Genomic DNA, 252,363 nt, shown 5'->3' with positions numbered 1-252,363 from the left:
TCCCATGAAACTGAAGTCATGACCTGAGCCAAAACCAAGAGTCAGACACTCATCCAACTGAGGCACCTAGGTGCCCCTGATGTATTTTAGAATCCCAGAGTCTAAAGGCTTGCAACTTCCAGGAAGAATAAGGACTGTCAATGACACACAATTTTGGCCAATTTGGGCTCTTAGCACAGTAGCTGCTGCTACTAGTAGTAGCCAGTAGTAATAGTAGTTGCTACTCCTCCACGAGCCACATTCATGGAGAAGCTCGCAGCAGCTTGTAGGAACCTGGTGGGCAAAAAGATCCTGTTCAAATGCCAGGAATCTGTGATCTGATTGCCACTTCTACCAGAAGTGGGCAGCTGCCGTTGTACCTCCCCTCACGGTTGCAAGCCTCTACAGCTGGGGGTGAAGTGACTGCCAGGGGATTTTTAAAGGGCCGGAATGCTCCCTGTCCCCCTCATTCTTCACTTTTTCCCCTTTGTGAGCCAGACATTAAAAACTAGGATATTCAGGGGCGCCTGGGTGGCGCAGTCGGTTAAGCGTACGACTTCAGCCAGGTCACGATCTCGCGGTCCGTGAGTTCGAGCCCCGCGTCAGGCTCTGGGCTGATGGCTCGGAACCTGGAGCCTGTTTCCGATTCTGTGTCTCCCTCTCTCTCTCTCTGCCCCTCCCTGTTCATGCTCTGTCTCTCTCTGTCCAAAAAAATAAATAAACGTTGAAAAAAAAAAACTAGGATATTCAAAAAAATGATTGTTTACATAGAGAAAATTAGAAAGTGACCATGCATACCCAGGGAAAGGCTCACGAGAGACCTGAGAAGCCCTGAAGTTTACACCTCAGGCCGATCCTCAGCAGACACAGCCTGCAACAATCTAAGGAACAGACACAATAACCAAGAAAACCAACAAACCCTGGGAAAGAGGGGGAGAATCTGATTCCCAGAGTTATTATCAGATTCAAGTGTCCAGTGTTCAAAAAACCACAAGGCATATAAAACCAGGAAAATACAGGGCGAAGGAAAAAATAAATCAACATAAATTGTCCCTGAAAGACCCAGTGGCAGGTGCAGTAGACAAAGACTTTAAGACAACTGTGTTTTAAAGACATTCAAAAGAACTACAGGATGTAGAGAAAGTCAAGAAAATGTGTGAACAAAATGGAAATAAAAAGAGACCTAAAGAAAAAAAAATTTGGGCACAGAATTGCACAGAAAAACACAGTAACGGAAATGAAAATTTCATGAGAGGGTTCAAAGGCAGATTTGAGCAGGCGGAAGAAAGAATCAGCAAACTTGAAGATGATGGAAATTTTCCAGTCTGAAGAACAGAAAGAAAGAAAAACTGAAGAAAAGTGAGCAGAATCTAAGGGACCTGTGTGACACCATTAAAAAGACCAATATACACATTGTGGGAGTCCCAGGAGAGAGAAAGAAGTGGAGAATATATGAAGAAATAATGGCTGAAAACTTGTCAAACTTGATAAAAGGCATGTAGATAAACATTCAAGAAGCTCAATAAACTCCAAGTAAGAAAAACTCAGACCCACTGAAACACATTATAATCAAGTTCTCAGAAGCCAAAGAGAATCCTGAAAGCCTCAGAAAAGCAAATTATCACATACAGGGGGTGAGGAGGGTTCCTCAATAAGATAATCAAAAGACTTCTCATTAGAACTTTGGAGGCCAGAAAACAGCCAATATATTCAAAGTGCTTCAACAACAGCAACAATGGTCAACCGAGAACCTTATATCCAGCAACACTGTCTTTCAAAAGTGAAGAAGTTACAATGTTCCTAGGTAACAAAAGCTAACAGTTCACGATCACTAGACATGTCCTGCAAGGTGAAACATGAAGAGACTAGACAATAGCTTGAAGCCATACTGAGAAACAAAGATTTCAATAAAAGTCAGTAAATATATGGACAACTATAAAAGCCAGTATAACTATAACAGTGTTTTCTAATAGTACTTTTTGCTTTCTACATGATTCAAGAGACTAATACATTTGGGGTGCCTGGCTGGCTCAGCCAGTAAAGCATGTGACTCTTTTTTTTTTTTTTTTTTTTTTTTTTAACGTTTATTTATTTTTGGGACAGAGAGAGACAGAGCATGAATGAGGGAGGGGCAGAGAGAGGGAGACACAGAATTGGAAACAGGCTCCAGGCTCTGAGCCATCAGCCCAGAGCCCGACGCGGGGCTTGAACTCACGGACCGCGAGATCGTGACCTGGCTGAAGTCGGACGCTTAACCGACTGTGCCACCCAGGCGCCCCTAAAGCATGTGACTCTTGATCTTGGCGTTGTGAGTTCAGGCCCTACACTGGGCATAGAGCTTAATAAAAAAGAGAGAGAGAAAGACTAATACATTTAAAGAAAAACTATTTGTGTAAACGTAGTATTACTGTAATTTTGATTTATGACTCCAAATTTTGTCTTCTATGTAACTTAAAAGATTAATGCATTTAAAAAAAAAAACACAGGGGCTCCTGGGTGGCTCAGTCGGTTAAGCGTCCGACTTCAGCTCAGGTCACGATCTCGCAGTCCGCGAATTCGAGCCCCGCGTCGGGCACTGGGCTGATGGCTCAGAGCCTGGAGCCTGCTTCCGATTCTGTCTCTCTCTCTCTCTCTCTGCCCCTCCCCCGTTCATGCTGTGTCTCTGTCTCAAAAATAAATAAATGTTAAAAAAAAATTTTTTTTTAAATAAAAAAAACCACAGTAGTTTATGTTTTTGGGTACACAATAAAGAGGCAGCTTTGTGACATTAATAACCAAAAGGGATGGGGGTGGGGCTGTAAAGACACAGAGGGATTTTTTTGGTTTTTTTTGTTATTGAAGTTAAGCTGGTATAAATTCAAATTAGTGTTATAACTCTAGGATGTTAAATGTAATCCCCAAGCTAACCATGAAGAAAACAGCTGTAGAATATACACAAAAGGAAATGAGAAAGGAATTTAAACATCTCATTACAATAAAAAAATAAACTAAACACAAAAGAAGACAGGAATGCAGGAAATTAAGGACAAAAAAGCTGTAAGGCATGTAGAAAACAGCACAATAAATTTCCTCCTTTTCAAAATTACTTTAAATGTAAATGGATTTAACTCCATTCAAAAGGCAGAGATCAGCAGAATAAATAAAACATGATCCAACATGGATGGACCTAGAGGGTATTATACTAAGTGAAATAAACCAGAGAAAGACAAATATCATGATTCCACTCATATATAGAATTTAAGAAACAAATGAACAAAGAAACAAACAAATCAGACTCAAATACAGACAACAAATTAATGGTTGCCAGAGCAGAGTGTGGGGAGAGGATGGGTGAAATAGATAAAGGGGACTAAAAATACACTTATCTTGAGCACAAAGTTATAGAATTGTTGAATCATCATATTGTACATCTGAAACTAATAACACTGTATGTTAATTATACATCAATTAAACGCACACACGATTCAACTAGATGCTGTCTACAAGAGACTCACCTGAGTTCCAAAGACACAAACAGGTTGAAATTAAAAGGATAAAAAAAAAAAAAAAAAAAAAAAAAAAGATATTCCAGGGAAATTGGGAGACTTTAATACCCCAACCACAATAATGGACAGGACAACCAGACAGAAGATAACTAAGGAAATATAGGATTCAACACAGTGAGCAAATCTAGCAGATGTATAAGCAACACTCTACACAACAGAATACACATTCTTCTCAAATGCCGATAGGGCATTTTCAAGGAGAGACCATAAGCCACAAATTAGTTTCAACAGATTTTAAAAGATATAATACAAAGTATCTTCCTTGATTACAACACGATGAATTTAAAAATCAGTAACAAAAAATTGGAAAAGTCACAAAATTGAGAAAATTAAACATCATATTTTTAAACCACCAATCAATCAGAGAGGTCAAAGGGAAATTAGAAAATACTTAAGAGATGAATGAAAATGAAAGCACAACATGCCAAAACTTATGGAACACAGCAAAAGTGGTACTAAGGGGGAAATTTAGGGCTATAAATGCTCACATTAAAAAACAAGGTGGGGTTCCTGGGTGCCTAGTTAGTTGAGCATCCAACTCTTCCCAGTTCAGATCATGATCTCACAGTTGTGGGGTCAAGCCCTGCATTGGGCTCTGCACTGGCCATGGAGTCTGCTTGAGATTCTCCCTCTCCTCCGTCTCTACCCTTGCTTGTGTGTGCGCACGCACTCTCTCTAAAACACAAACAAAACAACAAGAAAAAGGGCGTCTGGCTGGTTCAGTTGGTGGAGCATGCAACTCTTCATCTTGGGGTTGTAGGTTTGAGTCCCAAACTGGGTGAGAGATTACTTGGAAAAAAATAAAGTCTTGGGGTCCCTGGGTGGTTCAGCTGGTTAAGCGTCTTTGTCTCAGGTCATGTTGTCACAGTTCATGGGCTTGAGCCCTGCATTGGGGTCTGTGCTGACAGCTCAGAGCCTGGAGCCTGCTTTGGATTCTGGGTCTCCCTCTCTCTCTGTCTGCTCCCCCCATGCCCTGCTCATGCTTTCTGAAAAATAAACATTTAAAAAATAAAAAATAAAGTCTCAGGGCACCTGGGTGGCTTCATCTGTTAAGCTCAGGTCATGATCTTGGGGTGAGTGTGAGCCCTGAATCAGGCTCTGCACTGACAGTGTGGGGCCTGCTTGGGATTCTCTCTCCCCTCTGTCCCTGTCTTGCTCACTCTCTCTCAAAATAAATAAACTTTCTAAAAATGTCTTAAAAAAAAAAACCAAGAAAAATATTAAATCTACAACCTAATTTTACAACTAAAGAAACTATAAAAGGTACTAAACCCAAAGTGAATGGGTTGGAATGGAATGATAAAGATTGAGAGATCAATGAAATAGAGAATATAAAAACAATAGAGAAAAGTCAACGAAACCAAAAGTTGTTCTTTGAGAAGATCAAAAAACTGAAAAACCTTTAGCTAGCTAGACTAAAAAAGAGGGAGAAGACTCAAATTATTAAAATCAGAAATGAAAGTGAAATTCTACAGAAATAAAAAGGACTAGGGTGCCTGGGTGACTCAGTCCTTAAGCATCTGACTTTGGCTAAGGTCAGATTATGGTTCCTGAGTTTGAGTCTCACATCAGGTGAGCACAAGCCCTGCTTCGGGTAAACCCCGCTTCTGTCTCTTCTCTCCTTCCCTCTCTCTGCCCCTCACTCACTTGCACCCTCTCTCAAAAAAATAAAAAGGACTTTAAGAGAATCATATGGTTACAGGCATTGAGTAATATATAGAATTGTCCAATCAATATGTTTACACCACTATATTGGGGGACCTGGTTGGCTCAGTTGATGGAGTATGCAACTTTTGATCTTGGGGATGTGGGTTCAAGACCCACAATGCGTGTAGAGATTACTCAAAAAAATTTTTTTAATAAAATTTTTAAAATAACTTAAAACCACTATAGACATTGCTGAGAGAGAGAGAGAACTATGAACAATTGTATGCCAACAAATTAGATAACCTAGATGAAAGAGACAAATTCCTAGAAACACAAAACCTACCAAGACTCAATCACAAAGAAAATCTGAATAGACCTATAAATAGTAATGCATTGAATCAGTAATGAAAAAAAAAAAAACTCTCCCAACAAGGAAGAGCCTGGTGGCTTCACTGGTGAACAAAATACCAGCAAACAGAATTCAAGAGCACATTAAAAGGATTATACATCCTGATCAACTGGGGTTTATTCCTGGAATGCAAGGAAAGATCAACATATAAAAATTGATCAACACAATATGCTACATTAACAGAATGATGGAAGAAAAAACTCACGATCATCTCAAACGATTCAGAGAAAGCATATGGCAAAATACACCTTTTCATGATTAAAAATAAAAAAACCAAACACTTAAAAACTAGGAAGATAACTATAATATAATAAAAGCCATATATGAAAAACCCACAGTGGGTACTTGGGTGGCTCAGTGGGTTAAGTGTCTGACTTCATCTCAGGTCATGATCTCATGGTTCATGGATTCAAGCTCTGCATCAGGCTCTGTACTGACAGCTCAGAGTCTGGAGCCTGCTTCGGATTCTGTGTGTCCCGCTCCTGTTCTGTCCTGTCTGCCCCTCCCCTGTTCGCTGTCTCTCAAAATAATAAACATTTAAAATTTTAAAAAATAAACATTAAAAAATAAAAAGAAAAAGCCACAGTGAACCTCATACTCAATATTGGAAAACTGAAAGCATTTACTCAAAGATCAGGAACTAGGCAAGTATGCCTGCTTTAACCACTTCTAATTTAACAGTACTGAAAGTTCTAGCCAAAGCAATTAGGCAAGAAAAACAGAGAAGTCACTCGGATTGGAAAGGAATAAGTAAAATTAGCTTTTTTCAGATGATATGATCTTATATGTAAAAAACTCTGAAGATTCCACAAAAACACTGTCTGAATAATGAATTCAAAGTAGCCAGATACAAAGTCAACACACAAAAATTAGTTGCATTTCTATACACTAACAATGAACAATCCAGAAAAGAAATTAAAAACCAATTCCATTTAAAATGGCATCAAGGTGGGGCACCGGGGTGGCTCAACTGGTTAAGTGTCTGATTCTTGGTTTCAGCTCAGGTAATGGTCTCACAGTGCATGGGTTTGAGCCCTACATTGGGCTCTGTGCTGTCAGTGCAGAACATTCTTGGGATTCTTACTCTCCCTCTTTTTTAAAATGGATAAATAAACTTAAAATAAGAGTAAATTTTTAAAAAATTAGGGGCGCCTCGGTGGCTCGGTTGGGCGACCGACTTTGGCTCAGGTCATGATATCGTGGTCTGTGAGCTCGAGCCCCGCAGTGGGCTCTGTGCTGACAGCTCAGAGCCTGGAGCCTCTTTCAGATTCTGTGTCTCCCTCTCTCTCTGACCTTCCCCCATTCATGCTCTGTCTCTGTCTCTAAAATGAATAAACGTTAAAAAAAAAAAAATTAAAAAAAATTAAACAGCATTGGTCTTACTGTCAACAACTAGTCTGCTTCAGATCTCCCAAACCCCTTTTTCTCTACCCCTCCCTTACTTGCACTCCAAAGTAAACATTAAAAAAAAAAAAAAAAAAACTATCCTAAAATTCATATGGAATCTCAAGGGATACTGAATAGCCAAAACAATCTCAAAAAAAAAAAAAAAAAAAAAAAAACTGGAGGACTCATACTTCCTGATTTCAACACTTACTACAAAGCTATAGTAATCAAGAGTGTGGTACTAGCATAGAGAGACACATAGACCAATGGAATACAGAGAGCCCAGAAACAAACCCTCACATGTATAGTCAAATGATTTTTGACAAGGTTCCAAGAACGTTCAATGGGGAAAGGACAATCTACTCAGCAAATGGTGCTGGAAAACTAGATATCCACATGCTAAAGAATGATGCTGGACCCTTCAATAACACCATATTGCAAAAGCTTCTTAACATTAGGTTCGGCAGTGATCTCTTGGTATGACACCGGAGGTATAGGTAAAAAAAGGGAAAAACAAACAAACTGAACTTCATGAAAATTTTTAAATGTTATGCATCAAAAGACAATGGACACCTAGCTAGCTTAGCGGGAACAGCATGTGACTCTTGATCTCAAGGTCGTGAGTTCAAACCCCACGTTGGTTGTAGAGATTACTAAAAAAATAGTAATAAAAAAAAAAGACACTATCAACAGAGTAAAAAGGGAACCCAAGAATGGGAGAAAATATTTCCAAATCATATGATTTTATATATATATATATATAAACAAACTCAAGAGAAAAAACATCTTCAAAAGTGGGCCAAGGATTTGAACATTTATCCAAAGAAAATCTCCAAATGGCCAAGTGCATCAAAAGTTGTATTGCTAATCCTTAGAGAAATGCAAATCAAAACTACAAGGTACCACCTCACACCCATCAGGATGGCTACTATCACAAAACCAGAAAGCACATTTTGGCGAGGACATGGAGAACCTGGAATACTGGTGCACTGTGGTGGGAAAATCTGGTGCAGCCACTGTGGAAAACAGTATGAAGTCTCCCCAAAACATTAAAAAACAGCTATTCCACTTCCAGTTACAGACCCAAAAGAATTGAAAGCAGGATCTCAAAGAGATACCTGCACACACACGTTCATAGCAGCATTAATCACAATAGCTAAAACATGGGAGCAACCCAAAGTGTCCACTGATGTGGCATATACATACAGAACAGTATTCAGCCTTAAAAAGGAAATTTAATACGCTACAACATGGATGAAACTTTAGGTCATCATACTAAGTGAAATAAGCCAATCACAAAAAGACAAATTCTGTAGGATCCCACTTACATGAGACACTTAAATCACAAAGGCAGAAAAGTATAATGGTAGTTGTCACGAACCAAGGAGAGAATGGGGAGTTATTATTAAATTGGCCTAGTTTCATGTTTAAAAATCAAAAGAGTTACAGGGATGAAATGTAGTGACAGTTGCATAAGAATGTGAACGTATTTAATACCACTTAACTATACACTTCAAAATGGTTAAGATAACTATTATATGTGTATTTTTTACAATTAAAAAAAAGAAAAATAAATGAAGTTCAGATGGATCAAACACCTGTCAAACACAAAAAGGAAAAGTATTACAAGATTAACATAACCACATACAAATTTTGCTTGACAAAATGCCAGTAACAAGGTAAAATTAAGACAAAAGATTTGTGATTTCTAATTGCAAAGTGAATTTTCTAAATGCTAGAGCTATTAAATAAGAAACACAGGCAAAAGACAACATAAATGGCATAACAGATCACAAAATATTCAACCTTAATAAATGAAATTTAAACTACAAGGAAACCTCACTTTTCTTCCATTAGTTTGGCAAAGGTCAAAAAGTTTACTGGCATGAGTGTGAGCAACTAGGCATCCTCCTATCTTGGGGAGCAAGGTTGAGTAAACTTCTGCAAGATGGTAAGAGCAAAATGTCCTCTTTTACCTCACTCCTAATTATTTACCTTCTAGATTCAAAAATGTCCAAAGATACAGGGGTTACTTAAATGAATTCTCATATATACATAGATAGGATATATATGTGATATGATGTGTGTATATGTGCATATATACACATCAGTGCACCGGCCAGAGGCCAGTTTGTCGTGGGATTTCCCGAGGAGCTTAAACAAAACTGGATTGTAACACTGACCACTGACACCAGCAGCCTTCTTGTTTCCTCACTGTCCACATTGGTTAAATATACATATGGAGTTTATCTATATCCATAGATGTAATACTACGGTACTATCATAAAGAATGTAAATGGTCAGATAAATGTTTCAAAGATACATGGTTCAGTGAAAATGGAAGATACAGTGAAGGTTTATAGTATACTCTTTTGCTTAGAAATAGGAAGTGATATAAACATACGTAATAACATATGCACAGAATATTTTGGAAGAATATACAAGAAACTGGTAACTAGTTGATCCTGGGGAGAGGAGTTGGGAGGTCAGGACAACAAGATGACTTACTTCACAAACTCTTTGTGCTGTCTCAAAAGAGGATTTTATCCCTTTTTAAATAATCCAAAAGCAAAATTCAGATTCAGGGTTCACTTTAGTTTTTAAATATTGTAAGTCTTTCCTAGGATTGAATAATCAAATGTTTTGAGTCAAATGCTATTAATTCAGAACCAGGTCTGATATTTCTAAACTTGTGATTATATAAAGTATATACATTTGAAAATATTTTTCAATCATATAGTAATTCTAATGAACACATTAACATAAGAATCCCAAAGAACAGGGAATAGAAATTTAAAAAATCATTATCAAATCTCAGAGATATCTGTTGGAAGAAAAAAATGGAACAGTTGGTTAGAACATTAAAATGGCTTCAGCTTAAAATAAGCAAGTGATCCATTTGTTCATTTTCACAGGTAGTTTTATTTGGTTTTTAGAAAAAATATATACAGTAAGTGGAACTTCAGTCTCTTAAATAGTTTTAAATTAAAAGTATGCAAAGTGAGAGGATGAGTAGATTCCCAAAGAACAATACTGTTTAATAAAGTAGCAAATGGGAATTTCTGCAGCAAGTCAAAAACATTTATAGGAACGACAGGAACTGAACAAGGGCAGCCTGTGGCTGTCAGCTTAGCCAGCTTGGACAACACAGTGAGGGGTTTGATCTTGCTTTTTCAGTCTGACTTTAAGAATGATTTACATATTTGCCTATGCTAACCACTATAGCTTTGAGTAAAAACATCTGAAGGTGGGGGTGGGGCCCTCCAGGGCCTATGCTCATAAGCTAGCAAGATGGTAACAGCAAAGGTCAAACCAGAGCTTGCCTTTCAGTTTGGTATCAGTTGGATTTAGACATATTATGATTCCTTGTCAGTCACAGCTCAACTGGTAGCAGATGTAACCAAACTCAAGGCTTGGAGTATTTTTTAATGCCATTGATTTTGGAGTAGACCCTGCTTTCTCCTGGACATTCTTCTTAACGAGTTCACAGTATACAACAGTGTTTATGAAGCCATTTCAGGTTGGCAGCCATCTGACTCCTACAGTTTTGAGAAGCGAGGAGGCAGTAGGAGTTGCCTTAGTTTTGTTTCAACTCTGCCCTTTTCCCCAGTATACTATACACTCTCTATATACTACATATATAGGGACTCCAGGCCTACTTCTCTAGGAACACACATCTATCCCTCCACTGGTTCTGGGGCTTTTCAAGGAATCACAACACAAATCAGTGCGCCAGCCAGAGGCCAGGTTGTCACGGGATTTCCTGAGGAGCTTAAATGGAACCGGGTTATAGAACTGACACCAGCAGCCACCTTCGTTCCCTGCTGTTGGCTGCTTAGTAAGCAAAACAGCAAGGCAAACGTCATGAGCCACGTGGCCATGGGGTTTACAGACACCGGTCGGAGTGGGAGAGAGAGGTGAAAGGAAACGAGCAAATTAGAAGTAGAGCTGGAGGTTGAATTAGGAATGAGAGGAGAGAGATCGGTATTTTGTTCTCTGTTCATCTATTTCTTGCTTTGTTTTCTTGATGCAACTAAAGATCTCTTTAAAAAGCGCCTTGTATTCCGGAGGTGTTGTGGTGGTGGGGGAACTGACGGGCTCTGGGGTGACAGAGGCTGGTTCCCAGCCGCTGGTGCCCAGCTCAGGCTGGGCGTTGGTCCCCGCCAGGTCTTTGGCGAGAGCTCTGGGGGTCTGCACAGCCTTGTGGGACAGGGAGTCCTCTCCCTGCTGGCACTTCTTCAGCAACTCCTCATACTTCACCTTCAGGGCGCTGTACTGAGTGTCCACTTCATGCAGAAGGGAGATGCCCCTCTGCTTCACAGCCCTGGCCCTCCGGATGCAGGTCTCCTCGTGACCCCTCACAATGTCCCCCCCGGCCAAGCTGCTCAGCACCGTCTCACTGCTGCTGCGCTTAAGAGGCCTTCTGTGTGCTTCTGGCAAAGGCAGGAACAGCTCCTCCAGCAGGCTCTGGCTGTGTTCTTTGAAAGGGGTGAACAGAGAGTCCGGCACCAGCTTCTCAACGCCATTCACGAATGGATGCTCCGACTGCAGCATCTGCCGCATCTCAGCCACCTCGGCCTCCAACTCCAGCGCCCGAGCGCGGTAGGCATCCGTAGCTCCCAGCTGCTGTTCCAGTTCACTGTTCTCCTTCAGCACAAGCCCATATTCCTCCTCCATCGTCACCCGCTTCTGCCGCTCCAGGCTCAGCTGGGCCTGCAGCATCGTCACTGTTTTCTTCAAGTGCTCATTTTCTTCCTCATCGGGGCTTTGCTGACTTTGTAAGGAAGTGATCTTCTCGGCAAACACATGATCATACACAAAGTGTCTAGGAGAAAAATGTTGAAAGAATGTATTATGTAGGTTGACTGGGAATGAAAAGAGATTGATTTTTTTTTTTCCAACTAAGTATTTTTGAGGAACTCTGACGGTTATCTTATTTATTTATTTATTTATTTATTTATTTATTTATTTATTTATTTATTTGCCTATTCTGTACTAGGGCAGTGGCTAACACGAAATTATGTAAGGCTGGCAAATAAACACATGTAAGAAAACATAATTTTTGTGACTATTTTTTTTTTAACCATTAAAAGTACTTCAGAACACCTATTCTCAAAGCCCAGCAGTATGATAGATATCTTTCAAGGAAATTAGAATGGCCCCGTGGTTCTTGATTTTGGCTGTGCATCAGAATCATCTGGACAGCTTTTTACCTGCACCTAGAGATTTTAATTTAGGCCTAAGAGCCTCATTGTCATTGCAGTTTGAAAAACTCCAAAGTGATTTGATGAAGGGTCAAGGTTGAAAACTACCAAAATGCAGAAGCTGGTCTCTCTCCTGCGTAGGGTCCTGGGCAACTTGTAACTGGGTTTATCTTTGTGATGATTGTATCTGCCCCTCCCTGAGAGTGAAAGTGTGAGGGCAGGAGCAATGGTGTCTATTTTGCTCACCACTCATGTCTGGCATAGCACCTGCCATACAATAGGTGCTCAAGAAATAGTCCTTAAAGATTCAGTCTCTTAACTCTAAATTATAAAGGCATTTCTGTAGGCAAAAAACTTGTTTTGACATTTCAATTTTTTGCACCCTAATGTGAGGTACAGCCCCCAAATCTGTAGTCTATCACAAGTACTGCACCTTAATTTAAATGAAGACTTAACACATGAAAAGCACTGAAGTGAGCACTCCCAAGACTTCCAAAAATAAGCTTTTGCAGAATTACCAAGACTCAAGAACTCTATCCATCATATGTTTAAGTTAAGTGGTTTTGTGCAAACCACTGGTGGTCTAATAACCAAGTGGCATTTCTTAAAAGGGTACTTTTAATCTACTGGGATCCAGTATGTGTCCCTGACATGAGATGTCCCCCTGCTCATAAATGCCAAAGAAAGGCAGGCTCCTACTGGCGGAGGTCGTAGAGTTCCTTCAGACACGAGAATCTGGGTGCCGATTTCTCCTGGTCACACTTCCCCTGGCTCTTTCTTCCTTGGCCAGATGACTTCAACTCCTCCACTTGGCTCTGGAGGTGGTCAATGTTGGTTTGTAGGCATTCGATGGTTTCAGTCAGACTGTGAGGAACAGATAGAAGCCATTTGCTGCTGTCATATTAAGGGCATAAGCAGTGAGGAGAGATTAGTCGCCAGCCACTCAAACTGGGTTTTCTTAATTGGAAAGGACTTCTACTTAATCTCTATTCTCCATAAAGAATTAAGTTAAACCATACCCCGTGTTGACCCAAACCCTCTATGTGCAAGTTCTATTCTAGTTTATACTAAATGACTTACCCTAGGGCTTCCTCAATGGATTCTAGAAAATTTACCTCAGAATCTTTTGCTGTGAGGCCTTGCTGTCCGCAACTAGCTTTTGATTGGTTTCTTCCAATTCCCGTGCTGTTATATCTAATTGCTCATAAACTTTTGCATGTTGCTCATTCATCTGCCGTAGGAGCTCCACCTGCTTGGTCAGATACTGTAAGAGAAGATGACTGTGACCAGGTGACACACTAGGCAGATAAAACACCTGCGGCGTCCCAACACCGATTCTCCGATTCGCTAACACCAACTGGGTAGCCTACAATTCAATTCTGACGCTACCTTCCTGTAGTGACCCCACAGGTTAGGAAGGGCTCAGTCCCATGAAACTGCCTCACTTCAGACACCAGTTGCAAGGCTCAGAGACCACCTATACTTCTTTCTGACAAACTAGCTATAAATATGAGGGTTTCCATGACCTCCCCTCAGGTTCAGTAATTCACTACAACTCACAGAACTCAGGAAATTGCTGTATTTACACTGACTGCTTTAAAGGAGAACAACTCAGGAAGAGCACATGGGAGAGATGCATAGGGCAAAGTATAGGGGTGCAGAGTGGTGCTTCTACGTCCTCTTCAGACACATCGCCCTCCCAGCACATCGATGTGCTCTGGTTTCAGGGTTTTCCTAAAGCTTCACTGCATAGGCATGACTGATTAAATCACTGGCATTGGTGACTGAACTCAATCTTCAGCCACAGTCCCCTCCCCAGAGGTTGGGGTTGGACTGATGGTTCTAACCCTCTAATAACATGGGTGTGTTCCTTCTGGCAACCAGTTCCCATCCTATCACTCAGGAAATTCCAAGGGTTTTAGAAGCTCTGTGCCAGGAACTGGAGACAAAATCAAATCTATGATTTTTATTATGCCACAATACTACAGGTTCATTTTATGAAAAAAACTTTAAATCCCAATTAAAGTACCTAAGAGGAAATAAACATAGGCCATCCTTTATATGTTTACTTCCCCTAATGCTTACCAACATCCTATTTATCATATAAGGCTGATCTACGCTTACAAAGCACAATACATACATAAAATTAAGATTCGACATGAAAATCTATAGGGAGCCTGATAATCCCACAAGAGAAAAAAAGTATGGAACACATGATCAATGTTTAAGCAAAAAGACCATGTATTTTTTCTCTTTAAATTTTTTTTTTTTCCACGTTTTTATTTATTTTTGGGACAGAGAGAGACAGAGCATGAACGGGGGAGGGGCCGAGAGAGAGGGAGACACAGAATCAGAAACAGCCTCCAGGCTCTGAGCTGTCGGCCCAGAGCCTGACGTGGGGCTCGAACTCACGGACCGCGAGATCGTGACCTGGCTGAAGTCGGACGCTTAACCGACTGCGCCACCCAGGCGCCCCCCCCCTTTTTTTTTTTTTTTTAATTTTTTTTTTTTTTCAACGTTTATTTATTTTTGGGACAGAGAGAGACAGAGCATGAACGGGGGAGGGGCAGAGAGAGAGGGAGACACAGCATCGGAAACAGCTCCAGGCTCTGAGCCATCAGCCCAGAGCCCGATGCGGGGCTCGAACTCACGGACCGCGAGATCGTGACCTGGCTGAAGTTGGACGCCCAACCGACTGCGCCACCCAGGCTCCCCTATTTTTTCTCTTTAGAGAACGTTAGATGATTTGTTGCTTGGAAAAAAATCAAATTTTCTTCTCTAAATGAGCTATCCTGGACCAAAAAATAGGGAAAATAACACTGATTTAAGCAGAAAGAGATATTTAGCTTACTAGGATTCAAAGACTCTTGTTATTTTTAATGCTGTGAGAAAAGTTATCACCACAATCCTCCTCACTCATAAAAAAATTACCAGATTATTTATTCTGGTACAGCTAAGACTGCTTTCTAAATGGACCTTAAAAACACTTTTCTTGGGCTTTTTATACAACTATACAGTTGATGCTTGAACACCACAGGGGTTTCGGGCATCGACCCCCAGACAGTTGAAAATCCGTGTATAACTTCTGACTTCTCCCAAACTTTAATAGCCTGTTGACAGAAGCCTTACTGACAACAGTTGATTAACACACATATCTTGTCTGTTGTATATACTATCTACTATATTCTTACAATGAAGTTAGAGAAAATGTAAAGAAAATCATAAGAGAAAATAGTTTTACAGTATTGTTCTGTATTTATTAAAAAAAAAAAAAAAATTCTTGTGTAAATGGACCAATGCAGTTCAAACCTGTGTTGTCAAGGGTCAACTGTATAAATGTATTTGCAGAACTGATAGATTTCCTTTAAAGAACGTGCTCAATGATTTTCAGTGGGCTCTTTAAACGACCATGTGGCAAAGTTGAAAAACAAAGCATAAATGACCTTTTTATTTTTTAATTTAGTTGTTTATTTTTGAGAGAGTGTGCGCGAGAGCACACAGAGGAGGGGCAGAGAGAGAGAGAGGGAGACACAGAATCTGAAGCAGGCTCCAGGCTCTGAGCTGTCAGCACAGGGCCTGAAATGGGGCTCGAACTCATGAACTGGGAGATCATGATCTGAGCGGAAGTCAGATGCTTAACTGACTGAGCCACCCTGGTGCCCCTATGTGACCTTTTTATATCTAATTATATAACTTGGTAGCAAGGTGTTGAGAAAACACTTAACTCTCCTAACTTCAACTTTCTCATCTGAAACTCTTGGGGCCAAAAATGTTTTAGAAAATTATTTAAATTTTAGAACAACATGGCACACACACCATACACTTTATAGCATCCTCAGTGAGGTATGGGCAGCGCCCTATAATTGAACACTAATATTTTAAACTTTTTTTAAAAGTTTATTTACTTATTTTGAAAGAGGGAGAGAGTGCAAATGGGGGAGGAGCAGAGAGAGGGGGAGGGAGAGAGAGAATCCCAAGCAGGCTCCTATGCAGGGCTAGAACTCCCAAACCACCATGACCTGAGCCACCTAGGCAGGCACCCCTTGAGCATTAATATTTCTGCATCAAAAAGTATGAATAAGGACCATAAAACAGCCTCACAGCAGTTTAGCTCAGAATTTGCTGCCAAATGAATCTGCTGTAAACTTAAGAAAAAAATCTTATTTTACAGAGCCTTTTGGGTTTGAAATTGAAAATAAGGAACTGTGGATCGGTTACTAACCTATCTTGTAGGGCCTGAAGTATTAAATAAGGTAAGTGAGCACAGAGCAGTCCCTGTAAAAGCTTGTGTTTATTCTTCATTCCCTCCACCCCCACCAGCTTCTCCAGGAGTCAGGCCTTAACCCTGCCCTCTGGCTGGCAATGTCCTAGTAGGTCCCGTCAATGAAGGGAAGGTATTCAATCTCTTAGGAACAAAGGTTTAGAATACAGGAATACATACAATAGCTACAGAAATTTTGCAAGCCGCTTTTATATCAAGTAGAGGCCTTAAGTATTCTTTGGGAGGATTCACAACAACCTGAAAAAAAGGTAACACATAGACCAGACACTAAGTATTAATTTACAATAGGAGCGGTCTCTGCCCGGTGACTAGAATATTCACATCCTCTGTAGGACACATCTGCTTTGTAATTTTTTCAATTCTCACAGAAATCTTGTGGTGGGCATTGGATCAGCGAAAAGAGCCTGGTGGGAGGCTGCCATAGCTAAAAGCATAGGCTCTGGGGTCAGAATTTGAAGTTACACTTTACCACTTCTAACCAGGTGACCTTTGGCAAGTAGCTTAATTCTTCTAAGGTGAGATTTCCTCATCACCTGCCTCACAAGGGTTGCTGTAAGATTAAAAAGAATGTGAAGGGTTTGGCGTGGTATCTGGCATATGGTACAACTGCTCGATAAAAGGTATTCTCATCTCTACCTACAGTTAGTTTTCAAACTTTACACGTGTTAAGATTCATCTGGGGGATTAAACTATAGGAACCTGGGCTCCTTTCCCCTAAAGTTTTGAGTCAGTGAGACTGGGGTAGAGCCAGTATTCTGCATTTTTAGCAAAAACCCCAGGTGATATTAGTACGAGTGGTCCATGGATCACACTTACTAGAGGAATGTTGTTTTTGGACATGGAAAATCCTGGAGGTCTCCCCCCTCCCCTAACCTAATGTCTCTTTCTCTTGGGTCCGGGAGGCATCAGCATTCACTTAGATCAACAGCGATTCTTAAGCTCACCGTTTACCGCCTCCCTCCTTAGGACTTGGTTTAGTTGGAGCGCTCCACAAAGATGAAGCTGTATTAAACTGCTGCAGCAGCATTTTCTACCATACTTCCGGGAAATAATGTATGAGGTGTCTTCACCTTGAGTGCTGCTGCCTAAATTCTTAGTCCACCCAAGTACTGACTCTTTACAGATGGCTAATTTTATCTACCTTTAAAAAGCTTTTTATTATGGATAATTTCAAACATATAAATGCAGAAAAATGGCTTAATGAGGCTCCATCTATCCATCATCCACTTTCAACAGTTATCAGTCTTGTCACACCTCGACTTTTCTACTCTCATCTCCAATCATTTTAAGCAAATCCAAGACAGCCTTTTTTTTTTTTTTTTAAGCTTATTTCTTTTGAGAAAAAGAGAGAGAGGGAGAGAGAATCCCAAGCAGGCTCTGCACTGTCAGCACAGAGCCTGACACTGGGCTCGATCCCACGAACCACGAGACCATGACCTGAGCTGCAATCCAGTCAGATGCTTGTCCCACTGAGCCACACAGGCACCCCACACATCCAAGACATCTTAACTGAGGTATACAGATTCATGTATTTCTAAGAGAACCATTTTAACTACAATTTAACCATACCTAAATACCCCAATAATCCCTTACTATCAACTATTTATGTTTCAGTATTAATATTTTCCCAACTGTCTCTTAAATGGTTTTTCCAGTTTCACCGGGAAGCTACTGATTCTTCCTTATTTCACACATTTGCCTTAAAAATGCAGAGTTGCCTTACTCTAAGCAAGCTCCCCCTTCTTTAAGGATGTGTTTTTCCTGCTGGCTCCATCTAATCCAGCAGTTCTTAACATGGGGTCCTCACACAGAATTGAGAGGGTCTGTGAACTTGGATGAAAGAGAAGTTACCTGTTAATTTTCTCTAACTGAAATTTAGCATTCCCTTTGATTTTGAATGGAGGCAGCAAGCCATCAGTAGTATGACAGGGCACCTAGGACTTCATCACCAATAGAAATCACAGACATTTTCATATCATGTCAGAGAGGCTGCAGAAATCTTGATTCATTGCTAACACTCATCACTATTTGAAATTACAGTTTTTAGGGGCGCCTGGGTGGCGCAGTCGGTTGAGCGTCCGACTTCAGCCAGGTCACGATCTCGCGGTCTGGGAGTTCAAGCCCCACGTCAGGCTCTAGGCTGATGGCTCAGAGCCTGGAGCCTGTTTCCAATTCTGTGTCTCCCTCTCTCTCTGCCCCTCCCCCGTTCATGCTCTGTCTCTCTCTGTCCCAAAAATAAATAAATGTTGAAAAAAAAAAAAAAATTTGAAATTACAGTTTTTAGTCCGACATTAGATCCTAGTATTTAAAAAAAATTTTTTTTTTTTTACATTTATTTATTTTTAAGAAACAGAGTGAGACAAAACGTGAATGGGGGAGGGGCAGAGAGAGAAGGAGACACAGAATCTGAAGCAGGCTCCAGGCTCTGAGCAAGCGGTCAGCACAGAGCCTAATGCGGGGCTCGAACCCACGAACTGTGATATCATGACCTGAGCCCAAGTCGGACGCTCAACCGACTGAGCCACCCAGGCGCCCCTAGATCCTAGTATTTAATGTATTAATAAAGAAACTTATTACTACATCACACATTCATTTTTTCAATGTTTTGATAGGCATTTCAATCTAACAGATTCCCTTTGTAACTCTATGTATTTTAAGAGGATCATCACAGACCTCACTAGACAGCCAAAGGGACCTATGACATAAATTTTTTTATTTTCTTCTATTTTAGAGACAGAGCTAAAGTGGGGGAGAGGGGCAGAGGGAGAGAGAGAATCTTAAGCAGGCTCCATGCTCGGCATCGAGTATGGCACAAATTTAGGTCTCTGTTCAAACGTAACCTCTTCAGCAGCCTTTCCAAACCACCCCCTCGAAAGCAGCCCCCTTCCCAAGGCACCCTATTAATTTCCCTCAAAACAATGTAATAATAAACACCCAAATTGCATAGTTGTTAGTGTCCAGTCTTTCTAACCCTCCTTGAAAAGGAAAGCCTCTTCTGTATACCTAGTTCATTCAGCACAATTCCTGACACACAGTAGGGACTAAAAATACATTGGCTAAATGTCAATTAATTTCTTTTCCTTTCTTTTCTTTCTTTCTTTCTTTCTTTCTCTTCCTTCCTTTTCTCTTTCTTTCTTTCAAGTAGGCTCTACTCTTACTGTGGGGCTTGAACTCAAGACCCTGAGATCAATAGTCACATGCTCTACCAACTGAGCCAGCCAAGTGCCCCTAAACAGCAATTTCTAGACTTCTGGATAACAGCTGATTGTGCTCTCTACACAACTAGGGCCACTGAAATGTTGAGACACTTAACTGAAAGATTTTGAGAAGGGTCTTGGGAAAAGCCCTCTTGGGAAAAGGCCCTGTTAGCCACTAATTCTCTCCTCTCTAGCTCCATTTATAGATGTTTCTAATTTATTCCCGTGGCAAGAATACCTTCCAGTAATCTGAAAGACCTTTATAATTCCTACCAGCTATTATGTGGGCCCCAAGCTGTTGACCCCTTTTAAAGATATAATGTTCAAATTAGAGTTGTGGCCAACATAAAGGAAACAAGTAAATACGCAAATACGTACAAAGAGGCTAGGGCAGTCCCCCTTCATCCACTGGGGATACACATTCAAAGACCCCCAGCAGATGCCTAAACCATGTTTAGTACTAAACCCTAAATATATGACCGTTTTTTCCCTATACATCCATGCATACCTATGATGAAGTTTAATTTAAATTTGGCATAGTGAGAAATTAACAGTAACTAATAATAAAATAGAACAATTATAACTATATACTGTAACAGAAGTTATACGAATGTGGTCTCAAAATATCTCATAGTCGTGTACCACCTTCCCGTGATGATGGGAGGTGATAAAATGCCCACAAGAGGACGCAGGAGGTGTGACACAGCTGTTGGGCTAATAGTGACCTTCTGACCATCCATCAGGAAGAGGATCATCTGCCTCTGGACAGGGGCTAACCACAATAACTGAAACTACGGACAGTAAAACCACACACTGAGGGGTGCGGAAGACTAGCATGCTAAAAAAAAGCTACCATAAGTCCCCCTCATTTGATATATGGACCTGTAATAAAAACACAATGAGACCATTTACAAAGAGCTTGTGATGTTTTGGTCTTAGAGGATTTGGCTTTAAGAACAATCTAAAGAATGGCAGGGAGCTTGTTTTCACATGGTAGGAGTTTAATCTTATTATTATTAAATCAAAACTAATCAGAGAAGCCCTTTACTTCCCCCAAGAATCTGTAACAGATTACCTCACCAAGAAGTCTGAACTAACTTGGTCAGCAACTTAAAAGAAAAATTAATAGATCTCTCAGCAAGTTCTCATATAGGGCTAGAGAATCCAGACTCCATTTATGTGGAGCATAATGCTTTATGCTTGGCCTCTCAAGTTTCAAATTAGTTTTATCAAATTTTTTCTGAATCTAGAAGGAACCAGGTTAGCTCATTTTCTAACCTTCATTTAAAGGCACAGGTATGCTACTAATGTTCTGGTTTTCTCCATCCAGAATCTTTGATACACAACCTCAAATAAATTTGATGGGACTGCCAAGATCCCCAAATTCAAGTGGCAAAAACTGCTCAAGTACAAAAGTATCTGCCATATTAAACCGTGGAAAGGGAGACATTTAAGCAAAACATTGGGAGGGGAACATGAAAGTAGCAAAATCACAGGCAAAAATGTTAATTTTATAGGCAAAAGTATAAACATTCAAGTTCTGTGAGTTATCACATGCCTGTCTTGGAATTTACATAGAAGGTCACCTTGACTGTGAGTACAAGGTTCAGGTTATGCATAAAAGCTATAAAACAGGTCACCTTAACAACTGAGGCAACTCTTTAAAAAAGAAAGGCCAGCAGAATTATATTAACACCTATTTGCAATTGTAGCACCCCGACCTAGAATGCAGGGAAAGACCAACAACCCCAACTAAAAATGCATAAGGAATGGAATGGAAATTTGGCTTTTTTGGGATTATCCTTATACTAAGGATTACAGCCCAAATCCTCTGAATTTAGAATCAAAATGACCTTCTACAATACTGAAGAAAGATTTCTTATTACCTTTGAAAAACCTCTTTTCCCTGATTAAAATATTTTATTTCCCCTGTAGGAAATTTAAGTTGGAAAAAAAGGGCATGAATATGAAAATAAAAACCATTTATAATATAATCTATTAAAAGCTTGGCTTGTTTTTAAGATCAATTTTCCAGTAATTGAAAAGGATTTATTTTTTTTCTGAATTAAGATTCTTTCATTACTAAAATTCTTAAAACATGGATAAACTGTGCAACAATTTCTACATCCAAAATAAAAGCAAACACTTACATAATCTCATCCCCTCAGAACAAGTCTGTACCAATGGAGTACAAGCATTCTTATCACCAAGACACAGTGGAGCAAACCGGACCTGAGAAGTAAATCACATGCCTCAAGTCTCTAGCTATTTGCCATAGAATTGAGGGCTTAAACCTCAATCTTCTAAGGCTGAAGCCAGAGCTCCTTCCATCTTCTTAAAAAAAAATCTCCAGAGGTGGAAATCCACAGCTTAGGAATCATCAGAAGTGGATCGCAAACTGTTTATCTGTCCTCTCTTAAGATACTGATTTCAACACGCGTTTATTGATGATCTATCATGGATAAACACAGCAACAGCAAAGGGAAACAAACGGGTGTGGGGAGGAGGGACTGAAACAAATCAGTCAATATAATATATAGAACATTGGTAAATGTAGTAAAGGAAGCATAAAGTGCTTTAAAATTTCTAAGACATAACCTCTTGATGAAAGAAGGGATGCCTTGAAGGTCAGACCTTTGAGTGGGAGTGACAAGTCCTGTCACTGTTGGGAATCATGCAGATTTCCAAGCAGAGAGGCAACAAAACACAAGGCTGTAGGCTTGCTTATGTGTTTGTAGGAATCTTGAAGAGAATCCAGTTGTGTCTGAGGGTGTCAGATCTCATTACTCTCTGAAGTACTCTCTCCTCCCCTCATCCAGGAGAGAAAAACTTACTGTGCAGATCAACACTGAATACAAGTGACACAGGCTGCAGGCATCTCTGAAGCCAATCATTACTTTCAATAGTTTAATATTTTTTCTTTTTTACAATTAATAACAATCTCTAAAAGAATACTGATCAATTTCTACTAGGGTTATTTGAAACCTGCCGAGTATTTGAGAGCACATTTGTAGTTCTACTTTCAAAATACCCTTTGACAGTTTCTTAGTTGTCTATTTCCATAATGTCTATAATGAGTCCAGTTTGGGGGATTTTATCCTAGTATTATTACCAGTTCTGCAATATTGTTTATCCACTTTAAGTAGTTTGTACCAGTACTATTTTTATGGATTGTCTCATTTCAAATTTTTCTGGGGGTAAAGGCTGACTTTCTGGTTTTCAATTACACCTTTTACTAACTTCAAAAAATGATCATGTATTACTTTTCTAATCAGGAAAACTCCCAATAAACATTCTGAAAAGTTAGCTTAAAACTTGTACAAGTGGGGGGCACATGGGTGGCTCAGTTGGTTGAGCATCCGACTCTTGATTTCAGCTCAGGTCATGATCTCACAGTTCAGGGTTCTAGCCCCACGCTGGGCTCTGTGCTGACAGTGCAGAGCCTGCTTCGGGTTCTTTCTCTCCCTCTCTCTTTACACCTCCCCTGCTTACTCTTTTCTGCTCTCTCTCAATAATAAACAAACTACATAAATTTAAAAAATAAACAACAAACTAAAAAATATTAAGAAAAAAAGTGTCCAAGTGGGGGGCACCCAGGTAGCTCAGTCGTTTGAGCACCCAACTCTTGATTTTGGCATAGGTCATGATCTCATGGTTCATGAGATCAAGCCCCACAATGAGCACGGAGCTTGCTTAATATTCTCTCTCACTTTCTCCCTTCCTCTCCCTCAGCCCCTCTTCCCGGCTAACGGTCTCTAAAAAAAGAAAAAACAAAATGCTAAAAAATTAAAAAAACAAAAAACCTGTATGAGCCGTAAAGTTCAAACAGGCTAATCTAGGTGTTAGAATGCTGGTTAGTGGCAGTGACAACTGGCAGAGCTGATAATGTTCTCATTTCTTATCTGGGTATTGACTGTATTAATATGTTTACTTTATGAAAACTCATTGAACTATATATTTAGGATCTGTGTTTTCTGCATGTGTATTTCAATAAAAAGTTTACTTAAAAGAGAAAAAGAAACTGATAGAAGGTTTTAATTAAGGAAAGAGCCCTTATAAAGTTTAGGGGGTTCCTAAAGGTTACAACAATAAGAGGCACATAATTCCCTTTCAGTAGGGAATTAGGCTCTTTGGTTGCCCGCTTACTTTTATAAGAACATCAAGCCTACCTTGTTTTAGACTATTTCAAGTCTATGTTGTGATTTGTAAGTCTGCACAGGAGCAGATGTGAACTGAGCAGGCAACAAGGCCAGTTTGTGGGGGTCCTCTCACTGCTAAGTGGGCTTAACCAGCACTGCCATTTCATCCCATTTTGTCCCATCCCCATTGACTTTCATAAAGTGATTTACAAAAAGAAAGAAGAAAGCCAAGTGCAATGGCAGAGAAGTAATCTATGACAGTGTTGTTCTCAGCCAAAACACAGCTTTGGATAAAGAGTAAAATGTTGAAAGCTACAATTCTTGGATCTAAGAACCAGGGGACTGCATGCTCTATTATGGAAACAAGAGATTCATGAAAACATTTCTGGAATACTCCAGGCTAAATTTACTTGAATAGTTTATACATGTATTTAATTTCATATTTATTTAACCATTAAGATGTGAACTGAGTATGAGTAGTTCATTTCCATTATGCTTTGCAACATCTTATAGAAAACAATAGATGGTATAGAGTGTTACTCATAGATTTGGAGAATCTTAAAGATCTGTGGATTTTTTTTTCAGAATGTTAACAATCTGTCTTTTTTTTTTTTTTAATTTTTTTTTCAACGTTTATTTATTTTTGGGACAGAGAGAGACAGAGCATGAACGGGGGAGGGGCAGAGAGAGAGGGAGACACAGAATCGGAAACAGGCTCCAGACTCTGAGCCATCAGCCCAGAGCCTGACGCGGGGCTTGAACTCACAGACCGCGAGATCGTGACCTGGCTGAAGTCGGACGCTCAACCGACTGCGCCACCCAGGCGCCCCTAACAATCTGTCTTAATATTCCTCAATACAACAGGGAAAAAAAGGTAGAAAATAAGTAACTTAGATCATAAAGCAATCGTGTTTGTGATCTCCTACAGTGGTAGCAAATAGGCATCACTCTCTTAGTATGCAAATAATACCCTTTTTTCATCTATACTTGGGAGATATTCTAAAGTAAGTAGCAGTTATAGAATTCAGTTACAATGAATTCAGGTGCTTTTCATAGAAAACATCAATACAGCGTATTAAGAAAATGCTTCTACACAAATACTAATAGACATATCTCACAGTATATGATAGTCTTCATAGACTACTTCATAGACTACTCTAGGACATCTTCTGATGAGTTGTAAAGCAAAGTCTACAACACAAAGCAAGTACGAATTCCTTGAGCACGTACAACATTTGGCTAGTTTTAACAGTTTTAAAAAATTTATTCTGGTATTTCTGGAGGGCACCTGGGTGGCTCAGTCGGTTAAGCACCTAACTCTTGGTTTTGGATCAGGTCGTAATCTCACAGTTCATGGGATCAAGCCCTGAGTCAGATTCAGGGCTTAAGATTCTCTCTGGGATTCTCTCTGTCCTTCCCCCACTCACATGCACATGCTCCCTCTCTCTCAAAATAAATAAACTTTCAAAAAAAATGCCTGGTTTTTCTGCATTTTTAGGTTTCTGACAAACTGTACAGTAATTACATCTAATTTTGGGTATGGCATGTTCTACACTCTTTTGATATAGAAAAGCGCTAAAAGTAGCAGCTGGTGACTTTAATATCATTACAAGATACACCTTCCTAGAATGATAAAAGTGTATTTCCCACATAGCCAATCACATTATTGGCTATATTCATAAATCCTGATGAAGAGGCAGATCTACTGTATATATACATCTTAATTATGGCTGCTATGTAAAAATAAGGATACTGAGATTATGAATTTGCCTTAGTTTTGATGGTAGATTTATTTGTATTAAAAAATTGAAGTTTGTGTAATTTTGATTGCTTAGAAGTCAAGGACTATACGTAATTCTATTTCTTTGAGTTTCTAGAACCTGGTTCAGTATATAATTAGACTCAGTAAGTTCTGATCACGATTGGTTTTTTTTAGAATATTTTACTTGTTTATTGAGAGAGAGAGCACACTTGTGAGCAAGTGTGCAGAAGTTGGGGAGGGGCGGGGGGGGGAGGGAGGGGCGGAGGAAGGGAGGGGCAGAGGAAGGGAGGGGCAGGGGGAGGGAGAATGAATCTCAAGCAGGGTCCTTGCTATCAGCACAGTGGTGGGGCTTGATCTAATGAACCTGTGAGATCATGACTGGAACTGAAATCAAAAGTCGGACACTTAACCAACTGAACCACCCAGGCGCCCATGATCACTGTTCTAAGGTCTTTTATACTCACACAAGAGTGCTGGTTTTAATGTACCAATTTGAAGAGAAGGAATTGTAATTTAAGTGCAAAGCTTTTTTGGGTGGGCATACGGGGGGGTTGGAGCATGGAGAAAAGTATTCTAATCAGACAGCTGTCAGGTTAATATCCAAAATTATCATCTTTATAGTCACATGACTTACACATAACTGGGCTACTAGAATGGGACCATTTATAAGACAGCACCTTGCATTTTTAAAGCCTTAATCTAGTGTATTTCATTTTAGTTTGTTCAACTAAAGGAAAAAGTACTCTTTTAATTTTAAAAAATCTTTTGGGGCGCCTGGGTGGCGCAGTCGGTTAAGCGTCGAACTTCAGCTCAGGTCACAATCTCGCGGTCCGTGAGTTCGAGCCCCACGTCGGGCTCTGGGCTGATGGCTCAGAGCCTGGAGCCTGTTTCCGATTCTGTGTCTCCCTCTCTCTCTGCCCCTCCCCCGTTCATGCTCTGTCTCTCTCTGTCCCAAAAATAAAATAAACGTTGATAAAAAAAATTTTTTTTAAACATATTATGAAATCAGGTAATATGATTTAAAATTTTTTCTATCTAAACCCAAATTTAGGATGGAGTTTGGCAGTGGTTAGGAGAGGGGCTGTAACCAAGGAGGGAGCCTCAACAATGTGGGTATTTTTACTTCAGCTGGGTGGTGGGTACATAGCTGTTAACTGTATTATTCTTATACCTCTTGGCATATCTGGAATATTGCATAATTCATTTTTTAAAAGAAAAAAGTAAAAAATGAAGTATAATATGGACAACTTTATTGTGCTTCACATACTGGCAAATACTGGACCATTTACTTCTAATACACTTTACCAAGGGTGAAGAGAGAAATTTCTTTCATCAGACTTCTATGTTGGGAAAGCATAAAGAAAATAGAAATCAACCTCCCCACCCTCTCCAATGGTTCTTTGAAAGTGCAGAACATGATTGGTACAGTAACAGCAATAGGCCATACCTCAAAGCGTAACTCTCTTAATGAGTAAATTACCTCAATTTCCTGTAACTGCTCCTGATTGGTTGTGTACATCTGCTGAAGAGAATCCTCCAACTCTGTGTTCCGATCCAGTAATGTCTTCCCAAGCTCAGCAGCAAGTTGGAGATCTAGCACAACAAGTCAACAAGCACAATAATGCAAATGATCACACTTCAACCTTGTATATAACCCAGTGCCTAAAGTAAGAATGAATCAAGGGGCACCTGGGTGGCTCAGGTCATGACCTCATGGTCTGGGAGTTTGGGCCCCACATCGAACTCTCTACTGACAGCTCAGAACCTGGAGCCTGTTTTGGATTTTGTGTCTCCCCCTCTATCTCTGCCCCTCCCCAACTTGTGCTCTCTCTTGCTCTCAAAAGTAAATAAAACAGGGGCGCCTGGGTGGCTCAGTCAGTTAAGCGGCCGACTTCAGCTCAGGTCATGATCTCACGGTCCATGAGTTCGAGCCCTGCCATCGGGCTCTGTGCTGACAGCTCAGAGCCTGGAGCCTGTTTCAGATTCTGTGTCTCCCTTTCTCTGACCCTCCCCCGTCCATGCTCTGTCTCTCTCTGTCTCAAAAATAAATAAACGTTAAAAAAAAATTTTTTTTAATAAATAAAACATTAAAAAAAATTTTTTTTAAGAATGAATCAGGACCTAACCCAACACAAAGTTTCAGTCAGATCCCAATGGAAGGAAAAATGGCACAGAAAGAAACCAGAGTTCTATTTAAAATTCAGTTGAACTGGGTTCCTCTATCCAGTAATGTACACTGTTATATACCTTACTTGTAAGATGGAGATGTATTTATTCATTCAGAAATGATCATTCATCACAGTGACCTCTAACATAATAATTATTTGCTCATGGACTGGACTTATTCATATCATCGTCTACTTTCTTCTAGAAGATCTTTACGCCAAAGTACAGGCAGATCTTTCAATAGTTTCTAGAGTTCCCATGAAATCTGGCTGTTGTGAATCTGTCAAAGCAAAGTATGTATTACAGATCCTGAACTCCTAAGGAGACTAAAATTAAGTCAAAAAAGGGAAAAACTGGGGTGCCTCGGTGGCTCAGTCGGTTAAGCATTGGACACTTGATTTTGGCTCAGGTCATCAAGGTTTGTGGATTTGAACCCTGCACTGTCACTGTGGAGCCTGCTTGGGATTCTCTCTCTCCCTCTGCCCCTCCCTCCCCCCCTCTCTCTCAAAATAAACTTAAAAAAAAAAAAAAACATTAATAATAATACCTGCTCCAGGTCTCTCATTTTTTTCTACCTCTCTTCATGTCTTTCTCCAAGATGAGCACATCAGATAAGCAATACAGTGAGTTTTTAAGGTAATTACATGTCCACAGCTTATACTTTGACTTAACACAAACCATATTTCTATTTTAATTTTTTTAATATCTTATTATTTATTTTAGAGAAAGAGATAGAGAGACAGAGTGTAAGTGGGGGAGGGGCAGAGAGAGAAGGAGACACAGAATCCAAAGCAGGCTCCACACTTTGAACTGTCAGCACAGAGCCTGATGTGGGGCTCGAGCTTACGAACTGTGAGATCAAGACGTGAGCGCAAGTCAGACGCTTAACCAACTGAGCCACCCGGGAGCCCTACCATATTTCTATTTTAAACCTAATTTTCCAACTCTCTCTCTTCTTAGGCATATATGTACCTAAGACAAGGTTTGTTTGTATTATACACAATACCCGAAACAAAAAATTTAATGATACTAAAATGGACAATAGTTCTAATATAAGTAACTGAAACACCTATCTGCATAATAAGTTTCATGGGAGGTCCTTCAATATAGTGAGAAATGCACTGAACTGAGTAGAAAGGTCTGAGGTCGAGTTCTGACTACCATTTACCAGGTTAACTCTTTCAATATGGTGACTTTAAAGGTCCCTACACTTAGTATTCTTGTGTAGAGAGATGATGGTCCTATCAGTGTAAGATTATAAAAACCAAATGAAATAATATATAAGGAAGTACTTCAGAAACTAAGCTGCATACAAAATCAAAGTATTATTAGTATGCATTGATTCACAAATTAATGTTTTTATTGCTAGGCACTATGCCAAGTTTTGGCTACAGAATGGTGAATAAGATGGATGAAGTTCCTGTTATCCTGACATTCCAAGAGATGAATGGGAAAAGTCAGACAGTAAGTAAGTAAATAAATTTGCCAAATGTGATAAACACTTTTCATTCATACATGCATGCATACCTTCATTAATACCGGACACTGTTCTGGACATTAGGAATAGAAGAATGAACTTAGCTAAAAAATTCCCTGCCCTCATGAAGCTTCTTTCTATTGGGAGAAACAGCATGATAAAATATAAAATAGATAGCAGTAAGTGCTGGGGCGTCTGGGTGGCTCAGTCGGTTAAGCGTCCGACTTCAGCTCAGGTCATGATCTCCCAGTCCGTGGGTTCGAGCCCCGCGTCGGGCACTGTGCTGACCGCTCAGAGCCTGGAGCCTGTTTCAGATTCTGTGTCTCCCTCTCTCTCTGACCCTCTCCCGTTCATGCTCTGTCTCTCTCTTTCTCAATAATAAATAAACGTTAAAAAAATTTTTTTTTAAAAAGATAGCAGTAAGTGCTAAAGAGAAAAAATGTATCGAGTTAGGGGGATGTGAAGAATGTGGATGTGGGAGGTTGAAATTTATGAACACGCGACCAGGGTGACATTAGAATTAAGATGTGGGGGCACCTAGGCAGCTCAATTGGTTGAGTGTCCAACTTCGGCTCAGGTTATGATCTTGCAGTTTTGGAGTTAGAGCCCCGTATCGGGTTCTGTGCTGACAGCTGGGAGCCTGGAGCTGCTTCGGATCCTCTGTCCCCCCATCTCTCTGCCCCTCGCCCACTTGCACTTGCTGTTCAAAATAAATATTAAAAAAACAAAAAGGACTAAGGTGTGAAGGAACTGAATAAATGACCCACCTAGATCAATCTAGAGGACCACCATTCCACGTAGAGACAAAACAAGGCCAAAGGCTCTGGGAGGAAGTGCAATTGGAGCTAACGAGGCTGAAGCGAAGTGTGCATAAGGGGCAAGAGAGTGACAAGTCAGAGGGGCTCCAAGGTTGCCGGGCCAGCTCATATAGGACCTAACTAAGAAGGTCAAGATTTTGGCTGTTACTCTGAGTAAAATGGAACCCAGTGAAGGCTTTTGACAGGATGAGTGGCTGCTGTGTGAACAGACCGAAGAGATAAACATGGAAGCAGGGTGACAGGAGGATACTGCAATCATCTCGGTAAGAGACGGTGGTGGCTTGGACCACAGTGGAGGAGATGAAGACAGGGGTAGGAATCCAGATATGGTTTAAAGTGGAGCTAAAGAGATTTGTCAACCAATTGAATGTGATATGTGAGAAAAAAAATAGATTTGGTGATAATGAACAAAGGATCTATTTTAGAAAGAGGTCACAAGAAAAGTCTGAGGGGATATTTTAGCTGAGGCTTGAAGAGTGAGGAGTAAAAAAGTGAGACAGGCACTTCAACAAGAAAGAAGCTGGCACAGTCTGCAACCTGACAAGAAGCCAGTGTGATAGAAGCGGGAGAGGGAGAGTGGGAAGAGATGAAGCTGGACCGTAGGCAGAGCATACAAGAGCTCATAGCCCATGTAGAGACAGTTTAAATTTTACTCTAAGTATGATGGAAAGTCACTTTACTTAATGTCAGAAAATATTATGAAAACAATATTCATGATGAAAACAGGGAACCTCACTACATATGCTTTTTAATTTTTAGGGGCACCTGGGTAGCTCAGTCGGTTAAGCATCTGACTCAGGTCATGGATCTCATGGTCATGAGATCGAACCCCACGTTGGGCTCCGTGCTGGGTGTGGAGCCTGCTTGAGATTCTCTCTCACCCTGCCTCTGTCCCTCTGGTGTGCTCTCTCTCTCTCTAAAAAACAAACAAAAACCTTTAAAAACTTGACTTTTAGAGGTTGACAAGTTTTTATGTTTATTCATTACCATCGACATTAAAACTTAACCTAAAGTGGTAAAAGAAAAGCAATTAATTTTTGTTATGTGGTCCTGTCCACTCGAGTGCATAATTAGTATTCTACTTGATTAGTTTTTCCTCATTAGGAAAAAACAAAGTAGCAAAACCTCCCAGACACCACTCCAGCTCATTTTAAAACATCTTACACCCATTTATAATAAAACGGTATATATGTTGGCAGATAGGTGTTAAAATACATTTTCTCATGATTTAAATATTAAAAAGCCTATTAATGAACTTAAGACTTCAGATAACAAGTCCATGAAATAACATCTTCTATTCACAAGGCACAGAACTTTACGAACAGCTCAAAGCACTTAAGAGATTAATCTTTCTATCTTTTCAAGGTATATAGCCCAGATTTTCAAATGAAACAACCTGAAGCACAAAGATGCTACCTGACTGACCAAATCTACATGGTGAGTCACCGCACAACAGCAACTACTGTCAACAGCTTCTAACTTCGCTTACATCATACTCCACATCTTTATACCAGGAGGCCCACACACCTCTGTTTCGGGTGGAGAGTAGATTTCCCTCTATGAGGTACTTAATCTTTTTACTTGTTTTTATAGATGGCGATGAGAAGCCAGAGTTGAGCTACTTGGCTTTTACTGCCTGTTCTGCCAGTGAAATCACATACAACTCCAGGCAAGTTAATATCTTGTTTTCACTAAATGCAGAAGGAACTATGTGCCGCTGGCAGAGGCTTTGTACTCATAGGGTGTGTAATGTGTATACACAGCCCCACCACCAAGAAGCCACCATGCTTATCAAAGACAAAGCATATAAACATTACCTAGACATTACTTAAATCTCTCCTGGCCTGTTGTAAGGTGGTAATTCCTCACTGGGAAGGACCAGAGACTCATCAAAGGTGTTCTTAACTAGCGATCAAAACCTGAGCCAAAACCTCCTCCAGAATCAAGGCTAACTTGTGGCCATCTTCAACTACTTTCATTCACTTATGAAACTACCTGCTACTTAATACGCAGCCAGGAGCAGCTTTTCTCCTCCTGCTGCTGCATAAAGAGATGTCAAGCACAGCACGCTTCCAGTAAACAGCAAGCAGAAAATAATTTGAGACTTGCCCTTATCTCAATCCTTATTTCCAGGTAAACAAAGCCCCAACCTGGTTCGGTAACCTGAAGTCTCAATCTCCTAAATATTTCATAGATGTTTAGGATAGAATTCCGGCAAAAACAAGTCTCAACTACAAGTAAGTGTCTGCGAAGTCACACGGCATAATAGGATATTACTTCATCTGTTAGTTTAAAGACAAGGGTCTTTTTTTGGTCTTAAAAAAAATTCATTTCCTGTTGTGTAGCATCTGGCTTCCATAACCATAAGAAGCCAAAAGCTGGCAGGAAGCCCAAGAAGCATTTCTAAATAATTAGTGGGGGCAAAGGGAGAATGTTCGATGTCCTTATATTTTAAAGTAAGACACAAAAGGATACAATATCATTTTGAAGCTTCATGCACCTGATCATCTCTAGTTTACGATAAGGATTTTCATTAAGAGATGGTCTTTTCTAAATCCTATTGAACTTACTGAGCTGATCTAGGCAGCCACTAAAAATACCACACACTGGGGCACCTGGGTGGCTCAGTCGGTTGAATATCTGACATCAGCTTAGGTCATGAACTCATGGTTCGCAGTTTTGAGCCCCGCGTCAGGCTCTGTGCTGACAGCTCAGAGCCTGGAGCCAGCTTCTCATTCTGTGTCTGTCTGTCTGTCTCTCTCTCTGCCCCTCACCTGCTGGTGCTCTGTCTCTCTCTCAAAAATAAATAAAACATCAAAAATAATAAATAAAAATACCACACATTTCCTGCAGGCTTGAGAATTACAACCTATCAGTATCTTCATATGTTTAATATTTTCACTAATCAATCTTTGCACATAATAATCATCTATTTTAACAGATAAACTGTAAGGTTTAAACCAGTACTCTACTCAGCCCTATGCCTTAAGCAAACTACCTCTGGCAGCTGAGTGATTTTTTTTTTAAAGGCTCTTTCTTCCAGAATTCTGAAACCTTTAAATTCCACTGCTATTATATTTTTAATTGACTTCAGTTTTTCATGAACCATGAGGACAACATATTCCCATGTTAGCTGAAGACTGCAGCAGTAATTCAACAACATTAAGGCTGAAAGCTTTTCCTATTACAAAATCAGATGCGTCATTGGGTGATGCTTCTGTGTAACTCCTGTTGCCAACGTTACTATAATTGGGAAAGCAAAAAAGCCTGAATATAAACATCAAGAAAAATGATGGTGCCAGTTTTAATGACCCTTCAACAATGATTCAGCAAATTAGTTGTGCACTTGGAAAACGTACTCATCATGAAAAGAAGCAGAAGTCTAAGGATTCCTTTAAACTAAGATTTCATTTGCTGATCCATATAGTAGAAACTTGAAGCATTATTCTAAGCTTGCACAGCTCACCAAATGACAATTATAATAGCAGTTGGACTGAAAGAAAACTTAGTCTCTGAAGTCTTTCCACCTTGTTCTCAGGCACACATTTCAAAGCAAGCACCATCATTACCTGCACAGAAGGCTCCTGCTGTCCCAGAAAGGATCTCACCCATAGAGATCATTGTCAGTATTCTTACTGCGCCAACTCAGCTCGCTGACAAAAGACAGTCTCTTTATCAAAGTGTTCTGTAAAAGCAAAGGTTTTCTCCTTCTGCCTGCACAAGCTTTACATGTTTCTAACAAGGTATAAATGGTGGACCAGAGCCTTCTGAGATTAGAATTTTTCTGCAATTTTAATTTAAAAAAGAATGCCCCACCAAACTTCGATACGATCGATCTACTTAAATAATACTTCTATTACTAAAGGAAACAAATTTGTAGTTTAATGACTTTGAGAACAGGATCTTAAAAAGTTGTTTTAGGAGCTCTCTCCAAACAAGGCTTGCTCAGTAAAGTTAATAATGAGGATGTTAAAAAAATAAACAAATGTCCGCACTTGATAAAAATCCCACTAGATGTGTTTATCAATCTGTTCAACAGGACAGACTTGCTCCCAAACTGTATTTAGCAGCAAATATCTACTAAGGGCCTACCATGCACCAGGCACTGTAGCTGGGCACACACCAGGAGGCAACATCTCCAGGCTTCTCTAGTAAACAGATTCCTACACTGTCAACTCCAAGGGTAGGATCTTATCTATCCTATCTTGTGGATAGGATCTTATCTATCCTATCTTGTGGCCCCAGTGCCTAGATGAATACCTGGCACAGAGTAGATAATAAATTTTTCAGAAATTAACACACTTAAAAATTCATTAGAAGTTTAGGTATTCTTTAATATATAATTTTTAAAAACTGGGACAGGGGCGCCTGGGTGGCTCAGTCGGTTGGTTAAGTGTCCGACTTCGACTCAGGTCATGATCTCACAGTTGATGGGTTTGAGCCCCAGCTCTGTGTCAGCACAGAGCCTGGAGCCTGCTTCAGATTCTGTATCTCCCTCTCTGCCCCTCCTTTGCTCACGCTCGGTCTCTGTCTCTCAAAAATAAATAAAAATGTTAAAAAAAATTTTTTTAATGAAAACTGGGACAAAGCTATTCTTTTATTCACAGTGCAGACGTCATTCTTTTACAGGCCTATTCGTAAGTTATGACTTTTGCAATTTCACACCTATTCCTACCCCCACGCACTTGGTTATGACATACAGGGTTGTCAAAGTCCACTGTAATAACAGATGTGAAAGTCTTCTGAAAAGCAGAGAACAAATTCCAAATGCAAACTGACATTAAGGAGGTTCAGACCTGTGCTCATTAAGGTTTCATTAAACTTGAACATCTGATGACTTTTGTTTTGGTTAGAGGTTAAAGAGTTCCACATGTAACCCCAACATGTTACATTTGCTTCTTGTAGATTTAAGTATTACAACTTAAATCTGCTCTTAACAACTTCCCACAGGGTGTAAAGTGTAGTGTGGACAAAAGCACCTGATGGAAGAGAGACATGAAAACAGTTTGAGAGCCTCAGTTCACCAAATATTAAAACTGAGCCTCTATTTTGTGATCAGTGTTATGCTAGATTTTTTAATAAGGGCCTATACAGATCTATGCTTGCTAAATAAAAATATTTAGCTTCAATTACACAAACTGCTTAAGGTATTGTAGGGAAATGTTGCAATGGTGCAGTATTTGACTCATTAATCCTAGAGAAAGTATCAAACTAGGCCATCAATCCTTATGGGGAATTCTGAAAACAGGTTTGTTAAAATGTAAGACAGATTTGCCTTGTGGATATTGGGAACATGATGGCAAATCATGCACTATAGCCACTGAGTAGCTTGGACTATGTAAGTGAGCTTGTGAACCACTTTGGTTCAAGTGACTGTCCACGAAACACTTAAAAAAAAAAAAAAAGAAAAAGAAAAAGAACAAAGCCACCTCCCCTCTCAAAAGAGTTGCTTGTCTTGTTTTCCTTTCTTGTTTTCCTTTTCTAAGTACAAGCTACTCAAGCCTACACCCTTCCCCACCTCCACCCCAAGTTCAATGATTAGCATGAACAAGTATCACCGCCATTTAATATTCAACTAAATGAGATGTTAATTTGCAGTGCCGTTTTAGAGCTGAGAAAGTTGATTTGCACAGAATTGCAGAAACCGAAGATGCCTGGATAAAATTCCTAAGGAGTATTCGGTGTGCTGGTTAAAAAGTTTGCTCTGAAGTTCGGAGTGGAATCCTATCTCCCCCAGTAACAGTATCCATAGCTTGATGGGAAGACTAAATGGGCATCAGTGTTAAAAATCCATAAAAAGCGTTCCCTAATTGCAAATGCTCTCTATTAATATGCAAAAAAGGGTGGGGGCACTGTCTCCAAACTGAAGGCTGCTTTAACATTTTTCTTTGAGACATCTTCAGCAAGAAATCCGAGGCAGGCCCAGATCTGAAAGCCTGTTTGCAACTAAAAAACTAGATGCCAACTAGGAGAAGTGGCAGAGGCAGAAGTGCCTCAAGTCATTTTCACTTGGCATCTGGTGTACGATGCATTAGCAAAAAAAAGTTTTTCAACCTTCTGACACCCAACTTAAGAAGCTGTAAGCCGGTGATAAAGGAGAGACAAGGTCTGGGCAGTGGCTAGGACTCCTCGTTGTGAGTGAATGGGTTCAAAAATGCTTGCCCCCACGCTTGACTTGGGAGAGGTCACTTGGTGGTTTAGCCTCGCTTTCCTCATCTGGGAAATGGGGACAAGAGATGCTGCTCTCCAAGTAAGGTGTCGGGCGGATGAAATGGGAGGGCCCGGCACCGTTCCCGCCCCCCAGCACTGCTACCCCCAACACCTGCAGCAGCTCCCACCGGGCGTGGGCCGGGGGTCCCCCTGGAGGTGCGGAGGGGCAACCGGAGCTTCCAGGTAACGCGAGGAGGATTCAACCGCTAACCGGGGAGGCGGCCCCAGCGGTGCCCGGCGCAGTTAGCACCCCACACTCAGGGACGGTGAGGGTAACTGCGCAGAAGCGGCCTCCCGGCGGGCTGGGCACCCTCCCGGTCCCCACGCCAGGTGAGCGCCGGACATTCCCGCACCTGACGTCCGCCAACCGCCAGCCGCCAAAGAAACCAACTTTTTAACGGTTTCGCACCCGGGAGCCTCCCCGTCCAGGCCGCCCGCCCGGGGAGCGACCGCGCCCTCACCTTGCTGGAGGTCCCGGTGGTCGTACCACGGCTCGTCCTCCTTCATCTCAAACTCCTCCACCAGGTTTTCCGCCAGCATCTCGGCCGGCTCCTCCGGGGGCAGCGGCCCCCGCCGCCGCCGTCCCGCCTCAGCCGCTGCCCCGGGCGCTCCGCCGGCCCCTCCGCCCTCAGCCAGAGCCGCCTTCGGGCGGGACGCGCCGCCGCCGCCGCCCAGGCTCCGCGGCGCCGCCTGACCGGAGCCGTTCCCCGCCGCCGCCGCGGGGCGGCCCGCAGCGCACGCCGCGGACCGGCTTCCCGACTCTACTCGTGCCGCCCAACTGCCCCAACGGCCGGTGCTCAGGCGCGAACGCCCGGGACGGAGCCCTGAGCCGGCTCCTCACGCCGCAGCCGGGCCCAACGTGGCACTTTGGCAGAACCCTCCCCGGCGGGGGCCGCGATTCAAACCCCCGGCGGCTCCTCGGCCAATCGAGAGCGGGCCGCTGGCCGAGCGGCAGTGACGTCGTCCAATCCTGTCTCACCGTTGTCCCGCGGGTCGCCCGGTCTCGCGGGCAGGCAGCCAATGGCGACTCCGGAAGAAACAAAGAAGGCGGGGGAAAGGCGAAGGGGTGCGGCCGAGGACCCCGCCCTCCCTTCTGCTTAGGGTCGTTCTTGGGCCAGTGTTTCGGGTGCTGGTTGTGGAGGTGGCGACCTCAGCGGCGCCTGTGGCGGTGTCCAGCCGGCCAGTTAGCCAGTGGATAGGGTGCGTGGGCTTGAGAGGCGGGAGTCCGGCCTCAGAGCAGTGGGCGGTTGTCGTGGGGGCGCCCTTCGTGCAGGCGGAGGCGCGAAGGGTGCCGGGAGCCCGAGGTCCGCTGCCCGGCTGGCCCTTGGGGCCTTTTGACTCTCAGATTTGCTCTTCTTGATCTGGGGAAATTAAGGGTCGGTCGACAGCTGTTAGCTGTCTTCTCCTTGATTAACTGAACTCTCACCTTCAACCCACTGAGAGTTGTACTTACTTCCCCTGAAACAGAGGGCCCCGGATCCACTTGAGTATCTGGGGTAGAAAAGGGGTGCGCTTGAAGGTATCTCCTTAAAAAAAAAAAAGTTACAAGCACTTTTGTATACGACTTTTAAAAGATTCATAGACCGCCAGTTAAGCACCCGGGGTCATGGCATTGCACCTGGAGGGAAATGCAGCCCTAGCACCTGATGGCCAGCAAGGCAGTGAACTTCGTTCTCCAGAGAGTTAAGGGACACTGTTGCTCCTGGGGTGCGGCTTTTACCATCATCGTGCAGGCAAAACCCAGAAACTCCTACCTAGGGCACAGACCAGAAGGTCAATGTTCTCGACCTTGATGTAAAGGTAAAGATAACAACTGATAGAAGACAGCAGTGCTCTCTCTTATAGTAGAATGCCAACCAATAAATGCAGAAGGAATAATGGTGTTAGAAAGTAATAAAAGAGGAATGGTAAACTCACAAATCCTTCTCTTCTGAATCCAGATATACTAAAAGGCAAAATGTTACTGATTACTTTTATTGCTAGGTTGAAAAAAGAAGAAATTTAGGTTACCTGAAAGCCTTTACTGCCCTAATTGTCAAAATTCAGGTAGAGATAGAGTCCAGAGCCAAAAGAAAATAATTTAAAGCCAACTATCTTAATCTAAAAGTAAGTCACTACAAATAGAGCTCTTTGGAAAGAGATGATTGGATTTAGGATTTGCTGACTGTGGTTTGTGGAAGCTGAGGGCTAGAATCAGGCATCTGACCTTCAAGGGACTCATCTTCCATAGTCACTGATCCGCAAGATTGAAAGCGCTAGCTTTTTTCTCCATGGCAAATAACTCATTTGACTCCATATCAAATTGGACAGTGTATTGAAACGTTCTTTCACATTCTCCTTCAAAAACAAAAAACAAAGAGAAAGATATGGAGAATTAAAGTTACTGATAATTTAAAATGGCAAAAAACAAAACAAAACAAAACAAAACAAAACAAAAAAAACCCAAACCCACAACAGACTGTCTTTGGGATTAGTGGGTTCTTTCTAAGAAAACCTTTCGGGGAAACTTTTTCTTCCCCCTGGGAAATCTTGCACAAAAATTGCAATGAAAAAGAGATGTTAGCTTTCACTGTTTGAAGCCATGCTTTGGAGGGGTCTCCATCATGCTCATACAGTCTACTTAGTCAAAACATAGAAGCAATCATGAACACCTCTTCAGTGACATTAATATTACTTGGTTTAGTAGTAGGTTAGTGAATAGCAACCCAGGGTGATTCTAAAAGGAGGGTTTTGGGTTTTCATTTAATAATTAATGGGTATATCATTACTTTGCCACTTAAACTCTTTTTTGCCCTATTTTGCCACTTAAACTCTTCTGTATAAAATGTTTTGTGCTAAAGAAGAACCAGTGTCAGAAGTCTTTTGTCGCTGCTCAGAAAGATATAATATTCTTTGTGTTTTGTTGCTATAGTAAAGTCAGGTAAGGAGAGTTTTTAGAGAGTAGTGTTGGCTTTAAAAAAAATTCTAAGTGATTTTCAGTTTGATACTTACTGAAACAAGTATTTACTATGATGAAAATAGTCTAAAGCAAAACATTGATGGTTCCTTTTGCAAATGAAAATAAGAGGGATTTTACTTCCTTCTCTCAGTATACACAAACAAAGAGGGCTCACTTCTGCAGCACGTAGACTAAAATTGGAACGATACAAAGATTAGCATATAGAAACAAAGAGACGTTCAGGTTCTAAGACTTTTTCATAATGTTATTAAAACCTTATATTCACACGTTTCAGACAGGATGGGTGCTTAACTCGAAATCTTTTTAAAAAATTTTAACTCAGCGAGTTTATGACCCTTTGCAAAATTCTCGGTTTATAAATACCCACCTCTGACTTAATGATAGATCAGCGTAGAATGCGTGGCAGGCTTCTTGTTTCGGCATGCCTGAAATAAAACTAAGAAAAAGAAGCGTGCCTACATTTTGGTGGGCTAAATTTGTATCTTGGCTTTTGGTTCCACTGACTGCCTTGTTTTGGACTTCAATCTTCATTCTCACTTAGGCCAAAAGTAACTCCCTAGAGTGGGGTCTTCACCAGTAGTTCCCAGTTTTTTCAAATCCGAAAATTGTGTTTAAAGCCAAAAATGTTGGCTGACCTCCGCGTAATAGTACTTGTACTTTTCAAGTGTTTGAGCACTGCATAATGACAACAACAAAAAACTTCAGGTGGAATTGTTAACAGCAGAAACATTTAAAGAATACTAGTGCACATATGAACAAAATATTCTTTATTCAGTCTATAGACAATGCTTGGTCTGCATATGGGTTTAATAACCCCTTAAAAATTTTTTTTTACATTCATTTATTTTTGAGAGACAGAGAGAGAGAGAGAGAGAGTGAGCACAAGTGGGGGAGGGGCAGAGAGACAGAAGGAGACACAGAATCTAAAGCAGGCTCCAGGCTCTGAGCTGTCAGCACAGAGCCTGACATGGGGCTCGAACCCACAAACCGTGAGATCATGACCTGAGCCGAGGTCAGACACCCAACCAACTGAGCCACCCAGGTACCTCAATAACCCCTTTTAATTGTAGGGCCCTACTTCCCATAGAATCACAATCATTCTTGGATCTACCCAATGCAAAGTGAAGCTCAGAGACTTAGATATTTTGGTCATTTGAACCCTGCTTCTAGCTTGCCCTCTCCTTCCCTAAGAGATTGGACAATATAGACTGCAGTGTCTGCTTAATTCCCGAGGATTATATAAGCAAGTAACATCTGTTGAGTTATCTGAATATTTGTCTGTTTTGTGATTCAGTAAGATTGTGGAGACCTGGCCAAATATTCCAGTAAGAAAGGGATAAAACAGAAAAATCATGGCATTGTCTTAAATTATAGTCAGGATTAAAAGATGGATCTGTACTTACCTCTTGCTTGGTTAACCTTTTCCTATTTTCCCGTTGGATAAATCAAGTCATTGAAAGGGTAAGACAATAGGCCAGATTTAAGAGGAGTATCTACATTAGAGCAAAGACCAGAATGTGCTCTTTTTAAAAAAAAATTTTTTTTTTACATTTATTTATTTTTGAGAGACAGAGTGAGACAAAGTGAGGGTGGGGGAGGGACAGAGAGGCAGGGAGACACAGAATCCGAAGCAGGCTCCAGGCTGTCAGCACAGAGCCCACGCGGGGCTTGAGCCCACAAACCGTGAGATCATGACCCGAGCCGGAGTCAGACCCTCAACCGACTGAGCCACGCAGGCACCCCCAGAATGTGTTATTTCTATAGCCATCTTAGATATGTCCTTTGGGCCAAAGTTATATAGTCTGTCAGGAGAAAACCAAGCTTAAATATTCCAATGCAAGTCTGTAACCACTGAATGGTCAGCTTTATATTAAGATGAAGGGTTCTATTCCTTCTGACTTTAGCTAAAGGATGTCACCTCATCATTCCTTTTCTGTTGCACCCTCCCAAGTAGGGAGGATAATAATGACATAAACACATCCCTCTGGCTTCCAATTAAGCATACCCAAACTCATGGATAAATCTCACTTGGATAACTTGGAAGAGTTCATAAAAATATGTTCACTGGCATGAGCCTGTCTGGCTCAATTGGCGGAGCATGTGACTCTTGATCTTGGGGTCATAGGTTCAAGCCAATGAATATATATTCATTCAATATATATTGTGCATATATGTATATATTGTACTGAATATATATTGTGTATATATATTGTACTCAGTATATATATATATATAGTGTGTATATATATATATATACATATATATATATATATATAAGCAGAGTCACACTCTATGCAAATTAGGGTTCCTGTCAACTTCTCAAAAAAGGTTGAGTGAATGGATAAGAAAGTTAAGTATTAAATCTGATGACATATGCACAGCTAGTGGTTTGGGATTCTTAATTAAAATTGAGCTAGTGTTCAGAGGAATTTTGCCACCCATCAGCTATTATATGCAAATAGTGGATTTTAACCATTATCCTTTTTTTTTTTAAACAAAAGGAGGAAGAATTCCTTTGCGTGGAAAATGACACTTTTAAGTATCAAACCCATTGCTTGGGCATATGCTATGGTAACATTAGGGACTGAAATGCTAAATTCTGTCTTCAGTTTCTACTATGTGAAGCTGTTTTTACATCTGTACAAGATTTCAGAAGTGGCTTTTTACCAAGCCCAGGTGAGATGGAGCCCTTATTATCTGTTCACCTAGGACAGTTTCTCTTTCCCCATAGTTATATGTTATTGTAATTTCCCAAAGAGCCAATTCTTCACACAGCTGGAAGAGTTTTTAAGAAAAGGTTATCCATGTCCAAGATCCTCTGCTTGAGGGCAAAGAAATTATTAAAAGATTGCCACTTAAAACCTTAAAGCTTTAGAATTTAAAGGGTAAGCTTTGGTTATTTGGAAAATTCACTTATACGGGACAATTAGAATTATTATTAAGACACTCTATCTTGAAAAGGTCCATGGTAATCACAAATTATGCTGTAACTCATTACCAATTATGTGGTCAGGGTGGATAAAGTTAATGCCCTTAAAAACCTTTATATTTTATAATGTTACTCCTTTATTACCAACAACAACATACTTGACTTAATTAGTGTTTTTGGCATTTTGCAATGGTAAACATTGGTATTTTAACTTTTCCTAATGAAATTATGTAAAACTATGCCATGGTATATATACGGGCCATCATTCCCTGCAGAGGCATGGCCCTGAGTGCCTTGTGGGGAAGCAGTCTAACGTAATGATTGAAAGCACAGATTCTGGGGTCATCTGCCTTGGCTCAGCCCCTGGCTCTGTCGTTTATCAAGTAAGCAAATTGATTAACTTCTCTGGCCATCAGTTTCTTCATTGTAAAGTAGGGATAATAATAACAGTACCTGCTTCATAGGATTATTTTAAGGATTTAATGAATTAATTCATGAAAGTATTTGTACAATGCCTAAATACAAAGTGAATGCACATTGGCTTTTGGAGTAGCATGAGCTGTTATTATTATTGATACTATAGGATATATGCCCCCTGCTGGTCCTGAAAGCAGTGAGGGTTTTGAGTGTGTGTGGTGGTGGTTTTTGTTTTTGTTTTTGTTTTTGTTTGTTTTGTTTTGTTTTTTGTTTTCTGTTTTTTATGGATAGTTTTGGTTACTTTACATTAAATTAAAATTCAGGAGTCATTTTCATCAGGATAAACCACACTAAAATAATCCCTGTGTTTGTTTGTTTTTTCTCCTAGATGATTTTAATGATCTGGAATGCTCTTAATGACCTGACTGGGTATTTTCACAACTCTCAGGCTGACTGCTGTTCCAGTCGTCATAGTTCTGTGTTGTATGGTGCCCCTTTGTATTCGATAGCCTTCCTGCTTCCTTGGTTCCCTTGGAAATACTATCACGAAGGTGACTGGCTGAGTGGACTTCATCTGGTGGTATCGCTATGTGCTTTTGATAGCACGCTTACCTTCGTTCAGCAAGCCCAGTATATGCTGTTTGCAGAGATTTTCACTAGACATGAAAGTCGGCTTCAGCTTATTAAAATTAACCAAGTGGCATCACTAGTAGGATCCACCAGCATCCTCTTTGGTGGCCTCATCTCTGATAACATGGAAATTTTCTTCAATTTTCAGGCCTTCGCTGTGCTCATTGCCATTCTTGCCACTGCCAGCCTTTACACTGGCATGTACCGCATGAGTCACTTTGGACCGAAAAGAAGCCCCGAGGAAAACCTCTTCTCCGAAAGTGAACAGGATCTCCCCTGGACCTCCATCGTCTCATTGATGAGACAGCTCTTGACCCAGAAGAACTTTTGCCTTTTTCTGATAATGAGTTTCTTCCAAGTCTTCCATTTAACTTTCTTCAAAAACTTCATGATGATCTTTGCAGATAATCTCATTCCTGAGGACGTTCTTCCTTCTTTCCTAAGGAGCATCATGTATGGGGTAGGCTTTATTTGCCCACAGGTATGTGATGATTCTTCCTTTATCTTCCTACGGGGATTAGAGGTCTAACTCTCACCTGGCTGAGGAAATTAAAAGCCTGATTATGTCAGTAGTTTGACAAAATGATGCACATAAGAGACCCAAAGAGAATATAGTCAATGATACTGCAATAATGTATGGTGGCAGATGGTAGCTACTCTGGCACTGAGCATAGTGTAACATACAGACTTGTCCAATCACCTGTAACTAGTGTAACATTGTGTGTCAAACGTACTTCAATAAAAAAGAGACCCAAAGATTCAGAGCCCCAGATATTATGTTTCAGTAGAAACATAATGGAAATAAGAAGTGAAAGGGAAAAAGAAAAGCGAACCCAATGAGAGCTGAGTGACATGATAATTGAAACATCTTAGCGTTTGAATTTTGTTCTTCTGAACTTTCTCACTTAAACCTTAGCAGAGATATGGAGGGAAATAAATGGCAGTTTTGCTTTACCGGGGCAGTTAACGTTCCTGTAACCATTATAAGGAAGAAAGTTACTTGATCAAGAATTCTTGGGGCTCCTGGGTGGCTCAGTTGGTTCAGTGTCCGACTTTTGATTTTGGCTCTGGTCATAATCCCAGGATCATGGGATCAAGCCCCACGTGGAGCCCTGCGTTGGGCTCCGCGCTTTGCATGGAGTCTGCTTGCCATTCTCTCTCTCTCCCTCTGTCCCACCCACTCTCCAGCTCACAGTGTCTCTCTCCCTCTCTAAAATAATTTTTTTTTATTTAAAAAAGAATTCTTGAAGCCAGGTTTCAAAACACTTGGCTAAAAGACTGAGTCCTAGAATTCCAAAGCATTACTAAAATTCCATGCTCATGACCATTACTGGAAAAGGTATGTCCTCCTTCAAAAAATAAACCAGCCTGCTGTTTGTTTTTTTTACAGCATTTAGAGAGTTGATGAATCATATTGCTTTCTTTCACCTAAATATGTCACCCCAAAATATGACTTAATGTAGACTATGATTCCTATTTTCATAATTAAATAAGTAAAATTCATTATTTAGAGAATAAGTCATTCTAGATAGATGAGTTTTTACTGTTTACACGTTTATCTGGCTTCAAAAATATTTAAACCATGTTAGATAGAAATAGTTCTAAAATATTTTAAGTGTTGACATGCTTCCTTATGCAGACTTTACAGAATGCAATTTGTCTTTTCCACCCTTAGCTCCAGGCCTTTGTCATAGTTTGGTTACTGTATACATCATAATAATGGAAAGTCACACTGGGTGCTTACCATGTGCCATGAACTATGCCAAGCACCTTGTATACATTACCTCACCTAATCCTCACAACCCCTTCAAAGGAAAGACTCTTCTTATCCTTACAGATGAGAAAAGGGATGTTCAGAGGCATCTGCTTTTAGAGTTGTGCATGTTTAGATTCTCTCTCTAAAATGTACTGTATTTACATGGTTTACTTAGCAGAGTATACCAAATAGAGTATCATTTTTGGCTTATCAGAATACTCCCTGATACTGGGTATGTATATTGGAATGATGCTATTCCTTCAGGACAGTCTGACGTTTGTCTAACTGTTTGCTCCTATGTTCAATAACCTAGGATGGGGAGCTGTTTGGGTTCCTATCTCTGCTTTATCAGATTCTAAAATACATAAAATATTATATATATATATATATAATATATATATCTTCCCACTTTTAATCATGTATTTGCCTATAGTATCTCCTCAAAGTAGAAAAAAGTTTGTTAAACTCTTATGTTAAAAATAAAAAGAGTTGGGGTACCTGGGTGGCTCAGCCGGTTAAATGTCCGACTTTAGCTCAGGTCACGATCTCATTGTGCGTGAGTTCGAGCCCCTCATCTGGCTCTGTGCTGCCTGACAGCTCAGAGCCTGGAGCCTGCTTCAGATTCTGTGTCTCCCTCTCTCTCTCTGTCCTTCCTCTGCTCGTGCTCTGCCTCTCTCTCTCAAAAATGAATAAATGTTAAAAAAATTTTTTAATAAAAAAATAAAAAGAGTAGAGAGGCGCCTGGGTGGCTCAGCTGGTTAAGCGTCCCACTTTGGCTCAGGTCATGATCTCACAGCTTGTAGGTTCAAGCCCCAAGTCATGCTCTGTGCTGACAGATAGGAGCCTGGAGCCTACTTCAGATTCTGTCTACCCCCTCTCTCTCTGCCCCTCCCCAGCTTGTGCTCTGTCTTTCTCTCTCAAAAATAAATAAACATTAAAAAATAGAAAACAAACAAACAAATAAATAAAGAGTAGATATGGGGTGCCTGGGTGGCTCAGTTGGTTGAGCATCTTACTCTTGATTTCAGCTCAAGTCATGATTCCCAGGTCATGGGATCAAGCCCAGTGTCGGGCTCTGTGCTGAGTGGAGTCTGCTTAAGATTTGTTCTCTCACTCTGCTCCTCTTCCCATCTGATGCTCTCTCTCTCTCTCTCCCTATCTCTCAAAATAAAAATAGGAGCGCCTGAGCGGCTCAGTCAGTTGAGTGTCCAGCTCTCGATTTAAGCTAAGGTCATGATCCCAGGGTCATGGGATTGAGCCCCGCATTGGGCTCTGCACTGAAGCCTGTTTTGGATTCTTTCTCTCTCTCTCTCTCCCCCTCTCCCTCTCCCTCTCTCTCGCCCTCTGTCCCCTCCCCTCTTTCTAAAATTAAAAAAAAAAGTTTAAAGATTGTTTTGACTATTCTGGGTACCTTGCAAATCCATATGAATTTTATTACTTTTTTTTCTAATTTTTATTTAAACTATGGTTAGTTAACATGTAGTGTAATATTGTTTTCAGGAGTAGAACTTAGTGATTTACCACTGATATATTAATATCCAGTGTTCACACAAGTGCCCTCCTTAATATCCATCACTCATTTAGCCTACCCCCCACCCTCCTCCCTCCATCAATTCTCAGTTTGTTCTCTATCATAGTCTCTTACAGTTTCTCTCTCTTTTCTTTTTTCTCTTTTCCTCCCTTCCCCTGTGTTCATTTGTTTTGTTTCTTAAATTCCACATATGAGTGAAATCATATGATAGTTGTCTTTCTCTGCCTTAGTTCACTTAGCATAATACACTCTGGCTCCATCCATGTCGTTGCAAATGGCAAGATTTCATTCCGTTTAATGGCTGACTAACATTCAATTACATATATATATATATATATATATATATATATATATATATATACACACACACACACACACACACACACACACATACATACACACCACATCTTTATCCATTCATCAGTCAATGGGCATTTAGGCTCTTTCCATAGTTTGGCTATTGTTGGTAAATGCTGCTGTAAACATTGGGGTAGATGTACCCCTCTGAATCTGTATTTTTGTATCCTTTGGGTAAATACCGAGTAGTGCAATTGCTGAGTCGTAGGGTAGTTCTATCTTTAACTTTTTGAGGAATCTCCATACTGTTTTCCAGAGTGGCTGCAATGGTTTGCATTCCCACCAACAGTGTAAGAGGATTTTCTTTTCTCCACACTCTCACCAACACTTGTTGTTGCCTGAGTTGTTAATTTTAGCCATTCTGACAGGTGTGAGGTGGTATCTCATGAGGTTTTGATTTGTATTTCCCTGATGATGAGTGATGCTGAACATCTTTTCATGTGTCTGTTAGCTATCTGGATGTCTTCTTTAGAAAAGTGTCTCTTTATGTTCTGCCCATTTCCTTAACAGGGTTGTTTTTTGGGTGTTGAATTTCATAAATTCCTTGTATATTTTGGATAAATTATGTATTTATCAGATATGTCATTTGCAAATATCTCCTCCTGTTCCACAGGCTGCCTTTTAGCTTTTTTTTTTTTTTTATTGTTTCCTTCACTGTGCAGAAGCTTTTATCTTGATGAAGTCCCAATAGTTCATTTTTGCTTTTGTTTCCCTTGCCTCTGGTGACATGTCTAGTAAGAAGTTTCTCCAGCTGAGGTCAAAGAGGTTGCTGCCTGTTTTATCCTCTAGGATTTTGATGGTTTCTTGTCTCACATTTAGGTCTTTCATCCATTTTGAATTTATTTTTGTGTGTGGTATAAGAAAGTGGTAGAGTTTCATTCTGCATGTGCTGTCCAGTTTTCCCAACACCATTTGTTGAAGAGACTGTCTTTTTTCCATTGGATATTCTTTTCTGCTTTGTGAAAGATTAGTTGATCATATAGTTGTGGGCCCTTATCTGGGTTCCATTGATCTATGTGTCTGTTTTTGTGCCAGTACCATACTTTCTTGATGACTACAGCTTTGTAATACAGCTTGGAGTCCTGAATCATGATGCCTCCAGCTTTCCTTTTCTCTTCAGGATTGCTTTGGCTATTCAGGGTCTTTTGGAGTCCATGTGAATGTTAGAATCAGCCTGTCAGTTTCTACAAAGAAGACAGATTGGATGCTGATAGAGATTGCACTGAATCTGTAGATCAGTTTGGGTAGTATTGCTATCTTAGCAATGTTAAATCTTCTGACACACAGAGTATTTTCCATCTATTTCAATCTTTTAAAATTTCTTTCAACAATGTTTTGTAGCTTTCAGAGGATGCATTTTCCCCTTCCTTGTTAAATGTATTCCTAAATATTTAGATAGATTTTTAGTGAAGACTTGAGGGGCTCTTTCAGAACAAAGTATATGAGCTTTATTAAGTGCATGGATTTAGTGGCTTTATTCTGGTGATTCCCATAAATGTTTTTTGTTTCCTTTTAGTTCATAGACATGTTCTGGGTAGAGACTGCCAGATGGTTGAATTCTGATGGAATGAAGGGCTACTGTGCTTCTGAGAAAACCATAACAACTTTTTTCTTTATTTTTTTTAACAAAAGTAATACATATTTGCTGTAAAGATTCATACACTATTGAAACATCCATGAATTTTTTGTATACTGCTTTTTAAATTTAATAAATTATGCAAATTTCCATGTCACATATAAATCTACTTTTTAAAAATAGCTGTGTTGGGGTAAATTACATCAGTGTTCTGTAATTGAACCACCAGATCATGACCTGAGCCAAAGTTGGACGCTCAACCAACTAAGCCATCCAGGTGCCCCGTGTGTTTTAACTTTTAAAAACACTGCTAAAATAGGGGCTCCTGGATGGCTCAGTCAGTTAAGCATCTGACTCTTGATCTAAGCTCAGGTCTTGATCTCAGGGTTGTGAGTTCAAGCCCTGCATTGGGCTCTGCACTGGGCGTGAAGCCTGCCTTAAAAAATAATAATAATAAAATAAAAACACTGGGGTGCCTGGCTGGCTCAGTTAGAAGAGTGTGGGACTCTCGATCTCCACTTAAGTTTGAGCCCCATATTGGGTGTAGAGATCACTTAAATAAAACTTTAAAAAAAAAACTTTCCAGAAAAAAAATGTTTAAAAAACCATAAAAACACTGCTGAAGTGTTTTCCAGATTACATTCCCACCAGTAGTGTAAAAGTGTTCCAGTTGTTCAACATTCTTGCCAATGTTTATGATCAGTCTTTTTAGTTTTAGTCATACTAGTATGTGTGTAATAGTATTTTATTATGGTTTTGATTTACATTTTCCAAATGACTACTAACGATATTATTAGTGCATCTTTTCATCTTTTCATGTGCCATCCATTTGGCTTTTTGATGAATTCAGGTGGTTCAGATATTTTGCCTATTTAAAAATTTTTTTTCAATGTTTATTTCTGAGAGAGAGAGAGAGAGAGAGAGAGAGAAAGACAACTCAGGTGAGGGGCAGAGAGAGAGGGAGACAGAGCATCCAAAACAGGCTCCGCACTGACAGCAGCGAGCCTGACGCAGGGCTTCAACTCACGAACAGTGAAATCATGGCTTGAGCTGAAGTCAGACGCTTAACTGACTGGAGCCACCCAGGCACCCCTGCCTATGTTTTAATCAAGCTGTTTGTTATAATATTACTGAATTATATGAGTTCTTTATATACTCTAGATACAAGTCTTTTGTTGGATGTATGTTCAGCAAGTATTTTCTCCTAGTCTCTCTTGGCTATAAAAGTTTAAACTATTTATTGAAGTATAGCTGACACACAGTGTTACATTGGTTTCAGGTGTACAACGTAGTGATTGGACAAGTCTATTCTATATGTTATGCTCTGCTCACCGCAAGTGTGGCTTACCATCTGCCACCATACAATGCTATCACAGTACCATTGACTATATTCTCTATGCTGCACCTTTTATACCCATGACTTCTTCATCTTGGCTATTACATTTTAAGAGAACGTGGTCAAAAGATTTCCACAATCTTTTTTCTCAAACCCTCAACACTAACATGAATTTCTGTTGATCTTAACAAAAAAAAAATCATTATAAAGTGGAAGCCCAAAATTGCTTCAAGTGTATTCCTAATATCCAGACAAGTGACATTCACATAAATTACTGGAATAAAAAGAAAAAAAAATGATAGCTTATTTGTTATTTTTGGCTAAGTCACTTTAACTGTTGGGTATAGTCATGAAGGATAAACACCATGTTTTCATTTTCTCAGGCTGTCTTTTCAGAGGCCTTCTTTTGGAGGAGTTGTATAAGTGAAAGGAGAAAAGCATGAACAAGTGCTCATTCTAACAACTGCTTTTTTTTTAATATAAAATTTATTCTCAAATTGGTTTCCATACAACACCCAGTGCTCATCCCAACAGGTGCCCTCCTCAATACCCCTCACCCACCCTCCCCTCCCTCCCACCCCCCATCAACCCTAAGTTTATTCTCAGTTTTTAAGAGTCTCTTCTGGTTTGACTCTCTCCCTCTCTCTTTTTTTTTCCCTTCCTCTCCCCCATGGTCTTCAGTTAAGTTTCTCACAATACACATAAGAGTGAAAATATATGGTATCTGTCTTTCTCTGTATGACTTATTTCACTTAGCATAACACTCTCCAGTTCCATCTACGTTGCTACAAAAGGCCGTATTTCATTCTTTCTCATTGCCAAGTAGTATTCCATTCTAATAACTGTTTTAATAGGTCTGTGACAGGGTGTCTGGGTGGCTCAGTCAGTTGAGTGTTCGACTCGATTTTGGCTCAGGTCAGATTTCAGGGTCATGGGATTGAGCCCTGAGTCAGGCTCCATGCTGAGCGTGGATCCTGCTTAAGATTCTTTCTCTCTCTCCCTCTGCCCCTCTCCCCTGCTCGTGCTCTCTCTCTCTCTCAAACAGTAATTGTAATAATAATTATCATATTTATTATTAATAAATAATAACTATAATTATATTTATCATCACCATTACTATTATAACAACAGCAACAACAACAGGTCTGAGATCTTCCACATCCCACTCCTATCAGAGAGGCAGGATAGTAAATGGGTTAAGTGCATAGTCTGCCACAGGGGAGTCTCTTGCTGTGTGAGCCTGGGCAAGTTACTCAACAGTTCTGTGTCTCAGTTTCCTCATCTGTAAAATTAGAATAAAAATAGTGCCTAACTAATAGAATAATTATGAGGATTAAATGAATCAAAATACACAAAGTACTTAAAATGGTTCCTGGCACAAACTAAACACTCTAGAAATGTTAGCTCTTATTATTAAGACTCCATGCAGCAAATATTTATTCAGTTTTCACCGCAAGAACACACTGACCTTATCTGTTTTGATTTGGGCTTCTTTGGCACAGGTTGCCAACATTCATGCTGAGATTCACTATTCACAAACTCCTACTCAATAAACATGAATGGAGAGCCAAAATCCTCAGTTTGTGAACACTTTATTTTAATAAATGAAAAAGTGGTATCTTTCATCATTTTTATCATTGGCTCATATCTTTTTATATATTGGACATCATCATAATAACTAACAATTGAGTACCTTATATGTTGAGTGTGTGCTATAGATGAGAGAGTCAGAGACAGAACGAGAGACAGTGGGAGGTAGAAACACACAGAGAGAGTGTTAGTTGGATGAAATGCTCCTTAGGTAAAGTAACTTGTCCTTGGCCACACAACTGGCACAGTGGCACAGCTGGAATTCAAACCGAGGGACATCTGATTTCAAAATCTTGCACTTTCTACTCTGCCACATATTCCTTACGTTATCATTAATTTCTTGTATTTTATGTTTATGTGTTAGAGGGTGAGAACAAGAAGCTTCATTTCAATATGTAGAAATATTGAATATTATTCAATATTGTTTATTGAAATTATCGAAATATTATTGAAATATTGAAATTATTGAATATTATCATTATGTGGGGGAATATAATGATATTATACTGCTGGGGTGTTCTATGTACTCACTCTTACAGAACTCTAAGAAATGCCATGGATCACATCAGCCCCTGAGCCATTGTTTTTAATATCCAGAAAAGGAGTTCTTGTTCCTTGAAAGTAGAGAAGTAAGCCAAAATGTTAGGGGAAAGAACACTTTTGTTTATTATAGCACATTTGCATTCTACTTGCATCACTCAGAATTCTCTTGTAATTGTAATGTATGTACATTTGGTTAATGAAAACTTTTCAGGGCTAAACAATGTACTTTTTAATTGAAGACAAAGAGTATCTTCTAATCTTTGTTAATGTAATATGTATATTTAGCAAAAACTTTTCACTCTAGAACAATGAACTTCTTCACTGATAGCATGAAATGCACAGAAAAAATGTTAAGTCTGAGCCCTCAACATGAATCTATTAGAATTATAAAATTTGTAAGATAAGACAGGAAACAAAACCCGAAGCAATGTGGATAGAATCATAAACTTGATTTTAGTATAAAAAGTACATTTCAGATAGATTACAGTAAGAATAGTGAAATGTATAGTCACTTATTCAATAAATATTTGTTTTACCTACTGTGTGCTAGGTGAATTCTGGGCTTTAACCCCAAATTTTGTTTTAATTAATTAATTAATTTAATGTTTATTTAGTTTTGAGAGAGAGACAGAGACAGAGAGTGAACAGGGGAGGGGCAGAGAGAGAAGGAGACACAGAATCTGAAGCAGGCTCCAGGCTCTGAGCTGTTAGCACAGAGCCCAAAATGGGGCTTGAACTCGTGAACTATGAGATCATGACGTGAGCTGAAGTTGGGCCCTTAACCGACGGAGTCACCCAGGTGCCCCAACCCCAAATTTTAAAATCTGGATTTATAGATTTTAGTTGCACCTTTCACATCACCATAAAGCAATGCTGACTGTTTCTAAGCAATGGATTCTTTCATATGGTTGGTTTTGGTAAAATTTCTTTATAATAGTGTGAAAATAAAAATGTAGGAAACCATTTCCTGGTTTGTTCATTTTAAAGGAAATAATTGCTGTTTCTTTGTTATTATGGAATATTACTATCCTTAGTCAATTTTCAACGGATATACATGGGTCACAACATTTCTAGCCACAATAGACAGTATTACTTGTGTGTTTCAGCTGCTATTATAGTTCAGAAGCAAATGTGTTTTCTGCTGAGCACATTTATTTTGTCGCCAGCAAAAGCGAGCATAATTAATGGTGGTCCATCTTAATACGATGTCTCTTTGTTTCCTTTTCAGTGCCTTGTACTTATCAGTCAGTCCTGGCTGAAGAAGTTTGGTTACTATAAAATTATCTTAATTTCTTTCTACCTAGAAGGAACAGCCTCCATTGTCATGTCACTTCTTGGACAGCAATACTATTACCTCTTGGCTCTTTATCTCACTATTATCATGTAAGTAAATCCAAATGCCAGTCCCAAAATTACACTAGGTCTTGCCATTCACACTTTCAAGCAGTGCAACATTTTTTATCTGAACTGTGTTGAATATTCATTTCTAGGCAATCAATGTACCTTTCTGGCAAACTGAATGTTCACAGTTTCTTTTTTGGAGAGATTTCATACATTAGATTTTGTAGTAAAGTTATGTTCCTCTTTTTAACCTATTAAAGTGCATCATTTAGTAAATGTTGCTGCCAAATAAAGATTTGACCCCATGGGGCACCTGGGTGGCTCAGTTGGTTAAGTGTCTAACTCCTGATTTTGGCTCAGGTCATGATCTCTTGGTTGTGAGATTGAGCCTGCATTGGGCTCCTCAATGGTTATGGAGCCTGCTTAGGATTCACTCTCCCTCTCCCTCTGCTCCTTCCCCGCTTGCTCTCTCTCTCTTTGCCTGTTGTTCTTTGCCTTTGTCCCCCATCGTGGAAAACAGCTCTACCATCTGTCTAGATGTCCAAGTCAGAGACTTTGTCTTTGTCTTCTCTTTCTTCTCTGTCACCTGTGTCCAAAAGGCTACCAGTTATTAGTCCTGATACATCCTGAATCCATCCCTTCTCTGCTTCCATTAGCTCAGGTCCTCATCATCTCTCACATGGAGTAGTATCTGGCCTCCCATATGGTTCCCTTGTCTCTAGTCTCCAGTCCTCCCAACACCTTCGTCCACATTGTTCCTACAGTAACATGTCATTCCTTAATGATCTTAAGTAGCTTCTTACTGCTTTTAAGATTTATATCATAAAATGATGACATATGAGGTCTTTTGTTATATAGTCTCTGTTTACTTCTTCATCCTCATATCACTCTTCTAGTTCTTCTGTACTCCACACCAAACAGGAATACTTTGTAGTGTAGGCACCTCATATCTAACATGTAGCATTCTGTGTCTGGAAAGCTCTTCACCATTTCTTGCCTGGCTCGTTCCTGGTGTTTCTTTTCTTTTTTTGTTTAAATGTATTTATTTTGAGAGAGAGAGAGAGAGAGAGAGAGAGAGAGAGAATGAATGAACAAACAGGGGAGGGTCAGAGAGAGGCAGAGAGAAAATCCCAAATCCCAAGCAGGCTCTGCGATGTCAACATGGATATTAATGCGGGGCTCAGTTTCACGAACCGTGAAATCATGACCTGAGCCGAAATCAATAGTTGATCACTTAATCAACTAAGCCACCCACGTGCCCCATGATGATTTTCTTATTAACACTTTGTTTTCTCTAGCTTACTTTATATAATACATAGAATATACAAAATATGTGTTAATCAACTGTTTATGCTATCAGTAAAGCTTCTGGTCAACAGTAGGCTATTAGTTAAATTTGAGGGGAGGCATAAGGTATATGTGAATTTCCCACTGCCCGGGAGGTCAGCACCCCGAACCTCTGTGTTAATCAAGAATCAACTGTACATTATTTCATTTTTCCTTCTTATAAACAAAATTTCAACTTTCATTTGATGTTTGGTTTTTAAAAAGAAAATCTGTGCCTCCTAGTTATATGTGTATTTTATATGTATATTTTAAAATCGTTTCTAGGGTAATTGTGCAAGCTTCTTTCTGTTTGTTTAACCTGCCACTAGCTGACATGGTGGATGCAGATTTACTGAAGTTCAATCGGCAGTAAGTACATTTATTCAAGTATCAGCCGTAACAATATCACATGGAGGCAGGACCTGTAAGAGTCTGCCTTTTATATTTCCACTACAAATCATCTATCTAAGAGATGATCATAAGAGCATCACTGGGAATTAGAGAGCAGAACATAATAGGATATTCATATATGTTTGCCCTGGGCAACTTTTCCCTGTTTCTGAAAGGGCATCATAATTTTTTATACGGCAGGTTCATACAGCCAATGCTATGACAGGATTAGATCTCTAAAACCAAAGTGAAATCTCAGATAGCTTTATGTTCTACGTATTGCAGTACGCCTTATTACACTGGATGTCGAAGGCAAAATGACCTTTTCTCTGTGACATTGCAAGAATTAAAATTAATGATTAAAAATCTTATCTTTTTTTTTACTTGGAAAAGTATAAGGGGCTGCTGATGAGAGGTTTTGTTCTTTGGTGTGGTTATAAGCTTTTTACATCAGCTATAAAATTCACTTGATTGGTAAATGTTTTCTTATCTGTGCCCTGTTTTACAGATTAGAGAGGAATACCCGTGTTATTTTAACACAGGTATGTCCTTTTTTTAAATATTTATTTTGAGAGAGAGAGAGAGAGAGTGCATGTATGTGCATGTGTGCAGATGTGCAAACGTGGGAGAGGTAGAGAAAGAGGGAGAGAGAGAATCCCAAGTAGGCTTCAGGCTCATTGCAGAGCCCAATGCGGGGCTTGATCTCACAACCAAGAGATCACGACCTGAGCTGATCTCAAGAGTCTGATGCTTAACCAACTGAGCCACCCAGGTGCCCCACAGGTACATTCTTTATTAGCTCTGTAGAAACACTTAGACTACATGGCCTCTTTTTTTTTTTTTTTTTTTTTAAATGAAATCTATACTGCAAAAAGCCTGCCAATCAAACTGCTTGATGTCTTCTTTATATAATTCCTCTTCTGTTTCAGGGTTTTGTTGCTAAGTTATGTTTGAAGGATAAGCAAGATGGTGAGCTCCTTACAGTGCAGGACCGTTCTCCTTGTGTGTCTCTAGTGTCTAGAAAAGTGACTGGCTCAAACCACTCTTTTTAATTGAGTAATTTAAGGGGTGCCTGGGTGGCTCAGTTGGTTAAGTGTCTAACTTCGGTTCAGGTCACGATCTCACGGTTTGAATTTGAGCCCCCAGTTGGGCTCTGTGCTGACAGCTCAGAGTTTGTTGCCTGGAGCCTCCTTTGGATTCTCTCTTCCTCTCTCTCTGCCCCTCCCCGACTCATGCTCTGTCTCTGTCTCTCTCTGTCTCTCTCTGTCTCTCAAAAATAAACATTAAAAAAATGAATGAGTAATTTAAAAAGAAGAGGGGTGCCTGGCTGGCTCACTTGGTTGGGCATCTGACTTTGGCTCAGGTCATGATCTCACAGCTCATGAGTTTGAGCCCCGCGTCAGGCTCTGTGATGACAGCTCAGAGCCTGGAGCCTGCCTCGGATTCTGTGTCTCCCTCTCTCTCTCTCCCCCTCCTCCGCTCATGCTCTGTCTCTCTGTCTAAACATTTAAAAAGAAAATTTTTTTTTTAAAGAAGAAACCTCGGGGCGCCTGGGTGGCGCAGTCGGTTAAGCGTCCGACTTCAGCCAGGTCACGATCTCGCGGTCCGTGAGTTCGAGCCCCGCGTCAGGCTCTGGGCTGATGGCTCAGAGCCTGGAGCCTGTTTGCGATTCTGTGTCTCCCTCTCTCTCTGCCCCTCCCCCATTCATGCTCTGTCTCTCTCTGTCCCAAAAATAAATAAACGTTGAAAAAAAAAAATTTAAAGAAGAAACCTCAGTAAACATCTTACAACTCTCAAATTCTTTTTGAATGAAACTGGATACAAGTAAATAAAATGTCTCAAATAGTCAGAAAGGAAAAGGCACTAACATTTACCACATTCCAAGGTGTGCAAAATTATATGGCTTTTGCTCGTGCAGGTCTCACACCAGCCTTGTGTGGTAGATACGGTAGATACTACTCACTCCATAAATATGTGTTGCTTGCCTGCTAATGTGTCAGGCACTGTGGTAAATACTGGAGATATGATATAGGAGGCCTTGTAACAGAGTCCCTCTAAAACATACTTTTCTCTCTTTTTTTTTTTAATTTTTAATTTTTTAAGTAATCTCTATACCCAACGTGGGGCTCAGACTCACAACCCTGAGGTCAAGAGTCACATGTTCCACAGACTGAGCCTGCCAGGCTCTCCTAAAACATACTCTCTTATGCATATGGCATGCTGTATGCTCCTGACCAGTGGCTACCCCGGGGGATACCTGTGCCTCTCTGCTGGCATAAGTTGTACCCTTACCAGGAGTTAGTACTTTTTATTTCAGATCTGTTAATGTCAGCTGCAATGGTTATTTTAATGACAACATTTACAGGGCACCTGGGTGGCTCAGTTGGGCTCTACACTGGCATGGAGCCCGGTCGGGATTCTGTCTCTCTCTCTCTACCCCTCCCCAACTCGTGCTGTCTCTGTCTCTCTCTAAACAAATAAACAAACTTAAAAAAAGTACTTAGGAACTGTAAGGGTGAGATGAAAGTTGTTTCTGTGAAAACTAAGTTGAATGCTTTATAAAGATCTGACAAAGGCAAGGTATAAAAAAATATTATCAGATCTGATGCAATGAGAACTATAAATGTTTTGGGGGAAATTCATAAAAGCCTAAAGCTATTGTGTACTCAGATTGCCTTATAAATAACTGTAGTTCTCTCTATAACTGACAGTAGAAACTGTAGATCATGTAATATGGATACTGTCCTCGCGAGAATGATGGCATAGCACTTCCACCCATGGGCCCATACTCAAAGGAAAAGCCCAAAGGAAAGATTGATGAACGAGTACATTTCACTTAAAACAGAATGGTTAATGTCTCTTCTTCTAAAAAGGATTGTTTTGGGGGCACCTGGGTGGCTCAGTCAGTTGAGCGCCTGACTCTTGATTTTGGCTCAGGTTATGGTCCCAGGGTCATGGTATCAAACCCCACATTGGGCTCCACACTGAGTGTGGAGTCTGCTTGGGATTCTCACTCTCCCTCTGCCCCTCTCCACCACGCACATGTGCTGTCTCTCTCTAAAAACTAAAAAAAATAATAATAAAAAATAAATAAAAAGGATTGTTCTGCTCTAGCCAACTGTCCTCCAGATCATGTCAGATAAGAACTTAATACAATGAGCCAAAATAGATGTAGCCTTCACCCTTTGTGGCAGTGACAGCCTAGTGGGGGAGACAGACAGCAATTGTATTATAGTATTATATCATACAATCAGAAGTACCCTCATTTTCAGGAAACTAAGACTCTTGAGGGGTCAGCTTGCCCAAGGTAATAAAACCAGCAGATTAAAGAACTAGAAGTGAAACCCAAGTTCTTCCTGTCAAATCAGACTTCCTCCAGTTCTCTGACCTCATCTTTCTTCCTTGTCTTTTTTTCTTTCTCCTCCTCTCCATTTTCTTGCTTTTTCTTTTCTTTCTCCTCCTTGGAGAGGTTTCCACCGATAGTTGAAATATGACAAGATTTCACTTTATTCAGTCAATGCACTGGATTTTTAGGTTTATTTTATATGACATAACTTAGTTATCAAAAATGGTATGGCAGGATTCTCACTTAGAGCTCATTTGAGTAATCCTTAATGAAATCTGGGCTGAGAAACTTAGGTGTGAATCCCAGTTCTACTACTTACTAGCTGTGTGACTGTGGACAAGTTAATCTATTCTCCCATCTCTAAAACAGGAGTGACAATGTCTTTCTCCTAGGATTGTTGTGGAGTTTACAGGTTTGCATTTTTTTTTAAGTAGGCGCCATGCCCAATGTGGGGCTTAAACTCAGGACTCTGAGCTCAAGAGTCACGTGCTCTAACAACAGAGCCAGCCAGGTGCCGCTATGGTGGGATTTAAATGACTTACCACAGGGGCGCCTGGGTGTCTCAGTCAGTTAAATGTCCAACTCTTGATTCCAAATCAGGTCACGATCTCATGGTTCACAGGTTCAAACCCTGTGTCGGGCTCTGCACTGTCATGACAGTGCAGAGCCTGCTTGGGATTCTTTCTCTCTCCCTCTTTCTCTGCCCTCCCCAACTCGAGCTCTCTCTCTCTCTCTTTCAAAATAAATAAATAAACTTTAAAAATTAAGAAAAAATGACTTGACAGCACAGGGCACATATAGCTCTCATTATTGAGCATGTAAGAGTCTAGCTGTGTCTCCTCTTTGATCCATTTCTTCACTGAAAGAGTTTGGTTCTTCTAAGTTTATAAACACTATGACTAAGAGGTTAATATTCTATAACTACTATATATTTCTATTGTCTAGTTACAGTCAAGGAGGACTTAACCGACAAAAAGTTCCTTGATTTCTGTGTGATACAGACCCATGCTATCTTTGTCTGTTTCAGGTCACCCCTTTCCTCAATGGTTTTTGGCACCAATGCTTTGTTTACCAAACCTGCTCAGTCTTTAGCTCCCATGATGATACTCTCTAAGCTAAAACAGTATGGATATGGAAACGCAGATAAAAGGTAGAGTAAAAATGCCTTTGAAATAATGTAAAGGAAATATTAAAGCAAACTCAGCCTTTTATATTGATTACTAGGCAATTATCTTGGACTTTGGATATTATTAGTTATTAATTCATAGATTTTGAGTAAGCTATAGTAGAGAGTATTAATATCAAAGGCATTTGCATAGGAGTATCTTTAAGGGTGTTCTTTAAATTATACTACAAATATCTATATAATCCACACTAAGCTACATATTGATTGCTTTTATCTAAGTCATTCATTCATTTATTATTTCATTGCACAAATGTTTCTGAGAGCCTGCCAGGCTTAAAGGTGCTGGGGTCTGGGCATCTGAGTGGCTCAGTCAGTTGAGTGTCCAACTCTTGATTTCTGCTCAGGTCATAATCCCATGGTTGTGGGATCGAGCCCAGCATTGGGCTCTGTGCTGAGCTTGGATCCTGCTTAAGATTCTCCCCTCCCCTCTCCTCTCCTCTCTCCTCTCCATTCCTCTCCTCTCTTCTCCTCCTCTCCCCTCCCCACCCCTTGCCTGCCCCCCCTTCATAAACTACAAAAAAAAAAACAAACCAGGGTGCTGCAGATACAAGATGAATAAGGAGCCTCTAAGGAGCCCCACAGATTGTAAAACACTGTGATAAGGGCTCTACTAGAAGCATAAAATGGGGCACTGTGGTAATACAGATAAGAAATTCCTACTTTGTTTGGTCTGCCTGGGGCAGGGGGCACCTCAGAGAAAAGGGGGTTCCTGAGCTGAGTTTTGGATGCTAAGTTGGATTTCTCCTCCTGAACATTAAAGAACATCATTCCAGGCAGATAAAAGAGCATGGCAAATGTCTAGATGCATGAGAGCACTCTTAATAAGCTATTCATTTATTCACTCAACAAACGTCGTTGAGAGTCTACCATCTTCTAGGTTCTGTGATAGGGCAGCAAACAGCAGGGAACAAAACAACAGAAATCTCTTCCCTCCTAGAACTTAAGTTCTAAGTGGGAGGCAGGTAGACAAAAAATTAAATAAAATACATATTATGTTAGTTGGCAATAGGTTCTTTGGTGAAAAATGAAAGGGGAATGAGAAGAGTTGGGGAAAGCTGCATTTTTAATCAGTGTGATGGGCAAGGCCCCAGGAGGTGACATTTGAATAAATGCAGGGAGGTGGGAGGGCACCATGGCAGCTCTCTGGGGCAAGAGTGGTCCTGGCAGAAAACACAGCAAGTGCAAAAGAATGGAGAGGTACCATACCTGGCTTTCTAGATCTCACAAGGAAGCTGGTGTGGCTGGAGCAGAGTAAGTGAGAGGAGGTCAGGTCTAGTAGGTCCTTAGAGCCCTGCTTTGTGACTTTGGTTTCACTATGACATTTCTGGTGGTGGTGAGGCAGTGGAGGATTGATTTATTTTTTATTTATTTGCTTTATTTTTTAAAGAAGTTTTAGGATCACAAGAAAATTGAACAGGAAGTACAGAGTTCCTGTATATTCTCTGCCCTCCACTAGGTACAGCCTTCCCTATATCAACAGAGTGTTACACTGGTTATAATCAACGAACCTACATAGATACATCATTATCACCCAAAGTCCATAATTTACATTAGGGTTTGCTCTTGGTGTTGTACATTCTGTGGGTTTGGATGAACATGTAATGACATGTATCCACCATTACAGTATCATAAAGAATAGATTTGCTGCCCTAAAAATCCTCTGTGCTCTACCTTTTCATCCTACTCTCTCCCCTAACCCCAACAACCTTTGATCTTTTTACTGTCTCCATGATTTGCCTTTCTCAGAATGTCAGATAGTTGGAATCATATAGTATGTAGCCTTTTCAGATAGATTAAGTTTTAGTAATATGCATTTAGGTTTCCTCCATGTTTTTTCATGGCTTAGCACTGATTCCATTGTCTGGATGTACACCTCATTTATCTATTCATTTACTGAAAGACATATTGGTTGCTTCCAAGTTTTGGCAATTATGAATAGAGCTGTTATAAACACCCATATGCAGCTTTTTGTGTGTATATAAGCTTTCGATTCCTTTGGGTAAATACCAAGGAGCACAATTGCTGAATTGTGTGATAAGAGTATGTTTAGTGTTGTAAGAAACAGCCAAACTGTTTTTGAAAGAGGCTGTACCATTTTGAATTCCCATCAGCAAAGAAATAAAGAGTTCTGGGGGCGCCTGGGTGGCGCAGTCGGTTAAGCGTCCGACTTCAGCCAGGTCATGATCTCGCGGTCCGTGAGTTCGAGCCCCACGTCAGGCCCTGGGCTGATGGCTCAGAGCCTGGAGCCTGTTTCCGATTCTGTGTCTCCCTCTCTCTCGGCCCCTCCCCCGTTCATGCTCTGTCTCTCTCTGTCCCCAAAATAAATAAACATTGAAAAAAAAATTAAAAAAAAAGAAATAAAGAGTTCTTGTTGCTCCACATCCTTATCAGCATTTGGTATTGCAGTGTTTTAGACTTTAGCCATTTTAACAGGTGTGTATCTCATTTTAATTTGCAGTTTCCTAATGAATTATGATGTGGAACATGTTTTCATATCCTCATTTGCCATTTGCATGTCTTTGGGGAGGTGTCTGTTCAGGTCTTTTGCCCATTTTTTAATCAGGCTGTTCATTTTCTTATTACTGAGTTTTAGGATTTCTTTTTTTTTTTCTTTTTACATTTATTTATTTTTGAGAGATACAGAGCACAAGTAGGGGAGGAGCAGAGAGAGAGAGAAAGAGACACAGAATCCGAAGCAGGCTCCAGGCTCCAAGCTGTCAGCACAGAGCCCGACATGGGGCTCAAACTCACGAACCGTGAGATAATGACCTAGCTGAAGTTGCATGCTTAACCGACGGAACCACCCAGGTGCCTCTAGTTTTAGTATTTCTTTGCATATTATGGATAACAATCCTTTATCAGATATGCCTTTTGCAAATATTTTCTCTCAGTCTGTGGCCTCCCTTCTCATTCTCTTGACAATGTCTTTGGCAGAGCAGAAGTTTTTAATTTTAATGAAGTCCAATTTATCAATTACTTCTTTCATAGGTTTTGCCTTTCATGTTGTATCTGAAAAGTCATCACTATACCCAAATCACCCAGATTTTCTCCTGTGTTATCTTCTAGGAATTGTATAGTTCTGCACTTTACATTTAGGTCTGTGATCTGTTGTGAGTTAATTTTTATAAAGGTGCAAGGTCTAGATTCATTTTACACAGGTAGATATCCAGTTGTTCCAGCCATTTGTTGAAAAGACTACTTTTTTCTGTATTGTATTACCTTTGCACCTTTGTCAAAGATCAGTTGATTATATTTATGTGGATCTATTTCTGGCCTCTCTGTTGCATTGCATTGATCTATTTTTTATTTTGCCAATACCATACTATCTTGATTGTTGTAGCTTTATAGGAAGTCTTAATGTCAGGTTATGTAGGCCCACTGACTTATATGGAAAGGCTATTGCCTTTTGGAATTTTGGAATCGGTTTGTTGATAACCACAAAATAACCTTCTGGGATTTTGATTGGCATTGAGTTAAACCTATAGATCAAGTTAGGAAAAACTGACATTTTGACAATATTGAGTCTTCTTATCCATGAACATGGAATATTTTCCCATTTCTTTAGTTAATTTTCTATTTTTCATCAGATTTTTGTAGTTTTCTTCATAGAGATATTTTACATATTTTGTTATATTTATACTTAAATTCTTCATTTTTTATTGTTTGTTTATTTCAGAGAGAGAGAGAGAGCACGCGTGTGAGTGTAAGCAGGGGAGAGGCAGGAGAGAGGGAGAGAATCTTTTTATTTTTTTAAATGTTTTTATTTATTTATTTTTGAGACAGAGAGAGACAGAGTATGAGCAGGGGAGGGGCAGAGAGAGAGGGAGACACAGAATCCGAAGCAGGCTCCAGGCTCTGAGCTGTCAGCACAGAGCCTGATGCGGGGCTCGAACTCACAGACCGCAAGATCGTGACCTGAGCTGAAGTCGGACGCCCAACTGACTGAGCCACCCAGGAGCCCCAAGGGGGAGAGAATCTTAAGCAGGCTTCATGTCTAGTATGGAGCCCGACGTGAGGCTTGATCTCACGAACCGTGAGATTATAACCTAAGCTGAAATCAAGAGTCATGCACTTAACTGAACGACTCAGAGCCCCTAAAGTCTTTAATTTTTAGGATGCTAATGTAAATAGTGTTATGTTTTTATTTCCAATTTCCACTTGTTTATCAAGGAAACAGTTGACTTTTGGGAAAGCAATTGACTTTTGTATATTAATCTTATATCCTGCAACCTGGCTATAATTGCCTATTAGTTCCAGGAAGTTTTTGTTGTTGTTGATTCTTTTGGATTTTCTACTCTACATAGCCAAGGATTTTATTTTACTTTATTTTTGAGACATATTTTTTATTTTTTTATTAAAATCTTTTTAATGTTTACTTATTATTTGAGGGAGAGAGAGAGCGTGCGCCCGCACGTGCACAAGTCAGGGAGGGGATGAGAGAAGGAAACACAGAATCTGAAGCAGGCTTCAGGCTTCAAGCTGTTAGCACAGAGCCCAACGTGGGGCTCCAACTCACAAACTGTGAGATCATGACCTGAGCCAAATTTGGAGGCTTAACCGACTGAGCCCCAAAACATATTTTTTAAAGTTTATTTATTTATTTTGAGAGAGAGAGACTGTGTGCACATGTGTGCATGTGTGCAAGTGAGGGAGGGGCAGACAGAGAGAGATAGAGATAAAATCCCAAGCAGACTTCGTGCTGTCAGTGCAGAGCCTGATTCGGGGCTCGATCCCATCACCGCTAGATCATGCGTGACCTGAGCCCAAATCAAGAGTTGGATGCTCAACTGACAGAGCCACCCAGGGACCCCCAAGGATTTTTTTTTAATGTTTACTTATTTTTTTAAGAGAGAGAGAGAGAGTAAGCCAAGGAGGGTCAGAGAGAGAAGGAGAGAGAAATCCAAAGCAGGCTCTGCACTGTCAGTGCACAGCCCAAGGTGGAGCTGAAAGTCACGAACTGTGAGATCATGACCTGAACCAAAACCAAGAGTCAGATGCTTAACTGACTGAGCCACCCAGGCATCCATAGGATTTATTTTTTAAAGTTTTTCTTTTTTTTTTTTTTTTTAATTTTTTTTTTTCAACGTTTATTTATTTTGGGGACAGAGAGAGACAGAGCATGAACGGGGGAGGGGCCGAGAGAGAGGGAGACACAGAATCGGAAACAGGCTCCAGGCTCTGAGCCATCAGGCCAGAGCCTGACGCGGGGCTCGAACTCGCAGACCGCGAGATCGTGACCTGGCTGAAGTCGGACGCTTAACCGACTGCACCACCCAGGCGCCCCTAAAGTTTTTCTTATAGGGGCGTCTGGGTGCCTCAGTCAGTTGAATGTCTGACTTTGGCTCAGGACATGATCTCACGGTTCATGAGTTTAAACCCCACATTGGGCTCTGTGCTGACAGCTTGGAGCCTGGAGCCTGCTTCAGATTCTGTGTCTCCTTCTCTCTCTGTCCCTCCCCCACTCATGCTCTGCCTGTCTGTCTCTGTCTCTCTCAAAAATAAATAAACATTAAAAAAAAGTATTAAAGTTTTTCTTACACCCCCCCCATTTTATTATGAACACTTTAATTTTCAAATATACAAAAAAAGTTGAAAAAGATGTATAGGGAAGATTCATATATTCACCAGCTAGATTCACTATTTATTTGTACCTATATTTGTTTTATCACGTATATTTTTTAAAAATTTTATTTATTTATTTTGAGAGAGAGAGAGCAAGGGAGGGGCAGAGAGAGAGGGAGAGAGAATCCCAAGCAAGGCTTTGTGCTGCCAGCACAGAGCCTAACATGGGGCTCAGTCCCCTGAACCATGATCCTGACCTAAGCTGAAATCAAGAGTCGGCCACTCAACCGACTCAGCCACTCAGGTGCCCCCTCACAACTTTTTATTATGAAAAATTTCAAACGCACAAAAAAGTTAAAAAAAAACCATACAGAGAAAATCCATACACCCACTCCTTAGATTCAACAGTTGTTAACATTTTGTCGTATCTGCTTTATCTGTATCTATGTGCATGTGTGTGTTTTGTTCTCTATTTTAAGGTTAAGTTGCAGAGAGTGGCACTTCGTACATCTTATAATTTATATATCTCTTCTAGTTTAGTATATATTTCTTAGAAATAAAAGCATTCTGACTGGAGAGGTTTGATCTGAGTAACGACCTAAACAGCATCCCTCTGGCTACTGTGTTGAAAATAGGCTGGATGGGGGAAAGGAGAAAGACATGGAAACCTGTATTCCGTAACATATGGTATGTCACGCTGATGGCAGCTGGAGGGAGGTGAGGCTGGAAAGGAAATCAGGGGCTGACTAAAGGATCTGTATGCTAGATTTAGATGTTCTTTTTTTTTTTTAATTTTTTTTTCAACGTTTATTTATTTTTGGGACAGAGAGAGACAGAGCATGAACGGGGGAGGGGCAGAGAGAGAGGGAGACACAGAATCGGAAACAGGTTCCAGGCTCTGAGCCATCAGCCCAGAGCCTGACGCGGGGCTCGAACTCCCGGACCGCGAGATCGTGACCTGGCTGAAGTCGGACGCTTAACCGACTGTGCCACCCAGGCGCCCCTAGATTTAGATGTTCTTATCTTATACATCTGGGTTTCCCAAATATGATGACTTTTTTGTCTTTTGTTGTATGATTACTCTCTGTACTATTATTTGCTAAATATTTTTCTTTAATTATGAACATAAAAAAATCTTACATGCCTTAAACAAGTTAGACACAAAATAATTCATTTCATGGGTTTCATTCTTTGCTAACACAAAACACTTAACCATTAGAATAAAAAGAACAATTGTGTAACATCTGAAAATTGTCATATGTACTACCAGGAATACAGATGCTGTCCTTTGAGAAAGACTGCTATAGATAAAGGAAATCATTGGAAGTTTTTAAGCTGGGACAGACATAATCTGAATTTTGTTGAGAACATTCTGGCAGTTGTATAAAACAAGGATTTGAGAGGGACAAAAATGGTAACTTTGTTACTTGTTGCCTATTGTGTACCAAGTGCTTTGGATACAAAAGTAAATGAAACAGGTTGCTGCACTAAGGAGCCTACAATCTAGTCAGGAAGACATGAGGATAATTTCAGCACAGAGTGGTAGTTACTATAGTTAGAAGTATATACAAGATATAATGGTGACTAAAAGGTGGGTATGATCGACACTGCCTTGGAAACCAAGTCCAGGAAGGTAGCACAGAGGAAAAGCTGCTTCAGCTGGGTTTCAACGGAGGTGTTAATAGTGTAAACAGAGATTGGAGGTAGCGAGGGAAGAGTAATGGTACGTGCAAAGCACGGACATGTAAAATGACAGGGTATTCGTTCAAGAAACATTTACCAAACACTATAAATCAGGTTCTATATAAGCCCTAAAGCACAAAAAGACGAAAGATGAAGCCCCCTCCCTGAATAAGCTCAACGTCAATTACAGTGAAAATCACAAGGCTACGTGTTAGGTATTATTGATTGATGTAAATATGCTGTGTGAGTACACCTAGCTAAGCATGCAATTCAGACTGGGTAGCAAAGAAGCGATCTCTCAGATGAATTTTGACAATGTAAAAGGAGTCTGCAAGTACAGAGAGGCGTGAGATCATGTGACACGGCTGGAGGAACCGCAAAGAGTTTAGAAAGGCTTGAGAAGTGTGGATTTGATCTTAAAAGGAATGGAATATTATTATTATTAAGCCAAGGAGTCATAATATCAGATTTGCTTTTGAAAACATCACCCTGAAGTGTACATAATGGTTCGAAGGGAGGTTAGCAGAATTGCAAAGAACAGTTTGAAGGCCGATGAACTGCTTTTATATGAGAAATGCTGGTGTGGGCCTGGACTAAAGCAATGTAACATGGAAGGCAAGGAAGTGATTGACATGAAAGGGATTGAGGAATTAGAATCAACAGCACTTGGTGACACTTGTTATAGAGGCATGACTCACAACTGGGTGATTGTGTGTTGAGAAATGAGTTGAGTATACACAGGAATTGAATGTGGACTGTTCTGGATGGCATTTCTTCTATAGAATTTGAAGGAACTCTCTCTTAATCTCAGCTTCTACATCTACTAAGTGAATGTTTTCCACCTGCATTGGGGAAGTTGCTTGAAATCCAGGTTAACATCAAAAGTCTCAAGCTTTTTTGTGGAAGAAAACCATGGTGGTTGAAAGGGAAGAGAAACAGAATCTGGGGTAGAAAGAACTCAAAGTTCATTTGTTGATAGATGTAAGAGCAATGCAGGAAGAAGGGATGCATTTAACCTGTCTCTAAATTTTCCTTGAGAATAGAGGCCCTAAAGTAATGTTCCTCAACCTTGTTGAACATTAGAATCACTTCGGGCTTGAAAAAGTTCTGATGTCCAGGCCATACCCTAGACCTGTTAAATCGGAATCTCTGGGGGTGAGGTCCAGGCATCAGTATTATTTATTTATTTATTTATTTATTTATTTATTTATTTATTAAATTTTAAAAAATGTTTATTTTTGAGAGAGAGGGAGACACAGAATCTGAAGCAGGCTGCAGGCTCTGAGCTGTTAGCACAGAGCCCGAAATGGGGCTTGAACTCACCATCCATGAGATCGTGACCTGAGCCGAAGTGGGACACTTAACTGACTGAGCCACCCAGGTGCCCCCGTCAGTATTTTTTAAAGGTCACTAGCTTATTCTATTGGGCAGCCAATGTGGAGAACCTAGAGATTTACTTCCTTGGAAACAGAGGCTCTAGAGACTAATTCTTGTCGATTTGGGCATAGATACATTGACAATCAGACACGCTGGCAAACTAGTCTCATGGTCCAGTAAGCATTTTCAGAGGTATAAACTTATTTAGGGCACTTAAAGATCATTTATCTTTGTGTGATAACTTAACATTTGGCATCTGGTGGCCTTATGCAGCTAATGCTAATCTGAAAGTGTCTGACTGAAGTCCAGAGGCCAACTGCACACTGAACAGGATATGGTTAGGTGATCAGACAGTGCTTGGAGATTCACATAGGATGAATTTAGCAAATGTCTATTTGAAATAAATTTCATGCTTGTAAGGGAGTCTTCTAATACCTGATTAATATTTTACTGTTACAGTATGCAGAACTGTATGGTTCAAGGGTATTATTCTTGCCCCTGCCATTTTTGAAAGATGGTCTGTGATTTCTTGATATAGTTAGAGAAATGTTGGTTCTAAGGGGCATGTTATTTCATCAAGTTTGATAGATCTATTTTCTTCTTATTGACCTACTCAGTGGCCTGTAAGTATAATGATCAGTTTATTGTTAATGGAGATTCATAAATGGGGTACTTGGGCAAAAAAACCAATGTGTAATATCTCCTAATTATAGGGTATAAGGTACTTCATGTGATAATATTAGAAACTGATTCTCTTATTTTATGCATGTAGCTTCTATTAAAAGTGCAACGAAGTCCACACTTTTCACAAAAAAGTGACAATGAAATTATAGTATATTATAGAAAACAACGGCTATTCCTTCTATTTGGACAGTTAAGCATGCTTTGCATTCTTTTGTCTGCAAACATTTGTGGAGTATCTACTAGGTGTTAGCACTGAGCTGGGACCTGAGATACAGAGTTGTAAGGCATGATGCTTTCTGCCCTTGGGAACTCACATGGCATTAGTGCAGGAGGCAGACCAGAAGGTGTGGTACAACGAGTTAAGTCCAAGGTTGAGATAAGCCCAGAGTGCGAGAGGAACACCAGCTGGGCGCTCGGCTGCTTATTACAGGACACGGAGCACAGCACTGACTCCGTGTGGTAGCACTGTCTTACAGCCCTGGCCCAATTCTTGCTGCTTGAGAAGACATTCTGGAATGGAAAGATGCATTTCCCCAGTAGTCCGAATCTGCCAGTTTATTTGTTGAGTTACACTGTCATCTGTGGATACTCTGCCAGAAACCAAAACAAAATCCATTACTTAAAAAATAGTCTTCTAGATCACTCTGCTACATAGCCATATGTTGAAAAATTGTTTTAAATTTATGTTTATTTGTTTTTGAGAGAGAGAGAGAGAGAGACAGAGTGCAAGTGGGGAAGGGGCAGAGACAGAGAGGGAGACACAGAACCTGAAGCAGGCTCCAGGTTGCTGACAGCACAGAACCAGACGCAGGGCTTGAACTCAGGACCACAAGATCATGACCTGAGCTGCAGTCCGATGCCTAAATGACTGAGCCACCCAGGTGCCCCTAACCAAGTATGTTTTTAAATACTGTAAGTGCAGCTTTCCCTTTGCTTCTCTTTTGTCTGAAGGCCTCATAATACTTCAAAAATTACACTTACAATAGAAGTTTAGAAAGTGGTTTTTCTCTCAATGACATAGTAAACAATACTGTCTTAAACTCCAGCAAAGGAGCAGATCGGAAAATGAATTGCTTCAGAGTGAATAAAAAGTAACCTTAAGGCTTTGTCTTTTAAACAATGAAAATATTCTTAGTGTTTAATTTTACGTAGCTAATCATTAAAATCAGTTTTAAAGCTGTTTTTGGAAAACAAGTGCTTTCTGTAGTGATTTACTACAGCAACAGCCTGGAAATTTCCAGGCAAGGACTCTCTTCTGCTTGTTTAATGAATTCTGTTTCACATTAGGACAAAATTGGTGGGTTTATTCAGTATTAAATATTAGGTTACCTAGACTAGAAATGAGCTAGTCTTATGTATTATACTTGGTGCTGGTGGATTTTGTTCTTTCAAGCTGTCAATTCAATAAGCATGCTGTTGATTCTGAAATACTTATTGTAAATTCCTTGATTAACGTCTTTTTCTAAAGTTTTATTTATTTATTCTGAGCGAGGGGAGGGGCAGAGAGAGAGGGAGAGAGACAGAATCCCAAGCAGGCCCTGCACTGTGAGTGTAGAGCCCGATGAGGGGCTTGAACTCATAAACCTTGAGATCATGACCTGAGCCAAAGTTGGACGTTTAACTGACTGAGCCACCGAGGCGCCCCTTTTTGATTAATGTTTTTACATATTCTTGACCTAGTAAGCCACTGAAGCATAGTGCCTTGAATAGGAAACACAAACAACCATTTCTCTGAAAAGTGCATATAGCTTTCTATAATGATCCCTGAAGAGCAAGAAACAGTAGTTAGGACACTCCATGTATTCAGAGCCTCAAACTGTAAGATAGGACTTCCCCTCCCACATCACTGGGAAGATAAGATTAAAAACGTATAGGGGCGCCTAGGTGGCTCAGTCGGTTGAGCGTCTGACTTCGGCTCAGGTCATGGTCTCACGGCTTGTGAGGTCAAGCCCCACGACAGGCTCTGTGCTGACAGCTCGGAGCCTGGAGCCTGCTTCTGCTTCTGCTTCTGTGTCTCCCTCCCTCTCTGCTCCTCCCCTGCTCACATGCTCTCTCTCAAAAATAAATATAGATTAAAAAAAAATTTTTTTTTTAATGTATACAAAATAGGGGTGCCTGGGTGGCTCAGTTGGTTAAGTCTCCAACTTCAGCTCAGGTTGTGATCTCACGGTTTGTGGGTTTGAGCCCCACGTCACGCTCTGTGCTGACAGCTCGGAGTCTGGAACCTGCTTCGATTCTGTGTCTCCCTCTCTCTCTGCCCCTTCCCCTGCTCACTCTCCATCTCTCTCTCTCCAAAAATAAACATTAAAAATTTTTTAAATGTATATAAAATATTATAGCTGCAAAGAAGTGTGTACATATAAGCATATACATTTGTTGAGATTGCTAGAATTTGGGATAATCACTTTTTAACGATGTTCCATGCTAAGTCCATTTGCCAAGTATCATGAACATGAGCACTTGTAACATTCTAAATGAAGAGCATTTGGCCCAAAAGATTATGATTTTAGCTAAATCAGTTTCCTAATGATGTGTCCGAAATGGGGCTGTGATGGGAGATTTTGTTGAGGAAACTCTATCCACAAGTTCACAGGACCATGATAATATATATCCTGTGTTTTACCACCACAGAATTATCAACGATTTTGATTTCTTTCCCATTGCCTGCTTCTTTTCCTCTGTATATGAGTTATAATGTTGCCATTTGCAACAATATGGGTGGAACTAGAACGTATTATGCTAAGGGACATAAGTCAGTCAGAGAAAGACAAATATCATACGATTTCATTCATATGTGGAATTTAAAAAACAAAGCAGATGAACATAGGGGAAGGGAATGAAAAATAAAATAAGATAAAAACAGAGAAGGATGCAAAACATAAAAGACTTAAATATAGTGAACAACCTGAGGGTTGCTGTACGAGAAGTGGGGGGATGGGCTAAATGGGTGATGGGTATTAAGGCACTTGTGATGAGCACTGGGTTTTATATGTAAGTGATGAATCACTGGATTCTAATCCTGAAATAACACTACACTATATGTTAACTAACTTGAATTTAAATTAAAAAAAAAAAAAGTTATGTTCCATTGCAAAGGGACCACCTGAGGACAAGATTATGTCCAAAAGAGGAGATAATCAACTTCAGGGTTTTTTTGTTTGTTTGTTTGTTTTTTGTTTCTTGTTTTTTTCCAATAAATATTATACTGCTGCTTTTTCCTAGTCTTTTTTTTTTAATGTTTATTTATTTTTGAGAAAGAGAGAGGGTGGGGGCATGCATGCAAGCGGGGGGAGAAGCAGAGAGAGGGGACAGAGGATCTGAAGTGGGCTCTGCACTGACAGCACTGAGCCCGAAGTGGGGCTCAAACTCATGAACTGTGAGATCATGATGTGAGCCGAAGTCAGATGCTCAACCAACTGAGCCACCCAGGTGCCCCTCTAGTTAGTCTTTATAGGTGGAAACATTAACAATAACCCCCGGTGCCTGGGGGCTCAGTCGGTTAAGCATCTGGCTCTTGGTTTCAGCTCAGGTCATGATCTCATGGTTCTTGAGTTCAAGCCCATGTTGGGCTCTATGCTGACAGTGGAGAGCCTGCTTGGGATTCTCTATCTCTTCCTCTGTCCCTGCCCCTCCCTCTCTCTCTCAAAATAAAAAATAAACTTAAAAATAAAAACCCAAACACAATAGCCCCAACCTCTGGCAAAGAAGTGTAGAGATTTAGACCCTTACCATTCCACACTGGCAATGTGATCGTATTAAGGTGTTAGTGTTCTTGACATTTGTTATAGGCCATTGCCTTTCATTCAGACCTTATGAATTCATTTCCACAGAAAGTGTATGACTTTATTCTTTAAAAATGTTTTTTCTTCTAAACTCATATTATAAATTCCATTTTCTCCTGGAGAGATTTTTAGTTCAGATTGAGATAAGAAGCCCAGCTCCAAGCTGTGGAACTTTGGGAAATTTTGTTTTTAATTTTTTAAAGTTTATTTATTTATTTTGAGAAAGAGAGTGAGCAGGGGAGGTGCAGAGAGAGAGAATTCCAAGCAAGCTCCATGCTGATAGCACGGAGCCCGATGAGAGCTTGAATTCATGAACCGTGGGATCATGACCTGAGCTGAAAGCAAGAGTTGGGTGCTTAATTGGCTGAGCCACCCAGGCACCCCGAACTTTGGGCAATTTAATTAACCTAGGTAAGCCTTAGTATCTTCAGGGTTATTGTGAAAATTTGTAGCGTGACAAAAAAGTGTCAAACAGGACCAGGCACATATAAGCCTGCAATACGTGAGATGCCATCATTATTCTTACAAGGGTCTCATCAGGCTGACCCTAGAAAGGAGAAGTTCCCTTTCTAGAGGTAGCAAAGAGGGACTCAAAATTTGAGGGACTCAAATTTTGCCATCCCTAATTCAAAAGTATCTGTACTGGCACAAAACAATATTATTGTTTAGCAGGTGTAAGCTAAGACAAGAAAATGAAGAAAAAGATACCAAACAGCAATATTTTAGAATGTTATAACCCGCAGGTGGGTACTTCTTTTGAAAGCAGAACATTATGAGAGCATATGAGGTGCAAAAATTTTTCCATAAGTAAGAGGTGCAATTGCTGTTATTATAAAGTAACATTAAAGATGTTTTTTTGCCTCCACTATAATATATATACATTTTGTTGATGGTAAGGATCGGTGTTGATTTACTCTATAGGGCAAGCACCTCAAACAGTAAGTGTGCAATAAATATGTATTAAGTGAACAAAACTATAAGCAAGGCTTAGGAATTATTTTTCTACCAGAGATTCATTAAAAAATGTAAAGGTTGGAATTGACATTCTGAAAGCATAAAAGCCTGACTGGTCAATAGATCCAATCATATCCAGGTAGAGTGAACATAATGTGAAAGAGGAAAAGAAATTCTCTAAATCCTGGGCATCTTTTCCAGATTAGAATGACATTTTAAGAGAAAGAGAAGAAATCTTAAGAAAGGAGCAGAAAGGCCAGAGAGACTTTTGAAGAGCATCAAATAATTCAATCAAGTGGTAGGGAAATGACCTTTGCTCTGGCCGCTGGAAACATTAACATGGTTGCAGCTTCAGTAATAACAATGTTCTTGCCTGCAAGAACTCGGTCTTAAACCACAACATGGTAGTTCTCAGCTTGCTTTACTCATCCTGTTCATCCCCCTGCCTTTCCTTGAACTTTCAGCCTAAGGCTCTCTCTCTGCAGTATTGTTGGTGTGCTCACAATTTGCCTCTGCAGATTACCACAGGTGTTCCCCATGCCCTCACTCACTGTGAAAAAAAGAGAAAAAGACAGTTCTGTCCTGGAGAGCGAATATCTCCCAGAGGGAACCCTTGGAAGCTGGAATCCAATTTCTTGATGTTTCCGAAACTGGAATCTGTTATAACTAGAAAATGCTGGAAGATAATAGGCTCCTGCTGCTAACCAAACACTCAGATAAGACGCACAGAAGAGCCTCGGCCAAGCAGAAACCAGTCTTTTCATAAAACACTGGGCTTCTGAGCACACATTGTACTAATTCCGTGACTAGCAGCTCACCGTCATGGCTCTGTGGTTCTTTTCCCCTTTAAAGGTCTTGATCAGGCCAATTCCTTTCTTCTTTGTGTTTGAGAAATGTGTGATTGAGGCTGCTTCACACTGGAACTTGGGTTTCCATTACCTCTTTGGCATCTCGTACCCATTGTCGGTCCAGTTCTCTCATCTGGTCTTGTGGTTCCAATCAGTGAACCAAGGCGGTGAGAGAAGCATCATGCTTGTGTGCACCTACGTCTTGTTCAAAAGTACCAACCATGACCTTGTCTTCCCATTCTTGAAATCTGTGCTCAGCTGTTTCAAACTTCCTGTGTCCTTGTTAGTAATGGCCAAATAGAAATCACTGAATCTTTCCCGATAATGGTTAGAGGTTGCCAATTTATGGTAATTTGGACATACGTGCCAATGGGAAAGGTACATTATTCAAGTCACTTTGGCTGTAAGTGACAGAAACTGAGTGCAGGCTAGCTTACATTAAAAAAAACCTTGCCAGCTCCTGTAACTGAAGTCAGGCAGAGGTGGATCTGGGTAGCTGAACAGGTGATGATAGGAACCTGTTTCTCTGACTTTCCTTCTGTATTGAGTCCAGTCTTTTACCACATGGCTGCAAGATAACTCCAAGCTTACTTGGGCCCAACAACCTACGATCCTAAAGGAAACACTTAACATTTGTCCCGTTAGCCCAGCAGAAGTCCCCCAGTGGACCTTGAAAAGCTTTATGAGTCACATGCCCATCCCTGAGTCAGTAGTTGTAGCCTGAGGTTGGAGTTCTCAGACTAGGTCTGGGCATGTACTTGATCTTGGGGTTGGGAGTTGGGCAGTCAGATAGGAAAGGAAGAGCAGGGAGGATTTTTCTTAAAGGAAAGAATGCAGGGAAGATACAACACCACATGCCCCCAAATGAGTTTTTTCCATAGATAGTTTGTGTGGAGCAGAAGTGACATCATGTATCAGTGGCACCCTTGGTGCCTCTGTTACTTCCAGAGGCTATAGTAGATATGTGTTGATGGCCCAGCCTGTGACCCAAGCCTCTGTGTCTCAGAGCCCAGAAACTAGCAGCACAAGAGCAATGGGTTGGGTAGGTCATTACCAATCACTTCTTGGACCAAGCAGGACCTGAGATGAAGGGTGGTCTTGTGGAGCACTGATCGGAAGGTGTGGCCATTCCTAACAAATGCAGTCCAGTCCAGAGCACCAAGGACATTCCCAGCTATGGCTTTTGGAGGAGGAGGTAGTGATAGTTGGAGGTTTTGCACATGATTCTAGGTGCAGGCCTTCTAGCTAATGCCTACTTACCCTTCAGATCTCAGCTCAAATACTGCTCCCCAGGGGAGCCTCCTCTGGACTCCACTTGCCAAGAGTAGGCCAGCCCCTCTGGCTATGTGCTGCCATCTAATACCTTGTGTTTTTCCATCACAGCACTTAATGGAGTGATCTTTTAAATAATTTTTTTAATATTTATTTTTGAGAGAGAGAGAGAGAGGGAGAGAGAGAGAGAGATGAAGCATGAGAGGGGAAGGGGCAGAGAGAGAAGGAGACATGGAATCCAAAGCAGGCTCCAGGCTCTGAGCTGTCAGCACAGAGCCCAACACGGGGCTCGAACTCAAGGACCTCAAGATCATGACCTGAGCCAAAGTCGGACGCTTAGCCGACCGAGCCACCCAGGCGCCCCCTTAATGCAGTGATCCTAGTCACCATATGTAAATCACTCTTATCTGTGATTGCTTGATTAAGATCTGCCTTCTGCACCAAGAGGTGAGCTCCTTGAGGGTGGGAACTCTGTCAGTTTTGCCTGCCATTGAATACCCAGTACTTGGTCCAGTGCCAACACATTTAATAATCACACAGTGCCTTTTTCTTTTTTAAGATGAATGAATGATACCTAGTTTCTGGGAATAGCAGCTGATTTTAGTATGAAAATGTAATAAACTGCCTCTTCTTCCTAAACTATCAGATATTTTTGATCTTTTCCGTTAGTTCCTCACTTGGCTAAGGGGATGAGGTGATATTTTAGATAGCCTAGGTGACTAGAAAGAAGCTGAAGACTGGATAATCAGTCCCCAAATAATCAGGAGCCCTCTTTTAATGTATGTGATTTAAATGAAGGAAAAAAAAAAAAAGATCTACCAGGAGCATAATGAAGAACCACAGGGACCTGGGAGCTTAGTGTAAGTTCTTGGCAGAAAACCAGGACCTGCTACTCCTGAATATAACTATTAACTGTAGTTTCTTTTTGTAACCTCTAGTTGTGTTGAATGGAAGTAAGTTTAGTGATAAAAATGAATGCCAAATTCCCACCACTTTGTTTAAAACACGTTGGAGGGTGATTTCAAGACTGAAGCATCATGAGCGTGTACGTGTGCCTCACCTCCACCCTCTGTCTTCCCATGTACTGTTAATGATCCTTCAGGATAAGCTGTATGACTTCCCATCAGGCATTAGCATCACCCATTTACATGTCAGCCTCCTCTGGTATGGGCAACTGGAAGGTAGGGATTATTCAATTATTTGGGACAAAAATCCAGATTATTTGATAAACTTTCTATTACTTTTTGAAAGCAAAATTTTTCTGAAGCCTTTTGTTATATATCTTTGAATTAAGAGATATCGCTAGAGAAGCTAATTATGTTTTAAATCTTTTTTTTTCCCTAGCACAATTTTCGATCTTCATGATGCTATGTTTAATTTGATTTGCCTGGTCCCCCTGGGCATTGCAGTAATTCAGATTCTGGTTTGGAGTCCATTCTCAATGAGGAACAAGACAGACTACACAGGGGCTCTTTAAGGCCAATGCTTGGCTAGCATGGGATTCAAACAAATCTTCAGTTGTTTATTCTTACAGAGATTACATTCTACCAGAAGGCAAAACTGTATTTTATAACCCCTAATTTGTTTAGAAAACAAAACAGATGAAACAAATACAACATGTTTTAGGGCGTTTTGACTACCGTAATAAACTAATAAGAAAGTTAAATATGAGTTCAGGCCTCTCTGTTGGCTGTTTCCAAGTGGTCTTGTGGCCTGGTCGCAACTGTTCTTCTTCACCCTTGAACTGTTTCCAGTTCAGTTTCCAGAGTCCGCCTGATTGTGCATGCCACTTTCCTTCATTTTTATTTTATTATTATTTTTTTAAGTAGGCATCATGCCCAGTGTGGAGCCCAAGGCGGGGACTTTACCTCATGACCCTAAGATCAAGATCTGAGCTGAGATCAAGAGTTAGATGCTTAACTGACTGGGCCGCCCAGTCTCCCCCTACTTCCTTTTATTTTAAGCCTCATACTGATGCTTCAACAGATTATATCAGTAAAGACATCTTTTTTTTTTTTTTTTTCCTTTTCGTTAAGTAATGCTGCATCACCATCATCTGTAGATTACCCTGTAACTGATAGTGGTCACATTTGGTAGATTCCAGGGCCAATATAAGAGAACCCATATAACCCAGATTTATGTGGCTGGCTTGGTCATAGAACTTTTGGTTATGAAGGAATAGGAATTCAACTTCAGCTGTCTTAAATAAAGAGAGGTTCCTTGTAAGGATACAGTAGGGAAATTCATAGGCATCGCGGACAGGGAATAAAATAGAGTTGAATCATATAAGGACTGGAGTGAGAAAGGCAGGGCCTGAGGTAGCTTTCTCTGCCTCTGACATCTTTATTTCATGGTTCTCTCTCTCTCAAACACACATACTCTCAACTGAGCACCAGACCTTTCAGATCAGTTGCTCATCTTCATCTAACTGACTCAGACTCTGTGTGCCTATTATATTCTCTCTCTCTTTTATTTATTATTTTTAATGTTTATTTGTGACAGAGAAAGAGAGACAGAGCATGAGCAGGGAAGGGGCAGAGAGACAGGGAGACACAGGATCTGAAGCAGGCTCCAAGCCCCGAGCTGTCAGTGCACAGCCCGACACGGAGCTTGAACCCATGAACTGTGAGATGGTGACCTGAGCCGAAGTTGGATGCTTAACCAACTGAGCCACCTAGGTGCCTCCCTCTCTCTCTCTTTTTAAAGTTTTTTTTATTTATTTATTTATTTATTTATTTATTTATTTATTTATTTATTTATAAGTAATTTCTATATCCAATGTGGGGCTCAAACTCACAACACTGAGATCAAGAGTTGCATACTCTTCTGACTGAGCCAGCCTGTTAGATTCTCCTACCCAAGAATGGTCATTGTTCAGCATGACACATTGTTTACACTGGTGAACTGAAAATACTTAACAACTGGCTCTCTGAAAAAAAAAATGTATGCATATATATGCATATATAACTTTATTATATATTTTACTGATAAAAAGGATGTATAGCATATGACTTAAAAATAATAATAATACCTACTCTTTATTGTAAATTTCATACACCTATAATGTCAGTGTGACTTGTTATTTCTTAAAAATTCCACTCATAAGGTTTTATAATTCATAGCAATAATCATGAAATCAAGACTACGAATAAATGCTTGATTAGTATTCAATTCAACAAAGAAGTCACTTATGTCATAGGCCAAGGAGTATAGTTACAATCTAAATGTTATTTTATATTTTTGTTTATAATAACCAGTAAGAAACAATAAAGACATACTTCAGAACTTTACTCAGTCATTAATGATGTGAGTAACTTCTCTGAATAACTGAATGATAATTTTCAATACTGGAAAGAATATGTCCTCAATTCCCTGTGTTTTCACAGTGTCACAGATATAGAGATGACAGTTTGGAGTTTCAGCTGCATGGTTAACATTTTCTTTATTACTTTCTTAAGTCTAGACCAGAGGTTGGCACACCTCTTTTGGCCTATGAACCAAATCCAACATGTGGTCTCTTTTTATACTGTCTGAGATCTAAGAATAATTTTTGTATTTTGAAAGGCTTGTCAAACAAATAATTGTTGTGTGACAGGAACTGTATGTGACTCAGGAGACAAAAATATTATCTGGCTCTTTATAGAAAAAGTTTGCCAACCCCTGGTCTAGACAATCAACAAAACAAAACAATACTATATACTGATTTCCATGGCATAAATACATCCACTATAGCTAATTTCAGGCTATAAATGTGATATTACTGAACACAGATTTAGGGGGAGAGATGATCAGTATCATGCCATTATAAAATTAAAAAACAAGACACATAATCGTAACACCATATGCACATATTGTATCACCATACAGATATGGCAGGTATTAATAACATTAAAAGCATAAATAACAGTAAAATGTAGCAACTAGAAAGTAATGTTTTGAGTACTTATCACTTTTGTTTTTAATATCATTTAATCATAAACTTAAGTATATTAATTTTTAACAATTTCTGTGTTTAAATTTTTTTCAGTGTGTATTTATTTTTGAGAGAGAGACAGTGTGTGAGTAGGGGAGGGGCAGAGAGAGAGGGAGACACAGAATCCGAAGCAGGCTCAGGCTCTGACCTGTCAGCACAGAGCCCAATGCAGGGCTCGAACCAAGAACTGTGAGATCATGACCTGAGCCAAAGTCGGACACTTAACTGACTGAGCCACCAACGCCCCCCCCCCCTTTTTATTTACTTTATTTTTTTAACAATTGCTGTGTTTAAAACCCAGCCTGAGAAATTCCTGAAAAGTTGATAATGGCTTTTACCAGCCAGGATGAGCAGGCTCCAGCCTACCACGGGGTGTACATCATAATAGTACTCAATGGGTTGCCACTTGGTCTGTTGGTGGGTATGTTCAGTAAGAATTGGAAGCAGTGTAGGTAGAGTAGACCTGATTCATATTCTGAGTTCTCTGATCCAAGCCAGGGTGTTGCAGTAAGAGAATACAAAATGGTGTATTTCCTGCATTTTTTTCATTTTGCTTTTCCTGAAATCAGCAAAGTTCTTTCCAAGCCTGGAGATAAGGACAACTAGGGATGGGGATATGACTGTATTATCTTTCAGAATGGTCTATTAATCATAAATCCACACTCAATCCTGAAGGGAGAGCTAAAGGTGGTGAAGAAGTTTGAACTTGCGCAAACTTTAATGTTTATTTTTGAGAGACAGAGAGAGACACACACACACAGAGCACAAGTGGGGGAGGGACAGAGAGAGAGACACACACACATACAGAATCCAAAGCAGGTTCCAGGCTCTGAGCTGACAACACAGAGCCCAATGTGGCGCTTGAACCCACGAACCATGAGATCATGATCTGAGCTGAAGTCAAACACTCAACCGGCTGAGCCACCCAGGCACCCTAAACTTGTGCAAACTTTAATATGCAGAGTGTCCCATGAGGAAAGAGTCAGTGAACTTGAAGATATGTCAGTAGAAATTACTCAAGCTGAAACACAAAGAGAGTGAGAATCAAAAAGAATAGAGCACCCAAGAGACTTGAGACAATATATAATAGTCAAACGTACATTTTAATGGAATTCTTCCCACCCCAAAAGAGAACAGAATAGGTTAGAAAAAATATTTGAAAAGACGATAGCCAAGAATTTTCAAAAAAATAATGAAAGACATCAAACCCAGAAGTTCAAGATCCAAGTAGCTCAGAGAACCAGGAAAATACCACGATAAATATTGAAAACCCCATCAAACATACAAAACAAAAAACACCTAGACATATCATATTCAAACTGATGAGAGCCAAAGATAAAGATAAACCACTGAAGGTAGCCCAAGATATAAGATACATTACATAGAGAGGAACAAAAATAAGATGAGCAGCACACTCTTCACCATAAATAATGGAAGACAGAAGGCAATGTAATGACATCTTTAAAATATGAAAGAAAAAAATTGTCAACCTAAATTTTTATACACAAGGCAAATATCTTTAAAAATTAAGTGAGGGTTGCCTGGGTGACTCAGTCAGTTAGGCTTCTGACTCGGTTTTGGCTCAGGTCATGATCTCACGGTTCGTGGGAGCCTGCATCAGGCTCTGCGTGGACAGCATGGAGCCTGCTTGGGATTCTGTCTCTCCTCTCTGCCCCCCAAAATAAATAACTAACATTTTAAAAAGTAAGTGAAATAAAGACTTTCAGACAAACAAAAGGCTGAAAGTTTCATTACCAGCAGATGTGCATTACATGAAGTGTTCAGGAAGTTACCAGATAGAAACTTGGGTCTAAACCAAGGAATAAAGATCTCTAGAAATGGTTAAAATGGAGGTAAATACAAAAGACTTCTTTTTTCTTATTTTATAATCATTTTAAAATTTTTATTTTTTTATTTTCAGAGAGAGAGAAAGAGAGTGTGAGAGAGGGGTGGAGGGAGAGAGAATCTCAAGCAGCCTCCATGCTCAACACAGAGCCTGATGTACGGCTCAATCCCACAACCCAGGGATCACAACCTGAGCCAAAATCAAGAGTTGGACACGCAACTGACTGAGCCACCCAGGTGCCCCTTATTTTTAATCACTTTATTTTTATTAAAATTTTAAAAATGTTTTATTTATTTTTGAGAGAGAGATAGAGCATAAGTGGGGAGGGGCAGAGAAAGAGGGAGACACAGAATCTGAAGCAGACTCCAGGCTCTGAACTGTCAGCACAGAATCCAATGTGGGGCTCAAAGCCAAGAAGCCTGCAATCATGACCTGAGCCCAAGTCAGACCCTTAACTGACTGAGCCACCAAGGCTAAATCACTTTAAACTTCTTTTTTTTTTTTTTAATTTTTTTTTCAACGTTTATTTATTTTTGGGACAGAGAGTGACAGAGCATGAACAGGGGAGGGGCAGAGAGAGAGGGAGACACAGAATCGGAAACAGGCTCCAGGCTCTGAGCCATCAGCCCAGAGCCTGACGCAGGGCTCGAACTCCTGGACCGCGAGATCGTGACCTGGCTGAAGTCGGATGCTTAACCGACTGCGCCACCCAGGCGCCCCAAGCTAAATCACTTTAAAAGGTGACTAAGGATCACTCATACATTGCTGGTGAAAATGTCAAGTGGTACAGCCACTCTATAAGACGTTTGGCAGTTTCTTATAAAACTAAACATGCAATTATAATGCAACATAGCAATTGCACTTTGGAGCATTTATCCCAGAGAAATGAAAACTTACATTTACACAATTCCTTCAACAGATTAATGGTTAAACAAACTGTGATACATAGAAACTATGGAATAGTACTTAGCAATAAAAGTTAAACTATTGACATACACATCAACTTGGATGATTTTCCAGGGAATTATACTGAATGAAAAAACCCAATCACAGAAGGTTACATACCGTATGATTCCATTTATGTAACATTTGTTGAAATGAAAAAATTTTAGAAATGCAGAGCAGATTAATGGTAGCCAGAGGTTTAAAATGGGAGTGGGAAGTGATAAGGATGATCATAGTTACAAAAGGGCAACACATGGGGCGCCTGGGTAGCTCAGTCAGTTAAGCATTTAACTCTTGACTTTGGCTTAGGTCATGATCTCACAGTTCGTGAGGTCAAGCCCTGTGTTGGGCTCTGTGCGGACAGTGGGGAGCCTGTTTGGGATTCTCTCTCCCTCTCTGTTTGCCTGTCCCCTGCTCATGCCCTCTCTCTCTCAAACTAAATAAACGTTTAAAAAAATAAAAAATAAATAAAAGGGCAACACAAGCAATCCTTGTGGCAATGAAATTGTTCCGTATCTTGACTATGGTGGTGGACAGATGAACGTACATGTGATAAAATTGTATGGAACTACACACACGCACACACACACAAGTAAAACTATCTAAAAGATTAGTGGAATGTTAACAGTGTCAAAATCCTCGTTGTGATATGTGCTATCTAATTTGTAAGATGTTACCATTAGGATAAACTGGGTAAAGATTACATGGGATAATTCTGCACTATTTCTTACTACAGCATGTGAATCCACAATTATCTCAATAAAATTTTCAATAAAAGATAATTGACTATCTAAAGTAAAAATAGCAGCACTGTATTTGGGAATTACAGTACATGCAAAAATAAAATATAGGACAACAATAATATAAAAGATTAGAGGGAACAATTTGTCATATATTGTTAAAAGGTTCTTACACCATATGGAAGAAGTATATTATTATTTTAAGGTAGGATGTGATTAATTTTAGATGTATATTATAAACTTTAGACCAACCATTAAATATATATATTAAAAAATTTTTTTAAATGTTTATTTACTTTTGAGAGAGAGAGAGACAGAGTACGAGTAGGGGAGGGCAGAGAGAGAGAAAGACACAGAATCTGAAGCTCCAGGCTCTGAGCTGTCAGAACAGAGCCCAAGATGGGGCTTGAACTCACAGACTGCAAGATCATGACCTGAGCTGAAGTTGGATGCTCAATGAACTGAACTATCCAGGCGCCCCATAAATATATATATATTTAAGCTGAGGCATGAATAATAAGCCTATAGTGGAAATAACATAATAAAAATTAATCATCCTAAAAGCAGGCAGAAAAAGTGGAAAGAGGGCCAAGAATGGAACAGAGAAAACAACTGACTGGATGTTAATCAATATTACATTAAATACAAATGGTCTAAATATACCAATTAAAAAACAGAAATTATTGATTGGATTAAAAACAAAACAAGATCCAATTACATGATATGTACCAAAAAATCCGCTTCCAATATGAAGACACAGGTATGTTTAAAGACGAAGGACCAAAAAATATAACATGTAAGCAGTAATCCAAGGAAAGTTGGAATGGCCATGTTAACATTTAAGTCAACTTCAAAAGAAGGAATATTACCAGGGATAAAGAGAGAGCTTACCTAGTAATAAGTGGATCAACTTACCAATAAAATGTAATAATCCTAAATATGTATGTACTTAATAATGGAGCTTCAAAATGCATGAAGCAAGGGGCGCCTGGGTGGCTCAATTGGTTGAGCGTCTGACTTCGGCTCAGGTCATGATCTTGCAGTTTGTGATTTCAAGCCCCACACTGGGCTCTGTGCTGACAGCTGGGAGCCTGGAGCCTGCTTCATATTCTGTGTCTCCCTCTCTCTCTGCCCCTCCCCTGTTTGTGCTCTGTCTCTGTCTCTCAAAAATGAATAAATGTAAAAAAAAAAAAAATTAAATGCATGAAGCAAAAAACTAATAGAAGTGAATGGAGAAATAAACAAATCCATAATTTTATAATTTTTTAAATAATATTTTTAAAGTAAACTCTACCCCCAATATGGGGCTCAAATTCACAACTCTAAAAACAAGAGTTGCATGCTCTACCAATTGAGCCAGCCAGGTGCCCCCAAAATCCACAATTTTAGGTGGGAACTCACTTCTTAGTAATCAATAGGGCATTTAGAAGGAAAATCAATAAAGATATAGAAGTGAACAATACCATCAAGAAACTTGACCTAGTTGCCATTTACAGAACAGCTTGCCCAACAACAGCAGAATACACGTTCTTTTCAAGTGCAAATGAAATATTTAGCAAGTTAGAACATCTGGGCAGTAAAAGAAATAATGGGGTGCCTGGGTGGCTCAGTTGGTTAAGTGTCCGACTTCGGCTCAGGTCATGATCTCAAGGCTGTGAGTTCGAGCCCCTCGTCAGGCTCTGTGGTGACAGCTCAGAGCCTGGAGCCTGCTTCAGATTCTGTGTCTCCGTCTTTCTCTGCCCCTCCCCCATTCGCACTCTGTCTCTGTCTCTCTCTCTCTCAAAAATAAATAAACATTAAAAAAAAATTAAAAAAGAAATAACAACACATATGAAAGAAGTCATATAAAGTATGTCTTCTGATTATAATGGTATATTCAATTAGAAACCAATAACCTACCTGGGAAATCCCCCCCAAATCTGGAAGTTAAAAACACACTTTTAAATAACTCATGGATTAAAGAAAAAGTCAGCAAGGAAACTGGAACATATTTTGAATTGAACAAAAATGAAAACATGATACAGTATATCAAAATTTGTGGAATGCAATGAGAGCAGTGCCTAGAAGGAAGTCTGTGGCATTAAATGAATATGTATATATATTATACATATGTGCCTGTATATTATATGTAAATAAAAGAAGCGTCTGAAATTAATAATCTATGTTTCCACCTTAGGAAACAAACAAAAAAGAGCAAATGAAACCCAAATCAGGCAGGAGGAAATAATAAACATCAGAAATCAATAAAATTGAAAACAGATGCCTGTTTGGTTATCACCAAAAAGATTAGAGATAAAAAATGCTGGTGAAGATGTGGAGAAAAGGGATCCCTGTGGACTCTTGATGGCAATGTAAACTGGTGCAACCACTGTGGAAAACAGCATGGAGGTTCCTCAAAAATTTGAAGATAGAACAACCGTATGATTCGCAATTCTACTTCTGGGACTACATCTGAAGGAAAAGGAAACACTATGTTGAGATATCTGTACCTCCATATTCACTGCAGTATTCTTTACAATAGCCAAGACAGGGAAAACAATCTAAATGTCCATAGACAGATGAATAGATAAAGTTTTGGTATATATATATGCAATGGAATTTAGCCATAAAAAGAAGGAAATCTTACCATTTGTGACAACACAGATGGATCTTGAGGGCATTATGCTAAGTGAACTAAAACAGGGAAAGAGAAATACTATAGGCTCTCACTTATATGTGCAATCTAACAAACAAAAAACCAACGACCAAAAAAAAAAAAACAACAAAACCCCAGAAACTCACAGAAAAACAAAACAAAACAAAACAAAAGAAAACTCACAGAAAAAGAGAAGATTTGTGGTTTCCAGAGGCAGGGGTGGGAAAGGAGGAATTGGAGGAAGGTGGTCAAAAGGCACAACCTTCTAGTTATAAGATAAATAAGTACTCAGGATGTAATGTACAACATGATGATTGTAGTTAACACTGCTGTAGGGTATATTTGAAAGCTGTTAAGAGTAAATCCTAAGAGTTCTTACACAAGGAAAAACACATTTTCTTTCTTTTTTTTCTTTTTGTATCTATATGAGGTGATGGATGTTAACTAATTGTGATGATCATTTCATAATATATGTAAGTCAAGTCGTTATGCTGTATACCTTAAACTTACACAATGCTGTGTATGTTGATTATATCTCAGTTGATTATATCTCAGTAAAACTGAAAGAAAAAGAGGGATGCCTGGGTGGCTCAGTCCATTAAGCGTCCAACTCTTGATTTCGGCTCAGGTCATGATCTCACAGTTCATAAGATCGAGTCCTTTGGGGGGCTCTGCGCTGATAGTGTGGAACCTGCTTGGGATTCTCTCTCTCCCTCTCACTCTGCCCCTCCCTCGCTTGTGTTGTGCATGTGCGCGCGCGCTCTCTCTCTCTCTCCCAAAATAAACTTAAAACAAAACTAAAAGAAAGAGGTATCTGCACTCCCATGATTGTTGCAGCATTAGTCACAATATCCAAGTATGGAAACAACCTAAGTGTTCGTTGATGGATGAATGGATAAAGATGTGATATAGATACAGAGATTATTCAACCATAAAAAAGAAGGAAGTCTCATCATTTGCACCAACATGGATGAACCTGGAGGACATTATGCTACGTGAAGTAAGCCAGAACAGAAAGACAAATACTGGTATGGTTTCACTTATAAATGGAAGCTTAAAACATTGAACCAGAGAACAATGTTGCTATGGCATGAGGGTGTGGAAGTAGAGAGATGTTGGTCCAAAGGCACAATATTTCAGTTATAATAAATTCTGGGAATCTAATGTAAAAAATGGTGACTATAGTTAATAACACTATATTATACACTTGAAATTTGCTAAGAGAGTAGCTCTTAAGTGTTCTCACCACATATGCACACAAAGGTACCTATGTGAGGTGATGGATGTGTTAATTAACTTAATTATTATAATTAGTTCATAATTTATATGTATATTAAATCATCCAATTGTACACCTTTAAAAAATCATGTTGTACAATCTGCATATACACAATTTTTACTTGTCAATGATACCTCATTAAGTCTGGGGAAAAAAAATTAACTCCTGATCTTTGAAAGACATTGTTAATAAATGAAAAGGTAAGCCACAGTCTGGGAGAAAATATTTGCAAAATCCATATTTGATAAAAGACTTGCATGTAGAGTAGTTTAAAAAGACTCTCAACCAATTAAAAGATAACAACCCAATAAAAAAGGGGCAAATGTTTGAACAGACATTCCACCAAAGAAGAGCTACAGATGGAAAGTAAGTACATGAAAAGATCTTTAACATTATTGGTTATCAGGAAAAGGCAAATTAAAACCACAGTGAAGGAGTGTCTGGGTGGCTCAGTCAATTAAGTGAACAACTCTTGATTTCCGACCAGGTCATGATCTCACAGTTCATGAAATCAAGCCCTGTATCAGATTCTGTGCTGACAGCGTGGAGCTTGGGAGCTTGGGATTCTCTCTGTCTCCTTCTCTCTCTCTGCCCCTCCCCTGCTCATGCTCTCTCTCTCTCTCTCAAAATAAATAAATAAACATTAAAAGAAAAATAAAACCACAGTGAAATACCACTACATAACTATTGGACTGGCTAAAATAAAAACTGACAATACCATGTGCTGACAAGATTGTGGAGCACCTAGAACTCTCATACAGTCCTGGAAGAATTAAAATGGCACAGCTGCTTTAGAAATCAGTTTTATTATTAAAAAAGCTTATTAAAAAAGTTAAATAGACATAGAATCTGACATAGAATCCAGAAATCCCATTGCTAGCTATTTGCTCAAGAGAACCAAAAACTGTGTTCACACAAAACATGTACACAGTTGTTTATGGCAGTTTAGTCATTATCACATACATAAAAAAAACTGGAAATGACTCAAATGTCCTTCAGCTGGTTAACAGGGAAACAGATTGTGGTACATCCATATCATGGAATGACATATGTCAGTAAGAAGACAGATTTACTGATACATCAGCATGAATGAATGCCAAGTGCACAATGCTGAGTGGAAGAGAAGCCAGACTCAAAAGATTACCTAACTGTATGATTCCATTTAAATCATATTCTGGAAAGGGTAAAACTTTCAGGGGAGCAAACACATTAGTGGTTGGCAGAATCTAAGATGGGGAGAGAGGTTGACTACAAGGGACACAGGGAATTTTTTTAAGGAATGGAAATATTCTATATTTTGATTGTGGGTACTGGTCACAACCCTTGTATGCATTTGTCAAAACTCAAACTGTATACTATGCAGGGTGAATTACTGGACTTAAAAAATATTTATAGACCACAGAAATTGTCTTCATTTTATTTCTGGAAGATTGTTTTGAAGTGATTACACAAGTGACATTTGACTTGCTATTCAGAAAGTCAAATGGTTATCTCAACACTCTTAGGGTATCTCAACACTTTAAAAATAATTACCTCATTAACAATGTCATGACTATTGAATACTGTTTTATTAACACTTTTTATTAAAGTACATATTGCTTCTGGGGCACCTGGGTGGCTAAGTGGCTGAAGCACCTGACTTTGGCTCAGGTCATGATCTCACAGTTTGTGAGTTCGAGCCCTGTGTCAGGCTCTCTGATGTCAGCCCAGAGCCTGCTTCAGATGCTCTGCCTCCCTCCTTCTCTGCCCAACCCCCACTAGCTTTCTTGCTCTCTCAAAAAAACACATTAAAAAAAAAAAGAACATAGTGCTTCTGCTAAGGACCTCTTCCCCGCCTTCTTCCTGTGAACCATGTTAAAGATTTCTGATTTACAGCAAGATTCTGAGTCAGTACACCTCGAATGACCCAGGAACCTGCAGTGTAACTAACACCACCCGGGATTCTGATGCTCCTGGGCTGAGGATGGCTAAAACACTAGGAGGCAGTAGAGCATTGTGTGAAGAATGTGGGTTCTGAAATCAGACCGCCTGCTTTAAAATCCTGCCTCAACCACTCATTGGCTGTGCAATAGAAGCTTTATGTGCTTTGGTTTCTTCCTCTGAAGAAAGAAAGAAAGAAAGAAAGAAAGAAAGAAAGAAAGAAAGAAAGAAAAGAAAAGAAAAGAAAAGAAAAGAAAAAAGAAGGAAAGAAAAGAAATAACAATAGTATCAACCTTCTTAGATTGTATTGAGGATTAAAAGAGATGACACAGGGGAATGTAGGTGGCTTAGTTGGTTAAGCATCTGACTTGGGCTCAGTCACGATCTCACGGTCCATGAGTTCCACCCGTGTTGGGCTCTGTGCTGACAGCTCAGCTGCAGCTTGCTTCCAATTCTGTGTCGCCCTCTCTCTCACTGCCCCTTCCCCACTTGCACTCTCTCTCTCAAAAAATAAACTTAAAAAAAGAAAAAAGAGATGACACATGGGGATGCCTGGGTGGCTCAGTCAGTTAAGCGTCCTACCCTTGATTTTGGCTCAGGTCCTTTCGTCATGATCTCACAGTGGAGAGATAGAGCCTCCCCCCACCTCCCACTGCAGGGCTCTGCGCTGAGCTAGAGTCCTGCCACCAGTCGTGCATTGAGCATAGAGCCTGCTTATGATTCATTCTCTCCCTCTCCTTCTGCCCCTCCGCAAGTTGGGTGTACATGTGTACATGCTCTCTAAAAAAAAAGAAAACAATTAAAAAAAAATAAAGAGATGACACACGTTAAGATACCTACCACAATGTCTGGCATCTATTGTGAGCCATTGTTGTTTTCAGTGGCCTGGGTGGTACTCTTGCAATGCTCTTTTTCATAAAGAGTGAGGCTGTGGCCCAGATCTAGAATTTCATGCGGTAGAAATATGTTCACTTTCGTTCCTACTTTTCCTAATGAGTGCCTCCTCCCAGGGGACTGGGCAAGCCTCACACTAAGTGGGAGAGTGACTGATATTGGGAGGAGGAAATGTAAGGATTTTGGTTTCAGATCATAAGAAGCTGACAGTTTGTCAAGCACACAACTGTCAAGACGAAAGATGGCTCTACTTACAAACTTTGTCACAGGTATGTACGATTTGCTGTAAATTATTTCCTATTTTGTGGAGTGCTATGGGACTGAATTTGTGAGATTTCTTGTTAAAGTGTGTGGGAAAACAAAATTATACCACTTCTCTTGTGTACTATGTAAGTATAGGTATGTTTATATTAGCACTTGGGGAAATATCCACAGAACCCATAATTCATGAAAGAAAGTAAGCAGGTGAAGGAACAGATCCCATAACTGGAAGAGTCTCTAATCCAGGTGCATATGCACAGGTGGTCTTTATTAATTACCATTTTTACAACAAAATAATGAAAGTTATGTGATTTTACGAGGTCACATGGAAAATGTCGGGGATGTAACTAGAATTTGAATTTCCTGTCTCTTGGTGTGAGTGTTCACCCTGTTTTTGATGATAAAGATGAGAGTTGGATAAATGGAAATGGGGTTCAGGGATGAGGAATGTGGGGTGGGGCAAGAAAGACCTTGAAAGAGAACCACAGCATGCCTCAACAATCTGGAAATGTTCTCATCCCTATCAATTGCACTTTTCAGGCAAGTGAGGTCTGTCTGATATTTGTTGGGTGAAGCACATCCAACTATGTGGTGAACATGGAATGAGGGATGTGGCCATTTAGAATGATGTTAATGGACGATGTCATGGAGCCTGGATAAAATGGATGCACCCATCACCATCCACACAGAGAGACACGTGCAGCATTGAGCAAAGGGAAGGATACTGTCTCCTGGGCTGATGATGGAGATCCACTACCAAATCAGCCTGCCTTTCCATTTCCCAAGGCTGACACAACTCCTCCCCACCTCTACCCCCAATGAGCTGTTTTTTTCTGTAGATATGTTATGATCTTCCTTCAGTCAATCTGCAATCAAGTCTTGGCTTCGGGACCTGACGGAACTCACAACCCTGAGATCAAGACCTGAGCTGAGATCGAGTCAGATGCTTAACTGACTGAGCCACCCAGGCACCACAACAGACCTGCCTTTTTATTTTTTTTTTAATTTTTTTTAATGTTTATTCATTTTTGAGAGACACAGACAGAGCATACATGGGGGAGGGGCAGAGAAAGAGGGAGACAGAATCCGAAGCAGGCTCCAGGCTCTGAGCTATCGGCAGAGAACCTGACACGGGGCTTGAACTCACGAATCGTGAGGTCATGACCTGAGCTGAAGTTGGACGCTTAACCAACTGAGCCACCCAGCAGCCCCAGACCTGCCTTTTTAAAAGGTGACTTTATGGGGCACCTGGGTGGCTCAGTCTGTTGAACGTCCAACTTCGGCTGAGGTCATGATCTCATAGTTCGTGGGTTTGGAACCCATGTTGGGCTCTGTGCGGACAGCTCAGAACCTGGAGCCTGCTTTGGATTCTGTATCTCCTTCTCTCTCTGCCTCTCCTTCACTCGTACTCTATGTCTCAAAAATAAAGAAATGTTAAAAAAAAAGGTGACTTTACATTTCTTTTTTCTAATCCATTATACATACACAGCAATTTTATTTCTGTATTTCCAGAATTTATTTCAGGACAATATTAATGATCAGCTGCATGGGGGGAGAGGGGGGGCTGGGTGGCTAAGTCATTAAGCATTTGACTTTAGCTCAGGTCATGATCTCAAAGTTTGTAAGTTCGAGTCCCACATCGGGTAAGCATGAGCCCCACTTAGGGTGAGTACAGCCCTGCTTTGAGTAAAACACGAGCCCAGGGTGAGCCGTGCTTCTCTCTTCCTCTCTCTCTCTCTTTCTGCCCTTCGTGGGATTCTCTCTCTCTGCCCCTCACTCACTTGCACCCTCTCTCTCTCAAAAAAAAAAAAAAAATCAACTGTATGTACTGCCTATCATGTCAAAATGATCTGACTTAATTTTTTCCCTAAAACATCTTTGGGGGTGCCTGGCTGGCTCAGTTGGTAGAGTATGTAACTCTTGTTGATCTCTGGGTCATGAGGTCAAGCCCCACGTGTGACACAGAGTTTGCTTAAAATTAAAAATTCTTTAAACTATAATATATGTCAAAAACATAATGTATTCCTGATACTTGTGTCCAAATATAAATTCTAAATGAGGAAAAGAGCTAATAAATATTAAATGTTCTCAAATATGATTTGACATGTATCATGTATACATATTCCTATGTATATGTTGCTGTTTATAGTATGACAATGGAGAAATTCCCATTCATTTATCAACCAGGACGTTGGAGACTCTAAAAATTAATCCATTGTTCTATCAAAGTCTACAGGGATAACTTAAGGCTTTTTTACATAAAGCCTCATTCCATTGAATCATTATGATGAGCATTGTAGATGTGGTGAAAATTATCTATAAATATGCCTCCTTATGAAAATAAAAACAGTGCATGTATAACCTAAGGCAATTTGTTTAAAATTATGTCTGTCTAAAAAACAGCACATTTGGCCCCAATGTCATTTATAGTTTTGGTTATAAAATGGACTTTTCCTGGAGGGAGAATAGCCTGTTCTATATTCACAAACTACACTTTAGTGAGGTCCTTGAGCAAAGCTGGCTTCTCCCACCCCACCCGCCAGAACTGGTGTGGGAGGCTGGAGGAAGAGAGCAGAATCTGAGCTCTGTTAGTGGAAGGAAAAGCTAATGGCCTTTAATGCCTGTCCCTGCCATATCTAAAACTTTACTCGAAAGACTTGAGGACAGAAAGCTAATGAACTTGAAATAAACTTTCTACTGTGGAATAGCTTAATAGCTGTTTGCAGTATTGACTCTCGATTTTAGGAAACTGTATGGAACAAAGGATGTTTGTTGGTAAGGGGAAACTATGAACTGAAGGAAAACAGCTGTGGGGGTTTCAAAATGCTGAGGTTTTGGATATTTAATAGTCAAATGTCTTTCTTCTGGGTTTAATGATTTGTAGGCACAACACGTTTAAGGAAGATCCTAGGTTAAGTTGTAAAACAAACTCACATTAGTTGTGGCCATTAAAAAAAAATCAATCACTGTTTTTACCAGAGAAGGGAGATAGTTTTGCCTGATTTTCAGGTTGCTTGACTGCTCAAGTATCCTCTTTCATAAACGTATTCTTCCTCATTCTCAGACCAATATGTGGTTGTGCAAAAATAAAATAGTCATCGTCTTTCATGCCAGCAGAGATGTGGTTCTGTGCTATGTTATACAAACTCTTTAAGATCACTTATGTTTATGTATGCACATATATATTTTGTCTACTATGAAATATTTAGATTTTGTTTTAAAGCTTTCTCATTGTACCGTGCAATTTTTTCATGTATTTCATATAAACCATAAGTTTGAGTGCTTTATAGTTTCAAAACAAGTATATGAAAACACAGTGGCATGAAGTGACATGGCACACTGGGTGGAGAGGAAGTGGCCATTCATAAGACCAAACCCACATACATGCAGGAGACAGCAATTATGAGGCCAAGGATAGGGATGTTTTGAAAATATACTTAAAACGAGATCAAAGGTCTTTGGACCTTTGAAAATATCCCAGAAAGTGAATGAAAAACAACAGCCTTCTCTCTTTTTTCAGAGCTCTGACTCAGACCTCCTACTAGAAGGACACTGCAGAGTTGAAATATGTATTTTTAAATAATACACATACTCCTCTAAGTGAGTTAAACTATTATGTGCAGATTTTCTCGAAGGGTCCTAAAAGCAGTCATGTAGATGTACAACATAATTACATAGGTGGCCACCGTGAGTCTTCACATCCCAGAAGGCTCCAAGAGCACCCCTATTTCTTTTCTCACAATTACTAGGCGCATCTATAATCTAGAGGAACTTGGGCAACTCGGAAGCGCTCAAGCTTAGCAAGGAGATGTCAAAACGAGGGCCATGATGCCACACTTCCTCATACTTCAGCTTTCCCTGAACACTCCATTCCCGACACCCCAGTCAAGCCAGATCCCTCTAAGTTCTAACAATATCCAATTCTTTTCTAGCACTCAGCCGTTTGTAATTATATATTTTTGATTATTTGGGCAGGTCTGCCTCCCTACTAGACAGACAGACAGCAAGCTGTATGAGGGTGAGGCACTGTGTTTCTGTTCCACTTAGTTTAGAGCCTAGCGTGTGGCATGTATTCGATAAATGTTAATTGACCACATGAAAGTGCTATTTGTCTTTCTGCTGTTATTCCTGACATCAACTGAGACAGGTATGAGATTGCCATGGTGTGGGGTAGAGGGAAGTCGCAGGGTTCTGAAGGTTGTAAGCAGGTGAAATGCCATGGTTGGTGTGGAGTTCTATATAACAGAGAGGGAAAGGCTTTCCTACTAAGACAGTCATCCTTCACAAGTAAATGACTTCTATGTGCTGCCTGATTTTGTAATTTTAGGTTTGAATGTTTTTTAGATTTGTGTTCTCTTTCCTCTTCTCATCTTTCCTCCCTTAGTCCCAAGTCTCAGGAAGGAGCCTGGGAATAAACACATAATGAGGAGGAGCTCTCATCAAGGACTCTAAGGGAATGTTTTATGGAGAGTAGCTTTGCAGAGATCACAGTTATGTTAGGACCGAACATCCTTATTATGATAATCTTGGTTGAGACTTTAAGATCATCTGATTCTCGTAGGTGTATTATGAAGTAGGCAGTTCAGAATCATGGCCCTTAGTTTATGGATAAGGAAAAGGGGTCATCAGAAGAGGTTGAATTATCCATGTTATAATGAAAACAAGAGCAAATGAACATTTCTGGAGAGCTTCCTGCATCTTGAGGCACCTTTATATTTAGAATAGTCCTTTATATTTAGAATATATAGTCTTTTATATTTAGAATATATACTTTAATCATTACTACATCCCCATGAGATAGGTAACCATTATTATTATTCCCATTTCACAGATGAGGAAAGTGAGACCTACAGCAATCAAGTTATTTGCCTCAAATTGCATTACCAAGAAGCATAGAGCCAGGCTTCAAACCCAGCTGGTCTGTCTCAAACCAGTATGCTGATGAGTTAGCACTGGGAGATCTCCAAGAGTACACTGTGTTATTTGTACTTGCCTCTATAGGTAACTCCTGGTTTAATATTGCTACTTTATGTTGCCAATTTTTTTCTAACCTGTTTGCAGTTTCACCTGAATTTAGAATTTACCAAGCAGAGATCACAGTGATCACTGTGTATCACTGAAATTATATCAACCAAGTTCAGATAAAAAATGCCCTGTTTACTAATGAAAAAAAATGTCGGGGTGCCTCGGTGGCTCAGTCGGTTGAGCGTCTGACTCTTGATTTTGGCTCAGGTTGTGATCCCAGGGCTGTGGAATGGAGCCCTTAGTGGGGCTCTGTGCTGTGTGTGGATCCTGCTTAGGATTCCCTCCCTCTCTCTCTCCCTCTCGCCCCCTCTCCCCTACTCACACTCTCATTCTCTCTCTAAAAAAATAAATAAAAATAAATTGTTGGATACATTTACTAATTTTATTTTTTGGAGGTGCTCATTGCTTAATTACCACAGGGCACATCTATACTGGGGGAAACTTGCACCATTCTCTGACACGCTACAAAATACTAAGTATAAAAAAGTCCACAAAAACTTGTGATTTTTGAGTGCTTTTTACACTAATCTCTTCAAGGAGAGGACAATGACCAACAGTGACTGGCACATTTTGTGCCTCTACAGATCCAAGTCTCTCTTTTTCTTTTTTTTTAAAGCTTTTTTTTTTTTTTTTACGTTTGTTTATTTTGAGAGAGAGAGAGAGGGAGAAAGGTACAGTAGGCAAGGTGCAGAGAGAGAGAATCCTAAGCAGGCTCTGCACTGTCAGCAAAGAGCCTGATGCAGGGCTCCAACTCATAACCCATGAGATCATGACCTGAGCTGAAATCAGGGACCGGATGCTTAACCAACTGAGCTACCCAGGTGCCTGCAAGGCTCTCCATGGGTTCCCTTTACATTAGATTTTGTCACTGAAAAGAGAACATGGATATGTTGTAATTTGTAGCTGATAAGAACAATTACACCAAAAGGTATCCTTGCTTAGAGTTCTAGAGAAGAAAGTGATCCAGACAAGATTTGGGGCCTATGCACAGCACTATGACCCAAGTTCAGTACCTGAGCTCCTGGTCAGGAGGGCAGTGAGCAGAGGTCAATACAGAGGGTGTTATTTCTGTGTTTTTGGAATATTACTGACTGCATTTAAAAGCCACGTTAGAAGGGATATTGGCTGGTTTTCAGCTTCTTGTGTTATTTGTGCCTCTGCCCCTCTCCATTATGGATAACTGAGGTTTTTAATTGAGGTTTTAATATACAGTAGTGACATTCTAGTAGATGAAGGAAGGGGGCAGTCCCCGAGGGCAATCTGAACTTCTGCTTAGTATATTTACTCTTGCTGTTTTCCTTCCTCCTCATTTGTAATTCAGGAGGCTCTCTGAGAAGAGAGAGACAACGAAGAGGCTTCTTAGATGGATCGAAGGATCACAAGCTGGGATACCAGGTTCTATGAAAAGGTCTGCTATTGAATTTGCTCTACCTTTAGGCAAATCATTTGATCATGTTGTGCTTTGGTTTCTTCCTGTGTTTGCTAAGTGTAAATAACATGTATTTGACTATTTTGTGATTATTATAGACTATTTTAAATGTGTGGGTGATTTATTTTTCCAGGCCAGCTGCTCAGGTATAAAATGAAAATCTGCTCCTTTGAGATGCTAGGCTTCCTGGCTGTCAACTGACCCCCAAATCCTTCAGAGTTCAGTAGGCATCTAGTTGCTTCTTGTTCATCTGACACATTTTGCAGTCTCTGTGCTGTGGCTCCTCAGGTTTACTCTATAGTTGGGGGGCATACCTTTTGTCTTTTTTGTTTTCAGAAATGAAATGTGTCACTTTATATATTCCTACTGCTTTCACCCTCCTCCCCACTCCACCTCTAAAAAGATGAAGGCTGCTTTATCTGACACTGATTGCATGAGACAGAAGGGGCAGGTGACATGGTAAACAAACTGAGTTTACCTGGACTGGCTAATATGGTTCCCTTTTGATGACTTGGGCCAGGACCACTACAAGTTTGAACTAGATTTAGTAAGGTTCAGGTTCTTTGGCATTTTAGCAGGAAGTAGTCAGGTAACATACTGAAAAGAGAGAACACAAAGTACCCTCCCCTTTCCCCTTTGTGTTTGTTATAGCCTACCTCACATTAGGCAACAAGATGCCCCTGTTCCAAAAAAGTCCCAAGCCAGGATTCTTAGAAGCTAATAAATAAGTTTGTGGGTAAAATACGATTTTGTTCTTCATCAGTGGATCACCATACCACTGCTTCATAAATGGTAATCTCTGAAGTGCAATACTGGAGTTGACGGTAAGGCTTACTTCTTTTGAACTAAAATAAAATGTATTTACATTATTTCTAGTGCAGTTAAATTAAAAGCAGTTTCCAAACAAACCTGGAAAAGGTGTTGAAGCTAGAGAACCCATGAAATATATTACTCCTTAGTTGTAGCTTGGTGGTAGCAGCAGGAAGAACTTCAGACACAGGAACACGGTGTAACCCTTCGGTTCTGAAACGTTGCTAGGTCTCCTCGTGCTAGAAATGATCAAAGAAACATCCGGGTAAATATTGCTCCCGGAGCTTAGTTCGCTTTAAGAGTGCTGGGTCCAACTTCCATCTGTTAGTTCAAGGAAACAAGCAGCAAGGGCCTCGGATTTGGGGGTCTTCGTTCTTGGGCAGGGTCATCAATACATCAACGTAATACTTGCAGGTGCCTGAGCTGCAGTGGCTTCCAACAAAGGCAGAGCTTTCACTGATATCTCTTAGAAACATATAGCCAGCAACTTGCCAGGCTTGGGGAACAGGACTGGGAAGAGCCAAGGGCTTGGTGATATCCTTTCTCCCTAGATTCCAGACCGCTTTGTAGCTCCTGCGGAGCAGGGTGGAGGACCTTGGGGTAGGGGTCTGGCTCTTCGGCTCTAAATGTAAATAAGAAGCCACGCAGCTGAGCCAGTGACAGTTAAGAACTGGCAGCGTCCGTCTCAGGCAAGGTGTTGGTCTGACAGTCTGGACGTACGAAGGGCAGGAGACTCCCTCTCCTCACCCTCGGGTCAATCTGCACAACCAGGTTAAGTCCTGCCGGGGTCGGGGTGGGGGGGTTGGGGGAAGGGAATGAGGCGCCCAGAGGCAACGACTAAGGCGAGGAAAGACCAGAAGTCCTAAGGACACCACCTTGGAGGGACCGGGAGGCTTCAGTAACTGCCTTCGGAAGTATCGCCCTTGCCGTATAAAATGAAAATCATCTCCGCCATTACGTGAAGCCGCGGCCCAGACAGGAGGCGGGGACGCGCGCCTGGCGAATGCGCGCTCCCTTTGTCCCGCCTCCCGGCCGGCGGCTCAATCCGCGCGGGAGCGCGCTTCGGCCGCTCATAAGTGCTCCGGCTGGAACCTGGCGCCGGCGGCGGTTGCGTTCCGCGGGCGGAAAGGAAGGGGGAGGTGGGAAGGCTGTGCGCCGCCCGCTCCTCCCCACCCCCCGCCTCGGCCCTGAAGGGGCTGGATGGGCAAGTTGGGCGCGATGGCTCGAGTCCGGGCGGCGGCGGCGGCGGCCGGAGGCGGCGGCGCCTCCTCCTCCTCGCTCCGGCGCCGGCGGTGATCCGAACGAGCGGCCGCGGCCCCCGATGAGACTGTTCGCGGGCTGGCTGTGCCTGAGCCTGGCGTCCGTGTGGCTGGCGCGGAGGATGTGGACGCTGCGGAGCCCGCTCACCCGCTCCCTGTACGTGAACATGACGAGCGGCCCCGGCGGGCCGGCGGCGGCCGCGGGCGGCAGGAAGGAGAACCACCAGGTACGCGGCCGGGGTCGGGCCCGGGCCCGGCGGGGGCGGGGGCGTGGCGGCCCGGCCTTCCCGCGCTCGGCCCGGCTATTGTGCGGGGCTTCGCGGCGAGAGGGCCTCCCCGGGCCCTCGCCCCGCCGCCTCGGCCCCTCGGAAAGTTTCCCCGACGTCGTCCCCGCCGGGCGCTGGCTCCGCGACCCTCGAGCGTTCGGCCCGGGCCCCGCGGCGCCTTTTGTTCCCGGGCGCGGGCGGACAACGGCCTCTCGTTCCTTCCCGGGCCCGGGTGTGGGCGCCCCGGCGCCCCGCATTGTTCCCGGGTGCCAGGCGGTGATTGCAGGCGCCGGGCGGCACGACGCAGGAACTTTGGGGGCGAGCGCGTGGCCACGGGCATCCATCTGGCACCGGGGCCTGCGATGTAAACGACCAGACCAAACCCATCGCCCTCGACCGCCTTCATCACCCCCGGGGAATCAAAGCGAAAAGCAGGTCCTTCTTTTCGTCTGGTTGAATCTCTGAACGTACAAAGGGCCATAAAGAAATTTAACCGTGCATTGTGAGCCATTTAACCCTCTGGGCTTATTCGGGTGACATTTTCCCTCCGCAGTTAAATGTGTTTGACAGGTCCTCACACTCCCATCCTGCTGAACCTTCCTCTCCTACCAAAGAGAGATCTCCTTTTAACTTCGATGTTGGTAGTCGACCAGAAAGATATGGTAAGAAGGAAGATGATGCAAGCTTTTCCTGGAAGGGTTTTTAAAACAGAATTAGGGAGGAGTGACTTCTTTTCCGAGTTGTGGATCGTGAACGACGCGATGTGACCGGTTAGGCAGTCTTTTCGTTAGCTTAGTTTGTGGTGCCACTTACAGAAGTATGTGCAGGTCAACTGTGGAATTAAGAGTGATATTTCATTTTTGACCATAATATAGTTTGTGGTTAACCTTGCCTTCATTGAAAAGAGGCTTTTAAACTCTGTCGGAGTGTTGGCTTATAATTGCTAGCATTTATAGTGCATTTTGCCTTTCGAGAGAGCAGTAAGTGGTTATTCCCCATCTTATGACTTATCGTTTTCATAGATTTCTCATTTTCCTATGTTGCATTTCTTGTTATGCCAGGCGTTCAGAGAGTTTACATTCGGGTTGATTTCGTGTGTTTTAATGAAAGTAAAGAATTATCTAAGGACATAAAGCAATTCATTAAGGAAAGTAGCTTATAGTTTTTATTTAGTAATTACTGATTGTGGCCCATTTTCTATTTTTAAAGGAAGTCCTAAATTCCCATAAAATTTTTTTGTGATCCCAGAGCTATTTTGATTTGTTAGGTAGTCATGCCTATGATACTGTTAGGAGAGTACATAAAGTCAGTAGGTGATCTTCAGTTGTGAAACCACATTCTTCGCTATAAATTACTTACATTAATCGTTCATAGAGAAACAATTCTAAAGTACTGCGGTGCTAATGTACAGTTACCAAATGTCACATATCCACGTGGAATATGGATAGTGGCATAAAGCAATGAATTAGAAATGTCATTTTCAACAATTGGTAGAAGTAACGTTCCGGTTAGGACAAAAAGGAAGCTTATTTCCACTGATGTGGAATTATGGTGGAGTCTCTTAGCTGTAGGTGTTTATGACACTTGTGATTACCTCTACTATAACATTTGATTTATTATATATATATTTTGTATGTAATATATATAATGCTTATAAAAGAATTGGTTATATTTAAAAAACTGAAAAACTGTTTACATAATTTGATTTTTGTGGAGTCTGGGTAGACTATAGCTGGAGACGTAGCCTCATAATAAGTACTTCCTAACAGGAGATACTTTCTAATTGTGTGCCTTTTAAAAACTGAATCAGTTACTAATACTGGTTTCCGATACCCCATTTACTTTGTTACACTTCTGAGATACTGAGTTATATGTGTACATGTGTGTGTTTTAACCAGTTGGACCAACAATTTGGCCACTAATTTCTCCAAAGTGAAGACTAATCTGGTACTTTCTGAATATTTAGGGGCAGATTGACTCTTCCTTAGAGTGATCAATCCAGTGATGCATTGACATATGAAAATATTGCCTGTGAATAAAGATTAAAATGAACAAAAGAAATGTGTCTATAGAGACCACGGTGAGATAAAGTGAAAGAGGAGACTCCTCTCTGCAGAGTGCCTGCGCTCATTTGTTATCTTCTTTATAATCCAGGATCCTGGGTTTGCCTTATGAACTTTCTTACTTGTAAAGTAACTTGACTCTAACATTCTTGCCCCCTTCGCATTTATAGTTTTATACAGGGTTTTCTGGTGTTCATTTGGGGGTGTGGGTTCTATAGCAAGCCACATCTGATTCTTTTGGGGTTGCATGAAAGTGGGGTTATGGATTTTTAAAAAAATTTTTTAGTTAATGTTTTTTATTTATTTTTGAGAGAGAGAGAGAGAGAGAGTGTGTGTGAGCGGGGGAAGGGCAGAGAGAGAGGGAGACACAGAATCTGAAGCAGGCTCCAGGCTCTGAGCTTACAGCACAGAGCCTGACGCGGGGCTTGAACTCACAAACTGTGAGATCATGACCTGAGCTGAAGTCAATGCTTAACCGACTGAGCCACCCAGGTGCCCCAATGGATTTAATTGAACCGTACTTAGCACAAGTTTTCTTTATGATGATTTTATTAAGAAATTATGGTGGAGGATTCTCTGGTTAAAAGAGAAATCTTGGGAAATGTTTATCATTAAAAATTGCTATTTAGTTATGATAGCCTGGAGATGAGTTGCAAGGCTCCTTTGCCCTAAAGTAGTTCTAAAACTATAGTAGCAGCACCATTTCAGTAATTTGGTTTGGTGTGCTAGCTTCAAAGCTGGGATTATTTTTCACTTTAAGCAAGAGAGAAGCAAGGAAGGGCTTCTCTTAGAGCTGGGATGTGGCTTGCAGGCCAAATTGGGCTCACTGACTTGTTTGTTACAGCCTGTAAAGTAAGAATAGTTTTGCGTTTTTATTTTTATTTTATTTTTTTTCAACGTTTATTTTTGGGACAGAGAGAGACAGAGCATGAACGGGGGAGGGCAGAGAGAGAGGGAGACACAGAATCCGAAACAGGCTCTAGGCTCTGAGCCATCAGCCCAGAGCCCGACGCGGGGCTCGAACTCACGGACCGCGAGATCGTGACCTGGCTGAAGTCGGACGCTTAACCGACTGCGCCACCCAGGCGCCCCTAGTTTTGCGTTTTTAAATGGCTGCAAAAGCATGTAATATTTTATAATATGTGAAAATTTCTTATATGAAATTCAAATTTCAATATCCACAAATAAGGTCTTGTTGGAACAGAGCCACCACATTCGTTTACTTACTGCCCACAGGGGCCTCCACACGACAGCAGCAGTGGTTGGTACTGTGTGACCCACGAGCTGAACTATTTACTCTGTAGCCCCTTACAGAAAAAAAGAGTCTTCTCCAGAGAAAGTTTCCAGCTGCCTTCATCAGCAGCACATTTCTTAGTCACAGGTTGCATGGTGGATAGTTTGCCTCATTGGGAAGAAGTAGAGCCAGGCAGTGAGAAACTACATATGTCACTTTTCAACATTGGCAGGCTTGGAACTTGAAGACAGCAACAACAAAAACTTTGCATCTAGTGTTTTTGTCTCATTGTACCTAGTACTTGAAGTTAATGCATCAATTATGGAGCTGTTGAAACTTGAAAGGACTCTTAGGCTTCACTAACTAGGTTCTTGATAATAATAGTCATTCAGTAGTTTCTGAACTGATGGAGTGCCAAAAGAATTGTTATGGAACTCCCTGGAACCAAGCCAGGACGGTTTCTGCAGGTGATGTACTGTAAGGATTCTTAAGAGCACAGGTAACCTTGAATATCTGGAATTAGCAAGGTATAACTTAAAACTGCAAGGCTGTGTTATATCTGACTTATTTTTTCACCTTCTGTAAGCTCTGAACTGTGTTATGTTGCAAGGGGTGATGGGGTGTAAGACGGAATTGAAACAACTGGGGGTTTTTTCCAAATGAAAAAATACTTGGACATCACAGCCATAGGTCACAGGTTGTGCTAATGGACAGATTTGGTGTCCTGTCCCCTCACTCCCCATTTACCTTGCAGGGGCTGATCAAAGTCAGGCACAAGTTAACAATGCTCAAGGGCAGTCACCAGCTAGCCAGATGGACACTGATGGATTTGTATCCTCTTCTGAGCTGCCTTCCAGAATCTGGAGGCCTCTGCAGCTGAATACCAAAGAGATTCTGAAAGGAGTTTCTTTCCTTCCTTACAATTGTGTTGAAACCCTATCCAAATGTTTGCCTCTGGGTGCCTGGGTGGCTCAGTCATTTAAGTTTTGGACTTTGGCTCAGGTGGTGATCTCGCTGTCTGTGGGTTTGAGCCCTGTGTCCGGCTCTGTGCTGAAGGCTCAGAGCCTGGAGCCGGCTTTGGATTTTGTGTCTCCCTCTCTCTGTGCTGGCCCCGCTGCCTGCTCATGCTGTCTCTCTCTCAAAATAAAGAGACATTGAAAAAACAACAAGTGTTTGCCTCAGTTTCACAGAATATCAGGATCTCTCTCTGCTGCTGAATACACTAGAAGCATTTATGTTCCCCTTTGAAGGTGCTTGAGGGCACCCTGGTAAATGCCAGTAAAAGACCATTGCTTAGACCTTCTAAAGCATTGTTAAAATCTTAGGATTATAAAATTCTAACAGTGAGTGCATATTTTAAATGAAAATTGCCAATTATTTATTTATTAAATCAAAGCTGAAACAACTTAATCTAATCCATATGAATTGTTTCCCTCCATGGACTTGGGTGCCTTGTCACTGTACACATTGAAATCTCATATAAAGAGGTTGTTGGTTTAGGTTTGTGTCATCTGTGGAAGAAAAATGAATGGTTTGAATGTTGACTCGTATGCTGTGCTTCAGTGCAAGGAAGTGTCAATGATTGAATGTCTGGACTGATAGGATTCATTGCAGAACTTAGAATGTGATTTTTGAGTCCTTAGCTGCCAGGTCCAGGTCGTCAGGCTTAGTCTGACCACCCCCTGTAGTAGAAAAGATTCGGTGTTCATGGACCCCCATCAGTGGAGCCTTTCCAGTTGTTTTTAGTGGTGCTAAATGCCTCAGGTCTTTGGTTACTCATTCCTTTTGAGAATGGCTGGGTGCCCAGACCTACCGTGTGGTTTTTAGGCATTCTCTTGAACTTCAGTTCTCTAACTGGCTTTTGTGGTCCTTGGACAGGAAGGGGAAGGAAATCAAGTTACTGTGTTTCTATTGTCTGCCAGACACTATAATGATTCTCTCTAATCCTCATAACAACTCCCAGAGGTAGGTGGCGCACCCCCTTTTTTAATAGACAGTTGAGCCTAAGATCGATGACACTTGCTCAGGAGATACTTGGTAGGTGGCAGAGTTGGGTTTTGATCTCTGCTCTGTCTGGTTTCAAGGCCCAGGCTTTTCCCACCTTTTCATGATGCCACTCCTAGGAAGCCTTGTGTTGTATGAGGGTCTGTGAAAGTAGGCTGTCTCCTTAGTAGGAAACTGCCCCCACTTTAGCAGAGCTGCATGGAGACATTGAATCTATGTAGCTGTATGCAAAAACACCAGTTGCAGTTTTGTAGTGTGTGAGTGAGACAACGTTGGGATAAGTGTCCCAAGTTCTGGCTTTCATCCAGTTTGTGAATGCTTTGGTCAAGTTTAATGCTGGGAAAAAAATCGTACCTATGATGTCTTTTTTCCAACACCCACTATTTGTTTGACACTGGCTGGGTGTCCTACAATTCATTTCTGTTCTGACACAACCCGGAGTTAACATCTGTCCAGAGGTTTAAGGACTCCATCCTGCAAGACTGCCCTCCCTTCGGGTGCCAGCTGCAAGTTGGAGGTACATAGAGAACCGCCCCCCGCCATGTTTCTGCCCAATTTGTATACAAATTCTGGGGTTCCCACAACCCTCCCTCAGGTTAGATAATTTGCTAGAATGACTCCATTTAGGAAGACATTTTACTTGTTTACTGGTTTATTATAAAGGATACGATTCAGGGAAAGCCAAATGGAAGAGATGAATAGGGCAAGGTATGGCAGGTGGAAGGTGGCACAGAGCTTCCGTGCCCTCTCCAGGTGTTCAGCAACCTGGAAGTCCCTAGAGCCATGTTGTTTAGGGGCTTTTTGAGGGTTTCATTACCTAGGCATGGTTGATTAAATCACTGACCTTTGGTGATAGAACTCAATCTCTTGACTCCTCTCCTTTGTCTAGAGGTTGGAGGTGGGGCTGAAAGTTCAGACCCCCCTCCCCCATCACTATATTAGCATACGAAAGATACTCTTTATTTATTTTTTAATTTTTTTAATGTTTATTTATTTTTGAGACGGAGGGAGACAGACCATGAGTGGGGGAGGGGCAGAGAGAGAGAGGGAGACACAGAATCTGAAACAACTCCAGGCTCTGAGCTGTCAGCACAGAGCCCAATGCGGGGCTCGAACCCATGAACCGTGAGATCATGACCTGAGCCGAAGTCAGATGCTTAACCGACTGAGCCACCCAGGCGCCCCCAAAAGATACTCTTTAACACTTAGGGGATGCCCCAAGAGTCTTAGGGGCTCTGTGCCTGTATCTAGGGGATAAAGCACCAGTAGCGAAGGGGGTGAGGGAGAGAGAATCTTAAGCACGACACAGGGCTCACATAGGGTTTAATCTCATGACCCTAAGATTGTGACCTGAGCCAAAATCAAGAGTAGGACGCCTAACTGACTGAGCCACCCAGGTGCCCCCTAAAATAACCTTTTTTTTTTTTAAAGTTTATTTTGAGAGAGAAAGAGAGCACAAGTGGGGAAGGGGCAGAGAGAGGGAGAGACAGAATTGCAGGAGGCTCTGTGCTATCAGTGCAGAATCTGATGCCAGGGTTGAACTCCCGAACCATGAGATCATGACCTGAGCTAAGATGAAGTGTGGAACACTTAACCGACTGAGCCACCCAGGCGCCCAACCCCTAAAATAACTTTTTTTTTTTCAAATGTTTATATTTGAGAGACAGACAGAGACAGAGACAGTGTGCGAGCAGGGGAGGGGCAAAGAATCAGACGGAGACAGAATCTGAAGCAGGCTCCAGGCTCCCAGCTGTCAGCACAGAGCCTGACGTGGGGCTTGAACTCAAGCTGTGAGATCATGACTTGAGCTGAAGTCTGATGCTTAACTGACTAAGCCACCTGGGTGTGCCCCCCTAAAATAACTTTCTAACTCCAGTTCTATTACCTACTGTGCTCAAGTCCTCTGTATTTTGGAAGAAAAGATAATTATATAACACGTTTGACTATTGAACTAAAAAATAAATTCTGATAAGCTTTTAACTATATCCCTCTGTTTGATAAGCAAATATAATCTCATCAGAAAACTATATTTCTGCTTTGAAGGAATGATTGATCCACCAAGATTATATAAAGATTAGGAGATGTTCATGGGACCTGACCTAATACCTTATATTTTGATTAGCGAATATTGTCACATATGCATTCACAACTCATGTCTACGTCATTTGGCTATTTGTCTGATCTTTAGTATAGCTACAGTCTTGTTGCAAGTAATTTACTGTATTTTTAGAAGTTCTGTATTTACTGTATTTTACAGTATTTACTGTAGTTTTTAGAAGTTCTGGTTAATTACCACATCCTACCTTGGACTTGGCATTAGTAGATGACTGCATGGTATATAACTGGTTTGATTAGAATTCGTTATTTAAAAGATTTCCTTACCCTCTTGGATTGGAGAAAGTTCAAGTGAGCTTTGAAGGAAGATGCTAAAATGACGTTTTTCCCGGCCCTGGTCTCCAGCTGAGGAGGCCAGCCCACAGTGGGCTTGGCACACAGTCCTTCCAGTGCGAACGTTTAATGAGCGTGATGCTTTGTTCTTGCCTGCGCACCTTGGTCTCTGTAGTCTTTGAGGAGCACACATTCAAAGAACTCACCTGCTTGAAAGTGCATGGGAGCCTGCAGATAGGCCACCCAGTGCTATGAGCTCATTACAGCTTTTCATTTAAGCTGGGTTGTCTGGAGAGAGGAACTCCAGTGGGGTGGCAGGGGCTCCTGCATTCATTTTTCTATCAGCATCTCATCTTAAGGGCAAGGGGACTGCTTATTTAAGGCTTGAAGTTCTTGGCCAAGATCGTAATCCCATTACTAGATTCCCTTGGTTTCTGATTTTTTTTCTCTCCTCTGGAGTGTAAATCCATCTTTAGTTTTTCCCTAGACCACTGTTAAGCTGGGATAATTAGGAAACACTAATGAAATTTTCTGGGTAGGCCGATGTAGGGGTTCTCAAGCAGTGGTGATTTTGTCCCCCAGGGGACATTTGGCAATGTCTGGGACATTTTGGGTGGTCCTGATGGGAGGGGAGTGGGGAGCGCTCCTGGCAGCTGATGGGTAGAGGCTTGGGATGCTGCTAAACATCTTCTAATACATCAGACACATCTCATAACAAATTATGATTATCTGGCCCCAAATGTCAGTAACGCTGAGGTTGAGAAACCCTGTAATTTAGTTGCTATCTAGATCAGATTATCTTTTCTCTAAACACACCCCCGTCCAGTTTAGTTGGACAGAATGGTCCTGCTTTCTTTTCTGAAAATAAATCTCAGACACACTGGGTAGACCGAGGAGAAACTTCTTTGAAAGAAACCTTTATAAAACAACATGCACCTAGAATAGGAACCTCAATCAGCTGGAAGTGCTCAGAAACCCCAGGCTTCCCATTTGTCCAGAAGTTGTGGGGTGGTAAATGAAATGTGAATGTATTTGGCCAAGGGCCTGATACAAAGTAGGTGTTTTAGTCAGTGTCATCCTTCCTTGCTTGCTTGTGGTGTTGCAATTTTGTGGTGAGTGGGTAGGTTTAACCACTGTTTGCAGAAGTGAGTTTAAGCAAGACCTTTCAGGGGTGCCTGGCTGGCTCAGTCAGTGGAGCATATGATTCTTGATCTCGGGATCATGAGTTCGAGCCCCATGTTGGATATAGAGTTTACTATAAATAAATAAATAAATAAATAAATAAATAAATAAATAAATAAATAAATAAATAAATAAAGTATAATAATAAAATAACTTAAAAAAGAAAAGTAAGACCTTTCAAAAACCTTGGAGTTTCAGAAATTGACAGAAACCCAGTGACAGCTATCTCTGTGGTTATCCTTATATTCATTCCCTCCAGGAATTTGCTAGAAACTCCAAATTCTATGTTAGGCTGCCTGTGATTTTATTTCTTTTTATTTTTTAAACATTAATTTTATTTATTTTTTTTTTTTTGAGAGAGAGAGAGCGAGCATGGGAGGGGCAGAGGGGATAGAAAGAGAGAATCCTAAACAGGCTCCATGCTCAACACTCACCATGGAGCCTGATGCGGGGATCAATCCCAAGACCCTGGAATCATGACCTGAACCAAAATCAAGAGTCGGCAACTCAACTAACTGAGCCACCCAGATGCCCCAAGGCTGCCTGTGATTTTAACAGTAGTTCATTTGACAGACATTTATTGTTCACTGTATCCGTATTAGGCACTGAAGTCCGTCATTGTCCCTCACTTTATGAAATCTCTTTCTGGGAAGATATACACTGAACATACAGTTATGTACAGTTATTAGTTCAATGTTCATAAATGTTACCAAGGAGACATATGAGATGTAGGAGAGAGGTATTCGGATGGGGGGAACCCAGCCTAGTCTGCAAATTCAAGGCAAACATACTTGAAGAAATATTTTAGTATTAGGTTGAATTGACCAGGTAAAGAGAGAGTGGGTTGGGGTGATGGAAATGTAGGGGATGGAGCAAACACCATGTGAGATATCCAGAGGAAAGGAGCCTTCCAGAAAAAGAGAGGGGTGCAGTGTTATGACATAGTGAATAGCCAGGTGTTATGGGTGGGCAGGCAGTGTCACGAGGTGACTGTGGATACAGACTGGACAAATCGTGTGGGGCCTGGTAAGCCATATTGAACATTTTGGATATTAGCTTCAGACTTCTGTGTAGCAGGGTCGTGATGTGATCAGATTTGCATTTGAAATTTTCAGTTTTTAGAGAGGTTTGTTTGGCCACTTAAATTTTCAAACCACTTTTAAAAAAAATTTTTTTTTTTTTTTTCAACATTTATTTATTTTTGGGACAGAGAGAGACAGAGCATGAACGGGGGAGGGGCAGAGAGAGAGGGAGACACAGAATCGGAAACAAGCTCCAGGCTCTGAGCCATCAGCCCAGAGCCTGACGCGGGGCTCGAACTCACGGACCGCGAGATCGTGACCTGGCTGAAGTCGGACGCTTAACCGACTGCGCCACCCAGGCGCCCCTCAAACCACTTTTAATTAAAGTGCTATCCACATTTAGATATGTAAATATATGTTAAAAATAACCTTTATTGAGATATGTATAGTTCACATACCATAAAATTCATCCTTTTAAGGTGTATAGTTCAATGTTTTTTAGTACAATATATTTACACAGTTGTACAACCACCATCACTCTCTAGTTTTAGAACGTTTTCATCACTCCAGAAAGAAACTGCATATCCATTGGTAGACACTCCCCACTGCCCCCTGCCCCCAAACCCTTGGCAACTGGTCTCCTTTCTGTCTCTGAACCTGCCTATTCTGGACACTTTATGTAAGTGAACATATCATTTGTGGCCACTGGTTACTGGCTTCTTTCCCTTAGCATAATGTTTTCACAGTTCATCCATGTTGTCACCTGAATCAGGACTTCACTGCTTTTTATGGTTGAATAATCCATATTCTGTTGTATAGATCAGTCATATCTTGTTTATCCATCAGTTGATGGACGTTTGGGTTTGTTTCCACTTTTTGATGATTCTGAATAATGCTGTGGAGTTGGCATTTGTATCATGCAAATGGTCAGGAGGAGCATGGGTTTCAACTTTTATATTTATTTATTTTTAATTAATTTATTTTGAGAGAGAGAGAGCGCGCGTGTGCCCGTGAGCTGGGGAGGGGCAGAGAGAGAGGGAGAGAACCCTAAGCAGGCTTGCACTGAAATCTAGAGTCAGACACTCAACCCCCTGGGCCCCCCAGGCACCCCCAACCTTTATCTTAAGAATTTTTTTTTTTTAATTTTTTTTTCAACGTTTTTAATTTATTTTTGGGACAGAGAGAGACAGAGCATGAACGGGGGAGGGGCAGAGAGAGAGGGAGACACAGAATCGGAAACAGGCTCCAGGCTCTGAGCCATCAGCCCAGAGCCCGACGCGGGGCTCGAACTCACAGACCGCGAGATCGTGACCTGGCTGAAGTCGGACGCTCAACCGACTGAGCCACCCAGGCGCCCCAAGAATTTTTTCTTTAATATTTATTTATTTTTAAGAGAGAGATGCACGCTCAAACACACACACACACACACACACACACACACACAGTGTGAGCAGGGGAGGGGCAGAGAGAGAGGGAGACACAGAATCGGAAGCAGGCTCCAGGCTCTGAGCTGTCAGCACAGAGCCTGATGCAGGGCTTGAATTCATGAACTGCGAGATCATGACCTGAGCTAAAGTCAGACGACTGAGCCACCCAGGCTTTCCACCCCCCTCTTATACAAATTTTTTAAATGTTCCAACCTTTGTCTTTAAAGAGAAGGGCTTTACTCCTTCTCATTCCATAGCACATTCTGTTCAGTAAGCAGTTTCTTTTCTGAAGCACTTGTATAACTGTAAAGGTTCAACCACATGTGTCAGTGAATTGAGAGAAATGCTGTTAAGAACTGGAGTTTTCCTCTTGGCACTTGAAAGCAATATTTGCAGTTAATGATGCCAAGTCTTACTTCGTTCTAGAAGTCAGAGTCCATTGTTGTTCTAGTTGTCCATTTACAAGTGGATGCCAAGGAATTCTTAGCTCCTCTGTTTCACTTGAATGACTTCTTGTCTGCACTAATAGAATGTACCTGATTGCCTATTACTAAGGTGATGGCTTTCATCTTGATTAGTCATTTCAGAAAATAAAAAATAAATAAAAGTCAGAGTAGCCTCAGTATCACAGAGTTCAGAATGTGTACCAGGAGGTTGTGAGTATAATAAAAAATGGTTTATGACCTCTACTGGGGCATAACTTCAGGCACAGTGAATATTAAGAATTAATGATTAAGCAAGAACATTTTCAGACCAAGGAAGAAAGTATAGGCAGTAAATGTAAGAAGCTTATCATGTAGAGTGGAAAAAGTAAAAATAGTTATCAAGTCCAAGCAGTTTTGGTAACAGTGTTTAAATGGTAAATGAACACAGGGGCTCCTGGGTGGCTCAGTCATTGAGCATCTGACTCTTGATTGTGACTTGGGTCATGATCTCACCGTTAGGTTCGTGAGATGGAGCCCTGCGCTGGGCTTTGTGCTGACAGAGCAGGAGCCTACTTGGGATTCTCTCTTTCCCTCTTTCTCTGTCCCTCCACTGCTTGGGCAGATGCGCGTGCTCTCTCTTTCTCAAGATAAATAAATAAACCTCAGAAAAAAAAAAAAGGTAAATTAACAAATCAGTCAACAGATGGGAAATTTGGTATCTAGTTTGGATATAGGGTTTGTAAAAAAAAGATTAGTTAATCTTTAAATTTTTAATGTGCCTATTTGCTTGCTTGTATTGGATTATAACTGGTTCCTTTCAATGTTAGTGTCAGGAATGTTACCCAAGATTTGTTTTAACATTTAGCAAGCTTAGGATGACTGTAAAATTGGCCCACCAATTGCGTAAGCAGTTACAGGATGCCTGTTGATAAATGGTCATATTTGTCAGGGGGAAGCAAATTACTTTTTTTTTTTTAATTGTTTTAAATGTTTATTTATTTGTGAGAGAGAGACAGAGTGTGAGTGGGGGAGGAGCAGAGAGAGGGGGAGACACAGAATCCAAAGCAGGCTTGAGGCTCTGAGCTGTCAGCACAGAGCCTGACGTAGGACTCACACTCACGAACTGTGAGATCGTGACCTGAGCCAAAGTTGGACGCTTACCGACTGAGCCACCCAGGCGCCCCGGAAGCAAATTACTTTTGACGAAGGCTCTCTTTATTGGGAAGGATTGATTGTTTTTTTTAGCAGATAATGGATTAATAATAACTGGTCAACCCTACAGTTTCATCATTGTAATTAATGGGTTTACTCTTATTTATCAGGCCATGTTAGAGGAATCTCGTTGCTATTATTATAGGATTCTTCTGTGTGTCTGGTACTACTTTGAGGATTTGCCTGCATTACCTTATTTAATCCTCTCAATACCCTACTAAGATAGATAGATACCAGTGACATCTCTAGTCTACAGATGAATGAACAGAGGCCCAGAGATTAAGTGACTTGTCCAAGCTTACACACGAATGGCAGAGCCAGGACTTGATCATGGAGCAGACTCTAAAGCTGACATACCCTATGATTGACTTCCCTCCCTTCCCTGGTACACTAACTCTAAACGGAAAACATTTATTATAGAAGGTTAAATTTCATCCACAGTTGAAGCTCCTGAATTTTGTTCTGAAAAGTACGTTCAGGTTAGAGCCTGTTCCCAGAAGTCTCGTTCTCAGCATGTTATTACCTTGTCTTCTCATCGATTACGATGTGACCTTAAGTAACTTCTTGATCTTTCTCAAGCACATATTGCCCCCGGTCTGTGAGAATGTTCTATGACCTAGTAAAGCGCACCTCAATAATTCTAAAGGCCTCTATATAGCCTACAAGAAGAAAGGCAGCTTTATCTGGTCACTGGAGTGGTAATTTCTGCTGCTTTACTCTGCCATTGATTTGTTTGCTGGTTTTGAATTAAACCATTGCGTTATGTGACTGTTTCCTTATCTAAAAACAAGGTTAATAATGCTACTTACTGCCTTCTGATGTTGATTTTCAGTGAAGGAGAGGCCAACTGTGCCTTCCTAGATCTCAGGGTCCTGGGGATATAGTGACTGAAATATTGGGCAGGGGGTCAGAATACAAGGACTGTGGCCTGGCTCTGTCACCTACTAAACTGCATGACTCAGAAACCTCTTCCCCCTGCACCCCCTACATTATGAGAATTAGATGAGAAATTATGTATGTGGAAGTATTTTACACTTTATAGGTCATCTGAGTGTAAGAGATGATGATTATCCTCCCAGTGCCATGAGATTATAACATTTAGAAATACTGGATTTGATTTAGTCTTCTGGCTTCTGTTTTTGGACTTCTTAGATGACACTTAAGTTGTGTGTTTTCACTTGTTCTTCTTTTTTTTAGTGGTACGTGTGCAACAGAGAGAAATTATGCGAATCACTCCAGGCTGTCTTTGTTCAGAGCTATCTTGATCAAGGAACACAGATCTTCTTAAACAACAGTATTGAGAAATCTGGCTGGCTATTTATCCAATTATATCACTCTTTTGTGTCATCTGTTTTTAGCCTGTTTATGTCTAGAACATCTATCAATGGGTAAGTGAGTCTTGTGTATTTTTTCTCTCTCCTTAGGTTTAAAAAAAGAAAATGAAAGAGAAAAGCTATTTTGTTAAAGGTATTGATCACCTCAGCTACAATACTTGTGCGAGTCAGAATCCTTGGCAGCGGGTGGGTCCATTGTCTTAGCCTTCTGCAGTTCTGCCTTTTATATTCATCATAACTTGAGGCATCTGGGTGGCTCCGTTGGTTAAGCATCTGACTTCGGCTGAGGTCATGATCTAATTGTTCGTGGGTTCAAGCCCCGCATCAGACTCTGTGCTGACAGCTCAGAACCTGGAGCCTGCTTCGGATTCTGTGTCTCCTCTCTCTGCCCCACCCCACTCATGTTCTGTCTCTGTCTCTCTCTCAAAAAGAAACAAACATAAAAAAAACTTAAGAAAGTAAATTCACCATAACTTGATAAATAGCCTCATTAGTCTGTATTTCTACGGTGGGAGTTACTTGGAGCAGTGCTTCCCAGCTTTGATGTGCACAAGAAACAACCCGGAGATCTGGTGAAAATGCAGATTGTGAATCAGTAGGTCAGGGACCTAGGATTCTGCATTTTTTAAAAAAATTTTTTTAACATTTATTTATTTTTGAGACAGAGAGAGTCAGAGCATGAATGGGGGAGGGTCAGAGAGAGAGGGAGACACAGAATCCGAAACAGGCTCCAGGCTCTGAGCTGTCAGCACAGAGCCCGATGCGGGGCTTGAGCTCACGGACTGCGAGATCATGACCTGAGCTGAAGTCGGACGCTTAACCGACTGAGCCACCCAGGTGCCCCAAGGATTCTGCATTTTTAATAAGCTCCCAAGTGATGCCCATGATGCTGCTAGTCCCCTACTATAGAGAGTAGCAAGAACTAAGCCCTTAACATGTGGTGAAGAGTAAAATCTTTGCTTTAGCACACTTCCCAGGAACAAGTTGTTGTTTTTTTTGAGAGGGGGGATTTAATCAACCCAGCAATGTGTGATGGCTTATTTCGAGTGAAGGCCCAACATCTCTTCTTAACATAATGTCTAGGCGCACCAGAATTTTGTAAACTTGCTGTGGAATGCCCATCTCTAGTGTGGTTCTCTCATATAAATCCATGGAGAAAGCTTTAGGAGTACAGATTTTTTTCAGTCTTGTCTTGGCGAAATTTTCAAAAATCCCCAAGGCCCAAGAATCTAGAATGCCAAGGAGAAAATCAGTAGAGTTTAGTGTTTACAAAGCCTTATTGGACTGCTTAAAGCCACTGGTTGGGCTCACTTTGTTTTCCCCCCTTGAGGTTTCGAGCCAGCTTCTCCTGACTGTCTGGATCCCTGGTCTATCATCTAGTCCTTAAATATGTTTTTAGGCACCATGAGCCATTTCTCAAGATTTCTTTCTTGATTTTCTTCATTGTTTATATGAAATTGCCTTAGGTTTGCTTCAGCAGGCAGTTGCTATTTTTGTCTTGGCAGTTGAGTTTATACAACTTGGTCTGACGTTTTGTTTCTAAAATTGACTACACTGAATTTCTGTTCTATACCATTTTATTTATTTTGGAAAGCAGGCAAGTCATTGTAGCAGTGATTCTTATCCTTTATGAGGTCCTTTACCTTTTGAAAATGATGAAAGGTAGGAATCTTCTCTTCAAATAGTATTTTCATTCAACATTTCACATACAGTTTTGGGAGATTTCAAATTCTGAGCCACCTCCCCCCTTCATCCCCCACCCCTACCCCCAACCTCTGCCCCATGGGACCCTGGTTAAAATTCCTTGATTTGGAATTTCACGGTTTGGTCAAAGAGAGGCAATGCAATTAATAAATTCCTTTGGATTCCCTTATCTGCAGCTCTTCTGTTGTTTGTTTGGTTTTGTTTAACTCTCACCTCCCACTCTCTCAAAACATGTCCTGTGTCTTATTCTCACCAGAAAGCTTAATTTTGAGCCTGCTGGTACTTTCCATCCATGGTAGATTATTACCATGAATTGCTGTGTCTTAAATAACTATAGGCATCCCTCATTGCACTTCACAGATAATTGCCTTTTTTTTTTTTTTAATTGGAACTTTGTGGTAACCCTGTGTCATGCACGTCTATCAGTGCCATTTTTTCCAGTAGCATTTGCTCACTTTGTATCTGTGTGTCATATTTTGGTAATTCTCCCAGTATTCAGACTTTTTCATTACTGTATTCTGGTGATCTCTGATTAGTGGTTACGACTCGCTGAAAACTCAGTTGATGGTTAGCTGTTTTTTCACAATAAAGTATATTTTAACTAAGGTATGTACATTGTTTTTTTAGATATAATGCTGTTGCATACTTTATAGGCCATGGCGTAGTGTAAACAACTTTTACATGCACTGGGAAACCAAAAGATTCATTGGCCTGCTTGTGATACTTGCTTTATCGTGGTGGTCTGGAACTGGACCTGTGGTATCTCTGAGGCACCCTGCACTGTGGTGCCTTGTTGGACTAAGAAGATACTTACCAGACCTCCTTTATGTTAGAAAGGGAAAGGCTAAATAAGGAGAGACCTGATAGCTGTTTTCAGAGTCTATATTATAAGGAAGATACCTGTAAGGAGACACACCTCCTCTACAGATTCTAAATCTGGAGAGAACTTAGATTGTGGCCAGAGAACCTAGGGTGGTTAATAAACACAAACCCCCCACCGCCCATGGACATCACTACCTTTAGAAATTAAAGACAAATTAGAGAGCCATACCTGATGTTTGCTGGAAACCTTGTACTGAGCGAGGTCAGTGTCTTGGTATTTTAAGTGGGATAATTCTTTATCGTGTGGAACTGACCCACTTCTATCTAGAAGTCTAGCGTTTCTGGCCTGATTCACTAACCAGCGGCACTCCCGGGTCATGGGGATGACCCCAGACTCTCCCACCTGCTCGCAGTGCCCCCTAGAGGGTGGAGTTGGTCCTGATTGAGAAACACTGTGCTTGGTGATTTTTTAAAAATTTTTTATTTACTTTTATTTTTTACACTTTTAATCTTTTTTGGAGCCTCTGTTGCTCATGATCTTTGGGGATAGACAGTGCTTCCGTCTCTGATGCCTTTAAATGTAGACAAGTCAGATGACCTCTAGCTCTAGAGTTTTATGATTATAATGTCAGGAGTCCTTACATCCCAAGAAGGTGGCTAGGGGAAGCGTGATATTTTATAACCGGGAAAGTTTGAGCCAAAAAACTGTTTTGCAACTTACTTTTGATCCTATGGCAAGTCAACACCAACACTGCATCCCCCACACCGTGCTGCCTGTACCGTACCTCTTCCTCCTCTGACGGTGGCTCCTGTGTGAAGTTTTGTAAAGCTCTTTCAGTAAGTTCAGTCTCTTTTCTCATATTTGCTTTCTGTAGCCTATTTTTCCACCAGAAGATTAAAAAATAATGGTCTTGGAGGAGGTAACACTTTCTCAGTAAGCAGTTTGAGGGATAGCATCATGTTTAGCAATCTGATGTCTATGCCCCCCCTTCCCTAGTTTTTTAGCATTCTGTGGGGCAGAAGGTTTACTGTAAAGACATTATTAGATCTGCTTAAACTCTCCTAAGGCCTTAATGGGAAAAGTGGAGAGAGAGGGAGCCTGTTATATGAACTCTGCAGTTTTAATTCTTTCCTAAAACTGGTCTTACCAGGAGCACCAGGTTGCACACATCTTTCCAGTCACTGTGTGACATACTGTACCATATGCTTATTTCCAGAAAGTAGCAGTACAAACCAGATTTCCCTGCCATTTCCCAGACTGGTGCTTTTCATTAAAAAAAAATTTTTTTTAATGTTTGTTTATTTTTGAGAGAGAAGGCGCAGGTGGGGGAGGGCCAGACAGAGAGGAGGACAGGGGATCTGAAGTGGGCTCTGTGCTGACGTCAGAGAGCCCACTATGGGGTTTGAATTCACGAACCATGAAATCATGACCTGAGCTGAAGTTGGACGCTTAACCAACTGAGCCACCCAGGTGCCCCCAGAGCGGTGCCTTTCAAACTGTGTTCCAGGGTCTGAAGGAAGTGCCCCAGGAGCTGCTGAGGGGGGAAGGCCCAGAAGTGGCTGCTTCTCCCAGGCTTTCCGCCTTCTTTCTGCAGCAGCTCGCTATTTGTGGTTCTGCGCTATCTCTGAGCTCCGCTTCATTTCAGGAAAGGGACCTGGAGAATCCCTGCCCTGGAGAGAGTAGGATTTGAGAGCTAGAAAACCGAGGCTGAGCAGGGAGTGCATTCTGTTCCCCACCGTGATGCTTCCTTGAGACTTGGTTTGAGCCCCAGCCTCTGTCTGTTCAGAGAGTTCTCTCTGATCTCCATTTAACTCCTCTCAAGCTTTTTTTTAAAAGGCATTACTGTGGTTTTGAATGTTTTTCAGGATCTTTAGAAATAATAAGACCCAGATGATCATGTAATATATAAACTGATGGAAGTATGAATCTGCTTTTTTGGTCTAAATTAACTGATATTGCAGGGACCATTTTTTTCTCTAGTGTCTCTTAAAAATCTGTGATATTGAAGTTATTTTTTTTTCTCACGCATTGTTTAGTTTAATAACAGCTTTTTTTTCCTATTTGATTTTTCTGCTTAGTATTATTGGCTAGTGCTGTAATCGGATTCTGTTGGGCTGTCATCTTTTTTAACTGACAAATATGTTTTCTGTTACTCTATCTCCATCTCTCCTTCCTAGTTTGACATAAATTCTTCACATTAACCTTTTAATCTCTTACTCATTCTTCTTCCCTTCCCTTCCTGTCTCATCCTGTTTCCTTTCTACCTTTTACTCCTCTCCTTTGCCAACTCTTTATGGGGTGTTATCTGTAAACTCAGCGCCAAATGATATCTGGAGGTATTTTCTTATTTTACTAACTTCGCTTTTAATCCTGTAAATCATATAAAAAGTAGTATATAGGGGCGCCTGGGTGGCTCAGTCTGTTGAGCGTCCGACTTCAGCCCGGGTCACGATCTCGCGGTCCGTGAGTTCGAGCCCCGCGTCGGGCTCTGGGCTGATGGCTCAGAGCCTGGAGCCTGCTTCCGATTCTGTGTCTCCCTCTCTCTCTGCCCCTCCCCCATTCATGCTTTGTCTCTCTCTGTCTCAAGAATAAATAAACGTTAAAAAAAAAAATTTTTTTTTAATAAAATAAAAAAAAAGTAGTATATAATTTAACCATATAATCACATAAGATAAATATTTTGTAAGTTCAGGAGGCTATTGGTACTGAGTTACTGCAGTCACTCTGAATGTATGTGGGGGTGCTTAATTTGCATAGACTCTTCTATTTTTGTCTTTTTTTTTCTTCCAGGTTGCTAGGAAGAGGCTCAATGTTTGTGTTTTCACCAGATCAGTTTCAGAGACTGCTAAAAATTAATCCAGACTGGAAAACCCATAGACTTCTTGATTTAGGTGCTGGAGATGGAGAAGTCACAAAAATCATGAGCCCTCATTTTGAAGAGATTTATGCCACTGAGCTGTCTGAAACTATGATATGGCAGCTTCAGAAGAAGAAATACAGGTATAATTTTTAGACATGGTTTGGGGTATATTTCTTGGTTTCGGATGTATTTCTTCTTGAGAGTATATTACTTAAAGGATGTGAATCAGAAACAATTTTCCATGATTAGAATTTTTTAAAAACTTTCCATATTACAGTTAAGTAGAAATTTAGAGAGAAATCATCTTTCCTCATCAGTATGTTTCTGGACTAGAGGAGTTGGCACTGTGGAAGAAGGGTAGGTGAGGAATAACTTGGAAAAGAGGAATCAGATGTAGAGACTTTTTCGGGGCACCTGGGTGGGCTCGGTTGGTTGAGCCACTGTCTCTTGATTTCAGCTCAGGTCATGGTCTCCCAGTGGTGAGATTAAGCCTCACATCAGGCTCTGTGCTGGGTGTGGAGCCTGCCTGAGTTCATCTCTCTCCCTCTCGCTCTGCCCCTCCCCCTCTTACTTGCTTAAAAAAAAAAAAAAGTGTAGACACTTTTCCTGTTTGGAATCTGGCTTTTGTTTGTTTGTTTGTTTTGTTTGAGAGACAGAGTGTGAGCAGCAGAGAAACAGGGAGAGAAAATCCTAAGCAGGCTCCATGCCCAGTGAGTAGCCAGGCTCGATCTGACAATGGTGAGATCATGACCTGAGCTGAAATCAGGAATCGGGAGACTACTGACTGAACCACCCGGGCACCCCTGGAATCTGGCATTCTTCTTCTTTTTTTTAATGTTTATTTATTTTTGAGAGAGAGAGCATGAGGGGGGGAGGGGCAGAGAGAGAGGGAGACACAGAATCCGGAGCAGGTTTCAGGCTCTGAGCTGTCAGCACAGAGCCTGATGCAGGGCTCGAACCCACAAACTGTGAGATCATGACCTGAGCCGAAGTCGGATGCTTAACTGACTGATCCACCCAGGCGCCCCTGGAATCTGACATTCTTAAAGTTTATTTTTTGTTTTTTTGTTTTGTTTTGTTTTGTTTTTTTCAATTAAAAAAATTATTGTGGTCAACTACATAACACAGAATTAACCCTTTTAATCATTTTTAAGAGGACAGTTAGTGATATTAAATACATCTACATTGTGTAACCATCACCACTATCCATCTCTAGAATCTTTCTGTTGTCCCACTGAAACTCTGTAATTAAACACTAATTTTCCACTCCTCCCCCCCACCACCCTGGCCCCTGGCAACCATCATCCTACTTCATGTCTCTAGGAATTTGACCCTTCTAGGAACATGAAATAGGAGGAATTATGCATTAATTGTCTTCTCGTGAATGGCTTATTTCACTAAACATAATGTCTTCAGGGTTTATCCTTGTGGCATGTATCAAAATCACCTTCCTTTAGAAGGCTGAATAATATTCCATTGTATGGATGTACATTCATTCGTCAGTGGACACTTGGGCTGCCTTCATCTTTTAGCTATTGTGAATACTATTGTGAACGCGAGTGTACAAATAACTGTTTGAGTCGTTGCTTTTGCTTCTGGGTATATACTCAGAAGTGGAATTGCTGGATTATAATGTAGGACCCTGTTTAATTTTTTTAGGAATTGTCATACCATTGTCCACAGCAGCTGCCCCGTTTTACATCCTGGCAGCAGTATACAAGGGCTACAGTTTCTCTGCATCTTCACGAGTACTTGTTATTTGCTTATTTTTTTGGTAATAGCCATCCTAATGGGTATGAACTGTCAAATCTTGGTGTTAAGACCATCTTCTGTTCGAGAGACTTAGAAAGAGAGCTGTTTTTTATTCAGTATGGATTCTATTGAATAGGAGAAGAAGGTGCTGGGTACAGAATGGGCCTGCCTCCTCCTCTGATATTTTGGAAGCCAGGCTTAGCCTTAGAAAGAACGAAAAAGGAATTATGAACTCCCTTTTGTATCCACCTAAGTTTCTGCTTCTACAGACAGCATTAGAGTAGCTCTTGGAGCATGACTTGATTGAACATTGGCAAAACATGGAAATTTTAAGCGTGGAGAAGAGAAGACCAAGTAGGAAGGGGGTGGAAGGGAAGATTACGATCAAATGTAATGGGGTTTTATATGGAAAGAGAGGAGTAAGTGTAGTTTCTGGTATAATCATGCACAGCTAGGTCTCAGAAGTTGAGGTAGAGTTAAGGGACACTCACCTTCCTAACAGCTCAAGTATTCAAGTCCTTGCCCCTCTCAGTGTTTAAATAGCTATTAGGGATGCTATCATAGGAGACTTCTGTCTGTGTGAGGTTCAACTGTGTGATTTGTAAGATCCCCTTTAGCACTAGCAGTCTGTCTCAGATTAGATCCTGGAGGGCCTGTGTAGTGATAACTGAATTCTTCTCTTTTCTCTTTTCTTTTTTCTCTCCTCTTTTCTCCTCTTTTCTCCTTTTTGCTCCTTTTTTCTCTTCTCCCTTCCCTTCCCTTCCCTTCCCTTCCCTTCCCTTCCCTTCCCTTCCCTTCTCTCTTCTCTCTTCTCTCTTCTCTCTTCTCTCTTCTCTCCTTTTCCTCTTTTCTGAGAGAATCTTAAGCAGGCTCCATGCCTAGCACAGAGCCCAACGTGGGACTTGATCCCACAAACTAGGAGATGATGACCTCCACCGAAACCAAGAGTCGGACACTCAACCGACTGAGCCACCCAGGCGCCCCATGAATTAATTTCTAATTAAAGAAATACTTCAGTATTTTTGGGTGGTTCAGTCGGTTAAGCATCTGACTCTTGGTTTCAGTGCAGGTCATGATCTCCTGGTTTGTGGGATGGAGCCCCACATTGGGCTCTGTGATGACAGTGCAGAGCCTGCTTGGGATTCTCTCCCTCCCTTTCTCTCTGCCTCTCTCTCTCTCTCAAAAGAAATAAATAAACTTAAAAGAAATTAACTCATCATTTGAAAACTTCATGCCAGAGTCCTAATCTGACACTCTCCTCCCATGTAAAAAAAATCTGTTCAAAAGTAGATATGGGGAGGAAAGTGTTTGAAATGTTTTCATTCCCCTCCTACTCACCCCTGCTCCTTCCCTTGCTTGCTTGCCATTGAAGCCCTTCTTAAGACTAAATGCCTAAATGGAATTATCAGTGAAATTTAGATATCTGAATTAATAATTCATTGTATCTAGAGTTTACATGCTGTGTAACCTACTAGTAAACTTACTACCCTATGAAAAATACTTAATTTTTTCCCCCTAATACGTAGCACATATGCCAAAATCTGCAGTTTGACCTAAATAGGGAATTCATACTGGTTGATATTCTCTCCACAATATTATTAGTATTAAATAAGAACATACTCACAAAAATGGTGTTTTTCAGCACAGTCTGAGATGTTTTTTTAATATGAAATTTATTGTCAAATTGGTTTCCATACAACACCCAGTGCTCATCCCAACACCCAGTGCCCTCCTCAATGCCCATCACCCACTTTCCCCTCCCTCCCACCCCCCATCAACCCTCAGTTTATTCTCAGTTTTTGAGAGTCTCTTATGGTTGGGCTTCTTCACTGTCTGTAACTTTTTTTTCCCCTTCCCCTCCCCCATGGTCTTCTTTTAAGTTTCTCAGGATCCACATAAGAGTGAAAACATATGGTATCTGTCTCTCTCTGTATGACTCATTTCACTTAGCATCACACTCTCCAGTTCATCCACGTTCCTACAAAAGGCCATATTTCATTCTTTCTCATTGCCATGTAGTCTTCCATTGTGTATATAAACCACAATTTCTTTATCTACTCATCAGTTGATGAACATTTAGGCTCTTTCCATAATTTGGCTATTGTTGAAAGTGCTGCCATGAACATTGGGGTACAAGTGCCCCTGTGTATCAGCACTCCTGTATCCCTTGGGTAAATTCCTAGCAGTGCTATTGCTGGGTCATAGGGTAGCTAGTTTTTTTGAGGAACCTCCACACTGTTTTCCAGAGTGGCTGCACCAGTTTGCATTCCCACCAACAGTGCAGAGGGTTCCTGTTTCTCCATATCCTCTCCAGCATCTACAGTCTCCTGATTTGTTCATTTTAGCCATTCTGATGGCACAATCTGAGATTTTAATGAGGAAGTAATATCTTAGGTTGGGGTTTGTCCAACCTGCTGGCAGGGCAGACTTTTAGCTTAATACCTCGTTTTCTTGGCTTGGGAGCTAACTATTTTTTGTTTCTCTTCAATATCTGAGTTCATGAAAAACACACAGAAAATGGTTGAGTTCTTTTTCTGTGTTGCCAAGGTATCCTTATTTATGCCAAAAAATCCAGTTGTAAAATTTAAGGATCTGGCTTTGATTTCTAAAACAAAACAGCAATTTTTTTATACTGTTGGTGTTTTGCTTTTTATTTAGGATTTACCAACATGCCGATTGCTTTGTCACTTCTGTAAGGAAAATATGTTTTAAATCTTCCCGGAAGATAAACTATTACTTAACTTGTTTTCTTGAAAATAATAATTCCAGGGTTAGAAATACTGTTTTGGAAAAGCCACAGGCACAGGAAAGGATTATATAGTTAATTTTTGATTAGGTGTACTAGTGAACAATTCCACAATTCAGGGGACAATAAATTTTTTAAAAAAGATTCTGTGGCAGGAAAAAATTTTGGCAGCATGTTTTCCTTCCTCAGTCTGCTTCACCAAAAGTTAGTGGTAAAATTAGTTGGTCTGAATGGTAGTTAGATGGTAGAGGAAATAAGGGTGTGGGAAGATGCTGAGCTGTAAAGGGTGTGGGTTTAGAATTAAATCTGCATAGACCTTTCACACATGCGTAATCAAAAAGGAATCTTACCGGGGCACCTGGGTGGCTCAGTAGGTTAAGTGTCCGACTTCGGCTCAGAGCCTGGAGCCTGTTTCAGATTCTGTGTCTCCCTGTCTCTCTGACCCTCCCCTGTTAATGCTCTGTCTCTCTCTGTCTCAAAAATAAACAAACGTTTAAAAAAATTAAAAAAAAAAAAAAAAAGGAATCGTATGTACATGTTAACACCAGAGAACAGAGATTCTCAATGTAAGTTTGAAAGCTACTTGACTTGAATCCATTATCTGTAGGTTTGGGATCTTTCTTGAAAAGAAATTATTATAGTTTAAGAATTCTATTTCTCTGGGTGCCTGGGTGGCTCAGTTGGTTAAGTATCTGACTTCAGCACAGGTCGTGATCTCATGATTCGTGAGTTCAAGCCCCGTGTCGGGGTCTGTGTTGGCAGCTCGGAACCTAGAGCCTGCTTCAAGTACTGTCTGTCTGTCTGTCTGTCTGTCTCTCTCTCTCTGCCCTTCCCCTGTTTGTACTCTGTCTGTCTCTCCCTCTCTCAAAAATAAACATAAAATTAAAAATTTTCTATTTCTCATGCTAACATCCTTTATTTTCTTAAAAAAAATTTTAATGTTTATTTTTGAGAAGGTGGGGAGAGATTGAGAGAGACACGGAGCACAAGTAGGGGAGGGGCAGAGAGAGAGGGAGACCAGGTGCCCCTTTATTTTCTTTTTTTAATGAAAAGATGCTGGAGACTGAAGTGCAGACTGCTCTTCACTCACAACCCACCACCCAGAAAGCATCAATTCACAGACCGGTTGTCAGGCTCTTTCTCCCCTTAGCTGGGGAGAGTGGGTTCCTTGGCCTGAATAGCCCATTAGGAGTTTCCAAGTTGCAATTTTTACTCTGCCAGTGACTTACAGTATGATTTGGACAAGTGACTTCTTCCACTGTTCTCATAAGTGGAGGAAATCTTAACCACGGGTCTCAATTCCTGGGCTAATACACAGTTCGATTGGGGCCAGTACATTTGTCTTCATCGGTGGAACTGAGTTTACAAGTGAAAAGTCACCGTACAAAAATGAAGAAGGGCTTCTAAATGTGTAGCTGTAACTGTCCCTTATTAAAGCCATAATTTTTTATTGGAGCATGTTTTTCTTTCAAAATCTGCAAGTAATTCAGAGATGGATTTGGTGAGATTATTCTATATTAAAACATGTTGATAAAAGTTTGGCTTCTGCTTCCTTATAGATGAGCCTAAGACTTTTTTTGTTGTTTTGTTTTTTTAAATCAAGTGTATCGGGGCGCCTGGGTGGCGCAGTCGGTTAAGCGTCCGACTTCAGCCAGGTCACGATCTCGCGGTCCAGGAGTTCGAGCCCCGCGTCAGGCTCTGGGCTGATGGCTCAGAGCCTGGAGCCTGTTTCCGATTCTGTGTCTCCCTCTCTCTCTGCCCCTCCCCGTTCATGCTCTGTCTCTCTCTGTCCCAAAAATAAATAAACGTTGAAAAAAAAAAATAAAAAAAAAAAAAAAAAAAAAAAAAAAATCAAGTGTATCATTTGGTTTTTTTGTTTGTTTTTTACAATTTATGAATTTAAATAGGCTGTTTGACTGAGGTATTAATATCTAAAATAGTCCTTTTCAATTGTTCATTTTGGTTTTTAAAATGAGAATTGAGGGGCGCCTGGGTGCAGTCGGTTAAGCGTCCGACTTCAGCCAGGTCACAATCTCGCGGTCCGTGAGAGCCTGTTTCCGATTCTGTGTCTCCCTCTCTCTCTGCCCCTCCCCCATTCATGCTCTGTCTCTCTCTGTCCCAAAAATAAATAAAACGTTGAAAAAAAAAATTAAAATGAGAATTGATAGTATTTAAAAAAATTTTTTTAATGTTTATTTATTTTTGAGAGAGAGAGAGACAGACAGAGTGCAAGCTGGGGAGGGGCAAAGAGGGAGACACAGAATCTGTAGCAGGTTCCAAGCTCTGAGCTGTCAGCCCAGAGCCCGATGCAGGGCTTGAAACCACAAACCATGAGATCATGACCTGAGCCGAAGCCTGGCGCTCAACTGACTGAACCACCCAGGCGCCCTGGAATTGATAGGATTTTTATCCCCAAAGTAGGACCTTTATAGTTTGAATGAACTAAATCCAGTTTCTAAAATAATCATTGCACAATAAAGTGATTTTGGAGCCCTAATGCCCTACTTATTTCAAGCAACAAAGGATTCTGACTAGTCCCTTGAAGTTGGTTAGAGCATTGTTTTGGAGGAGGGTTTAGTTATTACAAAAAACCTAGACTGAAAACAAGATGCAGCTGAGTGGTTTGTGCTCCTTTATTCTGTTTGAAAATGCGCTCAAATATCACTATGCTAATGAGTTTTTTAAAACAGCCCTCATTATACTTTCAGAATTTTCTAAGTTAACTCTACTGTATCTACTCAGCATTATCAAAGACTTGTTTACCAAAGATCCTTTTTCCTGCTCCCTTTTCTTCCCTGCCTCTGTCATAACGTGCCCCATCTGCCACATTCTGATTGTCACAACCAAGCAGGAGTGAGTAATTTACAGAATTGCCTTAATGGTGTGGCTGACAAAGACTCTTGATAAGAGAACTCTTCCTGTGGATAAAACATTGTAAAGGACTTAGAAATGTTCTGAGAGAGGGATGGTAGGAGAGAGAGGGGGAGGGCTGAGAGTAGTGTGTTAACTGTGCTCTTCATTGACGCTTTTAATAGGATGCCCCATGCGTCGTCGTTTCTATATAGTTACTCAGATAGGAAATTCTAGAGTATGAGTAGTACCTGTCTCCTGGAAACAGAGATGTGTGCTCAAAGGCCATAGGTTGTAAGTGGAAATTACCTTTTTAAGAAGATACCCAGCCATAAGAATACCCCTAGCCATTCTTAAAAATAGAGGGGACTCCAGGAATATAAACCATGAATATGTGATGTATTTTATGATTACATTACAATGAAGTAAAAAGTAGGATTTTTTTTGGTTCATTTTATGTTCAGGAATTTGATGCCCTAGTTGTATAACCATTTTTAGCGCCTTGTAACTCATTCTTATTAAACATATGTTTTGTTCTTATAAAGGAAGTATATGTTTTTAGATTTGGAAATGGGTGAAATGCTAAATTTAAAGAAATAGAGTTGCTGCTTTTCTTTGCCTGGCCATCTTATTGCAAATATAAATTATAAATGAAAGATCTTGCGTTTACTTTGATTGAGAAGACAAAGTTAGAGCCTGTGAGGCATCCCAATTATTTTCAAAGATGTCTTTAAGGGCGTTTATATCAATCAAGTTCTTTCTGATGTTTTTAGAGTGCTTGGTATAAATGAATGGCAGAATACAGGGTTCCAGTATGATGTCATCAGCTGCTTGAATTTGCTGGACCGCTGTGATCAGCCCCTGACTTTGTTAAAAGATATCAGAAGCGTCTTGGAGCCCACTAGAGGCAGGGTTATCCTTGCCCTGGTTTTACCCTTTCATCCCTATGTGGAAAACGGTAAGTGTGGTCAAGTCATTTCCTACCCAACATAGATGTCTTTTGGTATTTGTGATTCTGTTTTCTTAGAATAGCCTGGATTTTAAAGGAATATGGTTAACCCATGCACAACATCACCTTGGTTAATGTTCATATTAATGTGGATTTTGTAGAACCTGGTGTCCCCTTTGCAGTGGTAATAGTGAGTACCCAGCTGGGTCTGCTTGCGTGGAATTGAAAACCTAAAATGTGGCCATATTTCCTGTTCTGAAATGGAGCCTCAGCCATTTGTTTATCAGCTTAGAAGCTGAGCCAAGAAATAAGTGATGCCTTTTAATGTACCTGGATATACTTGTCGAGTGCCACAGCTGTTTTGTGTTTTACATCTCTTGTTCCAGACTCAAAAAATGGTAAATGCCGTTACCTGTTTTACCCTCGTGAAGACTATTTGTGTTCCAGCATGTGTCATTTCTTTGTATGACATTGGGTTTTTGGTTGCAGAGTCTTGCTCTTCCACAATCCCGAGTCAAGAATGTGTTAAAAGAAATGGTTTGATTTCGTATTACTTCATATTTACTGTGATCTGGTAGTAGCCACATTAACTCATGGTTTTAGCTCACGTAGTTTGCATTTCAGGTCTTGTTGGAAGTTATGATTTTAAGCCTCTCCTTTGCATTTTCATTAGTTAATAATGTACAGTAATACAAAAACTATTTATTAAGTAATACATGGTAATATTTGAAAATCTTTAGTTTTTCCATTTTACTGCCTGGTTCAGCCTTGGGTTCAAAAACTCTAAGAGCCTGCAGACATTTTTAAGACCTGCATTAATATTTCATAAGCTTCATAGTTCTCAAATATCCGTGAAAATCTGTCTTAAGGAATAATATTCATGTTTGCTTATAACCATGGATTTGACTTGCTCCTGTATTTCTTCTTGTCCTTATTTTTAGCCCCCTCAGGTCTTAGTCCCTTCAGATTAAATGCTTGTTTTAACATTTACCAAATGATTTCAGATGTTTGTTGATGATGGGGAAAATGCAGAATTCTTTAGACATTGGAGGGTGGGAAGGAGTGCAGATAGACCAGATCAAGCAATTCCTGTTGGTGAATCACCTGGTCGTGGTAAAGAAAAAATTGCTTTCAGTGTGAGTGCCCATATAGCGTGTATGCATGTGTAAGTTTGTGTGTGTGTGTACGTGCAGTACAGTGAGGATCCTAGGAAATGTCCTTGGTAATTCAGCAACCTGACTTGTCAGTGCTGTTCCCTGCGTAATTAAGCCTTAGCTCCATCTCTGCATTGCAATCACTAGTCATCAGATTATAAGGCCCTGGTTTCCTGTGTCCTGTTGGGCAACCACATGATAGAATTTTAGTGCTATTTCCTGGCATAGCAGGAGGTGGAAGAGCAGGGGAAGAAACATTAATCTAACCATGAATTTTATTTCCTTGTGTCTCTCACACTAAAAATTGAGAGGAAATCCAACTGCACAAGAGAGCAGTCCCCAGTAAGGCCTGAAAACAAGCTCCTTGGTTGTGGACGTGCAGTTGCCTACTAAGTCCCGGGAATCTGGCACATGACGTGTAGCAAACCTGAGTACAAGAAGCTTTTTTGCTGTGGGTGGCCTTTATTGACCTATCCATTTTGCATATTGCTCCACGGCACTCCGTTGTTGCTTCCTTTCTTTAAGTCATTAATTAGATCCTGATGATTTCCATGTGACACAATGTGAGGACTGTGAGCTGCAAAGTGACCTTGTTGTGTGTGTGAGTTCGTGAATACTGGGCTGTTTTAAGGAAATAGGAGTGTGCTTTGCATACTTGGCCCAATTTATATTTCAACAAAAAGCAATTGTAGATGAAATTATTTTTTGCACCTTTTTGATTTGTCTTTAAGTCCTGTCACTGCAATTTTGTTTCTTAGGTTAATTTGGAAAAAATGTAAAATGCATCTTTCTAATTTCAATTTCCATTTATTTGGTTTCCTGACCCAGTTTTGGTTATGGGGTCATTAAATCTATGTGAGAATTGTTCTAAGCATCAAATAAGGGAAGAGTAGATAAAAAGACAATTATATTGCAAAAATGAAGATTTAGTGGCATGCTTAATTTTTTAAAAAGTATAATTCTATAAAAAAATAAGTCATGGTAAAAAGAGTTCAAGCAGCTAGCAAGAGGGTATACAATGAAAATTTTCTCATCTGTTCCAGTTCCACAGTCTTGCTCAGGTCTCTCGAATATTCTTTTAAAGATCATCTATGTAAATATAACTGCACATGAAAAAAATGATTATATTATTAAACCCCACTGTAAATACTTTTGTTGCCTTTTTCCACTTAAGTGTATCTAGGAAATTGTTCCTTATCAGCACATATGTACCTGCATCATGGTCTGGATATAAGCAATGGTATGTTGGAGTCAGTTTTACTGGCTCATGAGAGCAGATTGTTACATTGTGAATTTAGTGAACTGGTTTTTAAACATGGCTGTTATTGAAAGTGACCACTGAGTGGTCAATGGGAGCATTAAGGTCTTAGAAATTGGCAAATACTATGATAGCCTCTCCTTTCTCCAAGCTGGCTGGTAAACATTTACCAGCACATCACTGGGTGTAGAACTTTCCTTGAGGAGGCCCCTGTTGTACTTTTAGGGACCAGCAGTTTGCTTTATAAATAATAGTGAAATGAACACTCATAGGCAGGTCTTTTCATATGTGTAAGTATGTATCAGAATGCTTTCTGCTTTAAGAAACAGACGGAGCAACCCAAATTGCTTTTAAAAAATAAGAGTTTATTTTAGAAAAGCAGTTCCATGGTTGCATGGTTGCGTTAATTCTGTGATACAGCTGCTCTGTTGAAATTGAGAGGTTGCTTTCTTCATCTTCAGTGTGGTGATAGTCCCCTCAGAATTGCAAAGTGGCAGGGGCGCCTGGGTGGCTCAGTCGATTAAGCGTCAGACTTCGGCTCAGGTCATGATCTCATGGTCCGTGAGTTCGAGCCCCGCGTCGGGCTCTGTGCTGACAGCTCAGAGCCTGGAACCTGCTTTGGATTCTGTGTCTCCCTCTCTCTCTGCCCCTCCCCTGCTCATGCGCTCGCTCTCTCTCTCTCTCTCTCTGTCTCAAAAATAAACAAACATTAAAAAAGAATTGCAAAGTGGCAGATACAGTGCCAAGTGTCCTGTGTAGGCATGACAAAGTCTTGAAAAGAGAGGATCCCCATACATCTTTTTTTTTTTTTTAAGTGAGGGAAACCTTCCCCAGAAATCTTCCCATCACTTTAGGGCCCGTTGGCAAGGATGGGGCACATGTTCCTGCTCAGCCAGCAACTGGTCAGGGGCATAGAACAGTCACGATGCACTCTCTGGGTCTGGAAGGGAGTCGTCTGCCCTCAGCCTATTTACATTGTTGGGTAAGCTTGCAAAGAAGGTGGAAGGGAATTGGTGTTGACTGCTCTTATGCCACAAAATATCTTCATTCATTTAGAAAGTATTTACTGAGTGCCTAGATGCTGGAGATACAGTACGTAGAAAGCATGTAAATATCCTTGGGCTCATGGAGCTTACCTTATAGTGAGGAAGACAGGAAGCAAATGGCATGCTGTTGGTGATAAATGTTAGGGAGAAAATAATAAAAACAAGAACGGGGCATCTGGAATTGGGGGTTGGGTTTGGGTGCTATAATTTTAAAGAGGGTACTCAGGGAAAGGCCTTACTGAGAGGGTGACATAGAAAAAAAAAATGAAGGAAGTCAGGTGTAAGGTTTTCTGTACAGTCCATTTCTAGGAGTGAAACTGCTTGTGAAAGAGTTGTCCTGATAGCTAGCCTGCAGTCCTAACCCATTTATTGAATAGTCATCTTTTCCCCAGTGCTTTGAAACTCGACCTTTATAATAGACTGAAGTCCCCTATGGATTTGGTTCTATTAAGATGTATCCTTCCGTGTATGCCAGTACCCAACTATTTTAATTACTGTAGCTTATCATACATTTTTTGAAAATGTTTATTTATTTATTTTGAGAGAGAGCGCACATGTATGAGCAAGCATGAGCGGGGGACGGGCAGAGAGAGGGAGAGAGAGAGAATCCCAAATGGGCTCCGCACTTACAGCTAGGAGCCTGACAAGGGGCTCAGTTCCACGAACCGAAAGATCATGACCTGAGCAGAAATCAAGAGTTGGATGCTTAACTGACTGAGCCACCCAGGGGGCCCAAGCTTATCCTACACTTTAATGTCAGAGCATTAGCCCCCTTTCGTTAGTTCCTTTGCAGATTTTTCTTGGCTTATTTATTTAACAGATCAACTTCAGCACTAGTTGGTCTAATTTAAATTTTATAGATTGATTTAGGGAATACTGAGTCTTCCTAGCTCGTAGTAGGATGTGTCTCTCATTTAAAAAAATTTTTTTTAATGTTTATATACTTTTGAGACAGAGACAGAGACAGAATCTGGGTTGGGGAGGGGCAGAGAGAGAAGAAGATACAGAATCCGAAGCCGGATCCAGGCTCTGAGCTGCCAGCACAGAGCCTGACGCAGGGCTTGAACTTACGGACCACGAGATCATGACCTGAGCCCAAGTCGGATGCCCAACCAACTGAGCCACCCAGGCACCCTGAATTCTTTAATTTCCTTAGTAACAGAAGTTTTTCTTCATAAACGTCCTGCACAGTTTTTGTTAGATTTATTCTAATGGTGTGTTTGTGTGTGTGATATTGTTCAATAGAAATTTTCCTTCTATCAGTATTGTAACTCCTAAATTTTTTCCCAGCTTTTTGGGAAATTGACAAATAAAAATTGGATGTTTTTAAGGTGTACAGCATGATAATTTAATATACCTGTATGTTGTGAAGTTATTACTACAAATTAATACATCCATCACCTCACATAGTCTTTTTGTGTGTCATAACACTTAAGTGATCAATTCTTTCAGCAAACTTAAGGTGTACAGTGTAGTATTATTAACTATAGTTACCATGCTATACATTAGATCCCCAGAGCTTACTCATAACTGGAAGTTGGTGACCGTTGACCAATATCTCCCCATTTTCCCCACCCTCCAGCCCCAGGCAACCATTGTTCTAGTCTCTGGTTCTTCAAGTTTGACTTGTTTAGATTCCACATATAAGTAAGATCAGAGATCATGCAGTATTTGTCTTTCTGTGTCTGGCTTATTTCACTTACCATAATGCCCTCCAGTTTCATCCATGTTGTTGCAAAGGGCTCTCCCATCATATTTTAGAATGAATGGTAGGTGTACATAACATAAGCAATTGAATTTTTGTGTATGTACTAATTTTTTAATCGGTTTAGATTGTTGAATTATTTTAGTGTTTCCAGTAGCTTCTCTACTGATTCTCTTGCGTTTCCTTGATGCATCTACAAATGATTTTGCTACTTCCTTTTCATTTTTAGACTCCCCCCCCCCCTCAGTGAATTGGTAGTTAATTCCAGAAAATGTTTTTTTTAAATGGTGGGCATTTTTGTCTTGTTTTTGACTTTAATGAGAATATTTCTGCTTTACATGTGATGCTGTCTTTTGGCTTGAGATTGCTGTTGATTGTCTTGAAATATATATTCTTTTAAATCTCGTTTTATTAAGAGCTTAAAAGTCAGGAATTGCTGTTGAATTTTGTTACCTGTATATTCATCATCTGTGGAGATAGTCATTCTGTTTTTTCTCCTTTGACTTGTTAAATTAATAGTACTTGTATAATACATATCCACCCTTGCATTTCTGGGCTTAGATGGGATGGTCTTGTAATGCATCACTGGGTTGTACCTACAAAAATTTTAAATAAAAATATTATATCTATCTGATATTTATTTGGAAAATGTTATCTTTGTCATGTTTTGGTATCAGTGTTCTGCTGACTTTGTAAAATGTTATTGGGAAGTTTTTTCTTCTGTGCTCTGGCACAGTTTAAATTGCATGTGGCTCTCTGTTCTTGCAAAGTTTGGTAGAATTCTGTGAAAGCAGTTAGGCCTGTGCCTTTGGAGAAGTAGCCTTTGGCATCTTTCTCACTTTCTTTTAGGGTCATTTTTCTGGTTAAATTTGACATTTTTAGTCTTACAACTCCCAAAAGTCTAAATAGAAATCAGCAAGACTGATAGGACTGTTCCACAGAAAAAGCCTGGGCTTTGAGGACTGGCCCTGTTTGAAACACGGGCCTCTCCTTAAGGTTAGTGTTTCATCTGTGAGAGCGGGGCTAACGCTTATGTTGGGGTTTGTTGTGAGTATTAAATAATCTCATTTATGGGATAGGGCCCCATAATATATCTGTGTCAGTGTTGATAGTTTATACATGTTAGACTTCTTTCATCCCATTCTGTTCTGTTACTTCATTTTTGTCTGTGGCTTTATTAATCCTATTTGTTCAACAGGCCTTTAGTGTGCAATGTTCATCAGTGTCCTTCAGACCTACTTGAGATCTCTCCCTTTTAAAATAATAATCACAGTTTGATACATTGTAATATTTATTTATTTAACTGCACCCAGGCTTGAACTCACCACTCTGAGATCGAGAGTCTCATGCTCTTCGACTAAGCCAGCCAGGCGCCCCTGATGTCCTCATTGTAACTTTGTCTCAAAGTGTGCATTCTTCATCGCCTCATGTGACTTGACTCCACAGAGATTTAACTATATGCCTGTTAGCCAGCGTCTCCAGTTCACCCAGGTTTTATGTAGTAGAGAAAAAGAAATTACTTATTCTGAAAATCCTGCTGACATCTTTTGGCATGTAGTTTAAGTGCTCCTGTCTAGAGGGTAGTGTGTAGACACTAGAAGCACGTCTTTGTTGTTTCCCTCTTGTTGGGATTTCTTTCAGTATTATTCTTCTTTCACTGCCATGGGAAACTCAAAGCTGAACAGAAAGCTGTAGCTTAATTTTTTCCAGTGAAAAGCCTGGATGCTCAGCTAGTAGGAAAATTAATATTGCCAGGGATTCAACAAACACTGCTTATGGAGAGGGGTGAGGATCGATGGCCAGGGAGTGAAGTGTGCTTCATATATCAGTTGACGGGCTGAAAAAATATTTTTCTATAGAAACAGCGTTCGGTTGTTTTCACATAAAGGTGTTGGAGAGCCTAGTTTTTACCAGGCAACGAACACTAGGCAGTGGAAATACAAAGATAATGTAAAACTTGCTTCTGGTCTTAAGATACTTGAAGAATCATACAGAAGATAAATGTAAGCAGACAATGGCAGGATAATCTGATAAGAAATGTGACAGAGTACTCTGGGTTTAGAGAAGGAAAGACCCATTAAGAGCTAGGGGAGGTTATGGTAGGTTTCATGTAGGAGGTGACATTTCAGCTGTGTTTGTATCTGGGAAGTATTTTACCAGGCAGAGAGAACAGCACATGCAAAAGCAGGAGAGTGTGAGCAAGGTGGGATTAGGGACGGACAAGGTCAGTGTGATCCAAGGGTGGCATGAAAGAAAGGCCTTTGACTGTATAATAGTGTAGCACCGGGATGCCTGGGTGGCTCAGTCAGTTAAGCGTCCGACTTTGGCTCAGGTCACGATCTCACTGTCTGTGGGTTCGAGCCCCGTGTCGGGCTCTGTGCTGACTGCTCAGAGCCTGGAGCCTGTTTCAGATTCTGTGTCTCCCTCTCTTTCTGACCCTCCCCCATTCATGCTCTGTCTCTCTCTGTCTCAAAAATAAATAAATGTTAAAAAAAAAAAAATTAAAAAAAAAATAGTGTAGCACCTAACAGCTGTTGTTGGTTAGATGGGTGAATAAAAGGATGATATTAATATATACATCATTCACTGTGATGTATGACCTGAGGGAATGTAACTACTTTTCCAAAGGAGAATGTATTCTGAATTTGAGCTTCAACAACAATCTTGGAGACACAGCCCTTGCTTGTGTTGGGTAAGGCTCCTTCTAAATCAAATACTGATGTAGCTCAGGGATTTTGTCTTCTCATTAAGTTACACAAAGAACAGCAGATTTTCAGCCCTGGGAGTACCAAAATGTAAGGACTCCCAGAAAGGAAAAGTAAATTCTCTAATCCACCTCTTTCTATTCACCTAGATAATGCTTACCTTTTTTTTGCCATGTAGCTTAGAAATTCATTTATTTCATCCAGGTCAGTGGTCTCAAAGTGGGGCTATACACCCAGGAGAACACAAGACTGTTTATTTTGGGTTATAGGAAGAAAATATTAACATGTCTATTAATATGACTTTTATGCCATTTTAATTTCTACTTTTGTGTATAAGTTACACATATATGCACACATACATGTACACACTATACCCAACACACAAGTATACAACATAGGCATTCACACGTACATATACAAACACACAAAAAGAGTTTATGTGTTCCTGCTCGCTTTCCATTTTTTCCTGGCACATGTGATTACTTATGTTGGAGACCACTGATTGAAGCCATCATTGCAAAACATTTTCAAAGGGTTCTTAAAATATTTCATTTATTTATTTTTAATTTATTCTTGAGAGAGAGTGTGCACGTGTGTGAGCAGGGGAGGGGCAGAGAGAGAGGGTGAAAGAGAGAATCCCAAGTAGGCTCTGTACTCTCACCATGGAGCCCAATGCTGGGCTCGAATTCACAAACCGTGAGATCATGATCTGAGCCAAAATCAAGAATCGGACGCTTAACCAACTGAGGTACCCAAGTGCTTTTAAGATATTTTAAAATTCTGTCTGGGTTTTAAAAATAGAATACACTTCACTTAATACCACTTTAAAAGAAACACTTTAATGAAATAAAAACAGATCGTAATGCATTTTTAATAGCAAATGTACACATGTGGGTACTTAAAATAGATTTCTACAGTGAGGTAGCTTTCAAAGAACCATCCATAGCATGTTTTCTCAGTGAGATGGTAATGATTCCATAAACATCTTTGCTGTACCCAACCCCTTATCGAATCTTTCCCTCCTAAATCAGTTAAAAATCAGTATTGCCTTGCCCACTGCTTCCCTGGTGCTGTTACTTGGCACAACACTGACACCTAGGGTTGGTTGTGGCTTATTTGTTCTGAGGTTCTGAGGTTTTCTGTCTAACCTTCTGCGTTGGATCTTCTATATTTTAGCTCATCTTCTTACTCTGTTCTCTACCAGAAGAAATAATACTTGCTCCAAGGTACTTTTCAAGATGGCTTTTCTTTCTTTCTTTTTTTTTAAGATGGTTTCTCTGATTACGATTTTGACATCTCGCTTCCATCTTCTTCCCTCCCTCCCAGCTTAGTCTTAATTGGCCCATCACTATCACACTCACAAAGACAGTTCTTCCACTCAGGACAGAGGGATGTAGTGTGACCTCTAATCTTTAGGGTAACGGTCATCACACATCTCGTATGTTGAATGAAACAAATACAGGATATGTGTTATGAAAATGGAAGTTTTTAAAATGTTAGACTTGGGGCGCCTGGGTGGCTCAGTCGGTTAAGCGTCCGACTTCAGCTCAGGTCACGATCTCGCGGTCTGTGGGTTCAAGCCCCGTGTCAGGCTCTGTGCTGACAGCTCAGAGCCTGAAACCTGCTTCCGATTCTGTGTCTCCCTCTCTCTCTGCCCCTCCCCCTTTCATGCTCTGTCTCTCTCTGTCTCAAAAATAAATAAACATTAAAAAAAAATTAAAAAAAAGTGTTAGACTACTCAGAATTCTCCTGGCAAATTAGGAAAGTATTTTTCAGTTGTATTTTGTAGGGTTTTAGTTTTGGTAATTACTGTTAGTGATAATTTTCTTGTACTGTGGCATTCTTCCTTCTAGGTAATTATCTTTTCCATTTACCTGTGATTGTTTTTGTAAAGCCCTGTGTGTCCATTAACACTGCCACGGCTTCTGGATTCGGATTTTCAGTGACTTCATTGAAAATTAAAACATTTCTGTGGCTTTTCATGTTAGAAAGTGCTCTTCTTTATTCATAAGTGTTGCCTTTCTCCTGCAATAGTAAATAATAAGCCATAATTAAGATTATATAACCAATGATGCCCCACTGCAAGCAACACAAACTACTATGCCCTCTTGCATTCTGTGCCCCAAGTACCCTCCAGTAATCTTAAAGGTCCAGTTACTAGTGTCCCTGTATTTAGAGTAAGATTTGGGAACTGAAAATCAAATTTCTTTTCTTTCTTTTTTTTTTTTTTTTAATTTTTTTTTTTTTTTTTTCAACGTTTATTTATTTTTGGGACAGAGAGAGACAGAGCATGAACGGGGGAGGGGCAGAGAGAGAGGGAGACACAGAATCGGAAGCAGGCTCCAGGCTCTGAGCCATCAGCCCAGAGCCCGACGCGGGGCTCGAACTCACGGACCGCGAGATCGTGACCTGGCTGAAGCCGGACACCCAACCGACTGCGCCACCCAGGCGCCCCGATTTTCTTTCTTTTTTTTAAGCATTTTTCATTCTTTATTATATTTTGTTAAGTGTATTAAGATTCCATTCATTGCATTTTTATTGTCAATGTTGTTGTTGAAGTAACAGGGTTATTTGGCCTGTAGTGTTTTCCAGTCTGGGCTACACTGATGTTCTTCTGTGCTCTGTTGAAAATTAATTTTCTTGTTCACATGCTTTTGTGAGAGCCCTGGCTTACAGTACTCACTTCTAGACTTGTCTTCAGGACACTTATCTTTCCCTGTTTGCAGAAAAAGATGCTCCAGCCTCAGCAAGAAAAGAGTGAACAGGCATTTATAATTATTCAGAGTGGTGTCTTAGGTAATTAGACCATCTCTTTTTTATTTTATTTTATTTTATTTATTTTATTTTTGTTTAATGTTTATTTATTGTTGAGAGAGAGAGAGAGAGACAGAGTGGGAGTTGGGGAGGGGCAGAGAGAGAGGGAGGCACAGAATCTGAAGCAGGCTTCAGGCTCTGAGCTCTTAGCACAGAGCCCAATGCAGAGCTTGAACTCATGAACCGTGAGATTGTGACCTCAGCTGAAGTCAGATGCTTAACTGACTGAGCCCCCCCAGGTGCTCCTAATGAGACCATTTCTTGATGTATTTGTATACACACTGAAATGTGTCATAGGAAATGGTCATAGGTTTTTAGCAATGACTACTTGGACTATATTCTCTCCTGGATGAAAATCCTTTTTAAAAGTTTAGATAAAAAAAAAAAAACCACCTGGTATCAGGCTCTTAATTTGCCCTCTTGGCTCCTGTTTAGGAGGAAAAATCCTTAGTAGTGTATACGTTCATTATTCTGTCTACATTTTAATTGAAATCTGAGCAGCCTGACTGTGCATTGTGGAAACTGAGTATGTGCTCTGCTAGCACTCAAACAGCATCTTGTTTGAAAAACCTGTTATATAGGACTTTAAAGGGACCCTGTTGGATGTGTTATAGATAACATAAATGCTTGTTCTTGCCACTCCAATCCTTCAGACTGAAGAAATACTTAATTTTTACTTTCATTAGCTCATCTTTAAAAAAATTTTTTTTTAATGTTTATTTATTTTTGAGACAGAGGCAGAGCATGAGCGGGGAGGGGCGGAGAGAGAGGGAGACACAGAATTCCAGGCAGGCTCCAGGCTCTGAGCTGTCAGCACAGAGCCTGATGCAGGGCTTGAAGTCATCAACCGCGAGATCGTGACCTGAGCCGAAGTCGGACACTTACCGACTGAGCCACCCAGGCGCCCCTAGCTCATCTTTTCTAATGTGAACTTATTTCTGCCTTACTAGTAGTGTTTTCTGTATAATTTGACCCAAGTTCCAAATGTTTGGAACTTATTGCCCACTACTGCATGCAAGATATTGTACAAAGGGTCTCAAAATCCACAAAAGCATCCTTGTCTGAATCGAAAACACTGCCTGTATCCACTGTGTTTCTGAAAGATTCCATGTTACTAAGATGCCAGCCTGGTCTGTATTTAATACTGTGGCAAATGTCCTTTGTTATGTATTTATCAAAACATGTTCTCTATAAACATGCATCATATGTGAAAGTCCCTTTCAGACTCCTACTTTATAGGAAAACATGATTATTGACAGCTCGTTGGCAGCTTAGCTCTTTTAGCCAAACAGATATATATGCTTTATATCTGCATTACGTCTTTGTGATATTTTACACTTATAGATTGTTGTCTTGTTTCCACGCGTCTCTTATTATATAGTTCTTGAGCAATTTCCTGAAAAATAGGCCAAGCACTCTTCTTCTATAAACACAAATGAGAAAAAAAATGCCTGTCTCTCTTAGGACTAGAAGTGATTATTATTGTACATCCTCTGAACTTTTTCTTTCGTTATTGCCTCCAGTCTGAGGAAATAACCCTCCACCCCCAGCACGTCTATACTTCCCATTAACTTTTGTATTCTGAGTATGTGAGGTAGGGTTTGTGGTTGAGAATAATCTAATTTAAATCCTAGTTTACCACTTGAGATTATCCTCGAGTTTCTCAGTAATAAGAAGTGGTATCTAGGGTGGGGGGCACATGGCTGGCTCAGTTGGCTAAGTGATTGACTTCAGCTCAGGTTGTGATCTCGCTGTCCGTGAATTCGAGCCCCACGTTGGGCTCTGTGCTGACAGCTCAGAGCCTGGAGCCTGCTTTGGATTCTGTGTCTCCCTCACATTCTGCCCCTCCTCTGCTCATGCTGTGTCTCTCCCTCTCTCTCAAAGATAAACAAACATTAAAAAAAGAAATTAAAAAAAGAAAGAAGTGGTATCTGGGGTGCCTGGGTGGCTCAGTCGGTTAAACGTCCAACTTCGGCTCAGGTCATTATCTCACACTTGGTGAGTTCAAGCCCCATACCAGTGCAAAGTCTTCTTTGGATCCTCTCTCCCTCTCTCTGTCCCCTCTCAAAAATAAATAAAAATATTAAAAAAAAAAGAAAAGAAATGGTATCTGTGGTTGAAAGTTACCGTGATGTTCTCTGTATTTAATTATTGTGGGTTTGAAATAGTTACAACCGACCACCATTTTAAAGGTATTTGACAAGCATTGGTCTGTACCTTTTGTGAGTCTTCTGTTTCTTTGTTTCTTAGAGAGTTAGATTTTGACTGTCAAGAGGAAAAGGAAAGTCTTATCAGACACTTTATGCACTCAAAACAGTTGCGGCAGATATCTCATACCATATTAAGATTAAACTAACTTAATATTTAAATGATATACAGTAAGAGTTAACTTCTACAAAGCATTTCTGAGATGCTTTTATTATACTAATAACTCAGACTGATGTTGATTATAGGATTTGTAGTAATCCTAATATAACACATATGTACCCCCTCTTATATGACTAGCCAGCCTCCTCAAAACCTTCAGGCCTTTTAAAAGTATTTTAAGGCATGGGGCGCCTGGGTGGCGCAGTCGGTTAAGCGTCCGACTTCAGCCAGGTCACGATCTCGCGGTCCGGGAGTTCGAGCCCCGCGTCAGGCTCTGGGCTGATGGCTCAGAGCCTGGAGCCTGTTTCCGATTCTGTGTCTTCCTCTCTCTCTGCCCCTCCCCCGTTCATGCTCTGTCCCTCTCTGTCCCAAAAATAAATAAACGTTGAAAAAAAAAAAATTTTAAAGGATTTTAAGGCAGCTTCTTTGTTAACCCCTTTTTGCTCTTAAAGGCTATTCTTAGGCTTTTTTAAGATAACTGTAATGCTCCGCAGCAGAAAGATAGCATATAAGATAGTTATAAAGAAGGATCTCTTATTCCCATATTACTGGTTGTAAAGAGGAAACATTGTAAGTTGTGTACTCCAGTTAATAATAACTTCAGTGATGAAAATTTACACTTCTATAGACTACTCCTGCAGGTGGTGTTTCCTGCAGATGTACAGGAGGATGTTAATTAATTAGGTAAGCTAATTCTGAGCCTCACGTGTGGAGAGGTGAAAATTATTTCCTTATGATAATATTCAAGGCTACAGGGACATCTAGAGCAAGGAAATTTGACTTACTTTGGAGAGGACCACGAAGATCCCGAGAACAACAGTCATGTAGATAGAGAGCAGTGATAGAACAGCTATCAGGAGACTGTGGAGCCCCTTCATTTCTTTGTTAATTACAAAAACAAAGAACTACAGTCACTATTGAAACTATTGCAAACACATATATAAAGTACAACTGGAGCTACAAGTGTTAGAGATAAGACATGAACTTGCTCTGACTGTTCGTGTAAAAATTTATTCAGGGTCTCTTAATTCAAAAGGTACTCAGGTATATTTAATTAAAACCAGTTCGTCAGTTCTTTAAATGTGTTATACCAAAACTGTTTCTCATTTTGAAAACTAAAAAAAAATTTAAATTCAATTAATTACTTGTCATAATGCTCAGAATATAGCATTTTATATAACCCATTATGTGAAGTTAGGTAAACATTTCAGGACAGTTCAAGAGCATTTAACATTTCTTTTGGTAGAAATGATGTACGAGTGTCACCAACAGTCTGTTCATGGAGTTAAGATATTTTGCTATGCATTTGTTAATGCTGACGTTTATAACCTTGAACTGTTTAGTATACATAACGGAATAGCATAGTCTGCGAAAGGACCTGATAAGGCCATACACTGAGGATCTTAGGGCTTACTACATCCTTAAAAGACACATTGTTATATGTGCCCCTTCTTTCTAATAAAGTTTGGAAGTAGAATTATTGAATTCATTTTTCACAATCTGATTTTCTCTCTCCTTGCAAGTATCTCATGCTCTAGGTAGAGAGAGAGTAATCTGCCATGTCTTCAATTACCTGATTATTTGAAGCACAAAATACAATTAGATTTGTAACTTATCTGAATAACCTGCACTTTTTAACTAAATATGCCATAGATGCTCATCCTGTGAACTCGGTTTGTATAACATACATTTTTGTTGTGAAACTAACAAATTAAGCATATCTGTAAAATTTCAAAATAATGTTTCAAGGGCTAAATTAGGAGCTTGGTAGAAAAGGCAGGAAATTGCCAGGTCTCTCTTAGCAATATTTTCATTTCTTAGCAATACTTTCATTTCTTCCTAGAGAAGAATCTCTTTTCACATGAGCTTGCAGTTTTGAGACCCTCTATCTCTTTACAAACTGTTTTTAGTTTTGGCTAACATTTTTAATAGAAGACTAATGCAGTGAGGTATACTGCACACACACAAATCTCCAAAGTTGTGTATTTGTTTTAATATCTGTAGCTGACATTTATTGAGTACTTGCTATAAGCCAAGCAACATTGAAAGTGCTTTGTGTTTATTAACTCATTTATAATTTATCTTATAGGTGAAAATAAACTGAGGTTAAATGACAATGGAGATAACCAAAAGCCCATTAGAACACCACTAATTAAAAGCAGGGATTATAATACAGGATGATCTCAGGGTGTCCCTAAAGTCCTATTTTGAAACCATAAGGCTTGTTGATTTTGAGTTAGTATTTTAGTGATCTCAGTGATCATACCAGAGTCCTTTTTAAGGGAAGAGATCAAAAAAGGTCAAGGATTTATTTCCCTTCTCCGGGTGAAACTTTTTTCCTGAAATTTCTTAATATCTTAAGTTGTAAGATGTAGCTAGGTTCAGTATCCTCACTTGAAAAAGGAAATGGTCATAGGTTTTTAGCAAATCTCAAGAAGACAGAGTCACACTGATCCCTTTCTGTTCTTCTGTCCTACAGAACAGGTAAGGTCGGAGGTCTCCCCATGGCTCTCCTCAAATTTGTGTTTATTCTCCATATTGCATATTTTTCCCCAGTCCAATTTATTGGTCACTTATGCTTTGTTCTAGATGGCGCAGCACCAGCCCAGTTCCTGAACAAGCTGTTTGCTAATCACCCCGAGTTCCCCTTTGGTAGATCATGCCCTTCACTGGTTAGTGTACTGAGTTAGCACATTTATCTCTTACTCTCCACATATAAGCAATTTCATGCATTTAAAGAGCCAAGCAAAGCCTCACTGACTGACCTCTCACCACCAGCATGGTCCCTTCTCCGGTCCGCTTGGCTCCTGGTTCCTTTGAAAAGGGAAGGACTATTCCACAGATGTAGATGGCACTGTCGTTGAGAGTCACCCTGTTCACAGTGAGGGAAACCTGATTTTGTGTCAGGGCTTCCTTCACTGTGAACTTGCCCGCATCGCTGGTGCATCCATCCAAGCAGAGGTTCTCCGGCTGGTGAGCTCCATAGCGAAACCACAGGCTTCTTGGTTGCTCTGCGGGGCACCCCACATGGGAGTAGGAACACTGAATGGTTATGGCTTCTTGGGTGTGGTCCACTTCGAGGTACTGTGGTTGAGAGACCGAGACTATACAGGCACGAGCAGCACCTGTGGGCAGAAGCAGATGAGCCATGTTTAGTGGGCTTCTCGCTTCCCTTTGCCTGTGCTTTTTTATTTAACTGACATTTTGGGGCTAGGGAACCCCAAACAGATTCCTTTCTTTCCCTGTTCTCAGCACAAGTAAGACTGTATTAATAAAACCCTGGTGGTCCTCACTTTTCCTGACCCACATTTCCTGACCTTCACCTGCTGGTTTGCTGTGACATCTGATTACTTGAGGACAGAGAGGTGCCAGTGAAATCAGCGTTGCGGGCTGAGGTGGCTGCAGATCCAGAGTCAAAAAAATTGGGGTCCCGTGTTTACTCCTAGTGTGATTACAAGCTTTCCTTTGATCTCTCAGAGCCTGTTTCCTTATCTGTACCCCTGGCCTCACAGTGTTGTAGTCACTGTGGTGATGGCTGTCAAAGCCCCTCAATGCAGGTGTCGCTGCTGATGACTGGGCGCAGGACACAGGAGCACAAGGGATTTTTTTTTTTTTTGCCTTGTGGGGGTTGGCATTGCTAGGAATTCATGGCAGTTCACAATTGTTCCTTTGTAAAGCCTGGTTGTCCCTACGGAAAACATAAAAGACAATGGTGCACACCTGCCGAAATACATCCCTGGCTTAGCCTACAGAGTATTCGGTTACTGAGCGGAGGCCTAATGAGCTAGCCTGGCCACAGCTAAGCAGACATGATTTCTTCCTGGCACTGATGCCCTGCTTTGTAGTCCGCGGTAGCTTCTATCTTGTTCAGTGAACAGTGTCGTAATAAAGAGCACAGACTTGAGTTTGGATCCTAGCTCTGTGATGTGTAGCAGAGTGAGGACGGTATATGCAGCTCGTGGAGTTAGTATGAAGTCTAAGTGAGACCACTGATGCATAAGGAATGTTTCCTTGGCTAAGCCTTAACAAGTACTTAATGAAAGGAGGCTATTTCTGCTGCCACTGTTCTCACCACTTCAGTTCCCATGGCGTTAGATGCCCATTTTAGAGATAACTGTGGGCGTTTCAGCAGGTGTCAGCAGGGCTAGGACCAGACACACACCCAGTCTACTGCTCTCTGCCATGCGCTTTGGCGAAGTTACGCTGGCTGGGTCCCCACCTTGGCCTTCTGATCTCGGGCCCGTGAGGTGGAAAACCACTCTGGTGTTTATAAATGAGAAGATCTGCCTGAACCCCTTTTGGGGTGAGGGAGGGCCTACATAAAACAGTATTGGTTGAAACAAATTGGAATTCATGCAGGTTTTTAGCCTGATTTTAACCAGGTCTTTAACCTAACTGGTTATGTGTTCCAGATGATCTTATTTGTCTGAGTTTGTCCTTTCCTGCTGTAAATGAAATAGAAAAGTAATCCAAGTGGTCTGATGGCTTGAATTTCAGACAGCCTTTTTGTTTTGTTTTGTTTTGCTTTGCTTTGTTTTTTAACTTAACAATTTTCCCATACCCTTAATCCAGAAGAGGAATTAAAATTTGAATCTTGGCATTTGTGATGCAAATATATTCTCACCATGTTTTAATTTCAGTATATGTACAGTTTGAGATGAGCTGGGAGCTTAGGCCAAATGAGAGGGGGAGGTCACCTGGAGAAGCAGCAGGCTTCTCACTGGTCTTCAGCTAAGGGATGGGATTCATTCCTATGTCTGGTAAATGAGCCTCACGTCTCCTATTCAGAGGCACCCCCTAGAAGTACAAACACTTCACAAGGTATAATCATCAATATGTACTGGGGATTTGACTTGGAGCTGGACCGCCATGATGTAACAGTTTGAAGTCCTTTCAGGTAGCATTTTAAAAGGGAAGCTGACTTCTAAACATTTTGGAGAACTAAGGCCCCGGGGAAAAAGAAATATTTGCAACTTTGGAGTTGTGTATCTCCATTGATTTCCGACTTCTACACCGTTAGTCTGAGAGCCGAGAGCGGTCAGCCGTTTCCTCTGTGAGCGCCTGACTGGTGAGGAAACTGCCGTCCCTCCCCTGCACCAGTTAAGCAACATCTTTGCAAAAGAGAGAAGTTTGGATAACGGGTCACAGCAAGCCTGGTCCTACGAAGCTCTCTTTAAGAATTCTCATGTTCCATAGCATTCTGTCTCTCTCTCTCTCTGTCTCTCTCTCAACTCAGGACCCGCTGAAAAGGTTGAAAGTTTATCTTCTTGGTGGAGGGAATAAAAAAATATCACTTTACTGTGATTCAAGCTGGAAAATAAATAGAAAACTGGTTTTCGACACTAATTATGGAGAATTTCAAGCTTAGGCAGAAGTAGCAGGCTAGCACACACCCCTGCTGTTCTTTGTCCCAAAGTTGTCCATCTCTCCCCTGACCTGGTCCTTTGCTCCTACGTGATTTTAGGTAAATCTTAGTTATCCTCTCTTCACATCTGTCAGAGGATATCTTTAAAAGATAAGGATTCTTGTTTAAAATAACACTAATGAAGGGGAGCCTGGGTGGCTCAGTTGGTTACACGTCTGACTTCGGCTCAGGTCATGATCTCATGGTTTGTGGGTTCGAGCCCCGCGTCGGGCTCTGTGCTGAAGGCTCGGGGCCTGGAGCCTGCTTTGGATTCTGTGTCTCCTTCTCTCTCTGCCCCTCCCCCGCTCACTCTATCTCTCAAAAAATGAATAAATGTTTAAAAAAATTATTTTAAAAAAACACTAATGGAAATAGTTTAGGAAAACCATATATATGGATTAGGGGAAAAAATCAGAATATTATTGAAATCACCCATAGTCCTTTTGCCCAAAATAACCACTGTTAACATTTTGATCTATTTGTTTACAGATGAGAAGAAAATTAATTTTAAGAGCTTTGTCACCTTCCCTGTCCTATGACCCAGACTTTGTGAGCAACTGAGATTATTAGCTTTATCACAACTCTGATAAGATAGATTATTAAAGCCACTTTCTCTTTCTTAGACAAAAACCAGTATAGGCAGAATTTTAAAAATAGATATAAGATGGTTATGCTGTATGGAAGGAGCCATGACAGCTTTTTTTTTTTTTTTTAAATGACAAGTATTTTTTTAATTTGCACCAGGTTGGCTTTTCAGAAACATTGTTCTTTGAAAATATTCAGACATATTGTTTAGTGCCTCTCATGTGCAGTGCGAGTTTGCCTGTATGGAAACTACATTGTTGATGACCACATGCAATTAAAAAAAATTTTTTTAATGTTTATTTTTTAATATTTTTTAATGTTTATTAATTTTGAGAAAGTGAGACAGAGAGAGCACATGCAAGCTGGGGAGGGGCAGAGAGAGAGGGAAACACAGAATCTAAAGCAGGCTTCCAGGCTCCGAGCTGTCAGCACAGAGCCCCCAGCGGGGCTCAAACCCAGAAACCATGAGATCATGACCTGAGCCAAAGTTGGACACCTAATTGACTAGCCACCCAGGCGCCCCGCAGCACATTCGATTTTAAGAGCATTTTCAGTCTTTTGTTTTTTGAGGCGCTCTTCCCTAAGGCAGCAAAGGGAATTTTCGAGGTTAATCTGAAACTTTTTCTCAGCTGTTCTTTTATTAACCTGTTTCTCTTGGGGGAAAAAGACCATCTCCATAGTGTTAGACATTTAAAAATTAATCCGTAGGGGCTTAAACTATAAATGCATTAGGTGAGAAGTAGCGATTGATTAAATAAAATGGAGGAGGAAAGAAAAGACCTTACCAACATAAAAGAGAATCAGATTGATTTCCAGGCCGAGGACGGTCTTGCCTCTCTTCACAGTCTCCATTTCGTTGTGTGTGAGCATGTGGTGGTGGGGAGTGTGTGTTTGAAGAGAGTTGGCTTTTTTTTTTCTCTCTCTTTAGAAAGGAAGAACTAAAGAGAGGAACTCTTACTAAGGAACCACAATTGGGAACTTTTTGAAATTGTGTGAAAACTGTTTGTAACCCAGTTTCACCATTGAAAGTTGAGATTTTAGCCTAGAGCACATTTCTGAATGTTTATGTGATAAATTTTTTCTTAGATTTTACAAATCCTCATAGGTGTTAGGTGTTTTGAGTGGGGTTTTGGTTTACATGTAGTGTGTATTCCCAGGAAAGAGCGTTGACAAGTAATTCGTGCTTTAAACTTCAGAGTAGTTCAGTCACTGGCCCTGGGGCAACTGCTGTGTGCTCAGTGCTAGGCCAGTAACTGCTGGCAACCTGAAAGAAGCAGAGGAAGTGTCTTCATACAGAGACAAGCGAAAAACTAGTGAACAATGAGAACTATGTTGTGTGACGGGAACTAGTTGTACCTAAGTTTTGTGTGACTAACCCCTTTGTGCTGTGTTGTTGGAATAAAACGTGGGCCCTGTGTTCGGCTCCCTCTTCCCCCACCTCCTGCCCCATGGAGGCCTCATCGGTCAGGTTTTCCCTTGGAAGCAGCAGAAACTGACTCTGGCTGATGTAAGTGAAAGGGAATTTATTGAAAGGATTCGGCGGGGGGCTCACATAGTCACTGGGAAGACTGGAGAGTTGTGTGGGGTCTACAGCCAAGCAATAGACACCATGGCATGGACCACACTCTGTTGTTCACGCCACTTGATGCTGCCCTAGCTGCTGGGTCTCATGGCCACTGCTCTCCGCCCCCCCCCCCCCCCCCCCCCCCCCGAGAAGGAGCCTGAGTCCAGCTTTTCTCGGTTACTAGCTCTTCATTTCATGTCTCAGGTGAGTGTGTCTGAGCTTAGGTCATGTGCCAGTGCCTTTGCTGTAGGGAACAGTGGGGAAAGCTGCTTCCCCAGGCTTTGCCTCCTGTAAGACTCTAGGAGGAGGGTCCAGGTGCTGGGCCACCAAGAAGAGTAAAAAATCTTTCCACTCTTGTGTTTGTACTCTAGGCACCTATTGGTCTTATATTTTCTCACAGAAAGTTATTCTCTATCTGAATTTAGTAATACTTTTAATACGTGTGCATTTTTAAGACCTCACAATACCTTAAAGCACCCCAGAAATTACGTATACCATTACCTGTGTGGGTCTGTGTGTCTGTAGTCACTGCTTAGTGTGTGAACTTGAAGACCTAAGACCTTACCCAGCCCCCTCCCTCGCCCCCATTCAGGCATCTTAAATGACTGTACAGACTTCAGCCACTATTCCCAGAAATGCTAGGTTGACTCCCCTTTCTAGTGTTCTACATCTCTCTGGTCTTGGAGCTTAACCTTTATAAAATTGTTACGAAAAGTTAAGAGAGTGGATCAACTTCCTTAAAAAACACACTGATGATCTTTGTAAATTAAACGCCTTCGTTGGTCTGTTTGCAGCCAGATAAACCTTTCTGGTCAATGCATTTCATACATATATTAAATCAGGAGTGTATTTTCTTGCATTTATCCCAACCCTTCCTTTACATTTTATGGGTAACTCTCTGCTTCCAAATTCCAGTACTTAAGGAGCAGTTTTCCAAGACCCATTAACTATTACAACCCAGTTGGTCTAACGGAGGCTAATACCTAAATCTGTCAGGGAAGGTAAATGTATTCGCTCTCGATCGAGATAAACCCGGAATTACATTTCTGCTCTCACCCTCAGTAACCTGGTTCCAAACTTCATCTTTTTGTCCTCATGCCTCAGGAGGAATCCTTCATCGAAGCACCAATTGTTTGGCACATGCCAAGTCCTTGGCCAATACCGTTCTTCCTCCCTTCTCTCTTTAAATAACTTGTTTGTTCAAGAATTTAACTTAATGTTTCTATTTGTTTTAGTAGGTGGCAAGTGGGAGAAGCCATCAGAAATTTTAGAAATCAAGGGACAGAACTGGGAAGAACAAGTGAATAGTCTGCCTGAAGTTTTCAGAAAAGCTGGTTTTGTTATTGAAGCTTTCACCAGACTACCGTACCTGTGCGAAGGCGACATGTACAACGACTACTACGTTCTGGATGATGCTGTCTTTGTTCTCAAACCAGTATAAACACGCGGAGGCCCAAGTCTTCAGAGCCCAACCCAAGAATGTACACTTCAGAAGAGGGTCTGCGTTGGCGATTCTGTAAAGGGAGGACCTCTGGGGACTGCCATTCTAAATATCATGTAGGAATTTAAAGAGCCAAAATACTAATTATTTCTTTGTAGTGTGTAAAAGGAATGTTTTTAAAAAACAAAAACCCAACTCTTTGAGGATTTTTATCAACTCTTTACTCAGTAATACAGGCCACACTCCAATTATGGAAGATATTTTTTATACTTAATTGCAGTAGGGACTCATTCTCAGTCAAAGCAATAGTCCTGACTTCACATGGAACCAATAAATATGGATTGTTTTTAATAAAATGAAGACTGGCAATAAAGCTGTCCATTCGATTGCAAATATTTGGTTATAAGGTATAGCCACTGATACTCTTTCATGTTTAGAAATTCTTTCTGTCATTATTCAAAAAATGTTTTTAATCATGCTAATAAACTTTTTTGGAGATGACTCTGGCATTCTGTTTGAATTAATGTAAGGCTCCCCTGGGATCTTCTGTTGTTTTGGCTTCAGGGGTGCCCAAACAGTAGCATTGTGTGCAAGGTGTGGTTGACTTGCCATAAAGAAAGTCTTCTGACTGGGACTGGGTGGGACTGGGTGGGGGCCTGCGAGGATTATTGCAAATTGTGGTGAACCCTGAGGCAGTCTAACCCTCAAACAACCTCATTCAGGTCACATACTTCAGGGATCACCCCCCACGCCCGTGTCCTATTGCTTTGGCAAATGCAAAACACTGGCTTCTGTCTCTGTGATAACTTCCACCCTATACTCAGAATTGTGTTTTCCTAGACAATCTCAGGCTCTCAGAATTGAAACATTCACTCGCCTGCTGACAAAATGCAGTCTGCCTAAAAATGTTTTAATTCAACTTCTCACTCCACACGTGTATACCTCTTTCCCAGAATCTGGTTCTTCCTAAAATCCTTTCCTGACTTTATTTGCCAAGAATATGGATTGATGAAGAAAGACCATGTCAGACTCATTCATTCTAGAATCCGTGAGTGCCTCCAACCATATACCCACAAATGTTGCAATAGAGGAACTCATTAGCAAGATCAATAACCATTGTGCACATTCCAAAGAGAGCAGAGCACTTAACCCAGAATCTAAAATCTCAGTAATAACAGAGACGTAGATTTGAGATTGTGGTTATTAACAATATGTTATTCTCATGACTTTGTTCCTTTTTTTGTCAGCCAGGTGTTTCATTAAATATTCTCATTTATATGCTCATAGAAGTCATCAAGTCAACACATTTACTGCAACACCTGGGTATAAAGGAGAATTAAAGCCTTGGGAAGAATTACTTTATTATTCATTAAGAACAGCATTCCCACATCCTCACACCAGTATCTGTCACTGTTATCGTGTTGTCATAAGAAGAGTTGGGTTATGTGACTTATGCAAAATTTTTATTGGTTCATTCTAGTGCTTTTTTCTGTGGAATTCAAATAAGTGAAGTGCAAATACTTAGCACCCTAGATTATAAAAATAGAGGAAATGAGTGAACTTAATGTAGTTATTACATAGTTGAGTTTTGTTTCTTTAGAAATTGTCATAATCTTGCCGTTTAGACTGTCAAGCAAGAGAGCAAGAGTGATGGATATTCAAAGAGGCAGGTTGCTGCAAAGTTTTATATTTGGAAATCAAGAATTAATTTGATAGTCTATTTAAAAAAAAAAAAACCCTCTCTTTATCCAAAAGAAAGCAGGGCAAGCACATTCATTTATGCATTGCACGGATACAAATCGTTTCTCAAAATCTGAGGTTCTCTGAAGACCAGCATATTGAAAGTTCCGTTTTATGATGAAAATTTAAATAAGCAAATCCAATCACATTTGTGAACCTGATCTTGAAAGTCTTGCTGGCGTGTGACCACTCCACTAGGTGGCAGTATTGCTTACTGAGTATCCTTGGCTTTCCTCCCCGCCCCTCCTTCCCCCCCCCAAAAGGAATCCTGTTTTTTCCCCAAAGTGCAATAAAGCTGCCTTCTTTTCTGCACCATTCCTTGTGTAAGTGCTTCGTATCAAGTTTAAGATTGTGCTAGAGAAATTAAGAAGAGACGTATTTGTGGTCAAAGCAAGTTAACCTATTGACCTGGAAGGTCATGGGGAAAGTTAAGGCAAGCTGCACCTGTGATTCCCAGCTCCTTGTAGCTGCAGTGTAAACCCCTTGAGTGTTCAGGCTGCTGATTACAGAGGAGGGAAGGAGAGAAGATACAATACCCTCAGCCATTGCTCCCTTGTGCAGAGTAGTTAACGATGATAGTATATTTTACCCTTCTGTATGTCTTCCCGGTTTTTAGAGAGTTGACCTTCAACAGAAAAGAAGCTGGGCTGGAAAATAAAGTAAAACTTAGTTGGTTCACGTCCTTTTGCTGATTAAAGCTTTGTTTTCACTTAGATCTGAACACAGTGTTTAAATGGATTCATACTGAAGTTATTTGCATCAGTTGCTTCCCACTACTTGGTTACTGATAGACATGTTTCATGATCCTTTTTTCTAACAACTACAGCACATACTCAACGTGGACCTCCAGTGACTGAAGGTGATCTACCACATTTGTGCGGATAGCTGAGTACCGTCCAAATAAGATTCTAGCCGGCACATCCATGTTCCGGTTGGAAAACGGAGCACTGAGTCAGGGCCAGTCTGGTCTGACACGTACCGCCTGGGCACCCACTGAGCACGTACTGGGGCTTCCAGTTGGCTTGAAACCAGATGCTTACAAACTTAACAACCAACTTATCAAAGATACGCCATCATGAACTGGCAGAAGAAGTTCATACTGTAATCATGCTAAGAAACATTTGTAATCTAAGTGGAAATACACACCCAGAATCATTAAGGAAATATTGCTGCAATATAAAATTCGACAGCCTGCCTTTTTGCAATTAGTGGATGATGAGACAATAGTTAGGCAACAGGGAACAGCACAATAAAAATTAAAATTTTATATCTACTGTAGCTATGTATAGGCATTCATATTTCACTGCTTCCTTTATCGATTCTAATATACGTGTTGTCTTTGTCTTCTATGTATGAATTAATTTGAAGTTTTTCAAGTTGTCACTTTAAAAAAACTTATTAAAAATTTTTTTTAACATTTATTTATTTTTGGGAGGCAGAGACAGCATGAGTGGGGAAGGGACAGAGAGAGGGAGACCCAGAATCCAAAGCAGGTTCCAGAATGTGAGCTGTCAGCACAGAGCCCGACGCTGGGCTTGAACCCACAAACCGCAAGATCACAACTTGAGCCAAAGTTGAACACTTAACTGACTGAGCCACCCAGGCGCTCCTAAAAAATTTATTTTTAAATAAATTTTCTATATTGGTATAACGTTGGATTTAGAGAAATTTTTCAGAGATAGTACAAAGAGTTCCTGTACACCTTTAACCTAATTTCCCTAATGTTAACTTTTTTTTAATGTTTATTTACTTTTTTTTTTATTTTTTTTAACGTTTATTTATTTTTGAGACAGAGACAGAGCATGAACAGGGGAGGGGGAGAGAGAGGGGGAGACACAGAATGCGAAACAGGTTCCAGGCTCTGAACTGTCAGCACAGAGCCCGACACGGGGCTCGAACTCACGGACCGCGAGATCATGACCTGAGCCGAAGTCAGCCGCTTAACTGAGCCACCCAGGCGCCCCAATGTTTATTTACTTTTGAGAGAGAGAGACAGAGACAGAGACAGAGTAGGAGCGGGGGAGGGGCAGAGAGAGAGGGAGACACAGAATCGAAGCAGGTTCCAGGCTCCGAGTGGGCAGCACAGAGCACAATGTGGGGCTCAAACCTACGAACTGAGATCATGACCTGAGCCGAAGTCGGACACGTAACCAACTGAGCCATCCAGGCGCCCACCTAATATTAACATTTTATGTAGCTATGACCTGTTTGCCAACACTAAGAAATTAGCATTGGCATATTAACTAAACTACAGAGCATTGGGATTTTGCCCATTTTCCCACTAATGAACCTTTTCTGTTTTAGGAGCCAGTTCAGAATACCGTATCCCATTTAGTTGCTTACTTTAAAAATTATTAGTGTTCCCTGACAACAGTACCATTATTTCTCTTCCAATTTCTTTTAAAGTTTATTTATTTGAGGGGGGAGGGCAGAGAGAGAAGAGAGAGAGAAGCCTATGCAGACTGTGCTGATGGCTGTCTCACAGCACAGAGCCTTCTGACAGATGTCAGCACAGAGCCCAATGAGGGGCTCAATCCCACGAACTGTGAGATCATGACCTGAGCCTAAACCAAAAGTTGGACGCTTAACCTACTGAGCCACCCAGGCGCCCCTCTCTTCCAATTTTTTAAGATGTAGTAAAATACACATAACATTTACCTCTTAACCATCTTTAGGTGTATAGTGGTATTTAGTACATTCATGCAGTGCAACCATCACCACCGTCTGTCTTTAGAACTCTTCATTTCATAAAACTGAAACTCTGTACCCATTACTTCCCATTTCCCCTTCCTCTAGCCCCTGACAACCACCATTTTGCTTTCTATGAATTTGACTATTCTAGGTTCCTCATGTAAGTGGAATTATACAGTATTTGTCCTGGCAGAGAGAGAGGGAGACACAGAATCCAAAGCAGGCTCCAGGCTCTGAGCTGCCAGCACAAAGCAGGAGAGGGTTTGAACCCACGAACCGTGAGATCATGACCTGAACCGAAGTAGGATGCTCAACTGACTGAGCCACCCAGGCGCCCCTGTTTTTCTTGATAGTAGCCATCCTAATGGATGTGAGGTGTTATCTCCTGGTTTTGATTTGGATTCCCTAATGATTTGTTTTTATAGCACAACTGGTATGGCATTGGGTTTCATTTACTAGTAATTGGTGCTTTGTGGCTTGCTATTTATATTGATATCGCTGAATTGGAATCCGTGCTGATACCAAAGTACTTCTTTTTAGCTACGAAATTGTATACTTTTGGAGAATTAGGAGAGTATTATTACATAACTAGAACTTAAGATTTCCCTCTGGATTTTAGAGTCAATATGCTGTATTCTCATGAATTAAATAGTGTATTGTTGTTACAAGGCCATTTAAGAATCATTTTCAATATTGTATATGTAAAAATGAAAAGATTCCCACCCCCCCCCACCCCCGCAAATAAATGACCATGAAAATTGGAATGTCTTATACACCTGCATTTCTTAAGTCCTAGAAAATAATTAAGAACAGATACAATACCCAGATGCTGTTTTCTTATATCCTGTTTAGGAGTCAATGCAGAATATGTATTTTTTTAATGTTTATGTATTTTTGAGAGAGAGAGAGAGAGAGAGAGAGAGAGAGAGAGAGAGAGAGAGAATGAGCAGGGGAGGGGCAGAGAGAGAGGGAGACACAGAATCCAAAGTAGGCTCCAGGCTCTGAGCTGTCAGCACAGACGTGGGGCTCGAACTCACAAACCACGAGATCATGACCTGAGCTGAAGTCAGACACTTACTTAACTACTGAGCCACCCAGGTGCCCCCAGAATGTTGGTTTTAAATGTCCTTGAACCCTCAAAAATTGTCAAATGGTATTAGAGTTGAGGTAGTTGAGAATATACTGGCAATCTTTTTTATACTCAGCAGAACAAAACAGTTTTTCCTACACTTGATTTTGCCACCTTTTTCCTTTTTTTTTTCTTTTTCTTTTTCTTTTTTAACTGTCAGCTGTACACCCAACATGAAGCTTGAACTCACAACCCCAAGATCAAGAGCCACATGCTCTACAGACTGAGCCGGCCAGGCACCCCTGCCACCTTGTTTTTATTATTTATAAGGTGGCTATGACTGATCATAAAGCCTTTGCTGCTTTTTGTATTATAAGTGACATGTTTGTTACCAAAAAAATAAATCTACAGAAGGCGAAATGAAGAAAACACAAATAAACTACCAATCTACAAACCTGAGAGAACAGTATTAACATTTTGGTATGTGCTCTCCTGGACTTTTTTTCTATGCCGTGTATACCCACACATATACACGTTTATAAGCTTTTAACGTTAGAAAATGTAAAAATGAAATGTAAAAATGTAAAAATTTTATCCTTGCAGGATGAGTTATGTGAAACTCACAGATACCTATTTTCTAAATCAAAAGTTGACAAAGGATGGAAGAGATTTCCCACCATTTAAGGCTTGGAGTAAGCTTCTTGGTTAAAGGACTAAACCAGGGATAAAAGGATTTTTTGGACAACGCTGAACACTAGTATTATATCGATATCAACCAGAGAGCAACAGAACAGTACAGGTGGCCATTTCTGAAGAGAAGGTCTAATTTTGCTCTGACAAAATAATGTCAGCATTAGGCATTTTAGCTATTTAAAAATGTTCATGTATTGAGATGTGTTTCATTAAAGTTGAACGATTGCCAGAAAATCTCTAGAGTTCACAACTATATTTTCACTAGAAAAGATGTAAAACAGTTCTGCAGAATCCCACCATGCAAACCCAAGACTTCAGTGTACTTCCTCCCAGTTTTAATAAAAGTGCATGCACATGGTACTTAATATTTGGCTTTTTTTAATTATAAAATCATTTCCTTGAATTACTATTACATGGTCTTTGTTAATGCCCATTTAAAAATGTTTTTAACATTTACTTTTTTTGAGAGACAGAGCGCGGGAGCAGGGAAAGGGGCAGAGAGAGGGAGACACAGAATCCGAAGCAGGCTCCAGACGCTGAGCTGTCAGCACAGAGCCCTGCACAGAGCTGGAACCCACAAACCGTGCGATCATGACCTGAGCCGAAGTCAGGTGCTTAACCGACTGAGCCACCCGGGTGCCCCATGGGATTAAAAAAAAATTTTTTTTTAATGTTTACTTATTTTTGAGAGAGTGAGACAGAGTGTGTGTGAGTAGGGGAGGGGCAAAGAGAGAGGGAGACACCAAATCCGAGCCTGCTCCAGGCTCTGAGCCATCCACACAAGTCCCCACATGGGGCTTGAACCCACTAACCAGGAGATCATGCCCTGAGCCAAAGTCAGATGCTTAACTGACTGAGCCACCCAGGCGCCCCCGAAACATAAGGACTTTTAAGAGAACCACATTGCAATGCTCACAACTAAAAAACGTAGCCTTGGGGCGCCTGGGTGGCGCAGTCGGTTAAGCGTCCGACTTCAGCCAGGTCACGATCTCGCTGTCAGTGAGTTCCAGCCCCGCGTCAGGCTCTGGGCTGATGGCTCGGAGCCTGGAGCCTGTTTCCGATTCTGTGTCTCCCTCTCTCTCTGCCCCTCCCCCGTTCATGCTCTGTCTCTCTCTGTCCCAAAAATAAATAAAAAATGTTGAAAAAAAATTAAAAAAAAAAAAACGTAGCCTTTACGTATCCAGTGATCACGTTGCTCCGACAGTCTTATAATTTGTTAACAGTCTGTTTGCATCTGGATCCGAATAAAGTCCCTACGTTGCAAAATTGGTGGCTCTATCTTACTTTTCAACCTCCCTCCCTGGCTGCAATCTCAGAGAGGGGCGGGGCAGAGTGCATTTCGCCCGTCCTCAGGCGGCACACCGGACTCTGGAGAGAAAGCCCCAGGCGCCGGCTGTAAGCCCGCGGCAGCGGCGTTTCCACTCTCCCCTGCGGGAGTGGAGGTCGAGCCCGGCAGATTGGCGCCGCCCCCACCGCTCTTCCCCGCCCCTGGTGAGCCCTGTGGCCACGCCCCTCGCCCCTCACGCGCGAGTCACAGCGGTGGAGCCGGCACCGCAGGTGAGGCGCGCTTGGCGGGCCGGGGCGCAGGGGTCGTGCGCGGGCCGGGGGCGCGCCACGGGGCCTCCCCAGGGAAGGGGCCGAAAAGGTGCAAGGGGCTGGGGTGGGTTGCAGCCGTGGGGGCCGCGAGAAAGGAGAGCGAGCCAAGGGCAGACACAGAGCCTTTAAGGGCTCTTGATGGGGTGTGTGTGTGTGTCTGTGTGTGTAAACTTCCAGGAAAGGGATTCAAACCCACTTAATAATAGTAATAAGAACAGCAATGATGGAAACGTTTGTAATAATGACAGCAGCTGCAAAAATAATAGCACTAATAATAATAGCCCTTATTCACTGAGTGTTTATATGTGCCAGTGCTGGCTCAGTTCTTTACCTATTTTCTATACAAGGCTATTCTTTTTTTTTTTTTTTTTTTTAATTTTACTCTGTTTAAATTGACATCCAAATTAGTTAGTATATAGTGCAACAATGATTTCAGGAGTAGATTCCTTAGTGCCCCTTCCCCATTTAGCCCATCCCGCCTCCCACAACCCCTCCAGTTACCCTCAGTTTGTTCTCCATACTTATGAGTCTCTTCTGTTTTGTACTTCTCCCTGTTTTTATATTATTTTTGTTTCCCTTCCCTTATGTTCATCTGTTTTGTCTCTTAAAGTCCTCATATGAGTGAAGTCATATGATATTTGTCTTTCTCTAATTTCACTTAGCATAATACCCTCCAGTTCCATCCACGTAGTTGCAAATGGCAAGATTTCATTCTTTTGGATTGCTGAGTAATACTCCATTGTGTGTGTGTGTGTATATATATACATCTTCTTTATCCATTCATCCATTGATGGACATTTGGGCTCTTTCCATACTTTGGGTATTGTTGATAGTGCTGCCATAAACATTGGGGTGCATGTGTCTCTTCGAAACAGCACACTTGTATCCTATACAAGGCAATTCTTTACATATTTCCCATATTTTACCTCTTGGCTGTTGAGAGCAAGAAATGGGAAAATGCACCCAAAGCAAATAGCACCTACATCAGCACTGCTTGGTATCCATTGATGAACTTTGCAAATGCTAACACAGCCTTCCTGAGGGAGGTACTGCTTTGAATCAATTGATGAACTTTGCAAATGCTAACAACAGCCTTCCTGAGGGAGGTACTTTCGCCATCCCCATTGTATAGAGGAGGAAATGCAAGCCCGGAGAGGTTAAGGAGTTTGTTCAAGAGCACAAATTGGGTGGTTCAAATTAAAGTGGAGCTCCTATCCTTGAGATGGCACTGGCCACCTGGAGTTTTAGGTTCCAGGTGCTGAGCAGAGAGGCTGGGGGGCAGAGCTGGTCAGTGCTTGGGATCTGGGCTCTGGGTTTGGGCACCCACCCTTCTACTCAGTAGCTGTGTGACCTTGGGCCGGTGGTTTGACTTCTTGTAACCAGTTTCCTTCTCTGAGAAGCAGAGATAATGGTAATATTTGCCTCAAAGGTTCTGCAAGGATTCAGTGAGACCGGGTATTTAGAGGGACGAGTACTTAGTTCTCTCTCATTCGGTAGTTGCTGGGATTATGACTAGCCAGGCAGCCCCGCATTGGGACTCCCTCTCTGTTATCTGCTTGTTGTGTGACCTCGTGTTTCCATGAACTCATTTGTGAAACCCAGGAAAGTAAACCTTCGGTGTGATGGAGAGAGTAAGTGGAGGGGAGGGTCTGGCGTAATGCTGGCACATGGTAGGTGCTCAGTGAGACTTTTCTTCCTCTCCTTTTATCTCAGAATCCCAAACCTTCCATTTTGTCCCCTGAGACTAAAAGAGGAAGGGGAAGGTCTGTCCAGAGTCTTCCCCTCAAAGGCAGAGTTGGGGCAAGAGCTCAGGCCTCCATGCCTCTAGTCCAGAAAGTAAGCAGTCTTTTGACTTGTGTGCCTGCTGTGAGCCTGGCCATTCTAACACCAAATCCAGTTCAATCAGCCTGTTACTCTACAAGCCAGACAAGTCCGCCCACTTTGCATTAATAGCAATGAAAATTGTACCGTGATTTTTTTTTTCCGCTGGAAAATCTCCAAGTTAGTATCTGTATGGCCCATATATATGCACCCATGATGCAGACCTTACATCGGGCTGCTTTGCAGACAGTAAAACTCCATATAATTGTGAATTGTTGGTTTGTGTTTGGGATGGGATGTGCCAAAATTGGGGGAAATTCCCAGCATTTCAGCAAGTTTCATAGAGGATGAAATGTTTCTCATCTGTAGGGTGACCAGCTTATCCTGCTTTGCCTGCTACTTATCCTGTTTTTTTTTTTATTATTTATCTTTTTTGGGGTGGGGGGGGAGTGCAAGCGGGGGAGGAGCAGAGAGAGAAGGGGACAGAGGATCCCAAGGAGGCTCTGTGCTAACAGGCTGACCCCAGAAAGCACGATCTGGGGCTTGAACTCAGAACCACAGGATCATGACCTGAGCCAAAGTCGGATGTTCAACCGACTGAGCCACCCAGGCGCCCCACAACTTCTCCTGTTTTAAAGCTGAACTGTGTGGGGGCGCCTGGGTGGCGCAGTCGGTTAAGCGTCCGACTTCAGCCAGGTCACGATCTCGCGGTCTGTGAGTTCGAGCCCCGCGTCGGGCTCTGGGCTGATGGCTCAGAGCCTGGAGCCTGTTTCCGATTCTGTGTCTCCCTCTCTCTCTGCCCCTCCCCCGTTCATGCTCTGTCTCTCTCTGTCCCAAAAATAAATAAACGTTGAAAAAAAAAATTAAAAAAAAAAAAATAAAGCTGAACTGTGTGTCCCAGGAAACCCCTCAGTCCAGGGAAACTAGGATGGTTGGTCTCCCTGTTCATCTAAATTCTCCCTCGTGGTTTCTCGGGAAACTGTGTTCCTTTCTGGTTTGTGGTTATTGTTGCTGTTTTCATAGGTTCCACCAAGGCAGCCCTAGCCTGCCTGATTTCCACCAGTCTGCAGGTGGCTGGGCAGTGGTGGGACGGGGTGGGGGTGGGTGGGGAAGGGGAGGGGCCCTTGGAGAAAGCAATCAACCCCCAAATCATTATTGCTCTGCACACTCCATTCAATCCTTTTGGCCATCCTCCTGAAAGAGAATGGCCCAAAGAGCTTTTAACTAAAACCAAATCCCGTACTGGTGATGCTCTGGGGTTTCCTTGGAACGAAGACATTATGTGCAGCAGAAAGCAGGGCATCTGTTTCAGTAATCATATACCTCTCCGTAGAGTTAATAGGGAGATGCTGGCAATAAGCACAAGAAGGCTCATTGTCTGGGAAACTGGAGAATTGTGAATGAGGCCAATGCCCCAGGGCAGCTTACCAAAAGGGAAGGGAGAAAAAAGGGCCAAAGTTTCCCCAAAGCCCAAAAGACCCAAACCCAGTAAGAGTTATTACGAGAGTTGAATGTACCAGCCTTGGGGGTAGGATTGGTGGGGCAGAACAGGTCTACAAAGTGCTTTGCGATCCTCTTCCCTCTAAACCTGTTGGCAGTTTGCACCTTCTGGTGTTTGTAGGTTTCAAAAGTTTCAGTTTGTTTTTGCCCTGGGCGGTAAAATGAGCATAATTGTTTGCGGAGCTGGTTGTGGAAGTGCCCTTGGGGGTTAAAGAATCTGTTTGCTCAAGAAAGCTAGATAATACCAGGGAAATCTGTATGAAAGAATGCTGGGGGGCCTATAAAATAATCTTAAGAAACCGTGGGTGTGTATTATGGGGGTTCCCTTCAAGTTCCTGTTAGTACCCCCAAGAGGATGGTGTCCTGTAATTGGGGTGTGGGTTGCCTGAGAGTGAGATGAAGCAAAACACAGCTCCCAGTTTTTATCTGATGTGACCTATAAATTTTGAGTGGTCCTCCCTCCTCCTTCCACTTGACCTGAAAGACCCGCCTGTTTTCCTGGTGGTGCCCACCCTATCAGCCCATCCTATCAGCTTCCTTCCCCTTTCCCCATCATCTGTCCACCCTCTTTTTTTTTTTTTTCAATTAATTATTTATTTATTTAAGAGAGACAGAGAGCTCCAGAGGGACGGGAAGAGTAAGAATCCCAAGCAGGCTCCACATGGATCAGAGTAGAGCCTGATGTGGGGCTGGAACTCACAAACCATGCCCTGAGCTGAAACCAAGAGTCAGAGGCTTAAGTGACTGAGCCACCCAGGCATCCTGCTCTCCACCTTCTTTCACTAAAATCACACAGTCTCCTCTGTTGCTTTCTCTTTTAAAAATCATTTACATGGGGGTGCCTGGGTGGCTCAGTCGGTTGAGCGTCTGACTTCGGCTCAGGTCGTGATCTCACAGTCTGTGAGTTCGAGCCCCGCGTCGGGCTCTGTGCCGACAGCTCAGAGCCTGGAGCCTGTTTCGGATTCTGTGTCTCCCTCTCTCTCTGACCCTCCCCCGTTCATGCTCTGTCTCTCTCCGTCTCAAAAAAGTAAATAAAGTTTAAAAAAAAAATTAAAAAAAATCATTTACATGGAAAATTTCAAACACCTACAAAAGGAGACATAAGAATTTAACGAACCTCATGTACTCATCACTCAGCTTCAGTTGGCAACCCATAACCACCTCCCACCTACTTCCTCCCCTATTATTTTCAAGCCATCTCCAACACCACATTTCTTCTGTAAATATGTAAGTGTGTAGCTTTGAAAGCGGGCTTGGCAGACTTTTCAGCATAGGACAGAGAATAAATATTTTCGGCTTTGTAGATCGCACAGTCTCTGTGGGAGTGTGCAAGCGGCCGTAGATAATACAGAAATGAACGGGCATGGCCCTGTTCCAATAAAACTTTACTTATGGACGCTAGCATTTCAATTTCATACATGAAATTGTCTTGGGTCAAGAAATATTGCTCTTTTGTTCTTTTTTTTTAATTTTTGTTTTATATTTTATTTATTTTTGAGAGAGAGAGAGAGAGGGAGCGAGCACAAGTGGGGGAGGGGCAGAGAGAGAGGGAGACACAGAATCCGAAGGAGGCTCCAGGCTCCCCGAGCTGTCAGCACAGAGCCTGATGTGGGGCTCGAACCCACAAACCATGAGATCATGACCTGAGCCGAAGTCAATTGCTTAATTGACTGAGCTACCCAGGCGCCCCTCATTTGTTTTTTTTAAACACTATTTAAAGATACAAACACCAGGGGCGCCTGGGTGGCTCAGTAGGTTAAGTGTCCGACTTCAGCTTGGGTCGTGATCTCACAGTTTGTGAGTTCGAGGCCCACATAGGGACTCTCTGCTGTCCGCATAGAGCCTGCTTCACATCCTCTGCCCACCCCCCCCTCTGCCTCTCCCCCTCTTGCTCTCTCTCTGTGTCTCAAAAATAAATATTTAAAAAATATATATAAAAGCCACTTTTAGCTTGTGAGCCACGCAAAACCAGGCAGCTTGTTTGAATTGGGGTGTGGTTTGGTGACCCCTTGTTGGAGAGGATCATTTGAGAGATGACATGACTGTCGGTGGACCTGTGAGCTGGTGCCAGGTAATCGGAGGCCCTGCATCCCCTGCCCGCTCCTTGGAGTGTCCTTTGTGGCCCCCTTTCCTGCACTAGGAGCCATTTCAAGGAAGCCGACTCCAGGCAGCCGCCTGCAGCACTTCGAGGGCCCAGCGTGTTTGTGTTTGTATAAGGGGGAACCTCAGTTTTCACTCCTGAGTAGGGAAACCCAGTTCTCCACCTCCTTCTTTGTTCTTTTTCTTGTGAGTCTTTGAAACCCAGAGTCTCCTTTACCACCGGCACAAAGCACGAGACACAAACACTTCTGACGCTTCTGGTCACCAAAGATGCGGACATTTTCCTTGCACCACGCGATTCCGTAATGCCAGCTGGGTGTCCTGCAGTTTAACTCCGTTCTGACACCATCCACCTGGAGGTACAGTCCTATCCCACAGGTTAAAGGCTCAGTCCCAAAAGACTGGTCCCCTCCTGTTCCACTTCAATACCAGCTGCACGTAGTAGGTCTCCAGGTTACCTACAACTTCTGTGTGATGTGGCTACGTTGCCAGGTGAACTGGGGAGACCCCGGGCCCCTGGGATGTCAGCCCAGCCAGACCTGGGTCTAGTCTTGTCGGGACACCTGGGTGGCTCCGTTCGTTAAGCATCCGACCCTTGATTTTGGCTCAGGTCGTGATCTCATTGTTCCTGAGATGGAGCCCCAGGTGGGGCTTCATTCTAACAGCTCAGAGCCTGCTTGGGATTCTCTCTCTCTCTGTCCCTCCCCCACTTTTGCATGCACGCGCTCTCTCGAAATGAACAAATAAGCTTAGAAAAAAAGAGGTTCTTGTTCTTGTCATGAGAATGAATTCAGGGACAGACACGCAGCACGGCAGATGAGCAACACAAGCGGGAAAGTTTATTAAGGCGAAAGCACACTCCTGAGAAATGAGAGCTGGGAAGCTCAGAGAACCGTACGGCTGGCGGGTTGGGTTTCTATCTTCAATTGGCAGTTGCTAATTTGTGGTGGGGGAGGGGACATACTCATTTCTTGGGGTGGGAAGCAGGGTTTCCCGCTTTTTCCTAATTTGGCCAGGGGTTTCCTGTCATGGCTTCTGCCATCTTGGGCCTGTCTGGTTGGATCCGGTTTCTTGTGGAGTGCTGCCTGGATGGGGCTCTGACCTTCCCCATAGCTGGCCAGGACTTCCTCGTTGCTGGCCTCCAGGCGTCCTGTCCCAACCTAACTAAGCCTGTTCGAACAGCTACAAATTGGAGGTTCCCACAGCTGCTTCCTCAGGTTTGGTCAATTTGCTAGAGCAGCTCACAGAACTCAGGGAAACACTGACTTTCACCAGTTTATGGAAAGATCAGGCAAAGGGTGCAGATAAACAGCTAGATGAAGAGATACGTAGGACAAGGTCTGGGAGGGTCCCAAGAGCAAGAGCTTCTGTCCCTGTGGAGTTGGGATGTGTCACCCACCTGGTGTGGATGTGTTCATCAACCTCAAAGCTTCCAGACCCTCTACTGTTGAGATCTTATGGAGGCTTCCTCACATAGGCACCATCAATTATTAAGTCCCTTTTCAGCCCTTCTCTCTTCTCTGGAGGATGGGGGTGGGGCTAGAAAATTCCAAGCTTCTAATCATGGCTTGGTTTTTTTTTCTGGTGACCAGTTCCCGGCCAGGAGCCAACCAGGAGCCCACCCAAAGGTGCCTCAATGGAACAAAAGATGCTACTATTACTTTTTCTACTTAGGAATTTACCAAGGTTTTAGGAGCTCTGTGCCAGGAACACAGGGCAGAGACTGATTTTTTTTTTTTTATAATCTCAGTTTCCCTTCTCTCAGGATCTCACCCTTGTTGTTGGCCAATGTCTGAAAACCTTTGCTTCATTATTTTAATTGGTTTTCGAATTATTTAAGGCAGGAGGGTTTATCTACTGCCAATTACTTCCACCTGGGAGCAAAAGTCCCAACTTCCTACTTATTGGTGAGTGATTTTCCACTGAATGGTATTTGTTGAAAGTTTCACCTGTGCTTGGACATTTGGGTTGCTTCCAGTTTTTGGCTATTATGAATGAAACTGTACAAGTATTTGTGTAGATGTAAGTTTTAATTTCTCTTGGGTAGATACCTAGCAGTGGAATTCCTGGATCAGAGTATTGCATGCTTAACTTTATAAGACACTGCTGAACAGTTTTCCAAAGTGGTTGTGTTAGCAGTGCATGAGTTCTGGTTGCTCCATCATCATCGACCCTTGGTATTGTCAGTCTTTTAAGCTTTTAGCCATTCTAGTGTATGGAGTGGTATCTTTAAAGAGATATTTTATTTTTTTAATGTTTATTTTTGAGAGAGAGAGAGAGAGAGAGGGAGACAGAGTTCAAGCAGGGGAGGGGCAGAGAAAGAGGGAGACACAGAATCTGAGGCAGGCTCCAGGCTCTGGGCTGTCAACACGGAGCCAGGCACGGGGCTCAAACTTACGAACCGAGAGTTCGTGACCCAGGCTGAAGTCAGTCGCTTAACTAACTGAGCCACCTAGGAGCCCCTAAGATTTTGTTTTTAAGCAATCTCTACATCCAGTATGGGGCTTGAACTCACAACCCCGAGATCAGGAGTCTCATGCTCTATTGACTGATCCAGCCAGGCGCCCCTATGTAGTGGTATCTAATTGTGAATGTAATTTACATATTCCTGATAACTAATGATGCTGATCATCTTTTATGAGTTTACTGGCCTTTTGTTGTTGTTGTTGTTTAAAATGAAGTTTAGGTTTGTATCTTTTCTTCCCTCTGGCTTATCTTCTAGTTACTGAATTGTAAGAGTTCTTCTTTATAGTCTAGATATAAACCCCTTGTCAGATATAACAGAGCCCACTCCTCTGCTGGATCGAGGAGAAAGCAGCAGGTATAAGAATATAAACAGGCCACTGTTGTCATCAAGGAGAGAGATGATCATGTCTTCAACGAGCATAGGGGTTTAGATGGAACAAGGTACATGGAATTTAAATTTTATTTTTATTTATTTCAGTTTATTTGTTTATTTTGAGAGAGTGTGAGTGAGGGAGGGGCAGAGAGAGAGAGGGAGAGAATCCCAAGAAGGCTCCTTGCTGCCAGCGTGGAGTCTACACCGGGCTCAAACCCATGAAGTACAAGATCCTGACCTGAGCCAAAATCAAGAGTCAGATGCCCAACTGACTGAACCACTCAGGCACCCCTAAAATTAGTTAATTAATTAATATTATTACTATTATTTTAATGTTTTTTTGAGAGTGGGGAGGGACGGAGAGAGAGGGGGATAGAGGATCCAAAGTGGGCTCTGCACTGACAGCAGAGAGCCTGATGGGGGACTTGAACTCACAAACTGAACTCACAAACTTTGAGATCATGACCTGAGCTGAAGTCGCACACTCAACCTACTGAGCCACCCAGGCGGCCCCCGACTAAAATTTGTTAAAAAGAGCCTCAAGAGATTCTGGATCTATTTGTTTTTCCCTTTTGTCTTCTGAACATTCTTAATTATATTTAAAAAATACAAACCTGAATTACCTCTGTGCTTGCATTAACTACAGGAGGATGTCCCGGGAACCTAGGACATACATTCTTTTCCTGTTCCTTTTTCTGAGCCATGGAATGGCAAGTCATAGAGTTCCAGATTCCAGGCAGGGTAAGTCCTGAGGGAGGAACAATCTGTCATAGTTTCCACACATTTTAGGGAATGTAGTGGGGGTAGATGAACGTAGGTACATGATACTGTGAAGTGTTTTGGGAAGTGTGAGTGTGTGTCCATCCACATATATATGTAGGATTTTCAGGATTATTCTAAAAGGGTTTTTCTTTTTTTTAAGTTGATATTTTATTTTGAGAGAGAGAGAGAGAGAGAGCAAGCAGGGGAGGGTCAGGGAAAGAGGGAGACAGAATCCCAAGAAGGCTCTGCACTAATAGCTCAGAGCCCGACTCAGGGCGCGAACTCATGAACCATGAGATCATGACCTAAGCTGAAGTCAAGAGTCTGATGCTTAACTGACTGAGCCACCCAGGCTCCCCTAAAAGGGTCTATCAAACCAGAGTTTTCTCACACTGGGCATATATTGGCATAGGTAAAATTAAAATTCACTAAAATTTTCCCTCATGAGTGACTCTTTTTTTGGGGGAGGGGGGCTCTTTTCCTAACCCATGTTTATATTTCTGAAGATTATACCATTCAGTTCTAGTTATACCTCCAATGGCTTTCTTACAGATTTGTATCCCCTGTTGCAAAAAATGGCGGTGAGTATCCCGTTTTCTTTGAATCAAACTCTCCTTTACTGGAACTGCCAACTTTGGGTGTTTTACTTGACATTATTTCTTTGCCTTTTAGGAAGAAATAATAGATGGAAGCTATCTGAATGGTAATGTCCCTAATCTGTCCCCACTTTGCTGCTTCTAGAAATGTCAGACAGAATGTGCCTATGATCTCTCTGGAATGATTCTTTTAAAGTTGTCTTTTCATTTTATTCCCATGTAGCCTTACTGGATCTCATACAGTTTCAAAGGTAACCCACCCTAGAGGGGAGGGGAAGGGATGGAATAGATACTTTATAAAAATTCTTAAATGGAAGTCTCTTAATTATAAAAAGTAATACCTACATACTTATTACAAAAAACATAGCAACCAGTGCACAGGTGTTTGAAAGTAGATATGTTTGCTTCACAAACTTTTATTCCTCTCTGCTCTGGCACAAGTGCTAACCTTTATTGAGGGTTTACTATGTGGCAACAACATTCTTAGTGCTTTGTGCATAGAAACATGTCCAATCCTCACAAGCACCCCCAGGGAGGGTCCTGTTGTTTCTCATTGGACAGAGCAGTGAAAGGGAGGCACAGGAAGGGTGAATCAAGGTCATGTAGCTGGGCAGTGTGGTGGAGCTGAGTTGTACATCCAGCAGTGGGGCTCCAGGATGCATTGCCCTGTCATGTTTTATACTGCATGTGGGCTGGTGTTAGATACTGAGGTTGTGGGACAGGGCACTAGAGAGTGTTGTGAAAAGACAAATATTAGCAGATAATTCTAATATGATGAGTACTGTGAAGGAGAAGAAATGGGGCTTGGGAGCCCATGAAAGGAGCACTCAATTGTGTTAAAGAGAAGGAGTGCCCATAAACACTCTTCTTCCTAATGTAGCTTTAACTTTAGTTGATAGTTTTGGATATATTCTTTCAGGCTAAAATCTATCTATCTATCTATCTATCTATCTATCTATCTATCTATCTTTGTATTCACTTATTCATTCATCTACTTATTTAATAACAAAAATTTACCAATTGGTTAAGGCAGAAGGATTTATGTGCTGCCCATGACTCCATTACAGCCGGAAGCTGAAGTCCAGCTCATTCCTTTTATATGGTCGGGTGACACTCCATTGAATGGATGTACCATAACATTTCTAAATTTTTTTTAACGTTTATTTATTTTTGAGATAAAGAGACAGAACATGAGTGAGAGAGGGGGAGAGGGAGAGGGAGAGGGAGAGAAAGAGAGAGACAGAGAGACAGAGAGACAGAATTAGAAGGAGACTCCGGGCTCTGAGCTGTTAGCACAGAGCCCAACATGGGGCTCAAACCCACGAGCGGTGAGATCATGACCCGAGCTGAAGTTGGACGCCCAACTGACTAAGCCACACAGGCGCCCCTGGATGTACCATAACATTTAACAAATGTTAAAACATTTGTGTAACCTTTTACTTGTTGTTGGACATTTGAGTCATTTCCAATTTTTGGATGTTATGAACAAAATTATGCATTTTCTATGTGTTGGGTACTGTTTTAAGCACTTAAGATGTGTGAACAAGTAGAATCCTCACAATTTTTATATTGCATAGAAAGGGAAACTGAGGCAAAGGAAAATTCAGTAAACTGTCTAAGACCACACAATTAAGTGACAGAGCCAGGATTCAAGTCCCAGTTTTGAGCTCACACTCTTAAATTGTGCTATTCCAACCTCTCATGGTATACACTGTTTCTGCTCTTTAAGTTTTATATAGTAAGGACATCTTTCCAAGTGAGTCTGTTTGGAGTGTAGATAACACACGTGGAATGTTATGGGAATTAGAATATTGCACATAGCTCAGAAATTGATAATTGTCTTTGAGAGAATGGGATCCAGGAGGATTCTTAGAATTGGAAACTCCCCCACCAGTGTGCCAGGTTAACAAATCTCCTACCTCCTCCAAACACAAAGTTCCTAGCATTCCTGGCCCATTCCCCACATCCTCTCTTAACTCTGGTCCCCTGGCCTCTTGGCAAGTAGGGAAACTGCTCATCAGGGGAACCTATCATTGTGACTTTCTCCTGCCTGTCTTCAAATGAAGCTCCCATGGGTGGACAGCGGACCTGTCCCACAGAGTCCTGGAGTATCTGAATTCACGGAATGTTGCCTTCACCATCCCCAGCCTGCAGGTGCGTACCTGAGACTCATCCCTATCATATATTCACCTCTCAGTGCTCAGTCAGGAGTTGTAAACTCAAGGGCCTGGTAAGATGGAGAAGTGGGCTAGGTATGGAGATAGTCTTCACTTCTGCAAAGAAACATGTTCTGTCCAGTTGTTTTGAAACTTTTGTGTTTTTCCACCCTTCCACCTTTGATGGAGACTTGGCGTATTAGGGTGTAGGGCGGACCTACTGTAACAAAGAGATCCCAGATTCTAGCAGCGTGAACAGTTTTGTTTGTTTCTTTTTTTTTATTTAATTTTTTAAAAGTAATCTCAGCACTCTGGTAGCGCAATCAGTTAGCATGCGGTACTTATAAAAGTAATCTCTACGTGCAACACGGGACTTGAACTCATGACCCTGAACTCAGGAGTTGCATGCTCTACGGAGCCAGTCAGGCACCCCCAATTTAGTGTCTTTCTATCTCGTGTTATAATTCAGAGCTAGGTGGGAGATCCAGAGAGGAGAGGAAGCTCTGTTTCAGAAGACCATCTAGGGGCCCAGGTTCCTTCTGTCTTGTTGCTTTGTCATCCTCTAGGGAGTTGTTGCCCACGTGACTGAAACATCACATCCATTCTCTGACCTAGGAGGTGGGGTGGTGGGAAAGAGGAAGTGAAGGGCAAGCATCTTCTCTTTCAAGGACATGAGCTGCAAGTTGCACACTTTGTGCTGCTCACATTCTGTAGGGCTCACAGTCCACAGTCATGTGTTACTGCAGAGAAGTAAGAAGAGAGGCCTTTCTGAGAAGCCATGTAGTCAGCTAAAACTTGTGGCATTCTGTTGCTAAATGGAATTACAAGAGACTGGATCTTTGGGCATAATTATCAGTCTCTTGATCGTGGGTCCAAGAAATATTTTTCTTCCCTTTTAACTCTATTGTAAGAGAAACAGAAGCACAGGTATGTTAATAGATGGTAATGATATTTGTAGAGCAGTAGGGCATGGTGGGGACTGTGGCAAACTGGACAGCATACCTCATCAGCATGAGCATCAGCCCAGTGTGGTATGTCATATCTTTGCCATTATACTGTGAATAGCACAGAAAATTGAGAAAATATTCTTTTGGTATTCAAAAACTATTTGATTTAGGAAAGAAGTTTGGTCATTGATGAATGAAGTCCTGATGTCTTTATTGTTTCACTTTTTATTTATTTATCTTTTTTAATGTTTATTTTTGAGAGAGAGACAGAGCACTAGTGGGGGAGGGGCAGAGAGAGAGGGAGACAGAATCAGAAGCAGACTCCAGGCTCTAAGCTGTCAGCACAGAGCCCGATGCGGGGCTCAGACTCACGAACCGTGAGATCATGACCTGAGCTGAAGTCAGACGCTTACCCAACTGAGCCACCCAGGTACACCTTATTTACTTTATAATGAAATGAAAATATCAACCAACATTCACGATGAGAACTACATTCAGAGAGCTGGTTGCTAACTAGTTACCAGGACACCCATTAGTTGGAGGTGGCTGTTGACTTCATGGCATTTGTTTTATTCTGTTCATCAGTCTGTGGCAACCTGAAGGGAATTAATGCCTGCCCCTTTTCTGGCTAGTAGTAAGTTTTCTCATGAGATGTGTGTGTGTGTGTGTGTGTGTGTGTGTGTGTGTGTGTGTGTATACACACACGTATATATACAGTTATATATACATACAGTTATATATATATATACATATACAGTTATATATACATATATATGTACAGTTTATTTATTTTGAGAGAGTGTGCACACACATGCAGGAGAGGGGCAGAGAGAGAGCAAGAAAGAGAATCCTAAGCAGGCTCCACACTGCCTGCGCAGAGCCTGATTCAGGGCTTGAACACAAAAACCATGAGATCATGACCTGAGCCGAAATCAAGAGTTTGGATGCTCAACCAACTGAGCCACCCAGATGCCCCAAGATGTGTATATTTTAACCTGACCAGTAGATATATTCTCTCTCTTGCTATGTGTAAATTTATTTATTCATTCAACATCTACTTATCTAGCCTCTATTCTCTTCCAGGCATAGTTCTAGACATTGGAGACGCAGGAGAACAAGGCAGTCACATTACTACCGACATGGGCCTTTCATTCTAGAGGGACAGTCACAGAGTAAATAATTATTCAACTCATTCAGGATAGGGAATAATGGGTGGCACAAATTGACCACTTACTGTGTGCTGGCCATTATTGAAAATGCTTTACACACACTAATTTAATCCTCATAACAAACCTACATAGTAAGTCTCTATTGTCTCTGTTTTTCAGCTGACAAAATTGAGGTCCCAAAGTACTGTTGCTCATTTAGCAAATAAAAATACAGTGTTCCTGGAGTGCCTGGCTGGCTCAGTCGGTGGTACATGCAACTCTTGAGTTCGGGGTTGTGAGTATAATTCCCATGTTGGGCGTAGAGATTACTTTTAAAAAATACAGTATTCCCCATTAAATTTGATTTGCAGATGAACAATGAATTTTTTTTTTTAGTATATGTCTGTCCCATGCAATATTTGGGACATACTTGGGCTCAAAAATTATTCACTATTTAACTCCAATTCAAATTTAACTGGGCATTCTATATTTTATCTACCAATGCTAGGTAAGTAACTTGTCCAAGGCCACACAACTGGTTGGTGGCAAAGTGGGGATGTGCACATGGGTTGTCTGGTTTTAGAGCCCACCTTTTGCCCATGACATCACAGTATGCTGCCCTTGTAGAGCACCTTTGTTTAAGAGAGATTTAGAAAATAATTCCCCAGACAGCAGAGTAATCTCTTTTAGGAAAGGCTGCAGACCTCTGCTTCTCACTTTAGAAAGGATACCAAGGGGGAGTTTGTACATGCTGCCTGAATTTTGCTTTTTCTCTGATAGCTTGCAGCGTGGGAGAGGGTTTGAGCGGTGCCAGTCTGGGGGTGGTAAACTTCCTGGACAGAGGCCAGCGGCTCTGGACTTGAAACCTCAAGCACCTATAGGAACCTGGCAGGGCATGGGGAGATCGGCTGGCTGGGTGGGTGGTGAGCAGGAGTGTAATTACAGGGAGCAGCTGGCCCTTGGCTTGCTGATTATCACCAGGAAGAGGATGCATGCCTAGCGTTGCCAAATCTTTGTGTTTTCCTAGAGAAGTTGGAAGTCTGGATTTTTGTGGGGAATCCCTGGACTTCAAAATGTTGGCAGCTAATGAAAAATTTTGGAGCCAGCCAAACCAAACATGGCTGCAAGCTGCCAGCTTGTGGTCGGTCTCTGTAGGGAAGTAGGTGGCCTGGCTAGGCTGCTGGCCGTGGTGCTGACCAGGTGCTCCTGTCCCATCCTCACTGTATCTCTCAACACTCCCTATCAAGGCAGCCATGGAAAACCACCTGGAGCAGCGTCTGTACCAGCCCCAGAAGCTGCTGGAGGACCTGAAGGAAACAGATGCTCAGCAGTTCCGCACCGCCATGAAATGCCTCTTGGAAGACAAGAAGGACCGCCTGGTGAGGCATTCTTGGCACCCTGGGAGTAGGGGAAGTCCAGGGCCAGTTGACATTTGTTGAGTTGAATCCAACGACTCAGACCTTGGCCCTTCTTTATGTCTTCCTTCCACCTTCTCCCTTCGCAACCCCTCCAGGAGCTTGGAGACCTTGGTTTTCTCACTTCCTTTCTCCAAAGTTCAAGTGAAGAGCCTTATAGCTTGTACTTTTATAGGTACTAAGAAATGAGGGGTACTGAGGAGCTTCAATTTATTTGGCCTGATACACACCCGTGAGTAATTACTCTGCATCAGTGGACACTGGGTTCAGAGACAAAGGACTACCCCTGCCCTGAAGGAATTCACAGTCTGGGAGAGGGGGCGGGAGACAAAAAACAGAAATAGACACATTTCCAAAAAAACAAAGTTGGTGATCTAAGAGCATCACAAAGTAAGGCCTATGAGACCCAGGAAATCTTGGGACACAGGTGAGGTTTTGAGTTTTCCTTATCAGACCATTTAGTGCACAACAGTGTTTCCCAAAAGGAGTTGACTCATGTAAACATTTTAATAGTCACATTTTATTTTATAGTGTCTGTTATTAAAATAGAATGGATACATCATTCTATTGAGTGAGTTTGGGAGAGATGTGATGTTTCCTTTTTTGAAATGCATTTAAGTTTAAAAAAAGAGTCCGTTTAAAAAAATCCTATGAGGTAAATAATAGTAAAGGCAGCACAAAGATGGCAACAATGAGGATGGTGGTCTATGAAAATGATACATATTTTTAATATTTATTTATTTACTTATTTGTTTTAAGTTTATTTATTTTGAGAGAGAGAGAGAGCGTGTGCGCCGGTGGGGAGGGGCGTTGGGGTGGGGTGGGGTGCAGAGAGAGAGAGAGAGAGAGAGAGAGAGAGAATCTCAAGCAGACTCTGCACTGTCAGTGTGGAGCCTGACACAGGGCTTGAGCTCACAAACCACGAGATCATGACCTGAGTCGAAATCAAGAGTCAGCTGCTTAACCAACTGAGCCACCCAGGTGCCCCCTAAGCTGCACTCTTACTCACTGTACTGTTTTATCCCCAGACAGTAAATTACCAAAGTTAAAGAAACATTTGGTCATGGTTAGAAGTATGGGCTTGAATGCAGATACACCTGTTACAGAACCTAGCTCTGTGTAATTTGGGCAGGTTGCTTATTCTATCTTTTATTTTCATCCCCTGCAATATTGGGATAATAATAGCATGTACCATTTGTTGAGCGTTCACTAGGTGCCAGCCAGTCTACACTCATTATCCTCTTTAATTCTTATGCAAACCTAAGAGATAGGCACTGGTTTTATCTCCATTTTACAGAGAGGGAAACTGAGACTTTAAAAAGGTAAGTGACTTGCTTGGGGACACACAGATAATAAGGGGACGACCTGGGATTTGAACCTAGGAATGTCTGGCCTTCGGATCTATGGGGCTTAACCTGTAGGACTGTCATGAGAATTACATGAAAAGAGACATGTTTGCTTCATGCCTGATATGGTGCCCAGTATGTGGTCATTGCTCAATAAATGTTATGTTTGCAGGGTGTGCTGGCTGAAAGACTGAGTGCCAATCAAATTGGGACCAAGCTCTGTCAGCATTCCTGGATTCTGTGGTTCAGAAAAGCCATTCATTCATCCATCCATCCACCCATCCATCCATCCATCCCAATATGCTTTCTCAATGTCTTCTGGGTACCAGGCATTCCACTAGGCACATGGCTTGGGCCTCGAGGACTTTCCTGGCTCAATCCCAGCTGCACACTACAGTCAGGTGCCTGGGCTCCACCACAGACCAGTTAAATCACTCTGTATGGTGGTGCTGGGATCACTCCCCCAGTAATTCTCATGTGCAGCCAGGGTTGAGAACCAATGTTGTGGAGGAAAGAAAGATAGGCCCATAAGCATCTTTATTTTTTTTTTCAACTTTTAAAATTTATTTTTGGGACAGAGAGAGACAGAGCATGAACGGGGGAGGGGCAGAGAGAGAGGGAGACACAGAATCGGAAACAGGCTCCAGGCTCCGAGCCATCAGCCCAGAGCCTGACGCGGGACTCGAACTCACGGACCGCGAGATCGTGACCTGGCTGAAGTCAGACGCTTAACCGACTGTGCCACCCAGGCGCCCCATTTTTTTTTTCCCATAAGCATCTTTAATGCATCATAGAGTTGGGCTCAAGGTGATTTGACCAAAGTAGAAGGGCATTCAGGAAGACTTCACCAAGAAGGTGATGACAATTGAGCTTACCCTTGAGGGATGAGCTGGATTTCTCTAGGGGAAGGAGGTGGGGAGAGAATTCCAGCTCGAGCAATTGCCTGAGGTGTGAGTCACATGGTATATCTGGAAAGTGAGAAGGTGCCTAGTGTGGGTGAAGCAAGTGAAGGCTTCAACTTTGTTCTGTAGGAGAAGTTCTAGAAGGTTTGACATAGCAGCGTGGTGTTAAACAGTGGTCTTGAAGTTCCCCACTGTTAAGTGTGGTCCCTCTCAGGGCTTCCAAATCCAGAGGCTGCTCTCAAGACAACCCTAGCTTCTTTCTTTACTTTAGGAGCTGGAGGATGTCGTTATTGACTTGGGAGAGATTCGGAAACAAGCCTTGCAGAGCCCTGGCGTGAACCGCAGCCTATTTCTCATCACACTGGAGAGGTGTTTCCAGGTGCTGAACTCCCTGGAATGTGTGGAGATCCTGGGCAGGGTACTGAAGGGCTCCTCAGGCAGCTTTCTCCAGCCAGACATCCCAGGGAAGCTCCCCCGGCACCTGCAAGAGGATGCTTTCAAGAACCTGTGAGTGCTTCTCCCAGCCCTTGAACCCCACTTCCCATTCCTCAGAGGTGATGCATGGCAGAGGGGCGAAGGCAGGGGGAACAGGTTAACATCTGTGGGGTTTAGAGATGGATGATTGAAACAGTGCCTCCCAAATGTTAGTCATTCTGGTACCATCCTCACAACTTTTGCCCTATGTGTACACCACTTGTACTATTTTTTTTTTTTGCTTATTTGTTTTTGAGAGAGAGAGAGATGGGGAGAGAAAGAGAAAATGGGGGAGAGGCAGAGAGAGAGAGGGAGACAGAGGATCCAAAGCAGGCTCTGCGCTGACCGCAGAGAGCCTGATGCGGGGCTTGAACTCACAAACCATGAGATCATGACCTGAGCCCAAGTTGGATGCTCAACTGACTGAGCCACCCAGGCACCCCCTCCACCCACTGGCACTGTTCTTCATGTTTTTTCTTTATAGTGACTCATTCTTTTTAATTAACATTTATTTAAAAAGTAACTTTGATATCATTACTATAAGATCAAGTCTTATTTGGACCAAATGGGACTGCTGCATATGACAACAAGGAAGTCGTTGTTGACTGGGGCCACGAGGAGATGTATGGTGGGGAGGGGACCAGGCTACAGTGGTTAAAGGTGACCAAGACACTTCACACCCAGCAGAGTGTCTATAATCAAAATGTCAGATAAATATTTGCAAATGATATATCTGAGAAAAGGTTAGTATCCAAAATATATGAAAAACTTATAAAACTCAATACCCCCAAACCAAAAGATTCAATTAAAAATGGGCAGAAGAGGGGCTCCTGGGTGGCTCAGTTGGTTAAGCGTCCAACTCTTGGTTTCGGCTCGGGTCATGATCTTAAGGTTTCATGGGTTCAAGCCCCCTGTCAGGCGCTTCGCTGGCGGCATGGAGCTTGCTTGGGATTCTCTCTCTCTCCCTCTCTCTCTCTGCCCCTCCCCGACTTGCACTGTCTCGGTCTCTCTCAAATAAACTTAAAAAAAAAAATAGCAGAAGACATGAATAGACATTTTTTCAAAGAAGACATACAGATGGCCAAAATACTGACACATGAAAACATGCTCGACATCACTTATCATCAGGGAAATACAAATCAAAACCATAATGAGCTATCACCTCACACCTGTCAGAGTGGCTGAAATCAACAACACAAGAAACACTAAGTGTTGGTGAGGATGCAGAGAAAGAGGAACCCTCTTGCACTGTTGGTGGGAATACAAACTGATATAGCCACTCTGGAAAATGGTATGGAGGTTCTTCAAAAAGTTAAAACTAGAACTACCCTATGATCCAACAATTGCACTGCTAAGTATTTGCCCAAGGAATACAAAAATACTAATTCAAAGGGATATGGGCACCTGATGTTTATATTTATAGCAGCATTATCTACAATAGCCAAATTATGGAAACAGCCAGTGTCCATCAATTGATGAATGAATAAAGAAAATGTGTGATATATGTATATATCTCTACCTACCTATCTATCTATCTGTCTATCTGTCTATCTATAATGGAATATTACTCAGCCATAAAAAAGAATGAAATCTTGCCATTTTCTTTTTTTTTTCTTTTTTCTTTTTTTCTTTTTATTTATTTATTTATTTATTTTTTTTATGAAATTTATTGACAAATTGGTTTCCATACAACACCCAGTGCTCATCCCAAAAGGTGCCCTCCTCAATACCCATCACCCACCCTCTCCTCCCTCCCACCCCCCATCAACCCTCAGTTTGTTCTCAGTTTTTAACAGTCTCTTATGCTTTGGCTCTCTCCCATTCTAACCTCTTTTTTTTTTTTTTCTTCCCCTCCCCCATGGGTTCCCGTTAAGTTTCTCAGGATCCACATAAGAGTGAAACCATATGGTATCTGTCTTTCTCTGTATGGCTCCATTTTCTTTTTAAGTATATTTATCTATTTTGAGAGAGAAAGAGAATCCAAAGCAGGGCTTGATCTCATGATCTGTGAGATTGTTACCTGAGCCAAAATCAAGAGTAAGATGCTCAACTGACTGAGCCACCAAGGTGCCCTGAAATCTTAACCATTTTCAGTGGTGTGGATGGAGCTAGAGAGTATTATGCTGAGTGAAATAAGTTAGTCAAATAAGGCAAATACCATACGATTTCACTCATATGTGGAATTTAAGAAATAAAACAAATGAGCAAAGGGAAAAAAAAGAGAGAGAGGCAAACCAAGAAACAGACTCTTAAATATAGAGAACACACATAGTTACCAGAGGGCAGGTGAGTGGGGTACGGGTTAAATAGATGATAGGAATTAAGGAGAGCACTTGTGATGAGCACTAGGTGTTGTATGGAAGCGTTGAATCACTATATTGTACACACCTTGAAACTAATATTACACTGTATGTTAGCTATTAAATACCCCCCCCCCCTGCCGAATGTCAGATACTAACCAGTGTTGGTGAGGATGTGGAGAAATCAGCACCCTCATACACTGTTGGTCAGAGCATGAAATTGTGTAGCCTCTTTGGACAACAGTCTGGCAGTTCCTAGAAAGGCCAATCACAGAGTTGCCATGTAACCCATCAATTCCACTCCTGGGTTATCTACCCAAGAGAAATGAAAATGTCTGTCCATACAAAAACTAGTACATGAATGTTTACAATAGCATTATTCATAATAGACAAAAGATGGACACAACTCAGAGGTCCGTCAACTGATGAAGAGATAAACAAAATGGGGTGGGATACGGGCAATGGAACACGCACGGACCTTGGAAACATCACACAAAGTGAAAGAAGCCAGACACAAAGCTGGCGTATTACATGCTTCCACTTGTCTGAAATGCCCACAACAGGCAAACTTTGGAGACAGAAAGTAAATTGTGGTTTCTAGGATTTGAGGTGACTGACTAATGGTTGGGAGGTGGTAGCCTGAGGATATAGGGTTTCTTTTCGAGATGCTTAAAATGTTCCAAAATTGACCGTGGTGACAGTTGCGCAGTTTGGGAACAACGCCATTGAACTTTACATTTTCAGTGGGTGAATTGTATGGTGTATGAAGTGTATCTCCATAAAACTGTTAGAAAAGAAGAGGAGGAGGAGGAGGAGGAAGAAGAAGAAGAAGGGGAAGAAGAAGTAGCAATAGCAGGAGCAGTAACAGTGGTATCAGTATAGTAGTCGTAGAGTAGTGACCAAGAGTTGAGGAAGTGGAGAGCACTCTTTGGAAGGAAGGCGTTCAGTTGTGAAGGAGAAAGAGAAATATGAAAATAGCCAAATGCAGCAAAGGAATGAGAAGCCTTGTTAACACAAGACAGACAGTTTTGGGGACACTTGCCGCTTTGACCCATCTCAAGGCCTCCACCTGTTTGTTCCTTAGCTGACGTCCACATTTGTCATTTAGATCTGCAGTGTTCAGAGATCTCTACGACCAAACCTCGGCTCATTCCCAGAGAGCTGTCTACACCTGGATGACTGGGATTTTGCAGACATCCTCCAATGCTACTGGTGAGCCCGGGCTTTGAGGCGGGATCACTTGTCAGGGGGAGCCCATCCTCAAAAGTGGTGCTTCCTCTCTGAAGATAGATTGATTTCATTGTCATGTATGATTTTTCCTCACCCTTCCTACCTTCCAAAAAGGGTTTGATGCGACTTTTGGAATAAAACACATACCCCATTTCATCAATTCACTTTTCACATGCTGAAGGGGTGTCCTGGTTTGCAGGTGGAACAGAAATAATGACCATATCTTAGCTTCGAAGAGAACTTTTACAGTAGAGTCACGAGTTCAAAATCTGTATCATAAATCTGTATTAAAGTGGGACATGATAAATTTTTAAAAGGAAATCTAAGCAATAAAGCACAGAAATTTAGTGCCGAGTTTCCTGGGAACCAAAGCAGAAATAGGTCAAGATTCATTTATTTTACAAATGTGTATTAGAGGAGTCAAATTCGTGGAGATGGAACGTGGAATGGTGGTTGCCAGGGGCTGGGGTGGGAGGGAGGAATAAGGAGTCGTTGTTTCATGGGGACAGAGTTTCGGTTTTGTGAAATGAAAAAGTTCTGGAAATAGGTAGTGTCGGTGGCTGCCAGCAAAGTGAATGCACTTAATGTCACTGAACCATACACTTAAAAATGGTGACGTTAGTAAATTTTAGGTTATGTTTATTTTACTACAATTGAAAAAAAAAAGACAAAAAGGATGGTTATATAGGTTAGTAATGCAGACAGAAACTCATGGCTTCAATTTGCTGAGTATTTTTTTAAAAAAATTTTTAATGTTTATTGATTTTTGACAGAGAGAGAGAGACAGAGCATGAACGGAGGAGGTTCAGAGAGAGATGGAGACACAGAATCTGAAGCAGGCTCCAGGCTCCGAGCTGTCAGCACAGAGTCCGACGCGGGGCTCAAACTCACGGACTGTGAGATCATGACCTGAGCCGAAGTCGGACGCTCAACCAACTGAGCCAGCCAGGCGCCCCAATTTGCTGAATATTGTTAAAAGTTTGTTAAAAATTTATTTTGAGAGGGGCACCTGGGTGGCTCAGTCAGTTGAGCGTCCGACTTCGGCTCAGGTCATGATCTCACAGTCCATGAGTTCGAGCCCCGCGTCGGACTCTGTGCTGACAGCTCGGAGCCTGGAGCCTGCTTCAGATTCTGTGTCTCCATCTCTCTCTGAACCTCCTCCGTTCATGCTCTCTCTCTCTGTCTCAAAAATCAATGAAGGTTAAAAAAAATAAAAATAAATTTATTTTGAGAGAGAGAGAGAGAGAGAGAGAGAGAGAGAGAGATGAGTTGGGTAGGGGCAGAGAGAGAGGAGAGAGCAAGAATGCCAGTGCAGAGCCCAACGTGGGGTTCCATCCCATGAACTGTGAGATCATGACCTAAGCTGAAACTAAGAGTTGGATGCTTAACCAACTGAGCCACGCAGGTGCCCAATTTAACGGAAGTAATGTAAACAAAATAAACTTTTTAAACACTTACCAAATTGTATTATGTGTCAGCCACTGGAGATACAAGAGGAAAATAAGACAAAGTCTCTGCTCTCATAGAGCTCTTGTTTTATTGGGGGAGAGTAGGTGGAGAAAAGTTTTAAACCAGCAAATTAAAAAGAGAGAGAGAAAGAGAGGAGAGAGAGAGAGAGAGAACTCAGGTACCAGTAGCTGCTATGAAGAAAATAAAATGGATAACGCTATAGAGAGGCTGAGTGTTTTCGACCAGAACAGGGCTTGGCAAATGTTTTCTTTAAAGGGTCAGAGTAAATATTTTAGGGTTTGTGGGCCTGTAGTCTGGCTGAATTATTCAACTCTGATGTTCTGGTGCTAAAGCAAACATTGACAACAGATGAGCAGGAGTGGCCGTGTCCCAGCAAAGCCTTATTTATGGACACTGAAATTGGAATTTCAAAATTGTCACATGTCACAAAATATTCTTCTTCTTTTGATTTTACTTCCAACTATTTTGAAGTGTAAAAACCAAGCTTGCAGCCTTTATAAGAGCAAGTGGTGGGCCAGATTTGACCTGTGGGCTGTAGTTTGCCAGCCTCTGAACTAAGAAATCAGAGTTGACATCTGAATTGAGACCAAAATGAGACATGGAATCAGTCAGGTGAGGCACTGGAGGAAGGGCATGGCAGGCAGGGGAACCAGCAAATACAGAGGCCCTGAGCCAGGAATGAGCTTTGCGATTTGGAGAAACGTAAAGGAAGCCTGTGGGGTTGGAGTGTGCTGAGGGCCAATCAATCCTTTTCCTGGAATTAAGCTCTGAGATTTGTACATAAGGAGCATTCACAACAGAATAATCAATGTCTTCAGTGCGTAGCAGAATTCCCTCTGCCTGATGCATAATTACGGCCTCTAAATCTCACACTGTGTAACCCTAAGACAGCCACTCAACTCTAGACTTCCAGAATCCTTATTGCCAATAAGGATTGCCAATATTGGCAACAGACTTTCTTCTAAAATTCCTCGACGTTATGTTTCATTATTATACTAAAGTGAATCAAAACAAATTCTGTTTAGACTTTAAGCTTTCTATTTTTCATGAAGTTCCTTGAGGTACCTGGAAATGCTTTGAGTGTTAAAAATACTCAAAGTATTTGAGGGGGCACCTGGGTGGCTCAGTCGGTTAAGTGTCTGACTCTTGGTTTTGGCTCAGGTCATGGTCTCATGGTGCATGAGTTCGGGCCCTACATCAGGCTCTGTGCTGACAGTGCAGAGCCTGCTTGGAATTCTCTCTCTCTACCCGTCCCCTGCTAGCTCTCTCTCTCTCTCTCTCTGAAAATAAATAAATAAACTTAAAAAAAAAAAAAAAGTCTGCCTCTAAAAAAAGAAAATCCAATCTTGGAGATCCTTGGACTTCAGAAATACAGTTTATGCTTTATAATTAATTTAAAATTAACAACTCACCTTGGTTCTTGATGAATTTAGTGGTTCCCCCCTCTCCCAAACTCTCTAGTCTTCTGGGACCACCCTTCCAATAACCAATTCAGATGTCCAGAGTCTTTATCTCATCTAGGGAATCCTAGGGTGTTTACCTGTGCTCACCCCAACAGCTCTGATTCCTGGGTTGGGGAGACACCCTGTTGTTCTTGTGACCCAGCCCAAGCAGCGGCCGACTTCACCATCTCATCTGGGCATGTGAGTCATTGCCCATGGCTTTTCGCAACAGCTCTTGGTAATGGATTCACTGTGCCTTGAAAATGCTCCCTTTCTTCTTCCATTTCTCCGAAGTGCCACCAACACAATGTTGTTGTGTGTAAAAGTCTTTTACTGGAGGATTAGAGGTAATGGGGGCCGATTCTAGCTTAGTGAAACTTGAAGTCCAGATAGATCCTGAACATGATTGTTCTTGAAGTCCCACTGACATCCCACTGATGAGCAATTTCAAATGCCTGAACACAGTGACAGAGGGAGTCTTCTGGGATTTCGGAGGGAGAAATTACTGATGACTGAGGAGACAAGACAAGGCTTTAAGAAAGAGGAAATGTTTGAGGTCATTTTTGAAGGTAGGATTTGAGAGCGGAAGAGTTAGGGCAGAGGCATTCTGGCTGATAAGAAGGGCGCACGTGAGAGAAGATTTGGAGAACGTTTGGGGTGCATATGAGGAAGGAGAAGTAGTTGGTTTGGCTCAAGTACAGGAACCTGGTGCTAATCAATATGGCTGAATAATGATTGTTACCGGTAGTAAGAAAAGAGAGTCAAGTATATTTCAAGCTGTGAGACTATTTAGTAACTAAGTGAACTGGAAGAAAAGCTTATTTTGTGACCTTAACTATTAAAAAATAACCTGCATTTTTAATAAGTTCCCAGGTGATGCTGGTGCTGTTGGTCTGGGGACCACACTGCTGACTTACAAACAAAGCCTCAGATGGCTGGCATCTGTGATTTGCCTGTGTGTAGCATAGCATCTCATAGGTAGGAGGCGCTTCATGAATGGTTATTGAATGAATTAATGAACACAGGAAGGAGGTCCTGACATCAAAGATACTTTTGACTATCACATACCAGTGCAAAAGCTTTTATTTGTTTATTTATGTACTGATTTATTTGTTTATCATATTTCTTCATTTATTTATTTTTTGCAGATGACTCTGTTTCATGGGTCAGTGCAGAAAACTTATGGATTTTGGGCAGATATATGGTTCACCTCTCATTTGAAGAAATTACGAAAATTAGTCCTGTAGAAGTAAGTTGGAAAAGTACATTTACATGTCCCCATCACCAAGCCATCTGGGGAAAGGTGTATTCTAAACCTGTCATGTTTAGCCAGCTAGTCCAGGTGCCCTGGAAGATTGGGTACCCACCTCAGCCAATATATCTTGAGCCTCTAAAGAAAACTCTCATGTGGTTGGTCGTCAGATTGTGTTTAGTGCAGAAGGGCCAAGAAAAGAATTGCAGACAACCAAGATAGCTCTGATGTGAACAAACATGGTATAAAGAAAATGTTGGCTGTGAACCAAAAGTCATTTTAGGGTATTTAAAGGCCAAGGACGACAGCTATAGAGTTTCCAGTTCTTGGAAGCGTGAACTCCAATCAAATGAAACATAGATTACTAGCAACTTGTATTTATAGCTACTTCTACTGATTGCTACTTCAGCGTGAGCAATGATTGGATTTTAACTATAGACTTTACAGTTGAGAAATATGTAAGTTCTAGGGTTACTTAACTCACTGGTCAGCCTGTCTCTGTCTTCCTGATGTTAACCCAATGACACTAAAACCCCTGAGCATCATGAGTCTGGAAAGCAGTCTCCAAAACACGCTGCCAACAGAGAGGCATTCATAAAGACTTTGGGGCTTGCCTCCAGTTTTTATCTTGTGTGCCTTGACTTTCTTCTGGCCAGTGAGAGAAGTGTTTGTATCAGATGGCTGGCTTGTTCAAGGGCCAATTGACCCAACGATGTCTGGTTATTATGAAACTGGAGGCAGAGCCAGGTTTTTCTTTTCAAAAATTTTTGAAAAATTTTTTAACTGCAGTATGGTTGACATATGTAGGTTCCTCTTTTTACCTAGGAGGCTGAGAATACTTCACATAAATTTATATTTATTTACTTATTTGTTTATTATTTTTGAGAGAGAGACACAGAGTGTGAGCAGGGAGGGGCAGAGAGAGAGGGAGACACAGAATCTGAAGCAGGCTCCAGGCTTGGAGCTGTCAGCACGGAGCCTGACGTGGGGCTCAAACCCACGAACTGTGAGATCATGACTGGAGCTGAAATCGGACGCTCAACCAACTGAGCCACCCAGGTGCCCCTAACTTTCAGTTTATAATCCTCAGTTATAAAATGGATTAAACCTCGCCTTTACTCTCCCAATATTGAGTGAATTTCCAGAAGTTAGATAGAGATTAAATTTTTATGGAAGCTGGGCCCCTGGGGAGGAATTTCTAAGATCAAGAGGCCATTTGCAACTTTTCTTCATCATCTAAAAGTGTAGAGAAGAGAGGCAAAGCCACAGAGGACCAGCACGAAGGGGGAATTTATCTGGAGAAAGTAGAATCCTCAAGGGAGAGACAACTTTATAAGCACAGAGTAGCAGTGCATAGAAAGATAAGACTTCAGCTTGACACCCTTGGACACATAGGCAGAAAATGAACAAGAACAGAAAGAATCTGAATGGTATACGTAATAAAGTTGAATCTATTTATCTATATCTTTCTATATATCTGTATCTTACCGTGGGAACACACACTCTTTTTCATCACCTGAGACCCATTTGTAAACTCATCTACTTAAAAAAAACCTGATTCCCCAAAGTGAAACATTTGTGGACCACATTCTCTGACCTCCATATGACAAATCTACAAATAAGGGTGCAAATATTAGCTTTCAAAGAGTTCAACTGCTCCGATATTAAAATATAATACTTTCCTAAATAGCATTTGGGTTGAAGAGGAAACCAAAACAGTTGTTACAGACTGTTGAGAAATCAATGACCACAGGAACTGGGCATCTCGGAATCTCTGAGATGGGGTGCAGTGCGGACCGCAAGGGTGGGGCTGTTTGGCATGACGTCAACCCCCTTCCTGTCCTTGTCTACCAGATTGGGCTGTTTATCAGCTATGACAATGCCACCAAGCAGCTGGACACAGTTTATGACATCACCCCTGACCTGGCCCAGGCGTTTCTGGAGAGGATCAGCTCCTCCAGCTTTGACATGAGGAATACCTCCACCATCCACAGGCAAGGGGTGGGGGCTCTGGGTCCTCGCAGCACTTTCCCAAGATGTGATCTAAGCACCAGCTTCCTCTGAGCAGCAGAAGACCCTGGGAGGAAAGGGAGGTGGCTGGTCTATCTCTTTATATAGCCCCATGTCTTTGTGCATGTGACGGGAGGCGTTTCCCCAAAGAAACACCCTTTGAAAGGGTTGGGAGGTGGGGTGAGGTAGAACAAATGCTTTCTGAGCATCTCCTGTGCCAGGCGTTTAATGCAACCTTATCAAGTGCTAAGATTCCAGCTGTGGGCATAGAAATAGAATATTTTAAATACTCAGTACTTGGTCTATTCCAAGGTAAATGTGTGGTTTCCATTAGGGTGGGTAAAGTATTAGAAATAGCTTTTGGCTCCCCATATTTGTGAACCTCTTGTTATCCAGCTTCTCGGGTGGGGAGTCCACAGATGAAGTCGGCTCTAGAATTTAGTGATTGTAACATGATCCTCCAGGAATGCTTTCCAGCAGAAGCAGGCCTGGAGCTATGTACTTGGTGACCCCAGAAAGGGTTTGAATGTTAGCCAGAGGAAGCATGCAATGGGGAGTGCTGTTCAACCATCTCTCCATCTCTCAGGGGCACATGTCACAGTGCTTCCCCTGACATCACTGTATTATGTTAAATTTTATCAGAGTCGCTTATAGGGAATGTTCTTATATGAAACTATTACACTTTCTTCCCCCATCCTTACTAATTTTTACCCATTAGCTTGGGTCCCCTTTTTAGGGGTACACAAAAATAGCTTACTGGTTAAGAACATGGGACCTGGAGCCAGACTTCCTGGGTTTAATTCTGGCTCTGCCACTTACGAGTTGCACGATTTTGGCTGTGTTACTGTACCTCTCTGTGCCTCCACTTCCCCATCTGTAAAATGGGAGATAATAACCTACCTCCCTTTTCAAGGTCCTTGTAAGGCTCATGCACACCTGACACATAGTAAGTGCTCAGGATAGTAGTTCTTCAGCCTTCACTTCCCTTGAGTCTTCTTTTCTCATCTGACACATTTTCAAATCCTTCCTGACCCGGTTGCTCTTCTGTGGACATGTCTGAGCATGTCGCTGTCTTTCTAAGAGGGTGGATCCAGGTTGAGCATGGTCAACCAGGTGGTCCAGCCATGCTGAATTGAATAGATTTCATACTAACTCTAAGAGCATCCATTAATGAATCAGTGCCTGGTGTCTACCGGGAAGGATGCTAATCAGTTGGTATGGCTCTTCCCATTGAACTCTCACAGTGCTCCTGATGCCTACATTCATCATATTTATTGTGATGTGCTGTGATGAACAAAGCCAACCTCCCTTTTATTAAAGGCTCAGAGAGACAGGTCCACCCTGTACAGTAGTGCACCGTGTGCACTGTTCAACTGTGCAGCAGCCTTGCAGAGAAGTTAAGTAATTTGTTGGATCAAACATCCCATACAGCTGCGCGTCAAACTCTTGTTGGCCTAAATCTATGCTCTTAACCACAAAATACAGCACCCCCAGCTAGACCAGGGTTCACATCCTCCTTCCGCCCTTACATTGTTATGCTTCCTTTTTCTTTCCTTTCTGGCGGTGTAGGTCATAAACCATCTTGGAAATACATCTGCCTCAGAGAATCCCTCAGGGTGGACAAACCCTTTATCTCCATGTGGAAAATGGGGAGTTTTCTGTGGCTAACTCAGGACCACATTTTCCTTGTGCCCCTTACTGCCTCGGGAAGAGAGAGCATAGTTGGATGGGTCTCGATTTAAGTCCTGGGGCCACGTCTAGTCTTGGGCCAGTCACTTGACCATGCCGAGTCTGTCTGCCTTTCTGTGAAATGGGGCTCAGAGCATCTGCCTTGTAGGGTTGCTGTGATGGGGTAATCCGGGTACAGGGTTCAGCACAGTCCCTGGCATGTGATATCTGCTCTGACCATGACTCTTGGCTCTGTGTGGGAGGGGGCTGTGGTTGTGACCCCCAGCTCTGAGCCCCCTGCCAGCACCCTTATCTTCCCACACAGGCTGGGGCTGCTGGTCTGTTTCTACCATGACCTGGATTTGCTGGACGCCGCGGTGGCTCAAGTCCTCCTTCACCAGATGATCAAGTGCAGCCATCTGAGGGGCTTCCAGGCTGGGGTTCAGAAGGTGCGGATGGGGCACAGGGCCCTGGGGAAATGGCCGGAGAATTGGGGAGCACAGTCCTGCCTGGCCTTTGAGAGAAAATATGTGGGGTTAATTGGGATCTGGGTCCACCCACAGCAGATGGCATCCCATCCCAAATCCTGGGATGAGCTTCAACAGTATCGGGGAAAACCCAGAATAGATCAGAATTCAGAGTGGCCACCTTGAGCTTAACTGTGCATACGGATCGCCTGGGGATCCTAAATGTGGCTTGTGATTCAGTGGGTCTGAGCGGAGCCCTAAGTGCAGGGAGACTGCACGTCTAACAAGCTTCCAGGCGATGCTGAAGCAGCTGGTCCGGTGACCGTGCTCAGAACAGCAAGGAGATAAAAGCAAGGTTCTCAAACCTGGCTCTGCATTAGCCCTCGGCCAGCTCCATCCCTGGAGATTCTCTAGGTACTGGTCAGAGGTGTGGCCTGGGAATGGTATGTTTTAAAAGTTCCTCACATGATTCTAGTGCAGCCTTGTTTGAGATGCCTGGATTAGAATGTGTTTGTTGAGTTCCTAGACCAAAGCTCTGCACAAACTGACACAGGCTGTTTCTCATGTACTCTCTCCCTCCATCTCTCCTTTCTTCCCTTAAAGTCTCAATTCTGCCCTGCTTCTCTCACTTTTTTGGCCCTTCTCATTTTTTTTTTAATGGAAAAGATGACGTGAGAACAACATTAAAGAAAAGGTTGATAAAACCATCAATAATTCCACAGCAGGTTTTCACATGTAACTATAAAATCCCCAGTCCCATTTGACATTTGACAACAGTCATTGTTATCTTGATCAGAGCATATTTTAAAAATTAATTAATTAGTTTTTTTATCTTTATTTTTGAGAGAGAGAGAGAGACACACACACAGAGTGCGAGTGGGGGAGGGGCAGAGACAGAGGGAAACACAGAATCCGAAATAGGCTTCAGGCTCTGAGCTGTCAGCACAAATCCCCATGCGGGGCTGGAACTCACGAACCGTGAGATCATAACCTGAGCGGAAGTCAGACACTTAACTGACTGAGCCACCCAGGTGCCCCTTTAATTTATTTTTTTAATGTTTGTTTATTTTTGAGAGAGAGAGAGAGAGAAGAGAGAATGAGCGGGGGAGGGGCAGAGAGAGAGGGAGACACAGAATCTGAAGCAGGCTCCAGGCTCTGAGCTGTCAGCACAGAGCCCGACGTGGGGCTCGAACTCACGAGCCGTGAGATCATGACCTGAGATCAGGTCGCTTAACCCAGGTGCCTCACATATTTTTATTTCGAAGGAAAAGAATCCCTCCCAAGTAAGCTCAAAGCAAACATAAAAGAAATGTATTTTAAGGCCACAGGTTGCATGTGTAGCCATGGCTGCAAAAAAAGAAAGTCCAAGCAAATGAAGATAGCAGTGTTCCCTTTGGGATCACCTAGCTCAGTACTGCTCAAACCAGAGCGTGCATCAGAGTCACCTGGAGGACTTGTTAAAATACAGGTTGCTGGGCTTCTTGCCCAGGGTCTCTGGTTCAGGAGGGTGGGAGTAGGGCCTAAGAATCTGCATTTCTAGCAAGCATCCAGGTGACACTGCTCGTCAAGGACCACAGGACTTTGAGAAGCGCTGCTCTACCACATGCCTCCGTCTTAACAGACTGGGAAGCTGAATCCTGAGGAAGAACAGCTGCGGAATTTGGAGAACCCAGGGGCTGTGACAGCTGTTTCTTTCACTTCGCTCTGCTGCCCCCAAGTGGCCATTTCAGTATTGCCTGGTGCACTTGTCTGTGATGAATATATTCCTACAACTTCAGGTGTTAAAATATGAACGGTTCTTTTTTTTTTTTTTTTTTTTTTTTTTTGGTACAGAGCACATGTTACAATAGATAATTTTATCACCTTTACTGGAAGCAGTTACTATATCACTAAACAGGTATATTATAATAAAATAATTGTTAAGGATATCCCAGAAATGTGAAAACATGTATAAAAACAGTTTTCAGTAAAAAGCATAGAACATTGCACTTCCATTCATATTACAACTGTGTGAAAACTGTATGCTGTAGTTTACTTATAATGCATATATTTATAAAGTCATCAGAAATCTTAGACACAAACATGCCCCATTATTTTAATTAATCAGTTATTTTTATGAGGTAGGATTTTTAGGAGACTTTTACTTTCATGTTACTGTTGAGAATTATTTTTACGTGGATTACATATTATCATGAAAAACACCATGGATATTTCATGAAAGAAAAACAGACGTGTATGGATGCAGGGTTCAAGGTCACAGAAAATAGATGCTATGAGAGAGTGGTGGAATTATGGATAAAGTGAACAAAATTTTCTTCTGCCATGTGTTAAGTTTGATTTAATAGCAAATTAATATTTAAATGAAGCACAAAGTGAATTTGCGGCATGTTAAGGTCAAGGCCAGAGGAGGTGGTGTTCTCAGTGGGCGACTCATTGTCTGGCCAGGGCTTGACGACAGGGTGGAGGGGGTGGAAAGGTAGGGTGGTGGTGGTGTTGTGACAACCCCAGGGTGTAGGCAGAGGGAGCGACTGTCCTGCTTGTTATCGAGCCTCATTTCAGCCTGCTTCCCTTCTAGCTCAAAGCCAACCTCCTGGACATTGCCACGGAGAACCAGACCCTCAATGAGACTCTGGGCTCTTTGTCGGATGCGGTTGTGGGCTTGACCCACAGTCAGCTGGAATCCCTCTCCCCCGAGGCTGTGCATGGCGCCATCTCAACTCTCAACCAGGTCTCAGGCTGGGCCAAGAGCCAGGTCATCATCTTGTCTGCCAAATACTTGGCCCATGAGAAGGTCAGTTGGAGCTTTGAACTCTTTTTTTAATGCTCTGAGACCCAAGGGCCAGTGATACACAGGGAGGGTGGCCAATCAGTAAGAAAATAGTGCCAAGGGGGACTTCCTCTGCCATTTACTAGCTGTGGGATACTGGACGATTGGCTTAAATTCTCTTTGCCTCAGTTTCCCTGTTTGTAAGATGGGGATAACAGTAGCACCTCTGCGGCAGGATGGCTGTAAGGATTCTGAGTCAGTACACAGGAAGGGGTTGGAACATGTGACCTTGAGTATGAGCTCAGGGAGTAGTAGTAGCTACTGTTGTGCTGTTTGCAAAGCGTGGGATCCATCCCAGGATTTCCTTGCTTGTTGTTGAGGCTGCGAACACATCCCTCATCTTGAGATGAGAGATCATGCTATTTTATTCATCTTGGGCTGCAGGGAGGGAATTGTCCTCAGAGGAGATTTTGCTTGGGGGGGACAGGATCCTTTAGTCACGCTCTAGATGCTCCTGGGGTGGGAAATGAGTCTTTTTCCTGGGGAAGCCGTCTCTCTGCCCTGCGCTTGGTAGAAGGGGCTGCAGAGACCTGAGCCCCTAAACATTTTGGCGTCCTGCTTTTTCTGTGTCATAGCCATGTCCCAGGATGCAACTAGTTCATGAGGATTGGATCGGGACCAATTCCAAAATGACAACAATTACAAATATTCATTAAGTACTTACTGTGTGCCAGGTTCGGGTCTAAGTGAGTTAGTTGTTTAGTGTTTCCAACAACTCTGTGAAGTCAGGAGTGTGTTATAACCTTCATTTTTCATATCATTCATGAGAGGCACAGAATGTATAAGGGAATTGCCAAGGTCACATAAAGGCACACAGGATGTCTGGCTTCAGAGTCCACTTGCTTAACTCCCATGCTAACTACCTCCAGCATGGCACCATGACCGTTGTCCGCCCATTGTTACTTTCTGACTCAAGGCCAAGGCTAGCCCATTCTTCTTGTGCCCTCTAGCCTCATGGCATCTTTAGTTTGACATCTTTGCAGCCCTTCTCTGTTTTGACTAGGGCCACATGAGTCTATCTGGACAGTTCTCTGTGAATGTGATTTTAGGGAGCTGAGGGAGACTGTCTTGTTCCTCCCAACCCTGGACAAAGTGGCTTGTCTTTTTCCTAGTGTCCTCCTCTTCCTACAGAGAGGTCAGGCCACTTACGAAGAAGCCAAGAGCTCGAAAGGTCTTGCTTTCCTTGAGGACAGTAGAGACTATCCATTCTACAGAGCATAACAGGGAAACCATTCAACTGGCTTTTTTGTAGACCTAAGGAATGAGTGTCCCTGTTTGTATGGAAAACCATCTGGCATCTTTACTCTAAAGGAGGGAGAAAAAACAAGCATAGTTTCTGATGGGGCAGACAGCTACAATCCTATTTGTCATAAAATATCAGACCCAGATCCTGAAACATTTCTTTTTTTTTTTTTTTAATTTTTTAAATGTTTATTTATTTTTTGAGAGAGAGTAGGGGGAGGGGCAGAGAGAGAGGGAGACACAGAATCCAAAGCAGGCTCCAGGCTCTGAGCTGTCAGCACAGAGCCCAACGCGGGGCTCGAACCCACGGACTGTGAGATCATGACCTGAGCTGAAGTCAGACACTTAACCTACTGAGCCACCAGGCGCCCCCCCGCAAAACATTTCTTTATTTCAACTCAGAGCTTCTGCATGGAGATAGACGACCATGGGGCTTTGCTATGTCAGGTGACGTAATGAGAAAAATGGGTACAAGTGAGTGGGGCTGGGTAAACTGATAGCCCCACGACCCAACCTCAAGGGGCACCTGCTGGTCAGTTCTTGCCAATTGTTGCCAACATGGACCCAGTATTGCTTGGCATTCAGATTTTTTAAAAAATCAGACTCAAACCTGGATTTTAATGAAAATTTATCCAATTAAAAAAATTGTTTTAAGTTTATTTATTTATTTTGAGAGAGAGAAAGAAAGAGAGGAGAGAGAGGGGTGGGAAGGGGCAGAGAGAGAGAGAGAGAGAGAGAGAGAGAGAGAGAAACCTAAGTGGCTCCTCACTGTCAGTGGAGAGCCCAACTTGGGGTTCCAACTCATGAACCGAGGGATATGATCTGAGCCGAAATCAAGAGCTGAATGCTTAACCAACTGAGCCACCCAGGTGCCTCCAAATTTCCTCAGTTAAAAAAAATTTTTTTTTAATGTTTATTTGTTTTTGAGAGAGAGAGAGACAGAGTGTGAGCAGGGGAGGGGCTGAGAGAGAGGGGGACACAGAATCTGAAGCGGGCTCGAGACTCCGAGCTGTCAGAGCCTGATGCAGGGCTTGAACTCACGAACCATGAGATCATGACCTGAGCCCGAAGTCGGGTGCTGAACCGACTGAGCCACCCAGGTGCCCCAGTTTCCTCAGTTTTTAAGTGTTGTCAGCCAGTTCAAATTAAACACACACACACAAAAGCCTATTGCCTGCCCAGCTGTGGTGCATGGATCATCACTTTCTGATATTTGTACTGTGGCCTCGGACAGCAGGGTACTTCCCCCGGCAGAGCACTTGCCTTCTGTGTTGTGTTTTGATATCACCTCTCTTTTCTGATAGAAGGAAGGAAGGAAGGTCTGGGAGGGCAGCATGTGTCTGTTCACCGTGGTGCCCCGGTACCCATCCCAGATACCCAACATGCAGAGGGGCAAGTGTCGGCCAGGTGAGAAACCAGAACAGAACCTCACGCTCCTCGCGGCCCGTCTTGCCAGGTGCTGTCTTTCTACAACGTCAGCCAGATGGGCGTGCTGCTGGCTGGGGTTGGCACCCAGGCCTTCTACAGCATGGATCGCAGGGACCTCTTGCAGGTCCTGAGAAGCACGATCTCCCTGCATGTGTCCGACTTGTCACCTGCCCAGCAGCAAGGCGTCCTCAGCAAGGTGAGAGAAAGACATCTCGTCCTCAGCCATGTGGCTCACAGAGTATGTGGTTTGGGGGTGTTGTGCGTGGGCTATGACTTTGGGCTGTCGACTCAGGGCTGGGGTTAGCTCAGCCTTTGGCGAGGGAGCATTCTGAACCTAGATGATGCCTTCTCCTGGTGCCCACCTTTCCTCCTTTCCAGAAGGAGCTCCGTGGGTCACACTATATTTCTTCTCAGACCCTGGTGCTTTCCTTCACCAGTTGACTCCGGAAGACTTTAGTTAAATTAGGTTTCTTGACATAATAATTTTTGCAAGTTTTTCAAATCAAAAAACGAATCCTGAAGGTCCCAGAGTGCTTCTAAAAGCCCCTTCCATGATCCGAAGTCACACCTATATTCTCACTTGGCAGTGGGTCTTTGGGTATCCTATTCTATCAGACCTGCTATGTCCAGTTACAAAATCTGTTAGGAGACCAAACTTAAGGAGTTTGGCTTAAAATAACAACACCTTGCCGAGAGCAATAGCACGTTTGGTTAAAATTGTTTGCGTTCCTGAATAAGACAGACTTGTGCTTGAATCTTTGAATCTTACTTATCAACTTCCAACCAGTTATTTATGAAGCCTCAGTTTTCTTACCTGCAAAATGGGGTAAGAGAAGTCCCCCACCTCACAGGGTTGCTGAGCAGATATGCTGAATCTTATGGCCTGTGAATCACTGACACAGTCCCTGGGCCTTGTGCAAAGTTCAGTGCACCTTCTACGAGGTGGTCATTACGTTTATTCTCACTCTTGGCAGATGATCGAAGCAGGAGACACTGTCTCAGGCATTTTGGAAATACAGGGGGCTTTCTTTAAAGAAGTATCTCTCTTCAATTTACGGAGGGAACCCGGATTTAACACAACAGTCCTAAAGGAAAAGGAACTTCGGAGGAGTCAGGTATGACCACTAAGGATTCTGACACCAATTTGGATGTGTGTGTATGTGTGTGTGTTGGGGGTTGGAGGCTCCCACACCAACAAGGAATTCTCCAACATAGCGGAGAATCGTGGGTATTCCACAGTTCAGCTCCATTCTGACACTGTATACTGGCGATAGCATCAGATCCCACAGGGTAAGGGTTCAGTCCTGCAATACTATACCCCCTGCCCCTCAACTGCAAGTGCCAGTCACCAGTCTTGGCTGTCCCCTGTGCTTCTGACCTCCCAGTTGTAGATTGAAGGTTCCAATGACCCTGCTGCCCCCACCTTGGTTTGATTAATTTGGTAGAGTGGCTCACAGAATTCAAACATGTTACTTACTAGCTCATCGGCTTATTATAAAAGGATATAACCCAGGGACAGCCAGATTGAAGAGATGCATCGGACAAGGTATATGGGGGAAAGGGTACAGGGCTTCCACGCCCTCTCCAGATGCGCCACCCTCCCCACACCTACACATGTTCATCAACTGAAAGCTCTCTGAAGCTGGTGCTTTTGGATTTTTATGGAGGCATTATTATGTAAGCATGGTTGATTAAAACATTGGCCATTGATGATTGGTTCAACATCTAGCCCTTCTCCCCTCCCTGCAGGTTGGGAGTGGGACTGAAAGTTCCAGCCCTCCAATCCCGTGTTTGGTTCTTTCTGCAACATCCCTCCTTCCTCAGGTGTTTTCCTGAAGTCATCATTCACATAACAAAAGACACCTTGATGGCTCTCCTCACTTAGGAAATTCCTAGGGTTTTAGGCTAAATGCAGTAGGGGTGCTTGAGTGGCTCATTTGGTTAAGCATCCAGCTTTGGCTCAGGTCGTGATTTCGTGGTTCATGGGTTTGAGCCCTGCATTGTTGGTCTCTGTGCTAACAGCTCAGCCTGCTTCAGATTCTTTATCTCCCTCTCTCTGCCCCTCCTCTGCTCGCAGCGGGAGCATTTCTCAAAAATAAAAATAAAACATTAAAAAAAATTAAAAACCAAAACAAAACTAAATACGGTAGAACCTTGGGTTGTGAGTAACTTGTTCTGTGAGGGTCCTGCAAGATGAGCAAACATTTCTAATAAATTTTAACTTGGTAAAAGAGCAATGTCTTACAATACAAGTAGCACGTGACGCTGAACGTCACATGATCACAACTGAGCCAGTGGTTCTTGAAATTCGCTTTGATATACAAGTGCTTTGGATTACAACCATGTTTCTGGAACAAATTATGCTCGCAAACTAAGACTTTACTGTATATATTTTTTATTAGTAATAAGATGCCCAGATCACTCCTGAATTTTTGAGTCTGCCTTGTGGGAAAGTTCTGTTTAAAGTTAATTTGGTAAAAGAAATTTATTTCCGTGTAATTGAACTCAGGAGGCAAAACAGTGTAGTGTTAAGAAATTGGACAAGACCTGAGCGTGTATTTGGGTGTGGCTATCAGTTAATTTTGGGGTGCTTCTTCTCACTCGGCCTCAGTTTTCTCATGTGCGAAATGGGGATGATTTCATGAGAATCAGTGATGCAAGATGTATCTTTATACTACCGGGCACGTGGCAGTGCGCTCTAACTATTAGCGGTTATAACACATATTATTATTTTTTTTTTTTAATTTTTTTAACGTTTATTTATTTTTGAGACAGAGAGAGACAGAGCATGAACGGGGGAGGGTCAGAGAGAGGGAGACACAGAATCTGAAACAGGCTCCAGGCTCTGAGCTGTCAGCACAGAGACTGACGCGGGGCTCGAACTCACGGACCGCGAGATCATGACCTGAGCCGAAGTCGGCCGCTTAACCGACTGAGCCACCCAGGCGCCCCTATAACACGTATTATTAAGGGCTGCTGGTGCTGAGGCTGCTTGGGGAGGACTGCGCTTTGGAGGCTGAAGCCTCTTCGAGCTCTCTGGACTTTCGTTCAATCAACTCTGCATTTTATCCACTCATCGAAAGTTGATGCCAGGAGCTGTTCACGTTGCTGGGGATGTAGCTGTGAACAAAGTAGACAAAACGGCCTGCCGTCCCAGAATTTCCATCCTGTGAAGGAGGGAGACAGACAAGATACAAGATTAGTGGGTAAAACCCAAGCTGTGCTAGATGATGATGCGTGCTAAGGAGAACCTAAATCAAAATGGGAAAGGGTAGATAGTGGGCTCTTTTGACGGGGGTAGCTGGAGACAACCTCCCTGTGCTCAGAGAGGTTATGGGAGGGGCTGATCTTCAGGACCCCTAGGGACACCGTGAGGACTGCCTTCTACTGTGGGTGACATGAGGAGCTGTTGGGAAGGTTTGAGAAGGGTTGTGCTCTGACTTTCGTTTGCATCGAATCCCACAGCTGCTGCACGGGGACCGAATTGAGAGCAAGAGTGGAAGCAAGGGGACCAGTCAGGAGGCTATTGTGTATTCCAGATAAGACAAGTGGCTTGGACTAGGTGGTGGCAACACGGGTGGTAACCAGTGGTCGCATTCTGGACGCATTCTCAAAGGGCTGGGGGCGTCTCTCTCCACCCGTGTATGTTCTCTCCATGTCATGGGCTGAACGGTGCCCCCACCAAATATACGTCCACCCAAAACACGTGCGTGGGAATGTGGCCTTATTTGGGAAGAAGAGTTTTTGCAGATTTAACTAAGGATCTCAAGATGAGACCAGTCTCAGTTATCTGAGCAGGCCCTAAATCTAGTGACAAGAGCCCTTATGAGAGGCGACAACCCGGATGGTAGAGAGATGCAGACAAAAGGGATTGGATGTGCATACAGAAGGCCATGTGAAGACGAAGGCAGAAACCCGAGTGATGTAGCCATAAGCCGGAACCGCTTGGAGCCACCAGAAGCCAGAAGAAGGGAGGAAGGATTCTCCCCTACAGCCTTTGGCAGGAGCTCAGCTCTGCTGACTCCTTGATTTCTGACTTCTGGCTTCCAGAACTCTGAACGAATGATTTCTATTGTTTTCAGCCACCAAGTTCATGGTAATTTGTAACTGCAGCCCTAGGAACTGCATGCATTCCCATGCAGGGTGGCTGGCCTTCTGTGGGTGGTTTGGGACTCCCATGAGAAGCTGTGTCACCTTGGTGACCTCGCCTTGGGGAAGTCACATAGCATCACTTTTGCTTTGCTCTATCTGTGGAGGCAGTCACCCAGCCCCGCCCCCAGCTTCATGCAGAGAGGACAAAGATTCCACCTCTTGGTGGGATAGTGGTTCTGGAAGGTTCTAGAAGAGCATAATTTGTGGCCACTTTGGAAAACACATCCTGCCACAGATGTCTTCCAGCCATTTTTTCTCAGCAACCGCGTTGATGGAGTGGCCGTTTCCTGTGATGGGGAAGACTGTGGGAGGGTCCCAGAACTTGATTCGGCCTGAGGAGATAACTGGGGCTACACACAGAGCTTCAGGAACTTACCTCCCTAGCTGTTCCTTTCTCCTGGGCCTGGCTGCCCTGTCACAGATGCCTCTGCCTAATGCTGGCTCACAATTTATTCCGTTTGGGGAATTACATTCAAAGTTCCAGAGTCTATAAAATAGATGAATGTCATACTTGATCGCATCTGCAAGTTAGGTGTTCTGTAAAATTACGTTCCTTAAAACAAACGGCTCCCCTGCCTGCTAGATATTGTTCTTCTAGAGTGCCCATCTGGGAGGGTTGGAGGGGAGTGAGTGCTGCAAGCAGGAGTTACTTTATTCATGGTACTTTCTAGACTGTCCTGGTCTATTCATCTGTCTCTTCCACTTTTACTTCCTGGGAGCTAGCAGGTGGGCATGGAAATAGGGGCTACCGAGGGTGCTCACCTGGTCAGCGGCTTCGTAAAGCATAGAAAGTAAAGTTCCAGCCTGCCGTCTGATGGCTTTGCCCTTCATTCGGGTCCTAGAGCATAGGGAATCCCCGGGGTGTGGGAGCGTGGGTTCTGCAATTACTCTGACCCCAGTTCACATCCCAGCTCTACCACCTGGCAATTGTGTGGGCCTGGGTAATGACATAGCCTGTTAAGCCTAAGCCTTCCCCATCTGGAAAATGGGATCATTGTGTGTCTTCCTCCAAGGGCCTCATGGTACTAGGCACACACTGCTCAGCAGTGAGTAAGTGACTGCTCCATCCATGCTGGCAACCATTCTCTTCCCTCAGGCCTTGTTCCTGTTTGAGCTTCTGTCAAAGACAACCAGAAGGCCTGAGGAGCTGCTGAGGTAGGCGGGTGTACTTGGTCTGGGGGCTGACAGGCCCTCTGGAGCCTGATTTCTCAGGAGGGAAAGTTGGCTGTCTGCAGCCTGTGTCCCATCAGACCTGCCTTCTCTAGTCCTTTCCTCTCTCTCCCCAACCCCTTCCTTTTTTTTTCCTTGAGAGAGGGAGAGAGTGCACATGTGCAAGCATGCACACGAGCAGGGGAGGGGCAGAGAGAGAGAGAGAGAGAGAGAGAGAGAGAGAGAGAGAGAGAGAATCCCAAGCAGGCTCCATGCTCAACGCAGAGACTGACTCGGGCTTGATCCCACGACCCTGGGATCATGACCTGAGCCAAAATCAAGAGTCACATGCTTAACTGACTGAGCAACTCAGGCACCCCAGCCCCACCCCCTCTTCTCCCGGGTCCCTTGTTTTGTTTTCCAGCACAGGGCAGCTGGTCAAAGGCGTGACGTGCTCGCACATTGATGCCATGAATGCGGACTCCTTTCTGGCCCAGTTCCACTATTTTGAGAACAACCTCTCCCTGCTCTCACCGTATCAGGTACCGTCGTAGCACATTCATGCCTCTCGTTCTCTCCTCTTGCTCCAGTCGTGGGCCTTGATGGACTGTGGTGGCTTAAGATATTTGTGCCAAGATATATATTCCCATGCAGGTGATGACGTAGGGCCAAATACTGAGCCAGGTTTTTCTCCAGTTTCTCTTTTAAAAGTTCCAGATAACCCATCTCTACAGCCAGAGCTTCAACAGATGGGTTATTCCATACTCAGATCTGAACCTTAAAATCCAGTGGTAGGGTATACCATTTCTCACATTCCTAATTATGTCCTCCTGAGACCGAAGGTCGTTCCCTCCTTCCCAGCCTTTCCAGGGGTAACCTGGAATAGGAACAATACTCCGAGGAGAGTACTTTCCTTCTTCATTTAATACTTCATTTTCCAAATGGCTAGGGAGGCTCGTTAACTCTTTGGGGAGACCAGAGGCAGACACTGACTTTTTAGTGGATCTAAGCAAGTAAAGATAGGCCTTGGGAACAGCATTTGGACTTGGAAGTGTAAACCGTCAGTGATACAGGGTCCAGAGAGGGTGAGCGGGCAGATGTACAAGGCATCTTCCCAGCTCAGGCCCGAGTGTTGCAGATCTGAATGAAAAGTTTCCAACCAACGAATTCTCTTCCCGAGAGCCAGGAAGTAAGAGTAAAGCTTGGTGTATAATCCTTTGAGGTCATTGGAGGACTATGCAAAAATTTCACAAAGCTCTGCCATTCCATTGGATTGTCCATTGTGTCAGTGGTTCCCAAATGTGAGCATCAGCATTACCTGGAAGGCTGGAGTTGTTTGATGGGCATAAAGTTTCAGTGTTGCTAGATGAATAAGTTCTAGAAATCTGCTGTGCAGCGCTGTGCCTGTAATTAACAATATGATACTGTGCACTTCAGAATTTGTTAAGAGGGTAGCTCTCACGTTAAGTGCTCTTACCACAAAAACAGAAACAAAGAGACACAAGGAAACTGGGAGGTGTTGGATGTGTCTGTTACCTTGCTTGTCATAATGGCATCACGGTGTTTGCATGTGTCCAAACTCATCACAGTGTACCCGTTAAATACGTGCAGGTCTTTGCATATCAGTATTCCTCAGTGAAGCTGTTAAAAACACACAATAAAAAAAGAAAAGCCAACGCAGATTACAGAGCCTCACTGGCAGTTTCCCTTTCCTTACAGTAAGCCTGGGGTGAAGCCTCCTAACTGACATTTCCAGCAGTTCCCTGGTGAGAACTATTGACCCAGGCAGGGAGGAAAGCAAATTATTTCTGGAACCTGGACCCCGGCATGGTTGTGTCCTTTATACTCATCACACCGATCCAATGGATGGAGGTCAGACCCACTTTGAGGAAGACCTACACGTTCAAAGAGGAAGAATTGTCCCGACAAAGCTCCTGACCTAGAATCCTCCCATTCTCAGGACGTTCAAATACCAGTTAATTAGAAAATTTGCCTTTATTGTTTACATTTTTGCTGAAAATACATAATTATAAAAAAATAAGACAATATAGAGAGAGCAAATGTTCCCCCCATTTCCCCTGGAGCAGTGATTCTCAGAGCACTGTTTGGCCAGATCTGGAGACACTTTGGGTTGTTACTCCTGGGGGAGATGCCACCGGTATCCATTGAGTAGAGGCCAGGGATGCTGCTTCCTAACTACAATGTAGCCCCACACACAAGGACTCTCCAACCCAAAATGGCAAAGGATCTAAGATTGAGAGTCCTGCTCTTAAGGTAACCACAAGGAAAAGTTTGTTATCAACTTTGAGAGGTTTTTTTTTTTTTTTTTGGTGTGTATAAAACATATGTACGTGTAATTAAAAAAAAAACACAAATGAGTTCATACTATATATACTGTTCTGTTTCGCTCTGTAACAAGGGTGTATGTATATAAAATAGGACCTGGCCATCATTCCAGTGTTCACAGATACAAGTCTACCTTATTGAAACAAAACAGTTGCACACCATTCGGTTATGTGGATATACCACAGTTTATGTCACCAATCCCAAACCCAGAGACAGTCAAGTTGTATCTCTGTTAAAAGGTAAACTGAGGAGTATTAAAAATTTTAAGAGTTAATTTGAGCAAAAAATCGATTAGAATCAGGCAGCACCAAACAGGAAGTGGTTTGGAGCGCTCTGGAAAGACTTACAGAGAGAAAGTGCAGACGCAGAGAAAGGAAATTATTTGACTGGCTGTCGCTTAAAGCCCAGTTGGCTCTTTGTGATGGTTGTCGTCAGTGTTTTTTTTTTTTTTAATTTTTTTTTCAACGTTTTTATTTATTTTTGGGACAGAGAGAGACAGAGCATGAACGGGGGAGGGGCAGAGAGAGAGGGAGACACAGAATCGGAAACAGGCTCCAGGCTCTGAGCCATCAGCCCAGAGCCCGACGCGGGGCTCGAACTCACGGACCGCAAGATCGTGACCTGGCTGAAGTCGGACGCTTAACCGACTGCGCCACCCAGGCGCCCCTGTCGTCAGTGCTTTGATTTCATAACCTCGAGGCATTTACAGACTTAGATTTTGGTGTGCTCACTGAGGGCACCGTGTCATTAGGGCCACATTAGTCTAATGGCCTCCTTTTAAAAAAAAAAATTTTAACGTTTATTTATTTTTGAGAGAGACAGAGACAGAATGAGAGTGGGTTAGGGGGAGAGAGAGAGGGAGACACAGAAACCGAAATAGGCTCCAGGCTCTGAGCTGTCAGCACAGAGGCCGATGCGGGGCTCGAACTTGCAAGCCTCGAGATCTTGACCTGACCGAAGTCAGCTGCTCAACCGACTGAGCCACCCAGGTGCCCCTAATGGCCTCCTTCTTTAATTAATCTAATATCTTACTTCCTTGCAGTTATAAGCAAAACAGGGGAGCATTCTCAGACTTAAATTTTTGTATTCTCTTTGTGATTGCCTCAGTTTTCTCATCCATAAACTGGGCACAGTAGCAGTACCTACGTCGTAGGGTGTTTTATTAAATAGAAAGTAAGCATATACAGAGCACTTAGCACAGTGCCTGGCCCACAGAAAGCACAGTCTGTGTTTGCTCTTATTACTACAGGACTAAATTCCTAGAACTGCTTTAATCTTTCAGGTTAATTGTTTGGCGTGGAAATACTGGGAGGTCTCCAGATCCTCTCTGCCGCCCTTCCTCTTGGCTGCCCTCCCGTAAGTGAACATTGGCTCCCCTCTCTGGCCCAAGAGTGAGATTGGTGGGAGCCATCCAAGTCATCTACCCCTGGGTTTTTGTGAGGAACCAGAGACAGAGTGGAGAGTGTCTTCCACGGTTAAGCCCTTGCAAATCAGGATTTGAATTCTGAGTCCCACGTAAACGTTTCAGACAGACGCTCTTGCTTTTTTTCGGTTATTTAAAAACCAAAGCCAAAGCAACCCAAGCCTGAGTGAATGTCCTTGACACAGGTCCCATCTGGGCTGGCCTCTCAGCTGTGCCAGGCTCCAAAGTGATCAGGGCTGATGTAAGTCATGGGGATTTCTCCTGGTATGTGTGGGCATTCAGACGTGGGAGGGCGCAGCCCTGCTTTTCATAGTCTGGACACTCTTTCCTCTTCTCTTTATTTCCCTCTTCCTTCTCTTGCTGTTAATTGCCCTCATTTCTTCAAAAAATATTTACTGAGTGCTTACTGTGTCCTCAAAGATAATTTATTTTCCCCCGTACAAGAGCTTACAATCTTGGGGAGGGGGAATAGACAAGCATGAAGTCAATTATAATGTCAAGTTGCTCTTTGGTTGAAAGTGATAAAGCCTTAGCTCAAACTGGCTTAGACAGTAAAAGGCAGTTTTGGTTCCAGGTAACTGGAAAGTCCAGGGATAGACTTCAGGCATGGCTGGATCCAGGGTCTCAGTGGTCATCTATCTGTCTTTTAACCCAGCTTTCCTCTGTAGGCTTCTCTATTAGACAACTTCTTTCTCTGTGGTTGTGTCTGGCCGATTCAAGGTTATATCTTCCTGGTTAAAAGACTTTTTCCCCTCATCCTTCTCAATAAGTTTTGAGTCTGACTGAGATTAGGGGAGATGGGTAACTTTGACTGGCTTAGTTTGGTATTACATCCCCGGAGCCAAGAGTGAAGCAGGGTCCACTCCAAACCGCAAGGTTTTCGAGTGAAGCAGGTGGTTCTCTAAGAGAGCCAGGTGCTGCTACCATGGGAAGGAGTGAAAGGCACAGGGCATGGGGGGGGGGGGGGGGGGACTTGTCTCCTTCTGACTGGAGAGTCGGAGGAGACTAAAGTAAAGCTCAGAGAAGGAGCTGGCGTTTTGGAGTTCGAGATGGACACTCCAGGCAGGGGCACAAGGGATGTTTGGTTCAGTGAAGCACTCTGGGGAATGCATGGTGTGTGTCTGCAGAGTAGCTGGGAGAGAGAAGGCCAGAGAGGAAAGGGACAGCCCAATCAGGGAGGGCCTCTGTGACACCCTGAGGTATTCCTCCTGTATTCCTGGCACGATCCTCAGGTTTATGTTTCAGAGAGATGGTTACCTCTGTCCATGCAGTGGATGGACAGGGGGCCTGGCTGGAAGGAGGGAGACAGTGAAAGCTTGTTTCTACAGCCTGGCCCTTGGCATGGCTGTTTCTTTCCACTCATCCACATCCTAGCTTAAATACCTCTGTCTTAGAACGGGCCCCCCAGCTGTCCTTACCATCATTCTCCACTGCAGAACCATTTTCATTTATCACTGGCTGAAATGGCCTGTTTTATTCACTGGTTTCTGTTGTCTTTACTCTACTAGGATGAAGTATCCTGAGAGCGAGCACCTGCCCCTCATGTCGTGTTCATGCCCAGTGCAGTGCCTGGCAGGCAGCAGAGATTTGCTGAATGAATGAAGAGATAAATAAAACCCCAGTACTGTGAATGGAGAGGGGAGAACAGATTTGAGTAATACTAAGTTGGTAGCAATGACAGATTTGGGGTTAAAGGGAAAAAGACATCTGGGATGGCATAGAGGAAGAAGAACCTGTAGAATTCGGTTTTGGAACAGTCTAGTGATCATGATGAGTAGGCCGTATGGGTCTAGAGCAGTCTTTCTCAACTTTTGTTTTATTATTGCCTCCCTAAAGGGAACAATTTAATTTCTCTGGAATGGGAGAATTTATCAGGAATAAGATTTTGTTGAATAGAGTTGAGCTTTAGTGGGTCACAAATCATTGTAATAACTAAGATTTTTTTTTTCACTCCCTCTCTCTACCTGAACCGGTTTTTCCCCCTTGGGGGCCATATTGCCTCTGTTAAGAATACATGGTCAAGAGTTTGGGGGATTCTACCCCGGAGATGCCAGAATTGGGTGTCATTTCTCTTACTTTCTCTGCTCTCTCCTTGTCTTTCTTACTTTCTATTTTATTCTCTCTTCTTTGTCTCTTCTACTTTTTCTCTTTCTTTCCCTTCATCTCCCCTCAGCCAGTCCATCAGTCAACATATGTTTATGGAGACCCCATTCCCTGATCATTGCTACTGGGGCATAGAAGAGAAGCATGATGGGAGTTTGCTTCCCGCTCATAGGAGAGGGGCATGGTGGGAAGAGGAGCGTGATGGGTGGGAGGCTTGCTACCTGCCAAGAGGAGCCACATCACTGGGGAGAACAAACGTTTAAAGAATGGTCCTGGGATAAGCTCTTGGGCATGTGAAGGCTGATTTCAGGGGCAAATGCAGAACAGCCACTGTTCCCTCCTCTCTCATTCTTCTGTCTCTTTCCAGGGCTCACTACCTGGCTTCTGTCCCAGCTTCCCAGTGTGTGCCCTTTCTGATCAGCCTGGGGAAGAGTCGGTTGGACTCCTTGGTTTTAGATACCCACAAGAAGAATTCAGTCCTTAGGAAGGTACAGCAGTGCCTGGTAAGGAAACTCTTCCTGGTTGGCACTTTCCCTGGGGTCCCTTCCCCTCTGGGTATCTTGGCCATCCTGGGGAGCCCTCAGGGAATCTGGCTGGGATCTTGAGCTTGTGGTGATGGCCAGAAGTCTGACTTGTGGGTCTCAAAGCTGGTCCTGGAGCCCTGGGTGGGACAGTCTTGGCCATTGGTTTTGAGGACTGTCATCCTGGGACTTGAATGATGGGAGGCTGGTGTGGGGACTAGAAAGATCACAGTACACCGAGTCTGGGATCTAGACTGGCCTCTGGCAGTGATTGTTTGTGTGGCTTCCAGCAAGCCACTTCCTCTCTCTGAGCCTCAGTCTTCTCATCCCTAAGATGGGTGCAAGAGCACTTCCTGCACAAAGTTATTAAGGGCATGAAATAGGCAATATATTCAGTGCCAAGGCCCAAAGGGCAGACTGTCTGAGTGTAAATCCCAGCCTTGCCACTGGCTGGCAGTTTGTCTTTAATGTTTATTTATTTTTGAGACAGAGACAGAGCATGAACGGGGGAGGGTCAGAGAGAGGGAGACCCAGAATCTGAAACAGGCTCCAGGCTCTGAGCTGTCAGCACAGAGCCCGACGTGGGGCTCGAACTCACGGACCGCGAGATCATGACCTGAGCCGAAGTCGGCCGCTTAACCGACTGAGCCACCCAGGTGCCCCTGGCAGTTTGTCTTTAAAAAAGTGAATAATGCAGGGGCACCTGGGTGTCTCAGTCGGTTAAGCATCTGACTTTGGCTCAGGTCATGATCTTGCCATTTGTGAGTTCGAGCCCCATGTCGGGTTCTGTGCTGACAGCTCAGAGCCTGGAGTCTGCTTTGGATTCTGTGTCTCCCTCTCTCTGCTCCTCCCCTGCTTGCACTTTGTCTCTCAAAAATGAATAAATGTTAAAAAAAATTTTTTTTAAAGTGGGTGATATTGGTACTTATCCCTTACAGTTACTTTGAAGATGGAGATTAAGACCTGGCATGTATTAAGCACTCAAATGTTACCTACTTTGGTCATTTGGGGAAAGAGCCTTAGAGGCCTTCTAGTCCCATCCACAGTTTGAGGTGCTGTTTTTATTATTGTTGTAGTATTAGAATGGTTGTTGAACTCTGGGGTAACCTCCCAGCAGTGGCACCAGTGACGACGTCAGCCCTCATTTATGGAGTGTCCACTATGTGCCGAGTCTTCTGCCCTCACCGGCCCCTTGGTGGGGCCTTCTAGCTCCCGAGGCCTGCATCCCTGGGGTAAAATCAGACCCTGTGCTGTCATTACTAGTCCATGGTGGGGCGGGTGATTCAGATCCTGGAACCTTGACGAGGTTTGGGATCGGGATGGGTTGTTGAGGGGTCACGGTCTTGAACCCTGCTGGATCTTCCCATCAGCTCCACTTGTCGGTTTCAGAACAACTCCATTGCCGACGAGTTCATGGTAGACATCGTGGGGGACCTGCTCTGCCACTTGCCGGCAGCCACCATTCACCACGGGGTCTCCCCCCGGGCCTGGGCCACAGCCCTGCATAGACTCCGAGACTGCCCGCACCTCAGCCCGGAGCAGAAGGCTGCAGTGAGGCTCAGGCTCCTGGAACAGCAGGGGTGAGGAGGGGCTGGGGCTCGCTTTGGGGTGGGGTGCAGGCTCTGGGGCACCGAGCCCTGGTGCTCCTGCCCTTAAAACAGAGAGAGTCTTGGGGTCCCTGGGTGGCTCAGTCGGTTAAGCCTCTGACTTCGGCTCAGGTCATGATCTCACGGCTCGTGGGTTCGAGCCCCACGTCGGGCTCTGTGCTGACAGCTCAGAGCCTGGAGCCTGCTTCGGGTTCTGTGTCTCCCTCTCTCTCTGCTCCTCCCCAGCTCACACTCTGTCTCTGTCTCTGTCTCTCTCTCTCTCTCAAATAAGTACCATTAAAAAAATTTAAAAATACCCCGAAAAACCCAGAGAGAGTCTCTAGTTTAGGGCAAGGTTAGATGCTTATGTTTATTCTAGAAGGGTCTGGCTTACATTTATTCTAGAAATGTGACCTTTTTTTGGCCTCAGATGCCCTGTAAAATGACAGTAACAGTGGCCACTCATGTGGTTGTCACCAATACATCTTGGCTTATGTAAAGTTTTTGGAACGATGGCACTTTACAATTGCAGGGAGGTGGCGTTATTGTTCTTGTGAAATAACAATAGCAGTAATAATAATGCAACTAATTGAACTACTGTCAGCTCAGTGGGGGAGCTCTCTGGGGGAACACAGAACTGTTGTCTCTCATGTAGAGTCTTCTGAAGTTAGGGCAGATATTTGAGTAGGGCCTAACCATCAGTCAGCGGTTAAACAGCAAATGTTTGTGGAGCAATTACCATGTCCCAGGCACTGCCCTTTTATATACAGTTTAAGATCATGGACTCGGAAGGCCGACTCCTTGGGTTAAAATTTTGTTTGTATCATTTATTGTGTGTGTGACCTGGGAAAACCTACTTAATCTTTTTGCACTTTAATTTCCTTTCTTTTAACATTTTTTAAAAAAGTTTATTTTTATTTATTTTGAGAGAGAGATAAAGAGCAAGCAGGGGAGGGGCAGAGAGAGAAGGAGACAGAATCCCAAGCAGGCTCTGTGCTGTCAGCTCAGAGCCTGATGCTGGGGCTCAAACTCACGAACCGTGACATCATGACTTGAGCTGAAGTCAAGAGTCGGATGCTTAACCGACTGAGCCACCCAGGCACCCCATGCACTTTAATTTCTACACCTGTAGGACGGGGACAGTAGTGGAAGAAGAAGGGGAGGAAGGAAAGGTTGTGATATAAATGACAGAAATTCAACAATTCAATTCAGGCTAACAAAAAGGAATTTACTGAGTTCAGAAATAGAATGTAACTAAAAACTGCAGGGGTATACTTCACACATGACTGGATCCAGAGGCTCAAGCGATGTTGTCGGGAATATGCTCCTCCCATCCCTCAGCTCTGTGTTCCTTGGTGTGGCCTTTATTTTCTGCACTTGGTAACAGGAACCGCTTCCAATGTCCTCTTTACTGCTGGGGATACCAGAAGAAAGAGAGTCTAGTTCCAACAAAATCCCCAAGGGTGGCTCGGTGTCCTGCATGTGATATCCTGCATCACGTGCTTGTTTTCTTGGTCGGGGAAGTGGGACTTGTCCACGTATGAAATCTGTTCCTGCAAGAAAAGATTGCTGGGAGGGGCACCTGGGTGCCTCAGTTGGTTGAGTGTCTGACTTCAGCTCAGGTTATGATCTCACAGTTTGTGGGTTTGAGCCCCACGTCAGGCTCTGTGCTGACAGCTCAGAGCCTGGAGCCTGCTTCAGAGTCTGTGTCTCCCTCTGTCTCTGCCCCTCCCCCACTCACGCTCTGTGTCTCTGTCTCAAAAATAATAGACATTAGCACACATTCTTTAAAAATTAAAAAAAAAAAGAAAAGGATGCTGCGAGCCAGGGACAACAGCATGGTTTTTTCAGTTCACTGCTTATCGTCTCTTCGTAGACTCCCCGGGAACTGGACAGCTGAGACTACGAAGGACTTGGGACCCTTTCTAGTACTTTTCTCAGGAGATGAATTAAGCTCTATTGCCACAAAGGTACTTCTGTGGGGTTTACTGCCCCTTTGCTTTCTGGAACCTATCCTCCCTGCTTCACAGGGCTCAGATGTTTCCAGCTCCACTCCACGATGTCTGAGGTTTGGGGAAAGGGAGTGAGGCAACAGCGAATCCAACTCTGGGCTTTTCACATGGCCCTTCAGACAGATGTGCACAGATGGGAGTTGTTAGCTACCACTCTGCTATCCATGAGCTTCCCACATGCATGCCTGTTCAAGGGCTTACACCTTCCAGTGCCATAGGCACATGCACACTTCTGTCCAGTGTGTATAATCACGTGCACAAACACATTTAATCCAGAACCAGAACCTCATGGGGCATTGCCTTTGGGCACACGCTTTGCTTGGAGCAAGTCTCCAAAATTAGACGGTCTAGACTAAGAGTCATGCCAGATAAGCATAAATGCCTCATCTTTTGCTACATAATGAAGCCACACAATCTCACTGGCATACAGCAATAAGCATTAATTTCTTGCTGACTGGTCTGTGGGTCACCAGGACAGTTCTGCTTCTGGGGCCCAGGCTCCCTGGGGCTCGTTCTTCTCACCACGAAGGTCTGAAACTCCAGAAAAGGGAGCACCGGAGTGCAGTTTTTCTAAAGCCTACACAGGGAAATGGCACACTGTCACTTTCCATTGGTCAAAGCAAGTCACATGACTGAGCCCAACCTCAGGGCGGGGATAGGAAGAAGTCTCCTTCATGCACAAGTGGAGGGTGCGGAGGGAGTGAATGTTTCCTGGACAAGACTCAGATGGACTGCAAGGCACGTCCACGTGTTCTCATCCCTGTACATGCACCTGCAAGATGTACGTTGTCACCTGTGCTCAGAAGGACCTGAACGTGGCATATCACCCAGGTTCACACATATGCACAGCACACATTCCAGTGTCCATGCATGGTAAAATCACCTTCTGGTGTGTCCAAACATATAGTCATAAGCAGCAGATATATACATACATATATATATTATATATATATACACACACCCACACACCCACACAGACATATACATATATATATATGATATACTTATATGTGATATACTTACATATTATATACTTATTTTCTAAAGATCAACTTTTGAAATGGAAAAAGTTTTGTCTCCAGATGGTTACATCTCAAAAACACAGTGTAAGGTAGGGTTAAAAAAAGGCAAGTTGCAAAAGAATATGTATAGTAGGATACTAAGTAAATTAGCAGATACTAGTTAAATTTTGTTTTCACTGTGAAAATGCTTTAATGATGGGTTTTTTTCCCACTGTGGAAATAGTTACATTAATTTTAAGTACATGCAAAACAGTTCTACATGTAAGACAAGTTTAGGAGTGCATGAGAATGGTTAGTGCTCAATTTAGGGTGATGGTTCGTTCCTTCTCTGGAAGGAAGGAGACCAAAGAGTGAGGCAAGGACCCATCAATTATATTTGTGATGTTTAATTTTTAAGCTAGGTTGTGGGTACATGGGTGTTGTGTTGTATTATTCTCTCTACTTTTTTTTAAATGACTGAAATGCTTAATAAAACAAGTAGTACATGCTCCTGGTTAAGAAATTTCAACTGTACCAGAAGCTACAAGATGACAGGACGTCTCCCTCCCACTCCCCAGCCTGCCTCCCCAAAGACAATTGCTTTTCCTAGATTCTTCTGCATCCTTCCATAAAAACCCTCCTCCTGCTTATATGTGTTCTTCCTTTAAAAAATGCAAAATGGAAAATACCATTCACTCTACTGTGCATTTTTCTGTTTAACAGTTAACCATGTCTCTTGTGAGTTGCATGTGACCTTAGCTGCCCATGAGAATCACTGGAGAGATTCTGAAAGGACACATACATGGCCTCCACCCCAGGCCAGTTGTCTTAGAATCTCTGGAGTGGGGCCTGAGTATATGTAGATTTCCCAGGTGATTGTCACCTACAGCCAAGATGGAACTACTGGCTTAGAATGTGACTCAAATTCTGAAGGTTAGAACAGAAAGAGGAACTCTCGAAACCTGAGGTGCATTCTCTTTGGACCGAGTGGGACACAGTGATGCACAGCTGTGTGAGCGAGTTTGACGAATGCTCTGGGCTCATGAACACGTCTACCAATGAGATCCTGAGTCTTGACAAATTGCATTGGTTGTAGATTAGAAATGGTACCTTCTCCAGGGTACCTCTGGAAGCCACTTCATTGCTGGTTTCCACCCAGAATCAGACATAACCCTCTTTTCCTCTTTTTTGATGATAAATAGAAAGTTTAGTAAAAATTTAAAAACAGTACCAGATCAAAATGGGGTAGGCTCACCTACATTTTTAACAGAAATTATCAGGTTGCTCCAGTAATGACGCACCATTTAACAGTCCCATAGAAAAATAAATGTGTGTATTTACTGCATTTATTCAGCATTAAGTAATAGCACTTTACCTTTTTTTTTTAAGGTAATATCACTTTATTTTATTTTTGGCAGTCTGATAGGTAAAAAACAATATATACTCGTGTTATTGAACATTTATTGGATGCTATTGAGGTTAAGTATTCTTTTATATGATTCTTCATAGAGAACAAATTAGTTGAGCTAGGAGATAAATTTATATAAGAAGCTGCTATAAAAGAAAAACAACCCCTGAGGGAGTAAGTAGTATCACAGTTTAAGTCTGTGTTTAATGTGCTTTAATTATTATTCATTCCTCCTCCTTCCTCTTCTTCCCCCCACACAGTTTCCTGATATCCTTCAACAAACAGCTTCCAAGATGGCCGGGACTTTGCTCCCCAAAGAATTCCTCTGGGCTGTCTTTGAATCTGTCCGAAACAGCAGTGAGAAGAGCCTCAGCTCTGACCCCAGCCCTGGTGAGTGTTTCTGGGGTGTCTGAGCTGGAGCTATGGCGGCAATGTTTGGGCTGAGTCCCTGGCATGAAGAGACCTCCTCGTCCAGGGGGCTGGTTGAAACGTTTGCAAGGCAGTGGCATGGCAAAAAGCCATAGACCAAAGAACTACACCTTTGGAAAAGTGATTTGGAATCACGTCTTCCACTCCTTCCCCAGGCCAGTGGGTTAAATGGTGAACGCGTGCAACACACATTTCAAAAAGATTGACTTAAAGGGTCTAAATGGCTGAGTGACTGGGCATTGCAGTGCTGGGGCCAGGCTGGCCGGTGTGAACCTTGGATCTGCTGCTTACTGGCTGTGTGCCTTTGGGTAAGCCCTTTAACCTCTCTGTGCCTCAGTGTTCAACGCTGTACGATGGGGACAATGAAAGTCTCTACCTCATTAGGTAATTATGAGAGTTAATGGATTTGAACCTGTAAATGTGTTCACAACATTGCCTGGCATGTAGGAAGTGCTCAGTAAGTGTGAGATACTTTTATGACTTTTGTGCACCCACGAAGCACAGACTTGTGCCAGGCAGGAGGAGGCAAGGTTAATCGGACCCAATCATAATTGTAATAATAATCATTGGCAGCCAATGCTCGCTTGCTTTCCTGCAACAAATAATTACTGAGCGCCGGCTCTGTGAACAAAACAGACAAAAATCCCTGTCTTGGCAGAGCTTACTTTCAAGGGACCTGGGGGGGAGGGCAGGTGCCAGACAGTATAAATCACACACACAGTAAGTAAAAGACGTAGTAGATGGTGTGATGATGAGTGCCAAGAAGGAAGATAAAGCAAGGGAAGGAAGGGGGTCAGGGGGTGTGGGATGGGGGATTATAATTTGAAAAAAGATTTCAGATTCTGTGTCTCCCTCTCTCTCTGCCCCTCCCCTGTTCATGCTCTGTCTCTCTCCGTCTGAAAAATAAATAAACGTTAAAAAGAAATTTAAAAAAATAATAATTTGAAAAAAGAACGGTGGATGCGGGTTTCACTGAGAAGGTGACATTTCAGTAGACTCCGGGAGTGTGGGCGTGGACTGTGTGGACATGTAGTGTTGGACTCTTACGGGCAAATAGAAGTGTAACAGGAACGAGAAGGGATGGAAAATGAGAGGCCAGTGTGGCTGGAGCACACAAGAGGCAAGGCCACGTGGGGCCGTATAAAGGAAGTCCTAAGGACTTTGTCCTTGGGTTGGGGTGTCATGGGGGAATCGAGCAAAGAAGTGTCACAGTCTGATGTAGGTTTACCTCGGGTGGTCCTCTCTCCGTGCCCTGTCTCACCTCACCTCTGTACTATGATGTGGGTGCTGTGCTTGCTCCCATGATTAAGAGACTTGGCCAAAGTCACTGAGTGAGTAATGGCAGCTCTTGGATTCATACCCAGAGCCGGTGGTGATCTCCATTAGCTCCTCCTGCCCTCACGACCTAGCAGTGCCCTTGTCAGATGGCAATGCTCCTACTCTGTGCATGTGGGTGTGCGAAGGTAAGACATGTCACTTGCTGAGGAGAAGCCTCTGTTACCAGCACACCATTGGGATTTTCTTTAGTGGTTCTGGGTATTAGTTACTGCCTCGCTTATAGTAATTAATGGATTAGCAGACTTACAACTTGGTTTCGTTTTAGTTAATTTATATGTATGTGTTGATTCATTCAACAAATACTTGCCAAACACCTACTATGTGCCGGACCTGGAACACAGCAGTGATAATACCAAGTCCCTGCTGCACTATTTAACCATTCTGTTCCTCTCTAATTCTGTATCACTGGATCCTGTTTTCCTGGGAAAGTGGGGTGGAGTGGGGGAGTCTAGGAAGGAGGTGTCTTTTGTGATAAAGATGCTTGAGGACCACACGTGGTGCCCTTGATCTGGTCTGATTTCCCCTCTTGACCAGGGTCCAGTGAGTTGCCATTGGTAAGGGAATGGCCACAGAGCTTGGGAATGCCCTGGCCCAGGTGGTGCTGGTGAGTCTGCGAGCCTCAGGGATAGACAGCTGCTAAGACAGGAAAGCCAGGATTGCTGTCAAGATAAGGAGCCCTGGTGGCTCTGGGTGGCTCAGTCAGTTGGGTGTCCCACTCTGGATTTCAGCTCGGGTCATGGTCTCACAGTTCATGGCTTTGAGCCCCTCATTGGACTTGCTGCTGGTAGTGTGGAGCCTGCTTCAGATTCTCTCTCTCTTGCTCCGTCCCTCTCCACCTCACTGTGTTTCTCAAAGTAAATGAATAAACTTAAAAAAAAAAAAAGAGAGAGAGAGAGAGAGAGAGAGAGAGATGGTATCCTTAAAAAAAAAAAAAAAAAAAAGGACAAGGAGCGTTTGGTTTTCTCCCAGGTTGGGCATATCTGGGAGAAACATTTTGTTTGCGTGTTGATGATGTGAGCTCATTTGACCAGGTGAGGTTCAACTTATTCCAAGACTGAAATGGACGGGTTTCTCCTGTTGCGAAGAAAATGCAACAGGTCCATTTCTCCTCTCCCTGAGGCAGTGGGAAGGCCATAGCCTCCACGATGATTTTCACGGACGGCACATCTTTCATCCTCCCTTCCCACACCAAGAACTGAATGCTCCTTCCTCGTAATTCTGGGAGCTTTAACTCTGGGTTGCAAACTCAAATGTATGCAGGGGGGCTGCGGGTACATAGCTAATAAAGATAGCTAACACGTATTGAGCACTTACTGTATACCTGGCATTGTTCTAAGTGCCTCAGATGTAATAATACATTTAGCCTTCACAGAAGTTCCATGAGGTAATTTTATCCTTATTTTATCGACGAGGGAACTGAGGCAGACAGGGGTTATATAGTTTTGGATTTGAATCTGAAGCCAGAACTGTTCACCACCGGCTCCTACTGTCCTCCAGGCAATTTGGAGCCCCAATGAAACGTTGCAGAGCTCCTGCGGTGTGCATGTGGTGTGCAAAAAGTTGGCATTTCCGCAATTTCATTACCAGGTAATTAGCAAGAAGTTCCAGAAGTGGGATTTAGGCTGCTCCATGTGTCCCTGCTCTCAGCGTCGACGCTAAGCTGCCTCTCGTGCATAAATCCAACTGGAGAAGGTTACTCGTTTCAATAAAGAAACAGACTAACGTGCCTGAAGCCCTCTTTCTTCTGTTCCTCCCCATTCTTCAGGTTGCCATGGAGTCGTGGCTCCTTCCTCTGGTGACATCTTCACGCTGGCTGAAGCCAATGCCTGCTGGGCCCCCGAGGACCTGCTCTGCATGGAGGAGCACACGTTCATCAGGAACGTGGAACTTCTGGGGGCTGTCAGGGGTTTTGACCAACCTCAGCTGATGACCCTGAAGGAGAAGGCAGTACAGGTAAAGCCCACGTCAGGGTGGGAGCTTTCAACAGAGAGAAAACCCCAGAAGGACGGTCCCAGCATTTCTGTGGGCAGAGCCCAGCCCAGGGGGTTTTCACTTGGTGTTACCGTGTTGCAGTTTCCCTGGATGAACCCAGTGCCGTAGGTATGCTCTTTGCATCTGACAAATTTCTAGTTCCTCTCTCTTAGGGCTGTGGCAGAGAACAGACATGTGTCTTGGCATCTAATGGATGTTCAGTAAAAAGTTCTGTGGATGTTCTGGTGCCTCTGACTGAGACGGTTTCCAGGAACTGTGCCTTTTCTTTCTCCACATGGAGGACCTCAGTTGCTGCTTACAGCAGGTTTTCTCAGAGGCTGTTGCGATTTTGTCGGAAAACATAGCAGAAAAAAGTGAAAAGAAGACTAGAAGTCATTTTTCATCTTTATAAAAGGGTCCCTTTGAGTGGCTCATTTCAGCCATTAGGATAGTTGTGGAATGTCTAGTTACCCTTGTGGGGTTAAGGCATTAAATTTCTTAAAATTATATTTATAACTCTTTTTTTATATAGATGACCCAAGTTTATTGTAGAAAGGTGGGAAAATAATAAAAAAGAAAATCGGTCATAATCTTCTACCTAGAGATAAGCACTGTTAACATTTTGGTATATTCACCTGAAGCTCCCCAGACTTCTGTATATGTGTATAAAATATATTTATATATTTCATGCGTGTATTTCATGTATACTTACACATATATGTTTCAAAAAATAGTATCGTGCTCACTCATTATTCAATAACTTGCTGTCCACACCTAACAGTATAAATGCATATTTTTCTTTATCAGAAATATAAATTTATATCAGCATTTTAAATAGCTATATAATATTTTGTTTTATGGCTGGTCCTTTTTTTTCCTGTCCTTATTTATTTAGCAAATTGGTAGACTTTTAGGTTGCTTATATTTTTTTAATGCCTCAAAGTACATATTTGTACATATTTCTTTGGATACTTGTCTCATTATTTACTTAGGATAAATTCCTAAGGTGGAATTTTGGGGTCAAAGAGTGTAAATATTTGAAAAGCTATTGATACATATGACCAAATTCCTCTCCAAAAAGTACGTACCAATTATATTCTCAACATCCACAAATGAGGGTATCCTTTATCCCATATCTCTTCAACACCATAAATGATCATTCTGTTTATTCCTTGTCAATATGATCAGCTAACATGGTATCCTCTGATTGTTGTTAATGTACAATTTAAAAAGTTATGACTAAGACTGAACTTTTTTCCATGTTTCTTCTTTTGTGAATTTCTTATTCATGTCTTTTTTTTTTTCGAAAATCAGTAAAACTTTGCTTCTGTTCTTTCACCATTAACAGAAAACTAGGGAAAGCAAAAATGTTTGTGTTTACAAGATAAATGGCCTCTTTACCCAGAAAACATCAAACCCTCAAACTACAACAGGGAAGATAAGAGCACCCTCCCCCACTTCCCCTGAGCTGTCTTTGTCATCTTAGACAAAGCCTTAGTCCACTGGCCAGGGACCCTAGATGTGGCCAATTCAAGACGAGGGCCAAGAAATCAGACCAGTCCATTCCTGTGATACAAAGTTGTTCTGTTCATGTCTTTTGCATATATATATTTAAGTAAAAACAAGTGTAGTCATATTTTTCTTGTTGATTTTTAAGAGAATTTTATATATTAAAGAGATTTACCCTGTGTCTGTTTAAAATACTATTGGCAATGGTCAGTCTAATCTGGATTTTTTTTTTTTTTTTTTTTTTTTTTTTGGCTTGAAGTTTTGGGACATGCCTTCTTACTGGAAAGAGTACCATATTGTCTCCCTGGGGCGCATTGCTCTGGCTCTTAATGAGAGTGAGCTGGAGCAGCTGGATCTCAGCTCCATTGACACTGTGGCTTCCCTCAGCCAGCAGACAGAATGGACCCCAGGACAGGTAGGTAGATGTTGCTGGATCTTTTAAATATCCCATTTTGGTCTTAATTTTCTGTATATTTTCCTTTATATCTTGAACATACAGTATTTATAATAACTGTTTTAAAATCTTTGCTGCCATGGGTGCCTAGGTGGCTGGGTCAGTTAAGCGTCTGACTTCAGCTCAGGTACGATCTCACGGTTTATGGGTTTGAGCCCCATGTTGGGCTCTGTGCTGACAGCTCAGAGCCTAAAGCCTGCTTCGGATTCTGTGTCTCCCTCTTTCTCTGAGTCTCCCTTGTTCTCTCTCTGAAAAATAAATAAACATTAAAAAAAATTTAGGGGCGCCAGTATGGCTCAGTCAGTTGGGCATCTGACTTTGTCTCGGGTCATGATCTCACGGTCTGTGAGTTCGAGCCCCATGTTGTGCTCTGTGCTGACAGCTCAGAGACTGGAGCCTGCTTCGGATTCGGTGTCTCCCTCTCTCTCTGCCCCTCCCCTGCTCACACTCTGTCTCTGTCAAAAATAAATAAACGTTAAAAAAAAATTTTTTTTTAATAAAACAAATTTTTAAATCTTTGCTGCTAAATTTCCATCATCAGTCATTTCTGAGTTTGTTTCTATGGGCTAATTTTTCTCCTAGTTATGGGTCATGTATGGGTCATGGCTAGTAATTTTGACTGGCTGATGGGCATTGTGAATTTTATCTTTTTGAGTACTTGATTTAGTTATACTCCTTTGAAGAGTATTTGGCTTTGTTCTGACATACATTTAAATTACTTTCAAATCAGTTTGGTCCTTCTGAGGCTTCCTTTTGAGTGTAATTAGGGTGAGTCCAGAGTGACCTTAATTCTATAGTTAATTTGTCCCCATTACTCAGACATGATTCTGGGGTCTCTATCTAATGCTGTATGTATTTCAAGACCTTTCTGCTTTGGCTGGTGGGAATGTGTGTTCTCTTTCTAACTCCATACAAGCTCTGAGAATTGTTCAGCCTGCTGCTTTCTGATGCCTCTTCCTGGTATTTATGTGGATTTCACTTCTGGCCTGTGTAGATAGGTCAGTACTGAGCCAGATCGGAGAAGACCTCTCTCTCTCTTCTGTGAAGTTTCTCTTCTGGTGTTCTGTCTCTCTCTCTGAACTTTCTTATTTTCCAGTACTTTCCCCCACAAATTACTGGTGCCCTGGCCTCCCTGACCTTGGATCTCTGTATTTCCAACTCAGATGGACCACTGGGGTTTTGGGGTCCCTTCCCTGCTCCCTGGACTGCAAGCTGCTTCTGGGCCATAAGCAAGGGTGATTTTCGGACTCTTCTTATTCATTTTCCCTCTTTCAGGATTATAGTCCTATGTTCTCCATTGTTCAGTGTCTGAATACAATTGTTTCTGTATTTTGTTCAGTGTTCTCATTGTTTATGGTGGGAGGGTGATTCCTGTGTCACTTAATCCTTCATGGTTTAAAGAAGAACTCCCCAGAATTTAATTACTTCAACTGGGAGGGAAGTTAACCCACTGGATTGCTAGAAAGGGGAGTCTTTAGCTGCTTCGTGGTATCTTCATTCTCAGGCAGCCCTCCCTCAGTGGTCATTTTCAACACCAGGTTTATATATTATCTACTTAGTAACCCCATAAAAAGAGTGCCTTTTGGGGCACCTGGGTGGCGCAGTCGGTTGGGCGTCCGACTTCAGCTCAGGACACGATCTCGCGGTCCATGATTTCGAGCCCCGCGTCGGGCTCTGGGCTGATGGCTCAGAGCCTGGAGCCTGTTTCCGATTCTGTGTCTCCCTCTCTCTCTGCCCCTCCCCTGTTCATGCTCTGTCTCTCTCTGTCCCCAAAAAAATAAATAAACGTTGAAAAAAAAAAGAGTGCCTTTTTTGCATTAATTTTTTTTTACATTTTTTTAATGTTTATTTTTGAGACAGAGAGAGAGAGAGACAGAGCACGAGTGGGGGAGGGGCAGAGAGAGAGGGAGACACAGAATCTGAAGCAGGTTCCAGCTCTGAGTTGTCAGCACAGAGCCCGACATGGGGCTCAAACCCATGGACTGAGACATCATGACCTGAGCCAAAGTTGGACACCTAACCGACTGAGCCGCCCAGGCGCCCCTTTTCGCACTAATTTTTGAAAAAATTGCAGCATTGGCTGTAATTGCCCACTGCAAACCATCACTGTAGTCAGGAGTAGAGCAAGTTGGGTGGCCAGGCATGTGTCAGGGAGCGGAGTCCATCTCAACATGACCCTGTGAACTGACAGTGGAGAATGGGAATGTGGGGGCTGCCTAAAGGCCCCAAAGACATCTATGCCCCAATCCCTGGAACCTTGGAAGATGTTCCCTTATATGGCAAAAGAGATTTTTCAGAGATGATTAATTTGAGGATTTTGAGGTGGGAAGATTCTCCTGATGAGCCCGATGTAATCACAAGGGTCCTTATGAGAAGGAGGCAGGAGGCCAGAGATACACAAGGACACAGAGAAAGATTCGAAGGCCCCAGGCTGCTGGTTCTGAAGAGGGAGGGTGCAGCTACAGGCACCCTGTGGAAGCTAGAAGAGGCAAGGAAACAACATTCTCTTGAGTTTCCAGGAGGAACACACCCTGCCGACCCATTTTAGGACTTAGGGCCTCCAGAAACGTAAGAGAATACATTTGTGTTGTGTGAAACCACTGACTCTGTGGCAATTTGTTACAGCAGCAAGAGGAAACAAATACAGGGGGGTTCACCAAAAGAAAAGCATGGTGTTCTCAAACACGGGGGGGGGGGGGGGGGGGACACACGGGTGCTGGGCAGGCAAAACCACTGCATGTCCCCCAGTTGTGTGAGCTTTTTGGAATCAGGATTCCAGGATTCCAGGCAGGAATCCAGGATTCCAGGCAGCCATTCCACAGCCATGGCTGTGAGGGTTACACCAGTCAATACATGGGAAACATTTTGAACAATGCCTGGCACATAGTGTTCAGTAAAAAGTACTTTTTTTTTTAAAATTTTTTTTAACGTTTATTTATTTTTGAGACAGAGAGAGACAGAGCATGAACGGGGGAGGGGCAGAGAGAGAGGGAGGCACAGAATCGGAAGCAGGCTCCAGGCTCTGAGCCATCAGCCCAGAGCCCGATGCGGGGCTCGAACTCACGTACCGTGAGATCGTGACCTGAGCTGAAGTCGGAGGCTTAACCGACTGAGCCACCCAGGTGCCCCTATACTTTTTTTTTTAATGTTTATGTATTTATTTTGAGAGAGAGTGAACGTGAACAAGGGAGGGGCAGAGAGAGGGGGAGAGAGAGAATGCCAAACAGGCTCTGCACTGTCATGGGGCTCGAACCCCGGAACTGTGAGATCATGACTTGAGTCAAAATCAAGAGTCAGACACTTAACCGACACCCAGGCGGCCCAGAAAGTAATTGTTTTCATTGTCATGGCCATCATCATCATCATCATCACCACACTTCCTCTCTCTGGAAGTTTAAAAGTTGCCTCAAAAAAAGAAAAGAAAAAAATAAGTTGCCTCATTTCCAAGATGGTCTAAACCAAGCAATTGGAGGTTCCTTCTATCCTGACATTCCATAATGACTGGTTTTGACTGGTTTGGGAAGTGCCACCTCAGCCTTCAGATATTAAAATCCTTCCATTTACAGTCCTGGAGAAAACAAATATATATCCAACTTAGAAACTAGAGTATCTCTTTCCCTTTGCACCAGTTTTAATTCCCATGGATGCCAGTGAGATTTATCAATATGTTTGAAGAGGATATGAAAACCTAACATTTGCATAGATCATTTGCAGTCAGGCCCTCAACTTTCGCTCCCAATCAAACCCTTAAATGCATGCTTCTAGATTAATAGACAGACCTGGCAGAACTACCTTAACGGAGTTCAGTTTAAAAACCAATATAAGGGGGGGAGGAAACTATTAGAGAAGCCAGAGGGATGAACAGGGAGATTGAAATCTTAGAGCTATTCATTTTTCAGAGGGTTAATATTGCCTCAAAGTGTTAGTATTAATTGTCTGGGAATCATTACAGATACACTGGTCCAGTCATTCAAGTAAATATATTTTGGCTTATCACCTCGCAAGCTGAGCTTGCGTTTTCCGGGTTCCAGTGGTGAGGACAATTTAATACCGCATCCTCAAAGTAATTTTATTTGAATTGTATTTTTGCACTTTCATTTTAAAATGGGCACGCCTGATAGTTGAGGAGCACACATCGTTACGAGTCATCTAGTGAAACCTGATTTGGGAAGCCTTGATAGGAAATGTTCAAAAGCTACCTAGAATCTCTATGTTCTCGTCATACCCAGACATCTTCACAGGCTACGAGTACAGGCTCTGGAGTCAGACTGTGAGCTTTGTAATCACTAAGGGAAGTTTCACGAAGAACCTGATCAGTCTGATTTGCAGGAACATGGGAAATCTTCCTGAAGCCAGTCCATGTGAAGGCAGCAATCCAATGCCATTTCTTTTGTTTTTTTTTTTTTTGACATTTTTAAATGCTTTTTTTTAAAATTTGTATTTGAGAGAGAGAGAGAGACAGAGTGCAAGCAGGGGAGGGGGCAGAGAGAGAAGGAGACGCAGAATCCAAAGCCGGCTCCAGCCTCTGAGCTGTCAGCATAGAGCCCGACGTGGGGGTCAAACTCACAGACCGTGAGATCATGACCGGAGCTGAAGTTGGATGCTTAACCGACTGAGCCACCAGGCGCCCCGATCCAATGCCATTTCAAAGGGGGTACCTATTGCCTACAACTTCTGTAGATCACTCACTCAGATATTCATTCATTCATTTAAAAAGTACTTACTGAACCAAACTGTGTGCCAGGCGTTGTACCAAGCAGTAGGGATTCAATAGCTAGCTGGATATTCTGTGCGTCTTGGGATTCTACGGTGGCACAGACAAAAAAGTGAGCACAGTGACAAGTGTTTCGAAATTGTGATAATTGATGGGGCACCTGGGTGGCTCAGTTAGTTAAACGTCTGACTTTGGTTCTAATCTCCTGGTTCGTGGGTTTGAGCCCCGTGTCGGGCTCAGCACTGATAGCTCAGAGCCTGGAGCCATCTTCAGATTCTGTGTCTCCCTTTCTTTCTGCCCCTTCCCTGCTTGTGTACTCTCACTCTCTCTCTCAAAAATAAAGTAAACATTAAAAAAATAAAATGACGATAATTGATAACAGAAAATGGGCAAGGTGCTCATAGAAATAGTCAAGGAAGGAGGCTATTTAAGATAGGTGAATCAGGGGAAGAGGTAGTGTGTAAGCAGACCTGAGGAGGGGTGCCTGGGTGGCTCAATGGGTTAAGCGTCCAACTCTTGATTTCAGCTCACGTCATGATCTTGGGGTTTGTGGGTTTCAGCCCTGTGCTGAACACAGAGCCTGCTTGGGATTCTCTCTCTCCCTCTCTCTCTGCCCCTTCTCAGCTCGCGCTTTCTCTGTCTCTCTCAAAATAAATAAAGTAAATAAACAGACCTGAGGAATGGGGAGGCAGCAGACATGAAAAGTAGAAACCCAATGCAACATTTCACAGTCTTTGTCACTTTCTCTTAAACTGTAATGATTCTTATTGTGTGATAAGGATGAACTAACTATTCTTATTGTGTGATAGGGATGAATTAAAAAGGGATGGCGGGGGTGTCTGGGTGGCTCAGTTGGTTAAGTGTCCAACTCATGATCTCAACTCAGGTCTTGATCTCAGGGTCGTGAGTTCAAGCTCTACATTGGGCTCCAGGCTGGGTGTGAGGTCTACTTTAAAAAGAAGTAAAAGTAAAGGAGATGGGAAGACTCACTATATCCGTGTGACCCTCACTCCCATTCAGATGTTTGTCCTTGGATGTCTCCTCCCTTTCTTTGCCTTGGGAGCTCTTGTCCTCTTGTAATCTTTTGCACCTGCCCCTATGAGCACTGAGGGATCCAGACTTTATTATACAGAGAATCTCCAAAGGCTTGACTTGAATCCTTCCTCAGGTCTGACAATCAAATCAGATCAAATGAATCAGGGTTCATTTAGTTACAAGTGGCAGAAAAAACAACCCAAAGTGGCTTGACCAAGCAAAGGAATTTATTGGCTCCCTTAACTGAAAAGTTCAAGTAAAGAGTTCAGGTATGGCTGGATTCTGAGTCTTCAACACTATTGTAAAGAATCTGTCTCTCACCATCTTTTGACCCTACTTTCCTTTGCGTTGGCTTCAGTCAGAGGCAGGTTCTTTCCATGCAGTGAGTTCTAGCAGGTTCAGGTGTTTATCCTTCCAAGGTCAGTCCAGAGAAAGACTGTCTTATTCCTCTATTTCAATTAGGACATCCCTAATTATTCCAGCTAACGTCCTGGTTGGTTTTGACTGGATCACATGCCCAGTCTAGAACAAATCATGGCAGCCAAGCTGAGGGAAAACTTGACTAGTCGGGACTGGGCCATAGCATCACTTCTGGAACTCAGCAGGCAGTTACTCCAGCTGAACCACATGAAGTAAGAGTGTGGGAGGGGTGGCTCTCCAGGGAAAGTCGTGCACAATGAATGGCTACTGTGGAAGAATTTCAGGGAACCCTGCACATCCACACCAACCCCCTTGAATCAAAGCTCACTGAAGAGATTCCTCTGTGATTTTCTACACCAAAGCATTTGATATACTACTCTCTGGAATTGAAGAGAGAAGGACAAACCTATTTCTATAGGACTTTAGAGAAAGAAAAATTCACTGTGGCCAAGATAGTCAGGGAAGACTTCATGAAGAAAGTGACATTTGACTTGAGCCACTGCCCCTCCACGCCCCCACCGTCCCGCCCAAATAAAAAGCTGGTTGGATTATAACAGTTGGGGATGCAGGAAGTACATTTCAGATGGAGGGAATGATTTGAGCAAAGGCAAAGGAGCAGAATATTACAAGGTTTGTGAGACAGTGCTGGAAACAGATGCTGGAAAAGTTTGGATTCTGACGCAGGAGAACTTATGGGAGCAAACTATCTGAAGGTCATGAGTGACTGAGGAAAATCCGCCAGCAGACACAGACACAGGCACAGGACACAGTTCCTTTCATGCCGGTGAAGGATACAAGAGTTTCACTGCCAGAAGACACCTCCCTGGATCAGGGGACACACTCAATGGAAGCAGCACCTTAGGGACACGAACATGGAGGCGGTGGCTAGGATGCTTCGGAATGGGAGTGTGTCCAGAGGAGTACGGGTGGGGGGTTGGTCCAGAGGCTACTGATCTAGCTCTGTTATTCCCTCCTAGTCTCTGGATGGTTCATCTTTATTCTTCCTTATTTTTTATAGGCTAAATCCATTCTGCAAGGATTCCTGGAGGATGCAGGCTATCGTATCCAGGATCTGAAGAGTTTCCACTTAGTAGGACTTGGTACAACCTTGTGTGCTATGAACATCACTGAAGTCTCACTTATAAAAATCTCAGAATTCAGGTAACCAAACCAGTTGTGTGCACAATGGCAAATGATCTCAGAATTCAGGTAACCAAACCAGTTGTGTGCACAATGGCAGCTCATGCGTCCAGCAACATGTTCTCCACTTCCTGATGCTTTGCCGCCTTTCTGGGCTAAGATAAGGAGTGGAGTCAGCTGGATCCTTTCTGGATGCTGAGCCTACCTACCTTCTTTTTTTTTTTTTCTTAATGTTTGTTATTTATTTGAGAGAGAGCAAGCATGGGAAGGGCAGAGAGAGAATCCCAAGCAGGCCCCATGCTGCCAGCACAGCCTGACGCAGGGCTTGATCCCACGAACCATTAGATCATGACCTGAGCCGAAACCAAAAGTCAGATGCTTATTAGCTGAGCCGCTCAGGCCCCGAGCCTGCCTACTTTCTGCACACCAGTTGTGTCTGAAGAGTCTCCCAGGCTCACACTATATTCTTCCCTCTTAATTAGGGTGGTGGTGGCCAGAATCGGAACTCTGCTCTGCAGCACCCATGTCTTGGCCGAGTTTAAGAGGAAGGCAGAAGTTGTATTTGGGGATCCCGCCAAGTGGTCCGGCCCTGTCTTGCAGGAGCTCGGGACCATTGCAGGTAAGAGGTACCTTGAGCATGCCTTCTCTCCCTTTCCAACCTTTGTCCTGGGGACTAAAGCAAATAATGATAATAATAATAATAATAATAATAATAATAATAATAAATAGAATCCTTGGCTGTGTGTAGTGAACATCTCTAAGGTTACAGTGGAACCTAGATTCATGACTTGAAGGTGCAGAGGGTGGGGTCTACAAATCTCCCCTTGGTGATTCCTGTGCTCACTAAAGCGGTTTAGGATGTGATTTAATTGGCTCCTAACTAGTTTCATACACAATCTGAAATTGCGTAAAGTTCCTTCTGGGCATACATTTCCTTGTAGGAGACCAATCAGGGCTGCTATGACCCACTTTTTTTTTTTTTTTTTTTTTTTTTTTGAGTTGATTAAGGAACTTGATTCTCCAGTGTGATTTTCAGGGCCTTTGGTAAGGAATGCGGCTTGCCTAGAACAGACAGATCTGTACATTAGGCAGCACCATTAATAAAACAAGTAGAGTTCTGATGGCTGGATCTAAACCCTCGTGATTCCTTTTCCTCCTCAGCTGGATTAACTAAGGAAGAGCTCCAAATGCTGGACAAGGATTTGATGCCGTATTTCCAGCCATCAGCAATCAAATGCCTTCCTGCTGAGATATTCAAAGTAGGTACCCAGTTCTTCAAGGAGAATAGGAGCTTGACCCCATTTCAAATCACATAGGGGAACAGATGGCAGGCCTCGGATTCTAGAGGCTTGCAACCAGCCTTCTCGGAAAGGGCCAGGGGGGAGCTGTATGCCAACAATGAATGGGTCACATGATAATTCTGGGTTAAAATTTTTTTTTCTTAAAACTTTAATTTATGTTTTAATTGTAGTTATTTTTATGGTTGTCTTCCCTTCATAGCAGGTGGTATTGATTTTCTATTTATGATGGTAGGACAGGTTCATATTTCTTTATCCAGAACCCTTGGGGACAGATATATTTCAGAGTTCAGAATTTTCCAGATTATAAAAAGATCACTCTGTGAATCTACAGTATGCAACTTAACACCCCCAGCAGTGTCTGGGGAAGCACCTTACGCATTAATATTTCTGTGAAGTAATCAATGACGTCACATTAATTGGAATAAATAGAGACTCTAAATGGCCTTCAATCAATTCAGGTTTTGCAGGCAAAGAAGTTTGTCTTAAACTTTGGAAAACACTTTCAGCTTTGAGACGTTTCTGGATTTCAGAATTGCCAGTGAGGGATTGTAGACCTATATAACATTTCCTTATTATTTTTATTTTTTAAATTATTTATTTAGTTTTAAAAATGGTTATTTACTTATTTTTGAGAGAGAGGTCGCAAGCTGGGGAGGGGCAGAGAGAGAGGGAGACAGAGAATCCCAAGCAGGCTCTGCATTGTCAGCACAGAGCCTGATACGGGGCTTGAACTTACAAACTGTGAGATCATGACCTGAACCACAATCAAATATCGGATGCTTAACCAGCTGAGCTCCCAAGGTACCCCATAACATTTCCCTTTTTTTCTTTTTTTTTTTAATTTTCTTTTTTCTTTTTTAAAATTTACCTCCAAATTAGTTAGCATAGAGTGCAACAATGATTTCAGGAGTAGATTCCTTAGTGCCCCTTACCTACTTAGCCCATCCCCCTTCCCACAACCCCTCCTGTAACCCTCAGTTTATTCTCCATATTTACGAGTCTCTTATGTTTTGCCCCCTCCCTGTTTTTATAGTATTTTTGTTTCCCTTCCCTTATATTCATCTGTTTTGTCTCTTAAAGTCCTCATATAAGTGAAGCCATAGGATTTTTGTCTTTCTCTGACTAATTTCACTTAGCATAATACCCTCCAGTTCCATCCACATAGTTGCAAATGGCAAGATTTCATTCTTTTTGATTGCCGAGTAATACTCCGTTGTATATATATATATACCACATCTTTATCCATTCATCCATAGATGGACATTTGGGCTCTCTCCATACTTTGGCTATTGTTGATAGTGCTGCTATAAACATGGGAGTGCATGTGTCCCTTGGAAACAGCACACCTGTATCCCTTGGATAAATACCTAGTAGTGCAATTGCTGGGTCGTAGGGTAGTTCTATTTTTAGTTTTTCGAGGAAACTCCATACTGTTTTCCAGAGTGGCTGCACCAGCTTGCATTCCCACATAACATTTCCCTTTTAAATGAATTTAAGTAAAAATATTTTAGTTGGTTTAAGGAAAAGTGGTAAGAAAACATCAAAGGAGTATGTTAGCTAACGTGACAATAAATTATTAAGGGAAAAAAAAAAGAAAACCTCAAAGGACAGGTGACGATGCAATGGAAAAAAATTGACAGGGTGGCATTGGGTCAACTGAGTGGGGTAGTCAGTGAGGGGTCCTTGCTTCGTGTCTCCGTACAAGACTAGTGTTTGGTGGGGACGGTGTGCTCTGATGAGGAGTGGCCCTGGTACTCTTGCTTGCTGGGTAACTTGGAAATACATTCTGTCCACCACAACCATGTAAGACACACAAACGAGGCCGGACAGACTCCCGCGATGCCACATCACTGGTTCATTTCAAGACAGACGGCAGACCTCGAATGACTTCAGAAGACAGGACAGATGCCAGCACAGACAGTTCCCCAGCTGTTTCTGGGAGATAAATCATAGTCCTTGAGGCTACAGAGCTTCCCCTCTGGGGGGCTCTGCATGGGATAGGCAGCTTGGTTCAGGATGCTGCACACTTCTGAGCACTTTCTCCTGGTCTTGTTTGGGATGCACTTTGTGGTTGCTTCCTTGTTTGGGTATTTATTTCAGAAATCCCTACTGACCACCCCCCTGTGGTGGGCTCCGGGACAGATGCCCCTGGGGTGTAACCCAGTGCATGCTGGGCCTCAGAAGGTAACATGAAAGAGTGCAGTGGCCTGGGTGGAGTCCCAGGTGAACTGTGTAAACTTAGCCCTCTCTAAACGGGGAAGCTGCGTCTCGTCTCTGGCACCTCAATGCAATGTGACAATCTGGGATCACTATTACTGGATCTCCCTTTTTTTAAATTTTATTTTACAGATTCCAGAGGTCTCCATTTTCATGTGAAACCTCCTGATAATTAAATGTTGGCAACCACTTTTAAATTTATTTATTTTTTTAAAACAGAGTCCGGTAGGCCTAGAGATTCAGCCTGGCCTCTGGGCTGCAAGCCAGCCCCATCGGAAAGATAGATAATTTTTATAGTACAGACTCCATTAATGGTAGATGTAAGGTGTAAGCCAGAAGAGTACCTGTGTTGGGTGTGTCTGTGTGTCTGAGGGAGGAGGTGATGCTGACCTTGTGCGGCAGGTCAGCTAGGTCGGAGGGAGGAACGGTGTGGCACACGGAAGGGCAGGGCAAAGGTGCTGCCTCTCCTGAGGGCTACAAATACGGGCGCTCATTCTCCTGCGGGGAAGAGTCCTGGGGGAGGCAGCTGCGGAGGTGGGCTTGGCCCAGAGTGTGAAGTCCCCATTGCCCCATTCAGGAGCCGGAACTGTGTCCTGAAAGCGGGGGGGGGGGGGGGCAGGGAAGGGTTCCAAGCAGGGGAACAACACGATTCCAGGGAAGCATCTCCTTAGGGAATAAGAAGAGGGTGAAGGAAAGAAGAGGGGCGGGTGAGGGGGCATAACCCCTTTCCCAGAATCTTTGGGGTCCTTAGAAAATAAGCAACATAACTTTACAAGCCCCTCTACAAATTCAGAATCCTGCCATCCCATCTCATTCCAGACCCACTGAAACTAGCCACCAAGTCCTCTGAGCTAGAAGCGACTTCAGAAAACATCTTCGTCAGGGTCCTCAAAGACCCTAGTGTCCTTGGCAGAATTTCCCGCTTCCAGTGCCCATGGCAGACGTCACTTTCCTCCACTGAGCCCTCACAGGACCCACCCGCATGGTGTGCAGGCAGTCATCAGAATCCACACAGGAGATGAGTTCTCTGTGCCATTCCACATCTAGTCTAGAGCCCAGAGAGGCTGTGAAACTTGCCTAAGGTCACACAGCAAGTATATGGCAGACATAGATACTAGCCATATGATACTGGCTGGGACACAGATTCAGATCTTTAGCCTTTAGGCTTGTGTTTTCTTCTCTAAATCAGTGTTTCTCAGGTGGGGGACCTGGAGCCTGGAGAAGGAGGTACCTTGCGCTGAATTAAACAACATTAAGTCACACAGTGAGAAAATCATGACTCTCTTTTCAACTCTCTGTTAATGCTGATTACTTCAAGGAGGAAGTCTCAGTTTGCAGCTAAAACGTCTTTAACACCTCTATAACACTTAAAGCCTCCTTTTTATTACATTTTAAGAGACCTTGGTTCAGAAATTGTTGGCCAACAACTCTAGCTAGAATTCAGGAAGGTTGTTTCATTTCTTTTGGCCTTTTGTTAATGGTTACCGATGGCAAGTCACTCTGGTCTTCCATTTTTGGAAATTTCCACTTAAAATTTTCCATTTTATTTTATTTATTTATTTTTAATTTTTTAAAAAATATTTATTTATTTTTGAGAGACAGAGTGAGACAAAGTGAGACTGGGGGAGGGGCAGAGAGAGAGGGAGACACAGGATTGGGAACAGGCTCCAGGCTCTGAGCTGTCAGCACAGAGCCTGACGTGGGACTCGAACCCACAGACTGTGAGATCATGACCTGAGCCGAAGTCGGACGCTCAACCGACTGAGCCACCCAGGTGCCCCAAAATTTTCCATTTTAAAAATAAATTTATTCTAGCAGTGAAAGAGCGAGGAGATTTTAGGGAAAGATCCTCAAGAGGAGCAGAAAGGGTACACGGGTGTGGCAAAGTTGTGCGCGGCCCTGGGGGGGTGACCGAGGTTTGGGAAACCCGCGGAGGGGACCCACTGAGGGCTCTGTCCCTCCCCCCCCCCCCCCCCCCCCCCATCCCGCTGCAGGAGCTGTCCGCGGAGCAGATAGCCTCCTTGGGTCCCGAGAACGCAGCGGCGGTGACCCCAGCCCAGCGCAGGCAGCTCAGCGTGTTGCAGCTGCAGAGCCTCCAGCGGGCGCTAGATGGCGCCAAGACTCGCTCCTGGCTGGACACGCCCCCGAGCGCCAGCCCCGCCCGGACCGTCTCCTCCGCTTCTACTCTAGGTGAGGGGGACACTCTCCCTGGTCCTCCTTAGCCTTGTTCCCTGTTCTTGGGTGGGGACGTTCCTAAGATTAAAAGTGGGGTCTCTCACAGTCTTCCGAGACTCTGCATTCAGAGAAAAATCTAAAGTCCCTAGCAAGCGTCTGTAAATGACCCTCAACTCTGCCTGTACTTTGGAGTCACCTGGGGGAACTTAAAAAATTAAAAGAAAAAAATTTTAAGTTTATTTATTTAGAGAGAGAGGGAGAGAGAGAGAGAATGAGAATGAGAATCCCAGTCCCAAGCAGGCTCCACACTGCCAGCCCAGACCGGAGCCAAAAGCAGGAGTTGGACTCAACCTACTGAGCCACCCCAGGTGCCCTGGGGGAACTTTTAAAACAGCCAGTTTCTGGGACCCCATCCAGAACTCGTTGAATCAGAATCTCTCGAGTGTAAATGCATTTCACCGGTTCCTTTGCATCCTACCTCCTTCTCACTGAGCACTATTAATTAATAAATTTGACCAGTATATATTGGGCACCTACTATGCATCAAGCCTGCAGCAGGGGCTGGGCATATGGGGGTGAGCAAGACGGGTGAGGCTGTCTTGTAAATGAACAAGATGATTTCACATCCAGGAAGACCAGGGAGGGAAGGAGGCAGAGGGAGGTGGTGGTGACTAGGGCTCAGCTAGGATAAGGGGGTCAGGGATGTGTGGCTTTCCTTGCCTTTCTTTTCTCTTCCTTCCCCCTCAGTCTGTCACTTCTTTGTGGCCCCTCCTATCTTTAGTGAGCACCATCTCTGGACAAAGCATGGTGTTGGACTCTGGGGAGATAGCAGAGAGCAAGCCAGATGTGTTCTCCATGCTCACTGAGCTATCAGTTGAGCCTGGGGTTGAGGGAGGGCCTATGTAGCCAGGCGACCATGAGGCAGTATGACAGGTGCTGTGATGGGGAACACAGGCACTGAGGGAACACATGGGTGAAGCAGCTGACGTGGGCTTGGGGGGATCGGGGAGTGCCCATGGCAACCTCCCAAAGATGGTAATGTCTAAACTGGAGCCCAAGCTGGGGAGAAGATAGACTCAGCCCCATGGACAGTGTCCCAGGTAGAGGGAGCAGCGTCAGCAAATATCCAGGGAGCGAGGAGAACTTGGTGCTCAAAACCTCCACTCCGCCTTTTCCTGACCTGAATGGCTCCCTCCGTCTGCCCCAGCCTTCCCTTGGCGGGGGGATGGAGAACTGGGAGAATTCCCAATTTCTGCAACCACAAGTGGCCACAGACGGCACTCACAAACAGGAGCCATGACCTTTGATATACTACTATTATTTTAAAAACTTTTCATTGAAATAGAATATGCATACATTTAAAAATTACTTTTAAATATCGTGTTTTGTGTGTTTTATATAATACACACAAGAGTTAGTACACAGGGTTCAAAACAGGTAAGTAAGGTCTGACAAGGAATACAGTGAAATGTCTCCCTCTGTCTGTCTCCTGTCCCATCATCACCTTCCCTTCCCCAGAGGCAAGTGATGTTACCAGCTTCTTGTGTATCTGTCCAGAGATAGTCAGCCTGTGCATGTCCATAGATTATCTCTGCACTTTTATAAAGGGTAGTTGTACCTTTGTTATGTATCTGTACATAGGAGCCCGACAATGGTTGGTTTTCTAGTTGCATCATAACTGCATTTAACCAGATCTCTACAGACGGATAGTTCAGTGTTTTCTTTAAAAAAACAAAAAAAAAAAAACCAAAAAACAACTTACAAACAAGGCTGCAGGGAATAACCTTTTATCCTTTGCATCTGTTCAAGTATATCTCCAGGATAAAGTCTTCAAAGTGGTATTGCTAGGTCAGAGGGTATGTACATTTGTAATTTTGATGGATATTGCAAAATCCCCTGTAGAGAGGCAGGACTAGTTTTTCCTTGAACCAACAGTGTCAGAAAGTGGTGTCCCTGTGGGACCTTAGATGCCCTACTCCTTGCATTCATCCCATAGGCCCTTCCTGAGGGGAAGACCTTACTCTCTTGTTTCTTAAACTCGCTTCATTATCAGGACCACCTGGGAGGGATCCTTAAAATACAGATTCCTGGGCCTCATGACAGACTTGCTCAATCACAATCTCCGGGGAGAGGAACCTGGGATTTGCATTTTTAACCATCTCCCCAGGTGACTCTTAGGATTAAGGCAGCTCTGGTACCAGCTGATTCACATAATGACATTGAATTCTCACTTCTCGGGCCCTGCATTCGGGTCATGATTCCCACGTTAAGAGAAAAGAGCAAACAAACTGCGTTCCGGGGGGAATCACGTGAATGGGCCAGAGGGAGACTCAGGGAACTGGGCATGATGTATCTGCCCATGACCACCCCTCCTCCCCCTGCGGGTTGCTGAGGCCTCCTGTGCATCCCTGTTTCCTTTTAGGAGCCCCCAGCGCCTGGGGTCTTTGGCTCTGCTGTCCTTTGCTGGTTCTTATGGCGGAGACCGTGTGGTGAGCAGCGTGTGTGCATCGCCCTTCAGTTCTCAAGCAGCTGGCCCAGGGTGTGTGGAAACAGAGGCACTTCAGACTGTGAGACCCCCTACCCCAATCCACAGCCTCCGCTGGGGCGGGGAGACCCCAGGGCCTTGAAATTTCAAAGGCACCAAAAGGAAGAATAATTGTTAAAAATGATTTTTAAAGTTCTCCAGCTGGCTTGTGTCCTCAGCAGAAAGACGTTCTCTGCCCCGTTTCAGCCTCTCTTGCTTTCCAGCTTGGAGACAGAGAAGCTGTGGGTGGGAAGGGTGTTTTCTGTCAAGGGCATGAGGACCTGACGCCCGAGTTCCTGGCATCTCTCTCTGAAGAGAGGGCAGTAACTTGTGCGTAAGGAGTGGCGGGTGCTGGCAGTGGTACCATTTTATCCAGGGCCTGATCTGGCTTCTTCTCTGGCTTAATGTCTCTTCCTCGGAGCTATAGGCTACATTGGATTTCTCCTTAGGTATTTAGCAGAGCCGAAATAAATGAATCCCTCAACAGAAGCCAATATTCCTGCCTGATTGCTGGGACTAATTGATGTTTTGGTGGGCATTGCGTTGCCTGGAAATTAAAACATTTAACATGGCTCAACGTTAAATCAATTTTTAAATACATTTTCCAGATGCCTTCCATTTCTTTGGGAGTCAGCTGAATGAATGGCTGTGGAGTTATCCGTTAAGCTTTTAAAACAGTCCTTTTTTGACGAAGGTGGTGGCTCTTCCGGTTTTAAGTTGCCCTGGGCTTTGGGGATGGGTTGAAATAAAAAGGAAATACATAGTGCAAGTCAATCACCCATGTGATTATAGCACAGCAGGGCAAAGTCAACCCACTGGCCCAATCCTTTTGGAGGCTGGGATGGAGTTACTTCTGGAAATTTGCAGGATGCTCTTGGCCTCGGGCTCAGGAAAGGGCAACGGCAGTGTGGTTTGCCACCTCCCAGGTGTTATGCCGTCTCAAAAATAGCAATCAGAGTCATTTCTCATGACATCCCTTAGGGAGCAAGTTAGACATCCTGGGCACTTCTCTTCTGCCACCAGCACGCCCTGCGTTCTCTTCCTGGTCACGCATCCACAGTAGATGTCTCATCTGGAGATAGGAAGAAAAGCCTGCCTGAGTTTCCAAATATCTCTGGTGTTCCATAAGAGGTGGGTGGATTTTAAAAAGCAGCATGGGTAGGTGTTGTAGAGACTGGTGTATTTTCAGATGTCACATGCAGTTATGATAGAAAATTAAAAGGCTGGCATATGGAAGGTGTGGCCCTGCAGGTGTTGTTTAGGGTCTGATTTGGTTCTTCTCTCATCCTGGCGGGGAAGTGGCAGCTCATGTTCCTTCTCAATCACAGATCATCAGTCTTGTTACCAACAGCACCAGCCCCCGGTTTAGCGGGGCCAGACTGGCTGATCTGAGAGGGGCGTTGCGTGAGAATGGGTCCAAGCAGGCTTGGATCCAGCTCAGGACCCACTTTCCTTTGGCCTTGGATTTTCCTGGGGAACAGCAATTAAAACAACTTTCCTTTGAGTCAGGCGTCACGCTGCCAATGTCGTGGAGCTTTTGTGTCTCACCTTCCCTTCTGATCATTTGGTTTTGATTGACTTCCTGGACCCTGCCTGCCATGTTGGATGGCTGCAGTGACTCCTGGAGGGCCAGCTCTGCATCAGGCACTGCTGAAGGGGCTTTGCCTATATCATTAGCTCACTTGGTTGTCATCACAACTCTGCTACGTGGGTGCAGTTGTGATTCCCATTTTCAGATGAGGGGACTGAGCCCAAGAGGTTAAAGAACTGTGGTCTAAGGCCCCTCAGGTAGGAAGGATTTTTGGATCTTGACTTTTTACCTCGCACTGTGCTGCCTCCTAGATGAGTATCTTTTAACTTCTCCAATAAGTTAGATCAGAGAGAGATTCTGTAACTCCCTTCACCTCCTCCTCTGGCGGGAGGCCAGCTTGCCTCACAGCACTTATAATTGGTGATTGCCTCAGGCAGAAAGACAAATCCAGCTTATGCCCCGCAGGACCCCTGGGGTCTCAGGTTGAGATGCACAGGGAAGCAGCGGGTCACACTGATAGGTGTTGTTCCTGTTCACCTTTCAGTGTCAACCCGGCCGTTGCATTCCCAGCCTCCATCTTCTACAACTGGCCCCCCAGGTGGCTGCAGGGATCATGGTCACTAGCACACAGGTCGCGGTGCCATGGTCCTGATTGGTTGGGACCTGCTCCATATAGGATGTCAGATATCTGAATATCACCCCCAGCTGGATCCTTTGGCGGAACCCCCACCTTCAGGCCCCGTCCAGATGCTGAGCGTAGCTTGTGGGGGCTGGAAGTGCTTGTGGGGGCTGGAAGTAGCTTGTGGGGGCTGCAACTTCAATGAGACCTAGAAATACATTATTCTCTCTAGTCCTGGTGCCCAGGGAGTCACCACAGTTGCTGGAGATGGGTTGCATTACCAAGGAGAGGTGGCTGCGTCTTGGGGTGTGTGTGTGTGTGTGTGTGTGTGTGTGTGTGTGTGTGTGTGTGTGTGTTTCCCTGGCTTTACTAAAGGAATGCTGAGAGTGACAACACAGTAAAGAGCTTAGTATTAAATATTCAATATTCCTTTGTCCTTAAGTCTGTTGCCCATTCTTACCTTTTAAAACATCTATATTGTTTCCAAGGAAAACATATATGTAATAAAAAAAAATAAAATTGAACACTGCAGAATTACCAGGTCGTAAAGTGAATAGGTGCGACATCTACAAAGTATGTCTTGGGGTGAGTACCCTCTCTATAAATCCATCCCAGCCGTCCAGTGATTCCTGGGATTTTCAGCCACCATAGGAGATTCATTTTATACTTCTCTGCCTTTACTGCTTATTGTTACTGATTATTTCAGAAAGGGGTATGGGCTTGTCTGACCTATGGGGAGAGATCTGCATAGGTGTTGCCCACAGGTGAAGACCTTACTGGCCTTCACCTCCATCCTGGCCTTTGATGACTCAGACTGGACATATGCTGATGAAATCTGGAGGGAGGGGCTGTTCTTAGGAGAAGACTGAGGAATTGCTTTCAGTCTCTGAAATCCTCTGGAACATTCCCATGTGTGTGGTGGACTAGATGACCATCCCCAACTCCTTTGGTTACTTCCTTTATTAGGCTTATACATCCATGTATCTCAACACTGCTGACTTTGGGCTTTGGTTGTTGGAACGTGAGCAGAAATGATAGATTCCACAGCAGTAGTCTTACATGTGCTCACATGATTTGGCCTGACCTGTTGGTAGTTGCTTCTCCACGTGAGGCAATGTGTAGATAAGGAGACATAGGGAACAGACATGAACACATCCTGTAGCTTACAGCCAAGCTGAGATCAGCAGAACCCAGCAGAGCCACAGCCAACCTGAATACTCAGGAGCAAGAAATAAATACTTGTTACGGGAAGCCATTGAGACTTTGGGGTTATTTGTCACTGCAGCCAAAGCTGACTTATACACCGTGTCTTCAGCATGCCCTCCTTTGCACAGTGCTTGTCCCATGCTGTGGATTGGAAGATGATACACTTTACCCCAAGTCACACTGACTGAAAAGGAAAATGGATGATTCCAGAAGAGTTCAGTTACTAAACTGTGGTAGACAGAATTCTAAGGTGGCGCTAAGCTCCTCGGTGTGCACACCCTGTGTAATCTCTTCCCCCTGAGTCCAGGCAGAATCTGTGGGTGTGATGCAGTGCCACTCCTATGACTTTAGTCTTAGGCTATTAGCTTTTACTAATTTTTTGACTTAATAAAAAGGTAGATTGGGGTGCCTAGGTGGCTCAGTTCCAACTTCAGCTCAGGTCATGATTTTGTGGTTCATGAGTTTAAGCCCTGCATTGGGCTCTGTGCTGACAGCTCAGAGCCCGGAGCCTGCTTTGGATTCTTTTCCCCCTCCCCGCCCCCCCCCCCCCGCCCCTCCCAACTCATGCTCTGTCTCTGGCTCTCTCCTCTCTCAAAAACAAATAAGCATTGGGGCACCTGGGTGGCTCAGTTGGTTAAGCATCCAACTTTGGCTCAGGTCATGATCTCACGGTCTCATGAGTTCAAGCCCCACATCAGCCTCTGTGCACTGACCGCATGGAGCCTGCTTGGGATTCTCTGTCTCTCTGCCCCTTCCCCACTCACACTCTCTCTGTCTCTCTCAAAATAAATAAATAATTTAAAATTAAAAATAAATAAACACTAAAAAAAAGGCAGATCGTCCGAGTGAGTCATACTTAAACTAGCTGGACCATTCAAAGGAACTAGCCCTTCCTGAAGTCAGAGGTATTCAGTGTGAGAGAGCCTATGGAGGGGACCACGTGGCAAGGACCTAGCGTGGACCTTGGAAGCTTAGAGGTCCCTGGCTGACCGCCAGCAAGAGAATGGGGAGACCTCATCATACAATCATAAGGAACTAAAGTTTGAAAACAGCCTGCAATCTTAGAAGGGGACCCAAGCCTCAGATGGGACCCCAGCCCCAGCATGCTCTCAGCCAGGTGAGACCCTGAGCAGAGAATCCAGCCGAGCCACGCTCCGACTTGTGACCTCCTGAACTGAACACACAGAATAAGGGGAAATGAGTGCAGGGTAGGCAAATGCCAGCCATGTGCGAGGAGCTGAGAAACAGGCAGCCATCTCTGGCAGAAACAGCCTAGCTCTGGAATGTAAGCTTAGCCCAGAAACCTAACATTGCTGTGGGTGGGCATCCTATTCCTTTTCAGTTCTCCCTCAGGGATCTTTTACTTCTTGTGAAGATGGAGGCCTGGTATGTTTATTTATCTTTAGCACTTACCATTTATAATGACTCAGCATCAATTCCTCCTTCCCCACAAGACTGAATTTTCGTTTGGGGAAGCATTCCTCTGGGACTGTCACTCGTGGATTAGGTGAGATGAATCCCACCTTCAGCCCCAGGGTGGGGTCTGATTCTCTTAAATCAATCAGCATATCACATTCCTTAAACCATAGGGATTGATTCAGGGATGGGCCAGTGACAGCCAGGATGTGGATTTAAAAAAAATTTTTTTTTCTTAATGTTTATTTATTTGTGAGAAGAGAGAGACAGAGCATGAGCGGGGGAGGAGAGAGAAAGAGGGAGACAAAGAATCTGAAACAGGCTCCAGGCTCTGAGCTGTCAGCACAGAGCCCAACGCGAGGCTCAAACTCACGGACCATGAGATCATGACCTGAGCTGAAGTTGGATACATCCGAAGTCGGACGTGCCCCGGATTTGTTTTTTTTTTTTTAACATTTATTTACTTTGAGAGAGAAAGAGCATGCACACTGGTACACGTGAGCAGGGGAGGGGCAAAGAGAGGGGGAGAGAGAGAATTCCAAGCAGGCTGTGTGCTGTCAGTGCAGAACCTGATGTGGGGCTCAAACTCAGGAGCCCTGAGATCATGACCTGAGCCAGAATCAAGAGTTGGACACTTAACTGACTAAGCCACCCAGGCACCCTCAGACCATGGATTTTTATTCAACTATTGGAGGGGAAAAGGAGAGAGATGGACAGAAAGACAGAGAGGCGGAGATAAGAGACAGGAAGCGAGGGAGAAAGATTTGCTTTCCTTCTGGACATGAACTGTCCAGCCATCTTGAAATCATAGGAAGAGAAGCTGTGAAAGAATGGAACTAAGAAATGGTGTGAGAAGGGGCACCTGGGTGGCTCAGTTGGTTAAGCGTCTGACTTCGGCTCAGGTCATGTTCTCATGGTTGGTGGGTTTGTGTGCTGACAGCCTAGAGCCTGCTTCAAATTATGTGTCTCCCTTTCTCTCTCTGCCCCTCCCCTCCTTGTGTACTCTCTCTCAAAAATAAATAACATTAAAAAAAAAAAAAAGGTGTGAGCAAAACCAGGTTCTGGTAAAAGCTTTTAGAGCCTGGATCAAATCATACCTGTAGATCTGCCCCTGGTCCATTCAGTTACGTGAACAAATTTGGGTTGGATTTTCTGATAACCTTCAGCTGGTTAGAATGGCTTCTCTTCCCTGCTTGTCTTAATTTTTGGACATCTGAATATTGTTTTTTATTGTAGGTGCAACTGATCACACAGCGCTATTTTCTCTGTAACAAGTAGAGTGTGGAGATTCTGGTTTCACAGGGCCCCAGAGAGCACCAAGCTTTACCCTGAATTGAGCTCAGATGCACCTGAGCACCTGACAGGTTACAGGGACCCTGTTTTTGAAAACTGTCTTTACACAGATGACAAAATAGCACAATAATATTTAAGGCTTTTTCCTTGAGCCCTGGGCTTGTTCTGGAAGTGACTCTCAACGGGGGGTGAGAGGTTTGCTTCTCTGGCCCTCCAGGGGCCTTCCTTGTTTGGGAATTTGGCCTCAGGGAGACTGAGTCATATCCAACTGACTCCAGGTGCCCAAGCCTGCTTGTCCAACTGGGCCTATGCCTCCTGTCCCCCAAGAGCAGCCAGTACAGTCTCCTGCTTTTCTTCCTCCTGATTTAGCATCATGCAAGAATTCTGGAGTGTGGGGAGGGACCTGTAGTCCCCTTGTATAGTCTGGTGTTGCTCACACAGCAACATGCTGTTTCCAAGTCTCATTTTCTAAGTGGCACCCAGAATCGCCTTGTCACATGACTTCTTGTGAAGGCCCTTCTGATCTCTGTACAGATGCAGGGGGCTTTTCTCTTTGTTGGTGTCTAGTCCATGACCGTTCCCATATTCAAACACCCACACTGGTCTTGTCACTTACTTAGCTATAGAAGTGAAAGAACAGAAGCTTGAAGATGATATACAATGATACTGAACCCCAATACTGATCCCTGTAAACATGCTTTTAAGGTTCTGGCATCCCAGTTCTCCCCAAGGCCTGACATTCTTTTTTTTTTTTTTTTTTTTTTTAATTCTTTTTTTTCAACGTTTATTTATTTTTGGGACAGAGAGAGACAGAGCATGAACGGGGGAAGGGCAGAGAGACAGGGAGACACAGAATCGGAAACAGGCTCCAGGCTCCAAGCCATCAGCCCAGAGCCTGACACGGGGCTCGAACTCACGGACCGTGAGATCGTGACCTGGCTGAAGTCGGACGCTTAACCAACTGCGCCACCCAGGCACCCCAAGGCCTGACATTCTTGTCACCAGCTAATCCAGGCTCAGATTTCTGACCCACGGAAACTGTGAGGTAATAAACATGGTCATTTTAAGCCACTGCATTTTGGGGTAACATGTTACGCAGCAATAGATAGCTGATACAGCAATCTAGACTTCACTGATGATTCCAGTGGGGGGGATCAAAGGGGGATTGGCATTGCATGCCTCACAACAAATCACTAACCTATACAGCAGGCATTCCTGTACATCCTCAGGTCTCGCAGTGGTCAGGAGAGGGATCCTGTCTCTTGCTCTTTCTTTTTTCTTTTAATTTTTTTTGACGTTTATTCATTTTTTGATAGAGAGAGTGAATGGGGGAGGGCCAGAGAGAGCAGGAGACACAGAATCTGAAGCAAGCTCCAGGCTCTGAACTGACAGCACAGAGCCCGACGTGGGGCTTGAACTCACGGACCGTGAGATCATGACCTGAGCTGAAGTGGGACGCTTAACTGACTGAGCCACCCGGGTGCCCCGATTGCTCCTGTTCTTTCTTGATTTCACTCTTCAGTTTTGTGATGCCCAGTCTCAGTGGCTCTTATCTTCCTCTGGGTTTTCGATTCTTTTTCTGTCCATTTTGCAAAGAATTCTAGCTCTTTCTGACTTCCACCCCCAAACTTGTTGACAAACTTGTCCAGATGCCCCCCAGAATAAGGTCTTCTCTGTTATCGCAGACCAACTTTCTCAGGGAGCTGTGCTATTTTTGGACATACAAAATATTGATTACGTAAGTCTCTCAGCTTCTTACATATATTGCTATTCAATAGCTGAAAGCTATCGAAAAATGCATGCACACAAAATTTTAATGTAACCAAGAAAATGCTCTCATGACATTGTTCGAATCAAGTTACCATGTCACATATGAAGGAGTATATTCTGTTGGAGAAAAGCTTTTTAAACCCTGTGCTTTTTGACATTTCAACTAGTACATTAGACAAGAAGGCTGCTACAGAAACATCATTAGCAAAATTGTTGGAAAAAATGGGCTAGCAAAGAATTGAACACCTATCCATTGAACTTGATGAAATAATTTTAGAGGCTGAGGCCATGAAATCTTTATAGCAAAACTGTAGAGACACTGGAAAGTTCTCATTTTGCAGATTTTGATTTGGTTGGTTCGTGCAGGCAAACCCTGGGAGAGCTAAGATTTTGTTAAATTCTAACACGTACCCAGCAAGAAAGATAATCGTAGGTGTTTACATCAAGGTGTTATATCTGTAATCCAATAAGTCGGCAAAAATGCAGTGAAGTAAGTGTAGTGATGGTTTAAAAAAGAAAAAGAAGCAGGGGAAGCTTCAGAAGCAGGTTATATAAAAATATATCAGAAAGTGGCCATTTTTGACATGTTTACCCAAGCGTGAGCTGCCAACCACTCTCACCCGGATCCCTGCAAGAACTCCTTGCTGTTCTCCTTGTCTCAGATGCACCATTCTATTCTGTTTTCAACACAGCAATCGGAACAAGCCTTTACAAAGGTAAGTCAGAGTATTATTTATAATAGTCAAGAGGTGGAAACAACCCACATGCCCATCAACTGAAGAATGGATGAACAAATGGGGTACATCCATATGATGCAATGAAATACTGGCACCTGTTACAACATGGATGAATCTTGAAAACGCTACGTTGAATGAATGAAAGGAACCAGTCACGAAAGACCACCTAGTGTACGAATCCATTCATATGAAATGTTTAGAACCCACAGAGACAAAGTAAATTAGTGACTACCAGGATTTGGGGGGGAGAACAGAATGGGGAGTGACTATTAATGGGTACAGAGTTTCTTTTTGGGCTGATAGAAATGCACTAACCTTGATCATGGTGATGGTTGCACAACTCTTAATACGCTAAAAACATTGACTTACATACTTTAAATGGGTAAGTTCTATGGGGTACGAATTGTATTTCAGTGATGGCCATTAAAAAAGAAGGCATGTATGGAAAAACTTGAATTTTGTAGAGTTGCCAGATTAGCCAGGCACTATCCAGTTTTGAGTAAGAATAAATTTAGTTTACTGATACTGAGGTTCTTTGGGGTTCATCTGTGATGCAACATTTTATTTATCCATGAAATAGCATTAGGCACTTTATAAAATAATCTGTCGAGGGTTGAGTATTCCAGGAAGCATCTGTACTTTAGTTTCTTGGTAAAATTAAGAATCAGAAATAATGGGTCTTGTACTTGAATTTATGGAAATGGAATAAGGGTGAAGCGGGGCACCTGGGTGGCTCAGTTGGTTGAGCTCTTGATTTTGGCTCGGGTCATGATCTCAACGGTTCGTGAGTTCGAATCCTGTATCAGTCTCTGTGCTGATGGCTCAGGGCCTGCTTGGGATTCTCTCTCTCTCTCTCTCTCTCTCTCTGCCCCTCCCTCACTTGTTCTCTCTCTCTCTTTCTCTCTCTCTCTCGAAATAAATAAACTTTAAGAAAAGGGCGCCTGGGTGGCTCATTCGGTTAGGCGTCTGACTTTGGCTCAAGTCATGATCTCATGGCTAGCAAGTTTGAGTCCTGCATCGGGTTCTGTGCTGATAATTCAGAGCCTGGAGCCTGCTTTGGATTCTGTCTCCGTCTTTCTCTCTCCCTCTCCCGCTTGCGTAATCTCTCTCTGTCTCTCTGTCTCTCTCAAATATAAATAAACATTAAAAATAGATGGAAAAGAAAAAAAGAGTGAAGCCTGGGGATAAGAGTAGGGAAGGGCTGGAGCTGAGAGCTGAGGAATTCTGTGGATAAAAGCCTCTACCTACAAGTCATATGTAGATCATCTTAAGGATACAGCCCACAGGTGTGTGATGTCTAGGGCCACAACTGGCACTTATAGTTTTTTTTAGGTGGCTTACAAAGAAGTGCCACTTCCATAAAAAGTGCTTTCTCAGAGTGGTGGGGGAGGGCAAATTACCAAAAAGCATTCCTTCCTTTGTCTAAAGGCCTTTGGACCCAGCCAGATGGCTTAGCTACTGATCAGAGGGAGGACTGCATTTGTCCCCACTCATCGCCTTGGCCAAGTGCCTTTGTGCAGTGCACACACAGCCCAACTGTCCTTGGAGGCCCTGAGGATACCTGCTATTCCTCCTCACTACAAAATTCAGCAACTCAGCTGAAAGAAGAATTTTAAAATTTAAATGAAGTAAGGTAAATTTGTATATGAATTCTTAGGAATGCCATCCAGGGGAAAGAGGTTATATGTCACTGGTAATAGCTACCTGAATTAGGGTGTAGATGCTTTACCTGAGGTTTGCTTCTCTGGCGACCTGGTTCCTTCCTCAGAGAAAATTAAATTGTTTAACTGATTGAATGGGGGCTTGTATGACATTTCAGCAGAATGCGAATGCATGTGTGGATAGTTTAAGGCTGATTTGGAAATTAACATTTGAATATATGTAAGGGGGGCCTACTTGGTTTGAAATAGTCTCTTTTTTCTTTTTGGTTTATTGGTAACTATGAGTTGATTTATCTCTAAATAGTTCAAAGCCTTTTCTGTTTTAGCTCTCAGAATAATGTGGTTTTTTTTTTCTTTTCAAAGATGTAATATTTCTGCTACCAGAACAGAAAGATAAGGATGAGAACCTTCAGGGCTCTTTGAAGACAAAATGGTATTCTGAATTGGACATTCATTAGAGCAAGGGGATACATCTCTAAATCTGGGTTTCATGATTTTAGGTTTGTTGAACGGATTTCTTTGCTTAAACTTCAGGTGCAAGCACTATAATTTTGGAGAGCAGAGAGATGGACAAATGCTATTTGATTTGCATGTCTTTTCAAAGGCATAAAAAAGTTTGTCTCAGGTTTGGTGATGCTTTTTTTTTTTTCCACACTTTTGGATGAAGGTGGCTGTGATTATTCCTCTCCCTCCACACTTGCGAAAAATGGGGTCGTTTTTCACTTATAAATTCTTCAGTCTCAGAGGAGGAGGGGCAGAGTTTTTCTAGAAGGGCTAGAAATGAAGGTGGAGGGGGGCCTGGGTGACTCAGTGGGCTAAGTGTATGACTTTGGCTCAGGTCATGATCTCACGGCTCGTGAGTTAGAGCTCTGTATCAGGCTCTGTGCTGACATCTTCAGCCTGGAGCTTGCTTCGGATTCTGTGTTTCTTCAGTCTCTCTCTGCCCCTCCCCCACTTGTGCTCTCTTTCTCTCTCTCTCTCTCTCTTTCTCAAAAAATTAAAAAAAAAATTAAGAAAAGAGAAGTATCCAGTCACTGTTAGCCACTGTTGTTATTGTTAGTATGGCACACAAGCTGATTGGGCATATTTGGGGACATTTGTGCCAGGGCTTATGGGTGGATAAATATGTGGTTGACCTTTTGGCCCAGTGAACTTTTCAGGATTTAGGCTAAGGAAGGTGGGGAGGGCCCAAGGGCTGGATGGCTTGGTGGAACCAAGGTAGGGGATAACCTTGTCACAAGAGCTGGGGAGCGTCACTACCACCCGGGATTCTGGGGTAACTGTCTGGAAACTCAGACTCTGTCAATGGAGGTATTTTTGTAGTGTTGTGTCTACCTGACTTTTCACATGACTTGCATTCTGCTTCTGCAGCTTTGATGACTTGTGAAGCATTTTGTTCTTCCTTAAAGCACGTAGAAGTACAATCATAGAGCGTTTCAAAACTGATTGCCATAATTAACTTTTGAGTTGCATTTGATTTTAAAAATTATAACGTCTTATTTTGAAATAGTGTAAGATGAACAACACTTACACAGATTTTCTCTATACCCATCACCCATCTTCCCTCAGTGATATTTACATAACCGTATCACACTGTTAAAACCAGGAGATTGATGTTGGCATGATACCATTCCAATTGATTTTTAAGCTTCATTTACTTATTAAATCCTTAATTGATTTAGTTGGGATGTTATCTGGAAGCAGCTACCACAAACTTTGGAATTCCTAGCCCAAGAAGTTGCAGTTAGTTTCTAGGAGAACGGCTAGCCGCTTATACTTTAGAAATTTCCACGATGACATCACCTTGTTGGGGGGATACAACCTGAGTTTCCCTATCATGGCTTTTCTTTCTTGAGAACCATGCGTATGGGTGATGAGCACATCCACAAGATCTTGTTGGAGGGCATTTTATTCTTCATCTGTTGGGGAAAATGCTTTAGCAACCATGTTGGAGACCGGGGAAACCATATCTAGTTGACTCTGTTGCCCTGCAAAATAATAAAATCTGAGGGACAGTACCTAAGGGACCTGCGGTAGTGGAAGAGACCCCAGCTTCTTGCTCAGCATTGCAGAAGAAATTGCCGTGGACCTGAAAGTTGATGGCTGGGAGAATTCACGGACTGAGAAGGGGTAACCTCTGTTTTGCTCAAAAGGAAGAGAGAGGAAATTTAGATGGAGGTGAGTGGATGAGCAAAGAGAGGACAATATCTGGTCCACCTGAAGAATAGCAGTATTACCAAAGGGCAAAGATGAAGATACGGGGCAAAAAGGGGATAATCATAGGAGGGCCATTTCGAGCATTGCCCATTGACGCTTTCCATGCATTGACCCTTTCAATCCGCACAACGACCTGAAAAGGTAAGTAGCAAGGAGAAGTGTTCCTGTTTCATAGAGGAGGAAATTGGGGCTTGCATATGTTGGAGATGGTCAGTGAAGACTGGGTTTCTAACAGGGAGTGTGGTTAGCTGTCCTGCTGACATTCTTTTTTTTTTTTTTTAATTGTTAAAAATTTATCTTGAGAGAGAGACAGAGACAGCACAAGCAGGGGACGTGGAGAGAGAGAAGGAGAGAGAGAATCCGAAGCAGGCTCTGCACTGTCAGTGCAGGGCCCAATGTGGGGCTCGAGCCCACGAACCCCAAGAACACGACCTGAGCCAAAATCAAGAGTTGGATGCTTAACCGACTTAGTCACCCAGGTACCCCTGTTCTACTGACATTCTTGACATTCTCCCTCTCTTCCTCTGCTCTGAACCAGCCACACTCTTTCCAAATGTTGTCTGTTCTACCTTCAAAACAGGCCCCTAATTCATCCACTTCTTTCCATCCCCTTGTCCTCACTCTAGGTCACCATCATGTCTCAACTGTACCCCCTCACTTCCTCTTTGCTGCCGGCCTCGTCTGTCCTTTCAACAAAAGCCAGAAGAACCTCAAACAAACACATGTCCACTAAAGTGAGTCCCTCCGTTACAACTTTCAAAGGCTTCCTTAAAAGTTACCATTGTGGTCCACATCCCCCACACAGTCTGGTCTCTGCCATCCTCTCCAGTAGTATCTTCTTCACCCTCCTCAGTCATTGTATCCCCGCCATGTTGACCTTCCTCCAGTTCTTTGACTACATCCTCTCTTTCATTCCCCAGGGTCTTCACTTGTGTTGTTTCCTCTGCTTAAAACACTTTTCCTTCCACTTCACACCTGTGAGATTACTTATCTGTTGTGGACTGAATGTGTCCACCCCCCCAAAATCCGCATGTTAAAACCCTACCCTCCAATGTGATGGTATTAGGAGGAGGAGGTGGGGCCTTTGGGAGGTGGCTAGAATTAGATGAGGTCGTGAAGACGGGGCTTGCCTCCTCTCCGGCTTTTTGCCATGTGAGGACACGAGAAGTTGGCTGTGTCTAACCCGGAAGAAGATCCTCCTCAGAACACGACCATGCTGGCACCCTGATCTTGGACTTCCAATTTCCAGAACTATGAGAAATAAATTTCTGTTGTTTATAAGCCACCCAGTGTCTGGTGATCTGTTACAGCAGCTCAAACAGACCAAGACAAGGTCTTGCCTTAAATGTCCCTTCTCTACTGCTCCAAATTAAAGTAGGTCTCCTATATTCATTTAGAGTAGCATACTTTTCTTCAGAACACTTTTCACAATATATAATTATATGTTTGATGATTTATCTAGTATCTGTATCTCCTATTAAATCATAAGCTCCGTGTTGTCAGGGACTTGTTCTTATGGCTCACCACTGTGTTTCCAGGGCCCTGCACAGTGCCTAACATGCAGATAGGCACTCAATAAATATTTGCTGAATGAATGGGTGAATGAGTGAATGAATGAATGAAATATATATATATATATATATATATATATATATATATATATACCTATTAAGGTTGCTGACAATTCTGACTTTTTGGATTTTAGTATTAGTTTTCATTTACTTTTTTTTTTTTCCAATATTTATTTTTGAGAGACAGAGACAGAGCATGAGCAGGGGAGGGGCAGAGAGAGAGGGAGACAGAATCCGAAACAGGCTCCAGGCTCTGAGCTGTCAGCACAGAGCCCGATGCGGGGCCCAAACTCACAGACCACGAGATCATGACCTGAGCCGAAGTCGGAGCCCCAACAGACTGAGCCATCCAGGTGCCCCTTGTTTACTTTCTTAAAGAGCAGTAAGCTTACAGTTGTACGTCAGCTAAAAGGTTTAAAAATCTGAAGCAAAAGCTTGAAATCAGGGACATATGCCACCTAATGAGTGGATCCCATAGAACACAAAGTCCTTTAGCTATGAAATGGCATTGCTTCTGAGTTTGCCACAGTGAACTTGACCACAAAGACACTGCATGAACTGCCAGCCACAAGTAGCAATTGAGTAGTGTGAGCAGTGGTGTCAATCTTAAAAGCGTAAGATATTCTTAGATGCTTATTTTTGTAATTGGTTTTATTACGGAGTTGCTAAAATGGGCCCGACCATATGTCTCTCCATCAAGAAAAATCTGAGCCCTGATTGCATGCAACAAAACACTCGCAGAGGCATTGGAAAGCCCCTTGTGTGACTTTAGAGGCAAAGCACTAGTGTTTTTTGCAACGCAAAAGAAAAGCCTTGGCTTGGAGCAATGCCTGAGAAGTACAATCAAGCAAACAGATAAAAAATTGTTTGTCTCTTCATTCAAGGTCAGTTCAGAATCACCGTGAAAGATGCATGTAATAATAGAAAACCTGGTGGAGCCTGGAGCTGTAGAAATGGCTGAGATTATTTTGGGTCAAAAAGAGGCAGCCAAGTTGAAAGAGGTGCCCTTTTTGAGTGACACCATCAAATGGGTTCAAAAGACGTGCTGGAGCAATTGGTGGAGAGACCCAGAGGCAGCCAGTCCTTTACGTTTTGATGAAAGGGGAAACGTCAGTGACTTGGCCATTTTGCCATCTTTAAAATAATGAAGTCTGTGAAGGCATGCTAATTTGCTCAATGTTGCATGATACAGCAGCTGGTGAAGGGATTTTCAGTAAGATACAATTTTCCTCCTTTTCTAGCAAGTATCGGTGTTCACCGCGTGGTTCCAGAAATTTACTGTGTCTGTGTTCCTCAAGTAGTCTGACCCTGAGAGGGAAAGGAACCTGGTATGTGCTGTCCATGCACCTTGACGGGGGCTGAATTTTCTGAAATTGAAAGACCAATATGATAGTGTCTGGTTAATAGTAATCTGGCAGGGAATTTTTCATTGATTTCTCCTGACGGCAAGTAATTCATTCATCAGAACAATTAACATCTTTGATGATGGTTCATTTCAGAGAGGGTGTAATGACATGCATGTGGTAAAAATTTAAGCAGTACCAAGAGCATTCAGTGAAAATTAGGTCTCTCTCCTCAGTGCCAGCCACAGAACCAGTATTTCACGGCTCCTTCTGGAGACTTTCCATGCCTTTCTGTGCATACATGCACATAGGTGCATTTCCTTTTTTATTAACACGATGGTAACGCATTGTGTCCTTTCTTTAAAAAATTGACATGAAGTTCACATAACAAAATTAACCATTTTAAAATGTACAATTCCATGGCGCTCAGAACATAGACATTGTTGGGCAACCATCACCTGTACTTGGTTCCAAAACACTGTGCTCTCTTTTGCACTTGATTTATATATTTTTCGCTTAACCTATATCCTGGAGACTGTTCCCAGGCAAGTAATATAGATTTATCTCTTTATTGTATGGGTGACTCTTATGTCAGACCCAGGAATGAGTTGTTTAGACTCTCCTTGTAAAAGGGCTCACTGCCTCGCTGAGGACTGGGAAGCTAGCAGCTTTTCCAGGGTTCCCCCTCAGCTGTTGAGTTGGGGTCACGGTCTTCTCCAGGCAGCCCGCAGCCCAAGGCTGGGCAAACGGTGGTGGTACTGGTGATACCAAGGTGAGCCTGGCTATTTCCCTAACAGGCGATCTTTGCTTCCCTCTGGGAGGTGGGGAGGCTTTGTTAGCCCTGAACCTTGTTCCAGTGGCAGCCCTCCCCACCCAATTTTATTTCCTCTCCTTTTCCTTCGTAGCTGTGACTCCCCCATATACATCCTGCACTCTGTCTCGACATCTGCTTCTCGGAGACCCCACGCCACACATACCCACATCCTGCATCTCCCAGATCCAGTCTTCTGCTGATTGACGCTCAGGGTGTCTCCAGTCTTGCTTTTGCAAGTAGTGCTGGATGCAAATCTTTGCACACCTGTCTTTCCATGCAGATGCCAGAGTATCCGGAGAGCGAATTCCCAGAGGTCGGTGGCGGCTCAATTTAAATTTTGCGTTTAATCTTTTGATACACATCATCTGATCACCTTCTTCTCCTGTGAGGCTGTACCGGTTTACAGGGAGGAGAGTCCCATCAGGCAGGGAGGAGAGAATTGTTTTTCACACTCTTGTCAACAGAGCGATCACGTTTAAAAATGTTTGCAATTGTATAGGCGAAAGTGTTATGTCGTCGTAGTTTTAATTTGCTTTTCTTTTTATTATGAGTGAGGTCGAACGTATCTCCACCTACCTAAAAATGATAGCAAGCAGATGAAAACATTGTTTCCTATTAAAGTAAGCGGAGCGTTGGGGCGCCTGGCTGGCTCAGTCGGTAGAGCATGTGACTATTGATCTCTGGGTTGTGAGTTCGAGCCCCATGTTGAATGTAGAGATTACTAAAAAATAAATAAGTAAACTTAGAAAAATAAGTGGAGTCTAAACAATCTGCATTGGAATTTGAAAGTAAAATATAATACTTTAAAGAAATCCCCTGCTTGTGGAATGCTGCTTTATGCTAAATCCAGACATCTTTGGCTACAAATTCTCTTTCCTAGTAGTTAAGGGAACTCTGACAGGAGTGTGAGAAGTTCTGCATGTTGGTATAGGGAGATTTTCTTACAATTCAGGAAAGCAGGTGTCCATCTGTATATGGGATTTTCAGAATACTGGATCTGTTTAGGTTAAGACATTAAGTACGTTTTAATTTAAAATGTATAATGAGTTAAAGAATTTTGTTGTGTGACTTGTCATGAGTTGGAGTTTAAAATATTTTTGTTCCTACCATTCATTAAACCTCCAGCCTCAGCATCATAAAGTGAAATGCTAGCAATGGTTATGCACCCTGCTTTCTTGAATGAGTCTTAGCAGGACCCAGGACAGTGAAAGTTAAGCTCTCATTTCTTTTTTTAAATTAAAAAAAAATTTTTAATGTTTATTTATTTCTTGAGAGACAGAGACAGAGTGAGCAGGGGAGGGGCAGAGAGAGACAGAGACACAGAATCCCAAGCTGGCTCCAGGCTCTGAGTTGTCAGCACCGAGTCCGACACGGGGCTCGAACCCACAAACTGTGAGATCATGACCTGAGCCGAAGTCAGACACTTAATCGACTGGGCCACCCAGGCGCCTCAAGCCCTGGTTGCTAATGTAAAAGCTGTGAGGGAGAAGGACCCCTGGGAATTTATTCTGCCTGATGACAGAGCTAGGTGGGAGAATGTGAAGGAACATTGTAAGATTCTGAACTCTGCTCACAGACCAAAGCCGGTGGAGTTGATGTTCTCCATCCGTTTTCCTGTCCTGATTCCCCAAGAACAGGAGACTCGGTGAAGTGTGTTGGTTAGACTATAGGCTGGCTGCTATAACAAAGAAGCCCTAAGCTACAATGTCTCAGACACATGATAACAGCTTCTTTCTTCCCCGTGTTCCCATCCGGGTTAACCCAAGCCTGGGTAGGACAGCTTGGTTCCATGAACTCATCCAGAGTCTTGGGTTCCTTCTGTCTTATTGCTTTGCTATCCTCTGGAGTTTTGCCTTGATTTGTGTGGTTGAAGCTGACTTACCAGCTCGTTCTAGCTCATAGGAAGGGTGAAAGAAAGGGAGCTGAGGACCAGCAGTTTCCTGTTACGGAAATGATGAGGACGCAGATGGGCTCACATTGCCTTGGTGAGAATTTAGTTACATCACCATATCTAGTTGCTGAGAAGTGAGATTCCAGTAGGACAACAATGTGCCCTGTTAAAACCACATGGAGGCGTATAAAAGGAAGAAGGAGGGATAGGTATTGGAGGATAATTAGCTTTCTCTGCCACGTGGGTCCAGAGCCGGGAGGAATCTATGTCCATGAAAGGCAATACTGCATATGGAATTAGTCACATCCCTTCCAAATGTCCTGAGCTGGTGCCAGGAATGGGCAAAACAGTGAGGAAAAGGCGTCCCTTTCTTCTTCAGGCCTTCAAATAGGTTCCTTTTCAACAGATCATTATCAGAGCACCTGCTATGTGCCAGGCACTGCCTAGGTGCTGAATGTGGACAGGTCCTCACAGAGCTTCCAGGAGACTGGAGGAAGTAGACTTTTAACCCAAGACCCTTAACAACTACATACATAACTACAGATTCTGATACATTCCTTGAAGGAAAAAGTATTCTATGGGAAAGTATGACATAGGGATTTAATTTACATTAGAGATTGAGGGAGGTCTTAGAGGAAGTCCTATTTAAACAGGGGCCAAAAAGTAGATGTGTCAGAGTTGGCTGGCAGGTGAGGGAGGGGGAAGAGGGGTCTAGGTAGAGGGATTAGAACAATGAATGAGGGGGAGAGAAATGAAACATGTGGCTGGAGAGAGAAGCAGGAGAGTTCTCCTACAGTGTCATTGGCCGTGTGTTGCAGTAAGCTGTTGCTGTATATCAAACAAAATGTAGTGGCTTAAAATGACAGGAATGTGTTGGTTCATGATTCAGCAGGTTGGCAATTTAGGCCGGACTCAGCTGGGTGGTTTTGTGATCTAGGCTGAGCTCTCTTTTGTGTCTCTAGTCACCTACAGATCAGTAGGTGCCTCTGCTTCTGGGGGCAGGTTGCCTGCTGGCTGGGGAACCTTAGCCACCCTCCATCTGGTCCCTCATCCTCCATCAGGCTTGCTTGGACAGGCTTGGTCACGTGATGACAAGCTTCTAAGGGAAAGTGGAAGCACGCAAGACCTCTGGACTTACTCAGAACTGCCACTCTGTTATTTCTGCCACATTCTATTGGCCAAAGAAGGTCACACAGCCAGCTCATGGGGTGAGGAAATAGACACCAACTCATGACAAGAGGAGCTACAGAGTCACATTGTAAAGAGTGGGGATAGGGAGGGGTGAACGATTGAGGGCATGTTTTGTAACCAAGTAAGGAATTTGTGTGATTGGAAGGCACAGGTGATTTTTAAGCAGCAGCTAGCAATAACAGGGCACACGACCAAGGTGAGTTGTACTGCACCGTGGTGGGAACTGTCGAGAGTTTATGCCTTACCATCTTGGTTGTGATCTCTTTGGATGCAAGGTCTGTGGTATCCTTTCCTGGGGCTGGATAGAGCCCATCTGCCAGCTCAACGCCCTGTGGCTGGAAACAAGAATCGGAAGCTTTATGTTTTCAGCACCTCTAGGCTTCCCAGTGAGGTGCCGTTGGGGGTGTTTCGTACAGACAGCTTAGCTTGTTTGGAGTTGCGAAGCTAATACCCTCACCACAAGCTGAGCTGCGAAGAATCCCAGACTTGTCTAAATTATAATTTGTTTGTTGGGCCTTGAGGGGGTCTGGAAAGCCTGTTCCAACTTCTCTCTCTTATAACACACAAGCGTATATGCCCGATCAGGCATTTCTCTTCCGTGCATCTTTTCTGGAAGTATAGTAGTCCCCCCCTTATCTGTGGGGTACATGTTCCAAGACCCCCAGTGGATGCCTGAACCCTTAGATATTACCAGACGCTATACGTACTATGTTTTTTTCCTATATGTACATACCAATAATAAAGTTTAATTTAGAAATCAGGTACAGTAAGAGATTAGCAGTAATATCTAATAATAAAATAGAACAGTTATAACAATATACTATAATAAAAGTTCTGTGAATGTGGTCTCTCTCCCTTAAAACATCTTACTGTACTGTCCTCACCCTTCTTTTTCTGGCCATGCAAGATAACAAAATACCTATGTGATGAGATGAAGTGAGGCGAATGAAGTAGGTGTCGTCACATGGTGGTAGGCTGTACTGACCTGATGATACATCAGAAGGAAGATCGTCTGCTTCTGGACCACGGGTAACTGAAAGCACAGAGAAGGGGGGACTGCTGTATTTTGCCAAGTGTGGTATGCTGGTTGGTAGGGTATCGCCTCTCAACTAACGCATCCTTCTAGGCTCTACTCTGTGATGCTGGGGCTGGGGAACTGTGAGCCACATTTTTCCTTTGCCAGCTGGATGCTCCACGAATAGGGAGACTGGAAGGAAGAAGGAGGAAGAAGGGATGCTTTCCTCTTATCTTCTTGCTCTTCTGGGTATCATCCCTCCAGCAGTACCTTGCCAGGGGCATGTGGTTACACCAGCAGTCATTCCAGTCCCCAGTTTCGTCTCCCGCACTCCCAGAACCAGCCTTGGGAGCCCCATTCATAGGGACCAGCATTGTCTGGGAATCATCTCTGCCTCAGAGGTCTGAGTCCCAGCTCCAAGGCTTCCTTCTTCCAAGCTTCTGGGTTCTTATAACCCTGTACTCCTCCCTCCGTTCCTTCAGTAACTGCTTCATGCAGTTACTATTTCTGTGTTAACTCAAGCATTCCTTTTTTGCATTTTTAGTTCTCCCATACTATCTAAAAAATTCTAAGATAAACTTGTGCAGTTTCTGTGGTCCTGCCTGAATCTTGACTGTTACATATGGTGTGGTGTATAAGATTATTTTAAATGGTACCAAGTTGAACATTTGAAAAATATTTGAATGGGTATGTAGCATAATGTGTATTATGGAAAGTGTATAAATAACACACCAAACTCATTAGCTCTTAGATATTATTGCTTAAGATTAAAAAAACAAGCTAAGAATGAGCTGACTTAAAGAACAATGTTAAGCAAGTCATAGAACAAATAGTACACAGCCAAAATAGTGAAGGTGGTCATGAAAGTTTGAAAGCACTGAAGCCATGTCTGTCCTGCCCATTACTCTAATAAAATAGCTCTTTAAGCAGGAAAATTACCTTGGTTCCAAAGAAGAATGAATGAAGATGGAGAGATGATAAGTAAATCCATGAAGTCGGATTTCCCACATTCCCTTACATTCCCAAGTCTACATGTGATGTTACCAGGATTGAGGGTTGGGAGGTAGCAGCCAAACCTGGCCTTTTCAGGCACCAGAAGTCCAGCCAATAGTTAGCTTTCTGTTGGATTTGGAG

At 42.5% G+C, this 252,363-nt stretch overlaps 5 protein-coding genes and 2 long non-coding RNA genes across 17 annotated transcripts; 4 read left to right on the top strand and 3 right to left on the bottom strand.

Annotated features, from left to right (window-relative positions):
- Window positions 1–9,868: 9,868 nt before the first annotated feature.
- Window positions 9,869–36,903, bottom strand: CDR2 (cerebellar degeneration related protein 2). Of its 2 annotated transcripts, XM_047839400.1 has the most exons (6): window positions 36,683–36,768; window positions 27,798–27,996; window positions 27,031–27,143; window positions 13,286–13,434; window positions 12,870–13,034; window positions 9,869–11,791 (listed from the first exon to the last, which is right to left on the bottom strand). In XM_047839400.1, exons 3-6 carry the CDS (start codon window positions 27,067–27,069, stop codon window positions 10,927–10,929), a joined length of 1,218 nt encoding a protein of 405 aa, XP_047695356.1. In that variant the 5' UTR covers window positions 27,070–27,143; window positions 27,798–27,996; window positions 36,683–36,768; the 3' UTR covers window positions 9,869–10,926. The 2 variants fall into 2 exon arrangements, with proteins under 2 accessions (XP_047695356.1, XP_047695355.1); XM_047839399.1 differs by lacking the exon at window positions 27,798–27,996 and having other exon boundaries at window positions 36,683–36,903.
- A 328-nt stretch (window positions 36,904–37,231) lies between these two features.
- Window positions 37,232–77,216, top strand: LOC125154779 (transmembrane protein 180-like). Of its 3 annotated transcripts, none has more exons than XM_047839403.1 (7): window positions 37,232–37,287; window positions 41,682–41,856; window positions 42,915–43,637; window positions 53,074–53,228; window positions 54,798–54,881; window positions 59,276–59,398; window positions 76,941–77,216. In XM_047839403.1, the coding sequence occupies exons 2-7, from the start codon at window positions 41,707–41,709 to the stop codon at window positions 77,071–77,073; spliced, it is 1,368 nt and encodes a 455-aa protein (XP_047695359.1). In that variant the 5' UTR covers window positions 37,232–37,287; window positions 41,682–41,706; the 3' UTR covers window positions 77,074–77,216. The 3 variants fall into 3 exon arrangements, with proteins under 3 accessions (XP_047695359.1, XP_047695357.1, XP_047695358.1); XM_047839401.1 differs by lacking the exon at window positions 37,232–37,287 and adding an exon at window positions 37,345–37,421; XM_047839402.1 differs by lacking the exon at window positions 37,232–37,287 and adding an exon at window positions 37,979–38,021.
- LOC125154783 (uncharacterized) lies at window positions 68,681–98,393 on the bottom strand. Its single transcript, XR_007147923.1, has 3 exons — window positions 98,228–98,393; window positions 97,452–97,591; window positions 68,681–69,330 (listed from the first exon to the last, which is right to left on the bottom strand). It is a non-coding gene; the product is annotated as an uncharacterized LOC125154783 (long non-coding RNA).
- METTL9 (methyltransferase like 9) lies at window positions 96,435–149,396 on the top strand. Of its 3 annotated transcripts, none has more exons than XM_047839406.1 (5): window positions 96,435–96,521; window positions 113,032–113,222; window positions 118,486–118,695; window positions 126,677–126,861; window positions 148,690–149,396. In XM_047839406.1, the coding sequence occupies exons 1-5, from the start codon at window positions 96,477–96,479 to the stop codon at window positions 148,893–148,895; spliced, it is 837 nt and encodes a 278-aa protein (XP_047695362.1). In that variant the 5' UTR covers window positions 96,435–96,476; the 3' UTR covers window positions 148,896–149,396. The 3 variants fall into 3 exon arrangements, with proteins under 3 accessions (XP_047695362.1, XP_047695361.1, XP_047695360.1); XM_047839405.1 differs by lacking the exon at window positions 96,435–96,521 and adding an exon at window positions 98,486–98,838 and having other exon boundaries at window positions 148,693–149,396; XM_047839404.1 differs by lacking the exon at window positions 96,435–96,521 and adding an exon at window positions 98,486–98,838.
- Window positions 136,333–146,772, bottom strand: IGSF6 (immunoglobulin superfamily member 6). Its single transcript, XM_047839407.1, has 5 exons — window positions 146,676–146,772; window positions 142,667–143,026; window positions 140,687–140,781; window positions 139,752–139,799; window positions 136,333–136,745 (listed from the first exon to the last, which is right to left on the bottom strand). The coding sequence occupies exons 1-5, from the start codon at window positions 146,758–146,760 to the stop codon at window positions 136,722–136,724; spliced, it is 612 nt and encodes a 203-aa protein (XP_047695363.1). The 5' UTR covers window positions 146,761–146,772; the 3' UTR covers window positions 136,333–136,721.
- Window positions 149,397–165,593: 16,197 nt separating the features above from the next.
- OTOA (otoancorin) lies at window positions 165,594–241,144 on the top strand. 6 transcript variants are annotated; one of them, XM_047837435.1, is made up of 28 exons: window positions 165,594–165,685; window positions 166,259–166,287; window positions 166,379–166,409; window positions 166,526–166,553; window positions 168,369–168,456; window positions 171,801–171,932; window positions 174,488–174,723; window positions 178,099–178,202; window positions 182,281–182,381; window positions 184,239–184,378; window positions 186,388–186,511; window positions 189,105–189,320; window positions 192,055–192,222; window positions 193,001–193,141; window positions 197,275–197,333; window positions 197,752–197,869; window positions 200,956–201,029; window positions 203,567–203,702; window positions 205,110–205,300; window positions 207,183–207,276; window positions 209,988–210,117; window positions 213,260–213,447; window positions 215,234–215,389; window positions 222,616–222,758; window positions 223,220–223,356; window positions 223,899–223,996; window positions 228,250–228,445; window positions 240,955–241,144. In XM_047837435.1, exons 1-28 carry the CDS (start codon window positions 165,595–165,597, stop codon window positions 241,140–241,142), a joined length of 3,537 nt encoding a protein of 1,178 aa, XP_047693391.1. In that variant the 5' UTR covers window position 165,594; the 3' UTR covers window positions 241,143–241,144. The 6 variants fall into 6 exon arrangements, with proteins under 6 accessions (XP_047693391.1, XP_047693392.1, XP_047693395.1 ...); XM_047837436.1 differs by lacking the exon at window positions 240,955–241,144 and adding an exon at window positions 230,853–231,049; XM_047837439.1 differs by lacking the exons at window positions 228,250–228,445; window positions 240,955–241,144 and adding an exon at window positions 227,075–227,257.
- Window positions 241,145–243,852: 2,708 nt separating this feature from the next.
- On the top strand, window positions 243,853–244,689 carry LOC125154719 (uncharacterized). Its single transcript, XR_007147895.1, has 2 exons — window positions 243,853–244,138; window positions 244,325–244,689. It is a non-coding gene; the product is annotated as an uncharacterized LOC125154719 (long non-coding RNA).
- Window positions 244,690–252,363: the final 7,674 nt, after the last annotated feature.

The sequence above is a fragment of the Prionailurus viverrinus genome, chromosome E3, assembly GCF_022837055.1.
Source record: "Prionailurus viverrinus isolate Anna chromosome E3, UM_Priviv_1.0, whole genome shotgun sequence".
Lineage (NCBI taxonomy): Eukaryota > Metazoa > Chordata > Mammalia > Carnivora > Felidae > Prionailurus > Prionailurus viverrinus.
The sequence above is the reverse complement of the archived record's forward strand: the minus strand, read 5'-3'. Positions and strand labels throughout refer to the sequence as shown.

What these genes read in the sequence shown, in the direction of transcription:
- CDR2 (XM_047839399.1), bottom strand. Translation starts at nt 36,761, where the DNA reads ATGCTGGCGGAAAACCTGGTGGAGGAGTTTGAGATGAAGGAGGACGAG. An exon ending in TCACAGCAAAAGATTCTGAG is followed by an intron (nt 13,035 to 13,285) that starts GTAAATTTTCTA and finishes TGTTCCTCACAG; the next exon opens with TCTGACTGAAACCATCGAAT. An exon ending in GAACTCTACGACCTCCGCCA is followed by an intron (nt 11,792 to 12,869) that starts GTAGGAGCCTGC and finishes TTTTTCTCCTAG; the next exon opens with ACACTTTGTGTATGATCATG.
- LOC125154779 (XM_047839403.1), top strand. Translation starts at nt 41,707, where the DNA reads ATGACACTTTTAAGTATCAAACCCATTGCTTGGGCATATGCTATGGTA. An exon ending in TGGCTTTTTACCAAGCCCAG is followed by an intron (nt 41,857 to 42,914) that starts GTGAGATGGAGC and finishes TTTTTCTCCTAG; the next exon opens with ATGATTTTAATGATCTGGAA. An exon ending in TATGGAAACGCAGATAAAAG is followed by an intron (nt 59,399 to 76,940) that starts GTAGAGTAAAAA and finishes TTTTTTCCCTAG; the next exon opens with CACAATTTTCGATCTTCATG.
- OTOA (XM_047837435.1), top strand. Translation starts at nt 165,595, where the DNA reads ATGTCCCGGGAACCTAGGACATACATTCTTTTCCTGTTCCTTTTTCTG. An exon ending in AGGCCTGAGGAGCTGCTGAG is followed by an intron (nt 197,334 to 197,751) that starts GTAGGCGGGTGT and finishes TTTGTTTTCCAG; the next exon opens with CACAGGGCAGCTGGTCAAAG. An exon ending in CCCTGCTCTCACCGTATCAG is followed by an intron (nt 197,870 to 200,955) that starts GTACCGTCGTAG and finishes TTAATCTTTCAG; the next exon opens with GTTAATTGTTTGGCGTGGAA.
- IGSF6 (XM_047839407.1), bottom strand. Translation starts at nt 146,760, where the DNA reads ATGCTCACACACAACGAAATGGAGACTGTGAAGAGAGGCAAGACCGTC. An exon ending in GACCATGCTGGTGGTGAGAG is followed by an intron (nt 140,782 to 142,666) that starts GTCAGTCAGTGA and finishes TAATTAACAAAG; the next exon opens with AAATGAAGGGGCTCCACAGT. An exon ending in TCTTCGTGGTCCTCTCCAAA is followed by an intron (nt 139,800 to 140,686) that starts GTAAGTCAAATT and finishes TCCTCTTGACAG; the next exon opens with TCAAAATCTAACTCTCTAAG.
- METTL9 (XM_047839404.1), top strand. Translation starts at nt 98,674, where the DNA reads ATGAGACTGTTCGCGGGCTGGCTGTGCCTGAGCCTGGCGTCCGTGTGG. An exon ending in GCAGGAAGGAGAACCACCAG is followed by an intron (nt 98,839 to 113,031) that starts GTACGCGGCCGG and finishes TCTTTTTTTTAG; the next exon opens with TGGTACGTGTGCAACAGAGA. An exon ending in CTTCAGAAGAAGAAATACAG is followed by an intron (nt 118,696 to 126,676) that starts GTATAATTTTTA and finishes TGATGTTTTTAG; the next exon opens with AGTGCTTGGTATAAATGAAT.